This window comes from Falco cherrug, chromosome 10 (genome assembly GCF_023634085.1).
Source record: "Falco cherrug isolate bFalChe1 chromosome 10, bFalChe1.pri, whole genome shotgun sequence".
Taxonomy (NCBI): Eukaryota; Metazoa; Chordata; class Aves; order Falconiformes; family Falconidae; genus Falco; species Falco cherrug.
Genome location: NC_073706.1, coordinates 19709981 through 19952178, shown reverse-complemented (window position 1 = coordinate 19952178; position 242198 = coordinate 19709981). Strand labels below are relative to the sequence as shown.

Genomic DNA, 242198 nt, shown 5'->3' with positions numbered 1-242198 from the left:
CAGCAAAGTTCTGTGCTTCCCCAGCGCTGGGCAAGCGCTGCAGTGTTACTCGCTAGGACTCCAAGGGCAGCACTGCATTTCTATTGAATCTACTTGTTAAAGTGTTCCAAAGGGAATCTTGGTATTCCATGGTTTGTGAGAACAAGTCGGTGTTTGTACTGGGGGGTTTCCAAGCATGCTGGCGCGATGGCACGATGCAAGAGAAAGCACCCCTCTTGTGCCATTCCCAGCAGCCCTCTCTGGGGTGGTGTAAACGAAAGGCTAAGAAATACCCGTGACGGTAATTTATTATAGAACGGGATTTCTAGTCTTGCTACACCAGACTGGTACGCTGCGCGGCTCCCTTTGTTCAGGTGTGCGATGGGGAGTTCAAGGGAAGAAGCAGGCAGAGGTTCTGTACGGGTTCTGGCAGTATTAATGGTTTCCTCTAAATGTGCTCGGCCTTCTAAGGAAGTATTTGAGTCCTGCAGAGGCACCAAATTCAGAGTTTCAGCTCAGCCATTATCCCCAGACTCGGTGGGGGTCTGCAAGATTTATGGGGTCAACTTAGGGGAAGGAAAAAAAAAATAGTTCTAGGTCAGATTCTTGCTCTTAAACCTTTATACTTCTTACCTCATAGATAAATGCACGCCCTCACTTCCCAGACTGTCGCACGCCTGCGTCTGTGTGGCTGTCGGAGTGTTCTTAAATACTCTCTGCTCTGACACGAATCCTGCTGCGGCTACAGCAAAGTTCCAGACAGAGCCATCGTGGCCCCTGGGGTTCCGAGGTGACGCGGGAGGAAGCAGGACCTGCTTTTGTACGTTCTGTCTGTTGGCACTTGGGAGGGGGCGAATCAGATGTTTAACTTCTGAGGGCTGCCTGAACACCTCTGGGTTAAAGCAACGATTAACCTTCACTGTCTCCTCTGCTGCAGGGAAGCGTCCTAGAATTAGGGGGTTTCTTGGATGCTACCATCTGCTGCTTTTCGATAGAACGCAGGTAACCTTGCTTCAGCCAGGGAAACCACGAGTTAAACTTACTAAGTCAAAAAATGAGCCTAGAAGGGGAAATGAATGCCGCTTTAGCCCTTGTTTTAAAGCACAAAATCAGGTATATGTACCAAAACGAATTTAAGATGGTAAAACTGCAACAGCCTTTTCCGTAGAAGTGTCTTTAAATACGGTTTTTCTCATTGTTAGAAAAGCAGAATAAATAACAGCAGCTGTGTATTTTAAAATTACGTTGTTAATAAAATCCTGGTACATTTACATAAATGACAACATTAATGTACAATTAACAAAGCATTGTAATATTACAGCAACAAAAGAGGACCTGCATATTTGTACAGATAGCTGGAGCAGCTACTTGAAAATACTTTCCAAGATAAAGCTTTTTGTAATATTTTTCAGGCAGGTCAGTGACAATTTTGAACCCCCTGTATGGCTTTCTCATAATAAATAGGGTTATTGACGCTGGTGATCTTCCGAAGTGGGGGCGTGCCTAAAGCAAGGCTGGGGGTGCCCTGACCAACTGTCTGTCAGCTTGCTGAGTGCAGGCTAGAAACGTTTATCCTTGCGTGCGGTTTGCCTCTCATCTAACTCCTGTAGGAATGAGGCGATGTCAAATTTTGATGGATTTTCTGGGAGATCCCTTCATCTGCCTAAACCGTGTCTATGTTGTGCTTTGGAGCTCGGGCCCAGCTGAGCCTCCTTCTTCCAGTGTGTTTAGTTACCATATTAATTGTTGAATTTCTAAGAAGCAGTAGTTCTCCACTGAGAACTTGGCTTCCTCCTCTCCTTCACCCACCTGTACCGGATGAAAGCATCTTAGCAAATGTTCTTGGTGAGCGCTAACAGAGAGCTGAAGGTCTTTTCCTTAAAGCTGTTGGTAAGAGCAGGGTATGCATTTTTACACAACTAACTGCCTTCCTAGGGCTGGGATTATTTAAAAGGAAGAACCACACACACAAAACACTGCTTCAGACCCAAAACTGTAGGGTGAACTGTCTCCTTTTAGTTCTCCTCGGGCAGCTAGAAGGCAGCCTCCAGTGAGTCCTTCAGGACCAGAACCATCTGTCTGCTGCCAACACGGGAAGAATGTGAATGGTGACCGACCCAGTGGAGGCATCTTGTTTAAGTGCCGCCGCCTAAATGTTAGGCTGCAGCCTGCCAGGGGAACTGGTCAGGTGGGTGCTGTGCCCAGTCCCCCCAGGGCAGCCTGGCTGGGGCTGTGGAAGGGAGACTCGAGCTGCTAATCCCAGCTGGCACCAGGCAAAGAACAAACTCTCCAGCTGTGCGCTCCTCAGGGTCTTAGGGAGACTTTTATTGCTATTTGTTGCTATCGGACTGTTTTTCAGCACAGTGCTAGCTCCTGCTACACCTGAGTCTTTAGTGTCAGGTCTCTCAGAAAGAGGTTTTTATGGTGAAAGTCATGGGGACTATCAAACCTCCGTGGTGAAAGGGCAGATGGTCTTTTTTTCCCCTCAAAATGGATCCAGATTAACAACTAGCACAGTGAAACGTATTAAAAAAAAAACAAAACCAAAAAAACAATTCTCCCCTCCCTGCCCCACGTCTGTTCTTCATAGTAGGTTTAAAGAGGGAGTAAATTCAGATTTAGTATTAGTTTCTACTCAGCTTTGAGCATCTACAAAATCTCTCTCAAGGTGCCAGCAGTTTGGGGGAGGACTTAGGTCAGACCCTCCCGACAGGCACAGACACTGGTGGTTATTACTAGAGCGAAGCGTTTGCGCGCGCCAGCCTTTGCTCAGACGGGTGCCTTGCTGTGCGGGCGGTGTCCGCGGGGTTAGAGAACTCCTTCTACGCAGCCATTTGACGCGTAAAACATTATGCGTATGAACTAGGTGGCTGTTAGGGCGTGTAGGCAGACACTTAAAGACTACATATGAGGTGCTGGGTCTAGGTAAATTGTCTCGCTTCTCTACAGCCCTGCGTTGTGGTTGTTCAAAGGGCAGCGCTGACAGTCTCTTGGGTTCAGGGTCTTCACTTGCGTCCTCAGTTCTTGTTTGCGCTGTGACAGTGTTTCTGTGTCAGTAGTAGCACAGAGAAGCCAGCTCCCCCTCCGTCAGCATCAGCGGGACGAGGCACAGCACGCTTGCCTAGGGGGTATCTCTTGGAGGGGACTTTCAGCAACATCCAGAAGGCAAACAGGAAAGCTGCTGCTCTGCCTGACGACGCATCCCCGTGCAGTTTGAACCAGTTGAACCAGTGCTCCTGCCACTGCCTTGTTCCTGCTTCACACCCTGGAGGTGACGTACACAGAGTGCAGGCGGCTGGCCAGGGCTGTCTGCAAGTCCCGCAGAGGGTCCAGGCCTTGCACTTTGCTGTTCCTGCTGTAGATCAGCTGTTTGAATGAGTCCTGCTCTAGGAGAGAGCTCATGTGTTTGAGGAAGAAGCCTTCGCAAAAAGAGGCTAGTTCAGGCGCGTTGTGAATCTGCAGAGAGAGGAGAACCAGTTAGCCTTTTCTGTATGCCGCAGACCTCAGGGGCGTGCCTGAGCTGCTCCTCATTGCTAATGCTTTTCCCTTTAATATTTTCTAAGACAGAAGGAGGATGGCAGGAAAAGCACTGAATGCAGGACCTCGGCAGAGGCATTCAGGCTCTTTTAATTCCTTCCCCTGCTGGCCTGCTGTTGGCAGAGCTGCTGGCCTGCACTCCAGTCCCTTCCCCTTAAAGGAGCAGAGCAACTGGCTGACGAAGCGGCCAAGATACCTGTTTAGCTGTGCAAGCCAGGAGTTCGTGTGCCGCGACATAAAACTCTGCACTGCCAGATGGTGCGCTCCGCTCGAGGCGGTAAGAGTGTGGTGCATGGGATGTGAGCTTAACCCCTAGAAAAGGGAGCTGAACGTAGGAAAACAAGGATATTGCGCTTCTAAAGCACATTAGGTGGATTTCTGGCTGTGATCTGGTTCCCTTTGCTTCAGAACCAGCTCAGTAAGGGGAGAACAATGAAACCCAAGTTCAGTATTAAGAAGCACTGTATGTGCATGCGCACCCCCTGTTTCTGAGAATTTTGTGCAAATAGTAATTTAAGCAAATTTAGTAAAGGCCAGTAGGCAACGCTCCCTTCCCCCTCTCTACCATTGTGCACCGTTAAATTTTACGTCCTGAAAGAAACCAGTCCAAGTTCCATGGAAAAGAATGACCCAGTGCCAGAGTCAGGAACTGAAAAGGATCAGTGTGACACTGCACGCCAGTAAACATGCACACCATTATCAGCCCCTTTGTCTTTCTGCTTGTCTTCAAGGGATCTGGTCCTGCAAACATCCAGTAGTTATGATTTTCTTGATAATGTGGGTTATTCGCTACAGAGGTGAATATCTGCATCGAACAGTAGGGTTTGTGCTAGGAAAGGGTTTACTACTTAGCTGCTGTGCTACAATCAATTGCCCCTGCTGCTCTGAGGATTTGAGTCTCTTAGGCTTTGCTGGTGTTGCACACACTTACCAGCCTGCTAAGACACCTCTCCCCTGCTCTGTAGGGATCTTGCAGCAATTTCATACATGACTGGTTTAGACAAGAAAACGTATTGGGGCTGTGTAGGACTTCCCAGACTGGAACTGGAATACATCTCACTCGTGGCTGCAGTCAGGGTAGGGTTACCAGCATCACGGTGCCTGCTCTGGGCCTGTTGTATTTAGTTCCCAAAAGGAGGCTGCAGAAAGCACACGCGCTGCTTCATTGTGATTCTGAAACAAGGCAGTTTGGCACCTACCTTTGCATATTTATAGATGTTAACGGAGTTCTCCATGTTGATCGTCTGGGCACAGAGGATTTCACAGTGTCTCTGGAGGCCATCCAGTTGGAACAGGCTGGCAGCCGACAAGAGCTATCAGGGCAAGAGAGAAGCAATTTGAGATCATGAGCCCCGAGAGGCTCAGGGAAGGCACACAGAGCTGATGAGTTCCCCTCTGAACGATCCCCGGCTCCCTGCTCCAACGGCCAAGTCCTCACACCAGACCAGAGAGGCCACTCGGTGCCTCGCTGACACGACAGGCAGATTTCCCCTCTTAGCAAAGCATATTGGTGCTACCTCCTGTCACCCTAACACGAGCCCTAGAGCGCTCAAAGCCCCCTTTCCTCTCCTGAGGAAAAAAAAAATAGTTGTGTGTAATCTTTAGCTTCAAGCTTTAATTTCACGGACTGCTTGTAACTGAGCAGCGTTATTGAACAAGGGCCTGTTTGTGCTGTGGAAGCGCTCTAAGTCCAACCTGAGCGGTACCAGCAGCTGCTCTGCAGAAGGTCAGCTTGAAATCGGTTATTTCTCTACAATTGCAGCCCCTCGGTGTTGGGCTGCTGTGGGCACCAGAGCTGCTGGCTCAGCTGCACCTCTTCTGTGCCCCACTGAATCTCCCTGGACAGAGAGGATGGGCAAAGCAGGCTTCCGCCCAGCGCTGGGCACCAGAAGCACTGTAGTGATTTCCCTCCCTGCCGCCAGCATCTCGGGGATGTAGCAAGACGTAACTGGTAGTTCTCAGTTCCAAACAACGGTGTTTTGAAACTTCAAGCTCGTTTCAAAGTGTGAAGTATGCTCCTGGATTGGAAGCTTTGCCGTTGGCTCCTGGCTTTTCCCCTGCAAGCTTTGTTTATGCCTCAGTGCACTTGGCAAGATTTAGAAGAAACCACGCTCACCTCTAGGATGTCAGTGGTGGGAATTTCCATAGATTCTGTTCCTCCATAGTACAAATACTGCATCAGCATCTGAAATGGGAAGAAGGCCGGGCATGAAGCTGTGGTCACTGGAGGCACAAGGGGCTGCGAACGGCTGCGCTCCCCTTCCCGAGCAGACGGGAATTGCGTGGTACGCTGGCTCTCACCTTTACCCTCGGCTTTTTTCCCTAGTGTTGCAAATCTGCTGCTTTCTAATACACTTTTCTTCCTCGGGCTCTGAAAAGGGTCCTGTTGAGGGTTTTAGGCCGGGGGTGACAGTGTGTCTCTGAGCAACACAAACGTCCTTGTGAAACTGTTCCTTGGATCGGGTTTTGTAAAGCCTTGCAGGCTGGTCACACGCAGAGCTGCCAGCTCGCTGGAGCACTGAAACCGCCACACCACCAGCATGTGTGTCTGGGGGACCTCCCAGCCACTTGGCTCCCCTGCTGTGCTTCTAATCAGCTTCCAGCCCCCCCATCAGGGCTAGAGGAAAAGGCCTAATTGTTTGCAGGGAGAGCAAGAGGCAGCTTCGCTCTTTCATCTGCCTGCGCACCCCCCAGCTCAACTGGTGCCACCTTATCTAGGGAACTACTGGATTTGGTGTTGGGAAGAGAAGTCATTCCAGTGTCCTGGGTGCTGTGGGAGCAGGTGTGGGACTGCACGCTGTGCTTACCGTTTCTAACAGCAGTGGTAACAAATCTGAGCCTTATGTGTATAACGGAATTACAGGGGAGCAAAGCTGCTTTCCAGCAGAGCCAGGAGCAGCACCCTCCATGCACCGTAACTGAGACTGCTGTAGAATGCCATCATCTCCTTAATTCCTCTGATTTTGTTTGCTATCAAATTGTTTAATTCCCTGGAGTATCTCACTGGTTTAATTCTCTTTTATTTGTTGCTCTCTTCAGTGAAGCAAAAGTTTATCTTTAGCAACATCTTTGTTCAATATACTCAGTTACATTTTCTTTTTTCTGTCATGGCCTAAGCTGCAGAATGTGGATGTCATCTGTCTGACACAAAACATGCCTAGGCCCTTTCAAGCAGAAGAAAGATGTTTAGAGTCAACTCCATCCCCTCTGCGTGAGATGACAGTATTGCTGACCGACAGCTTTGCCCCTTCTCTTTGCTTACAGAGGAAAAGGAAAAGCTTCAGTGCTGTAGTGAAACAGTTACCACATATATGGAAACATCATAAAAGCAAAGTGCGATTCTCAGTTCTGAGCCCTTCCTGAAAGGGACACGGCTGACTTACGGTCACCTGACCTGAATTAACGTGGAGCCTGGCAGTCCACCTGCTGTAAATAAGTTTACTTCATGCTTAGCACGGCATGAAAACGGTGCCATAAAAAGTATAAAAATGGTGTCTTAAAAGTCTAAGACTGCTTTCTCTTGCTTTATGGAGGAGTCAGCTGCCTAGTAAGAAAATAAGAATATAGGCTGGAGGTTTCTGTTTTAAGGTTGGTCCTACTGAAAAGTTTGGACAAAGATCAGAACACTCCCGAAATACAGGTGCACTGAAACAAACTCCATCTCTGCTTGTAAATTACCTGTTATATTGGGCCTTGGCTTAGACTTAGCTTCCAAGTACATGAAAAGATGAAAAGGTAGAGTAAGTTACATACCTTGAAAATATTGTATTTCATATCGCTGATTTCAACAGTCTTGCTGCCGTGGCCGTCGTGCTCTGTTTTATTGGTCATTAGCGTCTTAAACCTGAGAACAATTTTAATAGATTTCTGTATTAGTGCATCACATACCTGTTACCTGCTGACAAACAGCCTAAGCCAGGGGAAAATAAAGAGCCTTCCCTGCTCTTGAAAACTGAAACATTTCTTTCAATTTAATGACAGTTAGTTTAGAACTTCAGGGACAACTTAACCTGTAAGTTGCTTGGGTCTGATCCAATCCCACCCTGTAATAGTTGCAAAACGCTGTTCCTGTGCCAGTAACAGGGAACGAAACTAATAACTGCCAGTGTACCGGGTCAGGGTGAGAGCTGCAGGCACTGCAGAGCAGTGAGCTCCACGGGCAGGAATGGAAAGGCAGGGCTGGATATGTACGCCCAGGTTTTTAGGGATGATTCTCGTTGGTTTATGTCAGCAGGGCTCTGGGAATCTCTACCACTTACTAGGAGTGGCTGGAACTACTCTTCTATTATTAACAGTAGCACAGGAGATGTGGGGTTTGGTCCTGCAGACCTGGATTATGGTCTGTAGTCCGTACCCTTGGCAGCTGCCTTCCTGCAGTGACTGAGTGAGAGCCAGTCATGCGCATCAGAGACCAGACCTTCCTTTAACATGTGGCTGTGGAAGGCAACTCACCTGTTAGATGCAGTAACCAGCAGAACTTTGTGTGCATAAAATAGTTTTCCTTCTACTAAGAAAGTCACATCAGACATTTCTTTATTGTTTAGAAAGTGAGGATCTGTTAGGGTAAGAAAAAAAGAGGGTGAATGCTTTTTGAAACTGTGGATGCTTTAAAAAAAAAAAAGTCCCAAGAACTTGACTGTTCAGGTGAGCGCCTTACCGAGCCGAGCTGGCAGTGTCTTTCGGATTTCGGGAATGCTGGGTATGGGACTGCTGCCGTAGCAGTGGGTGAAGATGGAGGCAAGCTGCTGATTGATAGAGTCGTTCTGTAAGGAGGACGGAACAGGTATTGTCAGTCAGCACTTGGCATCGAACAGGTTTCAGACACGCTGTAATAGTTCATCAGGCTTACAGCAACTGCGCTCTGCAGGAATTCTCTCAGCGACAGTTTACGGGACAGCCTTCCTCGAGGGAGAAAGGCCGTCAGCCAAAGCTCACCCTTCGCCTCTCTGTAACAGGTGAGCCCTCAGGCGTGTTCTCAGCAAGATTTGATTCACGACACGAGCTGAATGTCAGATTGGGTTTAGTAGCCAGTTCTCTCTCTTGCTTTTCGTTTAACGGACTGTTACAATCTTAAGTTGCAGTGACCAGTTAAGGGAGGTACTGAGAGGAGCTGTGTACACTCCTCAGCTTCCCCCGCCTTGTGTGTTACAGATGTGTCCCGCCTGCAGTCAGAGGGCAGGCATCCCCCTCTAACACGGAAGGCAGCAGCTTCGGGGGGGAGAACACAGTAGAGACTGGGTGAGCTTATCTGCAAAATGGGACAGCCACGCTATAATGCCATGGATCAAATCTGGTCTAGACATGCCTCGCAAAGCAATGTAAAAACAGTCATAGGAACCTTTAAATAAAATGTAGAAGGAAAATGTCACTGAACAAAAACATTGTTCAGAAAACTCCTAGAAGACACTCTTGAGAGAACCTGAACCCCCCAGTACTGTATTGGTAACTCTTCCTGTCACATTCACATGGTTTCATAAGGCGGTTGCTGGGTTGGACGTTAACAGAATAGCTTTCCCTTCTATTGAAACAAATGCCTTCGCTGCGAGGGCCGCATATGAGTTTAGATAAACGCTGCTGGGAACATTTTCATGCGAAAACTCTTTAGGGCCCCTGCATAGGCATTCCCTTGTTCTTGTGCGCTACCTCCTACAACAGCAAAACCCAAACATGACCTTGATACTGTTACAAAACTAATAATTACTTTGCTGGTTTTAAGGATGTCAAACATGAGCTGCAACCCTTCGTTAACCAGTTCTTCATTATAGTCCTCCTCTTTAATGGTGACAAATTCCCGTAAGAGGGTCTGTACGACTGAGTAACGAGACTGGTAGAAGGTTGTCCGCAGTGACTCGATCCACACGTGGAGTTTCCATGGGACTCCTGTAGCGACAGCAAAAAGGACAGTGAAAGATGGTCATTGCTGAAGCACCTGTGAGTAGACTGTCCTGCTGCTATTACTAACACCTTGCAGCACCGAAGCATATCTTTACCTACATCCTAACAGCAGATACATTTTTTGTCTTGATATGAAAGATGACTGAACTGGGTCGTTGACAGATTGATTTATCTGCAGCAAAGGATTGGTACCGGGACCCTAAGCTGGAACTGTAGCTGACTTGTTGAGGACCAGAGACTCCCTGTTGTGTACTTAGCTTCATGATTAGTCAGAACTACAAAATAAATCTGAACTGTGCTTGTTAGAATATATAACCATACACAAACATGGCATGAAGTCTTTTCTCCTGGTTACCAGATCAGTAGGGATTTGGAAAAAAAAAATTAGAAAACCTAAATTGTAAGGAGCCTTAAACACTTTTGTATCTAATTTAGACAGGTGGTTCCCATAAGCTTGGGACAGCTTTGCAGATGGAGTTACATATTCTTCTCCAAGTGAAAGGGGCAGAGGAAAAATTTTTTTTTACACCTTAAATGTGCACAATGCTTAAAACCAAACGCCCTACCAAGTGCCCTGAGCTCCATGGTGATGTCCACGTAGCCGTGCTCAGCACTGTAATACATGGCCTCCTGCAGAGCCTTCGTCCTTGTTTTACACAGCCTGACTTGCCCCTCGCTGGAGCTGCCCTGGCTGGAGGTGTCACTCTCCACTCCCTCGGCTAAAATCTCCTCCAGTGAGAGGACGTCTCCCTTCAGTTGCTGCGGCTGGGTCAGCAGCTTGCGCAGAACATTCCTGAGGAAGAAGAAGAGAGAGCTCTTATTAATAAATATCAACAATTCAGACAAGAACTATGGTGATTTGGCTTTAGGGGTCTGGCTTATAAATAATAATCCCCTTCCCAAAGACAGACAGCTGGCAACATGGAGCAGCATTTAAACCGCTTGTTCTTCCCTATCCCACGGGCTAGAAATTGATGCCCTGGTCGCAAGGGCAAAGGCATAGAACATGCTCCTGGCACCTTCGTGGTACCTGGGAATACCTCAGCGCTGGGGCAGGCTGGCTCTGGATCACGGTCTGTGCTTTGGCATAGAAGCACGCGCCCTTCTGCCAGCCACCAGTAGGGTAACATCTTAAAGTGCTGAACTAAGATTTACCCAGACTATCTGTTAGAACTCTTGCCATTTTCCCCAGTGACCATCTTCAAGTACTGTTATGCTGTTTTAGTCAGACCCGCTTCCTCTATCAGTAAATAGAAACCATAAAAAAATGATAGTTCTGCATCCCTAAATCCAGGGAGAATGTTTTTATTTTTTTTTGGTTTGGCATTTCACACAGCCGCTGCAAGCAAGAGGCTTTCTTGTGTCCAGCCAGGTTGGAAAGTTTGTGTTGCTGGCGTCCCTGCAACAGCTGCGGCCATCTGCAGCAGCCATTCCCCAGCCGAGCCCTGGGCTGCGATGCTGAACTGCCGCTAGCCGGTGCTCTCCTGGCACCCGTGCCGCTCAGTGTGACTAAAGCCAGAGAACTCTGTGCTTCAGGCTCCCCCTGCCCTAGCCGCCTGGAGAACAAGCCGTGAGTGTCACGGTTTGCATGGTTAGATGTTGCAGAAGATTGTGGGAGGGGAACAGAATCGGGAACAGAACAGTGTCTGCGTCGTTTTACACTGTAAATAACTGCATGAGGCCGTTCCAGCTCTGCAGAGTTTGGGCCTCATTTGAGCTTGGGGTACTTTTCCCTGGCGTATCCAGATGTGTGATGTACCTGGAGGTGTGCTGGCACCACGGTAAAGCACAGCTGTGTTCAAGCAAGGTAGCTACTATTTCAGGTGCCACTGGAAGGACCAGCTGTGCGGCTGTAAGACCCTGCAGGTATCTCTCAGCCCATCTACACGGGTGGTTTCAGGGCTGTTTTAATTGGCTCGTTATGCTAGCATTTTTTTCTGGGAACAGAAGGATTTCTGGATGAGTTTGTAAGGAATGTCTTGTTTCTAAATTACTACCCTGAAAACGGGGCTGGAAAACCCAGCCTGGCTTTTCAGCATTTTAATGACTGACCTCTTGGTCAGCCATCTAAAAAACCAGAGATGCAGCCAACCAAATCCTGCTGCAGATTATTTTTGCCACCTTAACGCAATTAGATTCTGTCTGAGAACACAAACTACAATCTCATAACCTACCCACAACTGGAACTCGGCCTGCTCGTATATGGCCTACAACCAGCTCCTGCTCACTCCTAGTGCTACAGAGCTAGACCAGTAAATGAGACAATTAAGAAAAATCAAACAAAGATCTCTCTGTTGTATTTTGTGCTTTTGACTAAAATATAACCCCTTTGATAAAAGTTACAGTTGCTGAATAATGAAAGTGTTGCATAATTTTTTCTCAAAGGGATGTAACAGAGAGCAACTACCAGTGTAAAGTATCTTTCCGTTCCCCAGAGTGCCTAAAAGGCACCGCCTGCCTCAGAATTGGGATGGTCTGAGACAAACAAACAATGGCTGGCTGCTGTCAGAAGAGTCTTACACCATCCGCTGACCTGCACACCCAAGGGTTTGCGCTAAGGCAGCTAACGAAGTCACGCAGGAATACCTACAGTGATAGCCTCCAGCAAAGAAACCTGTTCTGAACGCGAGCGGAGCTTTACCTGTGCCCATGTGCAGCTGAGTGACTGAAGCAGTTCATGTCTTCGTGAAGCGAAGACGACATACCGTTGACTTCCAACATACTCAGGAGAGGATCAGCACCCCTGCTTAGCAATAAGCTGACCAACTCATAGTTCCCTAGGAAAAAATGGCCAGAAACACACTGATGAGTCCATGTCTGTTACCTCTTTGAAAGCACTCTAACTTCTGTTACCAACTATGGCTTTCAGAGCATCCTGCAAGCACGCTTGGGCTTCCTAACCCCCCGGGACAGCAGCCGAATCACGGAGCACACACATTACTGATCACCCACATGTAACTACAGGTAGAATGGAAAGAGAATTAAACTGGTCTGGTGCCTTCACTACACACCAGCAGAGACGTATGCAAGCAGTTTAACTAGGATCAGAGCCTCGGCTGCTCAGTTGGTAGATGAGGCCAGAAGGGAGCTGCTCTGTGCTCCGCTTGCTGACCGCAGCTTCATAAACCTGTCCTGCTGACAAAGGGTATTGGTGTTCAGCCAGGCCCCCTTCCACTGCTTCCATTAGGTGTATCTGAGTGGTGGCAAGAGACCCAGACCCATGAGTGTCACTGGGAAGGGTGTCGGCTGTTTTTTATCCCTTCCATAAAGTTTGGAGCAGAGCAAGCCTGAGACTTGTCTTCATAAATGCTCAAAAACAAAGCAGAGAGAGATTAAGGGAAAGAGCAAAACCAGAGGTGAAACGTGTTGAAAAACAACAGGTACTTTTAGGCTAGCACAGACTTGTCCACAGAATGCTAATCTCATCTCATGACAGTTAGGTAGAAGAAATGCAGAATTTTACTTGTATTTAATGAATTAATAAAACAACTTTCTTTATATAGCAGTTATTTTTCCCCAGGCTGAATTTAAACTTGCTAATTTTTGCATCTGGAAGTTACTTAGATCCACGACATGCCTGGACTAGACAGTAGCTGGTTTATGTTTCTTGACAGTGCCCTGTGTGAAGGCGCTGTTTCAGCTTTACTACAGAGGCCGCTGGCAGGAGGTAAGTGTTGGGACTAGTTGCAAAAGCAGACGCTCGTTTAGTGCCCGTCAAGCTCTGGCCATGTGACAACAGCTGTTAGTCGCTGCCAACCTGGACGAGGTTCCTACTAGTGTTTTAGAAATGAAAAAAATGCTGACTGTGTAGCAGGCTGTCGCTGTGCTACCTGTTTGGTGGCTTTACCATACCCACAGCACCCTGGAAGGCAGTGCAAAGTGACTCCTAATGCGAGCTACGGGCACCAGACCCACGGTGGATGGGCTGCGGTTATCCTGTGGTACAGGAGATAAAGGGGTGCTGAGGCGGCACGGTGCTTACCTGCTGCTGAAGCCAGCTGAAGAGGAGTCTCGGCGTAGTTGTCTTCTCCACTGTTAACAGCAGAGCCCTCAACGTGGGCACCAGCATCCAAGAGCAGCTGCAACAGACACATGGAAGACAAGGAGTTGAGAAAAGAGCAATTCAGAAAGACAAAACAGAAGAGGCTGTGTGTTAGAAAGTAAAACCAGCAGATTCATAGCGAGGAGTGCGTGCACACAAAGGGACCAGCTCAAAGGCTAAAGCAAAATGTCTATTATAAGGCAAATTTCTCTTGCATTTCCTCGCTCAGCCTAGGGCTAAAGTCTCCACATGAATGTCAATTTGGAGTTTTCTCATTTTCTTCTGCTGTACTGCGCTTTCAATATTGAGTTTATGCTGGAAAGGTGCTCAGCTGGCAGCTTGGAGAACACTTTTTTTTTTTAATCTCCTTTATGAACATGATTTTGCAATTGTAATTTCCCACCACCAAAGAGCCCTGCAATCAGAGCTGCTCTTCCGTGCAGGAAGTCCATCTGATTTAGTTTCAAGCTGTGTGCAGGAAACGGGGTTCCTCCAGGGAATTAGCCCTGGAGGCCACACATACCTCTTGGCCTCAGCCCCCCTGGAGCCAGGCGGCCCAGCAGCTGCACTCATTTGCCACACACAGAACCTGCTTTCACTGAGCGCACCCAGCTGCTCGCAGGGGAAATTTCCCTCCTCCTGGAGGAAGGGGGAAAGGTTACAACATGAGGGGGACCCGTTATAGCCAAGCAGGGCTGGCAGGCAGCACGGGGCACCCATAGCATGACTGGTGGGTGCTGCCCCTGGAGGTTCCTCCCCTGGGTGCAGCAGTCCAGCTGGCTGTACCTGTAAGGGTGGCACAGTTTAAGAGTTTCAGCCATCCCCAATTAGTGATGACCTTGGCCTTGTAACAAACAGCGTATACATTTGCATTTTTAGCATAAAACTTTTTGCAGAGCACAACTGCTGGTTCATGTCTCTCTTCAGGTGACAGCTATTCTATGCAGGTATTGCATGGCAGACCTGCACTGGAAAGGCGGTTTTATACACTGATTTCAGCAAAAGCTGAAATCTGCCCTTTTAATAATAGCTGCTGAATAAAAAAAAAAGTGTCATCTTTAGAAGTTTTAACCAAAATAAAAGAAACAAGCATTGTGGGTAATGCCATCTAACACGAGCAAAGAGCATTTTGATATGCTTGGCTACATCTCCTGGGAGAATCACACTCTTATCTCACATGCAAATTAAGGCTGTCCAACCTCTGTAACACCAGAGGCTGCCCTGGCAATTTGCCAGGTGGAACCTAATCTTTGTAATTATGTAAAAATGTACACAAACAAAAAAAAAAATGAGCGTGTGCAGCCTCCATTTGCTTACTTTTTTCTTCTTCCCCACCCTTTCAGCAGAAGGGAAATTAAATTCACCAGCAATCGACTTATCTGCTGTGATCAGTTTTGAATTCCTCTTGACACTCGGGTAGGATTTTCAGGATTCCACCCCATCCTGCTGCCCTCTGCATTAATTCCACAGAAAAGGGAGCAGGGAGGATGCGAAAAGTTCAACTCCCAGGAGAGATTAAGTCTTGTTCATGCAATTCTCAAGGATTATAAAGGAAGTTACAGATGATTTGCTGCCATTAGAGCAGAAATATTAGAGCAGAAATCAGCATACACTGAATTTTTGCACATGTAAATTTATAAACCAATTAACATCTAATGTCAGGAAGCACCCTGATCAAGCAGTCTACCCATGACCACTCCACATGAAGCACTAGTTCATCTAATATCAAAGAAATTAATTGTGCAGTATTGTTCTGGAAGTGGTAAGCCTTGGACCAACACTGAAACTGAAGGAAAATAAGGAAACGTACTGTGTTTTGTTATCAAGACCTTGCTAGAAATTATGTCATCAATTCACAGGTCCCCAAGAAAAGCATCGGTTATATTCTCCTTATTTTCGAACCATGCAGTTTTTCATGGGTTTTAGAGGGCTGCCACCACAAACTGCAGATGGAGCCCGTGCTGTGCCCCAGAAGCCTGACAGCCAGGGTGCTGCCCAGTGCTGGCAGAGATGCCTGACTGGGGATCTCCTCCGCTTACCTGAACCACAGAGATGTGCCCATGTAACACAGCAAAGGTGAGAGCAGTCCAGTGCCGGCTGTCGGGATGGACCGAAGGGTATCGTGGAGAGGTACTGGGAACCTGGGAGAAAGGATCCGGGTGGTTATTCACCACTGCAGCCTCTCTCTGTCTTAATCTTTAGACTTGTACATAACTGCCTTTTTTCTTCCTAAGTGACAACCCAAGGGAACAGTAACCTACGCCACTCAGAGAACACTGCTAGCACTAGTCACTGTCCAGTCCCCTGGGCCTTTTTAATGGGCCTACTGGTTTCTCCTAGTGGCAGAACTTTCAGGAGGGGGGCCCCCTCACTCCCCCATGCCTATTAGGCTCGCCAATGCCAATCATAATTGGAGCCACTGAGTGTTCCAAGAGGTTTTGAAGGGTTTTTTCCCTCCTCCCAAATCCCTGAAGCAATGATTTCTGAAAGAAGCGCCTTGCTCAGAAGCTTCTGGTACTGAAGCATTCAGTTGCTAGGAGAGATTTCATAACTGCTCTTGTTAGTTTACAGATGAGCAATAACGGGGGTAGGATCCTCTGTTACTCACTGGTATATCTAAATTTGCTCCAGCATCTATCAGCATTTGGACCATGGCTTCATCTCCAGCAGCACAGGCGTACATTAGTGGGGTCATACCCTTCAGGGAGAAGAAGGAAAAAAAAAAGTTACCTTTCTATAACTATCACTGGTGAAACTGTCAGGCACAGTGAGTTTGAATCTTAACGTAAAGAAGAATGTTTGTGAAGGCGTGCCTGTGTGTAGGGACAGCACACGTACATGTTCAAGACATTTTGGTTTCTATGTAGAGTGGACACAATGCATTAGCACTGGAAAATGATGGGGACAAAACATCAGGGGAAAAGACTGCAGGAATACAGAAGGGATCACTGAAAATCCCTGCCACGTCTTGTCCACAATTCTGGAGCTTTCTCAAGGCTGCCAAAAAAAGAAATACCATTTCTTGGATCATTTGTAGCCATATGAACTGAAAGCAGAAAACAACACAAAGATACACAAGATTAATGTATTTGGCAACTTATCCCCATTGCTAAAATCCTATTTGCCACAATATTTCAGCATTTCAATCCCATAAATCTCTCTCTCTCTACTTAACCAGCAAACCATGACAGCTCAGAAATGAGTTATGAGTGAAATGAGTCTTACTTACGGAGTTCATTCCAGAAGTAGCCAAGGATAGAAAAGGAAGGGCCTAGTAAAATCCGTTTCTGCTCACATCCTGCAGCTTCCCCCGCTTTGTTAGTGTGAGCATTTGAATTTTTCACAGGCAGCATCTCTGCTGCTCACTGTGTAGTAATACAGCTTCATCTTTAGAGAGGGACCTTATCGTAAGATACTGTATTATCTGTGTGATACATTATCTCTCACACAGAGCTGTTCTGATCTTGCATCTGCAAAGGCAACTTTTCCAAACAGCCACAATTCCAAGCTTCTTACATTTCAGGCAGTTACACATTTGCAAAGATGTTTTGGGGCCCGGCTGGTGTTTGGTGTTGGTTTTGGGGGGGTGCTTGGGAGGATCCACTCTGATTGTAACAAGTAACCTTAACTGAGAATCCAAAACTCGGGCCTGCAGGCATAAGCCCATGTTTACTGCCCTGGCCAGGCTTCTAAAACTTGTACAGACTCACCTTACCTTACCTTTTTTTTGTTTTGTTTGTTTTGTTTTGTTTTTAACTTTTTGTAACCAATTTTGCATCCGCTGCTTGTTCCCCAGTATGCAAAGGGAAGAAGAGATTGTTTTCCTGAACACCTCAAATCCTGTTTGAGAGTGCTGCCAGGTCCCTGCTAGAGGTGAATACAAGGTCCTGCTCCAAACTCGTGTTCCTGAAGGTACATTCCGAGTTCTCTCTCCAAACCAAAAATCTCTCCATACACATACACGCAGAGGTGGGCCTGGATGCACACCTCAGTGTTGCACGTGCTCCTGTTCAGGAAGTGGCCAAAGTCTGAACCTGGCTCTAAAGCCTGTATGTTAAATTAGTCCAACAGTGCTGACTATCGTAGGATTTGCAACAAAACTTTTGCTGTACTTGCCAGGTGACAGATGGTCACCCTTCTGCGATGCCTCGGAGGTGCCTGCCTACTGTGCAGTGTGTTAAGAAGACTCTCCCATGACCGAAAGAAATCCAGATATATGAACTCAGCTTACCAGGTGCAGCCTTAAATGTTCTATCCTACAACAGGACAGAGAGACCTGCTTTATGTTGTCATGCCTAAGCCAGTTTTCCCAAGTTTGGGCATCTGGCTTTGGCTTGTTCCTTCACAGGAAAGGCACAACGAGCTAGCTGCAAAGTTCAGATTTGGTTTCCTATTCCAGCTACAGCAGAGCTCACTGCTAAAGCCTGGATTTAACTCTGGGATTGGTAGTGCAGTGGAGGACACTTTTGTAGCTGCAGAGCTGAGTTGCTCCAGAGTCACTTAAGTGGAGAATTTCAGAGCAACAGTGTCTCTCTCCAGGGGGAGCCTGTCTTGCCCTCCATGGGCAGTGCCAAAACACTGCTGTCAGATGTGGGAGCAGCATTCTGCAAAGACGACAGAGCCATCAGCACGCTACAATCCCCCTGTTCACAGTGTGATGACACTAGAGGATGACATCAATAGGATGACAATGAGACCATAAATAAGTGACAGCAGAAACTCCTCAAACTTTCCCAGTAAATTGCCTACAGAATGCTGAGTCTTTATGCACACAAAGGCCAAACGGCTCCCAGTTTGCTGGCTGGCTGAAGAGAGGTAAGAAACTCCCTGCAGTGAGAAGTGATGGTCTTGGCACCAGTGTCTTTGGTGTGAGGACAGTAATGTTCACAATGCAGAATAAGCTGCTTTGAGAGAAGAGGAGGCCTCAAGGCTACAGAAACAGGAACTGCAAAAACTTATGGGAAAAATAATACAGGAAGCGGCAGACCTCCATACTACGAATCTACCACCTTTGCTACTTCAATAAAGTCAATATCAAGGACACCTGCGATGGGATACCCCACTCCTGTGACCATGAAGCTCCTTGTACTGGCTATGTATATAAGGCAGCTACATACCTAGACAGAAGCTTGTGCAGAAGTAGTTTCTGCTCGTATTTGTGTATACATTCACACTTCCTTTAAAACAGCAGGATGGTGGAAAGTACCATGAAAGATGTGCCAGTTTCAGAATCTGGTCTGAAATGCTACTGCAGTAAAATGCTGTCTATGAGAAAACCTCTCTACTTGAATGCAAATCCTTCCTACTGCTAAATATCCTATTGTTTCTGCGATGTGACAGCTCATTCTTGTTGCTGTGACAGCTTTTTTTTTTTAATTAAAAGCTAATTCCATGCATTGAATGATGCCCCAGAGAATAGACTCTGCCGTGACTTGATGGGACTGACAGCAGAAGCAGCTAAAGACTCTCCAGACTACCAAATCCCTATGGTTCAATGTAGCTGAGCAGGGAATAGGTAAAAATGAAAAAAATAGATACATCAGCATGATGAAATTTGAGCAAAGCTAATAATGACTGATACCAGGTGCCAGGCTGTACTGAGAACACGTAACTCGCTTCACAGAGGCAGCCTGAAAGCCATCAGGCAGGAACACCTTTTGGTCACTCATCCCTGACCCAGATGGATTTGGGCTGTTGAACCAGAAGCGAGTGTCGGTGGCAAACACCTCTTAGTTCTGACGTGGCCTCAGCATTAAGCCACCATCAGACCTTCCATCCGCAGCCACGTGTTAACCTGCCTTCCCTCAGTGCCTGAGCAGCCGTCCATGAACAGACCTACATTCCAGCTGGCAAACATTTAGCTCTGGGCTTTGGCTCACTTCTTGGGGGTGGCATGAGAGTGGGGTAGGTGCAGTTTGCAGGCTAATTTTTTTTGTGTTTTAAGGCATACATGTTTAAACTACAACAAAAGCTAGAATTAGAAAAGCCTTGGAGAGGCAACTAACACGACCTTGCGTATTGATTTGCCACATGCAATTTGTTCATGCAAAGAATGTATGTGTGTGGTTAGACAGCTTACCTGATCGTCCATGGTGTTAACCCCGTCAGGTCCCAGTGCATCAATTGCTTGGTTGATCAGATCTGTCCTTCCGCAGTTCAGCATTCGGAAACCCAGATCCTGCTGGAATTTTTCAGTAGCAGCCTTAGCATCCAGTCTCCGGAAGGAACTAAAGCAGCATTCAGGTCTGTGAAAGAGAAAATAATTTCTGGATTTTTTTTAATTTTTTTTTTTCTTAGCTCCATCTCCTACAGAAGTCAGCCATATGAATTTTCATGGTTTTACCTACCATATACTTTCCCCACTGCATTATCATTTCTGAAAAATCTGGCTAACTTCACTCATACTGGAGATGCAAGTTTTAGCTCTTTAGAGACAGACAGTAAATTCATGTAAGCACTGAAGAAAAAATTTTCAAAAGGGGTCCAAGCAGAGAAACCTTATTGGTGCCCTCCTCCAAGGGAAAGGCAGAAAGAAGTCCTTATTCCTTGCCAAGAGTGGTATTTTCCACCCAGCCCCTCAGTACCAGGGTAGCTCTGGACCAGGCATTGCTTCCACTACATTTTATCCAGCAAAACGGGATCGGGGTGCAGGAGTATGCCTGTACCATAACGGACACCGAGCAACTGCAGTTACTGCAGTGGGATGGGGCTGTCACAGGCTGCAAACTCAGGTTTCCTTAGTTCTGCATCTCACAAACCCCCCCACCCAAACTCAGTTGTTTGAAATAATTAGCTGTATGTATTTCAAATACCATATTTATATTTTCCTGCTTGTTATAGGATAGTCCATTAAACATAGGATAGTCCACAAACATACTGCAAAAAGGAGAAAGAGGTGGAAGGAAAGTCTGTATAATAGAGTACCAGTGTAGTTCTAGGATGAAACAATTACACTGTCTGTCTATTATTTTGAAATAAAAAGTATTATTTTGAAATAAAAAGTATTTCTGAAAGAAGATAATGATCCCTATTCTTAATAGATGATTAAAATAAATCATAATTAAAAAAAGACATTTGAAGACAGAATCAAATTTAGGTAGTGGAACATTCTCAACTCTTTTCCAACACCTCAACAGAAGGAAGTACGTTAACATCTCTATGAGGTGCTATTAAATCCTTATCCTTCAGATGACTATCAAACGACCTTTATCTCATTGGGAAGGAGCCCAGGGATTACTGCAAATCCTCTGGTTATCTGCTCGGAGACTTCTGAATTCCAAACCTGGAAGCGTATCTCCTTCACTGACGGAACATTGCCAAACTGGAGGTGTTTCCTATCTGGGCTGGGCATTGCCAGGGCCAGCCCTTTGATGTTATCTCAGGGTGGATGCCTTCTCTACTACTTGTCTGGTTTTCAAAACAGGCTCTTGTGCAAACTCTCAGTGAGTGAGATAGCAGCCTGCCAGCTTCCTTTGAAAAATGAGATCCTTCCAGCAAGGCTAACCTCTCTTCTGGAAACTTCGTATGGCCTGCCAGATAAGCAAAGCACTCATCACTTCACACAGAAGATTCAAGATGAATCTTATTCACGTTTTAATTCAGCTGGTCATTTTTTAATGCTTCTGAACTTGCCCTGACGGTGGATGACAAATGGTGAGCAGATGCTATAACAATACGCTGAGTTAACAAATATCCCTCCACAGCCTGGTGACCGGTCACACTGTACTGGGGAAACCAGCATCTCGCCACAGCTGCTTCCAGAAAGGAACTACATCAGGGTACAATTTGGGGAACACTCAGCAGGGAAGCAAAGGGGCAGTCTTGGAGTCACTAGCTCTTTGGGGATATGTCTGCAAATAAAATGTACCTCTGAGGCAGCCAAGTACATCAGAAGACAAGATCTCTGAAGCACCCAGATGTAAGATTAGGACACACGCAGTACAGAGCACAAGAGGACAGTAAGGTAAAAGGCTTACTGCTAGACATATGTAAATCCTAGAGCTAGGCTAGTAAATCAATAATCTCATTCTACTAAGGTAATTGGTAGAGTATCATGCTGCTACAATATTATGTAGAATAGGATGCAATGACTTTATATAATAATAATGAGTAGAAGAATAATCCTATGGAAAAAAAAAGTTAAATAAAACAACATCATTTGAAATCCAGTGAACCTCAAAAAATAGAAGTTTTTCAAGGGATGGTACCTCTCTTTGCACATTGTTTCTGTGTTGCTAACAGACATGATTCCACCCAGTGCTATTTACAGGCACTGCTGGAGAGCAAGGGTGGTGGACGCCAACTCACCCATGAGCCCTGCAGAGCGAACAGCAGAACAACACAGTTGCACAGAGCTGTCAAGAGAGACCCAGCAAAAAGGTGGGCTGCAGTTCTTGGTGCAGAGCTGCCAGGAGGCCAGTTCAGGCGGAAGAATTGCAAGTTGTAACTGTGAGCTTTTCTCCTGGGGGCCCTGCGGGCTCAGCCCATGCAAAAGTTACCCTGCACAGTGGCTGTTCTGTAGCAGTAGCTTGCCAGCACGCTCTTCTACGATGGATGCAAAATAGTTTTTTCTTTTGGAGTGTGATAAAAGTTAGTGCATCCTACAAGAGCTGGGGAGGGGGGGAGCTCACATACGCACAACTGCTGTGCAGCAGCTGTAACCGCAGCAGGTTTTTCATGTGTGAGTTGTTATTCTGGGGAGAAGAGAGAGAAACTCTCACACGCTTCCCAGAGTAAAGCCTGTGCTCCTGCAGCTGCCCAGACAGCAACCCCCATGTACACCCAGATGTGCCCAGGGGATAAACTGGAGAACTGATGGTGAACTGTTGGACCTGATGATCTTAAAGGTCTTTTCAAACCCAAATGGTTCTATGACTGAGAGATATTGGGAAGGCAGAGCCCAGAGAGCAGGAGAAGGGGTACGGCTGACTTCCTAGTTTGGGCAGGGATAGCTTGGAAAGGGAGCTGAAGCCTGGTGTGCTCTTTGGCTTTCATAAGCAGTAACTACTACTACCACTACTGGTAGTCAGCAATTTAAATTTGGCCTGCAGTGAGGTGAAAATAATCATAACAAAAAAAGCAGTGTGTGATAATAACTTGATATTAAAATTCCAACATTTATATTTAAGTAGGTGGAAGAGAAACACAGTTCTCTGCAATTTAGCATTTCCCCACTCATATTATCATTTAACCAGTAACTGGTGAGTACTCAAGAGGTTTTATAAATCGTCTGGCAAACGTAAACCGAGAACATCCTATTAGAAGGCTTCATCCACTGAGACACAAACAGTTGTTGCGGAAGACTATGCTGCCCAAGCAGTCGGAGAACAGATTTAGGGTGCTGTATTTCAGGTTATAGTAATTATATTTTGGTTCTACCGCACAACTTCTTTTTCAGGGATTTCAACATACCCTACCTGATGCATCACCACACAAGGAACTATCATTATATGACTTCTAGCCTATGCATCATGAGGAGAAGAGAGTTGCAATTTGCCTATAGTCACACAGCAAACCAGGGATAAATCTGGCTTCGGATCCAAGACTTCCTTTTCCACTAAGTGTGCCTGAATGGCTAGATACAAATGACTGCTTGAATGGATCATATAATGGGCGCTGGAAATGAGCCACTGCTCTCTCCTTTTTTTTCTTTTTTTTTCTTTTCTTTTCTGTCAGTTTAAATCTTTTGTGCAACAAAAAGACAATGCTCTTTCTCTTACACCACGTATCACAGAACATCCTTAGATCTCTGAAAATAAAATTCAGGTGAGACAGTTCAGAACGAAGACCTGGTCAAGCTTAACTTTGATTTCTGTCCTCTAGTACAAAGATGTGTGTTACTTTAAAGCAGAGGTGATTTCACCTGCAGGGAATGCACACTGCACACGACCCTGTGGAGGAACAGTTTGGTGAGGTAAAAGGCGTGAAAGGATCTTAGTTTTCTTACAGAATCACCATTCTTTCTGTAATAACAACAAACTGGATAGAAACCTCTAACGTACTCTTTCCCTGGGCCAGTACTGCTAACCCTTAACAACTAGCAAGTGAATTATCTTATGCCTGAATATCACACATAGTGTGGCTGAGGCCCTTTATACCTGCTTTGCACTTCTATTTATTGCCTACGTTGTTCTGGACTTGCTGGATTTCCATCGAGACCTTCATTTCACAGCTGTATCATTGTGGCTTCAGCTGGAAGTTACCAAAATGAACCCCATTTTCACAGAGGCTGTTCCCAAGCGTTTCCTTTTAGCTCATTAGCTCACATCAGCAGCAAAACCAAACACCCAAATCCCTGCCCTCTTTTTTTTTTTTTTTTTTTTTTTTTTTTAAGGTATACAATCTATGAAGTAAGGGACTACCTGTGCTTTGGATATTAATGAGCATTAAAAAACAGTGCAAAGATAAGAGTGGGATGCCTTTGAAGCAGAAGGTTTGGATTCAGTTTTTGAAATCAGAAGTCTTTCTAAAGGAGAGAGTGAAAGAAAAACCATGAAGCTGACTGGAAGTACTTGCGATTAGGTTATTCTGCGGTACTGTTCATTAAAGAACTTCAAAGGTTTTGGCAAGCATTAGGCACATATGTAAAATTAGTTTAGCACATATAAAGTTGCCTATACTAGCACCTACCATCCCCACGTAAGCCAGAGTAGCCTGCACTTTGACACAGAGCACACGTACACTGGCACAGAAAAGGGAGAAGAAAAGCGTTCCAGGAATAAATGTACAACTCCTGCTTTGTGGATGCCAAGTCCAGCTGCTCCTGTCCAGTCTGAAGCCAAGGAGTTTAACTAACTGCTAAGTATCACCTGCTTCACTTCACTTTTAAAAAGACTGGCACAGTCTCAGTCCGTCAGGTACACCGTCTCGGGAGAAAGGCAAAACTGAGAGCCGAGAGTAAGACTAGGAGTCAGCTGCAGCCGACGAAACATTCAGTCATCTAATTGCACCACCACACTCACCAACTAATTCAGCTTCGCATGAGGTTCTGTGGGTAGTAAGTACTACCCTTCAACTCGCACCTGGGGAGGCAGAGATGTACCAAAAAGCAAGAGCCTTTCTGGCTGCCAGAAGGAAAAGGTAAAAAGCAACAAAACCAGATCCAGCACTCCTGACTAAAGCCTCTTGTCCTTCTTATTGTAAATGAAAAATAATTTTCTAGGAGTAATGGTGTATTTTTATCTTTTCAGGTGATCATTTCATCACTCAAGAGCATGATAAAAGTAGTATTTATTGTTAGTGTTATTTATTGTATATTGTTAGTAGAATTTATTGTCCCGCCCACACATTTAACCCAAAGCGGTATGTGGGGCACAAAATTCACTCAACTCAAGAAAAAAGAATTTACCTTGTACTAAAGTTCAAGGTGTAACCCTAATATCAAAACCGGTGCTAGTGACAGCAACTTGAAGGACTACAAACCTGAATAAAATACCTATGATGTGCTGATGAACCAAGCTAATTAGAAATCCCTGCTCAATATATATGTGAGGGGAAGATTTTAAAAGGTACTGATAATTTTCATCAAGAAATCTCAAAAAGCAAAGAAAAATCTTGTAATTAAGGCTGAGGCACAAAAATCCAAATATTTTCATTTCAATCCTCTGTCTCATTCAACAGTTTTGGCAAGATAAAATCTTTCTACTCCAGCTGCAGTGTTTGGCCACAGTTTCCCTACCTCCTGGACTACTAAAAGGTTAAACATATATTGCCTCTGTAGCATCTTGAGATCTGGATTCTGTGAAATATAACTAAGGACAATATTGTATGAACTTCTAATTACTTTAGCTGCTTATAAAGCTTAGTCCACGTACTTTAGCTGCCGGGGCTCGCAGTCCAGTCCAGGTAGGAGCAGTCTGGCTGTCTGCCTGATGTCATCACTGTCCACAGTCAAACTGCGCCGGTGCTCAGCATAGGTGATAGCCACTCTCATCCACTCCATCAGCGGTGGCAAAAGCATGAAGGGTCTGTGTAAACAAGGAGGAAAAAATCCATCGTGGTTAACACTGGCCTGCTATCTTGTACCGCAATGCAAAAGCAGGTTTAATTGCTTCCTGGGCATGCTTAGAGGCTTGGCACAGATAAAACCCACCTGCAGAGGCAAACTGTGTCTGTGCTCAGCAAGACTGGTGGGTCACAGCAGGTGGAAGGAACTGGAACTGCTCAGCCTTAGTTATCTGAACTCCTTCTTCCCCAAAATGGGGTCATGCCAGGACATGCTGGTTTCATGCAATCCATTTCACCCTGTGGGAAATGGGGCCAGGCTGATATAAGGGACCTATTTGCACTATTATTAGTTGTACGTCAGTCCCCCCTAGCTCAAGTGGCCAACGCTTGGGTTTCCATTAGAAGGGCTCGCTTCCCAGGGGTGCAGCTTATGTAAGAATTGCGTCTGTTGTTCCTTACCTACAGGCTGCTCCACTGCTCCCTTAGTAACACTGAAAATATCCTTGATTGTTCTAATCTTCAGTTAAACCAAGCTAACTCGGTGCTACCTCCACTGCTCTTTATGTTACATTATCCCTATTCGACAGCTTTTTCACATCCTACACTTCTTACACACGGAGCTCAGGCCTCCGTTTTTGCACAACTAACCCTCTAGACCTCAAGAGAACTGATGCATATTTTAATGTGAACCGTTTTTCTGGGGAGGAACGAGTAGAATCAAAGAGATAACTAACATGGAGACATCTCTGTGCAAGAATAAATGTACAACATTACTTGAATTGTAAGCAATTTGTGGAAAAGCAATCTATCTGTTCCTAATTTGTACAGCATCCAACACAGTGAGGTTTTACTTGATATGAAGGGTTGCAAGGCAATAAAGGAATACAAATAAGGTAATAACAGCAACAACAGCCATTTTGGACCCACTTATGAAAAGCCCCCCCCTTACTCCTGCTATAAGAATGAACACAGTATTGAGATTACACACTAAAATATGGGTACCATAATACTCTCATACATCTCATCCATCCTCTCAATATATAGCCAGGCTGATCTATTATTTGCTTGATTTTTTTCCCCAAGGATACCCTGCCACCCTGGTGGAAGGCTCAGAAGTGCCAGCTGTAATGGAAAACACCTTTCCCATCTCCAGTAACAAATTTATTAATGCTGGAAAAAAAGCCCTTTTCATATAAGCATTCAAAAGAAAATAACTCAGGGGAGAAGGGACCAATTCCTTTACAAAGTTCAGAGAAAAAAAGATACATCCCAGGAAATATAAATGATTTTGGCATTAATGAAAGCAGCTAAACCCATGAAAGGCATTTTCAAAGCTGTGCATGTATGTGTCTGCACACATATGCGAGCACAGTAAGAGTAAGCAGCACCAATCCCGTTAGAATCCATTTATCAATAATGGGATTTGCAAGCTGAACTACCTCTGTATGACTTTGAACATCCTTCAGGGTGGAATAACTCCACTCTGTAAAGTATGTGCCATCTGTTTCCATTTTGCCGGTTGCAAGGTGCACTCTAAAATGCTGCCATTATCTCATTACAAACACATGCACTATTTTTTCCCTCTGGTCTTTCTCTTCTTCTGAGTAGTGAAGCATCTACAGAACCAGAGGTCCTTTTAAGCATCTGATCAACCCTGGATTGCCAATGCAAGCCTGTTTTAACAGGACGTCTACTTATTCCTTTTACCAGTTTACTTCTATGTCAAACAATCAAAATATCAGGGCTGCTATGTTCATCACTTTGAAAACCACCCAGCACCTCACCAGTCAAAAGACTTTCTGGAAGTCCAGCTTGAATCCCCCCACCTGCTCAGGCTTTCTAACTTGTCCCGGACACAAGGGATGAGATGAATCACTCTGGCACAGCCGATTCAGAGGTGACTGGCTTCCCTAAGGGAAAAGCAGCAATCACCAGGCATTTGGGAGATGCCTTTCAGCAGTCTGCTCCAGAGAACTTCAACCCTTATCCGGCCTGCAAAAGAGGTATTTCACCTTTTCAATTCAGGCACTTAAGGGAGGAGCCTAAATTAATTATCTAGACTTTCTAGGTACTCAGCAGAGCCTCTAGCGAAGGATTCAAAGCTTCCAAGACATGGTGAGGACAGAGAGGTAGGCTGGGTAGGCTAAAAGCACCAGAATTAAATATTCAAAGTTAGATGGGTTGAACAGCTCTGGAGCAACAGAAAAGCTCATCTTAGAAGTGATTATATCTACCACCTTTAGTGGTAGATAAGCTATTTAGGCCACATCGCAGCTTCCCTGACACTTTCACGGTGGGAACGCTGCTGGACAGAGAATCATGTCAATCCAGTACACTCCTGATCATCTTATGAGGTAACGAGCCAAACCTTGGTAATTGTTACACACGGTGCTGGGCAGCAAGAAGCTGTGGTCAGCCAACAGAAAATACCACTGAGTCTGCACCAGAAATAACACCCATCATGAAGAAATTTCCATTCCATTGTAAAAAATCTGTATGTGCCAGGGTTATAAATGGCTTCCATGTACAAGCAGACCATGAATGTGGAAAACCTGGTTTGGAAGGAATGGGAAGAGAAAGATTTTTAAAAAAAAAATGTTTATTTTTTTAATCTCAACAGATTTTTCCAAAGGTTTTAAAACTCACAGCTCAACAGACTGCCTAGTTACCCTGTGTCCAAAGGAGAGCAGACTGGACTGCACAAAGAAATGTCAGGAGGGATGTTTTCCTCATACTGCTATCCTAATGTGCCCAAACCTCACCACTCTCATTGCTGTGCAAACTGGATAAATCCTTGCTCTATCAGGAGTGAGTATAATGACTTCAGTTTCTATTTTGCTGTATAAGTTTTACTCATCTTGAAAATGTCTAGCTTTGGGATGGGCTTCCTATTTTTCCCCTGACACATACACACACACACACACACAGAGTCTCTCTCTCTCTCTCTCTCTTCTTCTATCCAACCATTTCCTTTCTTCATGGTGTGGGCATGCTCACAGGAACAGTTCAATCTTACTTTGCTCACTGACACCACATCAGATTAGCAGTATTATCACATGATCTAAGCAGAAAGAAAGAGATTCAGTTCAACTGAATGTAACGCCAACATTGGGGTGCATTGCACTAAGAAAATAAATGCAATTATTCAGTTTCTAGAAAAGAAACACAATTATTATGCCTGTGGCCCTTAACCTGGGCGTCTATCTGCCTCTAGGGAAACACTGATCATTTCACAGTCTGAAAAACACTGGAGGAGGGGAAGGGGAGAAACCTTCATGGAAAATTAACAGGGAGATGCTGCAAGCTAAAGAATTAATTTCTGTCTATACATGTCTGTCTGTGCCATGGTCTGTACTGTGTGTTTTCCTCTGGACTTTCTGACATTTAGAAGCATTTGGCAGCTCATTAAATTCTGCACATGAAGTGATACAGCCCTGGGAAACTGTCATACTCGCAGCAGTAGTTCACCAGGGACACATACTCTCTGTTTTCTATGACGAAGAATGCCACCATTGCTTTGTTCAGTGTCTTGCCGTGAAGCTGTCTTCGAGTGATGCCACATGTAAACTGAGACAGTACACAGCAGTAGGAAGTAAAATGGACACTGTTCATCTACCGTAGACCTTGTAAAGAATCACAGAAATGTCTGATACTGTCATGTGCTGTCAATATTTTACCCATGTTCTTTGAAATTTTCTCCCATTTAGAATTGGACCATCACTCCATTCCCAAGGGGATCAGGTTGGAGCAGGTGAGATTTGCTCTGGGAAAGAATGGACTTTATTATGGGCTTTTTCCCCTAATCTGAACTAAACCACATTGTTTTATTTAGACTTAACCATGAAGGATGGTGGCAGCAGCAGCACTTGGCAGAAAATTCATAGCAAGTTGTAACTTTTTCCTGGAAAATGTACTATGCTCATTTGATTAGCGTGGCCTAGGACATGACCAGCATTCAGAAGCCGCGGGATCACAGACTTTCAGCGTTAACTCACAGGTACAAACTGCTCCTGGGGTGATTCTGACTGGGCACAAGAGGAAAATTTTTAACAATGAGAACAATCAGCTATTGGAATAATCTCTGCAGGGAAGTGGTGGACTCCCCAACATTGGACACTTTTAAGATGTGGATGGATAGGGTGCTTGGCCATTTTGTCTAGACCATGCTTTTGCCAAGAAAGGTTGGACCAGATGATCCTTGAGGTTCCTTCCAACCTGGTATTCTATGATCTATGATTCATATACCACAAAGAAACCAGTCCCCAAAGTAGGCTCTTTGAGGATTTTTAAGAGAGCTGGAGCCAAGACATTTTTAGCAGAGGGAAGTTAACTGGATGCAAAAAGGAAAGAGCTCCAGAGGAGTTAGAAAATTACATCATCCCTCCTCTACATTGAATGCTAGGCTGATGCACTTGGAGCTTGACTTTTAGAGGTGAGGAACACCTGCTACCTCAGATGAAAACAGTAGGTCTTCCCAGAGAAGAAATAGCCATGCTATCAAATTCCTCCCTTCTGCCTGGCTCCCCAGGAGGGTCCAGTGACAAGACTGCTGAAGAAATGAGGAGCAAGGCAAGGAGGAGACATCTCCTCGCAGCCACATCTCTTCTCCTCCTCTGCTATTCTTAGTCACCTCCTGTTTTGCTACAGCAAAACAAAGAGGGAGCCAACAGCAACATCAAGAAAGAAAAACCTTGTTCTTCCAAACAAGAATCTCCTTCTTCTAAAGCAGGAAAGAAAACACTGTCCTAACAGAAGCAATGGCAAAATTTGTCTCCCTCTTGGCAGTCTGAGCTGGTCCCGAGACACATGCATGGTCAGTCTCCCATCCAGCTTGTCCCACGATCTTCTAAACGGTTTAACTGAACAGCTTTCTCATCCTTTCATCTGTAATAACTGCTCTATAAGCCCCTGCTAACATTTTAAGCACATGCAAACTTTAGCATCACAGAACACGTGTAAATATCAGAAAAGTTATGGTCAGAGCAGGGTAGGCCATGATAACTCCCCCATATTTGATTTAATGAAACGATACAGAGGCTACATGCACAGAAGAATCCCAAATCTTCAGAGATCAATGTGGTTTTTTTAGAAGGGACTGAAAAAGAAAGGGCTTTCAGTTTGAGTTTAATGCTGGAATCAAACTCTGGTTCAGTCCCGTTTTACTCTAAAATGTTAAAATTCAAAAAGTCACTAACACAAAGTGAGTTAAGAACTGCTATAAAAAGCCATAGCTCAGTCTTACCTGTTGGTTTCTTTTTTTAAAGGAATAAGCTTAGAAGTCACACTGTGTGTGCACACAGAGAAGGGAGTAAAGTAACTAGCAGAGATACTGAGCTTGCCAGATTGCCAAGCCAAGCAGGCTTTTTCAAAGCTTTTCAGGGCTCCTAGTTAGGGGTCCTGGGAGACCTACATGCAATGAGCAGAACTATGTAGGGCAAAAACAGTGGGAGTAAGACTAACCTGCAACAAAATAGTGAATCACGTAGGAGAGTAGCTAGAAGAAGATGCATTTTTTGAACTTTACGCCAAGATGGAAAATCCCCAAGGACGGCAACAGAGTCAGAAAGAAAACAGAGTGAAGTCTCATTAATTGGAGAAAGGAAAAGACTCTGAGGCAAGACAGAGTATCCGAAAACTAAAGCATGCCATGATGTGGAAAACAGTGGCATATTTACAGTTTGGATTCTCAAACGCTAAACCCCTTTTCAAGCTGCAGGAAAAAATATATTTCTGAGTATGTAATTATATGTGTACAAAACAACAACAGAAATGATGATTTAGAAAAAACAAAATCTTTGCTTCAAAACACAACCCATTTAAGTCAGGAGCCATTCCTTTGAGATTCAAAATATTTTTCTGAATTTGTGAAAACCTCACACATTTACAAAGTAAAGACAGGAATTTCCATGCCAGACCAGATTAAAGGATCACCTCAACAAGTGCCACGTCCTTCAAAGCAGGCAGTCCCAGATCATCTCAGAAAAGGAAGAAGAAATTCAATCACAGTCAACTGGCCCAAAAAGAAAGTTTTCTTCTCAATTCCCTTGAAACAATGACTGGCTCAGATCTTAGAAGATAAAGAGTTCTCAAATTTTAGTGGATCATTATCAAGTTACTAAAGTCTTGGCTTAGATATGCCATGACACCAGCTTCCACAGTTTAGCGAGTTATCCTTCCGTCAGACACTAACAGAATAAAAAACATCTGGATAATATTATATTTACTGGGATCCCTTCTCCACTGAATCTGCCTTCACAGTTTTCTCTGCTTATAGAATATGAAACGGTACAAGAATAGATTAAATCTAGAACTGGCAGCTCTGATCTTTCCTAGCAATCCTAGTAACCACAGACAGAAATACCACCTTTTCCGCCCTTGTCTCCAAACCACACTTAGAAAGAAGGTGCGGCACCAGACAGGTTTTACTTCATGTTAACTGCATATCGAAGTGAAAACTAAATTCAAGCTCCCTAAAAAAACCCCATGAAGTAATCCTTAGGAACTCACTATGAATCTTAAAAAAAGACTCTCAAAAGTCTGTGGTTTATTTATTATAATCACATTTTACAAACTTTGTTTTAACAACAGGGAAAAGATCCCATTTTCAGGCTGAAAACAAGTACTTGTGCTGCTCTGGAATGTGCCATGTGTCTCATTAGAAAAACATATTTGTAACATCTGTATTCTGTGGCAGAAGGAACTCTTGGTTTCTAGACAGACAGAAAATAATTAAAACCAACTTAAATTGCATATAGTTGATGACAAGAGTCAGATAGATATACACGATAGTTTTAACTACAACAATATGGTCATAGTTATGTGGTCAAGGATGTGACTGACTTCCACCTGCCTCCCCCAGGCACACACAGCGCTGCCTGATCCCTGACGGGCACTGTGAGTAGCCACCTCAACAGAGGAAACGCGGAGGAATGGAAACCACTGATTGTGCTCCTTCCAACTCCTCGACGTCCTAAAACTCTCCATAAGCTGAAAACTACTGCAAACAATCCACAAGATGAACTGTTCTTGCATGACTCTGGACCTAACTGCAGTCATGACCTCAAGCAATACACAGCTGTATGTTTAAATCATTTGCACGATCAGATGCAACTATGAGGACTGACTTGCTGTTACATCTGCTGAATTAGATACAGAAAACAGCGTTTGCCAGTGACCTATGCATGTCAACTTTTACTGCCAGACTTGCAGAGGTCAGTTCTACAGATCTCCTCCAAAGGACCTCAGTCTCAAACCCTGTCTCTGAGCGGCCAAGAGCATCCTCGCATCATCACTGAGGCACAGGCTCTTCCCACCACAGAACAGTGGGTCTGGTCAGGGCACATTTTCACCAAATCTGTTAAGCCTCTCCCAGCTCTTATAAAAAGGCGACTGCCCTGGTTTGCAGAAAAAAAAAACCAAAACAACCTTCTAATTTTGTCTGTCATTTCTGCTTTTACAATTTAAGTTCCTGAAAGCCCAAATGTGCTTGTGCAGAGTTACAAGGCAGGTTAGAAACAACCTCAAACTTTCTGCTGTCCTTCAAAATCAACTCACATGGAAAATAAAAAAAAAATAATTGAGACCTTGTTTTAAATACTAGTATTATTATTATTTTTTTTTTATTAGCATCACTGGCTAACAGAAAACAAGAAAAAGCTGGCATGTTTTGTTGCCCCCTGAACCAACCTGACACATCGAAGCCTGGTGCCCAGGACCCACCCCCCAAGGAGGCTGACTGAGGAAACCTTGCCACGCGTGACAGTTCCTGCTGCAAACACTGGTGCATTTTGGAGCATACAAATGGCATTAAAGAAAGAGGCCTGTAACAGCATGCTGTGTGATAGGCAGAGATAAACACTGGCAGACAGCAAGAATGGGTTGTCTGCTATTCTTGGATTAGCCTTGATCCTGTGGGCAGAAAAACCAAGAGGTTAACTCTTACAGTTCAGCTATGCTGGCAAACTAAAAAAACCCCACTGCTATCTGCAAGCAGATTTTGCTGCGGTCAGTGCCGCTCTTCACCGTCCAGTGCTGAGGCTCCTCCTCCATCATTTTTTTGCCCATTATACCTAATTCCCAAAGCACTAGTAGGATTGAGATAACAGGCCTCTTAGTTATGACTTCAATCTGATTTGCCAGCATGCATATGTTAAAAAACATATGCTGGTTCTCAAGCCAAAACCAATCTGCCAGATTCAATCATAGAACTAATTTTCAGGGCCCAGTTGTAAAATCCTGAAGGCAAAGCATTGCCATGCTTATGAAAACTGCCTGGAGCTCCCGAGCTACAACTGTGTGAAGAAAGAGCCAGAAAGATAAATATTTTTGTGCAGTTCTGGAACACTGAAAACTGTTCAGTTAATTATAACTGCAAAAGTTTGTTCAGCTAAACAAAGGCAATCCTCACCAAAGCAAAGGGTTTTCACAAGAAACAGGGAAGTATCTCCTGTTTACCTTACAGCACAAGCCAAACTTACTATTTCAAAAGAGAAATTTTCAAACACAAAATAGTGCTATCTAGAGGCTAAACATTTCAAGCTTAAAAGATGATTCTTTCATTTTCAGGACTAAGAAAAAGCTGATGAAACTTCTGTTTTTCAAATGACTTGACTGGTGTTACACTGCTAGGCTGTGCCTCACTACCGTGAGTATAGCCTTCTTGTACTGTCAATCTCACCTGCTGCTGACGTCAGTATCTTCTTAATGAAAATCTAAGTAATCTCTTGGCATTTTGCATTCCTGGACTCTGAGAAGTTCCAGAAACTAATTTAGCATGAAAACATGAGGGACACACCAATACATGCAATGAAAATAACTGATTTTGGAGCTCTCTTAGGTGCAATAATGTCATGTGTGCACTAAAATCGGGTACCTACTCCACCCAATAGTGTAGCTATACAATCCAGGTTCTGGCTGCTGTTATTACAATCACAGAGGGTTTCACAAAACAGCTAAAATCTAAGGGTCCGTCTTCTTGAATAAAAGCCAGTCAAGCCCACAGGGTGCAGCATTTGGGAATGAACAGGCAGTAGTCTCTCTAAGACACTGCCAGGTAAGGCACATAAGATCTTCCGTTAATGAAAGATCAGAAGAAGTAGTAATGTCACTGTTATAAGATGCCGGTGTGGCATTTCTTTATCATTTTGCAAGAGACCATCCATTTGTCCTAATGGCAACCTGCTCAATGAACATATTTCACCTATATTTTCAAGAAGCTTCTGTTTTGTTCCTCAGTTCTTGTCTTAAAATACTGAAGAGTTGCTGTGCAGAAATGGAGAGTGGGTTCGGTTTCATCCAAAGATGTTTGGTACCAGTGGTGAATGAACAGGTTTCTGTTTTTAACCGGGAAGCATAATGCGTTATATGCTTGTATTTTGTCATAGACAATTAAATAAATAGAACCATGTAAACATACAGATATGAGAAATATAAGCAACTGAAGTGTCCCGAATTTAAAGAAAAAATCTGTTGTGATTAAGTCAGTCCTTCTATGTCAGACTAGAAATCCCCTCACTCCTCCATTTTGTCTTTAATATTGTGAAATCTCCCAAATTCAAACCTTTTTAATGCTTCTATCACCGTGATTTTTATGGTCACATCAATGAACCTAAACAGCACTACAAATGGCAGACATAATTGCTTAACTTTGCGGTTCTGATAGGTGGACTTAATTGGTCAAGCTCAAATTCTTTCAGTTTCCAAACATCCTAGAATTAGAGTATGCATGCATTAAATTTCAACATTTGGAGCTGTAGTACTTCTCAGCAGATTGCACAAATGCTGGCTATTAACTCTGCTTTCAGCACAGTTACTTAGAAATGCTACCACTGCTGCTAAACGGCCTCTTGCTTTCTGTTACAGTGTATGAACTTTCAGTGAATTTCAAATAATGATATTTCTTCAATACCTCAATATATATGTGCAGGAGATTTTTTCAGCAGGTAACAGCTTGGCTGAACCAAGAACAATGCAGACAGGACGCATATAAAGTTAAGCTAAGAAGATTTTGCCACCTTGGGTATTAGTAATTCCTGACACCTCTACCGAACTATAAAAACGATGCTGCTTTCTCTCAGGCAAAGATCTATAGATCTAAGGCCAGGGTTGTAAACTTCCTATTATAATGAATTTATGTGCTGCAGACAATAGCCGTAGCTGACAAAATATGATGACTTTGGCAGGTCTGGTCTCAAGTTTTTCAAACACTGTCAGCTCATGAAGCTAACTCAACTGCTCTCCCCGTTTCTCCAGAAAGACAATGTTATCCACATATGCATTGCAGAATCTAGCAGGTAACGTCAGCCATCCCTCAGAACACATGCATTTCTACACCAGAAGTAGGAGGAATCTCGACAAATGACAATCTCCATCTTACAAATGAGAGATGTAACAGCATTAACCTTCAAAACCTGACACCATCATGCATGCCGTTACCAATACTATTAGCACTACTAAGAGGCCAGCAGCATGGGCAGCTGCACAAGCAGCAACTTCCTACAAAGCAACTTGTCATACTACCAAAGTTTTATATCTCATGTACTCTGAACTACAAAGTTGCAGATTTTATGCTGAGTTTGCAAATGACTGAGTAAGACACCAGCGATGTTTGCCTATACCTGTGACATCTGCAGTACAGGCCAGGAGGTAGATGAAAAAACCCAGCTGTTATACAACTCTCCATATCAAGGCTATCTGTTACCCCATCTCTCTCCCTCTAAAAAGGTACACTTAAATAGCCTTATATTAACAGATTAGATAAACATTCTAATGATGGGGTGGGGGTGGTGGTAGTGGTAAGTGAATGCAGTTTTCTTATACATGGCTAAAACCTGTTTTTGCAACAGGTCCAACCTGCTTCATTTTGACCATTGCAGAGTGTGCAGCACTGTGGTTACTACAGGAACACGGAGGAATTCCAAGCTCCAGCTGCCCACTCAGCTAATGACTAGCATGACAAAAAAATATTTTTTGCTTCTAATAGCAAATTACAAGGATATTTTTCTTTTCAGCCCCATTGAAATTGTGCTGCCAGAAAGCAGATTAAAACCACAGAAGCATCAATGAATGACATGTTAAAAATGGCAGTTAAACATACATCAGCTCTAATGCCAAGCACAATGTGCACAATTACTCTTTTTCAGCTTGTTGAGAAAAATATTATTATTCAAAATCTTCATCCGCTCTACATTTCATTACCTGTTACTTGACTAAAACTTTCTATCAGCACCCAGTGCTCTGCATTTCAAACCAAAGAAGAGTAATCAATAAAATGTATACGAAACATGGGAAACAGATACCTTTCTTCCCAGAGTTTTTACCTCAAAGAAAACAGAAGGAGAAATTGTGTTTCAGAAGTAAACTAGTTTTCATTTGTCCTTCTTCACAGCAGGTACCTCTGAGCCCTGACTGTGTGAATAAAGCTGTACATAGCCAAAATGGTAACATATCACTGCACTGCGGCAGATGCCCTTTCTACAGGTACAGGCAGGTTAAGTGAGATTGGCCACTTACCCTTAAGTATACCGAGTGTCTCAAAACAGATTTTCACAGACTAAAAGAGGTTCCAAAATGAGTTAATTAAACTATCGTAACTTCTTGCATAAGGAGGAATGAGATACCCAGATGGAAAGTCATTTAAGGAACATATGTTTCTGTGATGTTCTAATACACCAACTCTTCAGAGATACTTCCCAAGAATTTGGCAGCCACAACAGGGAACTGAGCACTGACTACCTGGCACAGTGCAGTGCTGCACAGAGGTAACTCTTAATCACGCAGTCTGGATGCTGGAAGCAATATAATTACAAGATATGTTCTGAGCAGGTTATATTAGTCCTCTTATAATTTCATGCTAATGTGCTTCTATTTCTCTCAACTAGCTTAACTATCTTCTCCTAGTACTGCATCACAGACAACTCACCCTTTCCTACTGAAAAAAACTACCAATTCTGAAGCAGCCATCTCAGAAGAACCCCATGTTTCTCTGGAAGGACCTTTTGTATTTCTGAAGGAAGCCGAAGAAGTGAGGAATGGCTAAGTGAATTCCTTACAGTAGTAGAGTTTTCCAGCAAGCCTAGGAACAAAAACTTACAGCTTCTGCCTCCCCCCTCTATTCTCTAACCATCATGATACACTTTCTAATTCATGGAAGAAAGAACTTCAGATACAAATTCTTCAATGGAACTCAAGTTCCCAGTAGTTTGACTCCAGACTGAAACTATCCCTTTTAGCAGCATCACTCCAGATTTACACTGATAAGCAGTAGGAGCAAAACACAGCTCAGTCTCTTTCCTCTCTATGCAAACACGTTAGGCCAGCATGCATGGTATCAACAAAAGGTTGTTTAGCCCCAGAAGAATCCACGAACTAGAGCTGAATCAGCTCAGACATGTAACTCATTTGAATAGGATTTGTCTTGCAGAGCAGACATGCTTTTAAAACAGTCAGGTCAGCATTTACTGTAAAAAGCACGATGAAAACAGTACAGTTTAGCTCCGTAAGTGACCACCAGGTCACGGCAGTACATGCACTCGTATATATAGGACAAGAAAGCGCAAACTGCCAGGGTCTCCTTTAACAAAGAAACAAAGCAGAGACATACCAACCTAGGATTACCCCAGGGAAGGCTTAGTTTCTAATCTCCACAAGATCCATGAGAAAGAATGATTGTTGCTATTATCATGAATTATACCCAGAAACATTTACTCTTCAGAAGAGCTTAGCTCTTCACTCTCTGTTACAAAGATGTCAGGAACAGTAAGAGCAAAAACCCCAACAACCTGTCAGCCCTGGCTGCTGCACAGCAAAAGCTCACAATTCTTTCTTTCTTTAGTGTGGCCTTTGTTAAGGCACCACCTAACTCCTTCCTCAGGAAACAGGCAAGTTCTGCAAGTGAAGGTCTGTAATTTGGTCCAATAGGAAATAATATTAACTTCAACTGGAAACAACAATTGCTGAAAAAGAAGAAACTTGTTGGCTTGTTACCACCATCATTCTTTGCAATATGGTCAGAGCCTTTCATCCACAGTTACTGCTTTTTACTTGCATTAGTTACAAGAGCACTACACTGGTATCACGGTACTGTCTTTAAGGATCTACGCCTAGGAAAAACCAGAGACAGGCTCATATTAAATGATGGCAAACCAGCAAGGGTCGGGCAGAGAAATTTAGGCTCTCAGTCAGTCCTCTACTGTTTCAATGGGCAGTCACTGTCTGAAAGATGGAAAAAGCCAGGAGTCCTCATCTTACTCATTTCTGTGTTTCTATAATACCTCCTTAGTAACATGTGCTGTAACAGTTTTGTTTCAAGTTTCCCTGGATTATTTTTCCTTTGTTTTTGATGCTAGCTTGCTGCCTAGTCTTCTCATCATGAAACAGCAAACAATAAACAATACACAACACAGGGTGCCTACAGGCACTAAAGATTTCTGTTCGTGGCAGCCCTGAGAATCCAGGCAGCTAAGTTGCCAGGCTGTCATTTTCTTGCACCTTCTTTTTTATCTGAACAGATGGAAACTTAAGAGCAGAAGCCAAGAACTTAACATGGACATCTTTACACTAGTTACAGTAATTACTGTAGCTGTAGTTATAGTAATTGCAGCGTGGTAGCGCACACAGAATGGCTGTCATCTCTTCGTTGCTAAACAAGATCATCCATCTAGTTTTCAAACGTTTTTACTAATAGGGGACATTTGCCAGAAATGGCCTCGGTCAAAGACAGTTTTTCGGGGGTTTTCCAGCAAGCACTGAGGTCTACTGCGAAATGCCTATGAAAGCAGAAAATAGTGTTTTCCAAAAGAATGTTTTGCAACAAGACTGTCAAGCGCCTTATTACTTCTCTAAGTAGGTGGTAAGGATCAGCTATTGCCTGCTGTCTACCCGAACAGCCAGTTCTAAGAAGCGATGGATTGATACCTATCGATGATTTGGAAGGTACCAGGCTGACACATGTAAAACAACTTTAAGGGACAAATAATGTAATTAAGATCCACCAAAGCATAAGCATAAGCAGCTGAGGTTGAACGGCACTCCTGGAGATGGCTTAGTCCAAACCCCTTGCTCAAAATCAGTCAGCTAGAGCAGGCTGCCCAGGACCACAGGAAACTGGTAACCTTCCTGGTGACCCGTCCCCCCTGCGTCTGTGCCATCTGAGACTTCTCAGACCATCCTTAACTGTCGTCCATGGAAACCAGCACATAAGCAGTGGCAAGATTTCCAGACAGTGTAACAGCCTGGCTTTTGGCACATGGCTTCACACACAGCCATTAAGCATCAATTTTTGTTTCACTGTGTATGCTCTTTTTTTACCTGTAATGCTCTTTCCCTCTGTGCTAAGGCTGGCATAGAAAGGCCGTCACTTTATTCTCCATGAAGTCTGCATTGTGCTGTTCAATTTCATACACAGTGAGATTCATCTCCTTGCAATTTTGTAGATAATTTAAATAATCCATGTTTGTACCACACCCCTGCTCCAATACAGAAAGATCAGAAGATAGGGGCTACTTTGGAAACACTCCAATAACACTGCAAATTGCTTACAGCCAGTAATATGGAAGAAAGGCTAGTCTGTCACAGGTGTGAGATACCCAGAGTTAAAAAACAAAACTGAGCGGTGTTTGTTTATACAAACAACATAAAAGAGGGGGGAAAAAAAGATCTAATTCAGAGGAGACTGCATTGCCAGTCTCAGCAGTTACACTTGGATGAATTCGATCCTCAGGGTCTGCAATTAATTCCCTTCACTACTGCCAAGGTCATCCCTCACATTCCAATTCTGCAAGCTTTGAACTACAAAGAAATAAACAGTTAAAAACATTGTAAGACTTAAAAATACCTTAATAGACGATGCCTGGCAAAGGCAGGAATATTACCAAGAGCCCAAACATAACTACTATTGACTTAAACTTGACTTGGTCTTAATTCACTTCACCTATCCAATGCTGTGATGCCCACAGCATGTGTGGACACTTCATCCTGGATGTCTCTTCAGTCCTTCAGTCAGGATACCAGGAGCACATACGTAGCCCCACTAGCATGGGCTCTGACTGTTAAAAAGTGAGTAGTTTCTACATCTGGCTAGATGTTACTACCGTAACATGTGCTGAGATGTCACCATAAAGAGCAGGAAGGTCAAAGTTGCTCACTCCAAGCGTTAAAGCTATTGAGTCCTCCTGTTAAATGATGTATGCTCTCAATTTGCAAAACTGTGGAAGATACTCAATATATTGCAACTATTTACTATGGGCACAACAAATACATAATCCTGCCTAAGATCAGGAACAGCATCACCAATGAACAGTTAATTTTAGTCAATAGATACATGTTGATTTAGCTTATTGGCTTTTGAAACAGGGCCATTCACTCCATCTTCCTTATGAATGAGTATCTCAAAATCACAATTAAGTCTGACATTAACTGGTTAAAGTCTGAAACAAGCAAAAATACATGGTAACAGCTTCTCTCCTTAAGACTGGTGCAAGAAGCTGATCTTCTCTGTTTATAGCCTTCTCATTCTTCTAATAAATCTACCAAACTAATCTTTCATCAACAGCAAATAGCTTTTTTTTTTCTCTTTAAAACAAAGAGGGGCATGCTTTTACGTCCACTCTAAACACACAACACCATAATGGCACAGCTCAATGGAAGGCTTCTTTCTGTTTCCCTATATTTATTATCAGCATCAAAACAGCTATCCGGGGCAAAAAAAAAAAAAAAAGAAAAAAAAAAAGAAAATCAATGGGACTATTGCATGGGAGTGGGACTGGAATATGCTCACTGACACCTCTTTCTGTAATCACCCTGTTGACTTCAGGGATACTCTGAGTGGATTTAAGTACTGTTAAACATGAATGTATGATTACAGCATTATGCTTTCTCAAGGCAAATGCCTGAATCAGGGTCTACTTTTATTATTCCTACATACCTATTCTGACTGCTGAGGCAGCTATAGACAGAATAGAAAGATCAGAATTTCAGACAAGAGATCCCAGAACTTATTTTATTGCAGACTTTTTCAAAGACACAGCCCACTGGACTAAGTGTATCAAGTTCTGTTCCTGATGTGGCATGGTAACAATGGGATATGGCTATAAAATAGAAGAATTCAGACATAAATATATTAAATTTGAATTGGGAAAGACTAGGCCAAAGATAAATCTAAAAGACAGACAATGATGTAGTTATGGCACTTAATAAAATTCCATAAACCTGTGGTTAAAAAGAGTAGAGAGGAAAAAAAGACTCCTGACAGACCAGTGAGAGTCTGGAAACATCCATCTGGAGAAAAGATTTGTCCAGAAAAGCCTTAACCAGCTCTGAAAGCAGTGATACTTCTCAGTGATGTTGAGGATGCAGCTCAAGCAAACACAGGTCTCAGCAGCAGGCTCTGCAGGTTATTCCTGATTTTCCTTCCTTTTCTGCCAGTTGGATGCCCATGCACAAGACTTTCTGGAGACAACTCACATTAACAACTGGAATGTTAGTAATTTCTTTAATATGAATTGATTTTGTTGTATAAATTTGACCCATGTGACCAAATCACTCTGTTTCAAGTAATTTCAGAATGAACATTTAGTTGTGCAAGGCATTTTCTGAATACAGGGGAAGAAAGCAGCTAACCATGATGGAAAGAGCTGAAGGCTCTAATTATTTCTAATGATCCACCTAGAGATCCTCAAGTGAAAAGGCACTAAGTAAGATCAAAGTAATTCTTTCTCAAAACATGAAATTTAGAGTATGTGATGAGGAGGCAGTCTTCATTGGATGGCCACTAGGGGTTTAGAAATAGCTGTAGCACAGGGGCTCTTTATTTGCATCAACCACTGCAAGGCTCTTAGACAAACTGCACCAGAAGGCTCTTGAAAGCAGCACTGTAGGAAAGTAGATGCGCAAACTACTTGGAGATTATTTTTCTCTCAGTGGAAGTCAATGGAAGGTCTCTGAGGTATCTCAGGACAGACTTGATTTTACAAAGTATGAAAGATAAAATAAAGTCGTAAGGCCACTGCTCTATTCAGTCTGGTCTGAGCATGAGTATTTGAATCTAAGAGCGTAATAGGCCAAGAAGCAAACTTGATCACCATTGAATCCAAGGATGTTTAGACAGGATTTTGACACTAACAGGAAATATTAATTTAGAGCCCTCTCTGGTTTCCATGTTAGCCAGAGTAAATTTGGATTATACTCATAAGAAAAAATATCAAGTGCTCTAGCCACTGACAATTTAAATCAATAGCTCATATATTGGAAGAATATAGCATTTGAGCAAATAGCACTCAAAAATAGCATGAAAGGGCTACAATCTTTTCTTCTGGCAGCATCTGATATAGTTTTCATCCTTTCATAATAAATAACGTCTCAGAGCAGGCATTCCTGGAAGTACTCCACATAGAGAAAACCCAAGTAGATAGCTCAGCTCCCTCCTCCTCCTGCCCAGCTAATATGGCACAGGAGAGCAGGCACAAGACCATTTCTCCTGCTTGACCCTACTGAAAAATCAGGCTTGCACACTTATCCATGGGCCCTGGATCATGTGAGGTGACAGATGTAATAGGAGAACTCCTGTTGGAAGCAGAAAAATTTCAGGTCACTTTTAAACCTTGTAGAAAAAATCAGCCATGCATCCGAAAGCAGAGTAAGCAGCAGTCTTTCTGAAGGATTTCATGCGACGAGGAAGAAACTGAGCAAGCCCAAGTTTGTTTACCATCACATCACAAAACAGACTCCTCCAGAGAAGCAGCAAATCTGAAGCAAGCCTTCTAGACTCCTGCACATGGAAAACAGGATGAAGCTTTCTCTTTTCTTACGAGGTGGCCCCTGTGTGATCGTAGTTGGCTTCTTGCAGTGTCCACAACTTTTCCAGATGAAGAGCTGTGAATTTCCATCAAATTGGCAAGCCCCAAATTTTACTATTGGCAGCTGACAAATCCTACATCAGCTCTGGAACTTCCCTAGTGTTTTACTGGATTTTCACTGACAGAGTCAGATGGGTACAGTCTGTGTGCTTCTGCTGATGTAAATTCTTTTATACTCACTGACGCTTGGAATAAAATAATGCACCAGCAAACTCCGACAACATGTAAAACTTGGCACATCTGCAACATGGACAGCTCAGAAAGGTCTGATTTGGCCGGATCCATGGGCACTGGTGGACAAGCCCAGAACTGCTTTTAGAATGTTCTAAAGACCAACAGTATCAACAACAGTCAAACATAATTTATCATTTTTTAAATAGGGCAGCTGGAAGAGGAAGAAGCTCAGCCTACCAAAGATGGATAATCAGCTACACAAGGAAGCAAGATCCAACCTTTCTGCCTGTTCATAGATATTAGATCATGCTACCTTTCCTACAGTAAATGCTGTATGCACATGAGAACCAAAAAGACTTACGACAAGGGCAGTCAATGGTGTCTTATTCCTAGCTCTAAAGTTGGATGGACCACTATCCTGGCCAAGTCAACTAAACTAAGGTAGACTAGTCCACCCAGCTGTAAAATAATATTGACCTTGATTTGTGCTCTATGGGGAGAAGACAAATACTCCTTAACGTAAGTATCACCAAGAGAGCTTTCTTGCCTTGACACACCATTAAAAATGAGACAAAAGCTTTATATCCCACTTGGGAAAAAGTGAAGAAGGGAGAAAGAGACTTCATTTACCTCTGGATGGCCCTTCTCAAGTCACAGCATCGCAAACAATCCCAGCAAACATGCTCTGCTGCTCTGGGACATGATCTCACATTGTGGAGTGCTCCCAAGCTCAGCCAGCCTGACATAAGCAATGGGAAAAAACCCAGAGCAGAAACAGAGCAGAGAGGGAGTGCCACGCGTCTGCTCACTCTTCATTGTCCAAAAACGCATTGTCTGACCTCTGACACAACACAGACTATGATCTCTGAGAAACTCAAAAAAATCTTATTGCACAGCAGAGACACTTCTTTGCAGCAACAAAGACAGATGTACTCTCTGATGACACCAAAAAGCTCCTAGCCTTCAGGCAGTCAGGTGTATCATTATAGAGGCAATCAACTTGTTCTCCCCTCAGGGTCTAATTTGTTTGCCAAAGTATTGCACAAGTGACGCTCTGTATTTGGAAAACACTTCCTTAGGTGGCCTATTTGACACCAAATAGCAGATGGTTTACTGTCCGTGCAGCAAATAAGGCCATTTCTGGGTTCCAAGTGTGTCATGGCTCGGTCATACAGTAAGCAGCTGCATTAATTGTGGAAATGTTTAAAATGTTTTGCTTAAGATACCCAAGTGCTTTCTCTCTAATTCTGCCTCCTCTCCTCCTGCTTCAATGCTTTCACCTGGAGGAAAGTATCAGAACCAGATATAACCAACACAGAAAATTCCCAGAATTTCAGTCTGTTGGTATCCCAAATGATTCACACACTGGAGGCCAAATCAGAAAGCTCCTCTATCTGCCAAGCTCCAGAGACAACTACATCAACCCATTCCTGCAGGATTCTACAGCTTACCCACCTCAGCTCTTTAGTTGTTAAGGTGTTTGGCATGGATAACACACACAGTTTATGACAGTTTAAACTGGCTCTGTTCATTGGGGTGTCCTGCATACCTAACTGCAAGTGTGTACGTTTTCATACCTTATACACTTCGCTGCGGGATATGTTCAGAAGCTCAGCTAAGGTTTTAAAAGCCCTTTATAGCATATGAAACCCTCAATTAGGCATTGTTTCAGAACCTGAATTCTGTGTTTGGCTTCATGTTGAAGCAAAGTACAATAAAGACCTTTCAGATCCTACAGTGTTAGGATTTTCTTAGCACTCCACATCGCAGTGTGACACACAAAGCTCACAGACAACAGAAAGCTAAGCAGGACAGAGAGTAGGTTGTCAGCTCTTGAGATGTACTGAACAACTACAGTTCCTTCAACTGAATCAATATAGCTCACAGATCTTCCCAAGATCAGGTTTTACCAAGCCTGCAGCTCTAACAGCCATCCCTCTCTCTGCGACATTTCGAATCAGTATTCAATGCCAATTGATTTATACAGGAGCCTAGGAACTGAAGCACCAGCAAATGCAGAATAGGTCAGCATTACTGTCCTTGTTTGTGACTGAGACTTTTTTCAGTAGAAAACAAACTGCGATTGCAATGCACATAACAAGTATATTGCAGAGAGAGAGCATAAAGGCACAAAAGAGCAACACAGAGTTTGCAGCTGATTTAGCACAGCTCAGGAAAGAATAAAAGAAATGGGCTGCTCAGCCTTGCCAAGTCACATTAGGTGAATCAGTGCCCTCACCTATCATGCCACAAGTCTGGCATCTCACACACAGCCTCAACCATCTCCCCTCTGAAGCCACGAAAGAGTAAACTACCTTCTGTATAAAGTGCTGATAGCCATATTTATCCCACTGGCTATGCTAAATAATGTGCCCAGCGGTCAACACAGTAAGACACATAAAAATACATCTTGGAGCAAATGAAAGGCAGGGTTGGATGTTAATTTCTAGCACACTGGGCAGGACTATCTTCATTTCCAGGTTTCACAAACTTTTCAAAGCCAATTGTTTAACCTAACAGTCCTCAGGTTCAGGGTTTTTTCCCCTAATGTCAGTTTTTGCTCCATTTTAATATATCCTCTTTAGTTTCCTTTACAGCTAAGTACTGGTCAGAAAAAAGTGGCAGAAATTTCCCTTACACCAGCTGTTATAGGATCTAGTGTGGATTTTAAAACAGAATAGAGTTGCAGCCTGCATTCCAAAAGAACTCCAGTGAACCATGTGAATAGCATTGTTTGGGAGCAATTGGAGAGATAACTGCACTCCTGATTTCACTCATTTATTATCTTCAGTGTACAAAACAAGTAGCTGCAGTAACATCATCTACTGACAGTACTGAAAAGAATGCAACAAAAAATAGAAAGCTTAATCTACATTTCTGATACAAGCTGTTTAGCAGCTTCAGCTGTACAACTGTGGGAACTAATGGTACAAAGTCACAGAATCTGGCCTCACGAAAACTTGTTTTTTTCACAGTGTGCAAACACAAAGTGCAAAATAAACAACTTTGCACTAGGTATGGTATTTGATTAAGATTAGTGAGCCCAAAAACCAGAGCTACCAATGGGCTCAGAGTTGTGCAGCCATGCCTCTTTGCTTTCCTATTAATTCAACTTCACTTAAGTCCTCTTGGTTCTTCATATGTGAACATCAATTCCCTCTCCCTGATGCTGGAGTTCTACTCACAGATTGTTCTTTTTGAAAGGATTTTGGGGGATCAGACAAACAGAAAGACAAACTTCTTTACTTTTTAAAATATTTGTGCTCCTGCCAGACTGAGACCTCAAAGAGGTTGGTCCAGTGCAACCTACAATGAAGTACAGAAAGATGATTCAAGAGAATGAAAACAAATGACTGGTGGAGGTAGCTACACACAAATTATTATGGCCAAACAGGCAGTTTAAGACCAACAACTTTATATTTTCCTCCTTATTTGAAGTTTCCCTTAACCTAAAGTAACTTACCAAGACTGAAATTATAGAGATGCCTTCTATGCAGTATGTTTTTCTGCACCCTGGCCTGAAAATTCAGAGCTTTTAAAGGGGACAGTTCAATCTACTATTATTCTCAAGAGGTCTTCTCACTCCTGACTAGCCAGGCTCTGGCCATGAAGCCACTAGCCACATGTGGTTCCAGTGGTGGTCAACACAGCTACAATAAACCTCTAAGGCTGCTGAAGTCATCTGGCAGGCTTGGCGCAGGCCAACGTAGGTCTGCATGAGATGGGGCTGACTTGCAGCATCAGAAATGCATGGACAGAAGACAGTGCAGTCTGAAAGCAATTAGAAAGCATCTCAATTAAAAAAAAACCCAACAGGCTATCCAGCATGGAGCAGAGGAAAAAGCACCATAATCCCCACATGTGCAGAAAAAAACAGGGAAAAGAGAGAATGGCTAACTTTCGTAGGATTTTAGAATGAGTTTTATTTGTATGCTACTGTGATTTCATATTGATTTTAGAAGCTGGGCTGAGTACAGTAAAGCCCAAGGTGGGAAGAAGAAACCAGGTTATTTACAAAGCTGCAGAGATGTTCTTTTTTCCCTGCTCACCTGCCTGACAAGCACCTTGGGTTTTTGTTTTGTGCATGCGGCCTCCCTCTCAGGATTCAACACCTCACTACTCTAGGAAACTTCCCAACCACAGGCTGCTTTTTGGAAGGGCCAGGATAGAGCCATCAGCCCGGTGTCCAGCAGGGTAAAAGACATCCAAAAAGTAGCACAAATACTGAACAGAGTTAATCAGAAGCCAGAATTTCCCATTCAGGTAAGATTTCTGAAATAAATACAAAATTGGATATGCATTATGAACTGGGCAAACCTAACAATTCCAGAGGGGCTTGGGTCTCCCCGCAGGATGCAACTGCAAGGCAGCCAGCACTCAGTCTGCCTATGAGCTAAGGAGCTGGAGAGCAAGAGCTGCCTGACCTGTCAAGGAACTCAACCTGTGGCCAGTGCTCTGAGGGCTCCTCAGCTCTCGGCTGCCACCAGCCTGCCAGGCAGACTGCCAAGGAGCTGGGCAGGAAGGAAACCAGTGAGGTTTCTAACAGAAAAAACATTCCGCTGGAAAATTTCTGACCACTCTAATAATGGGCCTACTTTCAGAGTCAGTTATGGTGCTGGCAGAAGGTAGGAAGATCCACTGCATTTTCTGTTTAGTTATTGGCTTCCTATATACATTTCTTTCTATACCAAACATGCAGCATCAACTGAAGTAATCCTTACGAAGGATGTTCATAAAACCCTTCAAACCTCTCCACAGCAAACGACATTGCTTTTCCCGAGAATGATGACAATTGTTAACTGGCAGTGGTAACATTTTCTTTGGTAAGGTCATTACTGCTTTAGGCAACCACATGTACTTTTGGCAGCATCTCTAGACAAGCCTTGTTGGCAGCATACAGTATATGCCTGCCTCGCTCGGAAAGATTGCATGAAAAAACAGCTCACTTTCCAATTCCAATTCCAAGGCTTTGCAAACTTGGCAAGGCTGACAACATAATCTGGCCTGACTGCAGGAATAACTGATGCCTGATAGGTTGCATCCCACAGAGCTGCCTGAGCTGCCCATGCACACGCAGCTACTCTGCAAGAGACCTTCTCAGCCTAACTCTTGGACTACTAACAGTTGATGGACCTACATACCGTTCATTGTTCAGGGTCATTCTTGGAGGATCAAGGTTGGGGTTCTCCATGGACTCCATTTGAGGACAGCGTAGGAAGTAGTAGAGGGTGTGGAGAGCATCAGGGGACCAGGAGATGGGCTGCTGCTGCCGGGTTTGCCGAATGGGGCTCATGCCTGGGCGGATGGTATTCAAGCACTGCATGTGGTGCATTGCTCGTGATACCAAATCACCTGCACAAAGAGAAAGAATGCAAAATCATCTTTACTATTCATCTACAGTCCTCTTAAGTACACTTTTTGAACTAAATAAAATCTCTTACAGTTAGGAGAAGTGTCTTTTGTGTGCACATACCCTTTTTCATCCACAAAGGCATAAGCTGCCTGCAAGCCACCACTCCGCAAGTTGTTGTATGGGAAATTTAACTTTCTTTCAAATGACAAGCTATTAGTTAGAAAACAGAATGAAATTTCTCTCAGTCCCCATACATTCAGAACAACAGCTGTACAGTGATTTTTCCGTCCTGTTTTATTGTTGGTTTTCTCCTCTTTACAACCACATTATTTGAGTTTCTTGTCTGCCTACAAAAACTATTGATGTTGTAAAAAGTCTACTGCCCAATCTGGGAGCACAGCTTTCACAAGGCAAAGCCAGTGGCACCAGTACAAATACTTTACTCTCATGGCCAGCATCACCATTTTATGTTATGAGATTGCTCCCATTTCTTTCAGCTGGGTTATGACATTCTACCCTCTTACCCAGGAATTTGTGACAAATTAGTGACATTATATTCAATACAGAAATCCCTTCTTTCAGGGGCCTGCTTCTCTCATTCGTACTCTAGCTGCAGGTTTCTCTGAAATAACGAGACCTGACTCTCATATTAAAAAGCCAATCTTTATCATGCTAACTGTCACAAGCTGTGCCAGAAATTTGCCCCTGAGCCTTGTAGGAAGTTCAATCCAGGTGCTTTCTAGGCTGCTCAGTCCTCTTGTTCTTTGAACTTGAGTCAACCTGCCTGTGTGTAAGAGTACTGGTAGGCCTGAGGAGGCCTGGAAGAAGGTGACCTGTATTACAGTGTCTACTCAGAAAGGATTTTAAGATTGCAGATTTTTAAAAAGTTCACAGGGCAATGACCCCCAGACAACAGCTATGCAGTCACATAATGCTGGTCTTTCTGTAATAAGCTTACTTTGGGCACACCCTGTTTACTCTCCTTTTATTGTGGTGCACTGCAAACTCTCAAGAGCTTTGCAATAAAGGCTTCAAACATTACATCTTTGAGTAGTGTGACTACCAGACCAGCGAGCTGAATGATTACTATAGATTACTATACATAGCCAGGCTCTATTTTTTCCTTGGGAGAATCCTCTGCCGCTTTATGTTTTACAGTATTCTCAAACTCTCACAGGAAACGTTCCTCTATTGTGTCCTAGAGTTACAATACTGGGAAAGGATGGAACTGAAATAGTCACCCCATCGCAAAGCTGGTTCCTGAGAAAGCGCCCTGAACTTAACCATGCCACATATGAATTTGTCACTCCTCCCTCTGAAATTTTTAGGAAGTTATTATTTGTTCAGTTATATCCAAGAGCAATACACTGAGCTTGCCAGCCAACCTCCAGCTGAACCCCTGGGGTTCTAGTATTACCAGGTTAGGGAACCACCCCGCCAAAGCTACTGTATCTCTAAACATGGCAACGTTATTAGTGGTTCAGATCAATAGAGTATTAAAAATCCCAGTTTGCACTGTAAAGCTGTGCCACTCATTTGTTGCATAGTACATTCAGCTTAAGGACCCACTTTAGAATGGAAAAACCTTCTAACATCTCTGCCTTTCCACTTCAGTAGCTCCTGACTCTCCAGGAATTAAACATTTTACGAGAATATCATGAATCCTCTAGTGTTGGTACTAACACAGAAGTCTGCACAATTATAGCAGAAATGCATCTGGAATTCAAATTTTCAGCTCAGAATAACGTTCCTTCTCCTTTGCACACTCACTCACTCTATTTTTCTGGCAATGTGCAGCAACATTTAAAAAAAAAAAAAAAAAAAAAAGAAGGTAGGCAACTGTATCAGGAGATCTATTCACTAGATGTAATGACCAAGTTGGCCAAAGCAGGGACAGGGGAAGAGAGAGAGGAAGCTGTATTCAATCTTAGGCCCATGCTACAAATGTTCTCTTGTGTTCCAGGATAAATAGAGGTGTGTTAAAGGAATGTGAAAACCTCAAATTAAGGCAGGTTGCAAAATAAACGGTGAAACCCACAAACTCCTTACTGGCCCTAACATTCATTAGCATTCAGATGGTGGAGACTAAGAAAGTGATGCCAGCAAAAATGTTGCAAGGGAAAAGTAGACTGGGAAAACACAAATAATTTTTGTTTACTTTAAGGGGGCTTTGTGAGTTGTCTAGGAATGGAACGTTTTGTTTGGTTAGCATTAAAAAAGAAGGTTTTGAACAAGTTTTTGTTACCCAAGTGCTCTCAGATTTTTTTCCTCCACTTTTTGTTTTTCAAGTAACCAAAAAGCTTTTCCTTGAATATCCTGCACCCTTGACATTTCCACTCCACAAACACCAACAAAGAGAACCTTCTTTGCCGTCTGAGGGAGGTGCCACTGCTGTGTTCCACAAATGTACAAGAAAGCCTCCAGAGGCATCTAGGCAAAAGCATCCATCTTCTGTTGGCACTAACACCACTAACTACCCAGATGCTAGAAAAGCCACATCTTCTGCATCTCCAAAGTGAATCAAATATAAAGCAGTCTAACGAAACAACCTAATTTTCATAAACCGCACCACGAGACAATTAAATTTTATGCAACGTTAGCCAAATACTGCTCACACTGTCAACAACGGCAACACTCCCACTGACCTCAATAGTGGATGGACTGGCTCTCCTGCTTCACTGAAAGAAACCCGTGTTCGATTACATCCAAAACTTACTTAGTTCAGAGATGCTTCCAACGCAAGTTGCCAACAGAGACTGCTCTAAAGTTCGGAGTTCCAGCTGGGCATAAGCATCAGCCCGTCCATCGCTGCACACAGAGCCATCGTTGTATGGGCTAAAGTAGGCAGGCAGAGACAGCACACCTGGGGATGAGAGCAAACAGTCGTGTTACAAGTGAAGTTACAGGAGTGGAAAAACACATCTTTCTACCGATAGGCACCACAGGGAACTTGAACACGTTTGCACCTTTCTTGGGGGACTTAAGGTCTTCTGAACAGTTCAAATAAAAATCAAACTGTGCTGTAAATACCATTGGAGCGGCTGAAACAGTGAAACTAGGCTCTAGGGAGTAAGGCTGGATGTTTCTACAGCCTTCAAAAACTAGAAACAAATTGCAGTTGAGATAAAACTACATGAAAAGCTTTAGTGAAGTCTCTACTATTGTTTATACAACAACTCGGCTGTGCACACACAGCTTGCTTTTGAACAGCTGTATGCAGATCGCTAGATATAAAGGCCTGATTTTCAGAGGTGTGGGAGATAACCTCGAGTCCATCTAAGGTAAATGGCAGCTGTAATCTTTTCAACTCTGAAAACAAAACCACAAGCTATGCCAGTTCTTTGAACCTGCATGCAGTTTCAAGTGTGCAGACTGTGGTTTCTACCTGTGTGAACCTTTGGATGTGCCAAACTACGCCCATGAGTTTTGAGGTTGACTGTGTTTTCATGTCTATAAATGACCCCTCTATGAAAGCGACTGATTAGAAATATAATTAATTGCACACATGCATTTACCACACACACACTCCTTCCATTTTATCTTCTTGCACACATGAGCATTAATGCACAGTAACTGAACAACAGATTTGCAAGCAGTTTTGTGTAGTTGTTATTGGGACCCCATCCCACTTTGCACATATTCCTACAACTCATTTGCACTGTTGGCAAATTAAGAGACCATTTGGGTGAATTGGCTGAGAATACTATAAAAAAATTGACATACAGTTTCATATTAAGATGCAGGCAGTCTCTAAAAGGGGCATTCACCTCACCCCAATCATCTTTTTCACTTGTTATCTTTGGCCAAGCGGGGCAGATCTGCAGCCACAATGCAAGTCAGTGCAACACAGAAATCTAAAAACACCCCAAAAACCTGCCTCCCCTGTTTTCTTCCCACAAATCCAGTAGTTAAATAGTTTCTCATCAAATTAGTGAGCTGAATTTTGTTGCCCTTCGTCCATATGGTTGTTCTGTGTGGCACAGAGGGAAGGGAGGGAGTGTGACTTCTAGAACTGATGCAAGGTAGGGAGCATGGGTGCGTGACTGGGGCTGGGGTGGGAGAGTGGACCTGCCTCCTCTGACAGCACCCTGGAGTGGGTCTGATGGCACACAGAGTGACCCTGCATCCATGGGGCAGGTGGACTCTGGAAAGTCTTCTGCAGTCCACTCCGCCAGTGCTCCTGTACCCTTGTTGCTACCATATCTTCAGTTGTGTTCAGCTGCTACCATTTTTTTTATTATGGCTCTATCCTGTAATTCCAGTAGCACAGCCTGGCCCAAATTTTCTGTGATTTCAGATGAGCATACTTATAGCCACAACTGTCTGTGCTCTTATCCTGCTGCATCCTGTATTTTTTATTTTTCAACTTTGATCTGTGCATAGCCATACCAATATATTTCAGCCTAGACCCACATTTCCTTCCCGCCCTCACCTTCTGACCCCAGTTCAGCCTTAGACGTGGAGATACTTTACTCCTATTGCCATGACCTCCTGTCACATAGGTGCTGTGTATTCTTGTCAAACAAAACCCTGCCAGATGAATGACAGTGCATTGTGCAAGACCTTTGTTTCTTTGTCTTGATGTTTTCTTTTGAAATTTTATGCTGAATTGATCTCTCCTACCCTTTTCACATCCTCTTTGCATCCTGCTTGGTGGTAAAGCCAAGGGCTGCATCAAAAACTTCCTGGATGTTTTGAGGATAAGGGAATTATTTATCCTCTTGTGCTTCTTCACTGTACATCACTGTTAGTTAATGGAGAAAACTCTGCCAATGCCCTCTGTAACCTGAATAATTAGGAAGTCGAGGTTTTAAGAGCTAACAGAAGCGATGCATGCAAACTAGAAGAGCTTGCTTTAAATACTCTGTAGCCTCCTATACGGAGCCTAAGCCACTTCCTTTTCCATGTTAAAGCTATGAAAGGATGTTTTAAAGACATATGGATTGAATTTATGGCAGAGGGAGAATGAAAATAGACTGATTTGTCAAAAGTTTCAAGTAGAGGCATATAATTCTACAGAGGCGAAAACAGAAACTGGCAGTTACATTACTAAGCCAGGCGGGGGAAGGCGGGGGGGGGGGGGGACACGCGGACGACCAGGGCACATTTTCTCTGCCAGCCACTTTCAGTTGGTTCTGTTTTCTAACAAGAAATTAAAAATAAAGATTTGTAGAATGACTTAAGTTGGCACAACATTTTCTCAGTTTTGCAATTAACAGTTTGCCAGGTGCTGTGGGTTAGAGGAAACAGGGATGATTTATTTACTTTTGAAAAAACCCTAACCTCATACAAGATACTTGTGGACAAAATTTATGTTCTCCTCTGCCTTGGTACAGCTGAGGAACATCCTCTGTGTATGAGAGAGAAAGAAGGAAGTTTCCAAGACTGGCCACATGCCAAAGCCTGATGATGCCACTGGGAATTTTCCCTGGGATCGCAGGGGGGTATGAATCGGGCCCTCATTACATAAGATTTCACTAAGGCTCCCCACGTTTGGCAGGTCTCAATAGGTATAAGCAGGCCTGGGAATGAGAAAACACACCACTCAGCACTGCTTTTGAGACCAATGGAGAGCAGCGACTGAATGGACAGCAAAGGAGAAATGTACCCCACAGTTACTATGTCTTGCAGCACGTTGATCAGGATTTCCTCCCCGATATGTTTCCAGTAATTACGCAGTGTTGGAAAAGTATCATCTTTGCTGTTCAGATCAGAAATTTAGGCACACGGACATGTGCAGTCAAGCTTTGCCCACTGGTATTATAATTAGGAACTGGACTTAATCTTCAATACCAATTAAAAAACATTTGTTTGATAACAGAGGCAAAGGCACTGTGATGGCTACTTGGACCCCGAATGGCAGTACCTGCTCTCCTCCCACCCAAATCAAGAAATTTGCAGTCAAAAGGTGTTACAATGGTCTAAACCCTGGGGGAATCTTCAGTTTCTATCTGGCATTCACACTTCTGTATTTTTTTTATTTGTGGCAACACTGGTTTTAATCATGGCTAGCTAAATAAGCAAAACTGTAATTGAAATAAATCAATTCATGTCAAAACACTCTCTGTTTGAAATCACATTATAACTGCCGATTTATTTCCTGATGTTCAAGAATGTGTTTTCCCCACAAAACAACAATGTCAAACAGCACGTAATTGCCGTGCAGGAATGAACCATTCAGGCATGCACACCACTGTTACAATAGTCCCTCTGATGTGGGCTGTGTTGTGTTTCCTACGAATCCCTGGCAGTATCCTGGGCATTCTGGTCACAATTTATTATTTTTTTTTTAATTAACCAAGATTTTAAGTATGGGATCCAAGCCCAGGTGAAGTTAGTCTATTAATTTGTGTGTGGCTTAGATCAAACCTCAAGAGCACAGAAGTCACCTCTAGAATGGCATGAGGCAACACTGTAGCAGCCCAATTGAAAGCACGTTTGTAGCACTGTGATTAAGGCACGGCTGGCTAACAATTTGTTTCTGATATTTCCATAGCCTTTGAAATAGCAGCTGGAAATAAAGACATATTTATTCTACCTCAGTTAAATACGAAACCTGCTCATAGGCACTTGCTGCCAATGATCTTAAAAGGCAGTCACGACTGGGTGAAATTCCAGTTAAGCAGTTCCTTAAACTCAAATTATTCTGCTTGCCTAAAGATTTTGAAATTGTTGTCTGTAATTTGATGCTTTTTAATAGCAACTGAAAATGTTTCCACAGTCTGAGCTAGGTCCAGGGAAAAGTCTGTTCACAGTCTTGGACTCCTGCTTTAAGAGGTGCAGCAGTTCTGCTGAGAGCTTTGCTATAACTTGACCGCTCCCAGGAGCAGGGCTGTGCAAAACTCCTGCGTGGTTTCCCTGAGCTGGGCAACTGGTCTTGTCCTCAAGCAAGGCAATTTCTGTAAGGAACCCAGGGTCCATCCCTGAATGTCCCATGATAATCGAGAGGCTGGCATCAAGTTCTGCTCTTTCTATATCAAGATACAAGCAAATGCAGACTTCTACCCAAATTTTATTTTAAGATTTGAATGTTTAAAAACCTTAGTTCAAATAATTTTTAAAGTACCTATGTTATCTTCACACTTCATGCTGTTTTCATGTTACATTCATGAAAAAGGACTAGCCATCACTTATATCTTGCTGTAATGATTTTCTCTGTGCTTTCTCTAATCTAAATCCTTCATGCTGGGCGACAACTTCCTAGTGATTAACTTTTCAGCCATTTGATGACTTTCAAACACTTAGATGATGCCTGGAGGTTAAGATGGGGCCACTCACAAGTGGCAAAGGGCCAAGGAGTCTTGTCTGGAAAACACTCAAATTCTGCTGTCTGGGACTCCTCATGGAAATTGCCCAGGGTACAAACTCCCTTATCTCAGAAATGCACTGGCTGTATTCTGGACAGGTTAGGCAAAGAATCAGGAACATAATTAGGACAGGGTTACACACCATAAACTACCGACACAGAAAAAATGCCTTTTTTTGTTTGTTTTGTTTTGTTTAATAAACCTAGTAAAGCCTATGAGAGAATACAATGTATATTGATTTCTCCCTTTGACCAGAAGAAAAACAGGTTCACTGGGCAAGGATTCTCTCAGTGCACTGTGTTTGCATTGCACCTAAAACAGTGGTGATAGTTACTGAACACTACCGTAATACAAATTAGAACAACAGGAAACAAATATCTATTGGGCAAAAGCAACCAGAAACGAAAGCCCTCATAAAATTTGGGATCGTCTTTATACATTAGAAATTGTTTCTAAAAGCCCCCCATACTGCAAAAAGCCACATATGTGAAATCAGAACTGCTGTGAATATGCTAGATAAAAGAATTACAAAACCAAATAAGAAAAAAAACCAGTCTTGGGTCTCCAGCATCAGCGTATTTCTGAAACATTCTGCAAGGTGAGAAGGATAGCTGATCCCAGTGAACCGAGCTGTGATTTGGAAGGCCGATGGTGATGACCTGACTACACTGAAGTGAATAGCCAAATCCCACTAATTTCAATGGACCCAGCAAAAACTTCATCCAATTGCAACTGCAGTTCCCACATTGCAATTTGGCTGTGACATCAGGATGGCTGTCACCTTGCACAAAGTCCTGTAATTCTTCACGGCAAGGAGCATTCAAGGCTCTCCTTGTTTTTTGTTTCCCATTCTACCAAGCAACACAATGCCGTCAGTTCTTTCTTGCCAATCAATTCAGAGTACAGAGCACCACCTAGAATTAATGCCACTTCCTGGAGCTGTTTTCTTCTTGCTGACCTACCACTGCTAGGAAAGCTCAACCCTTCTTTATTTTCTGAGATGATACAGGAACATTCTGACAGAATATAAACAAATGCTCCCCCACGTCTCCAAAAAACAGGCAACCAAAGTGTTCTTGATAGAGCTCACTCAAATCTAAACACATCAGGCTCTATAATCAACTACAGTCATGCGATAGATTGTGAGAAAGACTTGTGATCAGGAAACAATGCATATAATTGCTAACATATAGGAAAATAATGTGGCTTCTCCTATAAAGCAGGCAGGCATCTCTTTCAGTTTGTCTCTGTCAGCAGTAAGAAAAATCAAACACAGTTGCTTGTATCTGCATCCACATTAAACAGTGATTCTATAATTGAAAACAGGAGGAAAATCAGAAGAGGGAGGAGCTTCAAGCAGAGAGAAAACATCTTTCAGTCTTCTACAAGTGCTCAACTGGATCTGTCCATTGAAGAGCTGCTGTCCTAATCAGACACTTCTGGACAGATCTGATGATTCACACAGCCCTCACATGGGCTCCCTAGTCTTGGTCTAACTGCTCATAGAGACAATGTCCCCTTCAAATTAATAAAATTAAGTTTGCCTGGACTTCAGGAATGTCATCAGAGATGCACTAGAAGCATGCAGTCTTGCCCTTCATGTCTCTCTGTATCAACAGGCATTGCTTGACTGAAGTATCAGAATACCCTAAAAGAGAGTTTGAAGCACTATCAAGACCCACCATCCCTTCCTGGGGTGCAGGTCAGTGCAGCGCCTTGTGGTTCAAAAGCAGCAGAGCTTGCAGCTTCTGAAGCGCTATGCGAGCCATAACACTACCCTTCTGTACACACTGCCACAGGAGGAGCAGAAGCCTGCTGACAGTCACTACAAATACTTAAATGCCTCCTTACTCCTAGGTAGCTAACTGTACCCTGTCTTCATCCCACACTGGGAAAAGTTCAACATACTTTGCCTCACTTTTGCTATGAAAATGGTAGAATTGACTGGAAGTTGGAGGGGGAAAGGTAGGAAGCATCTGTAAAAACTATTATATTTGAATCCACTGTAACATATAGGATTGCAAATGACTACAAATGTAGGAGAAAGGCCTTGGTTTAGTACCGAGTCAGTATTTACTGAGTCATTAATCCCACTTCCATATCCCTGTGGTCTTCTGGACAACCACTAACCTGGCTCGGCCCCAAGTGCTTAACTGAACATAAGCACAAGGGAACATACCTTTGGTTTATATTTTAATGCCAAAAAACAAAGCAAATTTTATCTCTAGTAGCAGCAACTGCATAGTTCACAAGATAAAAGGTATCAGTGCTTTTATGAGATGGTGATTGTCCTCATTTCCGTTTCCTAGATGGAGAAACAGAGACAAAAGGAGGAGAAGCAACTACCAAGCTCATGCATCAGAACCAGCTCGTTGCAAAGTCCAAATCTCCCAGTTCAGAATCCCTGTGCCGTTAGACCTTGTCTGTACACAAATGGCCAACACGGAGCCATTGCTCTCACAACCTGGATCCAGAGACTGGAAATAAATGACATGACTGCAAGGCTTTAGTCTAGGTTTGTAGAACTATGCTACTTACATCTCATAATAAAAGACCTTTGAGAATATGATCTGTAAATAAAAGAATGTAAATGCTTCCTAGCACTAGGACTACAACTGTTTTTGAAGAGGAGCACATGTGCTAGTACATCAACAAGTACATCCCTAAAACTAGGCTGATCAGTTACAATTTTGCACACATGGTTTTCCAGTCACTGGATCTTCTACACAGGGTCTGAGGACAGGCAAAGACCCATACCAGACTGTAATGTTAGGTTAAGAGATAAAACCACCTTTGTTTCTAGGACTCTTATTTTCAAGATCCAGTAAGATGTGTTGAAGAGAAAACCCCACACTGCGCTACAAATATCAATGAAAAAAAGAGAAAGTTTTATGAGGCATGGTATAAATAGATTATGAACACTGAGAAAGAAACACAAAACCAGAATCCTGTGCCAAAAAATGGCTGTGGACCAACAGGCAGAAGACTTAGCATTAACTAGCTGTGTAAACCCCAACCAGTTTAATTAGTGTCCCAGTTCACTTATCTGGAAAATGGGGATATTGCTTCGTTCTCATTAAGGGTGGCATCACAGAAGCAACCTTCTTGCTTCGTTTCTCTTTCATTTCACTCCTTCACACTACGCAACATTTCAGCAGTGTCACCATTTCCTATATACATCCACAGCACTTTTTTTGTCCCTTAGCATCAGTCCATCTTCCATTTACACAGCCCTCTTTACTTTCAATAATCCCAAAGCTCTCCAAGACACAGCTACTCCTGAGTTGAAAGGACACAATATTGTGACGATGTATAATTCCACCCCAATGGAGCTTACGATACAAAAATGAGAAGTTTTACTCAACTGGGAGGGTTAAGAAAGGCAAAATGGATTTTAGCTTAACAGAGATTCTGCTGTGGATACAATATTGGGACAGTTATTATGACAAGCATCAAAATTACCATAAGAAATCATAAAGAAAAAACTACATATATGCACACACAAGAAAAAACATATGAAAGCTAAAAAACAAACCTTATTTTTTAAAAAAGAGAGATGACAGTTAAATAATGGCAACTCCAGAAACACCAAGTCCTTTTAGCAGCATTACTGTGGGGGTTAGAAACCTTAGGGAGAACAGGTTTATAACACCTTCTCCATTCCCTTGGAACTCTTTAGAGGTCTCCAATCTAGGTGCTTTTACAGTAAAACCAGCTTTATTTGGCGTAACCAGTGGGACTGCAGCAACTGCAGGCACCAGCTAGAGCCCTCATACCCTCTACAATACCCTCTTCTAATCCATTCCTTATTGTTCACTGTCCTTCCTGAAATATGGTCTTTGAATCATGCCCAGTTCTCCAGATGTGGTCTGACTAAGCTCTTTGTACATGCCATAATGACCTCTCTTTACTTGTGTTCAATTCTTCTATTTATACATCCCATGATCTGTATGCTTGCCAAACACAAAGAGGATAGTAAATTTATATCCTCTGTCACTCCCAGTTCCTTTTCTTAGGGAATGTCAAGATGGAGAATCTGACCAGGGAAGTACTCCAGCATAATCCCATACAATCCCTTTTCAGGTATACCAGAGCAATCTTTTGAAAGAGCCTACTCTACATGACCCCTGTCCATCAACTTCTTTATACTGCTGAGCCCTTGGCCTGATAAAATCTACCCCCGTAAGACTCTCCTGGCTGTAGTAAACATGCCCTTAAAATAAAATTTTGGAAACTGTGGTAACTTAATAATAAACATCAAGACTGCAATTACATCACTTAATGGCTTGAAATATCAGAGCACCGTAAGAGCTGTTTATTCTATGCTTACTTTAAAAAAGCCATGAAGAAATAGGAAGTCAACGGTAACCAAACTACTGCTCCGAAAGGACTGGCGTTTTTCAGATGACTCAAGGATTGTGTCCATCAGGTGTCAAAAACGGCAACCCTCTGATGCACAGCTGCACAGTTTTGATTTTGTCAGGGTGAAATACGCATCTGTCGCTAAATATCGAATTGAAATCTCATCTAAGTGAAACACAGCACAGTCCTGACTGAGAACATAAAGTCTGACCTCAACAGGGCAAGGATGGGAGTCTCGCTAGGATGATCACATGCATACCATGCCTCCAGATGAAGATGATTCAGGTTTTGAGTCATTGGCCATACGACACAAAACTTTGGGTGGGTGTATCCTGGGTAGTTCACAAGAAGAAAAGACAGTATATTGTAGATTGATACCCAGAGTTTAACCTCCAATATTATTGGTAGTTTACTTACAGTAAATTGCTCACACCTGCATTTATGTACATGAGTAGTTAAAAAATCACAGGCTTTGACATTTTTAACCCAGAACTGCCTGGAGCCCAATACTAGCTTTGGTGAGCACAAGTTTTTGGAACGAGTACAAACACAAACTGCTACCATACAGACAGCAGTATCTAATGGTGCATGTCAAACAGACAGGGTCTACTGTCCAGGAGTAATTTCATAGCACTAAAGACCAGCAACAACTCTATCTCAGAACAGAAGCTATTCCTCTTGATTTTGATTTCCTCAAACACACACTTGGAAGTATTTGGCAGTTTTTTCCCCACAACAGCAAACGAGTCTCTTACTAATGATAGTATTTTGCAACTTCCTGCTTCCTCACATCAAAGGATCCTGGAGAACTTGTCAACAATGAGATGTGAAGTTGAGGAACTCCACTTACTCACCACCTGCTGACTTTTGCCCTCTGTCTTTGCAACACCCTCCCCTATTACTCACATCACATGTAGTACTAAAGGACTGCCTCATACCATCTACATTCATGCTTGGGTTTCTTCTATGATGTATGGCACTTGCTCCAGCTTCTAACCCCTATTTTACTCTCTACTGCTGCATCTGCTTTCCCCCCCCCCCCCCCCCCCATCATCGTCATGCTTGTACTCTTCCCAGGATTCAGCCTTTGAAGACTCATGCCAGTTGCAAACAAGAGTAGATACAATATCTATTTCTGAATGTCCCTTTAGGGGTAGCAACACTATAAGAATTTGGCAATATTTGCAAAGCTAGCAGAAATAAAAACCCCAACAACTCCACTACGAGGTTCTGGCCTGTCTCTCTTATTGCATAAATGCCAAATGCATTTCAAAGTCTAAGTCTCTTGGATGTAGCCATTTATAGTTTGTATAAAAGGCATAACTTGTACACTTCCATTAGAGCCCTAAATATAACTGCCCTAAGCAAGTATTCACTTTTCAAACAGTACCTCTTTGAATTTTGTTTTCAAAAGAATGCTGTTGCCACTGTATTATTTATAGACATTTACATCAAGATCTAAATACTTGGTCAGGAAACTACTCTTATTAACGGATCCCCAGCATTGTTTTGTAACTCTAAATAGCCCAGAAGAAAACCAGGATTCCTATATTTTTATTCTAGAACAGCATCTTTTTTGCATAAGCATAAAAAGCTGCAATGTTTACAGTGCTCAGATGGATGGGCATGATTCTTTGAAGAATCTGAAACACTACCACATGTTTCAGTTTTTAAACATAGCATCTTTGTAGAGGATGAAAATTAGAATCTAATTTATTATTTTTTAACAGGGAAACTACATTTTGATACCATTATTACACCTGTGCACCATATCTGTAATGGATTCAACCATTCAACCCAAATGATTTTGCCAGTGTGCTATCTTCTTAAAGCTTTTTTGCACGTGAGTTTCCAATTACACCATTCCGTAGCACGCAATTATTTTCTTAACACTTGCAACATCATTATTTGTAGTGGTGACCTCCTTCAGATGAGACAACATAATTGGGGAAAACTGCCTTATGGCAGAGGTAAAAAGGAAAGTATTTTTTAGAGCAAGACAGGTTCTTGTTGCTTTACAATCCCGCGTGCACGCAGGGTTACTGACAGTGTCCCCAGGAGGAATAATACTGTGTAGCTCAGACAGCAAGCACACATGTGCCAGAATAGCTTTGGTAAGAGCACAGCCGGTGCTCCAAATACAGAGAGGATTGCTCTTGCAGACAATAAGCAAAAATAATGTCATGATTTTGTGCCCACCATTTCCTCTAGAGACAGAACCTAGATAGTTTTCTTCAGATGTTATGGAACCCATGCTGCTAACTGCAAAATAAAGTAGCATTTCTTGCACCTTTGCTAGAAGAGCAGCTCAGCCCCATCCCCACCACTGCTGTCAAATTCTGTAGGACCTCAGACGTATGAAACCAACTGGAGTGCCTACCCACTGGTCTGCGACTGTGCCACCCGTTCTTCCAAATATCTTTCAAAATCAGTAAGTCTGTTATCTTTCAAGTAATCTTGAACTTTACTGTGCTAAAACAACTTGCCCACAGTCACAGCCAGGGGCTATTTGAACAGCAGGACCATGGCAATCCACTTACTAGAGAAGACAACCTGAGGAAGGACACCAGCTGCCTCGAAAAACAAACAAACAAACCAACCAAAAAAAAAGCAGGCAGCTCTTACCATTTTGCATTCCTCTCCCCCTTTTCAGTCAGCCCCCATTTCCAACAACGAACAAGCCTGCTCCTAAATGTGAAGATATTCCTATGGCAGCATGTCATACACTGGTGGTGAAGATTAAGATTACAGGGAACCTTCCTACAATTCTTAGGAAAATAATAAAATAATGGAAAACTGGCTCCCAGAGGAAGATCCTTTCATTGACAAAAAAGTAATATTGCCAGGAAAACTATTTTTTTTTAAATGAACAATCATAGCATTACCTTACCTATTCTATTAAATAACTGTAGCCATTAGGCTATAACATAAAATTTGTATTTTGTTATTTTGTTGGTTCCCTGCTGAACCCAGACTACACTGCGACTTTCCCTCTGATGGCAACGTGCAGAATCTCTACTGCTGTGTAACAGAGATGCACAGCATGGAAGTACTTGAAAAGCAAAGGTCCCTACCACATAAATAATCCCATACCACATAAGTAATCACTTTTTGGATCCAGCTGTCTGTATGCAACCACTATATCCTAGTAACATTAATAGCTTTGACTATTGCCAAGAAAAAAATGTCTTTAGAAGGCTTTTTAAATTTGTCATGGAGGAAAGCAAATGCTAGAACCATGGCAGATGCAAATCTGGGGAAGCTCAACTATCTAAGAATACTTTTCTTCTCAAAGGACACTCCATTCCTTTCACCAAATTACTGAAGCAACAGTTCATATAAGAGACTGTTCTGTTAAAATAGGACAAGCTGGTAAAGGCTAAAACTAGACTGCACTGCAGCTCCATTTAAGGAATGTCAAAATGCAGATAGGAGTTAAGATTGGAATAGGCGATGGGACACATCACTCTGATCTGAAACCCAGGTGGCTCCACAACAACGTAGACTTACTTGGAGCTGAAATTTTACTTTAGACCTATCTTTTTTTCCAAAAAGAAATACAAAGTAACAGGGAAGGGAAAGGAAACTGAGACTTAGAGAGGCTGGAAATAGATATATGGGAGAAGGACAGTGGGAAAGGAATAGGAATAAAACCCCAAACATTCCCTGATGAAGGAGTTAGTGAAAGAATGAGAGAGCATTGGAAAACAGTCCAATAAGTAAGAGCCACTTCTACTTTCTTTTCTTGGAAATATTTTATTTTTCCTAAAAAATTTCAGGGTCTTGAGGAACTTGTAACGCTTTATATCCTTAAGCCAATATCATTTGTCTCCATTCCCCTCACCTTGTTTCCTGGGAAGTGGCACAATAAACAAAGGGTGATCTAGCAGAGCTGGAACACGCCTCCCCTTAATACCGACGGAACCTGATATCCACTGTCACTATCTGGGCAAAGTCATGCAGTTTCCACATGTACCTTCTTGGGTATTTCAAGATCACCGTAGTAAGGTATAAAGATAAAGGAATCCATTTTTTAATACTATGCTTTGAAACCTGAAGATACTTGGTTTGGGTTTGGTTTTGCTGTTTTACAGTTCTTCAGGGCAGAATAATCAAACACTAACAGAAAAATGCTACAGTCTCCTAACTACCTATTTTGTTCAAGATCCTCTTCACCTTCCTGCCCTGTTCATACTAATAAATCACTGCTTTACTGTTACGGCCCTGCAGGCCCGACCACTGCTTCTTCATCTCAGTAGGAGCCAAATGATGATTGAGATGCCAATATATTAGGCTGGCCTGATTCAAAGAAGGATAAGGAACAAAGCATTTGTGCAGAGCAAAGATAAATGAATATAAATCAAGTGCTGAGCCATTTTCTGTGATGGATTAGCACCTTTCTTTGACCTAATAATGTCAAGGGGTCTCCATGCTGACAGGAACTAATGTGGAAATCTCTGTGCTGTGTAAAGTCAGTAGGAATCCTGATCTCCAGCTGCACTATCACTGTTTGTATTTTGCTGGGTGTCTCACTCAGGTGTAAGCAATCCATCTCCTTCATCTTACCTTGAGAAATGTCACTACAGCATCCACCAAACTTTCTAGAGTATAGGAGAGAGATTTCTTCCACTCTCTCTTTGAATTTCTCCCTGTAAATCCCATTTTTGCCCATAAACCAGCAGGTCATACCTAGCCAAGGACCAGACAGAAAAGCTTTCTCAGCATCTGGTGATGTTGCTAGAGTATAAAGCTACATAAAGCCAGCAGCAAAAAGCTGATGTCTGGATCAAATCTGGCAACTGCAGTTTTACCAAAAACAGAAAACAGCAAAAAAGTAGGTACACACAGAGAAAACTTCAGTGGTTGTCAAGTCCAAACCTCTCCGTTTAGGCCATATGCAGTAGCTAGAGCCATATTATGTAGTGTTTAATAATCCATCGTGTCACTGACAGGTGGCAAAAGCTGCAGTAGGAAATACATCGAAGTCCTGCAGCTATTCTAGCCTCTACTATTCTCATTTCCCAGATGAAAAAGACCTGTCTATTACTTGTCCAAATCTGTCAAACAAAGAAAAGAGCCATGTTTCTCCTCTGTTTGCATTTGCAACATGAACCCCTGCGTTATGTCTTAGATGAGGTGCCTGGACACTTGAGTCTGTAAAACCAAGATTTTTATCCTTTGGCTGTCTTCACAGCTCACTCTGGATCTGCAGTGCAAACAGCAGGGGATACTCAAATCACAGTTCTCATCAACCTACCCCACAGGTGACTGGCACTTGTTTAACCTGTTATCTTTGTCTGGAGACCGAATCACCTCTCACCCTCTGAAGAGCTGACCTGATGAAAGATCATCATTATAACCTGCTTCGGGCCAGATTGCACCCATATGTCTCCACATTACCCATTCCATGCAGACTGACACAGATAAAGAGCTAGTATCTCAGAGACCTAGGGCATTAAAAATGAGCTGGATGCTTGGTATTCTCAGTACCACCTACATTGTTTTAAACTTCCATTGAACTACCTCCAATATTTGAGCAGCCACGCTCCTGCCTCTCTACTTTGACCCCAAGTTTTGTGTTCCTGGCCTCTGCTTTTGGCAGAATTGGAATTTGTGCAGTTGTATCATAAGACACTTCAGGAAAGAGAGGGATGTCTCTTTTTTCACACCCTTACATTGCCACTATATCTTGTAGAAATAACAGAAACTGCTGAAATACTGAAAACCATAAATTAAGTCAGAACCCTTAAATTTATCTCTCTTGCTTTTAGAGAAAATAGTAAAAAGACTTACTTTTAGAAATTAGTAAAAAACTTATCTGCAATTTTGGCATTCTGAGACAAACTGAATTTGCCAAGTGCAAGAAGTTGTTTATAAGAAAAGAAACAGAGAACTCGAACTGTTTCCAGAAAATTTATTTTGATCCACCTGATTGCAGCCAAAATATTACATCAGCCTAGATAGCCTGAGAACTGGAACAATATTACTCTCAAATTAGCAAGTTACTTGGTACAACAGGCAGGGAGAAATGGTTTTGCAGGAGGTCTGGGTTCTTTCCCTAGCTCTAATACAGACCATGGGCAAGTCCGCTACTTTGCCTCTAAATACTACCTGTAATCAGAAATAGAGATGTTTCTTCTCTTTACTCCTGAGGTTGTGGTTTTGGTTGCTTTTGTTGTTGTTGGGGGTGGGGGGGGAGGGAAGAGGGGTGTGTTTGTTTTTAAAACATCTTAGGGAATCTTAGGACAGTGAGCATCTCTTACTAACACTTCCATTCATGCTTAAAGACATGAATGCAAGGTAGCTTGAATTTGAAAGCCATAGAGCCATTGGTGCTGGTGACAAGACTTAACTATACTGCCAGCGTGCCGAGGAATTCTATGTGTGGTGCTGTGTTTAAAAACAGAAAATACAACACATGCAAAAAGGTCAGTGGATGCTTAAGTATTTTAAAAATCATATTAGAGAATGCCTTTTCAATATTTAGACAATTTCACTCCAAAATAAAAGCACTGATCTACTTACAATATGACAGCTCATCTAATAATGTGCTCTTCCTCTACCAATGCAATCAAAGGATGCATGCTCCCGACTTCAGCTGGAGGGTGATTTCTCTCATTTGGCACAACTGATAAATTACCTATTTTATGAGAGTCTACGAAGCCAAGAGTCATTAACTATCTGATGGAGCTGGCATGACATAATTAATTCTGAAGTAGTGTTATGGATACCTTTTATCTTCAAGTATCTAAAAGAACTTTCTTACATATTAAACAAGGTAGTTCACAGGCAGTGCTTCCCGGAAAAAGGAAATACAGTCACTGCGGGGTAAAAGGAAAACAAAAATCAGTAGCTGCCCACACACAATGGTGTCCTACAAATTAAGAAAGGAAAACTACTACCCTGCAGACATACAAAATGTCCAGCTGTTCTTATGAACTGATCTGGGGAATGCTGAGAAGTCAGGGCTGGACTACTGCATTTGGCAAGTCCAAAGTACTTCCTAGTGCCACAGCTCATTAAAGCCCTGGCCTGTGCAGGATCCCTCCTCTTCTTCCCCACAAAAGTAGTCACAGGGAGGTAGGAAGCATGAAAAAATTCTATGCTCATTGCCAGACTACTTGTGCTGGGCCAGCCAGCACATTACTGACAAGACAGGAGGCTTGGCTGCCACATGTAGTCCAACACCACCACCAAAGCGTGCTGATGATGCTCTGAGGGTCTTTGCGTCAGCCTAAAAAAGCTTAGGCAAGAGCAATCATTTTAGTTTCTGTTCAGCTAGGCAAATGTTCCTGCAGTGTTTCAGTCCCTGAGGACACAAGTCAAAGTTTATTCTTGTACCATCATTTTCAAATGAAAGTCAAAACTTTCATGTAATTGTGCAGACAGGATTCACAAAAGTGAGCTTTCATGCTTGTGACTCAGTGTGGCCATGCCTGCTGAGGAGACAAACGCTACAGAATTGGACATAACCCACAGGCTGCTTTCTCCCAACTCTGAACAATTAATTTATTTACTAATGTGGTGACTTTGCATACCATGTTCTCAGATGTACAATTGTTCGAGCTCAGGCCACTGGTTTTCTGAAAGCTGAAATTTTAATGAAATATCCAGAGAGTTTAACATGAACAATCTCTTTCCAACTGCTTTAACTCACTCGCGACACGTGTAGTTAAAAGTTTTCTTCATTTCCTGGCCTAACCTGTTGTGCAAAGTTGCTGCTGTGTGCTTTTCACAGCTACCATATTCAGCCCTGAAGGCTGCTGTTATGGGGCAGTCAGAGAAAATGTGATCTCTGAGGATCCTTGACATTACTTACACAGATGCACTGACTAACTGGTAATCTTAAAACATGTTGCAATTCTGGGTGAATGCTGCACAAGTACTGACATTACTGCCACATTACAGAAAAAAAATCCATTTCTGCAACGGAGGAAAAGAAGGTTAGAAATTCTCTGCTCACGCACATGCAGCTTTTGTTCCCTCATACAGCGCAAACACCAGGACATAGGAACATGTTTCCACAAAACTTGTTGACACCTTCCGTGCAAGGTTTTTTTCTTTAAGATTTCTTTCTGTCTATACATAAATTCTACTTCTTCATAAAAAAAAAGATCTTTAGGCAAATGTAAAAGGGAATTTTTTTTAAAGACTTTTTCTACCTTCTCCATCTCTCCCTGCCCCATACACACCAGAGCATTCTGATGAAAGAATATCTGAAATGAGGTTCAGCCTCTGAACATTCAGCTCTTACAACAGTAAAATCCTCTTAAACAGCTCCAGTAACTTCCCATTAATCTCCCACCAAAGCTAACATTCTGGGGAAAAAAATAAAATAATCTCTTAATCCTTTTGGGTTGGGGAAAGTTCCAGGATACAAGACTGAAAGCATTTAGTATCTGAGCTAAAGTTTTCATTAAATCATCCTATATCTGCCCAGGATGAAGGGGCTCCATCCAAGTTATCAGCAAGTTTCCTCCTTAGCAGATACCTCCAAGGACATCCCCAGATGGAAAAATATGACTCTGAGTATGCGTGACAGCATTTCAGCCACAATTACAGAAGCTGTTGTGCCTTCACTGATTCCTGTTAAGTGATCTCATGCAGTGACTTGCATAAGAACTGTGTTGCGTCAAACCACAGAGTCCAGCTCTTACAAACTTGATCACATCATCCGTAAGGTCCATGTTAGGTCTAAATTGTACCATAGTTCAGATTTTATATATTTTTTTATCTATACAGTATATAAATCTCATAAGCAAATAGCTAATGAAAAGCAGAATGCAGAAAATTTTACAGGGCAAAGAGAGGTCATCTATTTCAAAGAGACTATGTTGCCTTTTAGATTTTTGCTGCCAAATGTCTTCTCCACAAATAAAAGTTAAGCGCATTTGTTGCATCAGGTTTTATTTCCAGTTTTGCTGCTTGTCTTTTATAATGAAAGGAAGTGCACTTTAGATATAGTAGCATTTCTCTTCTCCCCACCAAGCAGAGAAGGAAAAACATCTTTTTTACCTGAGGCCTGGATTTCAAACTCTTGCAAAAGGCTGTGACAGAGCATGTGGGCCCTCTCCACAGACACGGTATATCTGTCAAAATTTGGTTCAGATTTAGGCTTCACTGAAGATATCATCATCACTCCTTTCTAAGCACAGCTAAAGTTCTGAGGTTCAGGTCTAACTGGGACCTTTAGGAGCTGCTTCCAACTCTGCATTTCTCAGGTAGGAAGGAAAAGGTCTCTTCGAATCTCTTCTCATCTAATAGACTGAAAAAACAAACCAAGAATTCCTCCCACCCTTTCTTCTGGGATGTATTTAATAGACCTAAACCACCCTTTGCAGGAACACCGATTTATGTATTTGCATCAACTTAGTCCTTCCTCCTTTTAAAGCCGTTTTAAACAATACCTACATAACCCCTCATTTCTTCAACTACCCCAGCTTCCATACAAAGGAAAGATCAATATCACTACCTTTTTTTCAGCAGGATAAATGAAGGCACAGGCATCAAAGCCCACGGCCAGCATCACTCCACAGGACTGCGGTGGAGCAGGAAACCCAGTGCTCTGGAAGTCAGACACACTCCAGGGAAAAGGGTGGGAGAACAGAAGGGGTTATCAATAATTCTATTCCTGTTTGCACAGATACGGGTGGACACAGGGCATCTGGTGCAGTCTCCAGGTAAAACACATCTCCACTGAGCAGTTTTATGCAACACACCACATGGTACCTGGTTGACAGCCTAAAAGCTTAAGACATTTCCACATGGATGTAGTTTATTCAGCATCTTCAGCTGGGAGGTACAAAAAAAAAAAAATCAATAATTTAAATGCTAAATTCTTCAAGTACTCTTCTGGTTACCCTCTGGCTGGCTTTCTTTATGTTCACTTTCTCCTAAGGGATACTGCCAACAAGACCTGCAACATTATAAAAAAAGAATGCAAAAGAGTCTAGAAGGAATGGATGCGTTAAGTCTGCCACCCCTCATATTCTCTCCCTTTGTTAAATAAGCATCGCTGTTTTGCTTCATTGCTTCTGTGCACCAGCCTAATGGTTTCCAAGATTTTTCCACAACAATATCCAAACCTCTGTTCCAACACAGTATTCTGGATGATTTTTCCAGTGCACACACATTCCCCCAGCTGACTTCTTTCATTTCCAAGCTATTGTACCATTAGAATGACAACATCAGATTTATTACATCGTAGATGTATCTTAAATAACCCAGAGAGGCGCTGACATTCCCAGCTCTGGATGGGGCCCACACAAACCCCTCTCTCCTGCTGGAAGGACAAGCTGAGATCAGATTGATGTGGAGTTTTTCATCAGGGAATGATTAAAAATAAAAATCCAGGGGAGGGAAGGTACTTTTAAGAAAAACTTCTCTATTCTCAGAAGAAAAGGAAAACTATTTTGAGGCAGCATTATAAACCATTAGACTGTGCTGAAACAGAGGTTATAGTGGGAAAAGACTTAGTGGGCTGTAAAGGCAACAGTAGGTTTACTACATAGCTCATGGGACCCAACAGCAGAAATACTGAATTTATTCCAGTTGCCACTAAATCATGTGACTAAGGCATTTCCCTCAGTTTTCTCATCTGTTAAACAGTTAACAGTACTGCTCCCCACTTACGATGCCTCAGAGATGCTTGGAAAATGCTCTGAGATGCAGGGGAAGGAAGCAGTATGGCAGACAAAAGCTCTCAGTCTTCACAGGGAAAAGATCCTATCTTTGTGAACACTGAATTCATGATCCACTGAGACGAAAGGCCAAGCGTTAGTTTGCTGCTTTATATAAAACATAATGCTATATATAAAACATAATACTATATTATCAGCCTTAAAGCACGGCTACTTCATAATTCTGCTTTTTCTCCAAAGTAGTCTTGGGGAGAAAAAAACTCGAACAGCAGGACACCCCTCAGCAAATAGATATAGTTAGGACAAAAGTAGCAGCTTTTTCAATACAAGTATTAACCTGAAAAGCAAGCAGTTTATTATGTATGGCAAGGCTGGTGTAGCTGCAATTACACATTTCTGGTATTCACAATTAAAACCCTAATTCTCAACCTATGCAGGCCACAAGGCAGAGCAAGGGAACAGCCCATAAGTGTCCTGTCCAGATCTGCCATGGAAGTACATAGGCTGAGCGTTGCCTCTACATTTGTAGCAACATCTGTGTCCTGATGAAAATGCAGTCTTTTTATATTGATAGAAAACATTTTCAAATCCAATTATTCAGCAAAGAAGCTGTTTTACAACAAATTACGAGATAAGGCTAAAATCTACCTGTGCTGTCCCAGGCCTTTAAAAGAGTGAATGGAGATGAAAGGCAAGCCTGGGCACGCCAGGGGGAGCAGGCAAATGACTTATGAGATCACCAGTTACACACATAGGAATTTTTTTTTTTTATTGCCAGTGTCTGACTAGAGAGAAAAAAAATAATAAATTAAAAGAAAAATTTCAATCTGTTGTGGTTAGACTAAGAGACACACAGTTTCACCAGCCGTCTTCACTCTGTGCTTTTTACAAAGCTTGGCTTTGTTTAGAACTTCAAGTCTTGCAAGAAATGAGCACGAGGCTTTATCTGTCACAAGGTAGACTACAGAAAGATGTTGTTACACACACAGAAACTGGGCATTACACTTCACAGATTATATCCCCCAGATGGGCCTTCTGTTCAGGGCCTTTGAGACATTTTCCTTTCCCACATCTAAGAACTGGGGAATAATATGGGCATTTTTATTAAATATTTGCATTTTCAACAAGGGAGAATACATTCTTTATGTGTAAGGCTCATTTCTGCAGCACGGCTTCTCCCTGACCAAAGACTTTTTCTGTTTCAGGTTTAGACTGCTTTCGAACACCAGGTGAGCCAGGCAAAACAGGGAGAGTACACTGGAAGGAGAGCCACCGGTGGATGAAGTAAGAGTCAGAACGTGTCCCACAGAACAGGTTTCTGTGGGTCCTTGGAAGGCAGAGGCGCCAGAGAGGACAGTTTACCATAATTCTGCAATGAGTAACGAATCCGCATGGCTTCCAGCCGGAGAATATAATCCATTTAACTTCTTAGCAGAGGAAAAGGCCTTTCCCCAGCTCCGCCTGACTGGCCTGTATCAACAGCTATCCAGGTGAGTGAGCTATGCTCACATGCTCCACTGTCACCTCTTCCATGGAGCCAATCTACACTGAAATTGCACTTATTCGCTATGTTACTTTATTCATAACTTAAGTTGTCACCTTTAAAGTTATTTCTTTCCTTGTGGCTTTCCATATTCCCTGCCTGGTTCTGAACAACTTCAACCTCATCTGTTGTTAATGACATCACCCCTGTTGGGACCTGCTGCTCCATCCCCTTGGGGGGCTCTGACACAGCAAGTCTGAACCTCACACAAATTAGGGACTGGTAGAGCCGTCCTTTCTCAAATAGCAGCCAAAGAAAAATGGCTTATTTTGTCATGTAAGAGAGACTGACTTTTATTTTAATTCCAAACCAATTCCTTCCAAAAATAAAAGGCAAGTAAAGGGCCAGTGCAGCTTCTTGTCTCCCTTTCACAAGGTCATGACTAAGGGCTGGCAGGCTCACAGCCAGACTGTGAAATGGATGAATCTCCCCTCCCCGCTCTTTTAAAAAGCATAACATCTTGGATTACCCTAATGCCTCTTTAATCTCTTTTCAACATTCATACTTTCTCCTGACCAACTAGAATGCAATTGCTGCTGCACACTCGTTTTTCTTTTTTTTTTTTTTTAAATAAACATTCCTTATTCAACATCATCTGTCTGATCCTGCACTATGGAAGCAGAGTGATCTTGGAACGCCCATAAATCACACCACATAAACTAGCCTCAAGTAACTTTTTTACTGTTATTAATTTGTTTTACAGCCTGTCATTGCAACCAGCTTATCCTGCCACATGTAAATAAAGTCTGGATGGCTATCTGTCTAAAAAAAGAAACAAAAACCCCCAAACAAAACAACAAAACAACAGAAGACTCAAGGTACTAGCTCTAACTCATGACACTGGAAGCAAGGGCTGAGGGAGTTGCAAGGAGGCAGCCCTTGCTGTCATTTTTACACTTACAGTGCTCCAAAATAAGAATAGTATTTTGAAAATAATTTGTCATACTACAGCATAAAGAGATCAATTCTATGTGAAATTATGAAAAATCAGAGCTATTCACAAAACTGTGACTCTGACTTACCGCAGCTTCACACAATTACTGGTTTCTCTATCACAGCAAACATTTAGGAGAAAAGATGTCACACTTGCTCTATTTGGCACAGTGAATGCCAATCTCTCTTTCCTGATGCGTTGGGCTGGAGGCTTTGCTTTTAACCTGCCACTTTCCCAGGATGTCATATGCAAGCAGTGTGTCACAGCACTATGTTCCACTTGACACCACTCTCAATTCAAAGTTTATATCAGCTTCACTAGAGTATCTTCTTGTTTGTACTGGCCAAGGAAATTCAAATAGTGTTCTCATACAGTCTTTCACTAACTAAACCACACAGGGTTGCATCATTCAGAACTATTAAGGCAGAAACTAGAAGTGAAACAGTTTCCTGGCGATCCCTCTACATCTGAAAAATGAACCCCAGGGTGACTGTGTTTCCTTCCAAGTTTCTTAAGGCAACAAAATCCTACCTGGGAGGCTGTTTGGTAATATCAAATTAAAGGGCTAAAATAAAGTATTACGGCTAACAAAGAAGGGGGGTGGGGGGTTGGGGGTGAGAGGGAACCCTACCAAAAAAGCACTTGCTGTATTTTGCTCATTAGATTGCATCAAACTGAAGCCTCATGGAAAGGGGAGGGGAAGGGTTATTCACAGTCTAAATTCTTTTCCAGGTTTTGTGGTTTACAAGTCACATTTTTCTGCCTAGTACTTAGCTTCTCTGCACCTCTGCTTAGGGACAGAACCTTGCAAACAATAAAATGGTTTAAATGATTACAGAGTTTCATTTGAAATAATAAAACCATAAAATTTCAATGGAATTTCACATTGGGCCACCAGTATATCTGTACTTCGAGCCCCATTCCAAAGTCTACTACCAGATGTGTACATCTGGATCGCTTTGCGGGTGCCAGCTCTCTGGTGGACGAGGCAGACTATAGCCCGTGCTGGGCATGCTGCTCCCTACCCATGCGGTGTCCTGCAAGGGTTTGTGTTGGTTTCTTTATTTTGACACTCAGTTGAAAAACAGCAGTCAGACACGGAGGTTAGTCTCCCCTTAGCCTTTTGACAAGTGATACCGGCCGTATCTAGAGTACCTTCAGTAAAAGCCTCACAGTCCCCGGCCAGGTGAGTCGTTCCAGTTGCACCATTACTATCCCCAGGGCTTCAGCTCAAATTTGCTCTAAATGTCTACCAGGTGTCTTACTGAAGATAAGAAGCAGGATCCTATCTGACAAGCAGGCAATATGTACATGCTCAAGCCCCAAGATAAGAAACCATGGCAGACAACCTTAATATTTAATTTCTGTGAGACATACCCTTCCCTGCTACCCTGGACTGATTGAGGATAAAACTGTTAAGCTTGGGTACAGAAGTAGCATAGACTGTTTAAACCAACAGGCTAAATCACTAACGTAACACCAGCCTGCTTCGCAAGGCAGCACCAGCAGGGTCGCTTTTGAAGCGCTGGCGGAAGAGATTGCATCTTTTGCGTGTTTTGTAGAGGAGACTGCAGGAAGAACATGCACAAGGCTTATATTAATAACTAGGTGTGTTTTAGTAGTTGAGGAAGAGAGGGAACAGCGTGGGGATATAGTGTAATTGGATCCCAGCTTAGGAAAGAAAGACAAGGCTGTGCTCTGTACATACACACACACGGAGGAGGAGAGGAAGGAAAGCCAGAAAACCTTGTCAGAGTTGACCACACTTGCTTTCCACAACTGAGGTTTCCAGCCACCTTTTTACTACAAAAGAAACAAAACAAATATAAGCAAAGTAGAGTATTTATGTGAGCTCTGTGGGCGTGGGAGCAGGACACATATGACATAAGCTGGTATCACAGCGAGACTGTGAATCATATGGTAATCATATGAGAAGTTCCTGCCCAAACAGTATACACTGTGTTGGCTACAGGTCTTGTAGGCAACAGCACTAAGCTCACAGATTGAAAGCTAGAAAAAGCTGATGGTACTGACAAAATGGAAGCCCCTAAGAGACATACTAAACACCAGAAAAGTGGAAGACATCCTGGGCTTTGTAATGGTTGTATTTTATCTATCTCTGAGAAAAGAAGAGCCTCAAATCTACAGAGAAAACTTTGGCTCCTACTTCACCCCACAATCTCTCTGCTGAAAATTTGCCCCAGAACTTGTCATTAAGAATAAAAACAACACTTAAATATCTGCCTTTGAATGCCACCAAACTGCTATTTACTACATTAAGTAAACTCCAGAACACCCTAACTAAAAATACCAGTTTTCCACTTGTTTTTCATCAAACAAAAAAGAAGTCCCTGAGAAGACAGGATTGAGGATTTGTCTTAGTGTTTTCTGTGGGAAAAGCCTCTTCCTGCTGGAAGTAAGACTTCCAGCTCCCTGGAAGAGCAGTATTTTTTGTCAACACAACTCACCCAGCCCTTTGCTCTTTGGAAGCTTGAACCATTTCCGTCCTGCTCACTGCAGGTTGTCCTTTCAGCCGAAACCTGTAAAAGCCACACTCCTGCATGCAACCTGCAGAGCTTACAGATTCCACAGTGGGCATTCAGATTTAGCACACCAATACACGAGAAGAATTAAGACAGATACATTACTTGTGCCACTTGGGATTTATAGGGCAGCTTCAGCCCAAAGTATTTGTTGTTTTCAGCCTTTATCCTGGCTATTCTTGTCAACAGCCTCAAAAGGCATTCTCTCTCCCAATTTCTCTTTAGTTTTCAATCATTAAACACTAAAATCAGTGTGTGATCACTGTATGAAACATTGTTCAAAGCCAGAAGACCCTTCCTTCTTTTAGAAGGCTAAAATCCAATTTTAGTACTTTTTTCAGGTTCAGAAAAGCAATGGTAACAGAAAAAGGCAGCAAGAACTCTTGAGTCAAGCAGGAGATGCTGAGTCGACCTGGAATCTGGCTCTGACCAAGATCTGGACAAGCAGTGCCATGAGCTCAGGAGAAAGACAAAGGCCTGGATGTCACCTAAAAATAATCCCACAACTCAGAAAACTGAAAAGAAGTAACACTCAACAAAATGCAAGGAATATGCAAGCTTAAACAGTAAATGCCAGAGCAGAAGATTAAAATAAATCACAGCTGAAGCAAATCTAGCAAAAACCACAAGCATAATAAAAAACAGACAGAAAAACACAACGTAGCTGGGTCACTAGCTATGAGTTTTCTCTGATAATGTTTCCAGTAAGTCCCAGAAAATAAATCTCATTGTGGAACGTATAAGAACAGCCCTTCTGCATTACAGGAGTGTATACATGCACAGATGCATGAGACCGAGAAGTGACTTTTAGGAAACAGCACAGTCTACAATTTCTACAAACTAGCGTAGTTGCACCGTTTCCTCTGAAATAACATCTGTATGCACTGAAGGGAAGCAGAAAGGAAATATGCTCCTTAAAAACATGCTCCACTTCTTTTTACAAGCAAAACCACATACACACTCTACCACTGTTAGCCCCTACTATAAGGCCAGTGTGATCAGCAGCCCCTGCAGCCTCAGGCTCCCTTACTTGAACACTGAGGAGTCATGGGAGACCTACAGGAAAGGCCATGTCCAGAAGCTACAAAAAGCAAACAAATCCCAAATTGTTACGCTCTTTTCAGCAGTCCTGCCTTTTCCTATGAGAGGTTATGGCACAAGCTGGACTTGGATTCATGGTACTGACCACACTTTGTCAGTACAAGTGCTGACGAACCAAGGGACATACACCTGCCAGGGGCACAGTCAGGGAAGAGGCAGGACCAATTTCTATTGACAACAGTTAGCTGAGTTGTGCTGCCAAACTGAGCAGCCAAAATTCCACTTCTCTATACATGCAGCTCCTCTTCTCCTCTCCCTAGGCCATCTCCATCCACCTTTTTTAGTTATTTCTTCTTCCATGGTTGTCAGAGCTCATCTCAGACTGAAAGCTCTTTTGGACAGAAAATGCAGTGTCTTGCACTGTGGGTCTTAATATATAGAAACAGTGCCCAGAGGTGAGCTTTGGATTTGGTAGAAAGCTTACGATGGGCTGGCCCTGCTTAATAGCTCATCTGAAGAGCTGCTGCCATACATAGATAAACTACTGATGGTCCCTTCTCCACTGTAACAACAGAGCACACTGGACTAATACACATTTTGCCTAAACTATCCCAAAGGGAGCCATGGACATATTTAAGTAGCCCTATTAATTGCAATGAATCACCACATTGAAGACAGCCCACTGCAACAGGACTACCCAGGTGGCAATGCTGAGAAGACTCTCGCATGTAAAAAAGGTATAAAAGACCCGTTTCTCCTCTTGTGTACACCAAAATGCTGCGACGCCACTGACGCATGCAACTTACGCACCCACATCAGCATGAACAGAAAGAGACTAAGACTCAGACACTATTTTGGCAGATGAAAGGCTTTGCACAAAAGCACAGGCAATAGTTGAGCTATGCAGTACACACCATTATCTGCAGACATGCTTATTAAAGCTTTAGAACCTCCAGATCTCGAAACAACAGTAATAATGTGCAATGCAGTTTGGTACTTGTCACTGGCCAGAAAAAATACAGCTAAGTTAAGCTTGCCTTTTTCTTTCCTCTCAAAACTGGGAGAATCCCCCTACCTCACTGTTAAACAGGGTAACAAAGGTATACATAACACATACCCATCTTTCATCACTGAGCATTCAGCCATTGTTACACTCCTAGGCCAGCTACTGTCAGACTAATACAACAGACCTGCTTTTTATGGCCTACATTCATTTCTGCCTTACTTGCACATCACAGCTTGGGAAAACCTTGGTGAAACCAAGTGAATTTCCCAGTAAACCATTTGTTCATCTTGAAGAGACCGAGAGTCTGGGTTGTATTCATAGGAGGAAATGGTGAGAGGCTTGCAAAGCTAGCCTTGCATAACCTCAGTGACATCAAAGGCTTGCCAGGGTTTTAAATCAGATCAAAATTTGACTACGCAGCACTCGCACTAGAAACAATCAAAACTCAGATATCCTTAGACGTGATTTTTGATTCATGCTCAAATTTTACCCAAGAACTTTTCAATTCCTGTGTCTTTATTTTTGATAAAGCAGAACAGTTTAAGATAAGATTATTCATATTTAGTAAATTAATTTATAGGTCTTCTAAGCAACTGCTTAAAATGTCTGAACCCATGCAGAGAACACCAGAATACTAAACATCTGACATGCTCAGTGAAGCATTTCTATACAGAATTAAGAATAGATAAGAAGGAAGAGGATAAAGTGTAGTCAGCAGAGGGGGGAAAAACCCAACCTATTACTTGCTAGGTTTTTTGAGAGGCAAATAACTGACCTGAATGAAAACACAAATACCTGCTTACTGCATTACATTTTGCATCATGAATAATACATACACTTCCCCCCTGTATTGAAAATAAAACTCACTTGAACTTTCATGTTTAGTATGCAGCTGGAGAGTCTCAAGATTAAATTACATTCTTAGGTTACAACTGGAAAACATGCAGTTTTGTAGCTCGTAAGCGAAACAGGTTTATATTTTAGCAGTTGTCCCAACTGAAGAAAAGCATGGAGTGCATCTAGATGACGTTCACTATCTAGATGATGTTCGCTGTCTGCAGAGGGAGAGGTCTTAGCAAAGAGAGGCCACATTCTCAACAGCCAGCCTAATCCAAACATCACTGTAGCTCCCAATCTCCAAATTCACAGGCCCACAGCTCACGGACAGAGCTCCCACTTACAAAGTATGTCACTTGCTGCTCACATGCAAGAATCACAGTTATCAGCATAACCGCATCTCACCACATGCATGGGAATCTGGCACAAACTCCTAGCTGAGAAGAACAACCAGTGTCAGCAGGAGTGAGAGTTTTGCACCGTTTTTTCCAGAGTCTACACTGAGGATGACTCTGCAGGAGGAACCTCTACCTTCCTGCTGTCACTCCAGCCAGAGGGCAGGCGGCATGTCACATCCACAGCACCTCTCACTGACACCACGAATACCCCAGCCAGGATGTATAAGGCATGCACTGAAAAAAAATTCACAGCACATGTGTAAAGGTACAGACATTATTATTGTGAAACAGAGGTATACGAAGTTCAGAGTAGCAGAAGCAACTGATACCCATAGGATTAAAGGCATCGTTTAGTTAGGATCACTTTTTGTACAGGTGGGAGTTCATAAATGCCTTTGTTCTTAGTCATCTAGGTAAGACAAATTTACTCAGATGGAACAGATAAATGAAGAGCAACAAAGATTAATTACCACATAATTAACTAATGGAAAAGTCTGGATGAAATTATAAACCAGTGGAAAGATTAAAAAAAAAAAATTGAACTGTGACATAGATCCTTAGTAAACAGATCCATTTATTACCATTAACACACACATACAACATTGCTCTGTTTCTCTCTTCACCATATAAAGTTATACTTAATTATGCAGTACAGCCGTTGACACCTGAGATCAATCCACTACCAGCTATACTCTTACAAGGTCAGACTCTTTGAGAGGAGAGAATTTTGTAGATACTTGATATTGTCTCAGCATCTGTTACCTTGGTGTAGTATCTGCTTAACACAGCAATTGCCTCACATGGCATGCTACAGATGGAGGGCAAAAAAAACAGGGGAAGGGGGTATGTTTAATTTCAAAATACGCACTTCAGTGTTTACCACATCCATTTTATGACTAAATACAGTGAGGTACAAGGAGCTCACTGTCTCGAGGCAAACCGCTTGACCATGCCCTACTTTTAGCCTGAGCTTCTTTTTCGGACTGCTGAGTCCTGGAGTTTGTCAGACAAAGGCGAGTAGGCTACGCTGCACGTCACTGACATGAGGCACTTTCTCGCTACAGTGGAAGATACAACAACTTTCACCTCAGAATGTCCCAGAAAGGAATAATAAAGGACTGTGAGATTAAATCACCCCAAATTGATAATGAACTCCAGGTTTGTTTTGAACTGAGCTCACTCTTAAATTGTGTCCCTTCAACTAAGTGACTCAGGGGATTGGTTTGGAATCAGGAATGTTTTGAATTGCTACATTCTGGATTTCATTACTCTCTTCTAGGCAAGCGAATACATTTGAAAGCCTGAAACTTCATTTGTAGAAATCCTGCTATAGCTGGAAAATCTGGAATCAAACCAACCAGGAGAGAATACCTGCTGATGCCTCTGAGTCAGCATTCAAATTCCTGTTCCACTTCAGCATTTACCAAGTGCTGGGGCTACGGGAATAAAAAAAAAAACAAAGAAAAACCCAGACAACATGCTTCCCTTACACTACCAGCAGCACACAACCACATGTGTGGTACGGGCAAGTGTCTTGGTCTCTGCTTTTCAGAAACTTTTTTCTACATGAAGCAGCTCATTGTATAATACTTACAATTCTATTCCTGTTCCTGGTTTACTCTGTTTCTCACCTTCCTACCTGCTGGTGGCTGTAACTGCTGATATCTCCTCAGTTAGGGAGAGGTTAGTGTTTTTCCTTTTGACAGCAGACTTGTTGCTGCAAGTCTGCTGTATTTAACATTCTTTCCACCTGGTTCATTTACTAACACGCAATAATTAGCTTCCAGAAACAATTGGCATAGCTCAAAGGACTTGTTCACTGAGATTTGTAACCAAAGATTTCAGTCTGAGCAAACACAAAGATTTTTAAAAAAAAAAAAAGAGAGCAGAAAAAAGACAGAGCATGTGTTCAAGATGAGACTTGAACCAAAGCCTCAGCTCAGTACAGCTCCTGCGCAGTGCTGAAACCCAGATGATAACAACAAAGGAATGCACAGAAGCAGAAAGCTAAAAACTGCAGTACAAGTGGACCTCAAACGTGATTGCAATTATGTGGGAGATGTGCTTCTACTCCTTATAGCCATTGTTTCTCTTGGCTCACACCCAGCAACAGTCATAGAGGTTTTACGGTTAACTCATCTATAAGATGAGACTAAAAATTAATGGAGATACTGACCACACACATACCATACATTAAATTAATTTGATTTAAAAGACAACTATTAGTGTTCCTTCTACAGCTACCTGCCTTCCCAAGAAATACTCAGGAGACAGCAATGAAATCACAACTTAATGGTCCTTAAGTACCATAAGTAAATAGACATATGCCTGTCATATTTAAAACTGGGGGGGTGGGGGGGGGAGGGGGGGGCAGAAATACTTGTTTTGGGAGGGGTGGAGACAAAAAAGAACATTCTCAAGTATTTAAAGGCAGAGGTGGGAAAATGAGGTGGTGATATGGCCCCCAGGTTGTGGTTTGTCCAGTAAACGGCCAAAGCACTAAACCAAAAACTCTGCCAGCTGTCTGGGATCACCATCAGGGCAGGTTCAGCGGAGAGATTTCAAAAAGTTCAAGTGAGAACAGCCCCTGTCTGGTTACAGGAGGCAAGTCCTGCTGGTGAATAGACAGGAGTTTGACTCTGAAAACAAGCTGAGACAATACTAGGGTTCAAAGAACAAATTAAGAAGCAAGAGAAGTTGGTCTTCTCTACCACCTCAGACACGGTTTCATCTCCCACTCAATCACTACTTGCTGCATTTCCAAAACTCCTTCCACACATCATCTCACACTGAAAACAGTAAATGGCTGCTGTGAATCAAGAAATTCAAGATCTAGCTTTGTCTGGCTCTTCATGTTTTCATTTGTAAAGTAGAGGCAATAAACATCTTGCTACTTCAAAGCACTAAAGTGCTTTGAGATCCTCATAATGAAAACACTAGGTACACTAAAGTTACGATCTGCTATGTGATCACTATAGGGACAGGGCAAGCTTGTTCTCTCAGATTTACAGCTCCTTTACAGATCATTCATTTTATTTTTTGTGTTACAACTGAAGGAGCTGACGCCTAACTTACTGAATGCAGAAATGCTACTGTACTCCTTGGAATATTCCTTCTTGCATCTCTTTCTCCACCCCCAGACATATGCTAGTAGTTAGAAGCAGCTTGCTGAAGCTCAAAGTTTGACAGAGGAAGGAAAAAAAAAAAGGGGGGGGGGGGGGAAATACTCATGTTCAGAACACAGCAGAATACCTAAAAAGATCATCCTTGTCTCTCTAGCTACATGCACACAAACTTGTTGTCTCTATATAAGGTTTTTAGGTAAGGCCAAGGAACACTTAACCAATGGAAGCAGTAAATAATTGAAATGGCCCCTGTTTATACACACCTGTCCTTGAATAAAAACAATGATTCAATAATGAAAGAAGTCAGATGTTGATAACTTACATACACTGTGCATTAGTATGGATGAGAAGGAGTTATCTGTTAGCTTTAACGATGACAATATCAGCACAGTAACTATTGTAGTTTGCCCTGCCTTTACTGATGTGGTGGGAGTCTCGCAGGAAGGCTGAGCCCTGTATCCAAAGCGCTGCAGCACTCCCTAACACAAGTTCTGAAGAGGAATGTGGAACACCACACAGGAGTAGTAAATGGAAAGGAAGAATAGCAAACCTGCTGCTAGGAATCCCTGAAAGACAACAAAATGAGTTTTCCTACCTTCTGATTTCTCTTAAGCCACGGACCTGAAGAGAGCAGAATGTAAAGAGTCGCTGACCTCTCTGGGCCAAGGCCAGGAACATACAGTGATCGGGAGTCAAATGAGAAGGAAGAGTGTGGTTGGTGGTGAACATGCCACCAGGGCAGAGAATACCATCTGCAAAGTGCTAATTCATTCATCACCACTGTGACAAAAAACCCCAACAAACCAAACAAAAAAAAACACAACCCACAACCCAACTCCCCCATGCTCACAAGCATCAAACTACAGCCAGCCATATACTTTTATACATATCACTTCAGAGCCACAAGATGATGGGAACCACAGGAATAGACACCAAATTGGTGCCTATTGGAAGACGGATTCATATCTCATTCATTCCCTCAGAAGCACATCTGTTACACAAAGTCTCAGAAAAACTGGCATCCTGCCCAAAGAGCACTTATTCAGCCAATTCAATTAATGTTATCATTAAGTCACAATATATCTAATGAACGGGACAGCCAAGTTACTACTTGTTATCACAGCATTTCTCTTGGGCACAGTGTTAGTGATGGGATGCAGAGAGCAGATCCCGATATACAGACGACCGGGAACAGATAAGGAAAGCTAAAACAGCCTGGACAAATCAGCTATTCTGCTCCAACTTCCCGAATTGGTCCTGGGAATAGAATTGACACCTTGGCTTTGATTTGCATAGAGTGCACACCAGACTTTCTTCTAGTAAGCAGTGAGTTGGAAGTGAAGAGTTTGACAAAACCAAGAATATTACCGCTTTTCTAATTTTTAATCAGTTAATTAAACTGAATACCGACAACATTATTCTGAAAGCTTTTATATGGCATGCATTTTAAAAAAATATTTTGAAGAATATGGGAAATGCACTCAATTCCAGCTTACATGTTTTTTCACATTTAGTTAACTGCTTGGCAGCATACATTCTCATAAATATGTTGGCTGTACATGTTCATGTGTTGGAGTTAGCACGGGAACGGCAGGGGATTCTTAAGAGTTTCAGCAACACTAACTATTTCACTGTTATCATTCCACTGGGATTGCTTTCTAAAACCTAGTTATCTCGAAGTTAATATCCCAAAACAGAAGCATCCTAAAAAAACATGAGAAGGTTGAAATTCCACACATGCATCTCTCTGGCTTTTAGCTCCCCTTGTAGAACCTCCATCTGAGATGCCCTAAAGTTTCGTGTGCTGTTGTAAATATAATGCTCTGCCAAACATAAATCGCAGACCAAGATGCGAAGAGTTGTTCTACTATGGCTGGAGCTTGGTATGGCAGAAAGCTGTAGATAACCAATGAAATGCTGAGAGGGGAAGGGAATGGAACTGTACTTCCATTCCTGAACTAAGGCTGTATTACAGCTTGGGAATAAAATCCTGCAGAGTTCATCAGCATAAGTAATGAAGCTTGGCAGAAGCATTATTTATAAGATCTCACATATACTAATAATCACAGATGTAAAACGAATACAGGATTTTGTGTTGAAGTACTAGCTTCAGACTTTTTTTTTTTTTTTTACTTTTTTTCCAGACATTTAAATGGTCCTAACTAAATAAGAAACTTAGGTATTTCCCATGCAATATGATTAAGGCTTCATAGCTATGATTTCTCACATGTGGTTTCAAATGTAACACATGTTTCAAATATTTTGTTTACAAAGGACATTTGATCCATTTCTCTGATCAAACCCAGTACCTAGCAAGTTAAAAGCCATGATCAAGGTTGACTTCTTCCTTGACTCTACAGACCTGAGTTCAGGATTTGCTTGATCTAAATAAACTGCACAATCAGAGCAGTTTGATTTTAGGTCTCCATCTTATTTAACTGGCAGAAATACTAATTATTGCTGATGCTGTTTTCCAGGAAAAATGCTTAGCTGACTGCTGAGCATTGCAGAGATGCTTGCGATAAGTCTAAACAAGTTAGCCTAGTCACTGGAAGCACAATAATTGCAATAGCACAGCACTAAACATGGATTAATATACCCTGCTTGGACTACCAGGATAAATCTGCCTGCAAGGAACTCCAGGGCACCACAGTTATCCTTCCTCAAATACTCAGGCCAAATCTGGTGTGTGCTGCAGCATAGGAACACCTGGAATATGAGAGAAACAAAAATATTTAAGAAAGGGAAAAAAAGATGTTCATAATTAACTGGGAAGTTAAACTAATTTTCCTTGAGTTTTCCTGTTTAAGTTTTCTCTGAACCTTCCAATAGTTGTTCTTACAATTACAGCCCAGGAGGACCTTGGAAGCCTGGTACAGTATTTTTGTGTTTGTGAACTGACAAGCTGCATGCTACCGGAGTCGGTGTGTGGAGGATGAGCCAGCAGGGGCCGACTGCACTGCTCTTGGGTACTCCAAGAGCAGCTCTGCTGTGCCCACCACACCGGTCTTGCCAGCAGGCAGTGCGCCTCTGCTGGGATAGGAACAAAAAGGGCAGAATATCCATACCAGTGTTGGCTGTGGCCCTTCAGTACTAAATTCTGAGTCAGTCTGGATCCAGAATGCTCTACAGATTTGTAACACATAGGGAAAAGCTTGTACATGTGTTTCCACAGCATGCATCTCTTGATTCGAGCTTTTGGGCATCACTGCTGTATCAATAACGGTAGCTGAATCTCTCAAATTACAATAATTGAAACAAACAAGAATCATTTGGTTTCATCTCTATCTCATTTCAGGACTTCCTCCTTATCTAGGCGACTTTCACGTTTCAAGCAGTGGGGCTTTCAGCACTGTACTGCAAGCCTGTTTGACAGAGCAACAGATCCACTGTCAGGAAATTCTTTTCCCTTGGTATTCCACTTGAAGTTCCTTTTTGCTTCCTCTTTTCTCTGCCAATTACCTCTCTGGAGCAAACTAAGCAAATCCTTCAACATTTACATCTTTAAAATAATATGGCATAATTAACTCCAGGGGAACAGCTTTCACCAAACTACATATATTTATCTCTTTTAATCTTGTGTTATTAATTTAACCCCTCCAGCCAGTCCCTGAGTTGTTAGGGTTGCTCTCCTCTGAGCTCATGCCAATTTGTTAGCTTTTTTTCCTCGTGACTCAGATGAATAAAGCTGAGAGCAATGTGGTAGGTGTGGTCTTTTCCGAGCCAGAGAGGAAGATCTCTATGGTTAAAGTCTATTCTGAACCCTGAAGAATGACAGCACATTAAAGTACTTCATAAATGGAAGCTAATTCCCACATCATCTCTCTAAGAAGGGGAAGTAAGCATCTGACCTGTTTTACAGATTAGAAACAGAGCATTTTACCTGTGGCCAACAAGGTAAGGAGTCGGTGCAAGAACATCTGAAATTCAGCATCTTCCCCTTAGTCTCGAGTTTAGACAATTTCCATTGCTCTATAAAACAAACTGAAGGAGCTCCAGAGAGAAAATATTCAGAAAGAAGTAACTTAGTCCCAGTTGTCCTGTAACTCTGCTTCTAGCACTCTGCTCTTACATTATCGCACTGGCTCTACCACTGAGTACCATGTTGCTTCCCAGGGTTCAGCCACTGTTGTGAAACTTCCCTCCATCATTCTCACCCATCTGAAATTGTAGTGTGAATCTACAAACCTCTGGAGCCCAATCCACCCAAGCAACTTTGCAGCAACTGTCCAAATATAGTACATCAAAAGCATAAGACCAAGAACGTGCAAGATCTCTGAAAAGCCACAGTGCGAGCAAAAGAAGTTTCTCAAAAAATAGAAGTCAGAGGCGTAGATTTGTAAAAAGAACGGAACATAAAGCAGTTCAGTGCAGGATCCTTCTGTTTGGGTAAAAGCCCCGTAATGTTATAAAGTGTTGGCACCATTCAACTCGTGTTTCATATGTTTCAGCAGCACTGTGTCAGTTGTTGGTCTTGACAGACTAAGCAATGCCAAGTCCTTAGGGAGTGCTGCAATGAAAATGTTGCATGCCTGGCTGGAGAAGGAGCAGCTGTGGAGTGAGACCATATATTAAAGAGAAACATGTTTCAGCTTGATTTTGATAATTTTTTTTTAAAGCCATTTCTACACCTTGTACATGTAGCTTGCTTCCTTTGCACTCTTACACTTAGAACAGCTCTTTTTTGTGCCTGCTTCCCCACATGACTACTTCTGTAATTTGTATTCTTCAAAAAAGCTCAGCAGAACTTTCTAAAAACAAATATCACAGTCCTTCTATATCACCATATTAGTGACAACTACAGACAATTCTGGTTTAATATCTTTGATCTACAAAGTAGATGACCATATCTACGTGCTTGCTAACCAAATAGGATTTGAATAACCTGAAGAAGTCTGTAAGGCATGAGTGTACTTTGTCTAGCATTTGCATGAGTTTCCAAAGAGCTACGACAATGCAAACACCAATGATGAGCTAGACACAGTTAAAGTCAGTGCCTGATGTACCATGCTCAGGCTAAAATGTATGTCTTTACTGAAAATATTGGTCAACATCAGGAGTTGAAAAAACGATGAGGGGAAAAAATTGAAAAAAAATATCCTGGGATATTATTCCGAGATTCAGGAACTTTCAGGTTTCTGCATTTTTAGACTACACTCCATGGCTTTTGAAACTTCCACTGTCACAAGAACTAAAACCAACTTCTTTTGTGGTGTAAAACTGAAGATGTCCTGTAACTTTCTAATTATAGCAGCAATCACTTAAACAATAGAAGACCCAAACACAACTGTCAAAGAAACAGAGCTTACCACTATGTCACAAGAATGACATCATGACATCACACAACTTTCTGGCCTTGAAGCGGGTTGCAAGAGACATCCCATCTGTTTCTTCCCTCCTCAGTCCCATGTACTCTTCACAACAGCCTCCTTAAGGATTTTTATATCCCCTGTCTGTACTAATCTGTGAGCTCACACAAGACAAATAATCCTAAGGCTTCCAAAGCCAGCACTTCTCCATTCTCACCCCCTTTCCAAAAGTTATCTAGTACCCCCAGAAGGTGGAGAAACATCCATGTATGGAGACTTACACAGCGTTGACGCTGTTGTCTAGACATTTTGCAGTGACTGTGGAAAAAGCCTATACTTTCCAGCAACACTAAGTATAAAAAGCTGGAAGGCAAAAAAATAATAAAAGAAATTGGAGGTGGTGCTTCAGAGATCCTAGAAGAAAATATCTTTCAGAAAGGCAGAACCTTCTGATAACACAGCCCTCCCAATCAAGGCAAAAATAAGACACTTGTGGAATTGTATGAATTAGAACAGAAGCGATAAATACTCTCAATTCTTTTCCTTAATAGGTAAACATCATGCCTGTATGTGGACAGGGAAGAATGCCATTTGAGGGGAGATTTCATTTATCCTGGAACCTAACCTTTCCCTGGGGAATCTCTTTCAAGAAGTTGAATACAATACCTCTATTCATTGACCGCTTTTTCCATTAGTTCCTTTGCTTTAGGGGGTCCATTCCCTGCTCAACCCTTTCCTCCAGTTCCCCCTCCTCTTCCCTGTACTATCACACGGTCATGTTGTGAGCCATGTTACTTTCTTCCATTCTGTTATCCTTGCAATATATATTTGATGTGCTTGGCGTACAGAACTGATGTCTGTTTAGATTAAAACCATGTTGTAATTTGGAGGAAAAACATACAAAGCCACGGCTAAGCATGACAGAAGAAAGCTATTCCCAGTTTTGGAAGCTGCAGTATGTCCCTACTGGGAATACTTCAGTACCATGTTTATTACGTTAACCAGAAACAGGGGAAATGGCTGAGGTTTCACTGGTCTTTCCACTCCATATCGTACGGAGACCAGAGCTCATCCCCCCCCAGCTATGTAGGGTGAACATTTTACACATCCTCTCATTTCTACTTAATGGTTCTTCCATCCTTTCGAATAACTCTCTCCACTCTGGCAAGCATGTGATTTATGGAACCACAGCAGAAACGAATGGATTACACAGCTAATGAATGAATCAAACCCAAGAGGCTAGATCATATGATCAGCTGAGTGGGACTGATTTTTTCAAATGGCACTTCTACTGCTTAGGTCTTTGTGCTTGGTTATACCAAGGTTTCAAAGAGCCAGAATCCAGACAGATACTGCATTGTTTAAAAAACACAGAATTTTTCAATGTGGATCTGCCTTCAGTGACATCTTTCTACAGTGTTGTCTCCATCTGAATTAGCTGCAAATGATGCAAAAACTTCCCCACGACAGCATATACAAAACTTGGGACAGGAAAACTTAGGGGGCATTCTCTCTCTCAAATACAGCTGTGGCACCTTGCATTTCTAACAGGATGCTTCTCTTGAAAACTGTACAGGGCTATGGAATTTTTATCTACTCAAATTTTGCCCTGAACTTCTAAGCTGGCTGCACCCTAACCATGGCCTGGAAAGGGTGGGATACCTGGAGACTCCAACAGAAACTGCAGACTTTGCCCCAAACCTGCAATCCAACAACTATCTTTGATAAAAGCTTTGCCTTTACATCAGCCTGAAAAAGCTCTTTCCACATTATAGCCTATTTGGCTCACGAATGTAAAAAAAAGTAAAAAAAGAGCATTCTCCCTTCACACGTAAGAAGTAGTAATAGCCTCACACTGCAGACAGAGAACAACAGGTAATTCTGCACCAAGACAATGCAGAAAATAATTGAAAAACTGTGACTTCACTCAGGTCTGCTGTGTCCTAGTCTCTTAACTAATGCACTAACTTCACATGACTCAGTTTCCAACATACAAGGCTCCAACATGAGCAGTTAATTTTATTAATTGTGCTGATATTAGGGGATGCATCCCCTAGCTGTTCTAATTTTGTGTCTTAGGAGTAAGAAAAATTGACCCATGCATTTTCTCATACTACTTTTTTTCCACTAAACCTTTTGAGGTTTTTTTCTAAAGCTTTTGACTTAAGCAAACCATGATTTACAGACACACAAAGCCAGCAGTTCAGTTGGATTTGCAAAATCTTATCATACGTGCTTTGATTTTGTGTAATCAAAACCACAGATGGTCTTGATTCAGGTCTAACTTCAAGCATGAAAAGGTATTTTTTCTGAGAGCAGAACTGAGGGTTGTGGTTTAAATACAGTTTAATTTCTAACCTATTTATGGACACCTAATTTGTATGGTAGAAAATGGAAATAAGTCAAGAACAGTCTAACTTTATTTTATCATACCACAATACTGTAAAGACAAATCAAGTTAGTATTCTCAACACCCGCATTTACTTACTGAGCTATCCATACAACTTTGGGCTTACTATAAAATTATTTTCAAAATGTGAAAAATTGTTTTGTTTTGGTTGAAAGTTTCTTCAGCTTTAATATTAAATGCAGGCAAATTTAAAATGGCAATTCATATTGAAATTAAAATCTTGGCCTTTTAAATATAAAATCGTAAGGTTTTAAATTTTCCAAATTTTAATCCTATTCATTAGACCTATGCTCTGAATTTGATGAATACCCATTTTTAGCTAAAATTAAACTGCACTTTTGGGGAACGAACTATTTCATAAATATTACCTAGCATTACTCAGTACTTCTTCCCTTCTGCCAAAGAAATGTCCCTGGGGAATTAAGAGATTTAGCTGAAAATTAGTTTAAGATCATTATTATACATCTTTCAGGCTTTTCCTACATACAGGAGAACAAATATTGCAGACACAGGAGTTGTTTTATGCACATAATCTGAGAACATGTTTTGTAAAACAAGGGAAATTCCCAAAGAAGATGCTCTAGTTCACTTATTCAGTGCACACAGGGTTAACAGCTTACAAACTTCCTTTCCTCTACTCTTTTGGAGTTCTTTGGCTTATCCCAACTGGATAACTCTTACAGCTGTAAAATCATTAAATCGGTGGCTTTTTTGATAGTATTACTGAGAGACAGAAATGGTATCTCTTTGAGTGGTACCTGGTGTTGATCAGAAGAGCAAGACAATCAAACAATTTCATACATGATACCACACGATTTACCATTCTGAGCTGAAGATCATCTCAACAACTTAGCCTTTCGCTGCCCAAACACCAAATTTTTTTTACTTAACAAGTCTTGTGCAATTCAGCATTTTTGATATCATATTTATTATTAGCTACCAGCACTGAAATGACAAAAACTACTTCTGTACTTGGAAATGAATATAACTGATTGAACCCTGCTCTGCACTTTATGCCATGTGGAAAAGTAAGTGGCAAATAGTATTTCTCCCTTTCTCTCCCCACAAAGTCTGACATTTCATTTCATCTGAGCGTTTTATTGGTTCTCACATCTGGATTATATAAATTTAAAGCACAGTTTTCAATATCTGTGTTGCTTAAGGTTACAGTATTTGACAAATCCTATTCGCCAGGCTGTCAAATTAAATTAACATGGGCAATGATGGGGGAACAAAAGAATAAAGAAGCTAAGTTTTATTCCCTTGTGTTCAGAAAGTGAGACAAAATTAACCCCTCTGAAGGGGAAGCACCAGCCCTGACAGACAATCCTGCTAGAGTGGTAACAGGCAATATGACAAAACCAGAAATTATATTGGCTGGCATCCCAGAGATCAACTGGCCTTTACCCGGCCATCAGGTTCCTATAAACAGAAGCCAGTCTTCAGCTCCTGAGAGTTTTCCATCTGAGGCAGTAACACATTTTCTTGTACCATCAACTGAAGTTTTAACCACACATCAACAGCAAACACACTAGGTAGGATACACCTAACTCTTCTTTCAAGTATTCTTACTTGCATTCAGTCAGAAACATCTGAAAGACACTATGAACTCACCAGTGGGCCAGAAAGATTAACTGGTCCTGTGTTTGTTTAGCTGATCAGAAGAGCTAAGTCTCAAGGGATGCTCTTCATACCACCCCTTTCAAAATTGTTCCTATGTAGTTGCTCACACAGAATCTTTTTTATCTTATCCTCCAGGGTGGCTTTTATGCAGACACCATGTTTCAGCAGCCATATGCTGCAGAGGGCACTTACCATCAATAAACAGAAAGGCATGCAAAGCCCAGAAAAATAGTAACAATAGAAATAAAAGTCAGGGGCCTGGTCTGCATGAGCCAGCTTAATTCATAACAGATGCTTAAATCCAGTATAGTGCTGATTAGACTTACAGGTGAGACAAACTCATAATAGCAATCCTGCATGTGGCCAGCACTTACTTTTATCTGTTGGGAAAAAAGCTTGGATCACAGTCTGTGTCAAGATGACATTTGAAGGTCTCTGCAGGAGGCAAGAAGGAGAATTACTCCGTCAGAATTACATGGGGGCTCTGCAATTACAACTGCATTTCTGAGATGAACTCGAGAAATTAATGCAAATCCAGAATCCTCACTAGTGAGGTAGCAGATTCCAGACATGAGACCAGGTGGTCTCAGTCTTCACCGCACTCTTCCCACAACTGCATTTTTGCCCTCACTGGCTTCCTACATCCCCCTCAGGTATGGATGGATGGACTCCATATGTTCTCTCTTCCTGGGTGAAACTCTGCAATTCTTCTTTAAAACAGAGACTACAACTCATGTATGCTCCATGTTGCTCACCTAAATAGAACAACATGGGCCCAGCACCTGAGTCCACAACTGTCAATGGAGAAAACAAGACAACAGCTCTCTAACATTAAGCCTCTGCAGTCAAACATTTTGTCAAAAATGACTGAAAACATACACCAAGACAGTTTCAATTTCTTCCAGTAGTTCAACATGACAAAGCTGTCAGCCCAGTTGAGCTTTAGTGACTCTTTTATCATAAGATCGAGCTTTTAACTATTTACAGTGTATTTGGCTGTCTGCCTCCCAGTCTTAACTTCCACATTATCTGCTTAGAAGGCTTCAGAGAGAGCACATTCACAGCTATTATGGCATTTCTTCCTACTATCTGCAAGTAATTTTTGGGGAAGCAACAGTTTCCCAAAATTCTTCTTAAATTTGATGCAAATCATGATTAAACTTGAGTAACATCCTTCCTTGTATCTTAAACATCTTCATGTTCACAGTACATAAGTTACACAGACTCCCTGTTGAGTAGCCTCATAAAATGGGTATTTACATTTTAGAAAACGAAGAAAACCACATGGCTTGGTTATCAAGATTTTTTCTTGTTATTGTAATAAAGTACATGTATGCACAGATTGAACCTTCTCATAACTTCAAGCAAAGAGTTATGGGAAAAGGCACTTGACAAGTGGCAAACTGTACAGTTGGCTGCTGTCATGATCCATACTGCCATTGCAATGCTGAACAGCAATGATGATTGCTCCTTCCAGCTTACAGTTTGGAATGTGCTTTTGCTTATCTCAACTATCTGTCAACAGGAAACATGCATAAATGTGATCATTGAAACATGGACATTGGTGGTATTTTTTTTAGAACTACCTCTTCATGGCACAACTAAGGGACTGATAGGCAAGAAAAAGAGCAGAGAAAACATGCCAGCAGTGATGCTGTTCCCCTGAGATACAATAAAGCAAGACATATCTGTCATGAGATAAAGGATCACAAGAAAAGTTTTAAATCTTTTTTGTATGTATACATATATGTACGTATATATTTGACACCATACTGACAGTCATCTTAAGCATTATTATATACAGTCATCATGATGTCAAAATGATACCAAGGCTTTCCAGAAGCCCCGAGAAGAACTGGCATGTTTCCCAATGATCAAAACCAAGTCTCAGCTGACATCAGTTAAAGCTACAGTTAAATACAGCTTGGGTATTTTCTAGGTTTATAATAGCGACATGAACCGAGAGATGAATCATGCTTTTCATCCTCTCAACTCATCAAGTTTCCACTTTTACAAATAATATGTCACACTCCCAACTCCCCCCAGACCTGTATATTACACTGAGTCATCTGAAAACTTCAACAAACCAATACTCATTGAACCACTTTAGATACCTACTTCCTCAATAAAAAGACAACAAGATTCAGATAGCACGCTATTGGGCTTACAGTTCCAAAATTGAGCAGTGCCAGCTATGGCTGAAATCACAGAAGCACATCATCACTGTGCACACACTCCCACAGGGATGTGACAGCTACCAGAAGCTGTTTTATAACAGGCATGCTTCACATAAATATTTACCGAGGACTTTTTAGCAAAAGGCTATACGAGGGAAGAGACAAAGAACAAAAAGTAGCAATAACCCAATACATTAGTATTGGCAAGTACGTGGAAAGAAGCTATGAAAAAGTAGAAGATAAGTCAGTAAAGAAAAGGAGCCTAGAAAGGAGGAGAAAAGCATCTGAACAAGTCTTGAGAACGGAAAAAGGCTGTAGGGAAGGTTCAGTTTGCACAAATGGGTTTGGAATTGTGCTGAGAGGGAAGCCACTCCAGACCCCTACCTATGGAAAAGCGAGGTTGAAAATGGAGTGGGAAGAGGGGAGAAGTACAGCTACGTTTAGAGGAGGGCAACCTCAGAAACACAAGCATGATGTAAAGGGTTAGTGACTAGCTTCTATGTCAAGGAGGGTCTTTTGGGTAGTGTTTAGCATCACTTGTGTTGCCTTAGGCTCAAAGCTAGAATTAGCACAGGCAACGTTTTGAGACCAAGGTATCAGATTAGGTTTTTCTTTCCCAAAGGGAATATAAGGTTAAAAACTGACTTCAAAAAGAGGCAAGATCCTGCTTATTTCCTTATCAGTAGTTCCTTATCTTTGCAAGAGGGAGTGGCTCTCCACCAGGGCTGCATTCTGAACTCAGCACTTGGGAGCCCCTGCCTCTTACAGATACTGTGCTTCAGATGTTACAGATTAAGCTCCTGGCTGTGGAGTTTTGCTTTATGCATCAAAGACCTGCCTAAACGCTCTCCTTTGCGCCTCTTCTAATCACTGCAAACCTTTTGCATCAAGAAACATTAACCCAAATCTTGCAGAGTCTGAGAGACCTAGCTGACACAAGTAAAGCTACAATAAAGCAGTGCATAAATTGTTCATCATTTACTTCTCTAAAGGATTGCTTCTATCCAAGAATCTGAGCCAAGAACAGAAACACTTTAGTTAGGAGTAAAACGAAGATTGTCAAGCACCCACAGAAAAACAGCTGATCAATCGGTATCTGAAATCATTGAGGATGTAAAACTTTCAGTTTTCAGTTTCAGTTCCAGTGAATGAAGCAGGCCATTCAAGCCAGACAGAATCAGAAGTTACCCCTACACTCTGGCATGATGGATAATGTTACACAAGGGTTCTTAGGAACATTAATAATGCTCAACATAACAAACATCATCTGTCCAGATCAGCAGTTCTTTGGGAGCATTACATTTGCTTTGCAAAAGAGAATCTCCATCTCCATTAGATCCAGAGGAATACAGAATAAAAGAAAAACAACACATGGCAACACTCATACTTGTTTAGAAGGAAAGATTTTAAAATGAGATCATTTAATGTACTATTTACTCCAGGGCAATTTATTTTTCCATTAAAATCAGTTTTATTGTATATCACTCAGAGAGGAAATCAGCCTTTCCCAAAGCAATTGGAAAGAGTAGAAGCACAGAAAGCATTATGATTATTCAACAAGGGAACTACACAACACAACTACAGAATTGTAAGTTTCAGAACTTAGGAATGACAACAACCTCAACCACTGGTCCTGAAAACTATTAAATCTAAATTTGGAAAACAAAGAAATTAAAAATAATAAAAAAAACCCCCACAACACCCAAACCCAAGAACAACCTGCACTCCTACCCCAGAATCCTGAGCAGCAATACAAAGCGAGGCATGTCACAGCAGCTACTCCTGCTTGTTCTCTTCCACACTATTATCTGCCCTACTGTCACAGGATCATCAAAGGGAGAAGGCAAGATGCGTTCTTGTGTGGCTACCGATACCAAATGCTGCACAGACAGCAAAGCATAGTAAATAAAAACCTGATCCCATTACCCTCACTCTGGAATCAAAGTTTTTTTCTAAATCTGCTTTTTGTGGTTTGCTACATTTCTAAGGGAAAACCAGGAAAACTGACATCCTGCAGGAAAAAAAAAAAAAAAAAATTAGACTGTATTTGAGAGGGATTGAACCAGGAGAAGAAGGAAGGTCAAAAATGCAAAGAAACAATAGGAAATATTCCTGGTTTTTAAATGATCCATATAACAGCTCTTTATACAACAATGCACATATGTCATGAAAGCTAAGTGCAACACCGTTAAGCATTTCACATATCTCCTAGACATTTATTATTTAGACATCATTTCTCTTTTACGGCTTCCCTGGAAGGTCAAGACAAATTTTCTCTCATCACCTCCAAGGCCCAGGTTGGTAATGAAACACCTACCCAACAAAATAATTGCTGCATTATATGCTGTAATGCTCCATTTGAAAAGGGGAACATGAAATAGCTCTATCCTTCAGGGAGCAGGACCTCCACTTAGAACACCAATAGCTTTCACATTTCTCTCATTTTTTTTCTTCCTGTTTTGCAATATTACGTATTTCTGGCTAGAGGTTATACCAAAATAAATCAAAACAACCTTTATACCTTCTATCCTTTTCACTGATCAGACCAGAAAACTGGAAGTAAGAACTCTAGTAATTGTAACGAAAAAGGCTTACAAAATCGACATGCTAGGGAAAACTAGTTTTATACAATAATGAATAAAATTTTCTGAATGTTACAGTAAAACTCAGTACTAGTAAGCAATACTCCCAATCTTCTGCTGTGTGCAAAGAACCAAAAAGAATTATCCAGCTGAATTTCCTACTCTCTTTCATGAGTCAAAGTGCACTTGCTTACACTATTGTGACTGATTTCTCTCCATTTACAATTTAGTAAAGAAGCCTGGACTTCGACCTTCATATTTGTATTTGTTCCTTATGTATTAATAATGAACTATACTAACTTTAAAATGCAGCTTCAAAACGATGTACTTGTGCACATTAATGAAGCCATGAGAGGCAGTTTACTATTGTTATTGCCTGATTCTAAAACTGAACAAAAGCAAGCAGGTAAGCACAAGGATTTTTACCATGACATGCTTTATACACCAAGCTAGGATTGTACATTCTGATTTCCAATGGACAGTCAGCTCATATTTGATAGCATGATTTTGACATTTTTAAAATACAACTTTTACCATGATGTATGTGCTCAGGCCAGTTAAAATGGGTGCTCTGGCAGAGGAAACCTGCAGCCTCGTTTGAATAGCTGGGAGGAGAGAATTTACTGGTGAGCTCTCACTAGATCGGTCACTGCAAACTCCTGTTTGTGCGATACCTCTACACTTGTGCTGCGGCACAGCTGCCCTCACAGCCACAGGACTAGATTGCCCCTGCAGTAAATGGGGAAATGGTTAATAGAGACAGATGCAAGAACCAGCTACAAAGCAAGGTAACCTGATAAAGCTCTTTTTATTAGCTACTGTAATAAAGAACATTGATCTGTCAAGCTCTGGCTCTTTAGTGCACAAAGCAGAGTGAATTTCTGTAAGAATCCCCCTTAAAAAGTACAAAGGGGGGCTAAGAGTGGCTTTACTCCTCCCGGTGATAAGAATTTCTCTGGGGAAGTGTACCAGACTGGTTCTGCTCACAGGTCTGTGATAGACCTGGTAGGGCTATTGCTGTCCTGAATGCGGAAAACTAATTATTTCATTCTACTTCCCACTGTCAAGGGGCAGGAGAGTGATACAGAGATCATTTATGACAGTTCCTAATTTTAAGTACCATAACATGTTTGTTACTACATACTATTTTTGCAATATGTGCTCCCACCATAGATAAAACTTGATCCAGCAAACTGTAACTTTCACTGACTTAAGGTTTGATTCTACAGTGGATATTCCATCAAGTTACCTGCTGGTACTACTACTTCCATGAATAAAGTTAAGGATAACATTATGCTCTATAAATACCTTGACTTCAGAGTTACTCCTGACCTATATCAAAGTGAATGGAAACAAAGTGGATCAGAATAAGACAAGATCTTGCATAAAGCTTCCAGCCAAAAAAAACCCCAAACCAAACCAACAACCAAAAAGTGTGTCCACCCACTACTTCATATATTACGAATCAGAATCTCAACAGAAGTTGAGAGGATAAAGCATTCATCTTCACCCTGGAAACTGCAGTTTCCTGCTGGTTAAGACAGTCACCAAGCTAAAGAGAGAAGCATTCACCCAGAACACTAGCCTATGCTGCAGCAGGCTTCCTCCTGGTTGTCTCAGTCAAATAGAGGTGTTAAAAAACTTGTTCCACACCCTCTGATAAGAGATTACATTTCAGGGAAGTTTCATGTTTATCTCCTTTTTCTCTAGGAAATACCCACGATATAACAGATGCGCAGTATTGCAGGTAATGCATTGGCAATGAGTGAGTCAGTGATACCAAGGATGTTTTATTTGCCTGTTCCAATTCCACCCATCTCAGCATTTCCACCATGCAGCACTAGAACCATATAGGGCAGTTCACATCCAATAATACAGAATCAGGATCTCACCCTGTGGGTGCCAACTGACGTTCAAAAAAGATCCTAAGTATTCTGTATATTTAAACTAGGTTATAAATTCTGATTTAATCTTAAGTTCACAGTTTTACATTATGTTGGCTAATGTTGAAAGGTGAAGTCTTCTTCCCTAAAGCATGTATTCTCATCCTCGGTCTTGCACAGGATTATGCAGTTTTCTGTCTCAGGCCAGCAATCCAATCTAATGGAAAACTTGCTTTTCGTTTTGAAAGCAAGTTTTCCATTAAATCAGCAAAGTGATCCAACTTGCCCACAGTCAGAGAGTTGCCAGAGCAAACACAAACAGTGGAAGCACATGGCTGGCCCAGGGAGAACAGGATCTCATTTCATTGGCAGCCTAAACTTAGGCTGAACTCAGTGTAACATAAAACTGCACCCTGAATTTTCAGCGACACTGTTTCCTAGCTGTGTTCTGTGACTCACAGGATACCAAATGGTATCTCTGGACAGCTGGGAAGAAGTAGCTGTTCTTATGTGGCTGATTCCTCTTCCCCCCTGTTTGAGAAAACTAAATATATGTTAAGTATTTCGTTTGAACACCTTTCATAATGCAAGCAGTTACAGAGGTTGGCACAAAACTCAGTGGAGAAACAGAGAAACGATGTATCCTAAAAGCAATCATGAGACATTGTTGATGAAATCTGGTCCACATACCACAAAAACAGCAACTTACACCTTCTCATAGATGCTAAAACTCAGTAAAAGCAAGATTTACCCAAACTATTAATTATTATCATCAGGGCCATGGAAGCTCTTAACAGCCTTCAATGTGGAGTGAAGACTGCAGTACAGTAATTTTGTCAATACTTGCCACTCTATTGCAAATGGGGGAGGTTTTGTGATTCTCAAGAATGAGCAGAACAATGTTCCTCCCTAAAACACAAAAAAAAGGCAAACAAAATATCCATCCTCCCATTCTTTACAGATGAGAAAACTAACTTAAACACCACAGGCTAAAAATACCAGAAAACAAACCTAACCAAAACTGGGGGTGGGGGTGGTGTTCTGCTCCCTTTTTAAAAGCAGGCTCTTAACTTTGAACAGTGAGGTTAGGATTTTGGAGGACTGAATGGGCTATAGCGAGGTTAGGACTTTGGAAGACTGAATGTGCTAAAGAGTCAAGTCCTTACTCCTGCAAATTAGAACTCTTTAGCATTCCAGGATTACCTTCAATATCTAAACAATATATAATGTTATTTTCTGCTAGAAGAGTCCTTCTAAGTTAGTTATATTTGAAAGGCTTCAGTAATTTATATTAAGTTCCTTATATTAGTGCTCCTTTCTTCTGTGGTTAATAACTTGAATATTAGAAGGATCCAAATTATAAGCATCAAAACTATTTTTACCACCACCTATTCATTTCTTATTTTTATTTTTTATTTCAGTACCTGCATCTTTTGCCAGTTCTGAGAAGAAAATTTGGAATTTCAGAATTCACTTTGTAGTTATCTTATTTCTGCCAGGCAGATCTTCACCCAGCATCTTCCAGGAAACTAACCTTCTGGTCAAACAAAATCTGTCTAGCTTGAGTTAAGTGATACTCTACACTCATGTTGGCCTCTTTGAAACTGAGCAAAAGGTAAATTGGTAAAGACAGTAGTTTTGTGCAGTTTTTGAAAGCTGGACTAGAGATATGGTAGGAATGCTGCAGCAAAGCATTACAAGTCACAAACTGCTGGTCTGATGGCCGCAGCCCGAACCACATTTTGTCAAGCACACCAACCTCAGCATGCTCTGAACCAGAGCACTCTTACAAGTGAAGAAGGAATCTCAAACTGTAGCAGATGCTTATTGTTCAGATGTACAATTCCACTGAAGAATATTAAAGTTCTTTTTTAAACTCAGTTTCTAAAGATGAAAAGAACTCTTAAGATTAGAAACAAACTAGTCAATCTGACAATCAGACAAGAAAGTCTGATTTGGGGTGTAATGCTAAAGGACAACATTCTTCAGCACACATGCAAGTTTTACACAAGCTTTTTAAATGGTTTTCACATTTATTTTCCCTATACATCACTGACAATAGAAAACCATCTGAATTTAAAATATGCATTTAATTTCCACTGCAATGGATTAATCTTTCTAGCAAATGCTGTTTGGAATATCACTGTAAAATGTCTCAATCTAAAGTGAAGACTAAATATGTACCAATACCCACCCACACACACCCTTTGTCCAGTGAAATTGCTTTTTGCAAATCTAGTTCCCATCATTGTACATGTCAAATGCCTGAAGCCATCTGTGGGACAGCCTTAAAGCTCAACACCAGGCACAGAGAGGAAGTGTCAACATCACTGTATATTCTAAAGAAATACTGATTAGGGAACAGTGTTTCTGACTTCTGGGCCAAGATTTCTCAGCATATCAGATTTCCTTATTTAGAGGAACGGCCTATTTAGAAAACTGTAGCAATATTCCTCCTGGAAAACAATGAAGGCAGTTGTTTGAAAAGTAGAAGCTGACCTGGACTATGTCAGTGTCAGGACAAGAACTTCAGATGTTTGATATAATTTTTAGTAAACAGTCCAGGAAAAACGCGGAGTATTTGTAATAATAATTGCACAAACACTCTACTAAGTTGTTGCCTGCTTGGCTTCTGAAAACCTCTACTTGAAAAGTGGAATATTTTGAAGCCTGATATAGGCATAGCCCATATTAATATGATGTCTTACTTGCACTGACTATTCTAACAGTTTTGGTCAATCCTGTATTCACTACAGCAACAGAAAAACTAGAGACACAATACTGTACAATCAAGCCCTCAAAGATTTCACCTGTAAGCAGCTGCCTGCATATAAAACCCCCAGCCTTGTTCAGAGACCGACTTTGGTTTTGTTATTACACCTCAATAATTTTTCTTCCAAACCTTCCCATCCATTTTCTAAAACAAGTAATGGTTATTTGACTTCTTGCATGCACATACCTGTAATTCTTATTCTGGTCTTTACCATTACATACTGCCCAGAAAATGTGGTATCTGTTCTTCATACAAGTATATAGAAATTAAAAACAGATTAAAGATTTAAGGAAAGCAGTTTGCCTTCTCTTGATAATTTTGAGTTTTTCTGAGGGTTTTAATTGCTTTTGCTAGTAGCTATTTGATGCTTCTATGATAATTTATCTTTGTTCAATATTAGTTTAACAAGCCCTCTTCAACAGACTGTAAAAGCTAAAAAAAAAAAAATACAAAAAATTGTGAAACGAATCATGCTCTTGTTTTGCAAGTTCAAAGCTACATTAAAAAAAATTAGACTGAAATCAGCTATAGTCATGATCAGCATTAAATTAACTTCCATCAAGAATTTAACATCTGGATTTCAATTAAGCTTCAAGTTAACAATTAACTGTCTTAACTCCTAACCCATCAAGGAGTTAAAAAAAAAAAAAATAAAAGGGAGAAATCAGCCTTTGATGCCACTCTGAAAGTTGCTGAGCTATTAATCAGTAGTTATCAGTTTGCCTTAGATGACTAAAACTCATTAATATAAACGAGAAGCCTGAAAGGAGCACATCAGTGTGCTATCAGTTCCATCATTTACAACTCTGAAATAGCGAAAATAGTTAAGCTATCACACGTTGCATAGAAGGATAATTTGGCATCATTAATTTTATTCTGCTGTTCGCCAAACATAATTGGGAATCATAGGGGCCTGTAAACCTGAGCTCCTGTAGCTTTCGCCCACATCCTCTTTCATTTTTTTCCCCAGAGTTCTGGCATTTAATGAATGAAATAGCACCAAGAGCATCCAAATGTTTTAAAAACTTGAGTTTTGGCTATCCACCAGTGCCATCCATCTCTGTTCCTTTTCTGTTCTTCTCCAGAGGCCACATTATTATGTGATTAAGCTCCTCATCCACAGAGCCAAGGTTGCTTTTGGCTAAGGTGATTAGAAGATAAGGAGCTCTGGAGTTGTCAGCAAAGATGTAGAGGGTCTCAGCAGAGATGACAGAAACTGTTTAGCCCAAGGAAAGTTTTACATTCCTTTTGATTTCAGTGGATATATGCTTCATAAAAGCATAGTGCTGTAAAGCTTAAGGGTTTTGTTTCTGTTGCCTTTCTATAAGAAGGGCAAAATTTTTCCTCTCAGCATCTTCATTATGTACAATATGCCAGTACTCAGATAAAGAGCCATTTACTGTTGGCCAATTACAAACCAACACACAACTCAGCCATTCGTCAGATCTATTTAATACAGCTCAGTGGCAAAATTTGTTCATTCTTAAAGGGACTTTTATACTTTTGGCACACAAAGAATATTATGCAATAGAAACACTTTCTCTCTTGCTAGTTAAAAATAAAAATCTACTCTTTAATTACCAGTTTCTCAATTTGAAAAGTATTACCCCAGAATTAATTCTGGGGAAAAAGGGAAAAAAACACTATGTACCTAGTCATCAAATGGTTAATGCACTAGATCTTGAAAGCAGTAAAATTATTTCTCTTTTTTGATTAGGTATGTGCTCAGTTTGTGTCTGTGGCAAATGGTGAGCAAAACAGCACTTGCTCCTCAGCCTCACTACCACTGGATATTCTGCCTTTGAGTAAGAACTTAGTATTTAGGTAGTTCATGAATAAATAAATAATAAAAACTAACCTCTAAATAATAAATATGACTAACTTAAGTATTCAGATCCAACCTACCTCTGATTTCAGGCTTGCAAACATTTAGTTAGTTCAGGGAGACCAATTTTTAAGCAAATCCATGCATGGATACATCTATTTCAGTTAATCTTTGTTCCTGGTCACTTTAATTCACCTAAAAGTATAAGCAAAGCTAAAAGAAAGAAGGTCTCCCAATTCCAGAGGTAGACAACCATATGCTGGATAAAGATTATGATTACTTATTTACACTCAAGATCTACACTCAACCTAAAACTGAATTAGCCTTCAACTGCAGCTAGATCCCTTGGATCTGAAAAGCTCCACTAATTTCAAGGAATCGTTCCTGATTTGAACCACTGCTGGTGAAGAACAATTTATACCTGTGCTTTCTAAAGAGATGTCATTTATGACACAGAAGGAAAGCATTCATCTTTCACATTTTGTTACTTCACAGATAATCCCTTTAGCCTTTGGGTTGACATACTTTATAGAAATTCAAAATAACTAGACTTATTTCATACTGCAGTCTTTTACGAAGCTCTTCAAAGAGCATTCTTACTCCAAAGAGATAAGAGAGTTCTTTTGTCACATTGACATATAGTTTATTATCCTTTAATGGAAACTTTATAATCTGTGGCAGTTTTGAACCTTAAGGAGGCTGTGCTATTAGACACAACAGACATGCCACCCTTAACTGTAAAAAGTTACAAGAACAGTGGAAACAACTGTTTTGAGTTGATATATTACTACATTATATAAGACATTTTTCAGACTCTTTTCTGTATGCAGCTTTCACCACAAGAACAACCAAGTTAGAGTCCACATTCAAAAACTTTTAGTGAAAAAACCCCAAATTTTTAAAGATAAGGGGAAACAAATGGCTTTTCACAGCTACAGGTCCTGAAACTTAGCATTATTAGCTCTGCTCCACACACTGAAAAACAATGATCTGCAAGTCAATATAAGTCTAAAATAGCAGCTACTCTAGGGGACGGTTCAAAGCATGGAGCTGACGGAAAAATACCTCTCCAAGTTAAATTTAATTTTTGCGAATATTGCCTTTAAACCTCAGGTCAGTGTTGTCTATCCATTAAGAAATGTTGTCTAATTAAAAAAAAATAAATTACTTTTCACTTTGAATTAGCTTCTGAAATACGCCTTACTTCCTACCCCTCCGTGATTAACTAGGTGAGCCTCGCTGCATTCAAATACTCAGGAGCCTTTGGAAAGTGGACACTAGCTTATCAACACAAATTCAGTGCAATAAGCTCTTGGACAGCTAATGACAGAAAACAGCTTAGTGATTCTTCTCCCTGTGTGTGCATATATGTGTTTTCTCTGTGTGTTGTGTATATGGCGAATAGTGAGCGAAACAGCACTCTCTCCTCAGCCTCACTACCATTGGATCTCTGCCTTTGAGTAAGAGCTTAGAAGGACTTGGGGGTGCTGGTGGATGAGAAGCTCAACACGGCCCAACAACCTGTGCTTGCAGCCCAGAGAGCCAACCGTATCTTGGGCTGCATAAAAAGCAGCATGGCCAGCAGGTCAATGGAGGCGATTCTCCCTCTCTACTCCTCTCTCCTGAGATCCCACCTGCAGTACTGCGTTCAGCTCTGGGGCCCCCGACATAAAAAGCTTGTGGACCTGTTGAAGTGAGTCCAGAGGACAGCCACACAGATGGTTAGAGGGCTAGAGCATCTCTGCTGTGAGGAGAGGCTGAGGGAGCTGGGGCTGGTCACCTGGAGCAGAGAAGGCTCCAGGGAGACCTTCCAGCACCTGCCAGTACATAAAGGGGGGCTACAGAAAAGGTGGAGAGGGGCTTTTTACAAGGGCATGTGGTGATAAGACAAGGGGGAATAGTTTTAAGCTGAAAAAGAGTGAATTTAGATTAGATATTGGGAATAAATTCTTTCCTGTGAGGGTGGCGAAGTGCTGGCCCAGGCTGCCCAGAGCAGCTGTGGGTGCCCCATCCCTGGCAGTGCTCAGGGCCAGGCTGGATGGGGCTGGGAGCAGCCTGGGCTGGTGGAAAGTGTCCCTGCCCCTGGCAGGGGGGCTGGAACTACTTGATCCTTAAGGTCCTTTCCAACCCAAACCATTCTATGATTCTATATAGCTAGTTCTATTAATAAAAAAGTAGTAAGAAGTAATCCATAAATACTAAACACAAAATATAAATACTTCTTTAAAAATAAATACTCAACAGCAATATATGTTTTCCTCTGAATTCAGTCTATCAGGTTACAATTCTATCCTTCAACTGGAAGGATCAATCATTAAATCTCTCCTTGTGATGTGAGGATGTGAAATCTCTGCAGGCAGCTGTGGCAAGCCTCCTGGACATCAAGGTACGGCTTTGCAAGCAAACCTTTCCATGCTGCCTACAGCTTGTGAGCCTACAGGTTACAGCAGCTCTGCCATGCTAAGGTTTCCGTCCTCAGAACAGTACTTCTGCAGCTGTAAACCTCATCACTTAGGAGACTAACAGAAACACTTTATGACAGCAAAAGGTTCCCAAATGAAACTTCTAATCCATGTTTTGATCATCTGTGATCACCAAAGATGAGCAGCATTACTGCAAGGTGATATTTTGTGCTGGCCTTTTTGAGGTACAGGTCTGCACAGTCAGAATTTGCACGTGCAGTTGAAGACTGCAAAGCCATTTACAAAGACAGATTCATTAATATTCTCAACACATTTACACCAGAGACCACCATCCTGGAAACGAAGATGTATTCATGAAACATGTTACTATGTACAGTAACAGATCAGCAGGACTGTTTATGATTCCTTTTACACTGACATGGATTATACATCAGGTGAAAAAAGGTATCATTTGCTCAGCACTTACACAATCCATTCACAGCTTACATTAACATATAAGATGTTAGGGAGGGACAAGTTCTTTCCCAGGAATTTACCAACACTGAAACTTTGTTAATCACAACTCCTTGGATTTACATAATCCCAGAGTTTGAAAAATGTGAAAAAGCATACAGTTACCAGGTTGATGTTTGTGAAAGTATCTCAAAGGAATAATTTCATGACCTGTGGATGCTGTGTAAACACACCAGTCTTAGGGGGCTATTTCAAAAACTTTTGGTGGATTTTCACTCTGGCTAAGTAATATAGCACACACCAAAATATTCCGGGGGGTTAACAGAAACACTCCTTATTGTTCTATTTTATATAAAAACAGGTTCAGTTAATAGTAGGAATAGAATGTTTCTTCTAGCAATAGAAACTACACAAGCAGGAAAAGAATAAAACCAACAACAGTAAACCCAATAGTAGTAACTTATTTTTGCTTGTTTTATGAAACAAGGATCGATCCAACAAATTTTATGTAACTGAGATTTTGGAAGATGCACAAAGTATTTAAAATTCATTAATAGGCTGAAGGAAGACAGTGTAAGGGGGATTGTTCAGAGACCTTCAGAGTGCTTGCTGTACGACCAAGGAAGAATTTAACTTCATCTCCCATTTTGATGCTGCAGTTCCTGTGACGCTTCTATCCAAAGCCTGCATTTTAGCATGCAGCAGGTATTAGGGCTGGACTTCCAAAGACAAAACCAAACCTTACCAAACCTGCCTGCAACCCAATCATGCTTTACAACCACACGTGCACTTTAAGTCATAGTGCTACCCTGATAAAGCCTTGGTTGTAAAACTGTCAGGGGTTAACAAAGAGCCTGAGAGATAAGTGCTAATTAGCATGGTCAGAATGGTATCCACACCCATTATTATTTTATACAGCATTGGCAATTCCTTATTACTATCACTTCTAACACTGGATACTAACTAGTTATTTCAAGAAAAGTCAAGCTTTTTGATGCTTATTTAAAATCACTTTTTCCTGTACTTGCTCAGTAGGTTAAACGGAATCTAGCCTCTGCCCACAATACCTTTCCTACCACTTGAGAGGATCCAAGCCCTGCAGAAATTGAATAGACAGTGTGAAGAGCAGGATTAAGGCCTGGCCATGCCATATAAGCAAGCAGGTTTTGACATACAGGGGGGCAAGTAGGGAACATGTAAAGAGAAAAATTAAAAAACAGAACTCTGGAAAGCAACAGCTTCCAAAAGAAACAGTTTCTGTTCCCAACACAGCCAAGCAAGCACGTGGGGGTCAGTGCACAGAGTATAGTAGTTTAGTACAGGCATAGCCATTTAGGTTTGCACTAAAACTCAAATTAGATCCAGAAGTAAGCTTACTACTTGGACATACAATTAAAATCTTTGTCAGAATATGAAATAAAGTCTGGGATGCGTGACATACTGGAGTAAGGAATACAACAGACAAAAGTGGTATGTAGTTTCTTACAGAGGGGAAAAATAAAGGCACAAAGAAAGAGATTCCAAGTATCAGTCACTAAAAGTGTCCATTTCTGAAAAGCAAAAGATTCACAACCAAAATTTCACTATTGCGTTCCCCTGTGGTGTCAGAAAATGCAGTGTCTCCCACAGCTACAGCAGGTCTGCCAAATACATCAACTCAGCATGTATTCAAGTCAAGAGATGGCATTTAGAAATTGCTCACATGATATGCCTTGAATTCTTCTACTCTGGTACTGTCAATATAAGTCTGTTTGGAGTATAAATCCATTTTAGAAACATATCTGATGATAAAAGATGACAGCATCTATTTTAAATGCAATTATTATTTGAAAGGTGCTCATTATTGCTAAATTATTTGATTCCTCTTTGATAGAACTAGTACCTGCAACACACACTGGTATTCAACACTTCCAGTACTGAACAGTTCTCTAAACTGCTAATTAATGTGATAACACAACTGCTCTGCTCAGATACACTGTAATTAAATTTAGGGTCTATAAAGAACAAACTCAACCATCTGTATCTGTGGAGAGGGAAGTGCTTTATTTGGACAGTGATGGGAATTATTTTTTTCTCTTTAGCCAAAGGGGAAACCTTCTAACAGGGGACTGCTTTCTGAGAACTTGAACCCAATGTGTTTATGCTGATACTGTTCTTCCCTATCATGCTTAATGGGAAGTCTGTCAAGCTTTGTTTGCAAATTTCCTTTTTTTTTTTTTATAAGCATTTATGCCACTGTTTTTCCCCCCAGCAGTTCTGAATAATTGATGCGTTTTTACAAATTTTGTAATTAAAAGACCTACTGGAGTTACTATAGTAACAGGGGCCTTTCAAAATCGAGTAAAACAAAAATTGGGGTTGATTGGTTGGCTTTGATCTTCTCTCTTTGTTCAGTGGTATTAAGAATATCCTTTTTCTCTTTTTTTCTAACTGCAAAGTTCAGTTGTATTTCAGGGCTTACACTGTGTAAGCATTAGCATTCATCAGCAAGCCATGGCATAAATGTAGACAACTTTCTGTACGTTATTTTCTTTCTGAGGACAACCCTAACAAATGCAGAGCAGCTCCACTTATACAGAAGACATTCTTACTGAATTGCTTACTTAGCACTGAAATCCCCACATGAAAAAACTCTCAACAACAATGCACACTTTAATAAATACTCCTCCAAAAATAAAACCCAGTTCAAGTTACAAGAACAAAACTCAGTGGTCATTAATTTCAAAGCAAGGTTCAACAGGATGGTGCAGTGAACTTGTTTTATTGCAAATGTTCTATCCGATTTTGGTTCCACTAGCATCTGACTCTTCAACTTTCAGTTACAAGAGTGCTTCCATTTTGAAAAATTATTATGAAGCAGTGATAAACTCTTACTCAGCAGCTCTGTTCCTTCCCATGCTGTGTACAGAGCCAAATCATCGGTTCCTAGGGCACAGATTAAGCCTTTCTTGCTTTTCTGTTCCATTAGCAGTTAAAAAAAAATCAATGCAAAGGAGAATGTGTTTATGTTAATCCTTATATTTTAACTATGCTGACAGACAATACAAGCCTTTGCATATTAACATCACAGTATGTCACCTTAGAATAACTCCTCCAACACAGAAAAGGAATGGTAGTACCTGTGTAGGTCACCCCATGTCATTACTTCAACTCGACCAAGTTTTTTTTAACTCACCCAACTTATACCTAGTGAAAAAACCCAGCTCAGTTCTCAGAGCCCATATATAGAGCCAAGTTTGGATTCTGTTGCAAGCAGCCACCTACAACATGGTTTCAATTTGCAGTGATGAAAATGAAACTTTTTTCCCCCACAAAAGACAATTACCTTTCATTAAGCAGTTTGTATTATTTATTGGCATCTGCTTGATAAATACCTCTTTTATGAACAACTGTCTCATTTCCTTGCAGAAGGAAGATGAAACCATGAATGTCAAAATACTATACATAGATATGGAAAGTTTTGCACGTCTCTGGTGTAACCACTACCCTACTGTGGCATGACCCCATTCGGTCCTCATCATCAGTCATGCCTAACAGGACCATTTCACGGACTCCCTGCAATTTTATTTCCCCAACTATGCAGCCACAATTCTACTGGGAACTCCCATTTTTCTTAGAAGAAAACTTAGGTGCCCAGGCAACCAGGCAGACTGGGGAGGTGGTGGAGATGCACACTCAAGTCCCATCCTGCTTTGTAGGAACACCAGAAAGGTGTCGGACCAGATCTGCAAGGCACACCAGAGAGCAAATCCACCCCACAGCTTACTCATAACCAGCAAGACCAACAATTTAAAATGATACAAAATAATTTTTCTCCAGAGGAAGAGAGATCTTAGAACAAATTTAGCAACAAGGAAATCCAGTCACTCCTAGATCAGTAACATTGCCAAGGTTTAGCACAACTTATGTAAAATCTGTTTTTCACAGTGTCTGATTTAAGACTGTTCTAACAAGTTTACTGAACTAGGTATATTTATGGTCACACATGTTTACGGAATGAGCCTAAATTTCCATGCAGAATTTTATTTTCTTCTTAAATAACTAAGTTTACTAAGCAACTAATTTTTATTGGCCTGAAGGGCTATTGCTTAAAACAGGTTTCTTTGTAGACAAGAGATATGAGCCCAGACACTCATTTCAGATACACTGCTGTAACCAAGATGAATATTAGACCCATTTCATGAAGTCAGAGACTGATTTTAAAGTAATAAATCACAACTTTTACTTTTATATTTAAGTTATGCTAGTGAACTTCCTCAGGCCTTTGTATTTTTATAGTACAATTTAAAAAATAAATATGATTATATGAATAAATGAAATAATTGATTAATGACAGAACCTGTTTTTACCTAAGCTAAAACAGTAACAACAAAGGATCATTTTCATGCATTGATTTTTTTTTTCTTATTTTGATAAAGTTTTTATAAAATAGACGGTAATGAGGTCTTTATGCAGCCCCACACATGCAGTAGGCATAAAAAGAGAAAAAAAAATGCAGTAGCAAATGCATCCCCCTTCACCTTCAGCATTACCACAGGGTGGGGGGTGGGGGGGGGCAAGATTTCTTCTTCTGGGAAGAACCAAATGGAAACAGACTGAGATTTCACTTTCAATATGGGAAGGAGTTTTGTAACCAATTCATGTGTGATGCACTGAGAATTTGCTCAGTCTGAGAAGGTGGCCCCCATTCTTGACCCACTCAGTTGCAGGAGCATGTTTCTCCAGCAATATTCACAGAAAGTCCTCTAATCATAATAATTTCTTCTAATACATGGTTAACAGTCTATGGCCTAAGCATAACACAACTTTTTGTCCATAAGCTTCAAGCAGACCACCCTCTAATAACTATTCAGTATCAGAAGGAATTTCAGGAAGTTACATCCCATCTCTTATTTGGAGATACAATGAGATGCTGAAGTTGCTTTGCTGTGTCGTGTCCCCCCTCCGCTGTCTGCGGGCTGTAAATTCATGCAGTCCTGGGGTTACTCTAAAAATGCCTCCATTTTGCTAAAGCTCATACTGGCTGCCCACACTGGCCAGAGAGCACAAAGTACAGCACAGTCAGGACACATCTAATTCATTTCCTGATGAGCTGGCAAAAGCCCAAAACTAATAGGTTGCCTGTCCATTAGCAAGCACCACAGATCAACTGAGGCACATTTGAGGATTTTCCTTCCAGTTTTGCCACTGTTTTTTTGTGTGACATTCAACAAATCACTTCTCCTGCATACATTTCAAATTTTCTTTTTTTTTTTAAATTTATTTTAAATTTGCAATATTCCTCTGCCTTAATAAGGTGCTACAAAGCTTATTTAGTATTTGTAAAACACTAACAAAAGGTACTTAATAAAAATTGCAAGTTATTTATTACAACAATAAGATTTATAGCTCCTAGCTTCTATCCCTGCAATAGTTTGTAAGCAGGGTGTAAAGTAGAAGCAGCGTACTGAAACTGTTGTGTGTCATCTTCTTCACAAGAGCTTCTCTACCTCTTATTACACTGCCTAAGTGTTCCTAAGTACAAGCACAGAGTGAACTAATACAGTTTTTCAGTATAGCTGAAAGGGAAGAGAGGTTTCCTCATGTGTATGGTATGTCTTAATTCTACTCAGCTGTATAATATTTAAAAAAAGAACGATGACAGGCTTTCTGACGTACCCGGCAAGAGTCATCATGAATGTGATACAAACTGAATCCAAAAATAGATGACTATGTGCTTCAGAAAGAAAGAGAAAGAGACCTTCCCATAATTTGCAATAAGGAAATCACCTTAGCTTATCATAAAAGAGAAGTCAGATTGCTGCTGGGCTGAGCAATCATTTGTCACCAGACAGGTATGTGTAGGTTGTTTCTGGATGTGATCTACGGTGAGCTGCACAAACATGTTTCTGTAATGAGTATGCACAGTGGTTTGCTTTTCTACAACATGGAAATGTTACTCAAATGTGGATGACTGCACAGTGAGAAGTATTCCGTAAAATATTTCCCCATGTACACTAAATTTATTTCTGACAAAATGGCACAGCTGAGCAGACTTAAATCCTTCGAGTTCACTGACTACTTGTATTTTCAGTCCTCTGCTTTGTGACTGTCCCAGCCTACAAGGTTAGAGAGAGCATATCAGCCAAGCAAGCTGTTAAAAGAAGTTGTGGCAAGTATTCCAAACACCAGTGGTTTTTACTGTAGTAAGGTCTTGCAGCTTTTGTTATTTCCGTTGAAGGCTTGATGCTCATGGTATAAAATCACTGTTAAAGAATCTCACTGTCGACTGGTGCTGTGCTGAATGCAACTTGCCCTCCATAACCACAAGCTCTAAAATTACAGCCGAACCATGGGGAGCACAAAATCTCAAAACTTAAAACAGCCAGAGCACCTGGAATTCAATCCCAGCTCTCATACTGACTTGAAAGATGGCCCTGGACAGTTCAATTGAATTTTCTGTGCCAAGGCAATACAATGGGTATGGTGCTATACTATTAGCAGCAATACTCAAATTAAATGAAGTCAAGCCTCACCAGAAACAAACAAAAAAAAAATAGCATCTCCAACACAAGCAAAACTATCCCATAACATGTTTTTATTTTCATTAAGGGATCTGTTTCCTTTTCCTTTTTTACCCAAAGGGATCTGTTTTCCAACAGAACAGCCCTAGCAGTAAATGCTGGTACCATGTTTTCAAGCCCTGGCTACAGCTTGTCATTTTTATTCACCCACAACCTTCCACATAGTACTACTACATTCACATAGGAACAAATGTGGCCAAACTCAGAGAGATCTGCAAACATTTTGATTGCGTCCAATGACAAGTACTACCAACTGGCCATTCAGACCACATAACAGCAGGAACAGTATCTGATCCTTCATTTGGAAACCAGGAGACACCTCTAGTCTCCCCTCTCTCAGTTCTGTACTGTTCGTAGGACACTACTACAGAACTCGCTACAGTGAGTACAGAGTACAGTATGCTACTGGTATAGTGCTACACTGGGACAGTAAAACCTGGGTTCCCTACTGTTTGCTCATAATAATTATCCTTCTCAATCATCCTCCCCTTTTTTTGCACAAGGAGTATCAAAGAGGGGAAGTAATTCTGAGCAATTTTTTTTGCAATCTCTACCTCCTCATGGGTTTCCAAACTGCAGTCTGTATCCACACGCCAGCTCTTCCACAACATGTAAGAGCAAACACTGTTTTTAAAAGAACATATGTATCCATATTTTATTCACAAAAGAAAATTACATTTGTTATAAAGTATATGGGTGTTTTGTGTTTAGTAAGCATAGGTTTAAAGTTAAGCCGCAGTTAGTGGACTGTTACTGCTACCAGTTAAACAGGTTTCTCAGTGCACTGTAACATGCTTCCCTATTGAAACTGTTTAAAGCATGCTTTATTATAAATTTCTTAATTTTGTTATTTATGATAAAACTGTAAAGATGAAACTCCTCATTTTCAAAGTCAGAGCTAAAGTACGTACCCCAATTCATAAGCTGCTATGATTAAGAACAGCTGAGCTGCAAAGAAAAAATTACAACAGAATGAAACAGAAAAGTGCCAAGCCAGATCAAAGAAATGAGTGAACAAGCCTGCAAAGATCTATTTAGCTGGGAATCTGAACAGCTTCTCAGACAAATAATAGGAGATCCCACTGCAATCAGAATGCAACATACCTTCATCCTAACACTGTATTTCTACTATGGGGGCATTTTCACAGTTACTAGTATTCCTAAAGAGTGTGGGGGGCTGGATATTCTAGACACAGCTGTGGTCTCAGACACCTTTAAAGCCATTTGGGTGTATATCCACATTTAGGAAGCAATGCTCATGTGCTAGTTGTCCAGGCTAGCCACCTCCTGTTCTGACCCCAAATCACTCCAGCTACTGACTTAAATTTGCAACCAAATGTTTTAATCTTTCCAATTAATTTATTCCAAGATGTGCACAGTAAAATAGAATTTTTTTTCCTTCACAATCCAAAACTCAGGCCCCACCATCTAAGCTTCATGGTCATGTATTGGGGTATTTTTTTTTATTTTTCTGCTCATAGAAAAGAGGCACCAGATACCCACAACCAGACACATTTATGATCCTAGAGTAAACACACAGCGTGCTGTATAAAACCTGATAAATTCACTTTTAATCTTAACACTCGGGAAGGGAAAGGAATTAGCAGCAAGACTCAGTTCTGCAATGAGAAAGATTTAATTAATAGGTTTCAGCATAATGCAAAGCTAGTTCCTCTGTAATCCCTTTGCTAAAGCCTAGAACCAGGAGAGACTGGGAGAAGCTCACTCCCTGGCTTTACAAGCAGTATACCTGTGCAAACCAGCAACTGAGACTCACATCACAAACATCCCACTAGTTAAATGCCAGGACACAGATGACTAGTCATACAGGGAGTTTGCGTGAGGTTGTATTGCTTTATAAAAGGGTTTTACTAGCACACATTTTGGACAACTTGAAAACTCAGTAGTGGCTTCCTGAATAATGTGGCTGGCTCAGATTCATACCTATAAAAGTTTTATATCGGACCAAACTGCCACCTAGTATTTTAACATCACACATTATGCAAGGAAGCTGGTTTAGAGAGCTGTAAATGCTATATATTTGTTCTACTTCCTCATGTCTCCAGTGATTCCATAACTACCAGAAGCAAATGGTACCCAGCACTACAGTCAGAGACACAAATATTTCTCAGGTCACTTTTAGGGAGTTAACTATTAAGCACAAAGATGAGAAGCCTGCCATAACCTCTTCCACCGATATGCTTGGTCTAGCCAGAGAAAGCAGTGGCCCATTTCTTGACCTGTATTGCATATAGGGCTTCTCTGTGGCAAACATACAGCCTGAACCTGATTTCAGGTACGTACTTCTAAATTAGCAGAGCTGCAGTCAGCAGAGCATCAGAGAGCAGGCAATCCTGGCTCTCAGCCCTCTTCAGCTTCTGAATCCTTGTGTGCAAGAAATGAAAGAGCTGGTCACATCCGCAGAGTGGAATGAATTAGTTGCTCACAAAAGATAACATTTTACTAAAGAACACTGTTCACTGAATGAGAAAGTGCTGAAAATGTCTGCATGTGAGTGTGTGTTTAAGAGTCCCCTCTGGATAATCTGCATGTAAATGAAGCAACATCAGTTGTAAGTATCTCTGGAAACTTAAACTGGCTACACATTCTGAAAGTTAAGTAAAAACAGAACCATGGGAGAGAACCCCTAATTACCACATGGCGAGGGTACTGATTAAAACCATCAGGGCAGGGATCCTGTGTTTCATTAAATAAATACACCAAGTTCAGCTTTATTGTTATTTTAGCTGATGAAGGAAAAATAAAGTCTACCTCCGCATGCATGAAATTACCTAAATTCAAAGACTCACATGCAACAGACTTGTAATAGTGCAGGATTTTTTTCCTTGTTTTTGTATTTAAGTAGCTCACTACAGTTACTTGGGTTAAGATGAAATACTGAAACACAGTTAATCTCTGACATTTTAGCATTCCATATAGAGCCATTTTTTTGGATTCACATGGCAGGGTGTAACTAATAAATGAACATTAGAATACTATTTTAATCATTTTTTGAACTAAAAGCAGAGAACTAGAGAGCATTTTGATATAATGGACACCACTACCTCATTTATTCTCTAGCTTTATAGGGAGTTTTGCTGCTTTCTGGCTACTGCATCGAGTATTCAAAACTGATTGCCAAGAGCTTGAACAAACAACCTTAGTGAGGTCATTTCTGGGTAGCAATTTCACAGAGGGTTTACTTCAATTAGAGACAGACAAATTTGTATGTAGGGAGCAAGTTTCCTCTTGCTACTAGCAAACTCAATTTAGTTACACTACTCAAGACAGGAGAAAACCATTTTCTGGGGTACACCAATATTTGCAGTCTATACCTCATTGGTAAAGAAAATGTGTTAGTCAGGATTAGCTCTGCTGACATTTCCAGAGTTTGTAAGTATGTCAAAATTGTGTCTCTACTCTCTTCTTCCACCATTTGGAAAGGCTGAGTACTACCAGCCTCAGAGGGGACCCTGCATTCAGAACTGATACTGCTGGCTAATGGGATCCAGCCTCTTTGCGGAACATTTCAGCATAATTTCAACTTTTTCACAGAGAAAAAAGTGACATGTCTTAATTAAAGAGCTCCAGTTTTGTTAAGAGCTTTGTTCAAGAGCTGAACAAAGTTAATACAGAGTAACTTACAGTGTCCTGGTCTCCACCCCACTCTCCCTTCAAAATATTATAACTGTGAAGCAAAATAATTGAAAGATGGAAGGGAAGAAAAGCAGTGTGGGTGTACTAGAACCTGCACACTCACCAGCTTTGTTATTTTAATAGGTATAAAATTCTCTTCAACTGCTTACCTATGTATTATTAGTTCATTGATTTCTGTAGGTGACATTCTGTTTTTAAAAGGATTAGGTAAGGCTAAGACATAATCCTGTACCTGTTTTCCTGGGCAGCTGGTGTAAGTCAGAAGTGACAGCTAGTGTTTAGAGCCATAATTTCCGAAGAAATACTGTACAAGTCTTTGGTTCGCGATTGCTCCATGTCATAATGCAGTGGTAGAGAAACTAAAATACTTGCTCCTCAGTTCTCTGCTTGCATAGAGCAGAGTGACTCAATTTTCCAAGTACATACAGGCAGCATTTACATAAGTGACTGCAATTTTAAAAAGGGCAGTCAGTGATAAAGAATGACAACAAATCTGTCTGCAGTCTGCTATAACCAACAGATCCCACTTTCCTATCTCCTAAGCTTGAAATGATCCGGCAGGTTGTGTCTTCAACACTGGTTGTGGGCGACAGGAGAAGAGCTGAAGGGGAATGAGAAAAAAACCCACCACTGAAACCTGAGACTGGATCTCAGGCAGAAGCAGATCTCATGGCCAGACTTCAAACTCTTTATTCTGAAGGTGTCTGGACAGTGAAAATATTGATATTCTTATACACTGCAATAACATTGACACCATAGCTCTAACTCAGTTGACAGTTCTAAAAGAGTTTGCAAGAAGTGTGTAGTAATATTTGACTGCCACACAGAACACTTCAGGGATTTTTTTTGTTGGTTTGTTTTTGTTTGGTTTGGTTTGGGGGGGATGTTTAGTTTGATTTTCTTCTTTTTTATTTTAAAACATCAGAAATAGTTCTGACTGTACAAATGGCTACAAGGGAACTCAAGAACCACTGTTTGGGGTAGCAAGAAGGTCACTCTCTAGCGATGAAGCCATTCTTTTTGGCGACCCCCTTAGAGCATGCAATGCCTCAGTTTCATGCTCCAGCAGAGAGAAAATTCTGCCTTTGAAACTTTTTTTTTCCCATACTTGCTTACCACATGCAAAGCCACAACCTCGCTCACTACAGTCTGTCAGGTCTAGGATTTCAGCAACACCAGGACACATCCCTCTCCAGCAGAGACTGCAACAGCGGTCGGAAGTGGTAAGCCTGGACCCAATCCGTCTGGGCTCATCCTTGCTTTTGCCACAGGGTTGTCATACAATGCTTCATCCTCCCACCCTTGTTTCTGTACAACTGTACTGCAAGTTCTCTGGCCCAAAGATGATGCCTAATAAAGGGTTGGCATCCAAGCCAGGGCAAGCATGCTCCAAAGACAGGCTTTCCCGGTGTTTCTCCAGTAGAAACAACAGATGATCAAAGATCAGGTGACACTAACATACAATGTGAGGCATTCTGTAAGTGACAGGGGACATGACAGCCACTGACTGCTAAGTATGAATGCATGGTCACAGGGCGATGTAACGCACTTGTTTGTGAAGTTCTTTCATTCACTGAACTTTAGATACTCTACAAAAGGTCAAAGGCACCATTAGCTTCAGTTAATACATGAATTAAAAACAAAGACACAGAGTGTGAAAAATCACATGACCAAAAAGTTATACAACAGCTCAGTGTCCCAGAGAAGCCAAGTCTTCAGAAATTAGAGAGTCAGAAGACCTGGGACTCTGGAGAGAGCCTCCTGATTGCTGCCACCTCTTGCCACACCTCTGCCTCTTCCTATCTGGAGCTCTGCCACTGCACTTCTCTGTGCTCTGCTTGGGCAGAATTCAACAGCAGTTTCTAACCTTCACACCTTGAGTGTGGAAGGCTTTTCCACACTCAAGGCAAGGCAGAGATGACAGCAGACCACACAATAATACTATACTGTATTATGCATACAGTATTCATTTGGTAGAATGATAATGAGCAGAGAATACCCAAGCTGATACTGGGGTCCATATTGTTTAATACCTTCATAAACAGCCTCAGCAATTTTGTAGGTAACAGTTTTAGGGTGCCCACTTAAGTGGGATGTGGATAACTGCAGAGGAACCAGCAGTGGATGTCTACCTGAAAATGGGCAGAGACCTAGAGAGCACAGCCTTCAAGGACAGGGTGGGGGAGCTGGACTTGTATAGGCTGGCTATGAGGATGTTAGAGGCCAATTTAAAAGAAGCCTACAACTATTTGAAAGGTAGCTACAAAAATTATGGAGCCAAATTTTTCTCAGAAGCGCCACATGGTGCTCCAAGGGCACAAGCCACAAACTGTGGCTTCATCTCATGCTTGACATTAGGCGAAACTTCTTCACTAAGAAGTGAGCAGGTTGCTCAGAGAGGCTGTGATATCTACCATATGGACCTTTTCAAGATTGAGCCACAAAAAAAATCGCCTGCCAGATCTAGTTCTGGCAGGAATCCACCTCAGGTGGGAGACTGGACTACATGACCTTCAGGAGCTCCTCCTAACCAGTATTTCAGTGATTCTAATATGACCAAGTAGTTATGCAGTGCAGTCAGGATTTCCAGTTCCCAAAATATTCATTTATATTCCTCCTTCTTTCTTGGGTCTAATTCATAAGCTCACAGTACTTTCAGAAAAAATGCATCAAAAGATACTTAAAAAAAAAACAAAACCAAAAACCCCCAAACCCAAAACACTAAGTGGTGAACTGCTAGCCCATGCAACTTCCCTGATGTCAGCTGGGATGCTGAATGTAACACAGCATGTATCCATGACATTAATGAAAAAAGCCTCTAAGATATATCTGTATGAAACAGTGAATTTCTTTTTAAGTGCTGCTTTTGTCTTAGCTTGTTGTAAGCTGAGAAAAAGATAGGGGCAAAGGGAGGAAGGAAGCACGCAATTCATTGCCCATAAAAATAAACCTAAAATTCATTAAAGGCCTGAACATTCTGAGCAGAATCAAATACTTAAGCGATGCTTAATGCCTTCAACACCACTGCCTGCTCTGAATGTTGTTACCGAAGACTGGCTGATTACTTGCATTCGGAAGTTGAGGCCAAAAAATAACGTCTCCCAAAGCAGCCAACTGGAAAAAAAATAATCTGTGAACAGCTGTGTGATTGCTGCACAACAGTTGTGGGAAAGCAGTGTAATAAGGTCAGATTCTGATCCATTACATCACTGTATATCAAGACGAGCTCTATTACAGACAGAAGCTATAACAGATGTAAAGCTCAGAGTCCAGTCTGTAGGATAGACAGCAGGATACAGATCATTAGCATAGCTACATGAATGCCATTATTCAAACAAAATTATTACTACGTTGCTCTCAACCTCAGCTACTCACTGCACCAAGCCATGTGTATTTTAAGAGAAGACTCAATTCAGACCCCAAGAGATCACATTTGGGTTCACCTCATATGCTTCTACTAACTGCTACCTCCAATTAAGTCTGCTGGTTTTATGAACTACTATGTACTAAAGAACACCACAAAACTGACTGTACCTTCCCAATAAAATGAAGATGCTGGTTGAGTATCTTCCTTTAAAAGCTGAATGAAAGCTTGATCCTGTAGATCATAACATTTCACTTTGCAGGAATAGACAATTGTATTGTGCTCCTATACAATCATAGAACAGGTTTCTGACCAGACCATTCACTCTTTTCAAAAAGTCATCTACTGACCCCTTGCTCCATCCCAGAACTAGTCTAGTTTTTACTCACAGTACTGAAAAATCTCTGCAACAAGTTAACATGATTGTAACGCGGTAAGCTCTTTTGATACCATTAGGACTACACCGGGGATATAGAAGTTACCTTTGCCAAGGTAACTTCACCAAGAGCCTAAATACAGAGTAAGTTCTCTTGCAAAATGAGCCTTGGGATTTTTGAGGGGAGGAGAGATAAAGAAGGTGGTTTATTTATCTTTTCTTTTCCCCCTCCTGGAAGATTTGCTGAAAAGTGAGGGCTTTTGTGTGGGCAAAGTTTGAACAAAGAGAAGCAACCGCTATCCCAGGACAAAAATTTACACATGGCAACCATGGAACAAGACAAGAGTTCACAACAGTTCTTTATTTGTACAGGTATTTATACAGCCACCTTTTCCTGAAAATGAGTAAGAGGAAAGGTAATACTTCAACAGGAATCCATTTTGATTTTACTCCCTATTATAACTTAATTTGATGCTCTTAACCTGTAGATCTGAACACATAACTTATTTCTTAGCATCCCTGGCATCCTGAAACGAACAAAAGATTTTAAAAGTTTTTTAAAAAATAAGTTAAGGTCAAGCTAAGTGATTAATGGGTTCTTCAATGTGTTATGCTGATTTTGTTCCAAAATAAGCAGCTGCTTTTTATGAACTGCTTCATTTCTCTTCAACAGCAAATCACAAAAGTAGAAGAAATCACTCCCACGCGAATCTTTTAAAGCTCATGCTGTTCATCACATAACAAGCACAGAAAGTAACCTGTTGTCCCTGAACAATGAAAAGTGTCCTCACATGAACCAGTCCTATACAATGAATACTACACATTTTTACAGATGTTCACTGAGCAAGCTCCTCAGTTAAGAATATAGGAAATAAATTGTTAGGAAAGCAATTGATTCTTAATTCATATCCATATTCAGACCCAAAAGCCAAATGAGAATTTGTCTATCAATCCCTAATTAAGACCAATCAAATACAACTTCTCTGCAATCTTCTAGAAATCCCTATGGGTGACAAAGTCAGATCTAGTCAGCCCATGCAAGCTTTGTGAACCTTTTTAAGCAAGAAATATTATATCTCCCCCCATAACTGGCTCAAGGGACTTGACAACAAAAGATCTTGTACCTCCAAGCAAAACAGATTGAAAATGCAAGTGACAGTAGCTTCTCACAATTGTGGAATATCAGAAGGAGCTATAACCCACAACAAATTGTTCAAATCAGCCTTACTCAATCACTGGAGCACTTCTTTGTTATGTACTCTCATCAGAGAAATACTTGGCAGTGTTCACATGTAAATCAGCAGCAGCTTTTTGGATCACCTCTTTTAATGTAGAATCAGCTCAAACTTTTCAGAATTATCATGTTTCACTAGAATGCTTTTCAGAAATACAATGCACCGCTGAAGACTCAGGCAGATGGCTTGGCTGAGACAGTTCACAATTTGAAAACTATCTCCGGTCAGATTTTATTTAAAATAAAAAGTCAAAAATCAGCAAGTCTTTTTAAGATTACATTACACACACAAAAAAGCAGCAGTTACTGGAAGACACAGGGTCATGAAATAGACTGCCTCATTCACTGATTCCAGCCCCAGGGCTAAATGCTACCTAAGTTATTTGATGTCTAAATGGGATTAATTGGTAGCTTCAGTCTCGTTCTTGGCAGATACATCACCACTGCATCCAGCAATATTTGGCACTGTAACATGCAGACCTCACCTTACTCCTGTTCACAGTTCCATTCTTCCATGAAGCTGAAAAGGGACTACATACACAACTAAGGCAAGCAGGAAGCAGTTCTTACAGCCCAATAAAAGCTCTGGTTGGAAAATGCCCTGAGAACAAACCACCCTCTTGTATGGTTCCCTTCAGTCAGAGTTAAAAACCACAGATGGGCCTGTGAGAAAAAGTTCTGGTTCAGATTTCTGCCACAAGAAGTTCACTGAGCTCCTATTCTGTCAGTCCAGAATGCGTCTCTAGCATGACACTTGGTGTTGTTTTGTTGTTATTTTTTAGTTTAAGGAACATCTTCTCTACAAAAATTAAATTAGAAACTGATGTAGAAATTACTCTCTCTCATCATCTGTCAAGGTTGCATAAGTTGACCAGTTGCACACTGCTCTCTTAAACAGACAGGAAGCTTTGCAAACAGTGCAATTCATTACCCGTAGATTATTACACTTACTCTCTCACCGAGAGATAAGAGAACTGTTTGCTGTCCAAGGCAACTCACCCCAGCATTCCCTGTTTCAACCTATAGTTCAAAGAAAATACACTGCTAACTCTGACCCCATGATCTAACCAGCGCTAGAAAGTGATCCAGCTCCACTAACCAAACACCTTCTGTGCCCCTGTCTCTTGACCATACACAGCTATACCGTTCCCTGAAAACAAAACCACATCCCGAAGCAGTGGTGAATCTGAGGAAAAAAGTGGAGGCAGGGGGCTGCTCTTTTGTTTGACATGCCAAGACAAAACTGCGTGGTTACTTCGTGTGTGTCACGGCTTGATTCTCCGCTGCTTTACTCTTCTTTCAGACCAGCGTGGCCAATTAAGTAAGGGTTGAATCAGGCCCCTCGTATATAAATGGATCATTTGAAGTTATACACGTTACTTTACATGGAAAAAATTCAAGCTTTTAAAAAATGAGCATATAAAATATAAAAAGACATTTAAAGTGCGCATGCGCGCACACACACATACAAGCCAGTTTTACTTTGCACTGCCTGTGCAGTAGAACAGATAGCCTGTTCTCTGACTCTCTTTTAACTGCAAACCTTATACTAGCTGTGTATATTTTGGACCCTTTCCCATCCTACCATGATTTCCTGTCTGAGTCTGCAGCCCATGGCAACAGCAGAAAATTGGAGTTCAGGCTTTGCAGATGGTGGTAGGCCAAATGCCCTGTGCCAATTTAGTATCTTCTTCCATAACATATGCATTATCTATGTCTTGGCTACATGGCAAGAGTTACCTTCATGCTAATAAATTATATTCATTTTAGTTCATAAATTGTGCTTGCCTTAGGGGAGCTCTGGCCTTCTGCAGTGAACATAAAAACCATAGTCACACAGCCTTACATACACATCATCATGCTCCAAAAGGAAAATTATATTCTGAACTGCTGTCAAGGTAGAAGAAAATTCACACAGTTTTATCATGCAATTCCAGCAGGTCACAGGTCACTGCGACTGTTCAAAAGCAAAGCAAAACAGCCCCCTCCCCAAATTTATTGATGTGCAGCACATATATTATCCCACAAAATAACCTGTGACGAAAGCTGCATTTCCACATGTCTGCAACAAAAATGAGACCCAAGATTACACACACAAGGAAAACGTGCCAGAAGCAATTCCAGGGTTGCTTTCCATTGGGAAATGTAGCATTACACATGAATCTTCCCTCAGTGCCTTTAATAAGAGACCCTGCATCTGGTATTGCCCTGAGAGAATGGGACTGGGGGGGGGGGGTGATGGGGGAAAGGACATACTTTTTTTCAAGGAATAATATTAAAAAAGAAAACACCTGTCACCCACATCACACTCCAGCACAGCTACAGAACTACCTCAGTGTACAGATGCTTTAAATCCCCCCTGCCCCCAGCGTACACAACAGGACATCCAGGTTTTCCATGGAATGAATCGTTACCATCAAAGCTTCTCCCACCTCGAGGTGTAAAGCCCTTAAGTTTATTACAAAGTACTAAAACAAAACTACCTCAAACAAACACGTGGCCTCAATCCAAGCGATTTCAGAAGAGCCCAGGCAACTGCTTCAGAAAGAAGCCAGCCTTTTCTGGTAAGCAAAATAATTCCCTTGATATTGTAAGGAATCACAGACTAAAATCCATAAGCCACTGCTTCGTTCCATAACAAAACTCTGGTCTCTCAGCACTGGTAAATAAACACACTGTATTTTTTCCCCCTTGAGCCTAGTTCACAACTCCGATTAATTTTCTTGCCTTTCTGCCTTTCTCTTCCTCTACCTGCACCATGCCAGGTAGAAGCGTTCCTGACATCTAAAAAATCCGCAAACCTATTCTGGATACCTACCAAACCCCCCATTAAACTCAATGAAAATTATTTCTTTGGTTCCAGCAAGATTAAACTTTACAGTAAGCAGCACTTCTTGCATGGATTCTAAGCTTGCTTTCAGCAGCAGTTCATTGACAACAATTCTGACAAATTTTCTACTTGATCTTACTGTCATCACCCTCAAGTATCTTACAAGTTCAAATAAAACTGATACTCACTCGAGACAAAATGTTCACGTATACTGCCAAAGCACGAGAACTTTTTATAACACTTGAAATAAAAAAAGAAAAAGCCCATAGACAAGCTTTAGAAGTCTTTACATATTGACAATAGAATGAAATGGCTTATTAAAAACAACTAATAAGAATTGTGTGTCTTGGTTGCTACTATTACATTGTTTTCTATCTTCTCTCTACTCTAAGTTAAACTACCACTTTGTGAAAATATCCAAAGATACCTTATAAATTTGACATCATAACGTGAAAGTATCAGAAACCATACTTAAGACTATAATAAAACTGTATCAATTCAACTCTAGAGCAATTTTTACCATCTCTAGACTAAACAAAACTGCCATTGCAAGCTGAGCAGAAAACAAGATGGAGGGTGGAAGAAAGGTAACATGCAAACCAAAGAGCAGAAATTCAATGTGCAATTAACCAGAAATTCTATCTATCCAAGCCTCACAGAGGAAATCCATTTCATTATATATTATCTCTCATATTATTACAATATACATCCATTCCTAACATTTTGGTTAGGCCTGTGGTATTATCTCAGGAAATAGCACAAAACCTGAAAAAGAAATAAAAAGGAAACCTCTCAACTCTTTGTGATGCAGAAACAGATAAGCATGACAAATTTACAGCATGCACCAGTCCATTTATGTTTCTCATGACTCACATTACCAATTCTTCCCAAATCCGGCACACAATAACACTCCAAAGAGACATCTCTGCAGTTAACACTCCAGCTAACGGTACACAGAGGGATGCTATCTGCCTGCATATCTGCATACCTACCACAGAAATGTTCGTCACAAGCCACAGCAGCATCCTGACACCGCTTCCTCACCCATCAGGCAAGGCTGAGACACACACAATTTCAGGTTGAAAGAAGCTGCAGGACCATCAGTGGGTCATCCAAGTGGAATCAAAGTTAAAGATGAGTGAACTGTCTAAAAGCAACTAGAAACCCAGGCTTTTGCTTTCATCTACTAGTTCTGACATGAGTCTGTGCTGCAGAGTATTGGGTAGTCATTTAAATAAAACAAGCAAACAAGAAATTGACTTCTACTAAATTCTATTAGAACATCAAAAATCCAAAACAGTTTGAAGAAAGAATAGGAGGCAAAACTGGCCTAATTCCCTACTTTAGCAGTTTGCCAATATTCAACTCTTGTCCTTCAGCTGAAATAGTAGTGTGCCTTACTCAGAAGCACTAAAATGTAAGTATTAGAAGAAAATCTATTCACTGTCATCTTGGACTTAAACAGGGAAAGAAAGTGCCACATAAGATCAAGAAAATAATAGATAATTAAGCCTCTGCATGTTTATCTTTTTAATGTATAATTCCCAGCATAAACATGTAGGTCATGTTTTTTTCTTTGTTCTCCAGGTCCCAGGCAACAGACTGCGTATTGGGCTAGAAATGAAAGCAACAGAAGTACCCAACATGGACTGTAATGTTATAAACAGTAAAGAATGGGACAAACAGATGTCTTCTGTAGTGTTCCTTTCCTCTCATCCCTGAAATATCATAAACAACATTTACTTTGATCTTGTATAGCCCCATAGCAAATTTATCAGTTCTTATAAATCTATATGCATGAACTGAAAAGCTGGTCTTAAATGTTTATTTAGCTTCTTAGTCTCTAGTCTATGATTATACCACAAATACCCTTAATCATCTCAAGCATTTTGGTGTTGCTACACAAAAACTACAGCAATTACTTAAGTACATTTTCCACAGTTTTCCTCTTTTTTGCTTATGTCAAGATTTTTTCATTTTCTGGACAGGGAGAGCCAAATGCAGCCTCCTGGTAGACTGCTGTAGCACTGCAACACTACAAAAAAGCACTACTTTGGTCACTTGGAAACTTCCCTAGCTTTCTTCTAACAATTTTTTTTTAATAAAATAATAATCAGAGCTTAGACATCAATTTCAGAAATTTATCAAATAGCTAACTTGCTACTTGTGCATAAAATAAGCAGAGATGCATATTCTCAGTGTAAGACAACACAGTTAGCATAGAGAGAAACCCACACATGAACAATGTACACCAACCGAAGATGACTGAGAAGATCGTTTGTCTTCTACTGTCCCTATCATGCCACAGCCTGAAAGCACTTTACACGAATGACTGAATGGAACCTTGCAGCATCCTCCAGAAGCTGGTATTTTGCTCAATTCAGATGTGAAGCAGGTTAAGTAGCCTTGTGAACATCAAACAAGCTTTAAGAAAGAAATGGTCCAGGTGTAATAATTAAACAACCAGAACAAGATGGACAAGTGCTCAGGCTTACAGTTAACCTAGGAGTTGTCTGGGTCAAACTTGTACGAAGAACACCAGACAGTTTTTGCCTTGTCAACAGGAAGAAAGTAAGTACACTCACAGCAATCCCTGTGACCTGATTTAATGATTCTCACAGGTCCACGATCTCAGCTCTGTTGAATGTCTATTTCAAAGGGTCATTTCATGTTAAGATCACAGTAAAGACCAATCCAAACAACTGCTTCCTAGAGGACCACCACAGAAAACATCAGCTAGACTACAGTTAATGAAATCACATCATTAAGTAACAGGTTTTGAGCAGATGAGGAGGAAGTTTACAATTTTAAGGGACTTTCATCTGCAAGTAACACATAAGCAAGTAGGCTTTTATAGACAAGGATTTTATCGCTCAGAATTCCATTTAACTTGAATTGAAATGACTGATCCTTAGTTTCTACTCCTGAAGACAACAGCAATTACAGCAGACCCCTCCCTCAGAAGTTCCTTTCACATTATTAATTCTATCCCACATACACCATGCTCACAAAAGCTGCAGCCACCACCCCAGCAGGCGGCCGGCAGACATTTTAATTACAGATGAACAAACAACCCTCAGCTGTGCCCTGCCCAGAGCTGGCCTGTCCCAGCACTGGTCTCTCCTCACTCCAGTTGCCAACTGCACCAAGTCACACCCGCTGTAGCCAAACATTTCCTCAGGACCGGGATGAACTCACAGTTCTAGCTTGGCTACTGACCTAAGTCAGAAGGCAAGTCTGGATGTGTTTGGGTGAAAGAAACAAACTTTTCAGCGTTTCTGCATCCTTTCCTCTTCCCATTATTGCTTTCTTGTGATAAGGCCTCCATTGCCAATAAGAAGGCTCCATTTAAAAGGCTCTCCCCACTCATAAATGCACAACTTTGAATCCTTAAATTGACTTAGATGCTCTCAACAAGGTGCAGCTTGTGTTTAATTTTTGTTAAAATGTAGCTCTTGTTCTGTAAAGGAAAGAATCAGAGTTCTGTTGAAATATTTTCATCCAAATTTGTAAATTAAGAAAGCACGAAGCCACCACTGTACTGGTTTTACCATTGCCTCAGGCTTAACCAAATGTCATGTTAGGCACTTATGTTCAAAACAATGTGTAAATTAATCCTATTAAGACAAGAACAGCATCAGCAATGATTGGCTTTATTCTTTTGTTCCTCAGTCTGAATTATCATGGTTCAGTGTGAGCAAATGGACATTTTCTTCTGCTTACTCCTGGTGTAGTAGAACTTAGCCAATGAGAGAGGTTTTTTCTTAATGCCAAGAGTTTAAGACTGCAAAGCCTAGAACATCATGGAAATATTTATAAATAAGGACCACATATATTGACTTGAAAAACTTAGCATTGACTAAATGCAAAATGAGAGCTAAAATGTAAATGAAAAATTATTTTGATCTTGTTCCCAAATATTCAGAAGAATAAAGAATGCTGAGGGATTTGATGGGTGCTGCTGAGTATCTAGTGGTTTTACTCAGTTTAGAAGCCTCTGTTTCTCTTCTTTTGAGTTCTGCTGGTACAATGGGCAAATTACTCAAGATAAGACACCTGTTCATTCTACATTTTACTTTAAGAAAGGACAATATCAAGTTAGTGAAGATCACAGGATTAATATTACCTTTGGCCTTATTTCACATTTTCTTGCACTGCTGTAAGATGAGTTCCTTTTAAAAATGAACTAACTTCTAGCTCAACATTAAGATCTTGGGTTTAAGCTCCCAAGTGCAAACAGGCACTTTTTCCAGTTCTTTCAGAAGTTAAGTGCTTGAGTCCTAAGCCCATTCCCCTCTGCAACTTGCTAATTGTGTAGTAAGTGAATTTTATAGTCTATTGTAAATAAATATTTCCAGTATTTTGCATTTCATACAACAGAGGGCTTCATAAGCTTAAACATTTCCTTTGCATACCCATGCATTACACACCAAGCTAGGGAAAGGGACAGAAAAATGAAACAGATAAGGAAGGAAGCTCCAAGTGGACCATTAACTAGACTAACTGAATCATACCAGGTGTGTCAGCAGAAATAAACTATAACAACATGAAAAAGTTACAACAACATTAATACCCAAACAAGATTTTTCAGTGTAAAAAGGCCTTTCAACTCAACTCCATCACCAAAATACAATTTATTTAAAATTCACTGCCACCCTATGTTACTATTGCATTTAGTTTTGGAATAGCCCCAAATTAGGTAGGATTAAGATTTCAAAACAGCTACAATATATATAGCATCCATGCCCTGGGTGAGTGCAGATCTCAAGCAAGAGGAAGCAATTTGTAATGTTAGCGATCAGTCAGGGAGGTTCACTGACAGCCATCAATTCTCCCCAGATCAGATGAGTTTAGGTTCCAAATCACGTAAGAAATTAAATGGGGTATATGAAAAAAAAACAACCTCTGGTGGCTCAGTTCAGAAAGACTAGCTGACTGAACGCTGCAAGATCTTCAAACTGGAAAAGAGACAAGTTTAATTTCCATTATTCCAATGTCAGAAGACATGTACATCAACCATATCATATTTTATTATTAAGAATATGAACACTCAAAGCTCATGCCTCATTTTCTGCAGACACACGTAGAAAATAAAAATGCAAGAGCACCCCAAATATTGCACAGGTGTTCACCGCTAAACTGTGAGCTAAAGCAGGTTGCTTTTTAATCTGAAAAATAAATTTTGAAAAGCCACCAAAACCCTGCTATAACTTACGATTTAACATACCAAGGATAAAATTCTGGCCTAGCCTCAACAGTATTTGCTCAGTTCAAACCCCTGGCTTTCACAGTAACAAGAATCTTCAGCCTCAACACAACAGGTCATAGACTTTTCTCTCCAAGAGGTTCCTTCTTCACAGGCCTAGCTCCTCAGTTTTGCGGAGATAAGCTGTCACTGCACCGATTCCACTTGAAATCCACATATCAGCGTTTGCTACTAGTAGTTACACACGGAGTTTCAGCACTTGTTCTTTAACCAAGTGAACAGAAAGAACAAAGATTTTACTGCCGTGGTGTAATGCCAGCAATTTGAAGGATTAAACAGCATTATTACTTCATCAATGAAGTTCTCCTTTACTATCACCAAATTACATATACAGACACATAAAACCCACTATAAGGGGGGAAAAAATAGGCATTTTAGCCTTACTTGATCTACCCTTTAACATAAGCGAGACGCATATCTGCAGATACTTGTGTTTTTTAATCGCGCATCTAGTGGTTTGCGTTTGTAGGAGAGGCGAGCATGTATATACAAGCACTAACATTAAGGTTTAAAGAATTTGTCCCTGTGGGTTTGTGGATATAAATTCAAGCTCTTGAGCATGTAGGAGTAGAAGCACACAAGGTATGCTGGGGGTACATTTGTACAGAGGTGAATGAAGCCATAGTTCAAATAGGATCAACCTATTTGATCAAATAGCAATAGATCAAATAGCTACAACCAGCTCATCTAACATGGAAACATGCACGTAGGTCTATCATATCCCTGCCCAGGAATCCCCAGTAAGCAACACTGCTTCCAAATACTGCTTCAGATGATGACGCAGGAGACAGAGGCATTTGGTTTTTGTTTTTAATGATCTGCAAATCACCTGTGGTACCGCTGTACTAGCTTTGTACTTCCACTCATCTTAGTTTATTGATTGCATTTGCAGCTCTCTTCCCCAAAACGCACTCCTTCCAAAACGCAGTGTATTCCTGAATAGTTGTGAAGCTGATAGCTTATTAAATTTGATCAAGTTCTTTATGAGCACACCAGTTCGTTCAGTTCAGATAACAAAAGGACATTCTGTTTATTGAAATGTCATAAATTATTTCTTTTCCCTGCTGGATTTTAGTACAGTACCATGGCTACACTTGAAATAAAAAAAGTTATTTCAGGCCATTTTGATAACTACAAAAAGGATTTTTTATAATAGCATAACTCTAAAAATCCTCAATGTTAAAATCAGCAATAATTTTTAATCTATATTAGTAATCTATATTAGCACAGTGACAAATATGAAAGAAAATGGGGTTAGTTAGTGATACTAAATCCAAAGTCCACACTTGATGCTTGGTAGGGTGTGCCACAGTGTTTAGTATCAAAAGAAGAAAGTTCATCCCTGGTCTAATTTTACTGAGTCCAAATCATTCCCTCCTACCGTGAGGAAAGGTTACACATTTCCCCTCTTAAGTCCTTTCTAAGATAAAGGTCTCAAAACACAAGCACAGCTTATTTCAGACTCTGTTTCTACTACTCATCAGCTGAGCAAACCAACAGGCCGATTTGTGGATTGGTTCATGCACAGAGAATGTCAAGTGTTTTGGCTAAGAGGTATGTGAAGAAACAGTGTTACTCAGTCATATCCCCCCCCCCCCCCCCCTTTTTTTTTTGTTTGGTTGGGTTTTTGGTTTTTTCCCCCCGCAAAGACATCTGTCAACACTTACATATGCAGAACACCAGGATGTGCTGATGCATTAAATAGCACAGCAGGTGTATTGGCTGTCGCAGGAGGGTTTGGCAATAACTAGATAGTTAAGTACAACATAAGTTCTGTAGTTAATAGGGCAATAATATCAAAATGTATTTGCAGTGCTGACAGTTCAGATTCTAGTGAACCATGCACCAGTGAAACACAGGAACATGAAGTAGAAGAATCACATTTCCAATGTAAGTTTGTATTTCTCCTTGTCTCCCAACAAACGTTTCAAATGAATAGACTCTAATATTACAAATTAACGTCTCCAAATCCCTGTGAAACCACCAGATGCATTCTCTAGCTGTATCAAACCAATACATATCATATATCTCCAAGTAATTAAAAATAACAAATAAAACACGTATTCCAATGTACATTACCTTTTTTTTTTGTTTTTACCTTCCAGTAACTACATTTCAGTAGCTGCTTATCATTTTTGCTGCTTTTGTTTCATTTTCTTTCCAGCTTGCATGGCATTATTTTTGCAATAGCCCACCTAAACTCACAGAGAGCTCTACAGAACTCCTTACAACCATAAATTCAGATGACATTCCTCCTTCCAAGGCAGAGACCGAATCCCAGTCATGAACTCAGAACTCACACTGACAGCAGAAAACGTCTCACAGAAGTCTCAAATAGTTGATTAAAGAACAACTTCATGGAAAGGGCAAAAACATAAACCCACCACAGATCATTATTTATCTTAAAATAATACTAAAATCCCCCTTAAGTATTTACTGAGTTTCTAACTTCACCCTTCACACACCAGCTGTTCACTAAACCACGCTTGTTACAATACAGAATATTAAGCCTTCAGCCTCCAAAGCCTTAAGCACAGTGACTGGACTATGGTCTTTGATGGGGTATTAGTCACTGAAGAAACACAGGTCTAAACCTCAGTCTCTTAAGAATTTACAAAGATTTATGTATTTACTTACTGTTTCTTAGACTCCAAAGAAGCATGCTATCCTGATCTAATAATGAAAATGGTATTCAATAGATCATAATGCCAGAAAGGTCCATTATGATAATCCAGTACAATCTTCTGCCATGGATTTTATCCAGAGATTGCAATGCTCGACTGGAGTTAGAACTTAACCTCTAAGTGCTTTTTATCTCTAACATCAAACTCAGTGCTATAAAACAAAACCCAACAAACATATGCCAAGTGCACAGTTTACAAGTACTCCATTAAAATGCTCTTACTATAAAAAAACCAAAAGTGACAGTAAAGCAAGTTTTCCTGTTTCTTACACTGGAATAAATCCAGTTATTTTACTGCTAGATCTACCTCAGATTTAAATTAATGTAAAAGACAAGATCATTTGAAAGCACTGTGAAGAATTATGTGAATACTACTAATTTACAATTCCTACAGGGAGAAGAATAAAGAAGTTATTTCAAGCTTTTTTGCATCCAGATAAAACCATTTGTGGTCTTACAACTGCAAGAAAAGCCATTTAGAAGATTCACTGACTTGTGTCAGGTAAAATACTAGTGACAGACTGTCACAGGAAATCACAGGATACCTTCATGTGTGGTTTTATTCCATTTTCAGACTTTAAAAATGCATTCAATTATTGACAGAATTGATCTGAAAGACAGGAACAACAAAAGAGGCAACAGAAGCCAACCCTTCTGTGGCCAGTAACTGCTTGGTATTACACTACACAAGCGTTATCATAACTGACCATTTGGTGGTTTGAATATTTATAAGCATTTCCCTGCACAGTCACTCCCGTTTCCATTGCACACCAGCTTCCATTCATTCACTGCAGTTTTTCCAAAGAGATCTCTCTCAAGAAAAAAAAAAAAAAGGCAGGAAAAAAAAAAAGCTCTGAGGGACTTACTCTTCCTCTCCATTTTACACACAGAAACTGTGTGGCAAAAGCACTGAGCAAGGAACAGCTCAAGTGCATGTTTTACTTCACAGAACCACAACATTTCACTCCAGCTTCCCTAAGTAAGGAACAAGAGAAGGAACCACGTCCTCTTTTTGGACCCGGTGACAAGTGCTCCCATGATACGCAAAGAATTATGACAAGTGTTTTGGCAGAGGACAAGATATCCTCATACCCTTACAGTCTTCCACCAAAGAGCTTGTACTTAGAAAAAGTAGATGTCTATGTTTGACTTTTAATGTTACAGTTATGTCTTGTACCAGCACCAAGAGCACATCCCAAAGGGCTCTTCACACTTTTTTCACATACGTTTAGTAACAGTCGGTGGACAGAGGGCAGACAGAACACACAAGAGAGGTTTTGTGAGCGCTGTAATAGCAGCCATCCTCTTACACTGTAATCTGAAGCAGGCTCACCCAATGGGGACAGTCACTGCACTCACCTACTAGTGATCTGAACGGCAACATTATTGCTTTTGTATAGGATAACTGCAGGAAATCAATGCACCCAAGGATCAGAAGTTGAGTCAGCCCTTCCCTAACAAAGCACTTCATTACTAACATTCACCTAAGGTATATTTTTTCCCCATCAAAGAAAATCTGCTCCTTTCCTTTGTCTCTCAATATGAGATTATCTTTTGAAGAGGACCAAGCCACTTAGTTTTATAGAGTTAAATCAGAAAGGTTTTATGCATGGGATATCTGACCATAACAATGAGGCCAGCAGAAGTCACGAAACTGTGTGCAGTGCACAGAATAGTTTTCTAAATTCAATGTTTCTCTCAATTTTTCCATGGAAAAAATATGGTACTCTTCAGTGTGACAATGCAAAATAAACACTGCAGCTTCTTAGTAGAACTGTCATGACTTAAGTCTTTCAAACTACTCCTCAGTCCCATAGGAAGACGCCAACATTCCTCTCTCTGCTTATTTGCTTAACTGTTCAAAAAGTCTGCTTTCTAAACAAATTACAGAGGTAAGTACCTTAATGCTATGTTATTCTCATTACTGAGGCACCATCCCAAATATCCACTGTGGCAAGCCAAGCACAAGCTCTTGTTTATTGCACGAGTGTAATTTCAGCACAGGTTCCTGCTAAACTAGAAGGAAGTCTAAGTAACATGCAGTTACAAGTTTCTGTTCAGAAACTGAATTTTACTATCACAAAGAAAAAAAAATAATGTTGTTTCCCCTCTCCAGGCTGTACGTGGGAATTGCATCTTTAAGATGAAACTGCAAAATACTCACTATAATGTAAGTTTTGTTTAAAACAATAGTGGTGTTTTCTGAGGAGCAGCTTGTAAAGCACATTTCACCTTATGATTACAGAGAAGCAGGTTTACATGCCAGTTACAGTAAAATTGCTCAAAACAGCAGCTGGTAAAAAGTCAGGAGACATTTGTTAGGACAACAGGGCTTGGTTTCCCACAGCCTCTGCCCCTTTCTTAAGAATAAAGCAGGAACATTCTTGCCTGGTAAAACCATCATGCCTGCTTTACGCACACACAAACCACGACCAAGATGCAATTCAGATGAAAAGAAAAACCAAAAAAAACCCAAAGTCCATCAAAATCAATGATTTTACTGCAAAGCTTGTCGGTATGAAGATTAGATATTGTAAAAGCAGTATCTTACCATTAGCATTCTTCCCACAGATGAGATGCTCATAAGGTTGCAACACTCCCCAAAGTTCAGCATCATTGTTGATAACCATCTCCAGGATTTCAGCTGAGATCTCCCCTCCTCCACCATCTGGGCTCTGACTTGCCAAAACCCTGACCTTAATCTCTTCTACCAGGTTTTCCATGCAAGCGGTTAAAGAGATGGCCGCGTATTCATGGATCCTAACTGAGATCCTAGTGTCCACCATCCACCTGAAAAACCTCCCCACTGAAAAGGTGAGGCCACATCTAGCTGATTTACCTTTTCTCAGTCCATCCCCAGCACTCATGCTGTACAGAGAGAGAGCCTTGACAGTCGCCAAGACGCAGCTTTCCGACAACGACCAGCTCTGGATGAGCTTGATAGCACTCTGCACCTCAAACCTGGTGCACTTGGAGTGCATCACGCTGAGACGCTGAGCTTCCCTGGAGACCCTGATCAAGGCGCGCCTCAGTAACTGTGAGAGACGCCTGACAGCTTCCTGAGAAAAGGTTCTGCTACTGCCATCTCCCTTCCCTTTTCTGAGTATTTTTCCAATGTCTTCATCAGTCCAAGGGTATTCCTCTAGATCCGGCAGCTTAGGACACTTGGAAAAGATATCTGCAACCTCGGGGTCTTCTGGCAGAACGGTGTTCACGGTATCCCAGCTGTTATTCCTACTGTTCATGGAGCCCGAGTAGTACCACCAGTTGCCTCTGTGCTGAGAAGAGGTGAAGGCTTGGGAGTTGGACTTGGAAGAAGAGAGACTAAGAGACCTGCAGGAATCCCCTGCCCCATAACCAGAGTCCAAAGTTAAATCCTCCAGGGTCTTCAGAGTAGAGCTGTATATCCCAGCCATAGGAAAGACCGGTGAAGCCAACCGCCGACAGCACGAAAGGTGAGGCTGGGGCAGATCCCTCCTGCGCCTACCGGGCCAGAGCCGCCTGCCTCGCCAGCGGCGCGGGAGGATTTGCAGCACAGCGGGAAACAGCCCTCCCCGCACGCCGGCTCAGCCGAGGGCCAGCTACCTCCATCCCGCAGGGAGGCTGTGCTCAGCCATCTTCTGCTTCGGAAGGGAGGAACGGCTGGCGGCAGCCGGCGGTCGAGAGCCGCGCCGGGCCGGGCGGGCCGGCTGCTGCCCGGGCAGGGCGCGGGGCCCGCGGAGGGTGCGGGGAGGCGGCGCGGGGCGGGGCGGGCTCCGCGCGAGCCGCTCGGCGGGACACTTGGCGGCGGCTCCCACTCAACTTCTCCGCCGCAGGTCTGCCGGGCGCCCCGCCCCGCCGTATGCAAACGACCTGGGGGGAGAAGCACCAATCAACGGCGCCGGCAGAGAGCGTCTCCACCAGTGAAATCCGAGCTGGGCGGGTAGCATGCAAATTGCGCCGGGAGGGGCGGGGCGGGGGGAGGCGAGGACAGCCGGGCAGCGCTCCGCCGGTCCGGGCGCCAGCGAGCATTCCGCTACCGCCGGCCCCGCTCACCCGGGGCGGCCGCCCGCCCTGCCTTGCCCTGCGCCGGAGCACGGCACACGGCCGGGCCGGGCGCTGCGGCGGCTCCCCGAGCCGAGGGTCACGCACGCCTGGTCCCGCGGGGGATCAGCGCCTGAATGGGGGATTGTGCGGGCGGCCGCGAAGCCGGTGTGCCGGCCTTTGAAAGGAGCCTTTGTGCGGCAGCTTACGCGGCCCTGACCTTGAACCGTGAGCGGGGTACGAGCGGGGGGTGCCGGGCTGGTTTCTCCCCTCCCTCCCTCCCTCCCTCCGCCCCAGCCACGGTCCGGCCCGGGCTGGCGGTGCGGGCCGAGGGCGCCCCCCATCGGCTGTTCTGGGGCACTGAGGCGGCTGCGGGGCGGCAGGAGAAACCGTAACCCCCCGCACCAGGTTCGCCAGTTCTTAGCGTTTAACTTTCAAATGCAGTTTTCACGTCTTTTTACAAGAATTAACATTCCTCTCCCCGCCCCCGGCGCCAAAGATCACAAGCCCGTTACTATGCAGGGGCCCCCCCACCACAAAAGCGCGCAGGCGGGCCCCCTGCCCTTCCGCGGCCGCGGAGCCCTGAATTACATCGGCAGTAGGTGACCGGGAGCCGACAGGGAGAGTGAAGGCAGGCCAGAATCCATTTTGTTAGTGCTCTGCCTCATTTTGCTCCTCCACACTGGAAACTGCAGTGACTGCAAATATCTGTCATTTATTTTTTTCGGCAGCTTATTTACAAACACAGCATTTTACTTCGGTTCTGTAAGATACCCTGAAGCTCTGTGCTCATTTTCTCTCTAAAAACCTGTGAATTTTGGCACTCACAAACCTAAACAGCTACTGTGATGGCTTGCACCAAGCAGTTCTCTCTGCCTTGAGTAAATGGCATCCTCCACTTAGAGCAGCCTGGTTGGTATTTCTTGTGCTCTTGCAGAGTATACATATTTTTTTCATATAATAGATTCCAATAAAAAATACCCAGTGTTATGTCCTGTTGTCTTATAGTTGTATGAGGCCAAAAGATTCCACTCAAAGCCGTCTACATTTTTAACAGGAGGCTGACTGCAATGACACCCATTTTACAAGGCAACAATGAACACATCAAACGCTTTGACTTTTCTGTTGTTGTTGTTGTTAAAAAGGAGCCTGGAAATCTGCATTTTAAAATTCTAAAGGTAAATATTTTAGAGTCACACTTGCAGCGCAGCAATATATTCTCAGCCTGCAGTACTTTCCCTTAATGACTACTTGCAACAGAGGAAGTAACAGGGTTGTATTTGCATACAATCTGACCTAGAGTGCAGTGCTTTCATATGAAGGCCGGAGCTAACAAATACTTTGAGCATATGTTGCTATTGACCACCTATTTGCATGGCTGGGAATACGCTGTTCCCCAGATTTTTCTCTCATCTGGGATACAAGAGCTTTCCTACTTCAAAAACATTAATCCCTTACCAGGATCGCATTTTGTATTTTTGTACTGTGGTATACATGTTGCTTGGTGTCAATGAAAAAATATATCAGAACTGTTACATAGACATTATTTTTCAAGTATTTAATTCATTTTACTTGTGCACTTCTGCTCACAGGATCAAGCCGCTCCTGTTTATACTAAAAGACAAAGTACTTAACAGGGTGTACTAACTTCCCACTAGTTGACCCTCAAAAGCTTTTTTTAACATTACATCTTCTTTTATCTTTCTTAGATCTAAGCCAAACTATAATACAGTGCTCTGCTTTTTCATAGCTTCTCCCCGTGAAAGCATGAAGCGTAAGTTGTCTGATAAAATCAGACATAATTCAAAGTCGTTCAAATTTATTTGAAAATTCTAACACCTCACCACTTTGTTTGTGCCCCACTGTCAGTTCAAAAATACCTATTTCCACTACACAATTCTAATACCTCAGTTGTTATTTTACAGATCAAAGCTAACTCTGTTATTTTGTCATATTTTTCAGGCTTGAGCACTATTTTTAAGCATTTCTAGCCCAGCAAAGGCAACATAGCTGACAGTACACGTGGTAAAGAGGTACCTGAATGTAAGACAAGGCATCACTGATTCAAAGTACACAATTTTAAGTCTCATGCATTCAGTCAATACACTTCTTTTAAAAAGATTATCTTTCCACTCTTGCATCTGTATTTAATCCTTTAGATTAGGTACCATGGGCTACTGCAGAGTAATTAACTGTGAATTTGGGTAGTTTACCATGTGGCAGCCAGCCCTGATGTCCCTACATCTCTCCACTGCCTCCTCTAAACAAGGGTACTATAGGTTAGTTCCTTGTCCATATCTCTTCAGATCATACGCAGATGACTTGTGTCTTCACACTGACCTCTATGCGAATGGGAAGCTGGCAGTAAAACCAATCTCTATCACCTCTTTCTCACCAAAAAGCTTTTGTGCCTTGTTTTGCGATGCCTCTTTGCAAAAGCTTTCTCTAAAATTCATTCTGTTCTGTCCACCTCTTAGGATTCATTTCAATCATAAAAGCAAGCATAAATTGACAATGAGAATGGCTTTGTAGTTGGCCAATGGGAACTTGACAGCATTTGGGGAAAATGCAGCTGTGCAAGTACTTGACACATTTCTGCAAATCATTTCTATTCTTTCCCTTTATTGCACTTCTCCCATACTCCCACACAGTTTGTTATTCCTACCATTCCAAGTAATGTAACAATACAAAAATCATCTGGCTTAACAAGCAGTGTCTGCTTTCTTACTTCCCTCACACAGTGTTTTCTCATTGTTAGGAGTTACACCGCTTCCCATTTTCATAATATCACAGATCATAGTTCCTTACACAATAACACTTTGCCTGATAAATCATTCTGTCCCTCCACTGCAAAGTTATCACCAGCCTATTCCAAAGGGAAACAAACTGGGGAACAGACACCCCCCCCAGCATGAAAATGATATTCCTAATGGATGATTTAAACCTCAAGCTCAAAGGTATCTGTCACAGCAAAAACAAAACTGGGGTGGGAGGAATAGGACCAGACAAATAAAGGTTCTCTACTAGCACTTCTCCATTTCATGTGCATTACTTATCCGTGACAGAACAAGTTAATCACATGCTCTGTGCTCTTTCATGTTAATTCACTATCTTTATCAGGGAACGAGAAAGAGCTTCTTTTGTAACATCTCCAAGAACAGCTAAAAGAAGCAAGAAGAGTGGAAGGAAATATTCAAATTATTCTCTTTATATGAAGTAGGAGAAAACTGTTCACTTTCAGACCAGAGGCATGTATCTGTAACAAAACTAGCCTATGTTATGAAAACTAAGGTATGTTTCCAGAAAGCAATTGCTATCCTGAACTAACACAAAATTGCCAACCCAAACAATCAAGATTACAAGTCATACATCAAAATGTTGATACGAACAACTTAACATTCCTTGATTTATAATGCACAATAAGTATTGAGCTCTTTATGTATATGTTTCAACTGGAGCCATTAGGGATTGCAATTTATTTTCATACAATAAAAGTCAATTTTCTATAGACAGATTTTCTCATCATCATTTCTCTCCAGAATTGCAGTGTTAAGAAAGTAGAAGATATCAGAATACTTTCAGGAACATAGGCAGAACAGATAAAGGATGTAATGGTGGAAATCCCATGATAAACAAAAATAGGGCACTCTAGAAGCCTTATTTTTCATCGTGTAAAGAGTTCAGACAGAAGTGTTAGTCTAGCTCTGATAAAACTCTATCAAAGTCTGGAGTATAAGAGTCTAATTTTAAAGTACCTCAAAATTGATTAGAATTTAAAAGGATCAGCATTCTCTAATACACAAATAGCAAATCCATTTAAAAAATTAATCAAGCATTTGCTTTATGTTTTTAAGGAAATATAACAGTCAAAGCAAAAGTAAAGCCCTCATAAACTTAATCTGTACCAAAGACTCCAAATCAGTACTTTTAAAAGTAAAAAAATTTAAACTATTGAAAATAGTAACAAAATACACATTAAACCCACAAAATTCAGTGTATTCCTTGAAAATAATATTCACATGTACACTATTAAGCAGCATAAACATCCCTTACCACTAAGTTCAATATCAGCTTTATTTCTCTCACTTGAAGTTAAGAAGATTCAAGCTTTTCCACCAAGAAAAAAAAGGGGGGAAGGAGATGGAGAAGAACAAATAAATAGTCCAACTATCCTCAGCAAAAGACTCAAGCTGTTTGAATTGTGCAACCAAAACCCTGAAGTAGTACCTACAGAACACCTGGCTGAGGAGCCGTTTCCAAGCTTTATTCACTGCAGCTGTGGGTGGGAGTGTTAATGAGCCCAAAGGTTCAACAGTTAGCCGGGCTTCTTCATAGGGCATGAACTGCTTTGATGGTCATTGCTAGAAATGTCCTTCTCAAGCTGCTGTCTTGTTTTCAGCAAGTGCTAATTCTGGATGCTCTCTGTAAAAATGTGGCATTTTTCCTTATATAGCTACTTTATTTAACTGCATTTTATCTGCAACATTCAAAACCATCTTTTTTTAATAAACTTTAGCTCTGTTAACAGTTGCTGCCCAATACCTGAAAATCAGTCTAAGCTCACACACTAGAATATGGGGGGGGGAAAAGTAGAGATGAAGCATGACTACTGCAGGTGAATCACATATCAGGTCTAAGTCAGATTTAAAAAAAAAAAAGTTTTCTGCATTTAAGAGAATAAATTTTGCATATTTTCCAAGCAAAACTGATGGAGGGGTAACATATGTCTGGTGTGTTTTCTACAATACAGCAAAATCCCCATCCAAAGGCCCTCAATATATTGTCTAACTGGAGTTGATGGTCCAGTTCAACAAGTTACCAAATTGCCACTGCTAACCTCACCAACTACCAAGGAGTAATGGAGGTACCAGCCGAAGAAAGACTTTTCCCAATATGTAATGTCAGCTTCTTCCCCCATTCATTTTGCGTAGTATGGCTTTTTCAAAGGTTACAAAACTTAGATTTCAGAATGTGTTAATTGGCAATTCAGAGGTAAATTTACTTGACAGCACGAATTAAAATTTAAAAAGAAAACACAGAATCTCCTGGACACTAGAATTTCAGACCAAGCCTTTGTTATTCAAAATCCTCAGAAATAATACTATCCCTTGTGTAAACTTTTGACATACTTAGAAGTGACTGAAGTCTACAGAGGGTACACTGAAGAAATCTTCAGGCTTGTTGGTTATAAGTGGTGATCTTACCATCTCCCTGTCTTTGTTTTATCTGTGACTTAGACTAAAACTACATTTTGCCATTAACAATTCCACAGAAACACTCCTGCCTAACAAATCCTGCCTAGTTATTTTCTACTAGTCTAATAAAAGACATTACCAGTCCTTATAACTTGCCTCACTGATATCCTTAGCCTGTCAATTGAAACAGAATTTCTATTTAAAAAGAGATCACTATTAATTTTTATTCAGTAAGCTGAGTTTGCTTAGCGTAGGAAATCAGCACAGATTAGCTTTACTGTTATTTGTAATGACACGTAAATTACTACTCAAAATTATTACTATCAAGAAATAAGGGGTCATGTCTATCATGACTAACAGTGACTGTTAAGCAAGACCATTTAAAAAACTTTCAATTGCCAATGATTTTATACAACAGCCCGCTTCTGACACATTTTCAAATATGAACAGAACAAGAAACATGGAGAATCCATTACAAAAATCCTTTTTACTTTCAAAACCTGCCTTTTGCAGTAGATTTAATTAGAGAGGTAAGGAACTTGGAGGTAAACCTCTGAGCACATGTACGTCAGATTCCTGAGATGAACTAAAAAGTGGTTTGCTGCTGCTCTATAGATAGCTTAACCGGACAACTTTTCCTGTACTGTGCTCCAGAAATCATTCAGAGCAACTAGCTAGAAATTCATCAGCCTCACCTTCATCCTTGGAAAGGGGATGGAACAAATAATCCTGGAAACCATTTGCAAACACATTGAGGGAAAAACAGTGATTTAGAGTAGTCAGCATTGATTAATGAAAGGGAAATGATGCCTGACTAACCTGACAGCCTTCTATGATGAAATCGCTAGCATGATGGATGAGGGAAGAGCAGTTGGTATTGTTTATCTTCACTTCAGCAAGGCTTTTGACACTCATTCCTGTAACATCCTCACTGGCAAATTGATGAATTATAGCCTAGATAAGTGGTCAGGGAGGTAGAGTTAAAGCTGGCTGAGCTGCTGGGCTTAAAGACTTGTGATCAGCATCACAAAGTTGAGCTAAAGGCCAGTTAGCAAATTGGCAGGTGACAAAACAGTGGGAGGAGTGATCGCTACTGCCATTCAGAGGGTCCTTGACAGGCTTAAGAAATGGTCAAACAGGAATCTCACGAAGTTCAACAAAGGTAGGCACCAAGTCCTGCATCTAGGGAGGAATAACACCATGCATCAATACATGCTGGGGGCTGAGCAGTTGGAAAACAACTTGGAATAAGAAGACTTGGGGATCCTAGTGGGAAACAAGTTGAAAGTGAGCTAGCAGTACATCCTTGTGGCAAAGGCGGCCAACAACATCCTGGGCTGCATTAGGAAAAGCATTGCCAGCAGGTGGAGGGAGGTGATCCTTCCCACTGCTCAGCACCGATGAGATACATCTGGAATGCAGAGTCCAGCTCTGGGCTCTCCAATTACAGAAGGACTTGGACATAGGAGCCGGTCCATCAAAAAGACACAAACATGACTAAGGGACTGGAGTTTCTCTCATTTTATGAGAGGCTGAGAGACCCGGGACTGTTGAACCTGGAGAAGGTGCAAGAACATCCTTGTGTATAAATACCTGATGAGGGCAGAGCAAAGAAGACAGCTAGGTTTGTCTCAGTGTGTCCAGTGAAAGAACAAGAAGGAATAGGCCCAAATCACAATACAAAACATCCCATTTAAATGTTAAAAAACCCTCACCTTTTTACTGTGAGGATGGTAAAACACTGGAACAGGTTGCCCAAGGAGGTTGTGGAGTCTCCATCCTTGGAGATATTCCAAACCTGACCAGACACAGTCCTGGACTACCTGCTTTAGCTGACCCTTCTTTGAAGATTGGACTAGATGATCTCCAGATCTATGTGTGGAAACCTGCTACAGCCCCATGTGCCAGAATACTCACTTATTTGGATGATTTTTTTTTTGTCGAAATTGCACTTGTTACTATACCCATTCACTGGCTGCAATATTAACCTATCTCATGAGACACTTGATAGAGCAAATTACATGTGTAGGTTGCAATGGATGTGTGTCACGCTTCCTGGTATGTGTGCACTGAAATAATGTTCAAGTCCTCAACTCTCTTTCATTATCTAGTAATACAGTACTGACAATAACATTACCAAGAGCCAACCATATGATCACAGAGTCAATGGAAAGAATTTATAATTAAATATTGTATTTTTCATAATCCTTAGCACTCAAGAAGCTATCAGGAAACGAAACAAAATATTATCCTCTAACACTGTTATGAAGCGGATGCCCCAGGACACATCAGTCAATGTTGAGAATAGTGTTTATATAAAATGGAAAACAATGCTGAAAATAATTGAAGACAAATGACAGGGGAAAATGCAAGGGCAAAACCCTTAAAAATGTCTTCTACCTTGTCTGCAATAATTCAGAACCTTAGGACAACAGCTCAACATTTACTGCGGTACTGACACACATCAGAGTAGCAATAGCTTCCTAGCTGATGAAGGATCTCATTCCACAAGGTTCTTACCAGCCCTCACAAGGGCTATTAGTGAGCCCTATAGTGACAACTATAGCCACCAGTCTATACAGTGCACAAATTCTGCTTCCCCTTGGTCGTGCTTAGCCAGAGCTTTATTTCCCCAAGGAATACCAGACCCTGTAGGATTAGACAGCTTTGCTGTATCACAGTTAACCTACTGACTCCCTCTTGAGGCTGGCTGTATGGAAATACTGCAACAACTCTGTACTTAAACTGCTCCAGCATGTCTGTCAAATGTGTAGTAATTGAATTCACTGCAAAATGAAGAATGTGCAGGGGAGACGTGAATGCCAGCTTTCCCACTGCTGCGTGAACAACTGCTGTTTGACACATTTCATGCAATGGGAGTATATGTGAACACTGACGAGGCACTGCCTATGTGACAGTTTCAAACAGATCCCGTCCTACGATATGGCACTATCACCACAAGGTGTCTTGTCTCACAGAGTGATCAACAAGTGCACAATGCCAGGCATACATAACTGTTTACAACAGTTGCACTATTGCCCAGCATAATGTCTAAACTGCATGGTAGTGAAGCCGCTGACTTTCTATTTATAAAAGAAGAAACAGAGATCTGCTTGCTTTCCTTATCCCCAGCACAAAGCCTCTGGCAGAGGGAGCACTCCTTTCTGTTCACAATATACACACAAGACAGACACAATATAGTGCACTGTTGCAGACACCTGCTTCAGAAAGACAAAACTTGCCATTTTGCATGAGAAGGAGGTTAAACTTACTCATTTGTAGATCACATTCCCAGAGCAGCACCTGATGAGGTGGCCCATCATGAGACAGAGCGGCTCATCATGATAAGGTGTCATGCCTACCAACCTACGACCTATGTGTCTCTCTGTGCAGTAAACAGGTTCTTGAGCAAGAAAACGTAACTGGAAGAAAAAGGAAAGAAAAAGCAAGTGAGACAGGGTTGGGGAAACACAGTGAGGATAAGCATGAAGCTGATGTATATTACAAGAAGCGCAGTGTAGTAGTGGAACTTCACTACTCTATTTTTCTAACCTGCCCTCAGTCAGGAGCAAATCAAAAACTTTGTGATGCTTCAAGTGCCTTGCTTTGAGTTGAAATATGCCTTTAAGAGGATTAGCAGTTTAAGTTCCTGTCTGCTGTGGAGCTGGCACACACTATGCCATCCGCTCTCAATGAACTGTTTCTTCCAGTGTTCTACCAGGCCTCCTGTGTTTACTGTTGGCTAACTCTTGGCCGTACAGCTACCCTGGGTACTTACCGTAAAAGGAGTAAAGCAACATCCCCTACACTGTGTGAGCACACCTGTCACCATGTACACAGTATTCCAGCCAGAAATAGAAGTCCTATGCTGAAGGTTAACAAAAGGCGGCATTCTTGTGTTACATTGTCCTGGCCCTGTTCATGTTTTGACACTGCCCTACATCAAAAGGTCAGCAGTGCCTACCCTGTCTTGCACATGTATAATGCATGGAGCATTCTCCCTCCCATCCTTGCTGAGGTATCATGTGTGGCCTAGGGTGACAGGCCCATTGGAAGATGTCTTCTGCAATTAGGAACCTCTGAAAGGAGTTGGATAGGAAACACACATCAATAGGAAAAGATAAGAGGTGTGGTGACTATCCCTTCACCAAGATGATGCCACATAATTTATATAAATGGCATTCCAGCCTGTTGTTGATGTTGTTTCCAAAGGAAGTAAGGATTGACTGGGCTTTGTACCCAGGGAGCACTAACTTTTTCTGATCTGCACAAGAAAGATTCCAAGGAGGCACATACACGCACAGGAATGTATGGATGCTTGTCAGAGCCTTTTCTTGCCAGGACATGCATGCATCCTACTATATTTAATGCAGTCACATGGTCTCCTTCACATATATTCTGCTTTCATTTTCTGAAATTAAAAAGGGCCCTGCTCACCACTATTGGCAGAATTCAGGGGTGTTAAGCTACCCTAATACCTGCTAGCAGTGTGTCAGGCTGATTGTGCTGGAAGTGACACCTCCAATCTAGGCCATCTCCAGGCATGACAGAACTATGCCAAAGTCTTCTCACGAACCCAAGCCAAAATGCTATAAACACTTGATGGTTTTGTGTTCAGATTTACTGGGTTGTTTTTCAGGTTATCCTGAGCAGTGTCAAGGTGCTGGCAACCCTCCCAAAAGCCATACTGCTTAGGCTAGGTGTGGTACACTCTAGCAGGGAGTAAGGCAGAGTATGAAGCATAGGAGAGTATGATGCCTTCTGGGATGGCACGGGAGGACAGTCAGGCAGAGGTAGCCAGACTTTGCACAGTGCCCTCCACACTGTCTTTACGACTGTCTTCTGACTATTTTTTCAGACACACTGACACTTCATCAGCAAGGGACATAGTACATTCAATCCAGAGACACCTCAGGAGTGAACTAACTATTCAGGTTAGACCATGGAGGCCCAGGCCAAGGAATGTGAGAGCCATGCAAAGGGACAGTGCAGATGTATCCAGGAGATCCTCAGCACCACAAAGGACCTAGCAGCTACAGTAGTCATCTGGCACGCATGGCTCATTTTAAGCCTTGTCTAAATCTAGCATTTCATCTTGATTCTTCCCATATTTCATTAAACTCTTTCAGCCACCAACTCATTGCTGTTCTGGTTTGGTAGTGAATCAATAATAACATATTGAGCCACCAGAGCAGTAAAAGGGCAAGTAAGAGAGACAGACTCCTGCAGAACTATCCCCATAGCACTCATCTGGAAGGCAGGACAGAGAAAACGTCAAACATGTTTGTGGGAAAAACTACAATGCATGAGGATGTCCAGCAACAAAATAATTACTAAAAGAATGCCAAACATGTTACAATAAGGGGGAAAAAAACCCACAACACAAGGTCTTCACTTGCACAATTCTCTCTTCACTAATAACTTCCTATCTTTTTATGTGACCCCTAATTTTCTTTTCTCTGATTTCTCTGATAAGAGACTTCAGCCATTTCCAATATATAGTAGAAAACCTTGCCTACCTGCACGTAAATAAACCTAGAATAGAATCTTACAAATTTTTCAGTTGGACGTATACTTCATAGTGTTTAGATACCTCAGAGCCAATATTACATAATGTTAACAGTAAATAAATGAGTGATTGCCAAAAATTAGGGTGAAATTTTAACAAAATTATATCTAAAATCTGTAAGGCATATGTGAAAAGTGCTATATAACTTACCTAGCATGACCATCAATATTGGCATTTTAATGAAAAAGAAAATGGAAAACAAAGCTTTGCAACATTAGTAGGCCACTGAAACATGAAAGTTTGAGATAGAGGTAAAATTTTTGGTTTTCTCTTAAAGATTCTGTAACAGTTTCAAAGAAATCTTTTTACTCTACATAACACCATAACAGCACAGTAACTAGTATTCTAGTATCCATCACTAAATTATGTTGCCATATTAAAAATTCTAAGAAACCTTCAATGAGAAGATTTAATCTCAGTTTGTTGGAGCAAGAATTTGTAGTTTGACACTTATTATCCAAGTGAGTGTACGAATTAATGGAAATTTTCTGAGTTTATATGATGGCCAATAAGTACCTCACACAATGCACTGTTCATACTTTTTCAGTGTGCTTGCTCCTAGTTCTTATGTGAATGAACAGTATTTTACCATCTCACTATTCTTGTGAAGATGCTGAATGTGTATACCACCATACAGGTTTTGCTACAGCAGAAGAGCGTGCATACTTCCAACCCAAAGAGTAAAATAATGTGAAAAACAGCAGGGAAACAATCACATAACAAGGTTCCAAAACTCACTGTCAGTTCAGTACATGCACATGTAGCTGAGTTGTTTATTAGCACTGTTGGCTCAAGACCACCTCATCAACATCCAGCCTTAATAAACATAACACCATCCACCTTCTTATACACGTAATTCCAGTTATGACACAGGGTTCCTTGTTATCATATAATCCAGGAATATTTTTCAAACAAGGAGACTGCTGACACAGGCACACTGTTATTGCCACTCAGGATGAAGCATATGCTGTAAGCAATGGATAGATAATTACCAACTCCCTTTTTTTCCCACCTACGTCATTGGGAAGGCATACCTGTGACACATCATCTGTAATGGCAGTATCACAGTGCTATACAATGCTCTATGCATAGCACATCCCAGTAACTGGTCCTAAAAAAATCATATAAGAATAGTCTGTATGATTCAGTAGAAGGGGGGCTGGCACCAGGATCATGAAATATGGGATCCATCAGTACTCAATAAAATGATGATTCAGAGGTGTATCAGAGGTTGACAATAGAATTAAATTAAATGAAGAATGGTGGGTGGATGTCACAGGATAAGTCATTAGAACTGGATCACAACAGAAACCTCCTTGTTCAGATCCATTAAAATACAGGGGGATAGACCAAGGTCTATCTCTAATCCATAGAAGAATACTTGGCAGTTAATACAATGGAGCCTTTTGTGAATAGGATATGACTACTCCTACTACTGGTAAGCAGGGAAAACATCAGTGTGGAAGAAGATGGTGAAAAGATCTGTCATGCAGGCAGAAAATTAAGATATCTCTGTATCTTGAAACATATTTTGAGATTTCAGGAAAATGTATGAATAGCAGTATCAAACAGAAGAGGTATTAGCACACTATAAAAACGAATAAAGAAACCCCCTACAACAGTAACAACAAAAGATAAGAAAAAAACCCCTCCTCAGCCAAATAATATGATAACCAGAGAACTACAGAAAAAACCCCTGTTTTCACTGTTGGACACGGTTGTATCATGTATTAATTTCTTTGTAGCAGTAAAAAATTATCCAACATTTTTAGACTAGAAGTACTGAAAAAAACAAAGGCAGCATATTCAGTGAAAAATACGTATTCCTTATAAAATTGTTTAGAAGTCCACACTATGGACCAAGACCCAGCTGTGCTGTTCAAACACAGAACAAACACTGCTCATAACCCAACAAAAACAAGAAATGCACATAAAAGGAATGCTGATAGATCACTGTAGATCTGTTTAGAAGGTTTTAGCAAGTTCATAAGTTTGATGGCTTTTAAGTTATGACCTTTATTTTTATCCCTCCATTGTAAGTTTCTTGGCAATGTAAATGGCTTGTAAACCTTTTGTAAATATCTTGTACATGGCCAGCCAGGGTGCAGGGGACAATTAGTAGTGAAAAAGAAACATATCAATATAACTTAATGTCAACCTCCAGAAAAAAACCCAGCAAACGAATAATTTGTTACAGTTTCCAGGCAAGTTTCACCACTTAGTGGCTGTCATGAAACTGCCAAGTTCTGTGCTACTATGTCAAAGTAACTATTACCTCCTCTAGCAATTTCTATACAGCAGGAGCACGTTTTAGAAACAGATCTCTCCATACACGTAAAAAACAGAGTATATTTAGGATATATAAAATTGATCCCAATGTCTAACTAAATGCTGTAAAGACTACTGTAGTTATGGAATTACTTTGCTTTTTTTTAGTATATTAGATGCTTCCATCATTTTAACTTACCTATTTGAAGCAACAAATTTCCTATGAACAGAAACCCTAAGAAAAATGAGGTCAAATGTATATAAGACAACTCTGGCTTTAAGAGTAGCCATACCTAAACATACAGAAAAAATTCTGCTGTTTATTTTCCATGCACCTACCTGTGGTCAAAACAGTCAAGGGCTTGTCCAGGTCTTTTATTCTATTCTACTTCAGCAGAAATCTGAAGTAGTCCCTGGCAATTGTGTAAGTCTTAAACAAAATAATGGCCATCTTTGCAACCTATAATGACATATAACTAGTCAGTGTGAAAAACTGCTTTTATCTGAACGACTGGAACAACAACTCAGATGCTGCCATTAGACAAGACAGCTGGGGCAAAGGGCATCAGCAAGCTGCTGGCCATATGGCAGGCACTGTGGTGGACCAATTATCCCAGGCTAGAAGAGCTATTCTATATTTATCTAATATGCTACTAACAGTGCTTTATTTCACTCTGACTGTGCCCCTCGCTTCTCTGAATCTCATAAGACCATGGAATTTTTTGTAGTCCTTCTTGTTGTCAAAATTAAGATATGTAAGCAGATGGTATACAGACTTTTTACCAGTATTCCATCCTTAGATGCCTCCTATTATGATGTAAAATATACTGGGAATGACAGCTACTTAAAGTGACAAAATTGGCTAAAATATTCACACCAAAATAAAAACAGATGTTCAAAGGTACTGAGAATCTACAAGCCCTATCAATTCAAACAAAACTAATCAGTGTGCTCTTACCCTAGGATTAATGATTCCCTTGGTTCTATTTGCAACCTTAAAATCATAGACTCGTTTAGGTTGGAAAGACCTTTAGAATTATCGAGTCCAACTGGACCATCTCAAGGGACAAACCTTGTTTTACATCTACTGCTGTTACTCCTCTTAAAAGGACAACTTAAGAGACAGCCATGATCCTCCTTCAATAATAAAGCAGAATTTTAAAACTGCATTTATTTCAAAATTCAATGACATTATCTTCAAAATATCTGAGTTATGTTCACCATCTATTTATCAGCTAGTTTAGAGACATGGAAAATAAATCAGTGATGAGCTAGCTTCCATTAAATATTTTAAAGAATTTTTCAGGACAAAAAAGTGAAAGAGAAAACATATTAAAGTACAGGTCGATTATAAAGATGTTAAACTTAGAAAATATTATTATCTTAATGGGATCCTGCCAGGCAATCTCTGCCTTGGGAATTTGCAACAATTACCTCCGGGTGCTTCCATGGGAAACTGACCCATCAAGTCAGCACACTAGATTATTATATATGTAAAACGCTCACTGATACTCTAGCATACAAGTATCACGTGTACCTATTACAATTGTCACATGCACTGTCATAGTCTCTGATGTATCTCTGCCTGCAGAGCACCACACCTTTCACAACTTACACAGAAAAAGACCAATCTGGCCTTTCTTTAGATACCTAAACATTATTTAGATACCTAACTTAAATCTCTCAGGTTTAACAGTTTTGACTTCATTACTGGATCATGTATGGAGAATTTCTAGCTACTCGCCTATTGGTTTCAAAGATAGTGACATCTTCTCTTTTTGTACTTTACAAACGCAACATACCTTCTTCCTTGTCCTTCCTTGTTTCCCAGCATCCACATTTGCCCTGGGTACGGCAAATCCATCTTGTTTGTTGCCAGGCCACTGGCTGGTTTGTTTGGTTTTTTTCCCCATGAACTTCCTGTGATCACGTTATTGCCTCTTCCACTCATAATCATGATTTTATATTCACAGGAAAATTTAGAAATCACCACTGTAAAGAACAATGTGTGATCAGATGACAAATTTTAACATTGTTTTAGTACTAAAACTATGTGAAAGTTGAGGTATTCACCATGCCTAAATGCACCGTTACTGGTGTTATTCACCTCGCAACCTAAATATCAGTCATGCACTCAAAATGCCACTAATTAGGGTTTTTCTTTCAAAATGGAATACCCAGATGATAAAGCAGTATTGATACTGTTAAGGCACATAGGCAATCTCTTTTGTTCTCTTCCTATTCTGTAGACCTCTAATAAAGCACATATCAGGTATACCTTCCCACCTGCAGCATAGAATTAGATGTTTAAATCTGAAATACTACACTGATCTTTCCAGCACAGCATCAAACTATTCTTTCTTTTGCTTATGGATCATAGAAAAAATATAATGGGCAAACAAATTCTGTTCATACACAAAGTAGCAGCTTCAGTTTAGTTCCTTTTAATGGCATATTAATGAGTTGTATGAATAATCTCTGTATATCAGTTGAGAGCCACATTGATGCATTTAGCTACAGACATATATCCAAAATTTTCAAAAGCACATATCTAAATCTTACTGGCAATAAAATAATACCCTGATTTTCCAGTCCTGCTGGGCAACCAACATTTTTAATTGCCTTTAAGTTTCTGAAAATTCCACTCGTTTGAAGAACCGGTTCATTTAGGATTCTCTTCTTTCTACAGAATTAGAACATATAAAATGACACCTATTGTAACAAGGTATCTCTTGGATCAAGCATCTATATTTATACATGCAAACATCCAGCAAGCCAATTAAGCACTTGACTAATTTAAAGCACATGTCATGAAGTCATACTGGATGGTTGACCCATTTAAAAGTTTAAGAGCTTCTGATTTTAACAACAGAAAAAATATTGCTGTGTCTAGTTTTAAATATTTTCTCATGCAGAATGAAGCATTAATGGGCAAAATCATGTTTCAAAATAGAGGTTTTATTAACTGCTATTAGCTAAATGCTTCAGACAATGCAGAGAACAAATGCAGAAAAACATTTATCAGCTTACTTATTGGTGTTTTAACTTGAAAGAAAATCAAATAAATGCAAAGGCATTAACGAAAGAAAACTGTATTTTATGATTTGAAATAATTTTAATAATGTAGTTTCTAGGAATAAAAATAAAGAACTGAGATATCAGAATGCTAAATACATGTTTGAATACCTTACCACCTGAGAAGTGCTGCGTTTCTTATTGTTATTGTTCTGCTCTCAGTTATCTCAAGTATAATGCAGCCATCTTTCGAGCACTAAATATGAAACACAAATTCTTATTATGATCATTAGGAGTAATGTTTATGATAATTAATACATTATTGCAAAACATTAATATAGATAAATAAAACAATATTTTCAGTAAAAATACTGCAAAATTTATTTTACTTTAGGACTGGTGTATCCATTGACATTTACTAACCACATACACTATTAAAGTTTGAGGAATCACCGAAACCTTTATTATCTCTGGAGAATGAAAGAAGCAGAGGAAAAGAAAAACATGTTGTTTGAAACACATAAACTACTATTATTCTAACACACTTTTCTATGACTGAGGGTAGACTTTTTGTCTAGTGGTTTAAATTAAGACCTTGTGCTAGTAACTACAGTAGAGGATGGTGGAAAATTACAAATACAAACAGAGGTTTCCTAGCTGCGTTTTCCTAATTTTCTTCTATGCATGTCTTCTCAGAAGTCCATGTTTTCTCTCTGCTATGCATCTCAGTATCTCACTCTGTCAACTGTCAGCCCAATATATATGTGCTATTTCCCATAAAAACCAGCTTTTACTTCCTGCCTGCTTACCTTTTCCACTACTATTCTCTCAATCCTTAGAAGTTCACCTCTTCTGAAGATGTTATATTTCACTATTTTCCATGTTTTTCATTAGAAACTGATGACTGAAAATACAAAAATAAAAAGGCTACATATAATTCAAGCTACTGAATTATAAACTTATGATGATAGCTTAAGCAGCAAAATGTTTTCAGACATAACTTACAAAGTATATAAAAAGATCTCCAGTTTATTATTACCTATCTTATATTCCATCTCTTCTCACCATGTACTGTCTACCATCTTAGCACCTGCCACCCAGATGTTGGCTGACTAATGGCACAGACTCCATGTCTATCTAATTGCAAGTTTGACGTATAAAATCGTTTTGGGTGTGTATTGCCACTTGGGAATCAAGACAGACAATATGTTTCATCTACTATATTACGGTGAACATTAACCTGATGTTTCTATTAGTATTTATCTGTTTTTCTAAAATATAATAGCAACCTTTTCCTTCTGACTGTACTTGCTGTATCTACCTCTCAATCCTCTGTCATGTAAATGAACAGTTAAGTAGTTCCTCTTTCCTTATATGTTCCTCTCTCAGTGCTTTGCCTGTGCCCTGATGCTTACATCAGACATGACAGCACAAGGATCAGTGGACCAGTCATTTGTAGAGGTCCTGAGGTACTTACTGTAAGTATCCCAAGGCTGGATGCTTATAACAAGGCCAATTGTTATTTCAAGTCTCAAGAATAGTTTCGTTATATTACTTCACAGTTGGAGTACATGCAGTAGATCAATTTGTTTCATGACTGAAAATATATTCAGTAGGATCAATTATATTTTTATTACATGAGCCTAAAACAGGTCTTTCTGACCTTATTTCTTCTGGCACAGGTAGAAAATGTACCCAAGCCTCATCTCTAGATACATAATTTGGATACTCTGGGAGATAGTAGTTTGAACATTTTTAGTAGAAGGGGAAAAAGATTAAGTCTCCCGATCCTGTGATAAGTATTTTCACCAATAGTCAGTTTGATAAAAAATAAGCACTCTGTTTCTTTTTCCTGATCTTTTAGAATAAAAGTCATTGTGGCCCCCATGTTCTGTGCTGAAGTTTAAATGCTTTGGCTATGTAGAAGTACTCTGAGCATACTTACTCAACAGATGTTGTCGAGAACATGGAAACATTTATGAATCTGATGTAAACATAAGCAGGCGGTAGGTACCAAGTCGGCCAGCTGACATGGCTGATATATGTATCATGAAAGCTTTAGGTGCCTATGTAACTTAATTAGCAAAGCAATAGACACTACTGACCTTGTACTCAACTAATTCTAGACCATTCGCTTGTGTGTAAATCACTGAACTATGCGTAAACTTTATATACAGCACGATTCTGTGTGTGTGCATGCGTCAGAGTGGAATTGACCTTGTAGTTTGTGTTTAAACTCACTTTAAATACAGAAAACAAAATACAAATGCTAAGTATTATGACTTTTAATCTCACAAAATCTTAATTAAGGGTGAAGTGTGGTTTGGATTATGCCTCAGAAAGACACGCAGCAACATAGAACCAGTCTCCCCAGCTAAATAAAGATGATTAATTTGGAATTGTTTGAAGTTTGTTTACTTAATGCATACAAAACAGGAGGCTTATGCAAACAAATAAGATGCTGCGGGAATTAAATATCAAAATAGATGGGGGGAAAAAAGGAAATAAATACAGATATCCACATCAAGGTACCTGTGGAGTTCAAACCAGTACTCAATGCTTTCTTCACTGAAAAGATAGAAGATTAAGGTGAGATGAGAGAAAAATTTCATATTTGTTTCACATTTAGCTTTGTATATAACCTTTCTTAACAAATGCAGTGGCTTGGTTTTAGTAAAGCTAAAGAGCAAACATTTTGGAAAAAACATGCCACTTGCTCTCTCTTGGATATTTTTTTTTTGCATATTTTCTTTGCCAATATTTAATCTCTTCTTTTTTTTTTTTTTTTAAACACACACATACATGTACATATACACACATATATCCTTTCCTCCAGCATTACCGTTATAATAAGAAGAGTTTATGGGAAATGGAAGAGAAGCAGCTTTTGCAAGTTACTCTTACTTTGAAGCAGATTTGCGACAAGCAAGTTTATCTACACATATTTGTTGACATAGTATTAAACTTTAAAGGAAAAGCAAACAGTGAGTTTTCATGAAAATGTCCACATTTCCCTCATTTTGCTGGTTAAACAAACTGACATATCAATTACTTGATTTAAAGAAAGTGTGTATGCACTCCTAATATTAAGTCTATAGGACTTGTCAATCAGTCTTTTCTTATGAAAAGACCATATTTTTGTAAAACAGTCATTCTAAAAAAGAAAAGCTGTATGGAAGAACAACACATAAGTCTGAATGAATACCTGAAAAGACCATTAAATATTCTCAGGAATGGCTGACGGTGAGGCCTACAAACTTAGTTTGCAGAATGGGAGCTAGCAAGTTGAAAACTAAGTTTTCTGTGGGTTGAGACCTTGTTGCGAAACTTGGATACTTTTCTCTTTGGCTGATACTAATAGAGAGTTTTTTGCTGTGTACAAAGACTTTTAAGGCCTTTGGGGATTTGCTCCCGTTTAGCTTTACCAAGGATCTTCTGAGTGTAGTGGAAGTCTGGCACATGGAAGTGATCAGTGGTTGCACAGAAGATGCAGTAGCAGGTATAGTCTGATGTTGTATATTTAGCATATTACAAACATAGGGGATGATCTTTCCTGCTCTTCTTTATGACATTGGTTATCGTGTTAAGGAAGAAAAGATTGAGACTTGGAGACATGAAAGAAATGTCCCAAATAAGGCTGAAGCACAAAAAAGGTAGTTTAGTGTTCTTACCACGGAGGAAAAGGAATAATACCATTCATGATATTCCCTATGTAGTACAGACCTGAATTTGTGAGTCTTAGCCATCTAATACATAACAACACATACTAGATAAAACAGTTGTCCGATTGAAATAAGGAGCTAGACCATTCTTTGTACCTGTCAAGAGAAAAAAATGTGTACATAATCTTGCAGACAGGCATTTTCTCAGTTTCATTTCTTTCTGACAGGCTATGGGTAAACAGAGCTGCTCTGCTTCAGTGTTGTAATATGTATTCTGTAAAGAACCATACTGGATTCCACACACACACACACACACACACCCCCACACACCCCCCCCCCCCCCACACCCCACCCCCCCACACCCCCACACACACACCCCACCCCCCACTAGCTGGTTCAGTTGCTTTTATAAACCAGCACTCCTGTAAACCACATTTGGGTAATTGTTTGTTTGGACAGGTCTCCTATCTGCTGTGATTACCCCTGTCAAGTCATTCAGGAAGAGCTAATAAGGGGAAAGGTGTATATATCTTAGTTTTCTAGCATGTATAAGAAGTCTTACCACCTGTCTGGGTCCAGGAACCCCCATACAGAAGATTGTGCCATGAAGTGCAAGTCCAAAAAATAACTGGTAGATAAATATCCTAATCTATCTTTCAAGTGTCCAGTGTCACACAACCTAATAGTTTAAGACAGATTATTCATGTTGTTGGAAGGTTTTGCCTCAGAAATAGGAAAAAACCCTGCCCGTTAATCTCTTTTACCACCTGCAGTACTACAGTTGCCTGACGGGAGAAATGTATTTACCTCGTAACTTGTAAGTACAACCCATGGAGTCTTCTTATTAATTCAGAAGTAGGGTTTTTTTTAAGGTTACAAATTCAGGCCTCCAAAGAAATCCAGCTTACAGTTGGGCATGTACGAATTATGAGCAGTGTTCGTGTATCACCTGTGCTTCATTTGAGGTACAAAGACAAGAACCAACATTTAACTATAGTCTCGGTCACTCCGATTTTGCAATTTAAAACATTTCTTCCCGCTGAAACAAACCCTGCCTCTGAAACTCCCTAAATAATTGCAGTTTTCACAGTGCCATCCTGTAATTTCCCACACCGCTGAATGCCATCTTCCCAATCAGCAGCTTTAGAAAGTTCCGACATCGCAAAACTGGAAACACACACCAAAAATTACACACCTCCACACCACGCCATAATTAAACACACCGGAGTGCCGAGGGAAGGCTGCTCCCCTCACCGGCCCGTCGCCGACCCCCGTCGCCTCAGGCGATGGCGGGGCTGCCGCCGGCACCGCCTCACAGCGCACGATTGACGCGCGCCTCACCCGCTCACGGCTCGCGCTGCCCGCTGGGCGCGGGAATATTGGCCGAGCAAGTAGCGGGGGCGGGCGCAGCGCCGGGGTAGGAGCCGCGGCTGCAGTAGCTCCCGCTACCTGCTGGTGCTGCAGGGCGCGGCGGTGCCTTCCCGCGGGGTGACCTCTGCGGTGCTGCCTCCTCGCTGCACGGTCCCGCCGCGCCGCCCCGCGCTTGCTCCCCCACCGCCGCGCGCGCCGCCCTTCCCGCCTTGGGGGTCTCTTGCAAAATGGCTGACGGCCGGGACGACGCCTCGCAGCAGCTGAAGCAGTGGCGGAGCCAGCGGGGCTCGCAGGTACAGCCCGGCGCGGCCTGAGGGACGGCGGCCCTCCCTGGGCGGGAAGGGTCCGGCCCGGGGAACGGCGGACCGGTGGGGGGCTGCGGGGGTCCCGGGGCGGGAGGGCGCCGAGTTCAGGGGGGCCCCGGGCCTGAGGCGGCGGCGGGCAGCCGGGGGGAGCGCCGTAGCGGGGCTCAGGGCTCGGTCCGTGCCTGGGGAGTCCTGAGCGCCGAGGGGCCGGGGGCGGCATGGGCGGGCAGCGGCTGCCTCCGCCTCAGCTCTCCTGGTGGGCAGCGGCGGGGCTTGGCTGTGCCCGAGCGGGCACGGCCTTGGGCAGAGATACGTGTACATATACATATGTTTCTTTTTTTGGTCTCAGATCGGGTGTTCACGTTTTCATTTCTGATGTCCTGTTGGTAGAACCCAGTGAAAATGTAACTAGAGATTAATATGAAGATAAAGCGCATTCCGCAAGAGTGGAGGCTTGTTTGCCAGGTTGAAGTGGGTTTGGGCAAGCGGTTGGCTGAAATCATGAGAAGGTGTAGGCAACAGCATGGCATTCGGTCTTCTGGAGGTGTAGAATATACCCCGAAATATTTGGGTACAGGTACCAATGCTGCAAGAGTTGATTTCCCTTCTTCTTTATCAAATTACTGTGGCAGTTTCTGCTGTGTCTTTTCTAATGGAAGTGCTTATTTGGTGTTAAATAGTTTTTCTGTTGGTTATACCAAGCACCACTCTTACAAGAGACAAGTGGATGTCTCGGGTCCCACTGCTTGCAGTTGTTAAGTCATCTCAATTTCACTTTTTTCCACTTGGTTCTAAAAGGTACTGTATGAAAACTACCTTCCAGTGATGAACTGTGACCCCATCCTATTCTAGCGTGTGTCATAATTATTTTTGTACCGTGACTTATTTTTTTGGTATGAATATCAGCTTTTCTGTAACAAAGCAGTATTTGAATACAGGCCAAGGTTAATTTGAAGACTGGGAGGCAACCAGAAGTCTGTGTTGCATAAAGAGTCATGAGACCTTAAGACAGAAAGTAAGGAGGACTTATTAGAATTTTAAAGTGACTTGTATAAGGTGCAAAGTATCAGTAGTGCCTGGAAGTATGTACTTTGATGTATGGTGTTTACAACAGCTGTGACTAAAACTCTCCTGGCTTTGTTTCCCTTCTTTCTGTCTTGGCAGGTTAGTGCTGTAATGAACTAAACATGCAGATTTGAAAGTTCTTATCTTTCAAGGTTTTGATTGTATGCAGTTCCTAACCATATGAAAATACAGTCATCAAACAAACTCAAGTCAAAAGTAGTATGAGAATTCTTCCTAAAACTACTGTGGGTTTTTTCCTCTCCCTCCACACTGATGGAACTTATTTTGCGTGCCCCACATAACGTTATCCTGAAACTAAAGTGAATATATCCTACCACTTTAAAAAAAAAAGAAGTTTGTTCTTCTATTCAAATGCTGGAAAGAACCTTTCAGAAAGTCTGCCTACACAAAAGAGACTGTACAGCCACAAAGCTGTTAAATTTTTTGACAGGTTTGAAACTAAATATTTTGAAAAATTGTGGGTTTAGCTACTACTTCTAGTAGTTTTAAATCTTAGCATTATAGCAGAAGAGGTTTTTAGGCAAAATTATAGCCTGTTGGTTTGAGAAGGGCTGTATTACCTCTGCAAACTTTTATCCTTTGTTGCATGTGTAGTTTACAACTAATATGCAAGGGGGTTTTCTATCCCTAAGGTGATCACATGGCAGGTATCATAAAGGTATAGGTGAATCAAAAGGACCTAAAAAGTCTCCTTAAGACTAAGGATATAGTTGTTGGGTTTTTTTTAACTCCTCCTGTCTTTTACCAGGCTCTTGCAAGGGCATTGTAGAGGGGAAGGTCATAGGTGTAGGTATATGCATTACAGTCCTACCACTGTGTGTTTAAACCTGTGAGGAGCTGCTTAGAATTTATTGGGAACTCCAGGATGAACAGGTCTCTAATTCAACATAATTTTTGTTTCCCAGTGTACTGAATGAAACTTGGTTGCTGCTTCAAGATAACATAAGTATTAGTGATTTTAAAAAGTGGCTGTATGGATTGGAGGGCTTTTAAGAGCTATGTCTCATGTTAAAAAAGAGTTGCCAGAATCCAGTCCCCACGTTTGCTGTTCTTGGAATTCCAGTAGTTGGAATTCATGAACAGTCCTGAAGCTGGACATGGGGTTTTGTGTCACAGGCTACCTTAGAGTGAGGATGAAGTGGAAATATCTGTATGTAGAACACATTGGAAGGATGGAGATGTCTGTAATGAATAATAACGCAAGGAGGTTGGAGAGGAAAATGCAGAAGTTTAGGATGCATTGGTAGGGACTGTTATTTTTCATCACATTACAGTGAGCTTACCCATCTTAAATGAGTATGGCAGTCATCCGTACAAAAAAATGTAATTATGATTAGAAAACCTAATACATTAGGTTTCATCTGTGAGAAACTTGAAACTTTTCATAAGCAAAGCTAATGAAAATAAAAGAAAAATATTTGCAGTGCTGGAAGCTGGATTAAAAAAAAAATAGTTTTCCCTAAGCAAACTCAGAAAAGAATTCTTGGCAAAAAAAGTTGAACTTAAAATGCTCACACGTCACAACAGTTCTTAGACTAATAGTCTGCCGACTACCGTGTTCTAAGAAAGGGTTTTTGAAAGCAGAGGCTTATAATGGGTTCCAGGATGGGTTGCTTGTAGCTTTCAGTACAGAAAATGTCAGGATAATGAGCTGATAATATAGTTATGTTAATTTGTGCTGGGTGAATATCTTAAAAGTAGAATATGTCAGACTTAGTAGACTGAATCATGGAGTGGATGAATGAGCTTTTTCCTGAAGTTCCTTGAATATGATGGCATCCTGCTGCTTACTGGAATGTATGAAATTAAATTCTAAATAAAAAAGTTCATTTGTAATGGCGACTTAAGCAATTTCTAGTTTAAGCTGATAGCTAAAACATAATAAGGCATACATATTTACGGATGTTAAATTATATGGGGCTTTTATGTTAGGGTATTTTTAAGAAGTTGAATTCTTAAACTGATTCAGCATGGGAGAACTTCCCACGTGGTCTAACTAGGCGATTTCTCAACGTGAGCAGGGAAATAGTTTTCTTCGCTCATTCTAAACTGAGCGAAATAGAAGGTAGGAAGCATGCAATATATAAGCAGTGGAAAGAATACTGAGAACAGTTTCTACTTTAGCATGTTTCCCTTGCCAGACTATAGATAACATTTTGATTTAGGCTGATGTTCCTTTGACTTGAAATACTTCAAATAAAGCTAAAGTAATAACTTTCCTGCAAGTTTCTGAACATCGTGTTCCTGTTTGTAACTGGATGTGTATTGTCTTTTTTAAATGTTTGTACAAATTTCTGAGTAGGTTAGGATTTCAGGCACCCTGAAGGAGTTGAATTTATATGTATAGCTTTATGCTAATGAAGTGGTGAATGAAGAACCTAGATATTTTGGGAATTCAAGCCAGCTAGTGTGTGTTGCATATTAGTAAGTACACACTGGAAATGCAGTTATCCTGTCAAATGTCTTTTATGTGGTTATTCACGTACCCGAGTTAAACAAAGGTGCGTGTATAACTCTCCCTGCGTGCTCTGCCTCATCCAGAGCTCTGGGTGTAGATGTGAATAATTGTTCTTTCCCCTGCCTTTGTGGGTTGCTGCTTGAGGTCGGGGGGGGGGGGGGGGGGGCGGGGGCAGGACACAAACCAAAAAAAAAAACCCAAAACCCGTGGAGGTTAGTCCAGTTCAGTATGCTCTTCCATAAGATAGAGATGGGATTTTTGTCTGTTTACAGTAATTAAAAGAGCGCTTAGATTGTCAGTATAAAAATTGGAACCCCATAAAGTCACTGATATAATAGTGAAAGCCTTCTCATCAAGAGTTACTTTTCCCTTCTCTTCACTGTCCTTTTTCATTTATAGAACTTTAAAGGAAGGAGAACTAGGCAGCAGGGGGTGAGAGAGTTTATTCTGGTGTATTTCCCATGGTTCAGGTGTGTGGGATGCTACTGGCAGAAGAGGGTAGGATGGTATGGATACAGAGGCCATATCCATGTATGTTCAGTGTGACGTGTAACTGGATTAAGAGTTGGCTGGTCACTATCTGTGGATGATACTTGAGCTCACCCTGTTGCAAACTTTTCTTTTGTTTGGGGTTTGTGTTTGGTTTTTTGTTTGTACTAACTTCTGTTCTGTTCTTTGAAGTCCTTTGCAAGCATTGCCCAGGCTCCTAACAATAAATGTTCTCCAGGAAAAAACTGACACCAGAGACTTGACAATTGCAGGAGCTGATGTACTTTTCTTGCTGTTTTCTACAGTAGCCAGTAAAATAGGACTGGTTCCTTTAGAGGATTATATGACCCTATATGTGATGCAAATAAAAGTTTTTTTCAAGTGAGATTTTTTTTTTTTTTAAGAAAGTGGGAGTATGCTCAATTATAGTGCTACAGAGTTCCAACCAGTGTTTCTTGAAGTTGTCTTGGAGTGACTGTTTTTTTTTCAGGTACAGGGTCACTTCTGCTGTACAAAGGTGCTGCAGCTCTAAGTAGGTTAACTTAAACTTGGTATGGGAGGGGAAAAGGATTAGTATGGGCTATCTTGCGCAGTTTCTTTAAAGACAATAATGATCTTAGTAAAAGAAAAAAGGTGGTTTGCTGTCCTTTTGACCGCACATTTATTGGCGGCACGGCTTCTTAGGGTTTTTGTTAATCTTAGTCCTTCTATGGCTCAAGAGTTGAGAATGATGGTTCTTCAGGTGCTTTTGCTTATGTTGTTTTTCCACAGCTCTTCCATTTAGTCTTTATGCTGTGTGACTGTATGTCTTTTCTTTTGCCTCCATCCCTCTACTGACATTACCTTCTTCCTCTCCTTTCTCCCTTATTACTTTCCAGCAGCAACTCCTTTTCTAGCTGTCTCTCTCCTCATCCTGTCTTGTTGAGGCGAGGGTAAAGTGAATTTTAACACCTGTTTTTAAGGTTGATGCTTCATATTTTTCTTGAAGCAAGATAGTCTCATTTCTGAACCATGGAAGACATTCCTGGATTATACATGACTTGAACTCCCTTTCTTAAGTAGCCCCAGATACAGCACGGTGTTGAGGTGTAGACATCTATATTTTCTGTAACTGGTTCCACAATCTTAAGTCCTTTTGCTATGTGACACATAATGGTCAAACAGGCGTGCACATTGTGTGGCTCAGATAGAAAGGGTTTTTAATTTCTGTTGTTGTGATATTGTTTCTTGCTTTCAGAAACCAGATGTTTTGACCACTGGTGCTGGCAACCCTGTAGGGGATAAGCTTAATATTCTGACAGTAGGGCCACGTGGACCTCTTCTTGTTCAAGATGTTGTTTTCACTGATGAGATGGCTCATTTTGACAGAGAGAGGATTCCTGAAAGAGTTGTGCATGCAAAAGGGGCAGGTATGTTTAAAAACACATTCTTTTTCTCTGTGTAGAATCAGACTTTAAAAAGCACTGGAATTAACATGTAAAATTTGACAAACTGCTTTATATTATCCATAATCCAGTATTATAGATTATAATAAACAATTTTATATCAATGACAGTAGTAAAGCCAGGTTTAAAAAAACTCAATGTTAAAATTCGAAGCACTGAAAAACTTTTTTTTTTTTAAAAAAAGGAAATATAGCTATAGCCCTTGGACTTTTACTGTATTTCCCGTAATCTGTGCTGCTTCTATCTGTTCCTCCATATTACCCCATTCCTCTGGAAGGGAAGACTTGCCCATCTCTGTTTCAATGTCTGTTTGCAAGTTATTTGATAGAGATTCTTGCCTTTGTCATCTGCTGTATCTGTCTGCCAGAGCAAGATGATGATCTGATATTTGAATTTTAAAACACCTAAACCAACTCTTAAAATTTGTTATTGATCTTAGCAAGGTAGAACTGGCACCTCTGATTAGTTATGTATTGCTCTAGAAGAAGAAAATATGGGATTGAATTTATAATGTGAATGTACATGGGAAAAATTCCTCTGTGAGGGTGGGAAGAATTTTATTGCTTCATCCAGCTTACATGTGGACCAAAAATTCTGCAACACATCAGAATTAAAGAAATACTTGTCTAGCTCAGAGATAAATATGCAAATCTTGGCAGAAGAGCATTCAAAAAGCTACTGTTTGTTATTTTGCACAGTAGAAATGGAAGTCTGTATTGTTGCTGGGAACTGTTAATGTTCAGTGAAGGAAGGAAGAGTGAGCACTGTGTAAATAGTTTAAGTTGCATTTTGTGAAAACGAATCGAGTATTTTAGTGGGTAGATATGAACTGTGTTTTAAACTGGTGTATTTTATTTCCATGTTTCCTTTAAGTCAAAACTTTCATGTTCTACCGCAATAGAATAGCAGATATGCTGTGAGTGGAAGGAAGGTATGTAGATCTGATATTTTGAAATTATTTTTCTTCAGGAGCCTTTGGCTACTTTGAAGTCACTCATGATATTACCCAGTATTGTAAGGCAAAAGTGTTTGAACATATTGGAAAAAGAACTCCGATTGCTATACGATTTTCCACTGTTGGTAAGGCTCTAAAGTTATTCTGTGTCTTCCTACGTGTGTGCCATAGTTACACTGGTAGCCATGTTTGCATTGTGGAGTGCTTAATGGACTTAAGGTAGTTTGAAATGCTTTCTGCCAACCAGTTCCTCGTTTGTGAACTTCATTTAAATTCTAAGACCTTAAGCAGCTTCTGCATCTTTGTCAGAGCTCTCTGTAGACACTTTTCTATCTGGACTGTGAGAGGAAGGATAGCTTTGAGCTATTTCTTTTTTTTCTGACAGAAAGCTTGCTTTGTTTCTGGATCATAATCAGCACTTGCATACTGCAGTTTTAATGCTTGAAAGTTAAAAACCTCTAATCTCTTAATGCTGTAGAAATGTTACGGGGATGAATGCTGTAAAATAAGTACTAGGCAGAGAAAAATAAACAATGTTCTGTAAATAAACTCTTATTTCTTAGAGCTGAATGCATAAACTGGCAAAATCTTAAATGCTATTAGTTAAAACATGCATTGTGTTCAATATCTTGCCTGATAGAAAACTGATCTTTCAAAATGTATGTGTTACTAAGTTACCTGTATTTAAAAGAAATGAAATCCTAATGAAGATTCAGTTCAGGAGATAGTATTGGAGAGAGAAGTCCAGAAAGGCTCAAGATGCTTCTGGTTTTGGCCTACTGGCTTTTCCTTGTGTCGCCAAAACTTAAGGGCATGGAATGTGATACAGGGGAAAGACGGGCCGCTGAGTTTGATCTGCAGACTTTGTGCTGAAGTGGGTCATTGCATAGTTACCTTTGCTTTCCCTGCTCTGTTTGAACATGTTTCTTCCTAGCTATTCTGTAGTATGCCCCCCCCTTTTTTTTTTTTTAATTAATGAGAGAATGACTGTCCTCATACTGTCCTTGTTATTTCATCATGATGTTTTATTTAGCATGAGCTGTTCCTGAATACTTCTGGAATGCTTTTGCTCAGATATTGTGGTAGACACTTTGGCACTTTTGCTCTGGTATAAATTTGCCCATTGAAAAGACTGTTCTGGATAAAGCAGGAGGGAAATTAGAAGGGTTACAACTCTTCTATAATTTTCCTTTTCATTAGGCATGCTATATAGATTGCTACCTTCTAAATGAGAGCTTTCACACTGGGATATGATGCACAGAAATTAATAAACCCTGTCTTTCGAAGATTTTATGGCATATTCTCAAATTCTATGTTTTTATGCTTATAATTTGTATGCATTTCCTATAGTAACACTTCTGTCTGTTCATGTGCTTCTTCAAGCTGGAGAATCTGGGTCAGCTGATACAGTTCGTGATCCTCGAGGCTTTGCAATGAAATTCTATACAGAGGAGGGTAATTGGGATCTTGTGGGAAATAATACTCCTATCTTCTTCATTCGGGATGCCATGTTGGTGAGTAAGCACAAAAGATGAGTGTACTTTGTGAAAGAGTCCAAAAGTTCATTCACATCTTGTTCTTGCTTCACTAAGAAGCAAAACCTGTTGTTTTGACACAGTTAAAGATTTGTTGGTTGTTAAATGGTCTGAACACTTTTGACTTGAAAAGGTGTTACTTTTTAGAAAAACAAATTATTTCAAGAACTAATGCTTGTTTACATACATGGTTTCATACCACAAACAGAACATGCATAGTTGTGTTTGCTGGTACATATGTCACAACAGAATAGCTAGCAAGGACATCATTGTGTTTTTAACTTCAGATCTAATAATTTTCATTGGTGTTCATATTAGCTGTTTTGCTTTGTAGACAGTTTTTTTTGTTCTCAGGCTATTTGAGAGGGCCGGGGACAGACTTTTCACTTTAAAAGCTTCTTGCAACTTCTTTTCATTAAGTGATTGTTTTGATCTTTCAGTATAACAGCACTTTGTAAGTAGAAGGGCTTTCCTTGAGTGAGGGAGTTCTGCACAGATAGTTTATAATCTCTCTGTATACGGAATATCAGACTCATAAGTGAAAAGTTCAGGTATACAAATACAAAAGATTCACGTCTCACTTTCAGTCACAAAATGAAATAATTCTCTAGCTTTGACCAGCCTGTTTATCGTAGCTGTAAATGTTTTACTTACCCTAATTTTACTGGTCTGTGAATGAATTTGGTTGCAGGAGGGGTATAACAATGAGAAGATTTCTTTTCAGTGATCTTACAACTTACTCATCTTTCAGTGTGCTGTTCCTTTCACTGTTGAGTGTATTGGAAAAAAATGTTTGTCTTGTTTTGTACCAGGAGTTGCTTAGGATACTCCATATAGTTTGGAAATGTTACAGAAATCTTTTTCCTTCTTAATTTTTCCCCCTCCTCCACTTCTGGACAAATTAGTTTCCGTCCTTCATCCATACCCAAAAGAGGAACCCTCAGACTCATTTGAAGGATCCAGACATGGTGTGGGACTTCTGGAGTCTTCGCCCTGAGTCTTTGCATCAAGTGAGTGTCTCTGACTTTATTTTGTATGATTAAGAAAATCATGTTATGACAGCATATGTGTTTTAACTGTCTCTTTTTCCAGTTTTATCTAAAGTCTACGTAATCTAGGAACAGTAAAGGTGAAAGGCCTATCATAACATTTAAAGCTGTTAGTATGTGTATCTAGCCTTTTTTCTTTTAATGACACTGTGAAACGAGTGATATTCTTCTGTTTTCATAATTGTTTTTTATGTAAGGATAAAGGGCAAGTTGTGAAGCTTTCTAACACTAAAGCAGCAGAGATACTGATAAACAACAAACTACTTCCCCCGTACTTTTTTTTTTTACTGTTCTCTAGTAATGTATAGTTGTATATCGCGTTGCACATTAGATCAACCCCCAAAATGACTAGAATTCACAGTGCATTCTAGCTATTCTGGAATGTATTTATATTTAAAAATTATGCAAAAAAGCTAATATAAAATTAAAAATGCAGTTGTCTTTTTTTTTTTTAAGAGACTAAGTTCACACAGAAGCCTTCCAGTAATTACTAATTGGAAAAAGTACCACAAGCATTGTTTGTGATCATAAACCTAAAGAAAAACAGCATTTTGAATATGTTTGCATGATGATATGGTTACTGCTTGAAGACTGATGTTATTAAGGACTTCTGTTTTCAGATTTTGTCTTTCACCTGGAAAAAACCTCTTACTTACATTTGTAACTTAAATTATCCATGCTTATCTGCTCTGTGCTTACAAGGGAGATCATAACATTATCATTAGGTTAATGTCTTGTACTTCACTGAATATTTCACGTGAATTAAACCTACATGAGGTTTTATGCCCACAATTGTTCTTTGTGCAAAACCAAAGCAGTCTAATTTCATTAACACTCTTAAAACTTAAACTTAGAAATTCCTCAAGGAATTCATAACGTTAAGATAGCTTCCAGGGATGCAGATTAATGCAATAAATAAACTTGGTCTTGAATGGTCACTTTATCCTTGATCTGGTGAGTCCATTGATACAGTTTGATCCTTCTCTTTAGGTGTCTTTCTTGTTCAGTGATCGTGGTATCCCTGATGGTTATCGCCATATGAATGGATATGGATCGCACACTTTTAAACTGGTTAACGCTAGTGGAAGACCAGTTTATTGCAAGTTCCATGCAAAGGTATTGATATTTTTTTCCAATTACTTACAGATAGTATACATCATTGGTTAAAAAAATCCATTTAAATAGATCATTGAAAAATTTTCTATGACTTTTCAAGTTGAATTCAGGAAAGACTTCGTGCATAAGCTCAATCACCAAGGTACATGGGGTTTTTTTATCAGTTTCATGCCTTTAACAAATATGACAGTCAACATTTTTCTTGGTATGGATTTACTAGACTGTGAAGAACGCTTTGTTGGGAACTCTCTTGTTATTGCAGAACTTGGTGTACTCATGTGGTGAGCTATGACATCTAGCTCAGCTTACTGGACTTCAGCCTCATGCCACTGGGAGTTGTGGATGTGAAGCTGTGCAAGAACTTTGCATCGGGCTCCCTTGCTATTCAGTGCAGATGCAAGAATCCTCTAGTCCTTTGGAAATTGTTTTGTTCGGTGTGTGATATGTTCCTGTTTCATATTCATGGTTATACAGAAGTTTGGATTCAACAGGTGCTTCTTCAGGTCAAAATTCTCTCAATCTGGATCTGGTTTTTGTTTCCGTTTATCCTCTGGATATAAGCTGCATTGATCTAGTATTTTTAAGGTGGCCTCAACTGTACATCAAAATATAAAAACTCTGTTTCTAAGAGCTCTGCAGCTGAAGCTTGTGGAACCTCACAGAACTTTCGCACTTTTCTGAGAAAGCAGTCTCTAGCATATCTTGCTTGAAAACAACTTCCCTTCAAAATTTTAAAGGCCATACAGCTTCTTACCTCATTAGACTTTACTGAAGGCTGGACATCTACCTTTGAAGCAAGACTTCAGAAACCATTATTTTAAACTAAAAGGGATTGTATATCAGCTTTTAGCCTTCAAGGATTCATTCAAAAGCCTATTAAAGTGGTATTTTAGTCCCATTTTAGATGGGAGTAAGAAATTGAGATTCATGTAGAATCTCAGCCCTGAGGGCTGCAACTGTTTTATCACTTTATGTTGGCATGTGATCTGTAAGAGAAGGTGGGATGGTGGGACTGTGAAGGAGCACTCTGTCCTGTAAGGACAGAGGGGAAATCTACTTCATGTGCTGCAGGTATCATACCTTCAAGTTTGATGTCCTGTTTTGCAGTATAGCGTTACCTATTTATTTCACTTTTAGCAGAGAAATAATTTTTATCTTGAAGGCAGCTGTTGAATGTACTGTTATTCTGAACTCAAATTACTGAAGATTGGAACATGGACAGTCACGTTCTTGGATTATAAGTCTTGTTAAAGTACCTTCTTAGTAATGATTTCTGTAATACTTTCTGCATGTTGTAACTGGTGCTACTGTTTTTATCACTTTTAGACTGACCAGGGCATCAAAAATCTTCCTGTTGAAGAAGCAGGAAGATTGGCTTCTACTGATCCTGATTATGGAATACGTGATCTTTACAATGCCATTGCCAAGGGGGACTATCCATCTTGGTCTTTCTACATTCAAGTTATGACATTTGAAGAAGCAGAGAAGTTTCCATTTAATCCTTTTGATGTAACTAAGGTATCTCTGATACTGCTGTGAATATTGGAATTCAGCTGGTTTAAGAAAGGTCATGAGATCAAAACGTAGCAAACGCCAAAACTGAGGTTTCTGTAGAAGTGTAACAGTTTCCATGGAGTAGCACTGTTTTCTTATTAGTCCCTATGGCTAAAGTTAGTCTGTCCTTTTTATTTTTCCCTTCTGTTTAAGTGTACTCTTTATTATATGATCATGTTAAGTTGGAAATCTTGGAGATTATATTGATGTTATATCTGACATTACTTTTCCTCAGTGAAATATGGATAGGGCTTGATTCCAGGCCTGCAGATTACAACTGCGCTGCACTTCCAAAGAGTCATCTCAGATCATATAGTCACACCCTGAGCTCGCTAGTTTTAAGTGGTGTTGACAACGTAGCTTCTGATTGTTGGTTGGATTTTGTCAGACTTCCAGTTGCCGTTCCAAGGAATGGCTTGTTGAAACATATTAAACTAAACTTGTGTTACTACTTCTTTTCCTCTTTTTCCTAATATTGCTCTCCCAAAGTGGCTAAAGACTTTTGGACTTGAAAGTACAGGCTAAGATGACAAAGAAAAGGCTAGCTAAGCTAGCTGTGTTTTGAAGTAGCTGAAAACAATCATGCTACCATCTCCACCTACGATATTGCATTCCTAGGCAGTTTTTCAAGCACCTGTGGGTATTTCATTTAAGTAGTAAAGTAGCTGAGATTATGCTGAGATGAAATAAGTTGCATTAATACTTGTAGTAATTGCAAAAGGCTTCTTAAAATAAGAGATCTCCCAAAATGTTTGTTAGCAAAAAAGAAATTTCTTCAGTAATGTATTCGCTCAGTCAAGACTTAAATCAGGCAAATGCTGCCTAGTAATTATTTAAGCTGCATAATTCTGTAATAACATTGACTTTAATGTATGTGTGTTATGTATTGTAGATTTGGCCGCATGGTGACTACCCTCTCATCCCTGTGGGAAAGCTTGTCTTGAACAGGAATCCTGTGAATTACTTTGCAGAGGTAGAACAGCTGGCCTTCGATCCTAGCAACATGCCACCTGGTATTGAACCTAGCCCTGATAAAATGCTGCAGGTAAACTACAATGCACGTAAGGTTTTACCTGAAGAGCATTAAGTTTGCATTGCTGTTTCTAAATCCTATCCCCTGTTCATGTAGCAGCAGTAGAACCTGACAAATGAAAAGTAATTGGTTCTTTTTTTTTTTTAATTTGTGGTTGTTTTTTAATGATTACAATTTGATGTGCTCATCAAAAATTTAAATATAAGGAGAATGGGAAAGAACTAAAGGAATAGAAAAATCTAGAATTTACAGGGTATCTGCAACAACTATCAAAGTTAATGGGGAAATCTGCCAGGCTGGCAAGAATACAGGATAAAGTCATAGCAGTAGTGCATGTTTATTCATGTTTTTACAATAGATCTTAGAACTATAAACTCTTATGAGTGTGAGAGGTGGACTTCAAGTGCTCTTAAAATACAGATACAGCTAATCCCTGATACTACTTCTAAAGAATGGTCTTGTGGTTTGTATCAGATTTCTTACAGGTCAAAATATCTAAGACAAGACTGGCTGCAGTAGACTATACTGTTTGCAAAGTCATGGATCTTTGCATGTTAAGCTTGTTCAGATTAAAACCAGATTGTTGCTTCAAATGATATCCATAGGAACAACAAAGTATTTTGACAATTTTACTGATAAAGTCTTGAACCATCAGGCAGTTCTTTCATTTGTCTCTCTGCACTCCCACAGACTTAATGGTTAGAATCCCTGTCATCTTGGTGTCCAGATGTCACTAGAATGCTTCAGATTCAGTTCAGTAAATAGATAAGGGGCTACCTTATTTCAATACAATCAAATTTTAAAACTTAAGGTTGAAAATACTATGTTACTCCTAAGTAACATTTAGCACTACTATAGTTGCTTTCACCTGTACACATATAACCATTCTGCTGCTTCAGAATAGGTTTAGCCTTTTGAAATGGGTAGGAAATACCCAAGCTGCATGAATACAACGCAGCCTGCCATTCTTCACTGGTAGTGCAGCAAAGTTAGCTTGTGGCTTGTCACTTGGTATGTAATATGAAGTATGTAAGGAATATATATGCAAAGGAAACAGTCTTCTTCCTTGTAGTATTTAATATATAGTGCTTTGAATTCGCATCTACCACTTAAGTGATCTCTTTCAGCAAGTAGTAAATATTTGTGATCACTGTTTTAGGGTCGCCTTTTTTCGTATCCTGACACTCATAGACACCGTCTGGGACCTAACTATCTACAAATTCCTGTGAACTGCCCCTTCAGAGCTCGTGTGGCCAATTACCAGAGGGATGGACTAATGTGTGTTTCTGACAACCAAGGTAGTAATGAAAATGTCTTTATAATGATGCTTATGCACGTACCACAGAATTCTTTCCTGTTCACAGGGGATTTAAGATACTTGCTAAACAGATTTGGGTCTGGGGGTGGTGCTGGATATTACTAATTTATTATACTATAAGAAATGCTACTTTTTCTCCTCAGCCATTTAGTGTCTCTTGGGGCTTTTTCGCCCCAACACAGACATCACTGTGTAACTTCCTGAGCTTCAGACTTCCCAGTCTGGCTTTTTCCTTTTATATGAAAACTGTTCCTTACCTCTCATAATCTTTGTCAACCTCTTGGTACCTTTCCTTACGTTACTAGATGCTTTCTGAGATCAGCTGGCCTCGCCTGCCTTTGTTAAAAATCCATTATATGCTCCTTGTATAGAGTGCCCTACTTTTGTCTGTGTGCAGTTCCTAATACTGTCTCTAACTCTGCACTCGCCAGCAATCTGAAAGTAACTTCTAACTGTCCAAATGAATTCAAGATGTATTTTGTGACTGGGCATGACATATCTTAGAATTCATGATTGTGCATGTATAAAGTTGCATGCGCTTCTATTCCCCGTGTGGATTACATGGCAGATAAATTTGTTTTCAGAAAAGCAATTTTCATCCACTGTTTTGGTATCATGAGATTATGTGTCAGTATAGATGGCTAGCTTTGATTTTGACTGAGTTAGTTTGCAGAGGCTGAGCTGTCAGTTTGTTGTTTGCTCCATTTTCAGGTAACTTTATGAATGTGTTCGATAGTACTAGTCCTCTCAGAGGAGGGCTCTCCCTGAGTAATTCTTTTTACTATTAAAATTGACCTTTTATTCCTGTTTCCTATGTTCTTGATACAATACTAATTGACAAGATACTGACTTTTATCCTGTTATCTCTTGTTTGAGGGGATCTTGTTGAAAGCAATCAAACGAATTCAGTAGTGTCCCTAGTTTATGTTCCTTTGAAGACTTCTAGAAACATACTTGTTAATTGAAAAAGTTCCGAAATATTAATAATTCAAAATGAAGAAATATGCCAGAGAAATAGTTTCACAGAAGTTAATTACTACCTCTTTGTTTCTACTTCTAAGCAAAAATCTATTTGAAAAATAATAGAGGTGGCCTGAATGTCTCTGAGAAATCTTTATATGCTTTCTTAAGATTTAAAGATCGATTTTCCTATACTTAGTCTGCTTTGTTAAACTACTTTCTGCTCTCCAAGAGATTGCGAAAGGCAAGAGCATAAATGCCAAGACTAGAGCTTTAACCTCCCTTCTATTCAGCATGTTGTGTTCTGTCAATGTTTGCCCAATAGTGGCTGGTTTACACCTGAGATGAAACAAGGATATACTTACGTGTCGTGCCAAAATGCTGTATTCCTCTGGGCTATGAATTCTAATACTTGCTGAGGTAGGTGAGGGAAATATTTGGAAAACAAGAAAATAACCCCCCCACATAGCTAAGACTAGTAGTTCTTCAAATATGCAGATGAAAGTGTATTTTCATGCTGCCTTGGACTAAAACTTTGAATAACTCTCGTGACTTTGTATATTTAAAAGGTCTGAGCAATGTTGTTGTGAGAGTGGCCAGATTTCCTTATTTCTGAAACAAACAAATTTTCCCCACAAAAATCTATCAAAATTCTCTTTGTGGTAAGTGCTGTTAAGTACTAGCTGGAAGACGCAACTCCTGTTGTTGAGCTGTGCGTTGACAAAAAAATGCTGACAACTTTTTAATGAAGTGAATCGAGCTGGGGAATTGATTTAGATTCTTCTAGGCAGAGAACATTTTCTGTCTTGGGCCTTAATCTGGGAGAGCTGGCATCTGATTGTTTTGGTTTTGGGGGGGGGGGGTTTGTTTCTTTTCAGGTGGTGCTCCAAACTATTATCCAAATAGTTTTACCGGTCCAGAAGATCAGCCCATTGTAAAAGAGAGCCGTATGTCTGTTTCGGGAGATGTGCAGCGCTTCAATAGTGCAAATGAAGATAATGTGACTCAGGTACAATGTATGAAAAGGCTTATTAGATAAAATGAGTTTAAAGAATATTGGTAAGAATCATGCAGATATGGCTTCTCTCTGAAGCACCTGGGCTAACCTGAAGTTCAGGTCCCATGAGAGCCTGGAAGATCTCCATGCAGCTTAATTTCGTGAATAACTGAATTCTTGCTGACAGGACAGTTAGTGAATTCTCTCAGACCTTTGCCATCTGTATTCTGGACACAGATATCTAGACGTTGTTACTTTGGCATCTTGTGATTAGTGTCTGCAGATATGCAAACTAGAGTATGAATGTAACGTCATGATCATCAATTCCTGAATTGTACCCCAACAGCGATATTGATTTTAATTCACCAAACACCAGTTATTTCCACCTAGAAATGGAAAGAGTTGTTAGCAGGTTTTGGGAGGAAAAAAACCCCAACCAACCACATGACCCCAAAACCACGAATTGATTGCCTTTAAGTTTAAGTGTTCTGAGTATTTTAAGCGTTGCCTGACTAGTAAGTGATAGCTATTCTTCAGTCATAATGAATCTTATAAGTGTTACTGGCTGATACAGGTAGAATGACTTGCTTTTATGAATTTCAAAATAAAACTTTTTCTAATTGTAAGGTGCGAGATTTCTATACGAAAGTGCTGAAGGAGGATGAACGCCAAAGGCTGTGTAAAAACATTGCTGATCATCTTAAAGATGCACAACTCTTCATTCAGAAGAGAGCTGTAAGTGGCCTGTTTGGTTTTTAGCCTTTGCTCTTTAGTCCACCTTTTCTTGCAGTCAAAATGGCAATATGCGTATGGAAAGGAAGATCAGGAATTCTTCTCTGAAAAGGCAACTTCTGGATTTTTTCTTATTCATGAATTTTCAATACAGACCATTTAAATACGTGCCTAATTACATAATAGAACACAATATTTAACATGCTAAAGTAACTTTTGTTTGTGATGGGAAAAATGGGGTGAACATTGAACATCAAGGATGTCATGTGTTTAGCTGCTTGTTTCAAAAATGAGGCGACTGCCAGTGTAATGTTTTGCTCTAAACAAGGAGAAGGCAGCGAGGGCCAGAGAGGGATTGATCTTTATCTTTCCTAATAGACCTTTCTTTATATCGGGAAAGAGTTCTGTGTGAGATAATACAAATAGTGTTTGAAGATGTTCATAGCTCCCTTTCTGGCTGGCCAGAATTAAACTTCTGGAAAGGAATGTTCATTCTCCTCTTCTTCCTTATAACATCTACTGCTTGTGGACCACAGAACAGAAAATGTGTTAAAGAATACATTTGAAGTGGAGGAAAAACTTCTTATTATCTCTTGTGTTCTGCCTTCATGTTAAGGTGAAAAACTTCACTGATGTTCATCCTGACTATGGTGCCCGTGTTCAGGCTTTGCTGGACAAATACAATGCTGACAGTGGGAAGAAGGTATGATAACGATTCCTGTAGCTGAATTTTGACTGGCTGTGAATTAGCTTCTTCTGTAAAGACAAAAAAATGAGTAATAGTCTTGATTCCCATTTAGTTTAAATGGTGGAACTCAGCACGTATAGAACTAACCCATGATGAATCATCATTAATTACATTTAAGTGTTGATTAACCAATGGTGTACAATTAACTTTGTTTCAGTTGGTTTTTGGAAGGCTTGTGAAAGATAACTGTACGTGATATGCGATGTGTTCAGGCTGATTCTTCAGACCAAATGATTACTCGTTCTTTGTAATGGTAATGAAACATTTCCATAAGCCTTTCCTGGGCTCAGTGCTTGCTACATAGAATAACATTGTTGCTTTAAGTACTCAATTTTTTCCTGAAGTTCCCCTAACTACTTCTAGTGGACCTTGCTCTGAATATTTCTTTTGTATTATTTTTAGGATGTGATTAGGACATATACACAATCCACATCTCGTGTGTCTGCCAAAGAAAGATCCAACTTGTAAAGCACGCTGCGGAGACTTAATCTGTGAATTTTGCGTCCTTACAACTGCAGGACAACCTGTTGAAGATGTGAATGAATGTAGCGACTTCTGCACAAACACAGAAGTGTTTTACAGGCTCGACTTGTTAAGCTTTCAAGTGCCTGTATCTGTATGGGAAACTAGGTAACATAAGCTAACAATCCTAGTGCCTTTCAACACGAGTGCTTTACTGCTCGTTAACAATATCGGGTATTTTTAAGGAAATTGATTAAAAATTATCTTCATTTCTAGATGCAAATATAAGTTTAATTGCAATATTGCTTGTTTTATTTGTGGTAAAACTCTCCTGGCTAAATCACCCAATAGAACTTCTAGAATGATACTATAATTATCCTTAAGGATAAACTTGTTCATGTTAAAGTTGATGTTGCTCAGTATTTCTAATAAATTAGTTCTTTTAGGTATTTGTAGATGCTTCCTTTTGAATTTCATTTTTGGCCTTCCAGAAGTAAAATGTGCGGTATAGATTTATAGGTATATTAATTACAGGTATATTAAAAGATATAAAAATGCCCTGCTTTCCAACACAAAGGCATTTCGTCCTTATGATTGAAATGAAGCTATCTAGAAAGTTTAATCTGAATAGATGTAAATTTTATTCCCAATATATATTTTAAGATAATCTTTGCTTACTAATGCTAGGTTGGGATATAACAGACCAAAGGGGGATAGGAAAAGATACTTTCTTATTTCATACACTTTATAACTAAATTGATTACATCTTACAGTTCTTTAGGGGTGGGGGGATTGTTCTATCTAATCTGTAAGAATTTAAATGGAAAAATACTGATTTTTCTAAGTTTCTAAAAAATTAACCTTCAAATGCATGAATATTTTTCTTGACCATGATCTTAAGTTCTAGCGTATTCAAAACTATTCCCAATGGTTTCTGAAATTCTGTTGTTTTACTGCCGTAGTCTCATATTACTAGCTACTGATCAAGCCAGAGCTAGTTTTCAGAGTTAGACTTCAATTAAAGTGGTAGATTTCTATGAATGTGGATATCTATAGTTGGATATATGCATAAACTTGACTTTAAGCATGTTGTAATGTTGCCTAGTATTTGATATTCAGTTAATCAGTATAAAAGACTTTTGGAACCCTTTAGATTGAAAAGTGATCCCTATTATTATTCCTGAGATTGAAAGGAGTTTCTTTAGCAATATTTTTTTCCTCAATCTTAGAGTGTAATCTTTAATCAGGTCTTAATAATTGGCACAAAATGAAAGTGTTTATATTTGAGACCTTAGAGCAGTAGTTAAATGATAATTATTTGTGGACACTGCCTTTTGAATCTGAGTAGTAGTGGTTACCTCAGAAAGCATGTTGTCAGCATCTGAGCACTTTACTCTACAAGCATACAACAAAAAACAAGGCTTAAGCTACTGTTTTATAAGGCCAAAATCCCACCTAGTATTTCTTGTTAGATAACTGTTTGGAAAGTGTTATCCAGTGTGGGACGCTGGCGTTGTTGGTGCTGAATACAGAAGTCCGTGAGTCAGCAGGGAGTAGTGGGGTTCGACTTGAACGACATGCTTGTCTCACAAAACAGATGTGAGAGATGTGAACTAACACCAATCAACCTGAGTGGTGTCTGGGGTGAGGTGGGGACTTCACAGGCTTGTGGTGCTTCAGTAAAGCCAGAAAGACTCCCATACATCTCTACCAAATACCCTGCCCCCTGCTGTGCCACTGGGCCCTACTGGCCTTCCCTTGCTAAGGGCCAACTGGCACACAACTGTCCCACCTCACCATGAGTATAAATCTGGCATTAGAGTCCTCTATTTTGAGGACAAGAACTCCAACTACTGGACAGGTTGATGGGCCTGGACCTCCTAGACTCCTCTCAGACATGGTGTTTAGGAAACGAGGGTCCTTTTTGAACCTCATGACTCAACGGGAGGGCTTTCCCCTGCTACTTTGCCATATGCCAGACTCATACACATAAAGCAAGACCCACTTATGGGGTAATTAGTGTCCAAGCTTACTGTTGGCAGTTTTGAATAAAAAAAAAAGTCCTAACTGTTGCATACTGAAGTTGGTCCTAACAGACCACAAGAGTTTCAGAAGTGTGTGCTCAGTAGAATCGGGTAATTCATTGTGCATCTAGAGTCCTGGCAAGTTATAGGACTCTGCCTGTAACTTCTGCCTCTTCCCTTGCCAAACAGAAAGATCAGCATGTATGTGTAAATGGTTGAGATTGTAGTTGCACAACAGTACCCCTTGTATGAAATACTTGCTCTCCTTGTTTGCCTGTTGATACTGCCGCCTTAGGATTTGGTCTGGAAAAGGCTTGAATAAGTGATACAAAGGATTTCAGAGCCCAGCTACTAGCTTGTAACTCAAGCAAATGTTTCACAAATTTCAATCATAGCAAGTTTTTTAATATTTGGTGCATTTCTGGGTCTGTCTTGAGTTGTGTTTTGAGCAGGAGTACTTCCCAATTTGGCATTTAAGTGTGAATTTGCATTGTAAGAGGTGATAGATAGGTGAAGGAAAGTAGATACTAAGTGCTGTTCCAACTCATTTATGTACTAACCTATTGTGAAAAATTAGCTGCGGTGTAGATGCCATAAAATAATATGAACTGGTAGCCTACCTTGTTCTGGGATTCAGTTGGATTTTTACCTGAAAGAGCTACATGAATGGGTGGGAATATTTCTGACTGGAACATAGAATCCTAATGAGTTTTGGAAAAGAGTGAACAAGGCTTAATCTTATTTTTGTTGTTTGCTAAATTAATTATACTGTCTTCCTTTTTTATTTCTGAAATAAAGCTGAATTTAAAAAATCTCTTGGCAACGTGTTGTCTGTTTTCTGTGCAAGTATTTTCAAAGAGTTTATTTTAATCTAGGAAGTTCATATCTTCATCTGTTTTTTGGAGATGATGCAGAAGCTGTTGGAAGTTCTGGGTAATTGGTATCTATTTCAGAATGTAGTTATTTGTCCTGCACAGGCTCTGGCTGCCAACAAAGGCCTTGGACTCAAGGCTGGTGCTTGGAATTCACACGTAGGGGCCAAGCACTAAGTTCTGCTCAGCTCAGTGAAATTACTTGTTAGGAACCTCTTTAATTTCCTCACCCTTCAGGAAAGGGAATGCTGCTCATGTGTCTACGATTGCATGTACTATATGAACTGGAAAAAATTGCTGTCCTGCTTTACTGTGGGGTTTGTTGACAAAGCCTTGCTTAAGCCTCTGTTTGCTGAAGAACCTTTTATTTATTATATGAAAATTTCAGTGGCAATTTACAGATTTGTCACAAGGTTACCTTGTTTTTCATTGCAGTTCACTCATCTGTTAGTGAAGGTCGGTTGTCAATTGTTTGAGTATGTAGAGTTGAAATGTAACATATGAAGTGTTTCAAAGCTACCATACAGCCTTTCAAAAAGCTGTCAGTACAGAAATTTATTCTACCATTTGTTACCCAAATGTTTGGTTCCGCTTTTCATATTGCAGTTACTTAGTTCCTAAATCTGTCCTTTTTTGTTTCATAGGTAAGGAAGTGTGTGCCTCCTTCCTCACTGTATATTGTAAGGTAATAGCTAGAAAAAAGTGGATAAGTACACTTAACATGTAGTGGAAACGGTACTGTGACATGAACTTGCAGAGGTTTTAGTAGAGTAATTCACATGGAAAGCTATTCTAAGTTTGTCCAGGTGGCCTTTATCTGACCATGGCTGTAAATCATTGTCACTAATAAATTCCACTGTAATTTATACCAGTTTAGAGTAGAGGTTAGGCTAAAGTTTGGATGATGTCAAGTCAGAAAAGAAAATCAAGCACTAGGGGATGAGGATGAGAGGAAACGCCTTGTGCAGTAATGTTGAGCAGGGCAGAATGGGCTAGGTAGGTAATATGTACCTTCTGCAGCTACCTTTGTTTTGAAAACTCCCTGTTTCAGCATAATAATGCTTAAAAGGCTAACCTGTGTTCTGTGCTGCTAAACTGGCCGTGACAAGTATTACACAGTCAAACCTGGCTTTTTCAGAACACAATGGAAGGGCACAGAACACTGGAGGACAATAATGCCATTTCTTCAAATAAACAAGATGATGAATCCACTTAGAGCTACTTACTGTGAGAATAAGACTATTTACGTGATGTGACACAGTCTCACTTGTGTTTTGACTTTGTGTTCTGTTCAAGTAAAAACAAATATTCCTTTGGCAGGTTGTTGCAATGCAACTTTCAGTTATGTGTAAAGGAGAATTGCTCAACACTTTCCTATTACTGTTTTATTTCAGGTGCACATCTGTAACAATGGAATTAGCAATGAATTTGAAACATGCTCTGGAAATTACAGCTTCTTTAGGAGTACCTCTCCTTCTCATGGACCCTTCCTCTTTAGTCCTAGGTGATTTTCCCTTTTCCAGAATGTTTGAACCTGAGTGGTCAAAACCCATGAGCAGATTCCAGAATCTCAGTGGATGTTTGTTAGAGCAGGCTGTGCCAGCGGATGAGTGAGGGTATGGCATTGCTAAATGTTCTCCAGGGCAAAATGAGTGAGGCAAGTTTGGAGCAGATAGTTACTGCTTCAAGTATCTTGGGAAGAGTGAGCCCTAAATTCTTTTCTTGAACCCAGCTAGCTCACTGCCTGGGGAAAGCCACTGATGAAAATAGTCTGCTAAGCAGCGTGCTGATATCCATGACTTTAGCATCCATTAAACCAAGTTGATTTGCCAAGTTATGTTATATACCTGTTACTCATCTTGGAGGAAAAGGCTGTTTGTTCTCCATTTGGGGATCTGATACACAAATTCTCAGACAGGCAAATGACTCTCCATTTTCTCACAAAATTATATAAAAGCAAGAGTCTTTCATCACCTAATACCGCAGGAGGAGGTGTTTGGGAGTCTATGAAGGTTCTCTTAAGCCTGAAAACCCACATTTCATGTGTTAGTGCCCAAGTTTTTTTTTAGTTGGGGCTCCATTATTTTTTCTTTTAAAAACATTTCATTTTCATCTGCAGGTTAAATGTGAATTGTGTGAGAAGGAATGTGAAGGAGTGTCTGCTTTCATACTAAGTTATGGGCATGAGTTCATGATACTAAGAAAGCTACTATATTGATCAGCACTGCAAGCAGATGTGTGCTAGAGATGAGCATACCTGTTTGATTTACCTTATCCTGTGGGATATTTTTAACAAATATTTATTTACAAATCCTGTGGGATGGGGGGCTTCAAACCAGTACCACAGATCCAGTGTTATGTTGCATGTTCTTATCTCTTGCTGATAGTAGATTATATGAAGATATGCAATGCATGGTAAAACTTGACCTTTCTTCCCAGGCAATATTGCAGAACTGAATCTGAACTGATAATTTGGGCTCACAATTGCATGATCATAATGCAGGTCATGACATGGAGAGCTGGGCTTGAGCATAGCCTTGACTCAGCTGATACTGAGGATGCAGTTGCATAAGACCATTTTGGAGGTAAATGGGAAAAGAACTAAGTCTCTGTTCTGATGATTGGAAATGAAATGAAGGCAATTTTGCCAGATTTGTGGTTTGTCTGTCAGCAATTGGTAAATTCTTACTTAGCTCTTGAACCTAGCCTAAGAGCTAAAGACCTTTACAATTTGTGCCGTACCATCTCACAAATAGCTGTTTAAGGTATCTGCAAAGCATCTGTCACATTCCCTTTCTCATCTGTCCCGTTAAGAAAGGATTCATTTAATTTTCCTGTGAAAACTTTTCCCACATGAGAAGTTCTGAAATCCTCTTCTAGTTCAGGATGGCTTCAGTTGCGGGGATGGATCATTTAGACTGAATAAGTTTCCTGAAAAAGCCCTGTGTTTGCAAGAGGTTGTAAAAGGCTGCATAATTATGTAGTCTAGGGAAGCTAATCAAAGCTAAACAACAAGGCAGTGTAGAAATAACAAGTGAAGTAGGTTGATATCTGGATCGCTGGTAATGGTAACACTTTCACAGCCTGGATTGCTGTGTAGAGCCTGTATAATTTACTTGTGTGATAAAAGCTTGAACTTTGTCGTGGTGGGGTTCCACCCAAAGTCAAACTTCAACCTCAGTGCTGGAAATCGCACTGTATTGCAGGCTGAGAGTAAACAGGCCCTCAGGACCTGTGCTGAAATTTATTTTCAGGTCATTAAAGATTGATAAACTGATAGTTTGATAATACCTTTTTAATTAAAAAAAATAATTTTTTTTTTGCATTCTGCTTACCAGAGCAAAGAAGCTGGATCAAGGAGGTCTAGTGCTGTTATATAATTAATCTTGAAATTTTTCAGCCCAGAAGTTGCAGCCAGACTTATTTCATTAAATGACAATATGCTGTTCTTTGCCTTGAAAGAAAATAGACACTGGTTACTTCGCAGTTTTTTTTCAGAAATTGCGGACAGTGTCTTCATACTTTCTTGAAAACCGCAGAAATGTCCACCTTGATCTTAACCAATCTCATTCAAATCATTACAAGATTATAAAAGCCATTTTGCTTGGTTGTTGTAACTGAAGTTGGATCCAATGATTTGAATCAAATGCTGTAAAGCTGTAATGGAACAAGTCAAGAAAAACTTCCTTTCCTGTTTCATAGCATGTGATAAACCACAAAAATATTTTATGTAGATTTGCTGTGTCTTTAACTTCAGTGTTTATTCTTCATTCATTCCTCTCAGATTTCACCCTTTTAAAACTCTAACCAATATTGGGAACTTTGTTACTTTTTAACTGAGGGGGGTTTTTTTGTGTGTGGGGGGGTGTGTGTGCAGTAACTCCTTGTCTTGCAGTGATTGTTGATTCAGCATTGACAGCAACAGTATTGACACACAGGTGGATACACTCTTCTACAAACAAGTACTTGGGGAAGAATCATCTCTTTCCTGTTTTCTGCACTTAAGTCTCAAGAATTTGTCTTTGACTTTGTGCACATATGTGTAAGAATTATTGAGGAATGAGGATGATGGGAGATCATTTGCAGACTAAGTTGCAGTTGTGCAATACTCCCCAAACAGAATGAAAATACAAAATGCCTACAGGCAGCCTTCCCTGGGATGGCAGCTGGGCAAGCTCTAAGTCTGGCTCATTCACAGATGCCGCTGGGATTGCCACTGGAAATCTGTGAAGAAGCAGGTAACTGAGTTCTTGTGGAAGTTCATCTCTCTCTTTCTATACTTGGACTGTGAAAAGGTGAGGTTGTCTGGGAGATGGAGACTGCTGGGAGACCTGAACCCAAACACCCATCTCACTTCCCCTTCACCTTGCTTTCTTCAGTAAGCTGCAGTTACTTCACTCTCATTGATAATGTTCAGCCTTCTTTTTGGTTCTTCCTCACTTCTAGAAAAACAACTCAATTAAACATGTTATTTCTTCACATTAGTATTGTCTTAATATAATAGATCAAAGGAAAATAGAGTAAATTGCCTGTTTGATCAGACGTGATAGTTTGTTGACTGCTTTAGCGAACATCTGCCCAAATGGTGCAGGGCTCACCACCTGCCTGAGCTGAGGTCTGTGCGACCTGTTCCCAACCAGCTCTGCTCAAGCAGCAGGTGACTGGACCCTGGCAAACAAGCTGGCCAAACCAGTGCTGCTTTAAATTACACAATACTTGCTCTGCCTGAAGGTGTAATCTTTAACGAAAGTCTAACATATTTTGCCTCACTCACATTTTTTCCCCTAATCTTTCTGTTAAACCCAGTTAAATCAGGCAGTAAGACTGGTGTTACTTTTTGTGTCGCTTGAGGTGAGGGGGCAAATGAAAACTGGCACGTACGAAGGAGCTGAAAGCACGTAGCTCTGCCTAATCATAGTTTTTGTATTGTCTACGGGGTCTTGATAATGCTCTTGCCTTTGTGGAGGGAAGTTGGAAAAGCGAGAACAAAGAAATCTCATTTTCCCTGCTTTACTTATTGCGTATGTGCAGAGTCCAACGTGCTTTGGACATTTGCTACTTTTCCTAAATGTTGCTCTTTGTTTAAATTTAAAACAAGTAAGTCACAAGCTTTTATTAGTGAAGTTATGCATCTGATAGGCATATGTGTACAAGTTTGTGAAGACTGCAGGATGAGGAATAGTTTCATTACTTCCATGAAATAAACTGTGATTATATAAAAAATTTGGCTGAGACCTGTCAACATTTTAATACATACAGCTTTTTGTTAAAAGATTAAGATTTTTTTATTATTATTTACCATTCAGCTTTATAATGCAAAGATAATGAGTGTGCTTAGTTCATTAACTTAACTTAATATCTAGCTATTAAAATTACGTGCTGTGTATAAAACTGATTTTTTTCATGCATGCTGATATTTCTTAAAATATACCCTTCTCTAGAGAGAGTTTATCAGAAAAAATACTTAATTTTAAATTCAAGCTTTCAAAATTATTTTCAGTGGAAACTGTCTGTCCTGAACATCTGACTTCAAGATTTGACCATTGGAAAAGAACAGAAATTGCATTTCAGAGTTGCAGGAATGAAGGCTGTATTTTAGAGTAAGTCAGTTAATATTTTGTATAATTTCCATCTTTCTTCACATATAGAGAAGATGCTGTCATAGTGATGCTAATTTTACTTCCACTCTGTTTTCATGCACCGTAACCTCTTTACATAAGAGTAGTTATTTTTGTGGGTTTATGTTGGGTTGTGTAGTTAGTATGTATGTGTTTTCTTCTTTGGCCTTCTCAGTTATATCTTCTTTGTAAAATCTCACCAAGCTATTAAATATTCTCCTGAGATAATACAGGCAGCCTTTCATCTAAACCTATACTACCTACCATACTGATAAGATTGGCTGAAGATACCTGGGGAAAATTTAGCAACTTCTGTTTGCTCTGGCGTTGATCCATATTGCTTAGGCTTTATTCCATATTAATCCACAGCCTTTCATCTCAGTCTTGCTTAACCTTCAGGCATACCTTGCCTCATTTGCACACTGTTGGGTCCTCAGCTAATGAAAACATTTGCAGAGCGCTTTTTTTTTTTTTTTTTAAATTGCATTTTGATTTACAGGGGTCCTGACTGCAAATTGCACTAGAAGCCTAATGATGCTGAAGTTCCAAAAATTAAATACTGGTCTTCAAAACTGGGCCTCTCATCTACCCAAGGAAATTATTTTCAGAGACTACTGAAGGTAATTTTTAAAGGCTTTTTAAAATAGTGGAAATGTGTTTGTGAATAACTGATAGTGTTTTGAGTCCTGCTTTGCTCCTTACTTCTCCCACAGAGTTTTCAGGAATTGCTTCTTATAATCCTATGGTTCAGGAATTACACTTTCTGCTGTTAACATCTAAACATAATTGCACATTTTCCAAGGCAGAAAACTGTTTAATAACAAATCTTTTGCATATTCTGGCTGACTATACCGGGTTAAAGGTTTTTAAGTAAAAGTCAGTACTGAGTATGACACACATCATTCAGGTAATCATTGCACAAACAACACAAAGTCTGCTTGTTATCTAATCGGAAGATTTCTTATATCTTTATTTTTACCAGTCAAGATCTCTGTCTATTAACCTAATCATTTTCATTATTGTAAGAAACTGGTCTTAAATGCTGATACTCAAAATTAATTTTTTTGTTCCCAAAGTCCGCTTTCCAGAAGTTAGTATTTTATTTCAGGGTCTGAGTATGTACTCACAATGGTACTTGCTTGAGACAAAGAGCACACTCCCTTACTAATTAACAGAAAGATATTGCCTCCTCTCAAGGGTGATTCGAAGTACCTATATCAGCCTCTTTCCCTGCCTCGCCTTCTGCCTAGCAGAGTCAAAAATCGAAGTCCACTCAGGTAATTCAGTTTACTCTTGAACTCTCAAAACTGCCTTAGTAAGCTTGAGCTTAACAAGCCTGGCCTTAAGTCTTGACAGACAAAAGTCTATATGTCTGTCTTAAAACCTTGAGTCTGGATCCTGTATCTTGTTCCCTTACAGTATGCAGCCAGCGCTTGAGTCCAAACAGCTGGCACGCAACCTTGTGTGATGCTGATTTAAAAAGTAGCCAGGATGTACTCTGGAGCAGGAGCAACCTTGCATCATGATGAGTTCACATGGCTGTTGTTCCTACAAGCCAAACTTGCATAAGCAACTCTGCCCTCTTCCCTGCTTTCTTGTCCCACCTTCCTCACCACATTTTATTTGTAATCCAAACTCTTAGGCTCATTTCAGAGCTGTAAACCTCACTGGGAAGCAAGAAAGCTTACAGCCCCTCAAAGCTTCCTAGGATGTTTAGAATCTTGATGTGACTTTCTATAACTACACAGCATGAATGAGCTCCAAAAGTTGTAATATAAACTCCCCCCTAGGTAGCAAGGCATAGGAAGTAAAAAGAAAAATGCTTTTTAATTCATTTAGTCAAAAAAACTTCAAATCTGTTTGTCTGAATGGGCTATGGTTAGGTTTTGTTAGAGATGTTAGTGAGGGACTATGAGGGTTGGGGTAAGGGCTGCTAGGGTTAGGCTGAGGCTTAGGGTTAGTGTTAGGGACTGTTAGGGTTTGGGTTGGGGTTAAGGTCACCGAGGTTAGAGTTATGCTTAGTGCTACAGCCTATTAATGTTAGGGACGTCAGAGTTAGGGTTAAGGTAAGGGTCAGGGCCTACTGGTGTTTGGGTTAGGGCCTGTTAATATTAGGGTTAGGGTCATTAAGAGTTAGCTTTAGGGTTAGTGTTAGGGTTAGGGCATATTACAGTTTGAGTTACCTTTTAGGGTTTGGGACTATTAGAGTTAGGGTTAGGTTAACATTAGGGTTAGGGCCTCTTTGGTTTAGGTTGAGGGTTGGGGCCATTAGGGGTTTGGGTTTAGGCTTATTAGGTTTTGGGTTAGGGTTATTGCTTGTCTCGGTCCATTTGGATCTCTCAAAGTTACAGGGTGACATGCTCTGTGATTTAAAATTAATTTCATGAGCTCTTTAAGAAATATGACAAAGAGGGGTCAATCCCCTGTTGCTTAGACTAGTCTATCATGTGAATTCACTTATTCACCATTCAGGTCTTAAGATTTCATAACATATAACCCATAACTCTTAATTCATGTACCTATAAGCAACAAACAAACAAACAAAAAAAACCCCAAAAAAAGTTCCCTAGCCAACAGTGAGAGTGTTTATCCTCTCTCTTGCAGCACAGTCCAGGTGTTACCTGTATCACACTGGGAAGCACAAAAGCCTGAGCAATCCAGCTGCTGTTGGATCTACTTGAAAATTTTTCTCGGTAGGCTGATGTTTTACACTTGGCCACTTCTGTGTGGAGCCCTAGTCCCAGTGGGTGTCTTTTGTGCTGGGCTCTGGCTAACCTGATGCCTCATGCTAAGTCTGAAACCCTACCCTAAACTTAGCTGTTTATTCTAATCCTTATCTCAACACTAACCCTAGAGCTGACTGCCCTGCAGTGATCTACGAGGGCCCTCTGGTGTGCACCATGGCTTTGTGAGTGCCTTTTGGTGTGTTCAGGCATCACCTGGAGCTGTCTGAGGGGCAGGACGGGCATGCCTATACATTTCTGTGCTGTCTAGCGTGGGTGAAGAATACCTTCAGATGCACTGCGAGTGCCTTTAGTGGATGCAGGCATCTCACAGTGCCCATCCCTCATGCTAACCTCAACAATAATGTGAACCCTGACCTTGTCAAGTCAAATGCTTGTCCTGAAGCAAATGGATCCTCCACCCTGATCCTGAAGCCTTACCCTAACCTTAACCCTTACTCTAATGATCTAATCTAAACCTAACCCTATCCAGTAGTTTACAAGCTTGTGTATGTATTGGATCTACTTTTCTACTATGAACCTATGACGCTAATCAACAGTATGATATGTATTTTTTATTCATGTAACTATATTAGGCATTAGCTTATTTGTTCTATACTTTTTTTGTAGAACCCCATCATTCTCTAAGCAAGTGACGTTACCTGCTGTGACTTCACCTGCGGCTAGCATCTGGTCGAGGAGCAGTGCAAACGCCATGGACTGAGGCAAGACTGAGGAGCCGAGAAGCATACCCTGCCAGAAGAGTCTTGCTCAGCAGCGCCTGCAAGCCTCAGGCTCCAGGTGAGTACAGCTCACTCTGAGGGCAATGAAGAAACAAACCTGTTCCCCACCATGAACTTGATTGAATGTTTAAGTGCAGAAGTTCTGAACTTGCTTCTACTGATTATAACAGTGATTTAGTGATTATAATGGGTTTATGATTGATACGAATTGTGTGGAGGAAAATAATGGCTCAACATCATATTGCGTTTGCAAAGCTTCAGAACTTGGGCTTGCTTAGTCTGATCTTTTCCTGGCCTGTCTGCAACTTGGTTTTGTTTTAGTTGCAACAGCGACTTTTCTATTTGACCAAATATTTATGGCCAATTTATTTTACTTTTGGTTTATCTTTCTGTAGGATGATGATAGTCTTATAATAGATAGCAGTACCATGCAGTTACTCTATGTAGAATGAGATATAGCTGTCCACATAAGGAAATACAGACCTGCTATAATAGTAGCGACTGAGAAATGAAGACAAAGGATGTGGCATGAAAGAGTACAGGTATGAAGTACTTAAGAGCACTTTAGGGCACAGACTTGACAGTGGAGACCTCATGATTATAAATAATTCGGCCAGACCAGCATAGGGAGTGTACACATGGCTTAGCCCAGCACAAAGTACAAAAAACCCCAAAAAAACTAATAAAGAAACTTTGAAGAGAGCAGCAGGCTTGAGCTGGTTTCAACACATGTATTTCTTCCTGACAACTGGGGATGCCTGGCATTGTGACAATGAGGATGCTCCAGAGAACAGAAATGAGAAACACATTTATGTTGTTACTCAACTGAATATTGCAATTGCTGTACTCCTAGGTGTGATATGTAGTTTATTATGATTTAAGTGCATTGCTGGAACACAGTGTTAATTCAAAATCCTGTGCAATTTCAAATGAATTCAAATAAGCAAATGTTTTATTAAGCATTAAACCTTCCACATAAGGAGTACCTAAAAATAAATAAAAGTCAGAGGACTCTGAAATGAAGTTAAGTGTGTGCAGCTGCGCTAGTCCATGATCTGACTTGAACACATACTCAAGTTCAGAAATGGTCTTGGCCATATTTACTTAGATGCAGCAAAGAGTTTCTCCCTGTTCTAACCATTCATCTCCTGCTTGCCCTACCCACTCTTAACATATCTGAAACAAAACACCAGGGAAGACCAGAAGTAAAATTCAGGTAACTTCATTTCTATTGGAATCATGTCCTTCAGTTCTCATCCATTTTCTTCTGCCATGGAGTCCCTTGTGGTCCCTGCTTCTCAGCTTGCTGGAAATGCAAAGGTGTGGCAGGCTGTGAATGATATCATCAAGCCTTGTTGTCTTATTTGTGTAGGTAGGCATCAAGCTAGAGCTCTCCTGAATTCTTCAGAGAGCTGAGAGAGAGAAAGAGAGAGCACAGGAGGTCACATTATGCAGGATTGTTTAGAGGAGTGTTGGTGGGGACAATGGAAATGAGGGTTTCACTGTGTTGATTTGTAAGAGAAGAACAGGCTAACCCTTGTTCTCAGGATTCCAGTCTCTCCTACATCCTTCTGCAATTTTTTAACAGTGTGGTGTTACTTACCACACAATGTCTGCCAAAGCTGTGAGCAACGGCTTACGTTGGTACTCAATGCCATGTTTGGCACACAAGGACTTCACCAGAGGAGCCACCTTCCAGTAGTTATGTCTTGGCATTGAGAGGAATAGGCTGTGAAAAGGAGACAGACAAATTCTTTTCCAGTGCTTTGTAAGAAATAGTACCTTTCCCGTGTTCGTGTTCATTATTACTTCCCAGGGATCCCCTAGCTCATGCTGAGTAGGGTCTGTAGCTGCTCCTGGTTCTTCTTTCCCCTTCATGTGCTTTTAGCACAAGTAACTCATAAGACTTTCCTGCTTTATCCCTCTGTTATTTTCCACAGTTCTCTCTAGCATCTCTGAAGCAACACTTCTCCAAATTAAGCGATGCCATGAACTGGAAGAAACTACTTTCCTCTTCCCCTTTCTCCAGAAGTAACCGTGTCCATTGCCCAGAAAAAGAGATGAGCCCATATTTCAGTTGCATCTCTCAGAGTAATAGCATAAGTAGTCAGTATAGGTAGGCTTAAACTACTGTGTCAGACTATAAACAGGGTGCCTTAGCATGTACATTTTCACTAATGCTTACAAGCTACTGCTTTGGTTAGACCCTGTTGCTGTCTGTACGGTTTCATAGATCCTGCCCATATTCAATTTTCACTAGTCATTTCCGCCTCCCTGTGAGTCCAGTGAAGCTTTATGAATTAAATTATGATTCTCTTTAGAGTTTTCAGCCTTTTTAAAGGCAAACTCCTTGGTGCCCCACAACTACTTGTAGAATTTGGAGCAAAGAAGAATAGGGGGAAAAAAAAAAAAGGAAGAAAATTCTCTCTCAAGATGTATACTCACTGATGATCAATCTGGAAGTTCAGATGCCCAGTAAACCAGTCATCGAGCAGGGACTGCTCAACGTTGCATGTTGCCTGGAGCTAGAGGAGGGGAAAGGAAAGTGAAATCAGTACAGATTGGTGAGTGCAGCCTTTTTCACTTGTCTAAAGAGCACAATATGCTGTGCTACTCTGTTCTATTGTTTCTTTTAGCCTAAAATGAACTACCTCAAGCCAGGGATTATAATCCTGCTTCATCTTTATGGACCAGCAGATGTATGTAGATTGGCTAGTATGGGCCAAGGTAAAGCTCGCAGTTGGCTCTGTGCTCCTGTTAATGCATGTGAACAGACAGTCAAAAGTTCCTCCTGGGTCTTCTTGAACCTATGTCTGCAGAAAAAGCAGAGATGGCAGGGTACTTCTGTGGCAGGCAGACTTTACTGCTGGGCTCCAATTAGTGTCTCTGCAAAGAGGGGGCTCCACACTGGCACTCCAGTAGTGCCAAATTGCTCAGCAAGAGTAGGACACAAACTTCCATCTCTGCATAAGCAGAAGAATGGCGCAATAAGCGAGGAGGTGGGGTTGTTTAGGAAATAGAGCTGGGACCTAGCTTTCATTTCAGATTGCCCATGAACGTGTCATTGCTGTTGTCCTTTACTGTTACCAGAACAGAATCCTGTTATCCTATTAACCTCCACTTCCCAGTTACCAAGAGGACTTGCTTGTCTTATGGTTGGAATTTGTACCTGTATGGCCACAATTCTTAAGAATGGAAAATATTTTACCTGAGTAAATACCCAGTCCAAATTGTTGTCATAGTAAATATCCATGGGGATATGGTTCATCTGTGAAACCCAGACAAACCAGCTGCTCTCCAGCATCCTGTGCAATCAGGCAAAAGGCCAGAATTCAGTAACAGGTGACAAGCTCAGTGACAAGCTATTGACATAACAGCATAGCCAGACTTACAGACACATGGCTGAACACCAGCCTTGCTAATTCACACCTGGAAGAACTTCCAAAACCTGGAAGTTTCATACTTCCTTATGAAATTCATCATTATTTAATATGTTTTGTTATAAAACTGACATAGCCTGGTGTTCATCTTGTTTTATGTGTAGCCAAGGACCAAACTGATTAGAATCAGTAAAACAATCCAAGTGCAGAGCATATTGTCCATTCAGGCCAATGCTGCTGGGTAATGCCTGGGCATCTGTAAGCCCAGGCTAAGCTGTTAAATCTTCTTTCTCTAATCAAGTAGTAGACCCAACACCCAAAGTACTGAATATTAGCTAAATATTTCTCAGTTTGGTCAGCACTCAGTGAAGTGTCTTTGCTGCCAGAGCCAATGAGGCAACATAAAACTTGAACTGGCAACTGAGCAGAACAGTCTTAGTTTAATTTTACGGAATTAAAAAACTAAGCAAAAAATGAGATGGTAAAGGAGAAAATGGAAAGATAAGCAAAGGCAGAGAAAGGCAGGCAGAAAGAATACATGGAGGAAGGTGGAAGAACCAGCTAAAAAGATATCATCTGAACATAAAGTAATATGCTAGAAGACTCTTGATTTCTAATAGTGATCCATAAATAAAAAAATCTGATATAGAAGGTCAGCATCCAGGCCAAGTCCTATCAAACCCAGAGACAACAAGAAAAGAAAATCATAAGTTAAACGTGCTTAACTCTTTTTCTAAGCTTCATAATATATATACAAGAAAACAATTTACATTCAGCTTTTATAGGGTTTTGCTGAATTGAATCATCTGGAACAATCCAAGTTAACATAAGCTAATAATACTTTTCACAGCTTGCTATAACAGATGAGTCTGATCACTCATTGCCTAGTAAGTAGATTGGTATATTAGCAAGAGACTGTGTATTCAGAAACAAGAGCTGAAGACTTGTATCAAATCATTGCCCAGGACTCCACAGTGAACTAAATGCTGGACCAACGCTCTCATTTTGGCTGGAAGTTGCTCTTCTTCCTGTATGTGTAACACAGGCCAGAGAAGGAAGAATGAAGCATTAATTCTGGCTGCCTGGTATAGGAAATTATGCCAAGTGTATGCATGCTGCTAACAAATCAAGGACAGCGGTTCCTATAAATCCCCATCCTCCCATTCCTGACCACAGTGGACCTTCCAGTTTGCTTCCCAAACCAAAGGAGGCAGTATGCTCCGTGGTTCTGCAAACAAGGCAAAGCACTACAAGCCAAACAGTCTGTTGCTTGTTTTCAGGCCTTTATCATGGACCTGAGGAACGTGATTGGTTTGGCAGAAAGCACGCAGAGCCACTGAAAACACTGCACCAAACACTGTCATATTAGGCTTAACTGAACAGCACGCAGTGTCACACAGCAGGGACTGAGCTCTGGACAGAAGCTGGCTGCACATTCAGAAGAAAGGTAGAAGGCCCACACCTGACCCCTTCTTGGTTGCACAAGTCGCATACTTACTGCCCAGTACAGTTTTGTGTATGCAATATAAAATGTGTGGTAGTGGAAGTAGGTGGGAAACAGGAGTGGAGGAAGAGCTGTAAGGGAGAATTCATTATCACTGGTAATGTCACGGACTGAATGACAGATAATCCAATTGGAAGCAAAGAATTCCTGAACAGCTACTCAATATGGAGAATAGTCTGAGAAGTTTTAGGACTGCAGAATTTTCTGGATGACAATCGGTGTGCATCAGCGCAAACAGTAAGCAATCTGGGAGCCTGCTGACCTCAAGAGGTAAAACAACGGTAAGACAGAAAGATTGGTTCAGGACAGCCTGGTACTGCTGTCACCTGTCAACACAGGTAGTATTATTGCCTTCCACTTTCTCATGGACAGATATGGCCATGAGTGGCTTCTTTTAGAAAAGAGTCAAACCAAAAAAGGGGTGTGTAGAAACCTGAAAAATAAGGCAGAAACTTAATAATCATTTTCAGTATCACAGGTAACCACTTTGCGAGAAAGCCACTGACTGGTACTGGTTAGGATGTTGTATTAGTGCTTCTACACATTTCTAGGTCTGTCCATAAGCTGATAGAGCTTAGAAACCTAAGATTTCATTTTAGGCTTTTAACTGAGAAACAACCACAGAGGAGTTTGTTCTCAAGCCACAGCCCCAAAGCTTATCAGGCTCCCCACTCAATTGTTCAAAGCAGGGGAACATCAGGAGTACAAAATCCCTTGCCTACTAGGGATTTTGGGTTGCAAGAATTCAAACTCAACCTTCATCTTCCAAATGAACATCTTAACACTTCAAAAACTTACTTACATTTCAAAAACAAACCAAAAAGAAACCACTAAAAACCAGACTGTTACTTAAATTTGAATACTATGGGAAGATGTGGTATGGTGTAGCTCAGAGCCACTGTGGAGGACATGGAAGATCTAGGATAGAATCACCTTCCTGAACTTGGCATCTTGGAGTTGCCTATCTGAGATACACGCATCTGAACTAGCCCTGCTAGTTCTGTCTAGTCACTCGAGAGAACCGGCACTGCTGGGGTGCAGTTCCTGCCACCTTCAGAGGTCAAGGGGAAAAAACATAGGTCAAATGAATCACACCTTGAAAGTGCCCATTTCTGCTGGGTGTTTGGGTTTCAGATTCATACTGCTGCCTTCAGGCAAGCATCCCAAGCAGCAGGCTTCAGACTACTCTGGAGAGATGCAAGAGGTAATACCTCCTTGTCCCATGTTGAAATTGTGCTGCATTGCAAAAAGAAAAAGCTTCACTAAGATGGAAAGAAGAGGGCAGGAGTGAGCCTAGAGATCAGGGCGCTGGCAGTGGAGGCATTCTGAGGTTTTTCCTCTTGTTGATGCACTTTAATAGCCATACATTATACAGCTCACATAAACAGTCCTTGGAGCCCTCATCTCACTCTCCCAAGTAAATTCCTGAGTGAGTTAAGTCTTTCTCCTTTTCTCTGTCCAAATAGAGGTAGACTTATTTTTGCAAAGCAGTTCAGTTCTAAGCTGACCTGGGATAAGCATACCCCACTATTTTTTCTACCCTGGAACAAACTTAAGCCATTTGGTTAGAAATTTTCAAGCTGAATTAATATTCTTTGAGCAAGAAGGGTATAGAAACCTCATCTCACATAGGATAATATGATTCAGTATGGAAAGGACCTCAGGATCTCAGAGCAGCATCAGCTATGAGGTCAGACCAGCATACTCAGGATTTTATCCAGCCAGGTCTTCAACTCCTCCAAAAATTAGATGCAAACTGATTATTACGATCTTTGATTATTATGTTCTTTGATGCAGGTGCCTTAGTTCTGCTCAAGTCCAAAAGGTCAAAAGTAAGATCTACAAGCCCCATTAGTACCCTTTGTGGTATTGCAGGAGAATGGGATACTCGCTGATGAAGAAGTATTTGTGTTGGTGATTGTATGGCATGTATTTTTTCTTTTTGATCCCAAGCTGTGGAAAGAAACAGCAGAAAAAATGCTGAGTGGAAACTATGCAATCTGCACAAGAAACTTGCTCGTTTCCATTCTTTCTTCTCCAGAGGCACTTTTCTTGCACAGTTCCCACAACCCTCATTCCTACTGTCCCCCTCTTGTGTGCCTGTCCTATTAGTTTACATACAGAATATGCCTTTTCTATAAACCCTCATTGCATTAGTGTAAGGCTTTAATGCCTTACAGCTTTGTAAAGTCCTTCAGACGTAAACCATTAAGCAAGCATGAAATTTTTCTCCAGTAGAGGAAAATAAATAAGTGATTACTGGAAAGTAGTTCTGGATATGTTTATGACAAGCCAGAAAAGAGGTAACAGCCCATAAGAAAAAACTATGTTGGGATATGGTAGGAAGGAAATTACTGTCACAGATCCCCTCATTCTGGGTTGGAATGGAATGATGCAGTAATAACTATACCAGAACATTTCCTCCATTAAAAGATGGTGTGATCTATAAGTTATAATAAAAATAGTTTTGATGGTGAATAGATATGAATTTTAGCTGGTGAATTTCTTCGGCTTTGTGTTCTTACCACATTTATAATTAATTTTGTGAAATTAGATATTTCAAGGTTTAAGTTATAATACTGGTTAAAAAGTCATGGCTTTTTTCTCTTCTTCTTTTCCTCCCCGCCTGCCCCTTCTTCCCTATGTCTTTGCCTGATAAGGTAGGCAGAGCGGAGGAACAAGCAGCAGTCATCACAGCACGATGTCTGTACTCCCAATCCCTAAAACTATGTCTTTGGTGCTTCTTCCATCATCTTCTTGGCAGGTAGTAGGGCTCGGATGGAAGTTGTGCCTAGTGGAGGTTGTACTGTATGTGCATGAACATAGTGTGCCATCTTGTGGTAGGACTTTTGAACGAAATTATTCCGTTTCTGCCACCAGTCCCAATAATCAATATAGGTCTTCACTTTACTCTTCCCAAGATGAAAAGGGGAGGGTTAAATGCCTGTATGAAAAATAGGACCTACAGCCGAGTCAGCCTCAGGCTGGAGAGCACTGAGGAAGGAGGATGGAAGAAGAAATGAGCGCAGTGCAGGTGCGAGGCCAACCCACCTTTGTCTTTGCCAGCTCTGCAGACACCTCCCAAGCCTGATTCCTGTCTCCATGCAACCCAACCCACAAAGTAGCTTGCCAGCCTACTTTCCCAGTCTTTTTTGGGGAAATGGAGTCAGCATGGAGCCAGGCACATGCAGGCTCTGGTGCAGGCCAGCTATGGAATTAAGAAATAGGCAAGGCATGTCCATGGATGGGTAAGAGGGTTCACGAGGTTCCCACCTACATAGGAAGGTGTGGTCGTGGCACTCTGGGACAGCCAGACTGCACCGAATTGTATTTCTAATGTCCGAGTTGCATGGGGCCACGTATCATCTTGCCCCCCTTCAGCATGTCCTGTGGGACTATGCAAACGAAAAGTCAGGGCAGGCTAGAAGGAATGGAGAAAACAAAGTCTTGGGTAGTGGGAAGCAATGAGGACCATACAGCCCAGGGAATATTTGTACTCTGAGACTTCCCATTCTGTTTTCCATGCCTCTTTCATGAGGTTTTCTTTGACATACCAGACTGGTTACTCTGACAGTCCTTCTGTGAATGATCATCCTGTGAATGACCTTGAGACTGCTATAACAGGCTGTCCAAAAGGGCAATGAAACTTAATTCAAGGCTGAAACACTCAATCCTGCTGTCTCTCCCTCAACAGGAGAGAGAACAGTCTGAGAGTTTACTACCAGCTGAAAAGAACTACATAATGTTTGGTTAGCTCTTTTTCAAAGCAAGGGAAAGGAGAAAAGGTGATAGCTGTGTTACTCATTGGAGCAAAACAAGGCTCTGATATTTATTTAGAGTTACTGTGATAAAAAAGTCACCTTCAGGAATCTTATTCTCAGCCACATCATGTGGATTAAGACTAATATTCATGTATTGTTTCTAAGCAGTAACACAAAAAATTGTGAAGAACCTGGATCACATTCTTCCAGGGGCTATGCTGATACAGAAGAACAAGGTCTAATTTTAGAATATTTCCCTTTACTCTACCTTTGTTCTGATGTACAAGAATAGACTTATATTTTTAGTGGGCTCGATACTGCATTGATCTGGTGCCAGCTCCCCAATCTGCAGCAACTCCAAGTACTTGCTTACCAGCACCTTGTCAACATGGAATGCTACAAAGGCATCCTGCAAATGTATGAGAGTAAAGGAAGAGGTAAGAAAAACAAATTCTGTGTTACTAACCTCAATCTGCTGTGCACAGCAAGACAGTGACTCCAGAGGAGCCACAACAGCAAAGATGGCTGGTTTACCTTTCTAGCTCCTCAAGCTTTTGTTGACCACTTTTTTTTTTCTTGTGTTTGTCCTGTACTCTTAAATCAGCTGGCATACAGAAGAGGTCTGACTTCTACTACTGCAATTACTACTGGTATTGCAAGCTCCATAACTCAAAAATGTATCAGTCTCCATCATATGCCTAAAGCAGAGCCTAGTTCCCATGCCTTTCTTCTTTCCGTCTTCTCAGCACCAGTATTAGTGATTTTTCCATCTTCCTGGACATCCAGGTGCCCAAAAGACCTGTCTTATCAGCAGACCGCAATCCTCTTTGTTGTGCAATTTGTCAAAAGAAAATTGTCCTTTGAATCCGACTGCTTAAAAGAAATACATGGTTTGTCTTATTCACTGGGTAGACACCTCGACTTCCAAATTAACTAGGACAGGAAGCATTTCATCAAGAGATGAATCAGAGAACTTTGGTTTTCCTCTAGTACTTGGAAGTATTCAGAAATGAATTGTGTCCTTGCATTTATTTCTAAGTACAGGCCTGGTGTTATTGATCTCTCAAAGACATGAGCATGAAAAAGCAATGGTGTGATAGCCTCTAGGCAGGGCTGGGGACAGGGAAGGAGATCACGGCGTTGACAGAGCACAAAGGGGGCAGTTGGAGGCCTGAAGCACAGCTGAGACTGAGCTGAGCCGTTAATTCAGTCTGTAGAAAAGGAATTTTCCCAGAAATTCTCCAACTGTGGAAGAAATTGCTTTTGTACATCCATGCCTTCAACTTAACTGATCTGCTCGTGTGCCTGCTTTTCCACCATCTTTCATCTGATTTAATTTAGTCATCCTAAACAGGCCAGAACCAGTGCCTTACTGCATTCCAGCCCCAGAGTGACTCTGTGCAAATACTTATTAAGAATAGTTGTGTGACAAAATGAAGTTGTTTAGCTAATCTCTGTCCTCTGCCCCAAAATAACACAGATTTGGGCAACTGTGTGACTAACACTGGAGGCCTATCTGTAACATACAGTGGGTTTAAATACTGTGCACGTAATCACCATCACTGATGAATCCGAAAAATCAGCAAGCAGTTTCTCTGCAAAATAATCTGCTCCCAGTACCTGGTTATTTCATGATGTTGCAACACCAGATGTTTTTACAGTCTCCAAAATTCAACCAAATTTTGCCAAATTCAGCCAAAAATTCCAATCTCAGGACTGTTACTCCTCTTTTTCTAAGTCACTTTGCTCCTTAACTCTGCTTTTCTATCTTTTTTGAGAAAACACCACAACAAAAAGCAGCAATAAAAGGACTCCACAGTTTTGTGCAGTGTCACCCTTACTAATACTGTGGCATTAATTGTACTCGTTTTTCCATTCCTCAGGTTTCTCTTCTTACCAAGAGCCTTCTGTGTTTTTCATCCTTTCCTAAGTTACTATCTTTCAGGGCTATATGCTCTTGGTAAAATCTTCCAGTCAAACTAAGATAATTTCTTAATTTTTCTTAAAATATACATCCAAAAGACTAAGCAACTGACCTATTCCAAAATGTACAGACCTCACTAAAGCATTACAGATTTTCTTAATGAATGCTTCTTTCACTTCTTTTTGTCTGCCTCCCAGATTAACCAAAGAGCCTGCTGAATTTACAGTGTCTCATGAAACTGCTCTTAGTAATGAAGAGTTCCTTACTTCACCCACAATGTCCTGGATATATTCCCAAAGCAACTCGGTGTGGATATAATCAAGTTTGCTCCAAACCAGAATGTGCACACATGATCAGGCTACACAGGAGAACGCAGAAGTCCCCACACACACAAATTTACCTTGCTGACTAGTGCCAGCATGGCTTTCTCTGCACTGGATTACATGAATCTGCACTATAGACATACCTATTAGCAAATATTCCAACTTCTACTCTCTTCCACAGTTTTTGCTGAGGCCAAGATGCACAGCTTGTGAGGATGCAGAGCTCAAGCAGGACAAGATAACTCCAGTATCACAGGTATCAGTTTGCCTTAGAATAAATAGATTCTGAATATTGTGTCTTGTTGGAAGCGATGATGCTGTTGCTGTCCAAAAGCACTGAGCTGATGAAGATTTATGTGTTCTTCAGCATCTCTGGAGCAAAGTAAACCCTCTTCCTATTAATTTCACTTACAGCCCTTGAGCTGGATTTTTATCATACGTGCTTAAAAAGAGAGAGCAGGAAATAAACAGGCATTTTCCCGTTATAGTGCACAGCCTATTTAATATGCTTCACACTCAGGTGTGAGGACAGTTGAGCTGGCAGCTGAAGTCTTGCAGGGCGTAATGATTTGGCCATGGGACCAATCTATAAGGACAGCACAGATCCCAGAAACAAAATATCTGTGTTTTCCAAGTTCGTCCATTCTCTGGGGTATTCCAGCATGCTAAAATGAAAGAAATCTGACGGTACTAACTAGAGAAATGAATAATGGAAAATACAGAATGCAAAGTCCAGCTAATACAGAATTTGAAACAATAATGGGCTCAAAATTATTTCCATGAACCTCAAACATCCCTTAACTACGGAAGATCAGGGAACTATTTGTCTTTTTTTTTTTTTTTTTTCTGTCAAAGAAAGGAAGCAATCACTTCTTTGTATAGATGGTTTTTGTATAGATGTTAATTTACCACCATTTTCTACCTTTCCTGCATATACCAGAAGGCAAGAACTCCCAAGGAGCTTGCTGAACGTTTGGTGTGTGTTTACCACAAGTTTCCATGGCATTAAAATAGCAGTCAGGCAAGGAAACGTGATGAGCACAATTTTTGCCCACAAACTCGCTAGCAGTTGGACACTCGTTAACTGGCTGATTTTTTTCAGGTTTGTCCATCTTGAGGGTCAGAAGAAGCACATGCAATAACTACAGAAGCTTGCTTGGAAAACTGCTTGGGAATTTGCTTTCTGTCCGAGTGATGCTGGGCGGCATTTAGGAGGGACACGTTTCCTAAAGGTATGTTCCTGGAAGCAGCTGCTGTGGTTGCTACAGGGTTGATTGATGCACTACTTGTGGCAGCTTCCCCACTTTATCCTGGCTGCAAGCAATCCCTGCAGTTCACAGGAGCTGCAAAAGCAAGATCGGGAGATAAGAGTAATCCCAAAGGCTTTAGCCTTTTTTTTTTTTTTTTTTTTTTATAATTGTGGTGAGACAATGGAACAAGTTGCCAAGAGAAATTGTGGGTCCCCCATCATTTTCATTGGTCATTGATCAGATTGACAAATGTAAATAGCAATGGACCTGTGTAAGAGTATAGCAGAGCATCTCTTAACCTCTTTATACCTTTCATAAAAGTTGATTACAAGAACACTACAAAAATCCTCAGGGGTGGTGGCACACCGTATGCATAAAAAATGAATCCTAAGTGTGCTGATCCGTATTCCCCTCCAGTTCAAAACACTGCAACTGTTGTTGCTTCGTGGAAATACTCGATGACCATGAACTCTCCCTTTTGGCCTTGAATTGAAGAACATGTTTTAGGGAAAAGATCACCAGTGGCATATAGCTTAATCCGAACACTTCCTCTAGAGCCACACAGGAGAGTTGTGTTGGAGCAGTAACAATGCTGGCAAGGACCTTTAGTAAATCTTTAGAAATTCATTGCATTTTGTTAATGGTCCTGAACACAGGTCTACAAAAGATCGGGTGAGCAAGGCTCTGATAACTAGTGCTTTAGTGGAGCAGCTGATGTGGCACAGAGCTGATGCTAGCCACATTCTTTCCAGATGCTCCCCATTATTTGGGTGCGCTCCACTAGTTACCCAGCACTGTGCTGAGAGGTCCTCTTGATAACGATGCAGCAAAGGTGGTTTCTGTTTGTGCCACTTTGCAGAAATTTCTGAGAGAGTAAGTGATGTAACCTAGTGGAGGTCAGTAAAGAGACAAAGAATGTATGAAACAGCTGGAAAAAATCCTCTGTATTCTGACTGAACGACTTCCTATGCTTATGCCCAGTAACTTGCTGCTGCTCACCACTCCAGATGGTCACATAAACAGTTGTGCTATGGCTGCCATGTTCGCATGAGATATCAGTGCAGAAACACAGATACAAGGTTTTACAGTATGAATGGAAGGGTGGCATTGACAGAATCGTATCTTTACATCTTCATATGATGTAACGTGTTCTTTCACAATAACAGATCTTATCTACTGCCCCCCAGAAAGCATCAGTGTATGACTCAAGATCTGCAGCACAGACTTGCTGAATAGAAAGAGTGATATAATCTCTTTTCTGTCGTACCATGTTACACCCTTTTTGGCTAGTACAGCTGATTATGCCCTGTTTTGGTGATAACTGCACCCACAAGCTTGGGGTGGATGCCTTAATCCCTTGAAGAAATTACAGAAACGTATGGAAGCATTCTGCCAGCTATTTCCCCTCACTCTTAACAACCTAAACTCTTAGGAAAACCTTGCATTATTCCCATTTACTTAATTCCAACTTGGTTTTCAAAGCACCATACTTCTGTCTAAATCAGACCAGAAGTTCCCTGTCACAAATTTAGTGCTGAAGAGTCACTAAATACGTAGCTCCACATGTCTGAACAAGGCAGGTAGGAACGTCAAGATGAAGGAGGAGCTTCCCAGAGCCATGGAAACTCAAAACACGTTTGAAAGTCATTTGAGCCAAGCTATGAATACTATGTCACAAGAACATGGAAGAGAAAAACTTGAACTATATGAAGAATGGCATGATGGTTTATGGGAACCATTACTACATGTTGCAAGTAAGGGAGGATAGCTCATTCAGTACCCAAACAGTCTGACTTAATTTGTTGAGTTTCTCTCCAACTCAGGCAACGCAGCAAAGAAAACAGGCATTCACCTAACACTCTGCTACCTGGGGTGTGTTAATGTGGAGTAACTTCTAGTACTGTTAATAGGGTAAATGGAAGATAAGCTGAAAAAGGTGTTGGATACAAAAGTTACGGACACGTACTTAAAGTTGCTGCATAATAGATTTTGTAACATCACTGTGGAAGTGATTTCTCTCATCAGCCTTGTTTCTCACACCTCGCTTTACAGTGCATGACAGCAATTACCTTGCTACTCCAACAGAGGACAGAAAGGGAAGGCCTAATAAAGAATCACATAAAACCTACACGTAGAATTAGGTGCGTGATCACTTACTCCCACTGGAAGCATTACTGTCTTATTAGAACAAACAGGAAATACTGCAACTGCAAGCTTTATCGATCTACATAACTTTCATGTTATCCTGTTCCATAGCTGTTCTATAAACTCCAACAACTGAAAATCAGGAAACGGTTAAACTATTTCAAACTCAGTCATGTGAAGAATTGAAAACAGAGTTAAGGTTATGCCCGGATCTTTACCTTGTTTGAATGATGTTCTGATCTACCAGACAGCCTCATCCGCCCTCTCTCCATGCATACACAGACACTCTTATTTTATTTTAGAATTGCAGTGAACAGAATTTGTCTGTTTTCCCTACAAGGCCAAACATTTAGGTCTAGACTCATCATACCTAACTTTAAGTGTCTAACTTCTGTTAGCTACCTACCTTAGGAGACCAGTTAGACACTCTCTGGACAGTGCATTGAGATACACACTTTGAGTGGATGCTTCAATTTTATGTGGCCGTAGATCACCCCATACAGATTACCAGACTGTCTCAAAGTCTGGATGCTTTTAGTCTTTTGGCCAGGATCCTGGCACTACACTTTCACCTCCCTGCCTTCAAATGCATGGAAGAGAATCCTATTTCCAGCTACTTGATGTAATCCGTGCAAACCAGCACAGGTAGGAGTTATGGCTATTTGAAAGTTTACATGTAACGCTGTCCTCTGTACACGAAAGGGGTCAAGGAGAGGCTGAAATCCCTCAGAAATTCTTTGCTACAAGGGTGGCAAGGCGCTGGCCCAGGCTGCCCAGAGCAGCTGTGGGTGCCCCATCCCTGGCAGTGCTCAGGGCCAGGCTGGACGGGGCTGGGAGCAGCCTGGGCTGGCGGAAAGTGTCCCTGCCTCTGGCAGGGGAGTGGACTAGGTGATCCTTACGGTCCCTTCCAACTCAAACCATTCTGTGATTCTGTGATTTTTTTGTTATGCCACTGCACCCACCCACTCTTTTTCCTATACAGGACAGGAACTGCAAATTCCAAGAGACGAAGCAGCACAATGCTCGTAAGCCAGCAATGATTTCCTGCACATGGAGCTTGTAGACTTTGTCCACACTCTGCAGAGACTTGCAGACAACATTTGTAAAAGTTTTTTCTATGGTAATATTTGGAGAAAAATGGTTATTACTACTTTCCTCATAAGATAGAGATCCACCCAGCCTTCCCATCTAAGGTATGTCAACAGGTACAGACAAGTCACATCAAATAGCAGGTGAAAACACATTGCACAACACTATCAATTATCTTCCTGAGAAGTTGCTTCTATAACATTATGGGCATAACATATGCTTCTTTCACTAGATCTCATGAGAAGTACTTCCTGTCTTTAAGCACTTCATCACCGGGAGCAAACATAGTATTTCTTCACACTCGCCACAAAGAACAGCAAAAAAATCATACTGCTCTGCAAAATTTAAATACATACATATACATTACAGTTGTGTTGGTTCTTGACTTTTTGTTTGGTGAAAAACACTGGAAACATCACCTGATAATGTGCTAGGTTTCTTTAGTGTCTGATCAACATAGCATTTCACTGATCTACCAAGTCACTCTCCCTCTTCAGTTCTGAATGAATCTTTCTGTGGAAAAGGCAACCGACAGTTTGCACCATCATCTAGAAGAGATTTCACCAGACTTGTACAAGACCACTAATATTTTTCTTTTACTGCTGGTAATTCCTTGACTGATACAAGTTTGTTTTTTTTCTTTTTCAGAGTGCATCTTAGCATAGCATTGGCCTGTAGACATCGTTGCTCTCCTGTGATTTTTCCCTGCCTTGTTGATTGTAGGTGATTATCAGACAGTTGCACTGCCCCTCTCAAGACATCTTTAATTAAAACAGCACTTAGGATTTTATTCCAGGGTTTAGAAATGTATTGTATTCTTTCTCAGCCTTTGAATTCCTGTGTGAGCCCAGCCAGATCATGTTAGAATCATAGGATATCTCAAGTTGGAAGGAACCCATAAAGGATCATCGATTCCAGCTCCTGGAAAACTCAGTGCCCATGTATACATGCTCTAGACCCTACAAATGAACAAGAAGTTATCTTGAGTGCAGCTGTGCTCATACGGCTCTTGGCTTAACTCTTTCAGGTAATTCAGTCATTGGAAGCAGTATAGCCGATATGGTGACGCTGCAAATACTTTTTTTTTTTTAAAGGCATAGTAATATTTACTTACATTAAAGGGTGCTCAGGCAATATATACAGGGTACTGAGCATGCAGACTCTATAAAAAAGTACTTTTAATTTGAGCGGCTTCTTTTGCTCTGTTTGTGACTGTCTCATACAGAAACAGAACAACCTGAAAATGAAGGATGGAAAAATGTGACTACAACATCATAACAGAAAAAGGACAACTTAAACATAGTAGTAGGTAAGCATAAGTATTTTTAATTCATCTTTATTTCAGTATATTCCAAGTAGATTATTTACTTCAACAAACTAGCCTCTTTTTATCATCTACAGGTTTAAGGATTATGCTGTGTGGAGATACAGATATAGAAAGTGCTCCACGGCATCTCTCTGTCTCAAAAAAGGATGATGTGAGCATCAGAATAGTTCAGATACAATGAATTAATTCATTCGCTTTGCTTTAGCTGTCTAAAAATGGATAATCTAAACAATTTATTTATTTTTGCTCTAAATGGACAGTGTAAATTACATCCAGTGATGTGTGTCTCACTTCATTGACAAGAGAACCTAGACACTAGCTTAGACTAGATGCTTAACTTCATAAAGCTAGGCAAGATGAATCCTATTTAATGAGTCCTTCAGTGTTAGGGCTGATAGTGTTCTTTTTCTAAACAGTCATTGCTGGAGGCAGCACAAGTTTAAGATTTAAAGGAAATGGAAGCACTTGAGATCTACTCAGATTTTCTTTGTATTCCTTCCATTTGTTATGGACCGTGGCCAATTTACCTCTTCATCTGCTTTATTATAAGTGAAATAACATGGTTCTTTAAGGAATTGTACTTTTAGCTCTTATCACCACCTTTTCTTTTATTTATTTATTTTTTAATGATTGGAACAAATTTCAGAAAAAATCTGAAGAAGCAACTGAAATAGAAAACCAAACAATTGAAATAAACTTTTGCAGAATTACTCTTTTACAATTACCAATGTACATTCTTCATTCCTTACCTTCAGTAATGAGTCTACATGATTTTTTCTTTACTCTCCCCAAGGGAGACAGAATATTAAAATCACAGTCAAGTTATTCAATCGCTTTCAACCCAGAATTAGCATGTTGCACACTTAGAACTGTCTTACAAAACCTGAGACACCCACTCACTCCGTGAGAACAATTTAGCCACTTTTATTTGAGGGAAATGAGGGGGAGAAAAGCAGGGCAATATAATTACTTCTGTCAGTTAGGAACCATTATCAAGATTAAAAGGGAGGATCTATATTTTGTAGCTGGACTGGTTCCTTGCACAACCTGTGCCTAGCACCATCTAGGTTACCTAAATGCCTTGTTTCACCTGGAGTGGCTGGATCCACATTTTATCACAACTCATCCTTTCTTTCAGGATCTTCTTCCTTCTGCTTCTACATGGAAAGAAACATAAATGGGAAGTTAACGGCAACTGCTATGTTAGCCAAACCATACAAGTAATTCTTGCTTGCCAAACAGAATTTATCAGGTTAACAGAGATTTTTGGCTTGCAATTGCATTTAGAAATTTAAATTTCTATAGGCGGCATAGGTATAGGATACATGCCAACTAACTTCACATCCCCAGGCCCAGAAGTGCAGCTAGCTCTGGAACTATGTGGATTTATTAACTGTAACTTCTGTGTTGTACAACAAAGGCTGCAATTCAAACAATCGGTGTCGTGTAAATCACAGGCAAGTCACCTTCATCTGTGCTTTTGAATATGTATAACTAGATTCGGTATCTGTTGAAAGCTTCTTACGTGTTGATAAGGAACCATAAAATTAATTATATAATTACAGTGCCTTTCTAGTAGAAGTGTAGTGGTTCAACATACTTAGAACAGATAATATAATTCAATCAACCAATAGAAATGGTGTTAGGTATTTTGGCATAGATAAGTGAATATTGCATTGCGGTACTTCCTTTAAGAGGGTTATTATATTAGAAACACCTTCATCTAAGGGCAGGCAGTGGTCATATATTGTTGCTCATGCTCAGGGACAAAACAAGCCGTTGCACATTGTTCAGTTAAGCTCACAGTATTCTGTGCCCTGCTTAGCTATCATCAAAGTTTCTTATTTTTGAAATGGAACTTCTGTCTTCTCCAAAAGCAATACTTAAAGAGTCTAAGGCTAAAATCAATAATTCTATCTAAAAATGTAATTGAAGGCAGAAAAACCATGTTCACCCTTTTCTTTTTTGTTCACTTATTTCAGACTAAAATACGAGATGTTGTGTTTACTCATCTAGTACCACTTTGAGCCAGTGCCAGCCATTTTCTCCCTCTCTTTGTTTTTTCCTTTCCCTTTCCCTTCCCCCTCTCCAGGCCTAATTATCTTCATTGCTTTTTGTGAGGCCTGAAGATTCCAAGGATGAGGTAGACCAAAGGTACTGACCAGGCAGAGGGAAATAAATAGACTTGGGACTGCCATCTAAGGAGGTCTGCATGGTCCCCAAGGTTTGAGGACAATTTTTAATCCTTTATAGACCTTGGATGCCCACAGGACATGGGACCTTAAGTCACAGGTTGAGATGTAAAGATAGACAGAGTCTGTAAGAACTGAAACCTGACAACAACTCAGCCATCAGTCTGTTCTTCAAAAATTAAAAAAATCTTTGCTCCTGAATTTATGTGAATTAAAATCTTGAAATGAAATCTTATAACTACTGCAGTCCTCAGCAGTGTGAAACATTGAGGTGTTTTCCCTCAGTGCTACATGTTCAGGAACTTATTTAACCATACATAACCCAAAATGTATACTTCAAAAGCAATTGAGCATGCAGGACAGCATATACACTGAATAGAATCTATTATTAGAATTAGCAATGTATGAGTTACAGCTCCTATTAGACTGTTATAAGCAGTTTTATACCTACTATGGTAATTTTTTTTATTTCATGGACATGCTACCAGGGTCCTTATGATAAAATTTAAATGTAAGCTGTTCTATGCACAGTTTTTGCTTGTCTCTCTACCTACAGCATTTAGAAACACAGGATGGGAAGTTTGACAGGTCTCAAACAGTTATTAGAAAAAAAAATCATAAATTATGACAAATACTTTTATATTTGGTTGCACAATCCCTGCATATCTTCCACGGATCAACTGCACAGTATTTGTGGGTTTAAGGTGAATTTTCATGTGCATCTGAAGCATCCCATCTCCCAGTTCCTGAGATTCCCTGGACAGCTGCCACCTGGAGAGACGGGATGCTGTGAGCTTCCTTGTAAATATTTGGGGAGAAGTAACACAGGCATAAAATAATCCAGTTTGTCATCACAAGTACCCTCTCTGTGTCTCTTTTCTGTTGTCAGAAAAGACTGATAGACTAACTGATGTCACTCCCCACATAACACGAATCAGAGGTTATATGACGACTCCTTCACTGAATTTCAGGCATAGGACTGCAGGTCATTTCAGTTCTGCATCCTTGAATTGATGGATCAAGAGCTCTCCCCTTCTAGTTGAAACTAGCTCATTGAGGCACAGACCCTGGGTCATTTACTTGGATTTGTGGTTTACTGTTACATAGGTTAACTAGATGGAATGTTTTTTTCTGCTGTGTCTATAAACACCAGGTTCTAGTACAATATTTTCTTTAGATGTACTGCCTGCAGGATTAACCTTGGAGGAAATCAATTGCATTTTAAAAACACTTAAGTGTTTTGTGCCAGTCCAGCTGATGGGTATTAGTGGATATCATGCAAGTATTGCATTTTACTTTACTTAATTGCTCCTAATCCTTGATTAGACAAACAGAGACCTTGGACTATGCCTGTGGGATCCTTCTGGATAAGCAAGTGGAGTACTAATTGTTTAATCTTAGCCCTGGGCAGCTACTAGTTGCTTATATACTAATTGCTCATAGATTATAAACCTAAGGAGGCAGTGATGCCAGACACACAAGCCACTCCACAATATATTGGCTGGCCCAGCATTGCAAGTGCTGTCTTTCAGGCATGAAACATAAAGCTTGACAGCAGCTGGGATTATACCGGGGAAATCTGGATCTCAAAATACAACCTTCTATATAGCAGGAGCTCCCAGCATCCTGGAGCAAAAGGTTAAGGGCAGCATAATTAAATTAAATAGAAACAAAGGGGATTATATAAGGGACATAATGCAATTTTTTTCCCCCCTTTGTAAGCGGCGTGCAAGGGCTTTGTGACTGGGGCAGATTGAGGCAAAGGAATGAGCTTCATTAGCCCAGGCTGCTGGGGTCGGCCCCGAGCACTACCAGTGTGTCACAGGCTATTACATCGAGCAAGCAAAGCAGATGCAAGCCTAAACCTAGGCCAGGACACCACATCCCTTCTCTCTGTAAACTGCCCCTAGACATAACCTAATAAGGAGAGAGATTAAAAACTTCTGCTATTTCTAATGCCTTGGTATTTATCCCAAGACACTGACCTATGTTGTTTTCTTTTGGGATGCATTTTCAGTGGCACTATCAGCACTTGCTTTTCTATTGTGAGCACTACAATTCTGGGTATTTTTTGTCACAGTAACATTCTCAGCGGTCACAAAAGTAGAAAAAAAGAATCCTGTATTCACAGAGTGAAGAGAAGAAGGGGAAAAAGGTGCCTTATGCTTACTCAGAAAAAACCTGCAACTGTGACCTGTGTACATAAGAGGAACTCAGAAATTGGTGAGTGGTGGGAGAAGGTTTTCTTGGGGTAGGGGTGGGACAGGGGAAAGAAATTCCTTTTAAGTTCTTAAAATGTTTTTTTTTTATTATTTTAGAAATATTGCTAGTATTTTTAGGCTTTAAAAAGCCCTATACTCTTATTTTAGTTTAACTCTGTAACTTGCATTTTGGGTTTGACAATCTGATTTTAGATGTATACTAAAAAAGGTCCATTTGTCCTGCATAAGGAAGTGGGACCTGCTTTGGACAGGAACATCCCTGGGTTTCCACAGTGTTCGTGAGCCAGCTTGAAACAGGTTGGGAAATCACAATTTTACCACATCAGCACTGAAAGAGAGCACCTGTTGCAGTCACTGCCATATTTTTATGGCATATCACCAATAATTTCCCATAGTGGACCAGGTTTTAATGCCCTGCTAGCATCACGTCTTAGGAAACCTACAGACCCGAACATGACCTAGCCTCATGTCACCCTTTACTTTCTATTCTCTCCTTAACCAGGACCTTGATCTAAGTACTCACGTGCAGAATTTCTATTCAGCTTTTAAAGTATTTACCTTTTTCCACTGCAGGCGCAGAGCTGACACATAGCAATTAGCGGTGGAAAGTGGACAGCAAATGGTCATGGACTTCACACTGGTTACTCACGCCCTGAGCTCCTTCTGTATTTGCTGCAGTAACTCATTATCCAGACAGAACCTTCAGGTAGGCTGCCTCGCAGATATTAAAGTAATGCAATTTTGCAAGGGATATTAAAATAGGGCAAGCGGGAAGTGTCCTGAGGAAAGGACGGGTCAAAAGGAGCAGACCTCAGTGCCTTGGTTGGGTATGAGAGAAAAGGACTAGTTTCTTTGCTCTTTTCTTCCCTGTTTCGTTTGAAAAATAAATCACAGCTTGTAAGCCACAAACGTTTCTTCGACATTTTTTAGCTTGGTTTTCCAAGAAAATGAGATTTGACAGGTGCCTGCCTGTTTATCAGCTCACTTTTCCTCCCAGCCAACAACTATTGAACTCACTGGGACCTCTACACTAAATTTAATTAAAATAAGCCCAGAATCAGTTCCTACAAGTTTGTATAAACTAACAGTTGGTTCTGAAAGCTCATTCAAGTGTCTCCACTGAGGGCTCAGCTGTTATGAGACCGAGAGGAACTAATGTGTTAAAAAAAAAAAGAGGAAAAAAAAAAAAGACCCTTTCAACTGGAACTTGCAATTAAAGAAAATAAAGTTATGAGAAACTAGGCTCTGTTATTTAGACTCAAACTGTACTCAAACAAACACTGTGCTCTCTCTTGAGACTTCTGTTAACTCACTTTGCATGTTGGAGTGGAGTAAATACCCTTGCTTGTAGGTTTATTTGAATTTGAAAATGCGCAGAATAACTAAATATTCAGTTCGGCCAGACTGATCCTTTGTCTGTGTCTTGCTGTCTGTTGCAGTTTTAGGTCAAGAATTTACTGTCAGACTAAATCCCCTTCCACTTTTTGCAAGACAGATTGAAACAAGAGGCTAGTACAAGAGGCCATGGAGCTATTCCTGTGCTCCATTTCTTGGAGAAGGGTTTTGGACTATTCTTGTGCAGGAGGGAACTCAAGAACTCTGACCTGTCACCCAGACCCTGAGTCTCTCCCCCTCAGAAAATGAGGCACCATATGCTGGTAGCAAAGAACAGCTTCTGTGGTTGCCAAGATCATTTCCTCAAAGATGACATGTCCTCCTGGACACTGGTGAACTCTTCACAGTATCCAAAGCTATATCAAAAAAGAAGGTGCTAGAGAAACATGCCTGTTGCTTGCTCCTTTCTCCACATCATGTCAAAAAACAACACTAATTGCATGTGAGGTGAGAATGCTGAACCGCCTTGTTTAAGCTCGCAGGCAAGTGACTGCCAGGTTCTCTGGTTTATGAACAAGCCCCCACAATTTGTTGGGGAAACATGTGAATCAAATTCATTCAAAGAACAAGATGCAGAGCAGTCAGGACACAGAGGGAGCAAAAACATCTGCAAGCCGCTGTTGTGAACTTCACACTGTGAATTCCCAAGTGGACAGCTGTCCTCCTTCTACAGGTGCTGGAGTGGCTGCTCTAAATGTACAGGATTTGGCTTAAAGTTGTAAATTCTAAGTCCCATGTAGTCCTGGCTCTCAAATGCACTGTTATTACAAATTAACCCACAATGTTCAAGTTATTATCTCATCTTTTCTCTCTTTATGAGCTACTTAGAAACTAGTATTTCCAAGTGGCCACAGCTAGCCCCATACCTAGCATGTGGTTTACCCACTCGCCATTGTGGGGTTTGTAATTTGCCCATTGTCCTGGGGAAAGAGATCTTCCAGTGATTTTAATCAAATACTTTTAGCAAAATTCTGAAATTATTTTTTTTAATGCTTTCTAAACGAGAAGTACAGAATTTGCCTTTCTGTACTCTGCATTTTCTTAGGCTGGGAATGAGAAGTTGTCCAAGATTTTCCTCTTGTTCATTTCTATGAGTTTGTTACAGCTGTTGATGGCAAGGTTCCTTACTTCCTAAGAAGACTGATAACTGTGTAATTCGGAAATAATTTTTAAAAGTGTGTAGCCTGGTGTGGCTTTGGCTTTTGGTTGTGTGTGGTTTTGTTTATTGCTGAAAGAATCGCAAAGACCAGGGGTAGCTGGTAAGCAAGCTGAAGCTTTGCTGGTGAATCAGTCAACCAGTCTCAAAAAATATTGTTTCAGTCTTCCCTGGACATAAGATTTTTCATAAAACTCTGAGGATGAGGGTCTCTTTCACCTGTGGGAGGGGGCTGCGTAAGGAGAAAGGCCCTTAACCATTTCCTGAGCCTTTCCCTGTAATTCCTTTTATTTCCCTGCAAGTCCTTATATTCCTACTATATTTTTAATGTTTATTGGCTTCCTGCTCTGTCTTAAACAGTGCCAGACTCTCTTGCTGAAGACAGTTTGGATTCTTTTACCCACCGAACTGTGCTTCGATTGAGTAACTCCAGCTGCATAACTGTGTGCTATTAACAAATAGTTAACGACCGCACTGCCTTTTCATTTCCAAATGCACCTAATTCAAATGATAGCAGTAGTAATTCAGGAGAAAGATATTCAGGTGTTTCATATTGTCATTACGCTTCTTTGGGTAAAATTTCTGTGCTATGCACAGGACTTCAATGCAGGAGCACTGTGTTGTAGTGCCTGGTATTATCAGGCAAAACTGCATCATGTCTTTGTCCTACCTGAACAGCGCTGGCCGGCATTAGGGTCTCCAAAATAACGACTGAAGTGCTGAAAGACATGGGCTGCTCAAAGAAACCCATTACGAACACAGCTGTTCCGGTCTCAGCAGCAAACAGGGAGGAATTCATACAAAGAAAGGAAAAAGTGGTTCATTTCCAGCGTAACAGCAGGACAATACCACAAGGAGGCAAACTTGGATTATTTTTCCTAATTCTTTCCGATTTTTCTCCTGGAGAGAGGCCTTAGCTCTAAACTGTTTGAATTGCAAACAGATTTCCTCCTGTGGAAATCATGCCAGGATTTTCCACCTCTCCTAGCACTCCGACGAGTACAGAGGTCATGGCATCAAGCCTCTCGAAGCTCAAGGAGCATCTGGATGATGCTCTTAGTTGTGTGGTTTAGGTAGTCCTGCAAGGAACAGGGAGTTGGGCTCGATGATCCTTAGGGCTCCCTTCCAACCCAAGATATTCTGTGATTCTAGATGAAATGAGCAGGACACAAGTCAGTTTAGAAGTCTGCAAATGCTCTGGGAAGCTTCTTTGGCTAGTCACAGAAAGACCTAGATGGCACTCGAGGTACAAGCTCTAGCTGCAGACCAAGAGTAGTCCGTCAGGACGGAGCCAAGGTGCGCAGCTCCCCACAAGATGGAGAACAGGACTGCCACAGGCAGCAGGGCCATGTCAGCTAGGATCTGTCTCACAGTGTCGGAGAGCTGAGCAAGGCAGGTCTAGGATGGCAGCCAGGCCCAACCAAGTCCCAAAACCAGGAAAAAGCTTGTGGTGATGAAGCAGGTCCATGGGTCAGGGTCAGTGGGATCCATGGCCAAGCCTAGCTGAGCGCAGGGAGGGAATGAAGACCCAGAGCTGAGTTTAGATGGAAACCCTGGTCAAGGTGTGGGTCCAGGTAAGGCTGTTCAGGGCCATTAAGACCTGTTAGTGTACTCAAGGCCCTGACACAGCGCGGCTTTTCTTATAAAAAGAATAGAGGAAGAGATACTGGTTATGATTATGAGGTTATGAGGTGGTAGATGCCCCACCCCCAGAAACATTCAAGGCTAGGTTGGATGGGGCTCTGAGCAACCTGATCTACTTGAAGATGTCCCTGCTTGTTTCGGGGGGTTGGACTTGATGTCTTTTATAAAGGTTCCTTCCAACCCAAACCATTCCATGATCAGAGACAACTCTTGATCACCTTGCCATAGATTTTATTTAAAATCCATGCAACCTTGCCCTGTCCCTAGGGTAGCTCTACAGTGGGAAACATGTTAAAAGGGTGTTTTTTAGGGACAAGAGGAATTATATTGCTGTCAGCAGATTCAGACACTACAGCAAGAAGAAGGCAAGACACACCTTGGTTCATGCAACTAAACAGTGACAACACCCTCATGGAAGATAATAAAGTAGTTGTATAAACAAGGCAGCAGTGCCTCAACCTTGCTTTTAGTATCTGAGGTCATTAAAAAACTTGCTTGTCAGGAGAGTGTTCCTTTTCCAGGAATCTTCTGCTCCACAAGCATTGCAGCTCTGAAGAAGCAGCAGCAAAGGAAGTTATATTCCACAGATTTTTCTGAAGTCATGCTTTCATTAAGAACAAAACGGAAGGCAAACTTTTATTCCCTTGACCCAGCCCCAGCTACGCTGACACTGGGTGACTGTCCATGCCAGGGTAAAGGGCACTGCAGCTGGGCTAGAAGGAGAATTGGAGCTTGAGGGAATCAGGCTGGAATGGTGTTGGGAAGGCGCTGAGAGAAAAGGAGGTAACAGGATCCTTGAGGTAGGCACAGAAGACTTATGGTACTACAGACTTAGGGAGCAGGACCGAGGGGAACAACCACTCCAGGAGAACGCTGGTGAGAAAGAAGAAACCACGCTGGCATGGAGAACCAAACCTGGGTTTGTCTCTCCTGCTGCAACAAGCAGGTGAGGGGAGAAGAGCCACTTGAGTTGAATCAAGAGGGCGACGTGGAAGGACTGCAGTCAATGCTGATCAAGGCCTGAAAGGCATCACAATGTGAGGACAGGGAGCAGGGCTCTTGTACAGCTCCCTGGAAGAGCCAACTACTTAGATTTGCTGCCGTTATTTCTGTTACTCTTGGCATACTTACAATTTGCAAGAAATTAGCGGGGATCTCTTCTCCTTTGCTGTGCATAAGACACTGGGTGTACCTGTGGTAAGAAATATCAATAGGCTTGTATAGAGAAGGACAGCTCACACAGAAACAGCCTGGCTGCCTCCATCTGGGCATTAGATGTGACACCCCACCAGGATTCCTATCAAAGAAACTCAGAGCGGGAAGAGCAAGCAGCAAAACATCAGGAGCAGCAAAACTGGAGAGTAGCCCTGAGGTAAATCCCTTCACAAGTTGTTATTAGCAAGAGATGAAGGTGGCAAGATAACCTACACAGATCCTATTTATGACTACAATGAAACTATCTAGGGATATTCTGATTTTGAACTGGGAAATTAGCAAGGCTGCAAATTAACGGTCCGTACAGGAAAAAAGGAGACGTTAGTTAAAAATAAGACACAGTACCTTTAGTCACCAAATATTTTTAAATGTAACTGGTTAGAATGAGGAACTCATGCCTATGATACACAGAATTAAAAAGATTAAAGGAGGAAAATGGAGTTGAGATTTTTCTTCTCACAGGTCCCTTGGTTCGTTGAAGAGGACAGGTTTTGGAGGGATGGTCAAACTGTAAATCACAGTCCCAATAACATATTTTTTTGAGTCAGGGAAAAGTTTCCTCAGTACTTTTTCTACTCTGTTATCACACCCTGCTAAATCTTATCTCATGCCAGAGAGCACAGAAAGCAGGACGTGCTCCCAGCCTGCTGCCTTAACATCCTCCGGATAAAAAGAGCATACTGCTGCTAGTTAGAGGTGGCCTGCCTTCAAACTCCTACTGCTCCTTTTTACCTGCCCACAAAGTCTGTCCAAAGCAGAAACCACCACTTGGAGCTTGCCCTCAATCTAAGTAGTTTGTTGCAGAAAAAGATTTAGCAACAAAGGACAGCTTGGGCAGGAAATATTGCAGAGTTTTAGCTACAACCAGGGAGAGGCAACAGAAGATCCACCACCATGCTGATCCCAGCCATTTACTACATGCATTAGACAGTAAATAATTGCTATGGGCTACTAATTTGCCTAAAACTGTGCTTACAAGTCTTCCTGCATAGTAAATAAAATTCTTCTACATGGCTTAGGTTTGCAATCTGTGGGCATTGCTATAAAGTGCAAACTTTGTGCAGCACCTGCGGGGCTCAACACTGGACTTGTAACCGATCACTCCTCTGTCACCCTTTGTGCAACGTACGTTAGGGACCACTAAAAGAAAGTGGAGGCTTTCCACATACTTCAAATGATGAAAGAGCAGGGGCATAAATCCAACTCCAATTGGAAGCTTTTAATAGTTCATTTTAATTTATAAATCAAAAATAAATGTAGGGGAAAATGAATTAATCAGAATGAACACGAATTCTGCAAGTTTAAACCTGCCAGCTGGCAAATAGTGGGGACAACCCATGCTGTTGCAAGATTTTGTGTTAAGAAAGCTGTAGGAGAAACTACACATGGAAATCATTTTTTTCACTACAATGCAGGCTGCCATTTTGAAGTTTTTTGTCTTGCTTGTGTCTATAGTAGCTTTTTACCATAAGTGGGGAAAAAAAAAATAATTAACTTGTAATGTATATGGCTGGCAAGTGAGGAATGAAAAAATCATGGTGGAGTGACTACGTTAGTGGACGAGGGAAGAGCTACGATGTCATCTGTCTAGACTTCTGTAAGGCCTTTGACATGGTCCCTTACAACATCCTTCTCTCTAAAGCGGAGGGATCCGGGGGTGATGGATGGGCTATTTGGTAGATAAGGAATTGGCTGGATGGGTGCGTGGTGGCTGACTGTCAGCATGTCACAGCCTCGCATGGAAGGTATTTTTTTTATTTAGAAGTTGGTAAGGGCAGTAAAAGGATGACATGAGGATAATAATAAATCAAATAATGAAAAAGGATTTAAAAGCACCCTGAGAACCTCTCTTTCATTTTCACACACCCACAGCTTGCGACTTTATTCATAGGATTAAGAAGCTTACATCACACATTGAGCAAATTCTGTATGCTGCAACATCAAACTTTTAGCTCATGTCCCACAGCTGACATTTCAAGCTGTTATAATGAGTATTTTTATGGGTAGCACATGCCTGCTTTGCTTTGCTCATTGATGTGCGTGGCTGGTGAATAAAAGTGTTTCTGATTCAACAAACTGGAGCTTCATAATGGGGTGTTGAAACAGTGCATCAGAAATCCCAGCAGGCCCTGATAGAAAGCAAGGTATAACATTCCAAAATCGGTTGACTCTGCTCACCCTGACATAACAGGAATAATACAGGGAACCTTAGTTTGAAATAATAGATTTTAATGACATAAATCTCTATTTTTAGGTAAGCGTCTACTGTGATGTTATAGCTAAGAGTACGTATTCTCCGAATATGCAGGAAGGAAAAATCATACAGAGGCAAAGCGGTGGTGAGTCTTCCCTGTGTATTATTACTGTGGGGTTTTTTTTCTCATGGTGTGTGTAGTTCTAGTGCCCACTTCAACAAATGTTAAAAAATGAAGATAAATCCTTTTTCAGCTTCATGAGGAAATCCACTTGCATTGCAACAGGGCAAAGTATCTTAGGCTATTTTGTAATTGAAGAGGAATAGAAGGTTAGGTTAATACTTGGGGTATCTAGCATGAGGGTGAGATTTCAAAGGTCCTAGTAGGTCAGTGGAAGTGGAGTGAGTAATTCCTAAGAAGAGCCACCCTTTAAATCACTGCCAGCAACAGCCTCAGTGGCCAGAGCAGCTGGTATTTTCTTTCCCACATTGGATAAGTCACCACATAGTCAGTCCATATAAGATAATAAAAGAAGCATTGTAAATTAATCCCTATTGAATCTCTTTTTATATCCTTCTTCAGGCATCCACATTGTGGAGAGTGGGCTGGCTGGAATATTACTCTGATCTGACATTTTTTGTCTATTTGTTGTGCTAAGTAGCCCCCTAGACAGCAGTAATTGATGTCTTGTGTGATGCTGGTGTAAGAGGTTGTAAGTGGGTAGAAATGCCTGTGTAAGCAAGCTCCAGGTACACACTGAACGATACACAACTGTCATGCACGGTTCTGTTCACCAAAATGGTTTATGAATCAGAGTGAAAATTAGGGTCATGTAGATTTCTGTACGTGGCAGTTCTTGCAGAGTATATAGACTTTATTTGCATAATTATCTTGCTCTTACTCAATGTTCTCCATACTGTGCTGCTACAAAACTGTGTGTATCAGTGCACCATTTTTTTGGTGCAACAATTGTGCACTGATAAATAGGTGATTCTAAAATACATAACATTTTTTACACTTGATACTTAAACCAAAGCAGAGTGAAGCTGCTGTCACACACGGGCACTTAGAGAATCGGTCTGAGTGACCCTCTGATACCGCATGGCATAAGAAAGTAGGAGCTGAACAAATTTATTTACTTTTTGTCCCCATATAGATAATTTTCTAAGTTGACATTAAAGTGCTGAGGAGGTAAAAACTACCCACACTTAAAGATCTTAAAGAGACCATCTCTGACTTGATCTTTAGTTCTTATTGTAGTTATATACATTAAGCACAGAGATGACTCTATTCTTATGGAAGTGCATTTGGCAACACTCCTGTACACGCTGTCAATACAATAGCAGTGCCAGTCCAAAGGGAATGCCTACGTTGCATGACATGTCATGTTAACGTAGAATCACTACACTGGCCTCTTCCCCACTTTATCCCCTGTGTCCAGGTGATCACTTGAACTCAACAGTTCATTAACGAGCCCATTACTGACTCTTAAATGTGCTGCAAGGCAAAGCTGGCACCTTGTTCTGGTTTTGGATGGGGTAGAGTCAATTTTATTCCTAGTAGTTGGTACAACACTGTGTTTTGGGTTGAGTATGGGAATAATGTTTTTAACACACTGATGCTTTAGTTGTTGCTAAGTAGCGCTTACTCTGAACCAAAGACTTTTCAAGTTTCCCATGTTCTGCTCGTGAGCAGGTGCACAAGAAGATGGGAGGGAGCAGAGCCCAGACAGCTGACCCAAGCTAGCCAAGGGGACATTCTATACCATAAACCATCATGCTCCGTATAGAAACTGGGGAGAGTTGGCTGGGGCCTGCCGATAGCTGCTCGGGGACTGGCTGGACATCGGTCAGTGGGAGGTGAGCGAGCACACTGAGCATCAGTTGTCTGGGGGATTTTTTTCTTTGGGATTTATTTCTTTTTCCCTTTCATTTTCAGTACTATTGCTACTGCTATTGCTGTTGCTATTGAAAATTTTATGGGAATCATTTTACCATGTGGAAAGGTGAGAGGGCAGGTGCTAAGCTGAGGCCCTGCCACACAGAGCAAGGTGTCAGTAGAAAAGGGAGGACAGGAGAGGCACTATCCTCATTTTAAAGTGTTTCTTCCTGGTACCAGAGACCCACCATGGTGCTTCCCAGGCTGCAGTGTGTGCACAGGGCATGCCCCTTGATAGCAGTTCCACAGAAAGCATACCGAAAATTAACATTTGAGCAATTGACTCAGTCCTGGCACACCATTTTCTAGTCCCTTGTGGAGCTGGAGCAAGAACGGGCTCAGAAGCACAACTTAAGGGCCTAGGCTGCCTGAGATAACAGCTCAGATACCACAGTGCTCTTATGAAAGCAATTACAGAGGACGGAAATTGCTCCTGCAATTATCAGTAGCTATTGAACCTAAGGTATAGAAGCATCTAAAATGGGGATTGAATTCCTGCCCGGGAAGCATTCAAAGAACGAAACAAGAAATGCCATGAATGAGAGGCCAGTTCTGCCAGTTGCAATTCTTTGTTGCATGGTGGTACGCCTGCCAGGGGGAGGGGGACATCACCACCCTGTCCATACATGCTGAGAGGTGGGCGCTGTGGCTTCGGATTGCTTTTGCTAGAGAGAGATCTAAACCTGCTGTACCAACGGTATAACCACCGTATTATGAAAAAGCAGAGGATGACCTCTTCCGTCTCCATTTTAGAAAGAAAACAAATGGGAATGTTCTCTGAAGAGCAGAGTCCTGACAGCACTTGTCAAGCGTGTTCCGAGCACGCTTGTGGGATCAGGCCCCTCGGGGGATACAGCAGGCAGGAAAACCGAATATGCCCCACCCTCAGGTGGGTGCTAAGAGGGAAATTGCTCGGACCAAGGCAGTTCTGTACATGCACAGGAGCACAGCTCAGCATTTGAAGTGCTTTGGTGTAATAGCAGAACACACCTACGGTGCCGGCTGTAGGCAACACCTGAAGAAAAGGCATTGTAGGTGGTAAGCTGGAACACAGTCACCTGTCTCATCACACTGCGTTGTAGATATCGTCCCTATTTCTGCCTGACTGTCTCTGAATGGATATATACTATATATATACACGTTGTAATTCCCTTCAGGTCAGGCAACAGACAAGTTGGCCACCAATTATTTAAGAGTTTATGCAATAACACTGAAGAACGCTAGCAATTTTTTGCAGCAGTGGGTTGTAAGAGGAATGAGTGAAGTAGTCTTTTATGGGAATCATTTTACCATGTGGAAAGGTAAGAGGGCAGGTGCTAAGCTGAGGTCCTGCCACACAAAGCAAGGTGTCAGTAGAAAAGGGAGTTATTCTTGCCATTTCTAAATTCTTTCAGATTCCACCCAAACCATGTTATCCAATTGCATCCCTAGATCTAAAGCCTGAGTGAAGAACAAAAGCAAAGATAAAAATTTAGGAGAGGGAAATGCTATACATGCCTTCCTTCATCATGAAATAAGCCTTGTTAAGCCAAGCCTATCCTTATCCTCAAAGCTTCACAATTCTTTTTTGTGTATGTTTGCTGCAGCTTTGTCGACATTACTTACCCATACAAACAGCCACCAAGTCAGCATCCTTCGAACCTTTCAGAGAACCTACAGGGTAGAAAGCCTGGAATTTGTCTAATCATGAGGAGACAGGAAATATTGATGAGTTGAAGGTGGGAAAGAGGTTGATGAAGACCCATTTGGAAAAGAGTTAAGGGAGGCAATGATCAAAATCATCCAAGAGGAGAGTGAGCGAAAAGCTGAGAAGTGAAAGGAAAATACTGGGGTTGTGTAATATGAGAACAAGAAGGTAAGTGGAAGAAAAAATAACAGATTTATAACATTCTTCCTCCTTTTACTATAAAAGATTGTCTCTGTTCCTTATTAAACATTGAATTACTATGAGAAGCTGGGCATAGGATTGCTGCAGAATAAAAAGCATGCTGCATTACCCTGCACGACATGCTATATTTACACGAGCACAATCTGACTCCTAATAGCTGTCAGTGACCTTGCCTCATTTCTTCTGCTTTTTTGCTCTACCTGTATAAGCAAAACCACTTCCAGTAGAATCTCAGTATAAACTCCTGTATAAACTCCTGAAGCAAGCAGGATTTGGCAAGCTATTTCCCCAATTTCCCTGTTTCTTCTGGGTATCCCAGATTACATCTACCATCTTGCAGGGAACATTAGGTTATGAAAAACATGATGAGTCAGATTACAGTCTCCAGTAGACTGTTTAAGCACAAAACCTGTATTTCAGTCTTCTTAGCCTCTTGTCACATAAGTTTTCTGTTGAACAAGCTTGCACTGAGCACATTTTATTGTCCCTCTATACCAGCGTCACAGCTGGGGCAATTTCCAATTAGTACTTATTATTAGTACTAATCAGACCATTAGGGACCTCAGTAGTAGTGCAAAGGCAAAATGAAGGGCTTGCCTCTCATCAGCTGTTACCCTGGCCCCTTGAAGTTTGTGAACCATGTTAGAATTTGGTAAACCAGCTTAATTGTTAATAACCTTTATGAAGTAGATAAAAAATGAGTATTCTCACAGAGCAGCCATTGAATCAATTAAAGAGACAGAAACATTTTAATTAAAATGAGGTTGCAAAAAGACAGACTCAATAAATTACTGTGTTCCAACGAGTAAAATGCTAACTAAATGCAACGAATAATCAGTTTGATTTATGAGACTGACACCAGAAAGAACCAGTTTGTGTCAGTCTTGTATTTATAGGATCTCACTGCGACTCGGGATCTAATCAGCACAGCTTTCAAGTCTCACTGGTAAAAAAAAAAGTAGGAATCCTTAATATTTATATTACCTTCACCAAGTTATCTATTTAAAATGTCTTCATGTATTACAAAGTAGAGCATGCAGTGAAATCTCTGCATTCATCTTAAGACAGCACTATCACTTAAATACATACAAAACGTTACTACTGTTGCACATAATTGTGGATACCACCTTTCTAACCAGCCCTGGATTTGGGAACACAGAATTTCTCTAGGCCCTAGTTGGAAGGGATTTTCAAATTACATTCAAAGCACTTTTTTAAAACTACTTTTTTAATCAGGATCCTTTTCAATGACATCTGTCAGCTATTATTAGGAAATAACCAGAACAGTGTTATTAATGCCTGCACCTACATGCAAAATAATAATAATAAAAAAAGACTAAATGGAGATGTTCTTAAAAAACAAAGGCAAAAATAGAAGTCCAAACTCCTTCTGCTTTGTGTGTTGGGCTTGATATGGTTTGTTACCTCGAAGGCGGCTGTTGGTGGCTGTAGCTTGTAACACAGGTAAGTTGGTCATCAACGTGCTGCAGATGGGTCACATTGTTCACGGTGGTCTCTCCTTGTACGATCTTCCACATTTTCCTCCTTTGGGTGGTTTTTCCGCTGAAAGCTGGGGCACAGAGTTCTGGGTGTGAATGGCAGAGGAGAAGAACCACTTTTCTTCTACGTGGTCTTTGCTTTTAGGAGCAAATTGCCTAATTATTTGCCATTACAAGCTGCCTTTGTGGTTTTAGGTTGGTTAGGTGAGTACAGCACAATACAGGTTTTGCCAGTATGGCTCAACTGGCCCCTAATGGCCTGTATTAGTTATAAATGAGATTGGAAAATGTCATCATTGAATCATCATTCCTTTGCAAAATCAGCAAGATTAATTAGAGGTCACACTCTCTCTCTAAAACAGGTATTGACTTTTGATCTAAAAAACATGAAGAGGAGCTTTACTGATATTTTTATAATTTCTCTTTTTTCCTATATTCTAGCTTTTCCAAATAACCATGTTATCACCACTCAGCCTTTTTCCCCTCTCCTTTTGGTCCTGCTGTTAATTGATACTCACACATCTCCTTGTTCTTTCATGCATCCTCCATTTCTTTTGTGTTATTCAGTGCTCATCTCTCCTCATTTACCGTTTACCTTTCCCATAATGTTTAAAGCACTTCCAGTGAAAAATACTCTGCTATAGGCTCGCTCCTAGCTTTTTCATTTTGTTGGCTCTCCCAAAAACCCATAGTGTTCTTGGAGAGGTACAGGGCATCTATACAGGTGGCCAGTACACTTTCCACTAGCAGAAGCTGTCCTTGACCACAAGCACAGAAGGGCTAGGTCCTTCTTGAGGCCAAAGAGCTAAGTATCAGGCACAAAGCTGGTAAGAAAGAGTTCCAAAAAAGGAGCTGGTTCTTGGGGATGTTGGAAGAGAAAAAAAGTTTGCAAGGCCCAATGGGATGACATAATTAGATAGGATTTAATTCCTTTTCTGGCTATAGGAACAGAGCCACAAATATACTTAGTTGCCTAATAACCAATGTAGGTGCCCACAGGTCCTTGAAATCACCAGGCAATCAGCATTTAGAGAAAAATTAATATGTATAAAACTCAACAAAATCAAGAGTACCCTAAATACCCTTGCAATCCAGACATACTCCTCAGTGCCTGGGCCTCTTAGTCTTATTCAGAGCTTGTCTACATCAGAAAGCTAATCAGACAGCACAGTCACCACTCAATTGAAATATATACATCGAATCATAGACTCAAAGAATCTTTTAGGTTGGAAAATACCTTTAAGATCATCAAGTCCAACCATTAACCCAGGACTGCCAAGTCCACCATTAAACCAAGTCCCTAAGCACCACATATATTTATGCACATAAATAACACATGCTGTACAACCTCTTTGGACTGCATTCAAACCAGCTATTACAGCTGTACAACTTAGCATCTAGTTACCTGCCTCCCTATGCAACCCACAAACAGTACAAGTTACAACACCGAAGCAGTTAGAGCAAGTAGTGCACAGTGATCAGCAGCAATGGGGACATACCCCAGACTGTCTTGTCCTTTGCATACTTATACTATCAATTCTAGAATATCCCTTAAAGACTCCCCCATATCCTAATGTGTCCTGACTTACTGCAGTTTGCTTTGTCCTGTCCCATCACCACTGATCCACTGAGCCAGAAACACCAAGCAGGAAACCTTATTGCTGCCTCTCAGTACTGGAAGCGGGCTTAGAAGAAAGATGGAGAAAGACTTTTTACCAGGTCTTGTAGTGATGAGGCAAAGGGGAATGGTTTTAAGCTGAAGGAGGGTGGATTTGGATTAGATGTTAGGAAGAAATGCTTTCCTGTGAGGGTGGCGAGGCGCTGGCACAGGCTGCCCAGAGCAGCTGTGGGTGCCCCATCCCTGGCAGTGCTCAGGGCCAGGCTGGACAGGGCTGGCAGCAGCCTGGACTGATGGAAGGTGATTGGAACTAGATGATCCTTAAGGTCCCTTCCAACCCAAACCATTCTGTAATTCCATGACTTTATGAGGAATTTCTTTTCAAACTTTTTCCATAAGCAAGAAGCTGGCATGTCCAGTGGACTGATCAAGTTGATTCAAGAGCTACTTCTTCCTGATTTAATGGCTCAGTTCATCATGGCTCTAAATTCTGAGACTGAGAGCAGGAAAAATAGAGGTTCATGGTTGGGAACAAGAAAAAATGTATCCTTAAACCACTTTCCCACCCACTCTTACTGAAATTAGCTTTGCCCAGCTCCCAGGTTTCTATGCCAGAAGATGCACAGACACTGATGGTCTGTGCTGACTCTTTGCAGCAGTTGTCTGGTGAAGAGCTTCCCTTTGAGAGCTGCCGCTTTCTATCCATGCAGATATGCTTCAAGCCAGTGCTCCCCAGAATCCTTCAGCGAACTGCAGGAACAGAAAGTGAAAAATCACTTAGGGGAGACAATATTCAACTTCATGGGAAGCAAACTGTAGTTTAGGTGTGAAGAGAAGTAAATGGGGGGAAAAAGGGTTAAAAACTGCATGGACACCACACGGAAAAGTCTGACTACAGGGAATGAGTTGAGAGGATTTCAGGAAGACAAAAAAATCCTTGAAATGTGGAAAATTTTTGAAAATCAAAGTGCTTTCAGAAAGACCTAAATAAACTCTAGGTTTAGATATTAGGAAGAAATTCTTCCCTGTGAGGGTGGTGAGGTGCTGGCCTCACAAGACAAATCAATATCTCTTCAAGGATATTGATTTGAAACTGCGTCCTTCCCTTACATGCTATTCCAGTGCAAAACTCTTGTTAATTGATACTTACTGCAAAATATCTACAAAGGCTGTCAGTAAAGTCTTGCTTTTATACTCAATGCCATGCTTATTACAAAGGCCTTTCACCAGTGGAGCTACTTTCCAGTAGTTGTGTCGAGGCATCGTGGGGAAAAGGCTGCGGGATTGAATGGGAGAGAGTTATTGTCAGACTTTGCTTGCACCGCTCCCTGTTCCCTCTGTCCAAAATATTTCCCTGCCGTCCCCCAGAAGGAGGACAAAGGGTCTCCTGGAATGGTTTAATGTGAGACTACATGGCCTTTCTCAGTTTTAAGTGCCCCATATTATTCCCACCCTTCTCCCCATAATCATACTCACTGGTGCTCAATCTGGAAGTTCAAGTGCCCAGTGAACCAGTCATTGAACAAAGATTGGTTCACATTGCAGGTTGCATGGAGCTAGGAGGAAAAAAGACCAAATAAACACATGATTTAGATTTTATTTTTATGCAAGTCTGAGAACTGAACCCCAGCAATTATTACCTACCCTTGTCTAGCATAAAAGGCAAGTTAGAGTCAGGGATTATAGCCATCACCGCCCTGAAGAATTACATGAAGGCTAGATTGAAATGGGTTGTTGGGATACAGGTTAATTCGGCTGGCTCTTCATTCAGGAATAACTTCTTCACTGGCATGCACACAACTCTAGCTGTGATTTTTTAAAGGGTTCTTTCACTTGGATGGAAAGAAAAGATGCCCAATAAAGAAGCAAAAAAAATCTTCTGGTCTCCTCCAACTAGTGCAAGTAAAGTCAAATGCAAAAGTATGAGAACAAAGATTTGTGTACATAGGCTTCATCTCACCTAATTCAGACACCTTTAATTTGAAATCTGAATCTGATCTCATCACTTTAGAGTCAATGGAGAAAACGATAAATTTTTATGGTCCCACATTCATCTGACCTGATTTAGATGTCTATTTTAGAGTAAGATGAATCGTGCTCTAGCAATGGCTCTGCCTCTCCAGTGAATGTAACAGGTGTTCACGTGTAGACATCCAGATCTGGTCAGATGAATACCATGCTGGGTTCTTTTCCCCTTAATATAAGGACAAATCCTTAGAACCCACTTTGTGGGATTATACTGCTGGAGGCAGTATAGGTGTGAGTAAAGATGTATTTACATATTCATTTTTATCAGACCTAAATTTTGTCAGATTTATCTTCTCTGCAGGAAACCTGTAACCTATAGGGTAAAAAATTAACGGTATCTAGTCCCACTTTGCTTCTTTTTAATTGGCCTGAAAAGGAGATGGACTATCACACCATCAGTACTTTTTCCATAATAGGAAGGGAAAAGTGTTGTGGAAAATATGTCAAAACCTTTTAGTGAAAAAACAGGGTTGTTTTTTTTAAAGCTAGATGTCCCATTTTCCAGCTAGTTTTAAATGGTTTGGCTACTACAGAAATGCATGCCTTTTAACGATCGGCAAGGACAAATCTCATTAGCACAGCGTTAAAGCTAAGAGAATAACAATGTCGTCTTTGCCCTGTAATTCAGAACAGCAGAGCAGAAGAAAGGAGATTCTCACCTGAGTAGATACCCAGTCTTTGTTCTTATCATAATCAATGTCCATTGGAATGTGATTCATCTGCGACACCCAAATAAACCAGGTGCTCTCCAGGTACCTGGGCAGATAAACACAGAAACACTTAATCGTATCTCTAATCCCACCCAAATGTACCAGCAAAATACTTTCCTGAGTCACATCTTTAGTAAAAGAGCGCTTTTACATAATTCAGAATTTTCTGTTCCATCCCTTTGCCTCCTCACTTTTGGAGTTCCTTTTGAGAACCACTATATCTGGAGTTACAGATGCCCCTGAGCAGCCACACACACACACATGCAGTTATACTGTTACTTCTTGGCTGACTATTTCTTTCTGAGAAAATCATAGTGAGTATGATTATTTTTCATTTATTTCCATTGAAGCTCAATATCATTTACAAATATTAGTGACAGGGGCTGTGGGTATGCTGTGTGTTACCTGGACAGCCAGTAGTACACCATGAAGTTGTTAAATCCCATTAAAGGAATATACATGAGACAGACTCGGATGTTGAAAGACACAACCAATAACAGGTCCTGTAAAAAAAAACAAACCAAACCAAACAAAAAGATGAAAAGTAAACCTTTGTTGTTTAACCCCCTCCACTCCCTCCCCTTTACTTGAACCACAGCAATAAAAAATCATCTTATTTATTGATCTGTTATTTATTGATCTCTTATTTATCAAGAGTAAGATCCACACCATCATTCTGCCCCCAGTTGAGTGTATCCCTGAAATATTCCCTCACTTCACAGCGCTCACGTTACCATCAGTAACTAAAGACCAGCAAACAGCCCTGCAATAACACTCTTCCTAGGTCTGATAATTTTCTGTTAAATTTTCTTCCTCTGCTAAAAGGCTAAAAAGCCTCTTCTAAAAAATTCTCCCTGTCCCCACTGACTTCATTCCTGCTGCAGCAAGCCTGGAATCAGCTTCTTTTACCTTAAACCCCTCAAGAGGTTAATATGCTGCAGAGTGGCAATGTTTTTTGGAAGTTTTCTAGGCCATGCCAGCAGTGCTTACCAGCCACTTCTTCCTCTTGATGGCGAAGTAGAATATGGACAGCTGGAAGAAGGGAACAAGTGCAAGTGGGGCCAGGACTGAAGGAAAGAAGGAAAACAGACACATTTATAATTTCACTGCATCAGTAATCTTCCAGAATATTCTTCTGTAAGAAGATTCTTCTTTTCAGCAGAAGACAAACTGCTGTCTCCTGTTTACACTAACTTCCATGTGTACACATGATCTCTTCCTCTTTTCATCTCACCAATTCCTCGTCTCTTCCACATTCCTTTCTTCCTCACACTTGATGCACTCTCTAGTACCTACCATCACATCATCCTAACGGAGACACGAGGGGCAATTCCTCCTCAAGTGAACTTTCTTCAATGTGAAGGAAGTTTCCTGAAGCTGTCACTTCAATGGGAGTACCTTTAAACCCTTTAATTTGGGGAGGAGATGCAGCCATGATTTTTGGGTGAAGTTCTTATGGCACTGCAAGGAAGCGGGGATACTCACAGATGAAATACTTATGCTGGTAATTGTAAGGCATGAACTTCTTCTTCTTTTTTCCAAGCTGAAAAATGAAAAGACATTGTAACGGGCTGGTTGGAGACCTGAGACCCTTCATTAGGTATTTCTTATTCCTGACTAATGAACACATCGAGAGCTACCTCTTAATCTCTCTAATTCAACCCCTTTTCTTGAAAATCAGATTTTGTTTGAGCCTCTCTATCCAGATGTCGGCGTTATGCCAATGTCAGAGCAGGGCCATTTTTAGGAGAGTTCCAAACCTCATGGCAGGATACACAAATGCTCACAAGTCATTTGAGTTTTGTAGAAGTTTCTAGTGATGGTAATGAAAGTCTGATGGAACCAATTCCATGTATTCACCGTAGGGTGCTGAGGCTAGTGGTGCCCAGGGAGGAACGGGTTAACATCAAAACTGATATGGGAAGCTCAGTGGGGATGGGTGCCGGATGCACTTGCTGTGAAAGCTACAGCTGAATTTCTGTATCAGGTAAGGTAGGATGCAGATATTCCAAAATTCTGAGTAACAGAGGAGATGGTGGTCAGAAATGACATAAGCATTTGGATGCTGTCCTATAATGACCGTAACATCATTTCTGCAACATCAAGGTAGTAAAAGCTCTATACAGACATCTGCCTTGCTGTTTTGTCATATACTTTGCCTTCAAGTACATGAAACAGAAAAGAGATGAACTTTTTACCAAAAAGCACAAATAAGTTCATTTCTTCACAGTGTATTTTTTCAGTATTTACATAAAAGGATTCTTAACATCATCTGCAAATTTTGTGCTTATGATTCTTCAAAGGACAAAATAATAAGGAGGTAAAGCAAACTATTTCCACAGCTCCTCCACCACTGAGAAAAAAAACTTGAACACCTCAAAGATGTCTTCACTAGATCAAAACCAAACCAAAACAAATTAACTGGACTAAAGAAAACAAATGAAATGTACTAAACAAAACAAATTAACTAGACTAAAGGAAACCAGTGAAACCCATTTTGCTCACCCACAGTGTGCCTGCCCTTTTCTGTCAAAAAGCAGGAAGACATGAGAGCTAATTCCCTACATTTTCGCTTCCAGCCCACCCAGCACAGCACAGCCAGCCCACTTTGGATGCTCATGCTAATATATAGCCATGAGAGATCTTTTAGAAGATCCCTGACAAAATCCTTCCCAGTTGCAGCTGACAGTTTTCTATGAGTAAGTATTTTGTACGAACTCCCTTTACAGGAGCCTTTCTGAGGCAGCAGAGCTGGGATTTGTGTCCCTTAGACGGGAGAAATTGCAGGGCGACAGGAGGAAGAAAGCAAGATTTTCTTAGTAGTGCTGAAACCATAGGTTTGCTCAGACATCCATGGAACCAGTGCAAACACACTCATTTTTTTAAAAAATAATCTGTTTTATTTGCCTAATATCTGCTATGGCAGATACTCTTCAAAGAGCATTTTTGTGTTTCCATGGGAGTATGAATATTACAGCTCCACATGCCTTGGAGAGCCGTAACTTCATTGCTTATTACCAGCTAAAGGAGAGAGTTTTGTTTTAAGAGGCTGTTTATCTAGCAAAGAGGCCATTTCATCACTCCACGAGCAAACAGAAGTGCCAGGAACGAAAAGGCAAAGGAGACCTTGCCGACCCTGATGATGTCCGAAATCGTAGGGGTGGAGGGAGGGTCTGTTCATGGGTTTTATTTTTACAAAAGCCATAAAACTGATGATTAAGAAAGATTTTGCTACGCTTTTGTTTTGTGCATAGCAGCTATACTGGTCCCAAAGGATTTAGGTGCCAAACAGCTCCCACAGCCAAAAGGAGCCAGAGGGAACATCTGACTCACTATCTACAGCATCACTAACAACATCTAGCGCTGATGCCAAGCGGACTGACTCATTCTTGGACTGCCTTCAAGGTGCTTGTCCTGCTTTTCTACCAACACAGAGAACTTAAGCCCTAATTTTAAGACTTTGCTTCTCAGGGAGCTGGTGCCTGAGCCTCATAACAGCCATTCGGTACGGGAGGCTCTCAGATCTTGGAACACTTTGGGAATTATCATGAGTTTATGCAGAAAGGCACAAACAGAGTTGTTATTATACCTCACGCTGTAGCTTTCTGTCCTTAAAATGTTTGCTTCTCCAGCCCTCCCCATGCTCACCTCCACGGAGAGCGTTTTCCCCAGGCTGAACAGGAGAGGATGCATGTTGAGGTCCGGGTCTTTGCGGAAGCAGTTGGGTTTGGCATGGTGCTGGTTGTGCAGGTGATTCCACCAGCTGGCTGGCAACCCCTGCAGGAAAAGTTGAAGATCTGGGATTCAGACTTGAACAATATCAACAACTCCATCCCTATTTATCCACCTCTCACTGATGGCTGCGCTACACTCCCCTCACAGGCGATACTCCCTGAATGTACAGACACTCCCATTCATTGCTTAGTCCTGATTAGCCCCAGAGAATATTCCCACCATGAAGCAATTACCTTCAGAACATTTATCACAACAATCTGCAGCAGTCGATTCCATTTAGGCTTCCTGAAGACAGAGCAGTGCCCCAGATCGTGTTGGAACCAGCCCATCTGGATCTGGAAGACAAAAGGATCACTGAGCAAACAGAATCACGGTGGCATTGCATTAATTTGCCTCGGGAATTGCTGTAACTTCCTAGCATGAGTGCATCTTCCTTCTGCTTTGGGCAAGAAACACTACCAGCTGTCTTATGTGCTCAGCACTGAGAACTTGCAGGCTACTGTCCATCAGCGCTGCTCAATACCAGATATTGATTTTATTGTAACAGCTTAAGGGAACGTAGCAAAGCATCATTGCAATTAACTTGAATGTTACACTATGGAAGTCTTTTGTTCTCATTGCAAATAGATAATTTTCAAGTAACCAGTTAGAAAGTGTAAGAATTTCCAAATCCATAGCTTTGTTGCATTTCTACTCCCATGGAAATACAAGAATGTTCTTTGAGGAGTATCTGCCATAGCAGGTACTGGCAAATAAATTAGATTATTAAAAAAAAAAGAGTGAGTTTGCGCTGGTTCCATGAATATCTGAGCAAACCTAAGGTTTCAGTGCTACTTAGAAAATCTTGCTTCCCTCCCCTCGCCCTCCAATTTCTCCTATATAAGGGCTACAACGTCCTATTACCTCCTTCCCTGCCCTGGCCCTGACATGTCTCATGCCCTTCTATGGTTCCATTTAGTAATCCAGCAGAAAATTTTTCAGGGTTAGTGCATGAAATTGGCTCATAAAGGACTCAACAAATACCAGAGCCCTCAGACAGTAAACAGAAGGAACATAGAGCCGAAAGTGGAGCTAAGAACAAAATATTCCCTCTTTTGCTGGGGTGATTAGATCAGCTCATCCCCGCCTGGGAAACTGCCAGCCCCACAACATACCACCAGCCCTGGTGAGCAGCTTGCCAGAAAAACGAGATTTGCTGGAGGCAACAAAAATTGTGATGGAGAATGTGCTTGTTGTCTTCGGTCCCATAACAGTATCTAAGAAGGGGCAGCAAAGCCGTGACTGCGGTACGAGCATTTCATTAAAGGAACCAAACATCCCTGCAGTGCTGAATGGCTGTCAGCAGCTTACCTGAGCCACGGTGAAGAATGCAATGCCGACCAGGAAAGGTGCTAAGGATATCCCAAAGTACCATACCACGAGCCAGGATGCAGCATCCAGTACCAGGAGGTGAAGGAAAATCAGGAAGAAGAAGGTGTAATTTGGCTTCAGGAATCCCATCTTCTCAATAGCGCAGCGGAGCTCACGAAAATCCTCTAAAAGTGATTTCTGTGGGTATTAAGTGAATATTAGCACAGTGTTTACTTTGAAAAGGTAACAGAGCAGACCCAGGCACCCCAGAATATCCATGGAAGCTGGAGGAGATGTCCTGTCGGAGGGGTCTGTGCGCGAAAACCGGCATGAGATCAACAGATCTTGGTTTTTGACACTGGGAAACCAGCTGCCGGCAGGCTTTGCTGCTGAGGCATGGCAGTGGGAAGAACTGAACAGAGTGTGGGGGTCTGGGGCTCGTTCCTCACACCCAGGTGTGGATTCAGTGATTCTGGCACAGCGCATGTTTCCATGCATGACTGCTGCCAGCTGCCTCCCCGCCACCCAGACTGTGGCACAGTGTTGCGCATGCTGCCCCAGAAAGGATTTCTGCTGGCTCTCTTGTTTCCTCCTCCTCCCATAGTCCTCCAAAGCCATTCCCACAGCTAGATTCTAGGACACTTACTTTTTTATTGGACTCAAAGCTGGGTTGGTCTGGTGCCAGCTCCCCGATCAGCAGAGTTTTCAAGTATTTTTTCACCAGAGACTTATCATTGTGAAATGCAACAAAGGCATCCTGAGAAACACACAGAGGAAGGGGGTAAGAAAGGGTACGTGACTAAACACCAGATGCTGAGCCTCTCCTTTTCCCAGGTCTTTGACAGAATACAGAATCCAGTTTCCTTTGTCCAGTGTTGTCCCTTTGGTTGCTCCTGTAGTTCTTTGCCATCAGCTGGAGCTTGGCCCAAGGAAGCTGGAGAAGTTTCAAGAAACTAAATTTCACAAAAGTAATTGGGTGAGGCTGGTAATAAACATGAAAGTGTTTGATGAAAAACCCTTTGCAGAGGGAAACATGCTCTTTCATCTGCTTGTTTCAGCACAGTCCTTCCCTAGAAGGCTCCAGCCAGCAGCCCTGCCCTATGGATGGGACTCAGGAGCAGGAAAATACATCAATGAATGAGGTGTGTCTTTGCCATGCTTAGGATGATGTTTTTAAAGCCTTGCTTTATTACGCTAGGGCCATAGGAAATACACGCCGGAGCTCCATACGCAGCAGGACTCACGGGGTATCTCTTAGAGATCCCTGTAGCTTTTCAGGCTGATTGATGTTTTGGGGAACAGGGTAATTCTAGTGACCCAAACGAGTCTGTCCAAGGACCATTTGAAATACCAGTTTCAAAATCAAATAGAAACTATGGAATAAAGGATGAAATTCCACATCAACCAAAACTCTTCTTCAGCTCATGTCCTCGGGGAGTTTTCCAGAAGAACGGTAAAGAAGCTGACCATGCTCTGTCTTCCAGAAAGAGCAGATATAACAGAACCCTCAGTGTCTGAGCAGCCAGGTACTTGCTGATTTTGGCTCTGAAAAAAATGCGGGTGATCGTGACACAAAAAAAATTCTGCACATCTGGTCAGGATCCAGCCCCTGGAAGAGGGCAGGGGACTTCCCTTGTGCCCGTGGGTCCAACATCCCTCTGGAGCCTCTTGTTCAGAGTCGGTCTGGCTCTGAGTACTTTAGAAGTTGGCACAAGGTGACTTTGGACAGAGCTTTCTGGAGATAGCTAGTGGCCCTTTGTCGCAGTGACAAATGAGCGACTCTGTCCAGACCCAGAGGACCAGGGAAATATTTCCTTCATGATTCAGTACCCCTTGTCCTACAGTTTTTATACATTTATACGTAGCTTGCTCTTGTCAGGAATTCAAGAGCTGAATCAGGCTGTAAGTATCTATACTGCAGCTTAAGAACAGGAGCCAGAGTCCTTTTAAGCAGAATTTCCTATGTACAATATCAGTATCAGATTCTTATCACAGAAACGCAAGCCTTTCCGCCCTGCAACCTCTCCTTTCTCCTCCCTACTCTTAGGACCTGATTATCATCTTACAAGAGATTAATTTTAAGGGCTATCATCTGCAACACACCTAACTTCCAACGTCTGGCATCAGCGTAATGTTCTGCAATGTGTATTGTCTATATTTTAAAAGTAATCCACGCAGAGGAAGAAAATTTTCAAAATATATATATATGTATAATTATGAGCTCTAGAGGAAGATAATTCTCACCATATATATACAGTTAAGGGATCTAGAGTAGTCAAGAGTACTTGGAAAAAAATCCTGGATCCTGGCTTTAGGCAAAGTCATGCACCACATGATCTTTTGGGACACCTTCCAGTCCTGGTTTTCTGTAAGTGTGTGTTTCTCAGAATATATGAACACAGCAGCATTTTAAAAGCAAAAAGAATGATAAAGATTGGCAGAAAAAGAATCAAGAGCAAGATAGCAGAATGCTGTTATGACGCAACATAAACGCACATTGTACCCACAGCCTTGACTACTGCACATAGTCCTAGTACTCCTGCCTTCAGAGGGATGTAGTGAACTATAGGTAGCAAGAAAAGATGCAGAGAGCTCTGGAGCAGCTTTCATACTGGAAGGCTGCCTTGGAAAAGAGGTAACAAGCTGTCAAAACCATAAGTAGCATTGAGAAAATGATGGAAAATGTATTCACTGTTTTCATAACACATTAATGAAATTACCAGGAAGTAGCTTTAAAATGTACATAAGTAACAATGAGGAAAAGCAGATTGTAATATTATGGTAATAATAAATACAACTAAGATCAAAGGCCGTGCTTTAAACTCATTCATACCAACAAATTCGCTGCGGTTAAAACCCCTGGGTGTCTATAAAGCACCATAATCTAAATGCAAATCCTTGCGCTGGTGGCTGCAGAAGCTGGGAGAAGATAGCTTGGGGACAAATCATTCCATGCATTCGGTATTCCCCAACTCCTTTTGTAAAAGGTCGCTAATAGGAAGAGCAGGAGGTGGCACCAGGCTCGGGGACCCCTGGGCTGCACGGTAAGGCTGGTCTGATGCTCTTAAGAGTGGCAGCCTCGCTGTTTGTCTCTATCACTGCAGTAAGCTCATTGCAGCACGGCACAAAGCAGCCTCTGAAACAGCTGTGCTGTGTTCAAATCAGCACCTTCATCTTCAATTAAAAGCACGGTTTTCGTTAAAACCAAAAAAACCAGGCAGACTTTCAGCATGCTTAAATCCCCCTTAGATTTCAGATCAGTGCATTATATAGTGATTTATAATCACTTTAGTGAATTAGCACACACAGAAGGTTTCCTGGGACAGAATTACTGGGACAGTAACAGGTTGGTGGGAGAGCTGGTGGCGGCTGGTGGGCAGGATGTGTCCCCTCTCCAGCTGGCTCCCTGTGCAGGGCACTGGCAGCCTCACACCGTGTTACACAGGTGCCACTCTCTCTTTAAAACAGGGCTGCATCCACCACTGAGCTGAAGAATAAAACCAACAAGACTTGGAAACCATCTTCTCCTTCTTTTGAGAACACTCGGTATTTTCCTGTCTCAGTTTCAAGTAGGGTGAAAGGAATGTGAAAAATAACTCATCTGAAAATAACTTCTGTGAGTTAGGAAGTGCTATCCCATTTTACCAACCAAAACCTGAGGAATGAGACAGGCTAAGCAACTTTCTTGAAGTCAAGAAGTCTTGTTGTGACAAGAATTAAATCTGGGTCACCCACATCACAAGCCTATGCCCTAATCCTGGTCATGTTTCTAATGTGCACATTTCTGACTGTTCAGCAATTCAGTGTCTACGTTCAGCAAACAGTGGGATCTGCTTAGGATTTATTATTTCTGCCAACAAGCAACAAAGTGTTTTAGAGAAATCTTCTAAATCAAAGAATTTTGCAGGAATTTCTGGTAAATCTACTTTCAAATAGTGAATATCTGTAGAATTTTTTCTCATCTTCTGCAGCCAAATGTCATTCTGCTGCTTTCTCAGTCATTTTTCCTGTATTTTATTTCTTCCTCCCCCTTATCTGAAATAGACTTTTTGCTCAGGCCTCAATTCTCCTCCATTTACCTGCACAAAACAGCGTCTCTTCCTTGAGTATCCACTTTCCTGCCTCACTGCCCCCAGGATTACTTTAGGTTTGATATTACCTCTTACTTGTCTATCTACTAACACTTCTATCTTTGGTTATCATTTGCTTATCACTGCTCACATCCATCTGACACTGAAAGAGCAGCCTTTAAAGTAAAGACACGCACTGCGCATCATGCTCCTGACCCTCTTCCCTTTCTCACTGCTGCAACAGAGACGCTTTTCAGGCAGCAGGAGGACAGCTTGCCCAATCACGCCTTGTAGCAAGAGAACCTGCATGGGTATTGCTTTGTTTACAGCAAGGTGTAATGAACCTACCCAGAGCTTTACAATCTGCATAGCGGACAACTCTGACCTCACAGGTAACCAGAAGGGCATTTTTATGGATGGCACAGATGTGTCCACCACATTCCCTGACCAAGCACAGCACCAGCCTCTACCACGAGCACTCCACTGGAGTCCCACCACGCCGTCCTGCCCTGACAACAGAACCACCTTCTTCCACCGTCCTCCTAGATCTTACCGTAGCATCTTGCCCGGCATAGTGGCTAATAACTCGGCTGCCTCCAGGATGTTGTTTGGAAAACCTGCTGACATCATAAACCTTCCTGTCAATCACCAGCCATTGCTCCTGCCCTTGACCACGGCCATTGTGGATTCTGATCTCCTCCCAGGTGAAGAGCTGTGGAAAGGCTGAAACAGGTCGCGTCTCCTTTACAGTGGAGCCAGTCTGTGGAGCCATCTGTACCGGCTGGAGTGCAGTCGGCAGGGAGGTTCGCTAGTCTAAGCTTTGCGGCGCCGTGTGCAGGCAGCGAACCCTCCCAGCCTGCCCGTTATACAGCCCTGCTGCAGCCACTCCCTGCGCTGCCGGGGCTGGCCGGCTCCCCCTGCCCAAACACACCCCGCCGTAGCTCCCTCCTTTTCCACGTTCACACCAGACACTTTGACACACCCTTGAATAAAAGCCCTGTTCCTTCTTGCCCTTTCCAATTGCCTTTGGAAGGTCTGACTACTCGGGAGAGCTGTAGACTACTTCACTGAACACAAATATGCATAAATAGAAAAAAAATTAGGGGGAGTATCTGTAATTCAGTTAAATGAGATGGCAAAATGACAGAAAGGACTATTAAGTGAGCACCTTCACAGAGCATTAGCAACTGGATGAGGTAAGCTGTTAACTTGCTTCCAGGCTGCGGAGTCAATGTGGGGATTAGCCAGGAGAGATCTGGGGAAGGCTGTGGGCAGCTCCTCAGCAGGGAATATTCTTACACGTACAAGAAGAGCCCTTCTTAGCAAAATGAAGCACTGTCGGCGTCCCGTAATCCTGTAATCAGTCATTAGTGTCAGGAAATCCTGCGTTTACCATACAGTGGAGTTTCATAATGTCATACAGAGCTAAATGTAAAGCTGTAAAAGAGCCTGTGTGGAGAGCCAGAAGCTGCTATTAAAGTATAGTTTACTACCATCTCTTACTTAATTGTAATTCCTGCCTCCGAGGCACAGAGCCACCTTGTAGGCTCACACAGTGGAAGGAGCAGAATGCTCCAGGGTCTGCAATCTCTCCACAAGGTAGCTCCTAGTGCCCTTAAAGGGAGATCTTCAAACTTCAGGTTGTTCTAGGTCTTTGAAAGTGTCTGCATTGACCCTGGCACGCTAAATTCATGTGTTTTTCTTAACTAAAAGCATTGTTGATCAAAATACCACAGAGTAAAGAAAGATCGCATTAAGAAAACATTGTTTATCTCCACTTAATTTAGCTTGCATCAACAATACAGTTGTTTTCACTTTCCTGTGTCCTCCAGTCATTCCGTCATCTTACTGTTCAAGTAATTCACTCATAACTCAACAACAGACATTAAAATATTTTGGGGTTGGGAATAATAATAACAACAACAACTACTACAACTGTTAACACCAGGTTTAGCTGTAGATTAGGAGTTTCTAATTAATTTCTGTTTCATGGCACTGTTTACAAAATGAACCTTGCTTAAATATTGGTCTTGCAGAGCCAAAGTTTAAATATCTCTGACGTTCAGAGAGGATCTGCTACGCAGTAAAGAGGTAAGAGTTCTCAGCTGCAATAAATAGCAAAGAGAAGGCAATGCTATGTTTCCTATGAAGTCACGTCAATTTTGCAGGTGACCCAGAAAAAACTAACCCCACATATACAAAATATTGCCCGACTTGAGGTTTAGGATTCCCTTAGTCTTGTTGATTTTTTCTTAAATACAAAATTACTAGCCCTGGGTGCTTTTGAGGAAGGTACAAGCAGCAGGCAGATGTAGTATAGGCTGTCCTCATTAGGTTTCTATCCTATCCCTTTGTAATGCAATACTGGGTTAAATACCAAATCACGAGTTTTATACCTTACCCCAAACTTTATGTTTATAAATTTATTGTATTTACAACCACAAATATTGTCTGCAGTGATGCCCAGTCCCTGCCTGAAACCTAACAAGTTCTAGGTCTCAGCTACCAGTTCACGTACTGTGGCTAGAAGAGAAGTGGTGGCTGTGATGAGCTCCCCGTTCGGAGAGAGCCTGAACAACTCAGCTGAGGCTGCAAAGTCAGGAAGGACAGAAAGATAAGAAAGCCACACCACGTTCTTGACCAAGGTACCTCAGCAGGGTGAGGTGAACTTATGGCTGTGTTCCCTGCCTCCCAAGCAGGTGGCAATGCAGGAAGCCTCTGCAGGAGCTGATCAAAGCAGAGATTAGCTGAGAAGCCTCTGCATCAGGAGAAAGGTACCATTTAATTTATATAGAAGAGTTTTATTTTGAAGAGTTTGTCCTTAAGGGACTCTGGAATGGAGTTTACAGGGTATTTATGCTGTAAGTGATGATGAAGCTTCTCAGCTTACAATTATTTTTCTTAGCACGCTCTGTGCCAGCCTCAGACCACAAACAAAGTGGCAAATGCAGAGTCTTGGGTTTTGTCTTCCTCGTGTTTCCCAATGAATTAACAGTAGTCCAAAACCAGTTGGATGGAGACAGCTGAAATCTCACATAGCAGCGACACCTGCCTTGCCCTGCATGGAGTGGGCAGTCTTTCTGGCTGACACAGAACAGCAAATTATGCAATTCTAATTCGTTTAAATCATGTAGCATCTTGCAAATTAATCAGTCCAGCCCAAAACAACCCTTTAAAAGTTCCTGATATGTGGCAATAGTTGAACCACCCTAGGTAAAAGAGAAATGTGTTAGTGTTCATTAGAAGGCAGTGATAAAAGAATGGGAGGAATAATTTCTACTGTGCTGTCATGCTGCATTTTGTAACTCTTTATCTTGCTCTAAATAAAAGTTCACAAGTGTCCACACTTACCATGTGCTCATGTTCTAGCATGGAATATGTGTAGAGCCTTACATAAATTGTGTTCAGTACTTGGAACAGCGGTAATAAAATATGTAATAGTTGTTGCAAATTTCTGCATATGTGAGTTTTTTATAGACAAGCAAAAAAATTCAAGTTACTCCATAGCTGGCTGAAAGTACAAAAAACCTTCCCATTGCTCTATATTCAGACTTGTAAATATAGCAGCTACCTGAAAAGGAGTAGATAAAATCGTGGGTTTAGGTTCTGGCCTACAAGTTGCTGGAGGATACAGAGCCAGGAGTATATTGGGGTGAACGAACATGGGATGTCACTGCCTATACACACAGAGGCAGCAACTGTGACTTTCGCTGTAAACACACACTGTGGGTGCCAGCACCCACCAAACTGCTACTGTTACTTCACCAGATTCAGTTTGGGAACCCTGAGATAATTGCCCTCCATATTAACAGTGTGCACAGTATCTCATGTCTGAATTTACTTCGCATCAGATCCCACCCAGAGTGTCCTGTAATGTCCACCGATGTTACACTACACTGAAAAGCCTCAAATGAGTCCTTCCCCAATCTGAAAGCAGACGCTGTCTCTGTCTGCATTATCCAGGTCACCAAACAAATTTCAGAGTTGCATGGAAAAAGCCCAGATAGATAGTGAAAGCCACAGTCAGAGAAACTATTGAGAAATCAGTTAAATTTACACCATACTCAGTGTTCTGCAACAGCTACCCACGCACCTGCCAAAACCAGTGTCGTATGCATCTGGGAGCTAGTACACATGCCCAGAGCTATTCTGCATGGCTGCTTTTGTGACTAAGAGTCTCCTTGCACAGCCACTTCACGCAGTTTTCCAGATTTCCAGAAAGCCAGTACGTGACTGTTGATCTAGCACTTATTGCAGCAACATTTTTATCCCTGTCGCAGTTTAACCCCAGCTGGTAACTCAGCCCCTGGCAGCCGCTCGCACCCTCCCCCTGCATCAGGGTGGCAGAGAGAATCGGAATAGTAAAAGTGAGAAAACTTGCAGATTGAGATAAAGACAGCCTAATAAGTAAAGCAAAAGACACACACAGGCAAGGCAAAGCGAAGAATTCCTCCACGGCTTCCCACGGGCAGGCAGTGCTCGGCCATCCCAGGGCAGCCAGGCTCCAGCAGGTGGGATGGGGACTTGGGAAGACAAGCGCCATCACTCACAAGATTCCTTCTTCCTCCCCCAGCTTTATATGCTGAGCATGATGTCATATGCTATGGAATATCCCCTGGATCAGCTGGGGTCAGCTGTCCCAGCTGTGCCCCCTCCCAGCTTCTTGCACCCCCTAGCCCGCTCGCTGGTGCGGTGGGGTGAGGAGCAGAAGAAACCTTGACCCTGTGTAAGCACTGCTCAGCAATAATCAAAACACCCCTGTGGCATCAACACTGCTCTCAGCACAAACCCCAAACACAGCCCCAGACCAACTACTACGCAGAAAATTAACTCTACCCCAGCCAAAACCAGCACAATCCTGTATCACGTAAATGTCTGCACTTACCACTTAATCCACTGGAGATAAACTGGCACAGCACAGAGTGGGCCAGAAAAATCATCTAGACCTAAGATACACTGAAGCAGGTCTGCAGCAATCAGGCTAGTCTTGATAGTGGCTCATTCCAGGGGGCAAAGGATACTCCAGACCTGCGCATGAATGAGTGGTTGATAAAGGAAAAGGGTCAAGCAGAAGAAAAATGCCCAAGCATCAGGCAAATACCTATAATCCTTGTGAGCAACTTTGTAACTCTCTGGTTTGGAGTTAATACACAGAAGTTACTCCCCATTCCTGTCCTATTTCTGGAGTTCTTTGCATTTGTCCCTGAGCTCTTGTTAACTACAGCTTTTCTTTGTTGGGACGGTTTTTAGGCAACATCCAATTGGTTATAGTTCTGGACATGTCTCCAACAACTGCGGTTAAATTCTCTTTGCATTTTGAAAACCACATGGCATCCTACCTCTGTGTGACACTTCCTCCTAGAATGACTATCAGGAGCTTTTGTACCTGGGCAGTCAAATGTGTTATTGGGCAAGCCTTGTCTGGGCACCTAGTGACCATGCTTCAGACCATCAGGTGCTCCCTTTTGCAGGAGCAGGGTCTGTCCAGTGTCCATTTACTTCCACTTTCTCCATCCAGGTTTCCCATAACTTGTGTGGTCTCCTGGGGTAGCACGCCACACGCAGTAAACCAAACGGTGCAGACCTCCTCATCCCTGGAGAAACTAAGGCTTCGTCACTGCCCTATAATTTGAGGCAGCACGGCGTAGGTGTGTGGCTTTTTAGGTTTGTATGTGGGACGTGTAGGTCTGTCTTATGACAAGAGGTTCAGCCGCTGGCCGTTTTAGTCAAGAAGGCATGATGCCCGATCCCATCTAACCCTAGACTAGAAGATCCACCTGTCGGGTAGTCAACTTCCCAAGTACGGTTGATTCTACAGCAAATGCTCTGAGCCAGCGTGAGCCTTACTTCTGCTTCAGAAGCATGCGTAAGAACTTTACTCCTCCTAAGACAGCCTTTGAGGGCTGGGGCATTGCCCAAGCAATCCTGCTTTCCCTCCATAATCCAGGAAGTCCCGACTCCTGCTTCTGGGCCAGACGTCATCCCGGTTCTCTCCAGCAAGGTCCTCACTGATAGGTACAACAGGCTGGGGTACGCCGTGGCTTCAGTTCCTCCCATACAAAAATCTTGGACTAAGATAGAAAAGAATCCTGATGAGTCCTATTGCTCGGATACAACTTTGGCAATTTTGCAAATTCTCTTATTTGTTTTCAGAAGAAAATTTCCACATGTTCTGCCTCTAGTCTTGCATCTAATGACACAAAGTTTAGGAATCTCTCCTAGTCTATCCCTGCCTTGACATGTTCTGCCTCTCAGCAGTTATGGGTGGTGACTATTTTTGTTAAAGTGATGTTGTTCTTCTCCCAGAAGGAAAGTTTTCTTCAAGAATTAGAAGTTGTCTGTAAGACATAGACCATAACATGAACCAGCTACTCCAGTCTGCTCTGGAATCTGAATTGGACTCCAGCAGGCCTTTTCCCCTTATTTGTTCCTCTATTTTGGTAACTCTGGAGTATTTGCTCAAGACGGAAATATTTGTAGCTTTCTAGTTTCAAAGCCAGGTTTCTGGTCTTCCCTTTGGATGAGGGAAGAAGAGGGAATAAAACAAAGAGAACCTCAAACTGACCAAGACATAACCTGCGCTCACTGGCAGCATGTTCGTTTGCCTTTTCTTTCACCTGGGCAACATCCAGCACTTATTACTTCATCTTGTTTTTTTTTCATAACTGATTCTGAGATTATTCTGGAAAGGAATTCAGACTTACTTGTTAGGACATCTGCATCTTTTGTTGCCAAAAGAAGTTATCATTCTATCTGGCTACGCATCTAAACAATTGTTTTAGAAGCACTCGTGTTCATCCCAAAAGGTCTATTATGCAGGAGGTGACCTAATTATGATAACACTGCCCACAGGACTGCCCTGACCTCTTTCTGAGTCAAAGCAAACAACAGCTACAGTTTACAAGGAATTGTCTCCTAGAAAAGTAAGTTGTTCTTGCATTGTGATATTGTCCTTAGTGGACAATCTATCACTGCTCCTGCTATACTGAACGCTGGGCTTATTAACCTTGGTACTAGCAATTTGCACCTTCTGTATAGCTTGAACTGGTACTGATTCACATTTCAGCTGCTGAGTATCTCTTTATCACTGATAGATTGCAGTACTATCTGCTATAAAATTTCTCATGATCAAGTTACTGCCTCTTCTTTCATTGGGCTCAGGGAGCTCTGGCCATTTTATTCTTCTACAGTAAGGAGCTTTCCTCAGCTCTTAGTTTTTCCTGCAGCTCTTCCCTGTATCCTCTTTTACTCTTCAACAGTAGTTTTGTATTGCAGACATGACACCTGAATAAAATTCCCTGATAGCAGACATATATATACAGAATGTAGGAACTCTTCTCTATTCCTGCCCTTTTCAGGCTTTGTACCTA

General features: G+C 41.1%; 2 protein-coding genes, 2 long non-coding RNA genes and 1 pseudogene across 12 annotated transcripts; 3 read left to right on the top strand and 2 right to left on the bottom strand.

The window, feature by feature from the left end:
* Positions 1–1150: 1150 nt before the first annotated feature.
* ABTB2 (ankyrin repeat and BTB domain containing 2) lies at positions 1151–156967 on the bottom strand. Of its 6 annotated transcripts, XM_055721553.1 has the most exons (22): positions 155834–155948; positions 154548–154583; positions 152825–152919; positions 152192–152271; positions 150803–150992; positions 144436–144585; positions 51495–51641; positions 48567–48777; positions 25267–25419; positions 19533–19698; positions 16062–16151; positions 15493–15594; positions 13394–13490; positions 12053–12188; positions 9978–10204; positions 9218–9396; positions 8174–8279; positions 7969–8071; positions 7270–7360; positions 5633–5701; positions 4716–4829; positions 1151–3435 (listed from the first exon to the last, which is right to left on the bottom strand). In XM_055721553.1, the coding sequence occupies exons 6-22, from the start codon at positions 144437–144439 to the stop codon at positions 3238–3240; spliced, it is 2193 nt and encodes a 730-aa protein (XP_055577528.1). In that variant the 5' UTR covers positions 144440–144585; positions 150803–150992; positions 152192–152271; positions 152825–152919; positions 154548–154583; positions 155834–155948; the 3' UTR covers positions 1151–3237. The 6 variants fall into 6 exon arrangements, with proteins under 6 accessions (XP_055577528.1, XP_055577527.1, XP_055577526.1 ...); XM_055721552.1 differs by lacking the exons at positions 154548–154583; positions 155834–155948 and adding an exon at positions 156873–156967; XM_055721551.1 differs by having other exon boundaries at positions 152187–152271; positions 152825–155948.
* A 148-nt stretch (positions 156968–157115) lies between these two features.
* Positions 157116–178128, top strand: CAT (catalase). Its single transcript, XM_055722550.1, has 13 exons — positions 157116–157341; positions 162624–162795; positions 163801–163911; positions 165170–165300; positions 166227–166331; positions 167361–167486; positions 168813–169004; positions 169933–170085; positions 171233–171371; positions 173230–173360; positions 173976–174083; positions 174697–174783; positions 175231–178128. Exons 1-13 carry the CDS (start codon positions 157276–157278, stop codon positions 175294–175296), a joined length of 1587 nt encoding a protein of 528 aa, XP_055578525.1. The 5' UTR covers positions 157116–157275; the 3' UTR covers positions 175297–178128.
* Positions 178129–183692: 5564 nt separating this feature from the next.
* Positions 183693–186491, top strand: LOC114015627 (uncharacterized). The gene is made up of 3 exons (XR_003559660.2): positions 183693–183786; positions 184304–184424; positions 186409–186491. It is a non-coding gene; the product is annotated as an uncharacterized LOC114015627 (long non-coding RNA).
* A 670-nt stretch (positions 186492–187161) lies between these two features.
* Positions 187162–230185, top strand: LOC114015623 (uncharacterized). Of its 4 annotated transcripts, none has more exons than XR_008734264.1 (11): positions 187162–187328; positions 198344–198418; positions 199265–199394; positions 202540–202750; positions 203295–203955; positions 208297–208388; positions 208961–209093; positions 216052–216136; positions 217688–217851; positions 219517–219785; positions 227539–230185. It is a non-coding gene; the product is annotated as an uncharacterized LOC114015623 (long non-coding RNA). The 4 variants fall into 4 exon arrangements; XR_008734265.1 differs by having other exon boundaries at positions 202540–203955; positions 227539–227660; positions 228253–230185; XR_008734262.1 differs by having other exon boundaries at positions 202540–203955.
* Positions 188631–236614, bottom strand: LOC106631119 (acyl-CoA (8-3)-desaturase-like; annotated as a pseudogene).
* Between the last annotated feature and the right edge of the window lie 5584 nt (positions 236615–242198).

What these genes read in the sequence shown, in the direction of transcription:
- CAT (XM_055722550.1), top strand. Translation starts at nt 157,276, where the DNA reads ATGGCTGACGGCCGGGACGACGCCTCGCAGCAGCTGAAGCAGTGGCGG. An exon ending in TATACGATTTTCCACTGTTG is followed by an intron (nt 163,912 to 165,169) that starts GTAAGGCTCTAA and finishes TGCTTCTTCAAG; the next exon opens with CTGGAGAATCTGGGTCAGCT. An exon ending in GCCCTGATAAAATGCTGCAG is followed by an intron (nt 170,086 to 171,232) that starts GTAAACTACAAT and finishes TCACTGTTTTAG; the next exon opens with GGTCGCCTTTTTTCGTATCC.
- ABTB2 (XM_055721549.1), bottom strand. Translation starts at nt 135,361, where the DNA reads ATGGCTGGGATATACAGCTCTACTCTGAAGACCCTGGAGGATTTAACT. An exon ending in GACACTGCCAGCTCGGCTCG is followed by an intron (nt 8,072 to 8,173) that starts GTAAGGCGCTCA and finishes TTACCCTAACAG; the next exon opens with ATCCTCACTTTCTAAACAAT. An exon ending in ACATCTATAAATATGCAAAG is followed by an intron (nt 3,436 to 4,715) that starts GTAGGTGCCAAA and finishes CTCTCTCTGCAG; the next exon opens with ATTCACAACGCGCCTGAACT.